At 38.4% G+C, this 208,442-nt stretch overlaps 15 protein-coding genes and 3 long non-coding RNA genes across 21 annotated transcripts; 11 read left to right on the forward strand and 7 right to left on the reverse strand.

The window, feature by feature from the left end:
• Nucleotides 1–1,914: 1,914 nt before the first annotated feature.
• Nucleotides 1,915–2,207, reverse strand: LOC108149291. Its single transcript, XR_001774615.1, has 2 exons — nt 2,122–2,207; nt 1,915–2,069 (listed from the first exon to the last, which is right to left on the reverse strand). It is a non-coding gene; the product is annotated as an uncharacterized LOC108149291 (long non-coding RNA).
• A 7,293-nt stretch (nt 2,208–9,500) lies between these two features.
• On the forward strand, nt 9,501–10,484 carry LOC108149275 (transmembrane emp24 domain-containing protein 5). Its single transcript, XM_017276718.2, has one exon. It carries the CDS (start codon nt 9,576–9,578, stop codon nt 10,266–10,268), a length of 693 nt encoding a protein of 230 aa, XP_017132207.1. The 5' UTR covers nt 9,501–9,575; the 3' UTR covers nt 10,269–10,484.
• Nucleotides 10,485–20,295: 9,811 nt separating this feature from the next.
• Nucleotides 20,296–144,453, forward strand: LOC108149347. 2 transcript variants are annotated; one of them, XM_017276837.2, is made up of 15 exons: nt 20,296–20,651; nt 24,681–25,601; nt 52,459–52,533; nt 84,769–84,851; nt 89,859–90,586; nt 90,997–91,388; nt 96,783–98,028; nt 100,989–101,087; nt 101,621–101,747; nt 101,847–101,943; nt 109,871–110,003; nt 116,309–116,529; nt 139,823–140,084; nt 141,114–141,189; nt 143,459–144,453. In XM_017276837.2, exons 5-15 carry the CDS (start codon nt 90,304–90,306, stop codon nt 143,685–143,687), a joined length of 3,165 nt encoding a protein of 1,054 aa, XP_017132326.1. In that variant the 5' UTR covers nt 20,296–20,651; nt 24,681–25,601; nt 52,459–52,533; nt 84,769–84,851; nt 89,859–90,303; the 3' UTR covers nt 143,688–144,453. The 2 variants fall into 2 exon arrangements, with proteins under 2 accessions (XP_017132326.1, XP_017132327.1); XM_017276838.2 differs by lacking the exon at nt 84,769–84,851.
• Nucleotides 36,944–37,480, reverse strand: LOC108149352. Its single transcript, XR_001774618.2, has 2 exons — nt 37,317–37,480; nt 36,944–37,266 (listed from the first exon to the last, which is right to left on the reverse strand). It is a non-coding gene; the product is annotated as an uncharacterized LOC108149352 (long non-coding RNA).
• LOC108149351 lies at nt 40,187–40,677 on the forward strand. Its single transcript, XM_017276842.2, has 2 exons — nt 40,187–40,313; nt 40,375–40,677. The coding sequence occupies exons 1-2, from the start codon at nt 40,309–40,311 to the stop codon at nt 40,547–40,549; spliced, it is 180 nt and encodes a 59-aa protein (XP_017132331.1). The 5' UTR covers nt 40,187–40,308; the 3' UTR covers nt 40,550–40,677.
• LOC108149350 (caltractin) lies at nt 92,032–92,891 on the forward strand. The gene has a single exon (XM_017276841.2). The coding sequence runs from the start codon at nt 92,162–92,164 to the stop codon at nt 92,720–92,722; it is 561 nt and encodes a 186-aa protein (XP_017132330.1). The 5' UTR covers nt 92,032–92,161; the 3' UTR covers nt 92,723–92,891.
• Nucleotides 119,672–123,332, forward strand: LOC108149348 (receptor-type tyrosine-protein phosphatase kappa). Of its 2 annotated transcripts, none has more exons than XM_017276840.2 (2): nt 119,672–119,913; nt 120,150–123,332. In XM_017276840.2, the coding sequence occupies exon 2, from the start codon at nt 120,219–120,221 to the stop codon at nt 122,265–122,267; it is 2,049 nt and encodes a 682-aa protein (XP_017132329.1). In that variant the 5' UTR covers nt 119,672–119,913; nt 120,150–120,218; the 3' UTR covers nt 122,268–123,332. The 2 variants fall into 2 exon arrangements, with proteins under 2 accessions (XP_017132329.1, XP_017132328.1); XM_017276839.2 differs by having other exon boundaries at nt 120,153–123,332.
• A 1,331-nt stretch (nt 144,454–145,784) lies between the features above and the next one.
• On the forward strand, nt 145,785–147,383 carry LOC108149515 (2-oxoglutarate and iron-dependent oxygenase JMJD4 homolog). Its single transcript, XM_017277142.2, has 2 exons — nt 145,785–146,519; nt 146,626–147,383. Exons 1-2 carry the CDS (start codon nt 145,903–145,905, stop codon nt 147,278–147,280), a joined length of 1,272 nt encoding a protein of 423 aa, XP_017132631.1. The 5' UTR covers nt 145,785–145,902; the 3' UTR covers nt 147,281–147,383.
• LOC108149516 lies at nt 147,308–148,490 on the reverse strand. The gene is made up of 4 exons (XM_017277144.2): nt 148,228–148,490; nt 147,925–148,151; nt 147,689–147,865; nt 147,308–147,633 (listed from the first exon to the last, which is right to left on the reverse strand). Exons 1-4 carry the CDS (start codon nt 148,432–148,434, stop codon nt 147,381–147,383), a joined length of 864 nt encoding a protein of 287 aa, XP_017132633.1. The 5' UTR covers nt 148,435–148,490; the 3' UTR covers nt 147,308–147,380.
• Nucleotides 148,491–148,573: 83 nt separating this feature from the next.
• On the reverse strand, nt 148,574–149,725 carry LOC108149517. Its single transcript, XM_017277145.2, has 4 exons — nt 149,513–149,725; nt 149,213–149,445; nt 148,970–149,146; nt 148,574–148,912 (listed from the first exon to the last, which is right to left on the reverse strand). Exons 1-4 carry the CDS (start codon nt 149,705–149,707, stop codon nt 148,678–148,680), a joined length of 840 nt encoding a protein of 279 aa, XP_017132634.1. The 5' UTR covers nt 149,708–149,725; the 3' UTR covers nt 148,574–148,677.
• Nucleotides 149,726–149,752: 27 nt separating this feature from the next.
• LOC108149287 lies at nt 149,753–150,862 on the reverse strand. The gene is made up of 3 exons (XM_017276730.2): nt 150,642–150,862; nt 150,178–150,581; nt 149,753–150,116 (listed from the first exon to the last, which is right to left on the reverse strand). Exons 1-3 carry the CDS (start codon nt 150,852–150,854, stop codon nt 149,852–149,854), a joined length of 882 nt encoding a protein of 293 aa, XP_017132219.1. The 5' UTR covers nt 150,855–150,862; the 3' UTR covers nt 149,753–149,851.
• Nucleotides 150,863–151,560: 698 nt separating this feature from the next.
• On the forward strand, nt 151,561–165,389 carry LOC108149422 (putative mediator of RNA polymerase II transcription subunit 26). Its single transcript, XM_017276989.2, is given in 5 exon segments — nt 151,561–151,942; nt 161,905–162,732; nt 163,580–164,103; nt 164,105–164,397; nt 164,969–165,389. Coding segments are annotated over 4 exon segments (1,896 nt in total). The 5' UTR covers nt 151,561–151,942; nt 161,905–161,963; the 3' UTR covers nt 165,279–165,389.
• Nucleotides 165,390–167,387: 1,998 nt separating this feature from the next.
• Nucleotides 167,388–176,096, forward strand: LOC108149391 (ring canal kelch protein). The gene is made up of 5 exons (XM_017276921.2): nt 167,388–167,985; nt 169,643–170,044; nt 170,885–172,123; nt 172,186–172,823; nt 173,492–176,096. Exons 1-5 carry the CDS (start codon nt 167,504–167,506, stop codon nt 175,264–175,266), a joined length of 4,536 nt encoding a protein of 1,511 aa, XP_017132410.1. The 5' UTR covers nt 167,388–167,503; the 3' UTR covers nt 175,267–176,096.
• Nucleotides 167,992–169,426, forward strand: LOC121467894. The gene is made up of 2 exons (XR_005977912.1): nt 167,992–169,044; nt 169,143–169,426. It is a non-coding gene; the product is annotated as an uncharacterized LOC121467894 (long non-coding RNA).
• A 6-nt stretch (nt 176,097–176,102) lies between the features above and the next one.
• LOC108149392 lies at nt 176,103–187,165 on the reverse strand. 2 transcript variants are annotated; one of them, XM_017276922.2, is made up of 8 exons: nt 187,091–187,165; nt 183,095–183,653; nt 179,786–180,146; nt 178,760–179,163; nt 178,564–178,685; nt 177,941–178,056; nt 177,757–177,874; nt 176,103–177,530 (listed from the first exon to the last, which is right to left on the reverse strand). In XM_017276922.2, exons 2-8 carry the CDS (start codon nt 183,402–183,404, stop codon nt 177,060–177,062), a joined length of 1,902 nt encoding a protein of 633 aa, XP_017132411.1. In that variant the 5' UTR covers nt 183,405–183,653; nt 187,091–187,165; the 3' UTR covers nt 176,103–177,059. The 2 variants fall into 2 exon arrangements, with proteins under 2 accessions (XP_017132411.1, XP_017132412.1); XM_017276923.2 differs by lacking the exon at nt 187,091–187,165 and adding an exon at nt 184,409–184,477.
• On the forward strand, nt 181,257–182,729 carry LOC108149393. The gene is made up of 3 exons (XM_017276924.2): nt 181,257–181,588; nt 181,707–182,313; nt 182,449–182,729. The coding sequence occupies exons 1-3, from the start codon at nt 181,257–181,259 to the stop codon at nt 182,644–182,646; spliced, it is 1,137 nt and encodes a 378-aa protein (XP_017132413.1). The 3' UTR covers nt 182,647–182,729.
• A 5,155-nt stretch (nt 187,166–192,320) lies between the features above and the next one.
• LOC108149254 lies at nt 192,321–192,893 on the reverse strand. Its single transcript, XM_017276696.2, has one exon. It carries the CDS (start codon nt 192,854–192,856, stop codon nt 192,518–192,520), a length of 339 nt encoding a protein of 112 aa, XP_017132185.1. The 5' UTR covers nt 192,857–192,893; the 3' UTR covers nt 192,321–192,517.
• A 1,019-nt stretch (nt 192,894–193,912) lies between these two features.
• LOC108149283 lies at nt 193,913–194,332 on the forward strand. Its single transcript, XM_017276727.1, has 2 exons — nt 193,913–193,963; nt 194,026–194,332. Exons 1-2 carry the CDS (start codon nt 193,959–193,961, stop codon nt 194,270–194,272), a joined length of 252 nt encoding a protein of 83 aa, XP_017132216.1. The 5' UTR covers nt 193,913–193,958; the 3' UTR covers nt 194,273–194,332.
• Nucleotides 194,333–208,442: the final 14,110 nt, after the last annotated feature.

A 208,442-nucleotide genomic window follows, 5' to 3' on the forward strand; every position in this document is an offset into this window, starting at 1 on the left:
AGGGCGGTGTCAACATCAGCTGCTTGTCCACTTGTTTGGCACTTGATGCTCGAAGTTTTCCCGCGGCAACAGCTGACATCGTGGGCGTAACCAAACTACCTCTAAGTCCTCTTATCCCAAGCCCCCTTACTTTACACCTGTTATTCTCCCTATTTTCAAAACAAGAGTAGAGCGTTTATTATTTTATAAGTTCGCTACCGAAAGTAAAGTTTGCCCAATAAATATTTATAAATATCGTAAGTAAGTTTAAAAGTATTGATATTATAATTAATCGCTTTTAATTTATATTCTTTTTTAATTTTTTAATAAAAATAAATATGTAGAGGAAACCATATATTATTTTTAATTGATCAGCTAATTAAAATTAATATTATAAACTTCTTAAATATAACCAAACATATAATCCGAAGATAGCCTTTAACAGTTCAAAAAAGTTAAAAGTAAACCTTATTAATAAAAACTTTTGAAAGCAAGGTAAAATTTGAAATATAATATTTCTCACTGTGTATTACCTGCCAATTAAATTTATAGAAATCAATTGTGGCGCTGGCAGCTGAGATTGCCTCTTTAGAAAGTCATTTGGCAGTCGCAAAAGTAAATGGGAATTGAATGTGTTCACTCATTACGAAAGTTTCTGGGATAGGAAAAGGTACTGCTCCCGAAGTAATTGCCCAACAAGGCAAACTGGTTAGCTGGCATTTGAGAGCAGGAATTACAATTACCCAATGCTTTCCTTGGCGCTGTTTTCCTTTGGATTTTCCTCGCTCCTCGGCCCACGCTTTTCCGGTCCCAGAACCTCTTGTTTATTCACTGCCGGCAGTCAAGTGCAACTGGCCTTTTCGAAGTTTGTGCACAACTATTGTCAATTGCGCTCGGGCCCAAAGAGAGTTGGCCCCGGGAATTCTCGAATGGCCAAAACACAATGCAGAACAACACTTGGCTGCTTCCCCTTCCGCCCACTAAAGAAATAAACGGGGAAGGTGGTGTGAATCCCATCGCCAGCCGACAACAACTTCTTCATCAAGCGAAACTCCCTTCGACCGAATTTCCTTGGCGCCTTCCGCCGTGGCAAGCGCCAAACGGAAACTTTTCCAGCCAAGTCCGTTGGGATTAGCCTTGATGGCCAGGAGGAGCCGAGTGCGAAGGACTTTGGCAGGATCCAGGTTAGACACTCACACTGGCTCGGTGGCAAACTGCAAATTAAGCTCGACAAAACGATTTGCTTAGATTGCCGTGTACAAATAGGTTTCGGGATTTCGGTTGTTGCAAATGCGGAGGTAATGAGATGGTTTAATGTGAAATCGTTTGGCAACCGTAACAAAGTTTGTACCTTTTTTTGTTTTTTATATTTAAGACAAGCACTTGTTAAAATTTAAAGGTTACCATTTTTGAAAATTAAATATTGTTTTAGCTATGGTAGTTTTATTATTATTAATATAATGCTGTTATTCTGTAACTAAATGTTGCTCATATCTAATAGGTTGGACACCTGCGAAGCACTAAGAACCACAAAATTGTACAATTCTCGTTAATACTTAAAGCATTCTTTTACGACATGAGGTAACTTGTCCCTGCTGCTGCCTTGGGTGATGGTCAGTCATATTTCACCCGACCAACTTTCCAATTTCGACTGCCACCCATCCAAGAAATTGCCCAAATGTAACCCCTTCAATGAAGACCCTTCACTCAAAAAAATATTTATAATAATACATACATTAAAGCTCACTAAATGTTTACATATTACTTTTATTGTTAAAATTAAAGATTGAAATTAAAATGCTAACAAAAACAAACTAACTAAACAATCAGTTTTCAAAGCAAGAAATCCAAGACATTAAAAAAAACTGAACTCATATTTTATTCCTATTTAAATTAGGATGATTTTAAATATTAAGTTAAAAATAAAATTAACACTTCGTGGATCAATAATTTGTTTTATTATTCAGAGTTTTAATATTGTCACCATTAAAGTTAAGGTCCCACTTTTGGACAGGCCATTGGATTACACATCACATTTTTGCTTGTGGCCTGCGCACCCACCGCTGCAAGCATTGAGATTACTAAGTAGACTAAAATCAATTTTTTTATTTGAAAGTAACAAATAAATTCACAAAAAATCACCTAGTATGTTAAAGAAGCTTTCAACCCTCATACTGTTCGAACTGTGAAAGTGGCTTTGAGATTAAATTGATGCTGATGCTAAGAGGCTTGCAAAATTAGTGTCGGTTAATTGGTTCTGTGAAACAAATCATTTAGTTTAGCTGATCAATTTTGCAAAATGTCAGTTAGATTTCACGTGCTTTCTTATTGAACTCTTAACAACAATAAAGACATATTGTGCTTTTGCAAGACTTATAAATTCTATAATTTGTTTAATTTATGAAATAAAAGCAATGAATTCTTATTGATGGAAATTTATATAACATATTAATATATATATCACAATATTTATATGTCAATTAATTTTAGAAACTATAAAATTTTAAAAATGGTTGTCAATGATAATATTAAAGAACTTTTTTTTTAGTGCATCCTCACGCCTTTCTCCTCGCTGTCGGAGCCTTTGTCTTGCAGTTTCGGACAAACAATTTCGGTTACCTCACTCGCAACACGTTGCGGTTAGCAGAGGCGTGCCGTTGGGGGGATTTTGGAATGGGGGTGGGTTGGGAGGATGGGGCTTGGTTTAGGCACTCGGAATCTTGTATGGGCCAAACTCCCGTCGCGTTGCTTGTTGATTGTTTTGCCATTTTGCGGTTGCAATTGATGGCACAGGTGGTGGAGAATGTAGGAGAGCTTCGCAAATGACCGCAGTGCTGCTGCAAAACGGGGAATGGGGTGCGGAATTTTGGAGGGGCTAAATTCAGGACAGCCAGTCTTAAAGCCTGCAAAAGTCTTCTTTTGGTAACGAATGGCAGCTGGCTGTTCTCCCGACCGAAAAGGTAAACCCATGGAAAATGGCTACCGGCCAAGGCACTTCTTTGGCTTCCGTTTGGAACACGTGTCCCTGTCTTTTTGATCCTACTCCCCTTTGTTAGATTTTGTCATTGCTAATGCTTCAGTCGAGGTAATACCCTGACTTTCGTTGCGATATTCGGAATTCCAAAAAAATTAAAATACTTGACTAAAAACACTTGCTGATTCTGGCTTCAAATTCATTTAAAACAAGGCTTTACATTTTTTTTAAAGCTAAAATAACGTTAAAATTTAGTTAAACTATATGTGAGCTTTATGATTCTTAAAATACGTACGTTTTTCTAAAGTAAAACAATTGTCAATTCCATATATCAATATCTTTATAAAATAAAATTGTCTCTATTTCGCTCTTTTGAACAGAATAAAAATGTGTAATTAATAATATGTAAGTTGTTAATATAATTTATTCTATGAATTGCATCATTTTAATCAACATTTTGTATATAAAATGTTCGCAATGGTAAATTGTTCACTACAGGGAATCCTACTGTTGTCTCCCCTGAAATCAACCCAAAACTACCTTATCTTTCCCGTATCTTTTGTTTAGCTGCTGTAACCGAGTCTCAGCCTGAGGTAAGCCGAAGTGCAATTTAATTTCCCCGCCGATGATTGATGCTACCATGTGGAGGCTTCGCTCTTCAGTGTCCATTTGTGTCCGTTTTCCTACTCCGTCCTACAAGGATAATGCCGCACAAATAGCTAACAAATTTTGACTGCCAACAGACCGAGGACAACGGAGAGAAAACCACAAAACAGCAGCAAAAGGGAAACTTTTTATCGCCGACCAGGTTAACTTTTAAGCAGGCCAACAAGGACTCCCGATTTGAGAGGAGCGCAGGACATTTGCCGGAGATAAACAGATTTATTGTGCTTAAGGACGCACATTAAACGGGGCAGAGGGACTCAGACTGAGAGCCGAAAGACCAAGTACAAGGACAGCGATAAGCACTGCGGAACTGCCAGGACTGTTTATAGATTTTCGGTGTCCCCAATTAGCGCAAGGGAAAATCGGGAAAAACGGGGCAAAGCGACGGAAATTAGGCGAATAAAGAGGAGAACAGGGACAGGACTGCCGAGCGCTCTTGAATCTCCTCCCTTTACTAGTTTCTGGATAAAAGGAATGTAGCTGCAACACAGAGAAAAATTTTTTGTCTTCCTGATATTAAACTTTTTCAAATGGTTAGAAAAATTATTTATGAGAATACCAAGTCTGTTTAAATTTAGATTAAATTTAATAATTTATATGAACTTTAAAAAACATTTCTGTAAAATTAAGATAACATAAAATACCACTGAATAATAAATTTATATTTTCAGCTTATTTTATTTCCAGTGCACCCTTAAGCGACTCCATGAAGCTCGAACTGCAACTTTTTGCTCTTCTCCTGTCGCCAAGTTGTGACAGTTGGCAAAGGATAAGCGCAGGCAGCGGGACAGAATTAACCACAAATGAGGACAGTGCCGAGAAATGTGGAACTTTCGCCCATCGAAGTCGCAAGCAGGTGAAAAGGATGTCGCGGCTTTGTTGCGCTTGGTTGGCCAAGGATTTTAGTGGCTTCCTGGACAGGCACTTGCGGAGAACTGCGGCCACAAATGAGCTTAGTCGATGTTTTCCCCTCGTGCTCATTGTCCTTCTCCTGGATCCCAACCAGCCTCGTTTATGCGATGAGTCTGGTAGTGTTTTGGAGCTTTTCTAAATGGCCTTATTGCTAATGTTTTGGTTCTTATTGAATTAGCTTAAGGTATTAGAAGTGATGTTAGAGCTGAGCAGGTTTTTTGGAGGGGAAATTCTTAGTTAAGGTTGCCGGGAAAAGTATTTAAAAAGGGAATGCCTTGACAAGGAGTATTTAAATCCTTTAAGGGTTAATTGAAATTAAAAGGCTTACATATATTTTATAAATATTTGTATTCGGCTGATCCGACCACTCTTTTTTTCTCCAGCTCGGTATAAACCAAGCTTCAACTGCATTGTCCTAGGCGTCCTTACTTGCACTTCCTACAACCTTCAGGCCACCTTTGGAGCCAACTAATAGCCGCAACGATGGCGACTTTGTCACACTTCAATGAGCCATAACAGCAATAAAAACAAATAACAGCTGAAAAGTTGTCAAGGAAAAGCAGTGATTCGGTGGGAAAAGCGGGGGGAAATCCAAGAGTGAACTGCAATTTCCACACCAAATCGAAGTTGCTGTTGTGGCCGTTGGCACTGCTTTTAAGCTTAGTTAAGAAGCACTTTGGAGAGCTTTTTGCAAAGCTGCAGCAGTGTCCTTGCCTTCGGCTTTCCCTCCTCCGGTGGAGAAATTGTTGCTTCATTGCATTTTATGCTTGTTCAAGTTGTCGTCGGAAATTGCTTATTTATTTGCACTGCTCGCCTGGCCAACAAAACCAAACTAAACAAGGGAAAAAGGAAATCAAACATCTAATGGCATAATTCCCGGCCAGTCTCACTCTAGCCTGATGAGTTTCCCTGTCCGACACTAGGGCAATAAATTTTCCCTGGAAATGGCTCTGTTTTTACCACTGCAGCGACTGACTGACAACTTGTCGTTTGTTACTAACAAATTCAATGAATATTTTCTTGGCTACCGACCAAAAGGGAACACAGATAGATGGGGAAACCATTTTATTGACTGCATTTTCCACATGAGATTTCGAGTTTTCCCCCCGGGCAAGAAGTGAAAGTGGCTGCATATTTTTAGCATAGATTGCTGCAGGTACTATAAATTTTTCAAAGTTGTCAACTGATTTTCTTCTTCGAAAATTCATTCAATTTTCTGCTCCCTTAAATTCTTAATTGTTGGCCGGCAGAGGGTCGGCGGAAATTGTTTACACAAATATCAATAACAATAAATTGTAGATTTATTGGAGGTTGAAGCGTGGCAAAAGGAGGGAAGGGAAGGCAGCCCGAAATACAAATTAATATATTTTCAAGAACGAAAAACAATTTGCCTCCAAAGAAAATTTTCCGAAGCCCAGAGCCCCACAACAATTTGTCTTGCTTAATCTCAGTTCATTAATTTAAAGTGCTACTTGCAGAAGAGCCTAGAAATACTCAATGGAGTTGGTCAAGGAGCTTTTCCCCTCGCCTGGAAATTGTCAAAACATCTTTCTGGCTGAATTTGTGGCTTGGTTTCTTTTGGCCGAAATTTTGTGGGCCGCACGAAGTTTCTCACAGAAAATTTAGTTCCATTTGACTAAGCATTTTGCAATCATTGGCAGCAGCCGTTTTGAGGATTAGGGTCAACTGGCTGTTGTTCTGTCTTTAATAATTCATGAGCCATCTCTGTGGCTGACCTTCTCAATTTTTGGGGTCAATTTATTCTGGACCAGGACCGGGAGAAGACCCATCACTCCCCAAGTCGTCCATCAGCCAAAGTCGCTCAAGAGCTGATTACCAGACCGAACGTAAGTCGAGCCCATAATTCTGTGTAGGTGTGGCATTTGTCAAGGGTTTACTCTGATTTGATGTCACGGACAAAGGACAAGAATTATTGCAATCGGATAGAGAGTTGGTGGTGAGGAGAAAATATTCTAGATATTTTATAATTGTAAATCAGAAAGAGATGGATATAAAACTTTTTGAAATACGTTTTATTGTAGTCTGAGATTATGGATTACTTGTACTGTGAAAACCAACGAATAATTGATTAAAATATTATTCGATAACAAAATTGTAGACTAAAGCCTCAAAATGATTTGTGTATATTCGAAGGGATATATATATTATATTGGTTTGCACAAACAAGAAATTTGTTGGCTAAGATTCAAAAATGATTTAAGATTTTAGAATTAAATTAATGTTGAAACGCCTTGGCTTTCTCCCTTGCCACTATCATATTTTTATCGCCATCTTAATTTCATCAAATTAAATTGGCTTCGCCGACAGCTTGGTTTTTGATCTCCGGGCTCCTGCCACGTCAGCTGGCACGCCCACACACCTGGCGCGCCCCCAGCAAACAATCAACTAGAGCAACACGCACACACACATCGAAACACAGCCCGCCACACACACACACGAACGCACACAAGTGCGCTCCAATGATTCAAACTCCGGTGTCGGCTACTTTGCAGCTGCCAACGCCTTCTACATTTCACGCTGTAGGACACCCTATGAAATCTACACTGGGCTACATATTATTAAGTATTTAATATAAATTATTGAGTTAATTAATCCTTAAAGCCTTTTGAAATGGTGCTATAAAATTGTTACTTTTACATATTGATATCAATGTGCTTGCTAAAAATAGTTTACCCAAAGAACTTAAGCCATTTGTAATATGAAAATCAAGAAAAAGCAACTATTATTTATTAGTGAAAAGGTTTTCACAAAATATAAGTTTTTAGTGAGTTTAATTTTGTTGCCATATGAAAAATGAATTTGTTCCCAATTATTTGTTGTTATTGTCATCTAAACTTTCTTTTTTTGTGTAATTTGCTTTCTAATATTCCCACTCCGCTTTTTCTAACTGCCATCACCTGCAGACGACCCCGGGTAACATTTTTTATGCGTCCTATTTGCAGCTTTCATGCTTCGACTGTGTATTCCAGCCCTCGGCATTTCAACAACGTCGCGAATGCAATTTTTCTCTACAAAAAAAAATTGTTTGGTTGTGGGGTTTGCATAGACAGGGTTTGGGCTCACTGGTTACTGGGTGTACATCACACTTTTTTCAAGTAAATAGCTAAAAGTGAAGTGCCGTAATGGCAGTTTAAAGTTTAATTTGGAACCCAAAAAAAGTTAACAGCATAAAAATATTATTTTAATCAAAAAATCATGTTGCCTTAAAACATTATTTAGCAACATCTAAAAAATGTTTTGGCTTTATGTAAACCATTAATTAATATATAATGGGTATTTATTTAGCTTGTGTACACAAATCATTTCATTGTTTTCAAAACGTTGATTTATCAGTTGAATCTGTTTAAATTAAACAAAGGATGCTTTCTTTAAAATTGCATTGTTTCTTTAACATGTATATGCATATTTGTATTTTGTGTGTAAAAAAATTAGGAAGAAAAAGAGCAAGAAAAGCAATGAAAAAATGCTTTTGAGGAAATGGTAGAGCTTAGAATGAGCGGAAAATAGGAGGAAGCAAAGCAAAGACTCAAAACGAAAAAAAAAAACGATGCACTCGTGCGCAAACAAATGCAACTAAACATGCATACCTTTTTCATAAGTGTGGGTGAGTGTATACCCATATAGAGGTGTGTGTGTATTTGTAAAGTTTCCTCCTTTTCCAAACGCATGTGGGTTTTACTCCTTTTTTTTAACAATTTTTTGCCTTTACTAAACTCCAGAAGGTGCTTCATTCATACTCTTTATAAAATTGATTTAGTTAAATGCGCTAGAAATTAAAAATGTACAGTTAAATAAAAATTAATTAATTAACTACAGTAAAAGCTATTGATGCTAAGAAAAAAACCTCCTAAAAATAAAATTTCAATATTTAACTTAACTTTTTATTTTCCAAAACACATCTCGAGGAAACGACCCAAAGTCTTATAGTAATAAATTATACATGAACAAATTACTTATGCTTGAAATCCCAAATTAAAGTAATGTTCCTTTTTTGTAAATATTTTGAGAGCAGATTTATATTAAAATTTATAATTTTATATTTTTCCAAAAATGTAAGTTGTATTTTTATTTATAGAACTATTAATTGTGTATTCCTCTGAAGAGTATTTGCGGTTCCTCGTAACTCTCCGTCCCTTTCTTGTTTTTTTTTATCTCACGCAGCGCTTGACTCGCCAGTTCGCCCATTCAAGTGCCACGCCCACTGCCACTCCTACCAGCTGTCGCCCACCATTGGCAGCAGCAGCGGCATCGGTAGCATAAATTTCCATTACCGTTGACAAATATTTACACATCGACCTCAATTCATATTCCTTTTGATGCTGTTGCTTTTAGTTTTGCCAGGCGAATGCGATGATGGGATGAGGGCGGTATGGGATTGCAAGGGAGTCGGGACTTTTTTTGCGATGCCGGAGCAAATTTGCTGCCGGCTATTAAAAGCTGCATTTAGCACTATGCGCTCACACTATGTATCTCTAAACGCCATATGGGTATGCACTGCAATATATATCCAAAATCTGAAACAATACCGATTAAAAACCATACCTACACCGCTTTACAAAAACACATTTGGTGTGCAACAAATTATTTGAAAACCTAAAAATTTAACTTGTTTTTTAGGCGTTGAGCAATGTTCTCAATATTTCCGTACGATATTTCCGTTATAAATCAATAAACAGTTTCAACTGTACGTATGAGTGAATAACTTTACAGCCCGTGCGCAGACGGTAAATGTTTTTTTTTACGTAAATGCAACAACTCGCTATATTCAACATTAATATTTGCATCCGAATTCGGACCGCTTACTCAAACATGTATCAATTCCAAGAATATCAAATTACAAAATGTAATATTTTTTTAAATTCTGTTCACATTAAACTTTTTGTGAGTACTTTCTTCTTGTGTAACTTAACTCCTTATTTTGCCTTCTCTCAAAAAGCAAGCTTTTTGTTTCCCTTTCATAAATCCACACAGACTGTAAAACAGTAGAACGATCCGAATCGAAAACTGGAACAGCATCGAGAAAATGTTCGGAATCGTTTGTTACATTTTTCTGATGGTCCTGCTGAAGGACTTGAACTTTTCCAATGCCGAGCCATATAACAAACAACTGACCATTTTTGTGGGAGCTGGACATCAGGAATGTTTTCACCAGCCGATTACCACAACAGAGAATATTCGAATCGATTATCAGGTGATACACGGAGGACTAGGAGAAACTCATATTAATTTTAACTTAATGGATCCGAGTCGCCGTTTGCTGATCAATGAAATAAAACAGGAAAAGGGAAATCTCAACTTGGTGGCTAGTGAAACGGGATCCTATAAGATTTGTTTCGACAATACCATTAGCTCTTTTAACCAAAAGATCGTATCCTTCACCTTGGAAGTAACTGCTGCGGATCGAGAGGAGCAGGAATTGCGAGATCTGCGCCAGGAAATGTTAACCGACTACCAATTCGATTTGGCCTATACTGGAATCGACAATTACATGGGAAAGATTCAGGTGAACCTCATGAGATCCCGTCAAAATCAGGACTTTCTTCGAGCGCTCGAGGCCAGAGATCGCAATGTGGCCGAATCCACTTATGCCATGGTTAACAATTGGTCATGGGCTCAGTTTTTGTCAATGATCTTTGTTGGCCTGCTACAGGTCTTGATGGTGAGAAGTATTTTCCACACGAATGGGACGTTCTACAAGTTTTGGAAATGCTTTTAGGCTGTTTCCTTGTCTGTTCATTTGAGCTGACATATAGAAAATTTATGGAAACATTATTGATTTGATAAAAAATAGTATTTTTAGGCTGTAAAGAGTTTTGTTCAAATAGAGACTCGACTAAAATTTAAATTATGTGTACAGGAAATGCTTAAGATATTATAAATGCCTTTTAAGATTTCAGGAATGTTACGCTAATAAAAGAACGTGTCAAATCCATGTACTAATTACTCAATTTAAATTTTAGCATAAATTATTTCCCTTTTGTTATATTATTTTGAATATTAAATTAGTAAACTTTATTTTATTTTATTTAAATTTTTTAATTATGGCCCACTTAAAATTGATTAAAATATTTGAATATTAAAGAATTCAATTTAAAATGCCTTAAAAGATCGCTTAACTTTAAAGAAACATGATTAAAGTAAATAATAATATTTAAATATTTTTCATTCCTATTTTTTTTATAATTTAAAGTTGGGGAATCTTTAAGTCTCTGCCTGATATCTAAGCTCACTAACAGGTATCTTCCTCATTTTGCTGCTCCTTGTGTCTGCTTCCTTCTAACGGCAATTTGCACTTCCTGTGCTTAATTTTTATTCCCGCTCCTTGGGCTTGGCCTTACCTTTTGCCACGCCCCTTCTTTGCCTGCCCCTTGCTGCAGCGAATTGTTGGCGTAATTAACAACTGCGGCTCCCGTTTGCCATTGTTTACTGAGCGCCAGCCAGCGTCGCAGTGTTAATTACTCCCCGGCGTCGCAGCGTCTCCTGATCCACCACCCCGTCCCTTAACCCTCGTGTGTCCGCCGTCCTCCCGGGAGCTCCACTGACACAGTGGCTCACTTAGCCTTCGAGCTGCCTCCCTGTATGACTTTTTGGGCGCGGCCGGCAGCGATGACAGTGCTCCCCGGTGCCGCTGAAAGGTGCAAATTAAAGCGTGCCACCTGTGGCCAGTCAAGTGCCCCAACAATGCAGGTGTACAGTGCACCAAGTATATAAGTGAGTATAAGAAGGAGAGGAGATACAGAAAAATCGACGTTTTGACAAGTCTTAAAGGTAAAATCTTGTACAGAAAATCCGCTTCAAAATCTTATTTCAATTGGTCAAGTTATTCTACCAAAATGGCGCGCTTGTTTCACCTTTCTGACGGTTTTTGTAAAATAATCCTTAATGCCTAGTTAAAGAAAATTATGTTCCAAACTTTGGTGTTTCATGAGCTTGTTTTTGTAATAGACCTACAGTTATTAAATAAAAGATTTTGATTTTTGGTTTTATATGTTGATGCTTTTAGAAATAGTTTATAACGTTAATGTTACAGTTTTTGGATTTTATAACAAATTAATAGAAGGTATAAATAACTTAATACAAATGCAGGGATTTTGTTATTCTAGTTAGCTAAATAATATACTTATGGTTTCTGTTATTTAAATAAAAATTTCCAAAAATGCAATTAATTTCATTTGTTCGTCATGAACCACTTTAATTTAATTCCCCTCTTCCAGGTAATTAAAAATGTCACTCCAGCCATATTCACTTTGGTTGGCCGACCCACCCAAACACAGGCACACACACACGAGTCGCTAAGGACTTTAGCGCAGTCCTTGTTCCTGTCATGCAAGGAATCCATCCAGGGAACTTTTCGACGAAAAAATAAATGCTTCACATATATGCTCATTTCTTGGCAATTTAACGCGCTTTGCGGGCAGCTCTACTTTACACTTAAGTGGCGGTTTGAGGACCGCAAGGGAATCGCCGGAGGAGGGAGGACTAACGATCGTTTATCAGTGCCAGAGGAAATGCAAAAGAAAAGCCGCTGTTAATTTCATTACACCGAATGCAAAGGCTGCACAATCGTAAAAAAAGACATTTAATTGCAGCTGCCAAACGATGCAAAGGAGTCGTCGGCCATTTTAACGATCAAATTATGGCCGAAAAGAAGTTGCCACCGCCCAAAAGAGAGAAGGCACAATTGTGGCAGATATTCCCGGCAGATAATGTCCTGTCCATTTGTGCCATGGCGCCAGCTGTCATCGTCCTTCAGCACTAAAATCTCCTTTTCCAGCTTAATGAGAGTGGAAAAGCCGGGTGACAAATGTATTTAAAGTTTTCCCCACAACCTTTATCGCTGCATCTTCTGCCAGTAACTGCCAGTATGGACATTCATCCTGCAGCATAAGTAAGAGATTAGAGCTAAGTAATCGCCTTTAACACAAATAAAACGTATTTTGCACAAATTGAATATTTAAATAAATAAAATCCAGCAGAGCGTGTGTTTTGCAATAACAAACGATGGCCAAACGAAAATATTAATGGAAAAGTCACACAAATGAATTTCGATAACTAAGCCATAAGCACTGAGAAAAGAGAAAAATATTTCAAGCATAGTTGTTTAAGATTTTTTATATTTTTTTTAAAGGTAATTCTTTTGGGTATTGAGATTTATAAGTATAAATATAAATATTAGAATATAAAATTTAAAACTGTTAACTTGAAAAGTGTGTTTAATGTTGAGCTATTTTAATATGAACAAATCCATGTTCTTGGCAATTTTTTTTCATGTATAAATAAACTATAACGATAACAAACTACAGCGTCCACAAAGCGCATCAGGTAAAACAGGTTGGGTGGAGAAAGGAACAAACACATGAATATGTAAGGATAAAACTCTGTTTTGTCCAAACTTTGAATAGAACTGATGACAACAACAGAAAGCAAAACAACATATGTAGTTAGATTGGGTTTTGAGGCTCTGTGGGCGATGACATTCAAAAGATGCAAAAACTAAAAGCTTTCACATGCATTTAGCTGAGAGAAACTCTTAAATCAGTAGAGAAAACTATGTAAATTAAACTATATGTGTCTTTTTTTGTTGCTGAGTAATCAAAATCTTCCCTTATGTTTCCTCCTTAAGTGGACCATCATTAGCATTCGAGTACTAAAACAAAATGTTAGTTAAGTAATTACTTTATTTCTGAGTCGAATGTGTCATTCGAATCGGTTTATGTTGGTTGCATCGTTGACAGACTAAGGGACACAGTAGAAAGTCAGTGAAAGAGGGTAGTTATGATACTATTTAAGTTTCTGAAAAGCTTGGGCTTATGGAATTTAGCTTAATAAAGGAACTTATCAGATTCAGCAACAAAGACTGTTTATTTTTAAATTTTAATAGGCCATTGTAATTTGCAAAAACCCACACTTCTAATCATACAGTTGAGTAAATATATGATTAAAATGTATCTTATTGAATGAAGTGTTTTTAAATAACTAAAAGATGCTTCTTAAGTTCATCGTCGTCATAACACTGCTCAAAATATATTTAAGCAGCTAATTTATGATTCCATTTTATCACAAAAGTTTCGTTGTGTCTTTTTGCGTACGTTTCCCCCACTTGACTTCTTAACCTTTCATCTCGAAAGTAATCCCATTAAGAATGCAAGTTGTGAGCACATAAGAAAAGGAAAGGAGCACAGGACTTGTTCATTATGCATGACAACTGACATATCAGGACATATGGTAGAGCCCCAACACCCATCCATCGTCGCACTCACACACACATACATTCGTTCATTTTAGGAGGCGTTTTAATTGCAAACTGGCACACAAGGCCACGTTCGCGTTGCCTTGGCAGTCGCCTCTAATATTGCCCTCCGACTATGGCCATTAGGGGCGGTCAAGTGGCCACCACGCCCCCTTTTTCCACCCCCACACGCCGACAATCAAGCGAACAAATTGGGTTACTGCTCAACTGTCTGGTTAATGGCTACAATGACACAATTAATTGCATGTTGGCGGCCATTTCCAGCACTCGAGAGTCTCAGCTGCCGCCGCCAACGTGAATTAAGTTTTGTGCAAAAATGTAATATGCGGCAAATGCTAAAAATAAATTACTAATTGGTTGGGAGATGCTTTCAAGACAACGCTGCCATTGGCATCCGAAAATGTGTACAGGCGCCGTTGATGAGCTGGAAAGTAATGGCTTACTGCTAGAAGTAGTTTTGTTTTTAGGAATGAATTTGTAGTTACATTTATTCTTAGAAAAATTTCGCACTTTACGAAAAAACTCAAGCTTACTTGATAAAGTTTTTTTTTATAAAAAAAGTATTGGTACAAACTAAGTTTAACAAAATTATGAGAAAACCTTAAACCATAATTTAAAAAGCTTTATTTTGAGACAGAAAACAAAAAAAAACTGTCTTTAAATTATTAATATTTCGATGATTGCACCCTGTAAAGTTATATCGAATATGTATTTAAAGGCGTCCTAGCAATTCTAAAATGTAATATAAAAACAGTAGTTGATAAAAAAAAATTTAATAATGGTATGGCTTAAATGTTTTAAATTTAAGAACTTTGAGTGAATATAATTATTCTAATAGCTTATTAATTATAGCATTTTTTTTTGAATACATCATATACTTTAATTGAAATTAATATTTAACTAAATTTAAAATTCACCAAACTTTTGGGGCTAAACTTTCAGAGAAACCTCTTAATAACTTTTTCCTGAGGCTCCCATGGGGCTACATCTCATACATATTCCCTTAACCCTTTTTCCGATCTGCCGGCGCCGGAATGTCCTGTCCCGGGTCAAAGCATACTTCCTGCGATTGTATTGTGTTTAGCTGGGATATGCGTAGCTGATGCAGAACAGAATGCTTTAAACTGCAAAAAGCTTTCGCCTTCAGTCCTCGGTTTTCTATTTTCCTCCGAAGGGAAACTTTGCCACCAGAAGGCAGCCCATAACAATGAAACTTTGCACGCTTTGGCAATTATGTGAGTGTGCCAATACACACACATATGACCCCATATCCTTTGGCAAATTAACCCACTTCTGCCGTCCAATGTTTTCTTAGCTGCGTCTGCAGTTCTACAGTTTTAATTCCGTTTTATGGAGAGTGTTTTTACTTATTTTTTCCCTTAACTTTCTTGGTTTTATTTCGCAAGGTTCCAAGCCAATGGCCACTTTTTGTTTAGTTTTCATCGAGCTTGAGCAGGATTTAGTCCAGTCTGTAGTCCTTTGATGCGTTTTTCTTCACACCCCTAGGAAAGTGCATTTCTATGTTAAGTGAATTTATGTTTCACATATTTCTGCTTTACCGCTGGCTCGGTCATCTCGTAATATGCAAAGGAATTCCTGCACGCAAATGCATTATGGCTGTATATTTGTGCACCATGAATATGCAGTTTTTAGCTGGTCACTCAAGAAAAAATTTGCATTTTTCCAACCGAAATTGCTGTTTGCCATGAACATGAACGGTAAAGGAAAACAAGAAACACTCTGGCCTCAACTGGTGGCTCATTAAAATGCTTTTGAGTCGCCAAAGTCAAGTTGCTAATGGTGCGCCCTCAAACGCGTGAAAAGCTGGTAAAAGTTGGTAATGCGTTGCCCCGTCAAAAGCTTGCCACAAATTTTCCTCTTCGCAAGTCCAAGTAAAGGAGTGACCAAAGTCAGCGACTCGCACGACTGAACGCCAACCAAATTACATAGCTCGTAAAAAGTACAACGGAAAATTTAGTGTGTGTATCTTCGTTAACTCCTGCATTTAGCGGCTATTAAAAATGTTGAATGTTGCCAGCCACAGATAATTAGCACACACAAAAAACTTGACAGCGTTAAGTGAAATTGCTGTAAAAGATTTGAACAGTAAATTAAGCAATTTCAAAACAAATAATTAAACAAATTTTCACTGAATATATGAAGCAATTTAAATTTAACTTGTTTACGTCTTAGGCCGGCCAATTAAAATAAAAATTTTGTTGATGAACGTTTTTTAACAAAAATTGAAGGAATCTGAGCATTTTACGTCAAATTGGTTGAGAGTTGCTATTTTACTACATACATATATATGTGTTCAAAATTTTTAGAAAACTGGCTTTAAACAAAAAACATCTTTCAAAATTAGAAATCATTTTAAGAATTTAAATAAATTGATTTTATTTTACTTAGACGAACTCTTAAATTAAGAACGACTTTTCTTAAATTACTAAAATAAATTCATGTTGAATACTTTCCAAATTCAACCCCCGTTTTTAATAAAATTACATTGCCTTTTACACTCGACCAGCTTGCAGCTTTTATCATGGGAGAGAATGGCAACAAGATAGTTTGTAATACCTCCCAGCGGAACAATTCGTCTTGTCCTTGCCCGCGTTCGTGTCCTTCGCCTAATGCGTAAATGCCTAATGAAACGCGTCCCTGCCGAAAAGCGAAAAGAAGTTTTGCCGTTTAGCATAGGACCTCCCACATTTTGCGATAGTTTCGCAGAAAGAAGCCCCACAAGCCAGTCGACAAGCTGAACTAAGGCGAGGACAATAACGACAGCGACAAGGACATCGGAGCAGCAAGGATGCCAGGGCGCCAGGACGCCAGGATGCATCCCAGGCCGCCCAGTGACAATAATTTAATTTAATGTGTTTGCATGCAGCGACAACAGGAACAAGAACAACCTTAACCGCCGAGGAGGATGCCGTTCTGGGACCCCAAGATAACTCACAATTTGTGGCCACTGCAACGCGCAACTCGCAACTCGCAACTCGCTACTTGCTACTTGCAACGCACATCTTGCAGCGCGACAAGGCGGCAGCCAAAGGCGAAATTTATGGCTCCTTCCGTTTGCGATTCCCCCGCGTTTCCCGAGGGAGGGGGATTCATGCTGAAATTATTAGTGTAAACATTTTGCATTTAATTAATAATGCGAGCAGCGAAGCCGCGCTGACAGCCGTGGCCACAAAAGTATGCAACGAAGTTGGCCCAACTTTGTTGCCAGTAATGCGATAATAATGAGCCATCGACCGAAGTGCGGATGCGAAAGTAGATATCAATTAATTTATTAGACTCCTGGCTAATTGTGTAAGGTCAAGAGATAAAAACATAAATATCGCAAATGTAAAAAAATTGTTATCGGATTATTGTTCAACAATAATGGGCAAACATTGATGATAAGTTGTCACTTACATTTTTTCATAATGCACTTTTATTGAGCTTTTATTCCATAACTAAAAATGTCACAAAGAATTATTAGCTCTTTTATAACATGTATTCGAATTATTAAACTTTTAAATTGTATTATATTTATTTGGACTAGGAAAATTAATCAAAATTAAATAGAGGTTGTTATTAAATGAAACATAAATAGTAAAAACTAACAAATAAGATAAGAATGTTTTTTTTTAGATTTTATCAGCAGCAACTTCTTTAAAGACATTTTGAGTGGCTTTTAAAGATTCAGAGCGTTTAAGATCTCAATTGCTTGCGGCCTAAATGCCGAATTTCCTTAGCCCTCTCTTCGACTTTTAATTCTGCTTTTATCTCGCCTTTTACCGCTTATGGGAAGGCATAAATTGTCTGGACATTTTCTAGACATCACAATAAGAAGCCTAATAAATATGCGACAACAACAAACAAACCAGTGGAAATCAAAATAAGCTTTTGGCAAAAAAGAGAGCGAGCAGCGACTTAAGACCAGGGATTGTTGTAAACTGAAACGAGGAGCGGGAGGTAAAATAGGGAGCTTAAATGCGAAGTAATGAGCATAAAAATGCTAACAGAACCACAAAGGAGGAAAGGGTAGGGGGTTGTGAGTAGGTGCCAAGACGACCGTAAATCTTTTTGTGGCGCTTTCAAGGTAAAATAACAATTTAAGTTTATTACTCGGATAAAGGACAACAGTAAGAAAAACTCCACCAAGAAGAAAAACCCTGCAAAAAGGAGACACAACACTGACCACTGGGGGGCTGCTGGCAAAACCCCCGCACAAATCTATGATATATGACAGACAGAAATGTGCGTCAGTTGCGAGGACAGCTGTGAGGATTTGCTCATCCTTACTTTCAGCTTTTATTTCATTTGGCGCACACACAAAAAGTTTCTTTAACCGAAGAGAGGAGGGCGAAAAATAAAGCAATGACGACAATATCAGGGCGGAAAAAGGTTGAGAAAGTCTCCGAGCCGCTCTTTTATGTAGATTGACACAGTTGTTGCTCGCTCATATTTTGTGGTAACTTTTTTTTCAAAATCTCCAAGACTTTCTTTTGCGACAGCATCATACAAAATTAACGGGCCAACTACCAGACAAACAAAAAAGTGGAAGAATGAACAAGTTTCCTTTTAGTGACTTCCAAAAATGCACCCACAAGTAAGTGTGTTTCTTGAGGTCGAACAAGGTTTCCATATGACTGCCTGGGTAATTATTTTGACAAGCTTGTCGCCCTTATTTTATTGCCCTTCGCTTTTAATTCGTCACAGCTTTCACTAGATTTGCTTTAAAAATTATGAGGGAATTTAAGAAATTAATTCAGGCAGTGTTTTGTGTTTCGTACATAAAAATTCCCATTGTTTATAATCTTTGCTAAAAACTGAAAGAAAATTGAGTACAATACTTTACTACTATGTGCTAAGTGTTGCCGTAAATTTTTTTAAAACAATTATTATGACATAAATTAAAACCAATATTTTAATACAAAATTTACATTATTATTTTGTAAGTTCAAAACATTTCCGATTAAAGAAGGCTTGAATTGAATGTCTGTATTTTGGAATACAGTCATAATCTTAAATCAGTTTTCAAATAGTTTTGAATGCTCACACGAAATGTATATTCCCCGCATTTGTGACAGTAAGCGGTACGAAAACTATAGAAGTTCATACGCCATATTTCTTGCCGTGTAGACTAAGGACACCTGTGCGTTGGATGCCACCTTTTTGGTCAGCTCCGAATTGAGCGGAGCGAAGTGAAGTGAACCGAAGGGCAGTGGAGTGGTGTGAGCCAAACATGTGCGCCACTTAATGGCCAGAAGCAGACGAAGGAAGTGGAGTAGCAGACGGCTCGTCTTCTGGATGGTCCTGCCACTTTGACAGAGTGCTCCATGGACACGGAGTGCCCCAGTTTCTGCCCCCTTTCCGCCCCGCTGACAAATCACAATTCGATTGTCTCTACGTGTCACTTACAGGACACGGGGGCTGCATTTAGGCAGCGTCCTTCCATTATACAATCAAGGTGCCAGCTACCAATTTTTCCTGCCATTTCCCCCGCTGCCATTTCCCACCGCTTTCCTCGGGCAAACAAAGCAGTTAATGGCTTGCAAGTTGAAACAACGCTGGTGTGTGTGGGTTTTGGGCCATCTCCTCTGATTTCCAGGGCCTTATATCAGTTTTAATGTCCTGGTTTTTGGCCGCCATGGCTGCCATCCGTGTGGTTTAATTAGCGCTGTCTGTCAGTCAACCATGTGGACAAATTTGTACATTGGCCACCGTTGATCGTTTAGGCCAGCTTTACATTCGCCCAGCAAACTGGCCTTCGGGGTGGCAGGTTTGAGTTTATTGATTGCCACTCAAAGCAACTGTGATTAGGTATTTGGTGCTCTTCAATATTAGTGAACTAACTTCTTCTTTATTTGTCCCTACTGTTTTAGTTTTCCCCGCTTTTAAAAAAGATGGTAAATTATAAATTTGAATCAATTAAAACATACGAAATGTAAAGTATGCAAACTATTCAAAATAACTGAGGAGCTTGTTTATCATCATTGTTATTGACTTTATAAAATGTTTTTCAATATCTAAAATATATATAATGATAGCACTACAGAACTGTGTATATAATCAAGTTTTGGATCGGTGATTTAAAATGTAGGCATGTAGACACCCAACAAAAACACTTTAAAACCTTTAAAGACTCTAAATATTTATAAAGCGACCATATATAACCGTCTGTATTTAAATCAAAACATTTCAATTGGTAAACAAAGTCTAGACGAAAGCTTGGAAAAGCTCGCTCTGGAAAAGTGTCCTTTTCAGCTCGCTGAATGTGGACGTTAAGCTTTGGGCTTTTCTCTTCCCTACATAAATTTCTCTTAAGTGACAAGCTTTCTCCAGAAAGCTCTCGCAGGGATGCTGTAATAGGCATAAGTTCGCTGCCAACATCCTCGGATCTGTGCTGCCACTCCGGGCAGCTTCGTTCGCTCCTCGATTCTTTCGTCCTGGCCTCGTCGGCTTTGGCCTGATGTTGTAGTAGGTCCGGCCACCGTCGAAAGGCTGGCTAGTTAGGCACGGCGTTTCAGTCAAGCTCCAGCATCCGTTCACTGAGGCGGCCCGATGCTGCTACGCTCTCCGACAAAAATCCCAGAGACGAGCAACGCGTTCGGTCGGTTGTTTGTGTGTGTCAGTGGGTGAACAGTGCGTATGAGCGATTTTTGGTGGCACTGATGGAGGCCGAAAGCGAACCGGTGGACCTTAAAGTTCTTGGGTAAACAACGAGAAGTCGGTTACGCGTTGCGAAAAACGGGTTGCGGATTGAATAAATAAGGCGAAGAGTAAATGGAAAGTGCAAAAATTGGAGAAAAATCCTTAAAAACTTCCGCATTTATCCAAGTAAAAACCAAAGCCAAAAAAGTAAGCTTGCTATATTGTGTCATTTAAAATTTCTTAACCATGCTCAATATATAAAAATTGTAAAAAAGCTTCTTAAAATTATAAAAAAGAGTCTTTACGATAACTAAAAACGAAGTAACAAACTTATGACAAAGCGCCTACCTATAACAAAAAAAATCATAAAACCAAGACCCAAATAAAAATATTTCAAAGAAAATTTATCTTCTCATTTTTGAAATTCCAATTCAGATTGGAATGAGTGCAACTTCCCGTTTTTTTTTTTGTTATTGGAACAACAAAATCCTACCAAAAATGTAAATCAGTAAGCAAAATTCAAATAAACAGGAAAAAGTGATATTTTGTAAAATAGGCCAACAACAACATTCAAAGTTACGAGTTTTTGCCAATAAACTTTTCGGTCTCCGGTGCAGCATTTTATTGATAAATTGTGAAGAATCTTTCTCCGGTATCGAATTGTGTTCGATTTTCAAGTATCCGAATAGTTGGCATAGTTTTTGCTCTAAATGGCGAGCGAAGGCCATAAAAACATATTGGCAACATTTCAAACTCTCCAAAGTTCTTTTACCTTTGGCCCAGTGCAAGACCCAAAACAACAGCACACAAACAGGCAGACAAACAAACTGACTGGCAAACAAAAACCATTCCGCCCAATAAATCATTGAGGAAAAGCAGCAACAGCAGGGAAACTTGTGAAGAAAATGTTACTTTTTGTTTTATATAATTTTGTAAATGGGAATATGAGCAGCAAAAGTTGAGGAAGTCGTAGGCATTAGTTTTGGAATATGGCAGGACAGCTTGACGTTTAAGCAATGTTGTTTCAAATCCGAAATGAATTTTTCTTAGAAACTATTTTCTGGAAAATTTGCATTAATTTCTGTGTGCTGTAAGTGATGTGCATCCAAGATTGCTTAGTTTTCGGGGGAGAACACTTAATTTCTTTGGCCAGTCTCCAGGGATAAATCAAGTTGCAGGTTCGTTTACCTAATCGCAACACATTCGCAAAGCCATCTGGCCCTGAATTCACAAAGTGGCCAGCAGACAGCAGACGCCCTGCAGGATATTTGAACTGGGCTCTGAAAATTCTCGGGCATCGTCTCTCATCAACTTAAATTGTGGGAAATTAATCAAGTTGAAAAGGTTTCTTCTGGTCGGCCGGCGAAGACGCCACAAAAGATTGCGCCTCAAGTTTCGGGGCGGTTCAGTTTGGTTGCCTTTGCCCTTTGTTTTCTGTTATTGTTATGGCCCCCAAAGTCTGGCTCTGACTCACAAGACAAGTCAACATGCGAAGGGCGAACCTTTTTTGTTGCTGCCAAAGAACCTTTGCTTTGCATTCAAGCGGAAATTAAAGCAGCTGCACAGGAAGAAAGTCTGGAAAACCTTCTTGGAGATTTTTAAAAACAAAATGTATTATTAGTAAAATGTTTTTTTATACGTAGAATTAAAAACATAATTTCATCAAAATATGACATTTAAATTCAGAAACAGAGAGTCCTGATAAAGTGTAAGAAAGAATATTTTATTAAACTGAAATAAAAGAAAACTTTATTTAATATACCAGTTGTCGAGTTTCATTTAGTTTTACATAAAATAGAATTTTTTATGTTATCTAGTAAAGGAATGTTTAAACTATGATATTGAGTTCTCAAAGTGGTTATGAAATTGATATATGTTTTTTTTTCGTGTTCTTTACGAGGCAGTGAAAGCAGAAGGCCGTTGGGCGATTTTTCCCATACTGCACAAATTGAAATTGTGTTCCTCAAAAGCCTCCAGCCATCTGCCACATACAAACCCGACCACACACACAGTGAAAGGACACGTGTAACACTTTCTGCAAAGAAAAAACAAGGACCTTAAAGCGAGCCTTAAACGCCGACCAGAGATTCAGTTTTTCGCCTTTCTGGGTCAACGCCTGGTTGACATTTTAGCCCGGGCGCAGAGTTCATGGAAACCCTTTTTTAATTAATACAGTCTGTGCAGCAGAAGCCCCCTCTCCAGTTGAAACCTCATTAAAATGCGTTCGAAAATGAGTCCACAGACTGCGAACATTTTGTGTTTGTGTAGCTCTTGCGCGACGACCGCTTTTTTAAAGCGCGAAATCATAAAACGACAGTTGATAAATTTTTATTGTCAGTACTTTTTATGCGCACCCACTCGAGCCCCAGGTATTTAATGTAATTTGATTAATTAGAGCGCTCGAATATATGTCACCGGCTCTGAAAGACCAATGAAACATGAAGCCTCATTAGTTGAACAGTGCAGTGGAACAGCTCAATAGCCAATTCGAGTATTGCCTCATTATGTTTAAGCAGCTTGTGTGTGCGAAATTATACGGTTAAAATAAAGCCCTTCAAGAGACCAATTCTCATAAATAATGCAAGCATAAGCTCTTTTAAACATATATTGTATGTATGTTGCCTGTGCGCAAACTGTTTGACTGGGAAACTATTGTTTGATTGAGACTTAACTGCAACTAATTGCCAGAGGGATGATTTTGATTCAGAAATATTATTCATCAATAAATTCATTGGAATGAATCCCACAAATTGATTTATTTGTGCACAGTATAAATTTGTTTGGCTCGAAATTTCCAAGCAAATATTGAATTTAAGCACAACGTTTTCTGTTTAATCCCCATTACATTTTACGTTATTCCAGGCCATAAAGGAACACAAGTGCATATAATATTTTCGCATCGCGCAATTTCCAAATAAACCATTTATGTTTTGCGTTGGAAAAAAAACATCCAAAATAAATGAAGCATAAATGCCAAGAGCACACCAAAAAAAAAAATGAAGAAAATTCGTTGAGACTAAGGAATGTGAAGGGGGCGAAGTGATTTAATTTTTCTGTAATTTTCTTTATGGCTCCTTTTTTTATTTCGTAAATCTCCCAGCGACAAAACACCGGGGAAGTATGGAGGAATTTTGGGGGGAGAGTAAATAGGTTTTGCGAGGAATTAGAAACACGAAACGCCATTTGGCGGCAAAAATAACCGGAAGGAATTATAGCGGGCCTCGCCTGCCATCTCTCTCACTCCACCGGCGCCCCGTCTCTTTCTAACGGTCGGCTTTCGTGAAGAGGAAATTAAATGTTTTACTGTCTGCGGTGAAAGATGAGAACACAATTATAATATCATGCAGGCGACAGCAGGAAGAAAATACTTTGAATAAAATCAGGAAAAATGGAAAACATTTTTTCATTTTTTCCGGGGCGTGTGGATGATGCATTTTGGTTTTGTGAGAATGTTTCCATATACACCAGACAATGTCCTGTTAAGAGGATCAGCGGAAAAGGCGGAAGGGCATGAGGGAAATGGCGGGCAGAGTGTGAGAAACGAAAGGCGGAAGCGTTGAAACTAAGTAATACGCGAGGCAAAAAGCGCTTGAAATTAAATTAAAAAGGAAATTAAATCGTCTTCAAATGGGAAAGGATATGGCCCTTATTCACAAAGGGAATAAAAAGTGTGATTTCTGAGACTTATAATTTCGAGTTGAATAATGCTACTTACAATCATACGTTAAAACTTTTTTACGTAACATTTTGCTAAGCAAAATATTTTTTCGCAGCTTAAAAATTACGAAAAACAAAAAAAATCAGTTCTAACGAAACGTGGCTTTAATTTTAAGATTAATTACATAATAATAATTACATAAAAACCTTTGTGTTAAACAAAAATAACTTTAACATTAAATGAAAAAAAAGTTGCTGGTCTAGAAATTGTTTTTCTTAATTCTAGATCCCTGAAAAAATCCAAAAACCTGCTTGTATTAAGGGGTTATATACACTTTGAAGTGAAGTTTTGAAAATATATATTATATTTTATATATTTGAACTGTATTTTAGGACTAAGTATTGGAAAAAATATAATGAAATGAATTGGTTTGTCGGATTCCTTTAGTCAACAAAGCAACTAAACAAAATAAAAAAAAATTGTTTCTACACTCCCAAACCAAATAGATTTAACTAATTCTATTTTTCTTTCTCTTTTCTCTATCCATTTCCACGTTCCTTTTTGCCACACCACAACAGAAGCATCAACATCAACCGGAAATCAACTAAATTGTCGTCACTCCAATCAAGCGGAAATTTGATTAAAAACAAGGAGAGAAAAGGAGGTCAAAGAAAAAGAATTGACGGGAGAACAGAGGAAAATTTGATAAATTCGAGAGAAGGCAATAGACGAGTGCGGAAGAAAATAGAGTGCGGGTCTATCAAAAAGGTAGCAGCAAAGGAAATCAACACGCACGCACATGAACGAGTTCGTTGCACGGATACAGCAAAACATTAAAAATCAGCGGAGCGTAAAACTTACACAAAGCTCGGAAAAAATCCAGAATCCCACGTGAACAAAGGGGACGAAAAAATACATAGCTACAATACAGAAATAAAAACACAAATACAACAGAGTAACGAAGTGAAAGAACAATTTTTAGTGGAAAAAATTAAAAGATTTCACTGGGGGAAAAAAATAAGCCAGAAAAAAGGAGAGTGAACAACAAGGACGAAGCAGCTGACTGCCAGGACATATAAACGTCTTTCCTCTTCTTTGGGCTAGAGCACGAAATTAAGTGCAGATTATCAGAAGATTATATTTTAATAGCATTTCAAGCTGTTTCCCTTGGCCAACAAAGGCGAGACAGGACTGCCAGGACTCCCGAAGAAGGCTGACCCCAGAACGAGTGTGTGTGTGTGTGCCACAAGTGCGGCTTATTGCATGATTACCGCCAAGGATTTTTTTCGGGCCTTCGCTTCTGGATTCTGTGCCCGGGAATAGCTAAAGCAAACATATACGCGTGCCAGAAATTGAAATTAGAGAAGGAATTAAGTGTCGCGAGTGTGTGTGTGCCGGCTTAACAAATATTGTGTGCTAGTGCCTGTCAGTGTTTGTACGCTGAAGCCAAATATCGAGTATACGCCACGTGCTGAGAGAACTACGGAAGAAAGCAACAGGTATGTTCAAGATTTCATCTTATCTATTCACTCACTGGCTCCTTTTCTTAGTGGTTGATGGGTTTTGGATTCTGTTCCGTTTTTGCTAGCTGAGGAAAATTTTGTATATTTGTAAGACGTAGATGGAGTAGCTTGTTTAAAATTCAGTTGTAATTTTACTCCTGTTAATATTTTCTTGTATTTAGTTTTCGGGTATGTAAATATTTAATTTCTGACAACACACTTCGTTGATAAAACTCTTCAGGATATTGTTTCTACTCGCTTTTAAATGGCCCATAAAATATGCAGACATTTTCCGGACTCGTATTTTCCGCAAGCCTTTTGCACAATCTGCCGCAATCCCCTTTCGCTATCCGCCAAATCCTTAGCCACAACAACATCGTGGCCTGCACTCGACTGTTAATTAATGCCAACCGACTTCCCGCTGCAGAATATTTAAAAACGCATTAGCTCTTTGGGCTGCTTAGGCAGCCGCGGCTGTCATAATTTTTGGCCGAGCATTAGGCAGCACAAAGAACGCAAATATCCTTCGCACACACACGCCAACATGTGAGGGGAATATTCTTGTAATTACTTTAAATGCAAACGAACGCGCTGCGCTGTTCTCGTCCGAGAGCTGCTGAATGGAGTCTTTTCGTCTTTCGGTCGCTGTCCCGGGCCGGCATGTGTTGCTAATTTCATTTTGCGGACAGAGGAACAAAGTCACGATGGGTAGACTTTCCTGGTGGGCGTACGACCACTGCCATTAAGTCGGAGGAGTCACAGAACGAAACTTTCATTCACGTCCAGGGATAAGGGGGATCCTGCTATTGCCCACATCCACATGACATAGCAGACACTTGCAAAAAGTGCGTTGGCCATTTGCATTGTAAAAGTTCTGTTTACACCTAAGGTATTATTCAATGTTTAAACATTTAAAATCTTCCTTTTTTGACTGAAAGTTATTCTGTAAATAATAAAAAAAAAACTATTATTCATTCTTAATTTATCTAATAGAATAAGTTTGCGTTCTTGTGATATTCCTTATTACTGGGATAGAAAAAGTTAGTGTTCTTTGTGATAATCTGTTTTCTAATAGTGTATGTCCGTTACCTTTTATACAATATTTAGTTTTATAAGGGTAATGAAATGTAATGAACTTTTAACCCATTTTCTCATTTACGCTTTGCATGTATCTTGTGTTATGGCTTAGATGGCATACTTTTCGCGAAGTGTAATGATGATGAGACCAACTGCCTCCTGCTGCCGGAATGGCCCATTGTTGTTTGTTGCTTTAATGTTATTTGCCTGGCTGCCATCGTCGTCTTTGGAATCTGTCACCGTTTTACGTGACAATACAGCTGCAACTTTGTGTCCTCCGTCCTCCGTCCTCCGTCTACCGGGCGATGGTGTGCGACTGCGGTGGACCGCTGCGGTGGTGCGGTGGCTCATGAAGCGGGTGGTTTCCAGGTGCTTTCGAAGGCTCCTTGGCCGCTCCGCTGACCCTAAGCCAGCTTGCTGTTGTCGCATTGCGTGGCTGCTTACCTGTGGCCTCACCTGACAAAACTTTAACACAAAAATTTCATTTAAAAGTTTCGCTCTCGCTGCCTTTTGCCTTCATTTGGACCTACGCCAGATGCTTAAAACTTTCTGTGCCCGGGGTTTGGTGCAGGGGCGCTTCTTTTATGGCAACTTTAGCAAATGGACATTGAGGTCGTTGTATGACTTTGGGTATTTTCTCCGTCATAAATATCGCTTGCAATTTCTACCCAGTCCTTGGACACTCTATTAGCATCGCCTCCTGCTGAGCACATTTTTAATGTGCCTTCTTTTGAAGTTTGGAAAATTGTTGTGAATCCTGACGCTGAAAGGAAAATGTCGGAACTTGCTTTTGAGATCAAAGTTTGCGATTTACCCGAACTATTTTGTGTGCGTAGGTACTCTCTTCATTGTTTTAATTAAAGTTATTTTAATTCTGTAATTGCGGGCTTCGCGTTTTAAATCCTGGAATTTGTACTATTTTTCCATTCGGCTTTGGTTTCATTGGTTTTTGCGTTCAAGCGAAATAAACAGAACACTGCACACTACGTTTTTTACTCACATCGCAACTGCACTTGATTCAAATATTTATTTAACATCTGTTGTTTTAATATTTGTTGTTGCGTGACTAATTAAACTGTTTAATGGCATAAATTAAAGCCACGATTGGCATTTCTGCATATTGGGTGTTTATTTGACATGAAAAGTTGAGCAAATATATCAAGCATTTGTTTAGCATTTAATGTAGGGAAAGTGCATGTTGAAATAAAATAATTGAATTTAATAATAATTTTAATTTCCTGAAACCAAAAAGTGCAAGTCATTGCAAGAAAGGAAACTGTTAATTTTTATGGAAAATGTCAAGCATGGCTTTGCTACGTTGTTTTCTTTTTCATGAAAAATACAACTAAAAACGAAAAATAATTAATGCACGTTGATTGGTCTTGTTTCCATTAGGAAAGCCATTAAAGCTTATATATATTTTTAAACAGACGGTCATTAAATTTAAAATAAAAACCTATGAATTAACAACCAATGAAATGTAATAACTTATACATTTTTCAATATTTATTGACTGGGAATTGACAAGGCCTTTGTAAAACGACACGCTGTGAACTAAAATCTCTCCTTCAAACCAAAAGGGATCCTTTAAAGCACTGCCGGCGCTTCATGACGTAGTAAACACTTATTAGACTTTACAGGACGAGGACGAGGACGAGGCCCAGGACACACAACTCCGGACTGAGACCCAAGGCAATGGAGCGTGCTGCTTAGGAGTATTCAACTAATAAAAATGTCAAAACGCATGAAGCTGATGACAAGTAACGCAATATGACAGCACAGTCGGCTGGCAGAATGGCAGGACTAACATCCTTCCACAGAGAAAAACAATTCACATTTGAGATTTCTGTTATTTTAATAATGTTCATCAAAAGATTCAAGTTGTAGGAACCTTAAAGTATATCTGTAGAATGTGAATATAATTGGGGTTTTTTTATAATTAACTTTTTTGTCATGATTAGTTCGACACGTTGATTTTTCACTCTGTAAATCCCTGGTTTTAGGAAGAGAACAACTTGAATTCATGGCTTGTCGCATGCGGGCTTCGATGTCCCAGTGCGGGCAGCAATTTGCCACACCTGCTGGGAGTGTGTGTCTATGCGGCAGCTTCCCCCACCCGCAAATCTAGGTTTTCCCCAGCTAAACTTTCACAATTAAAACTTGGCACTTTCCCTCGCTTGCTGCGCACGCACGATTCGCATTCTCGCATCGCAACGCACCGACTTCAATTTTGGTCCGCTCCCCCGCTGTTTGCTTATTGGATTAAGTAGATTTATCATATCAGATGGCAAACGCTGTCTAAATTTATCCACAGCACAACTGCCTCCACCATTACAGAAACACACATCAAGCGCCAACGACTTCTCGTTTTTAATTACGCTGTTTTTTCCACTGAGATCACGTACAAAATAAAATAAAAAAAATACAGAACAGAACAGAACAGAGCAGAACAGAACGAAATGCGTTTACTGGCAAAAGTTTTCTTTGCTACGTGTCCTGCCAACAGGCATTTTCAATAAATTTTCCTATGCTCGTGGAATTAATAAAAACACAGAAAACTTTTGCACTTGGCCTAGCTGCAGAAGGTCAACGCTTAGGCTGAACAATAAAAAAGTCAAACAACTTTAAGGCTTAAGTAAAAAAATAATTAAAAGTTCTTGGGTTTTGTAAAACTAAAAATTTTCATGAATTCAACAACATTGATTGCTTTAAATTTCTAAAGTGTTACATTCTGTTAATCATTTTGTATTGATTGATTGACTTGTGAAAAAAATTCTAAGGCATCTTAATGTTCAACATTGCTCCTATATATTTATTTATGAGAAGCCTCATTTATCGCTTCTTTCCAAGATGTATTAATTTATGATCCGAAAATAAGTCATATTTCCAATTGATTTCCTTTTGTCCACGCATTTATTCTTGCTTCCTGGTAGGAGAGCTTTAAATTTCGCTGAACAACTATATTTCATTCGTTCGCTTTTATGTGACGCAGTCGTACGACATCAAACACGCCGAACACGCGGCGTATGCGTCATATTAAGTATACGCCTACGCGACACACGCTCCGTGTCCTTTCCCCAATTTCTGTGTCGAGCTCCAGGCTCGTCTGTTATTTAAACACAACAATTAAAACGATTTTGTGAGCGCGCACACACACACACGCTCGGCCTTTGTTGCCGCTGTTTATTTAGACGCAGGCATGTAGGCATAACATTCAGTCCAGGAACAGGAACAAGGAGCACAGAGCTCTGGCTGGAGTAGAAACAAATTGAATGAACACGCGCCCCGAAAAACGTTTAATAAACACAAAAGCAACAGCAGCAGAAACCGAAACAGAAACTGAAACTTAGGCCCGAAAGCGAATCTTGACTCTGGCTGTGGCCCCTTTATTCTGGCCCAGGCTTAATGAAATGTAATGATGAGTGGGCGGCCTCCGGGCCCAAGGGGGCGTGGCAGGGACATCTCTAGAAACACACACACACAGAAAATGGAAGGAGAAAGTGAGAAAATGGCAGGCCTAGACAGCAGTTTTGATGTAAACTGGAAGTGTAACAAATAACAATGGTAAACTGCGTGGAAACAACAATGTAAATGGGGCAGGGGATTATGTTTACTGAAGGGAGTGTATACTATTTACGTGCACAAGTGTATATACTGTTTGTTTTTAAATGTAACTTAAATATGTGAGTATGTAGATTGTTGTCTTTTGTTCGACAGCGGAAGAAGTTTGACAAATCAGAACAAGTTAGGGGTCTTAACCTTTAATTACACAACACATTTACAAAGGAAATGAATAGATAAATACTGGTAAATTAATTAACAAAAGGAATAATTTAAAAATTGTGATGACAATTGACTAAAAGCAGAAAATCAAAAACTTTTTAGTTCAGTTATTATTGAAATACTATTTTATGAAATAATCATTTGGATACATTAAACATAAATATTTATCCAAATGATTATTTCATAAAATAGTATTTCAGGGATGTTATGAAAACACTGTTTTTATCCTCTTTGCAATATAAGTATAACACAACAAGGTGAAAATCGTTTGTCTAGAAAAGTTACATGCCCTATTGGCAACTTTGGCTTAGATAAAATTAGTATAATCACAGGGAGCAGGAGAAATCGAGTTTACCTTGAGGGTTAGTCCACTTCAAGGACCCTTTGGTTAAGCAATTTAATGCGCGCACAATTAAGTCAACAACAGCAGCCAGGACTCCACTTTCGGCGTGCTTTTTGTTTCCGTTCTTTCGCTCTCTAGCACTAATTTGCATATGAAACATCCAACCCGCAACCGGAGCCGGGCTACCAGCAAATTGGAGCGACATTTTTTATAACCAGAGGAACCCCCGAGCTGCGCAGAACAGTTAATGTCAACTGCACACGGTTTTCCCAATGTGTGTCTGTGTATTTCCCTCTTGTCTGCAGTCAATTGCCAACAAAAATTTTGTTCCCCAACAACGGACGTGCATTTCATTAATCTCTCGCTGGTTATATTTTTTTCACCCCATTTTTTTGCTTTCATACTCCTACATACCGTTAATACAAGGAGCAAATCATTTTAAATGCCATATCAGCGTAAAAATCGTAATTAACGTTAAGTGCTGATTTGTTGGCAACATCAGAGAGTTGCCTTAACTTTTTTTTTTATTCCGAGACCCTCTTAACCACTGCGGTCGATTGGTTTAATCAGGGCTCATCGATTGAAGGTTGTATATACGCCGATATGTATATTTAACAATTTACATGGGTATTTTTGTTGAGTTACTGCAGCCACGTAAAATCATTAAAACCAATACTGGTTGTGCAGCAGATTACGCCAAAGGAAAAACGTTTACTTAATAATAACCACACAGTAATAAAAGGTAGAATTTTTAAGAATTTCTATCAAGAAATGAAAAAAAAAAACCCAAAAACTATATTGCTTAGTTACTTTTAACACAATTAACTGACATATTTGTTGCCATATTTTAAGAATTTATTATATGAGTGAATTAATATTTTACAATTTATGGATTCAAAACGATATTAATTGCGGTCCCTATTTGGATTGCAATAATTATGTGGAAACTTTTCTCTGTGCTGGTCGGTTAATTGGATCTGAAAGCCAATAAGTTTCAGGGCCACGATTTGTTGAACAAGTCAAAATTTGTTACGACTTATCTGGAAGAGTTCTCCCCGAACGCAGTCGGCACCTTGTGCAAACTGTTAACGATCTTTAAACGTCAACTGACACACATTTTGCAATGTGATGTGTGTGTGTGGGGGAAAGAGTGCGAGAGGCCGCCAGAAAGAGACAGAGCGTGGTGGAGTGTGGCATGCGTAATGCCAAAATGCTCTACATACATTTAAGTTAAATGCCAGCCATATACAATTCTCAGAGCAGCTCCTCTTGGAAATTACGTGACACATTTCTAAGAAAGCAAAACTAATGTCACTGAGCTCCAGAGATATATGTATATATGGCGGAAAAGTAGGGGTAGTTTAGGGTTCTGGCTTGACAAGTTGGCATCATGGAAAAAAGCTAGCCCAAACACTTTAGATGTCATTGTACCGCATTTAGATTGAGTTGCTCTCCGAAAGCAGAAGCAGCATCAGCAGCCAAAACATAACACCAACTTGAGGAGCGGAGTACGGAGTGCTTTTGGAGTTATTTTTGAGTGGGTTTCCCGGCCTCCGCATTTTCCCAACTCCCCACATTTTCCTCCCTCCGAGTGGTTAGTGTCACTTAAGCCCGAGACTTTGGCACTCGCACATGCAGATGGATGCCAAGGGAGATGGATAGCGAAAATGTTTCTATGCGCTCCATTGGGGTACCCTTAATGTGGTTGGAAATTGGTGTTTTATGGGCATGTGAGGGGTCAAATTGTGTTAGATTTATCAGGCTACTTTTCTCGCTTTTGTTAGAGACTTGATATTTAAAATAATAACATTTTACGGTTAAAGTTTTCAAAATATTTAGCTTTTAACATTTTACATTTATTTCCGTTATAATAAATGTAATTTTAATTAATTGTTTTATAACAACCTATATTCAAAAATGTTTTAAAAATATAGTAAACTATTTCACTTGATAATATAAAATCTACAAAACTCTACAAAAAATATTTGTAAAATAAAAAATTTAATTGTAGGTTAAGCAATAACGAAAGATTTAAAAAATTATTCTTCCCAAAAAGATTAATTATTTACACCACCTTTTATCAGAGTACTCCCCCAAAAATAATTGTTTTTTAATGTTTTTCCTGTGTGTGAAAAGTTTCGACCGAAACCACCTGTCCTTTTCGCCTCCATTTCGGTTTTCGGTCTTTGGCTTGCTAACTGCGCACTTGTAAATAATTGTCTATGTAAAGTTATACAACATCATTGCTGCTGCTTCTCCTTTTTCCTTGGCCGACACGCCCCCTCAGCCGCCTACTTGTGCTTCCTCTTCTTGCCAAAGGCTCTAGAGCCGAGCTCTCTGCACGCGTTGTGCATAATTTGAGTGGATTTCGAGGGGTATTCAGACATTCATACATGTGGAAGCGCATTAAACATAAATTTGCAACTGCATTGCGATAAAATATTTATAAGTCAAACTCAAATGTTTAACGTGCAAACACACATCGGCCGACGTTGCTATATCGTCGGATGTTTGCCCCGCAAATAAGCAAATATTTGTGACCGGCTTTTGGCGCCGGCTAAGCCTTAACCACTCCACGCCAGTCAACAATATTATCAATTAAATTGGGCTCATCAACGGCCCAAATCTCCTCTGCCAGTCGAAATGAGACTATCTAACATGTGTGGCATCTCTGCGTGTTTGCATACCAATCGAAAATATTGTAATTTAAATCGCTTTAAGTCTTTAAACATGCGTGACAAGTAAAACGGGTAGACAGATGGTAAAATAACCAATTATAAATGTTTGTTTTGCCATTTCAAGTTAATATTTATTTTAATTATTTAATAAATTTTCAAGTGTGATGTCAAATTGTTATTTTGATTTTATTCTTATAAAATTGATCAAAACATAATTGCAAAAAATGTCTATGATCTTAATGTAATTATTTGGAACATTTTGAAAATATTATAAGCTTCTGTTCAATGATTTTAATTGAATTGAATTGCTTTGTTTCAAATAGGATTCATTTCGAACATTAAACTATTTAAAAAAAACCCTCTACTTTAATATGTTTGTAATTTTTGGTAAAGAACTAAAAACGATTTGGAAATCTTTTCATTTGTTCAATATACTCTCCCAGTTTCCTAGTCATCTGCGTATCCACATATGTGTGCATTTGAACCATACCTATCAGTGGCCTGTTGATCTAGCAAATAATTCACAAATTGTGCACATCCGGAGTGGATGCGCAACGTGTTTCCCTCATCACTTCCCTTTGTTCCATTTGCCACGTCGATGCGGCAGGGCATATATGTCCCATAACTGATTAACGTTCAAATTGATATCAATTTGTAATTATGAAGGCCCTGCTGGGTTGTTGGCTCTATGTAGCGATAGAATTTTCACTTCTCTACCTGTCCCTCTTTAAATAGATAACTCTTTCTCTTTCCACCGGTTTTAAATCCCTCCTGCTGTTTTTTGGACGAGAGTGTTGGCTTGGCATAATATAGCGTTTGCGGTTGGGAGCGGCTGTTGCGGTTATTTTCCAACGCCCCGCTTTTTGTTGAAAATGCAGCAACAGCTACAGGAAATAATACCGTAGAAAAAAGTTGTCAGGAAGTGCTTAAATAATAAAAACAGTTTTAAAAAACATTTTTCCATTAACAAATTAACCGAGTCAATTATTTATGTTCATAATTTTATTATTCAATTATTGCAAGGCTATAAATTCTTTTATCAAACATGATATCAAATTATATTAAATAATTATCTCAGGCAATAAAATTAAGACGTGGTGTAAGAAAAATTTTGATATTTATTAAAGTAAATATCAAACTCATTTGTGCTTAAGGTATTCTCTAGTCGAATCTTTGATGCACACACACTTAAATCCCCGAAAACGCAAAAATTTAATAGCAACAAAGAGAACGAGTACCTGCAACATACAAAACTTTTACTCATTGGCTTGATAAGAAAGTTCTCCCCACATTGTGATCAATTTTAAAAGTTTCTAAAGAGGCATTGCAACTTTAAAAGGAAAAAAAATCCAAGTGATAAATGTGAAGAGCAGGATAGAAAAGGGGAAATAAACAAGAGTCGGACAAATAAGCAAATCAAAATGATGCCAACGAGTGGCACGAAATCAAATTGAAATTGAAACTAGACAAAGTGAATTGGCAGGGAGCCACAGTTGCCATTGTGCCATGTGAGGATTCGAGGGGTGGGGAGGATTGGGGACTGATGTGTTATACAATATTATCATGCTTATATAATTTGCCCGCACACACACACACACACGCACATTGAGATGTAGAAACACAGGCGAAACTGCGATAAAGCTCGAGTAACAAAGTTGAATGGCTGTCTCCATCGCAGGACGATTTTCGGGAAAGGGAATTCCGGCGTATCAAAAGTTATTGCGCTTGTGCCTCAGTCTGTTCGACTGGAGCCAAGGATTATCATAGTATTAGAGGAGCAGCGCTCCAGACTCAAATACAGACGTAGTTTTAGCTTGTGTGCCAGCTTCATATTGAGCTTTGACTGCTCCTAAGTTTTCGCACTTTATGGGACATCGTTGTCGTTGTCGTTGTCGCTGTCGCTGTCGTTGTCCTGCTTGCCAAATGCCTCGGGGGCTCATGTGGCAGGCTCGACTCGTCATAAAATCCCACACCAAAACACTGCGAGATAGTAGTGCAAGCATTGTAACATAAACACTAGCCTTAAAGGTATAATTCAGAAAAGGAAACGTGGCGGAAAAATATCATAACATATAACATATTTGTGTTAAAAAACAGGTGCTATTTAAAGTTTTTAAATAAAACTCATCTAAGCTACAGAAATTTGTAAATAGCTTACTATCGAAAAGAAAAATAGGAACGTCGTCTTTTGTATTAAAGTTATTTGAGTTCCGGACAATAACATGTTATATTGCATACTTGTAGAATTTATTACAAAACCCAAGTAATATAATTTTGACTTTAAAGGCAAAACACTTAATCATGACTTAAAGGATTATTTTTCTTCCAGTGCAGTCACCACAGAAAGTGGAAATCGCAGAAAACGGAAGCTGGGCCAACGCACATGCATAAGTGAAAGACAAAAGACGCCAAAAGACAAAGGCAGTGGCCAACAAGAAAAAAACATGAGATAGGGAAAAGCAATAGAAACTAACAGGGCGGGGGGTCCAAGTTAAAGGACCAGGAATTGCAACTTGCTGCGACATGTAAGAATTATTATCTGCTCTTGCACTCTGAAGTGGCCCCCAAAGAAAACGGGCGGCAGACAATGAATAATGTCCTTGGCGCGCAATGCGGAATTGCAGGCTGCTAGGAGCGAAAAGGCTACAGCAGTAGGTAAATAAAATAGAGCCATAAAGGAAATATGCTTTCAATCGACATAAAATTTTATAACCGTCGTTTTATTTTCACTCAGGAAACAAACAAGCATTCACACACAGAATGCATAAAATAAACTAACAACTTTTTGGTATTCTCGTTTTTTTCACATTTTTGGCAACAGCAAATTCCATAAATGTCTATAGCACATTGAATTTCTGCGGTGCGCGGTTAAAGGAAGTTGTTTTTTTTGCAACTCTCTACTAATTTGAAAATTGTTTGCTTTTACGAAATATGTTCAACGCCCTTCGCCGTTTCTGGCACTTATTTGGCCAAAGGCCAAATTATTTGGAGCTGGCTAACAGGGCGGATGCGTAATGTGCTGCCTTGCTAACTTTGCTTTGAAGTGGCTCACGTGAGCATGGCAAACAATGTGCTATCGGCCATTTTTCGATATTTGGGAAGCGACTGCTCACTTTGTGATGTTTTGTTTTTCCGTTTCTGTGCATCCATTATTTAATGATGGCCAATTAAAATTTAATCATTTGGCTAATTGAATTGCGTATTATGTGGGTCAGTTTAGTATTTAGTGGTTGGAGAAAATTAGAAATCGAGTTGGACTTTTGTGTCTCTAGCTGAGAGCGGAATAGTTAAATGCAATTTGTATAATCTGTATTATTCGGGTAATAGCTTTTAGATAGCAACGAAGCGATTATTTAATAATGTTAAAAATTAATTAAGTTTTCAAAGCAAATGCTTAGTATGCTAAGATAATAAGGAAATTCAATTCCGTAGACTAAATAAACTTATCTAGTCATACGAAGTGTTCAACTTAATTTATTATGCAACTCATTAGTGACAGACATTTATTTTGTGATTGACTGAATGCTTAGATACTCTAAAGCTTCCTTGTGTTATAGTTTAAAGACTTTATTCTTAGGTAACCAATGTGAAAGTCTTTAAAAGCCTTCATTAGAGTCTTCTTTGCATAGTTTCTCGCATTCCGTGAGGGCTTTAAAAAAGTTTTTAATTCCTCTACACTTTCCGCTTGTCTGTAGGCATTTATTTGTACCAAGATCATAGGTGTACCCCTTATCTATTCTCTTGCAAGCACCCATATATTCGGCAAAAAGTTCACATTTTCCTGGAAGAAAGACAGTTTTAGTTGTAAGGTTTTTGGTTGACACTACTAACTTTTTGTGCCCAGTACAAAACCAAATAAATATAATGCGCAAACTAAGAAAATGGACTTCATTCTGAGTTCAGTTTTAAATGTTTCCTGTTCGGAAGAGACAGATTAAAATGCTTAATGAAAATGTTAACACTACATTATCTGTGACCAATAGAGTTAATGAAATGAAATGAAAAAAGTAACGAGTCTTTCAACCTTAAAAATAAAATTAAAATATCTAAAATGTTTGCTTTGTGATTTTACAATTTCGCATTCTTTCTACATTTTTTAGCAACATCATCTCTTTCTTTGATCAGAATTCCCATCTTTTACTTTGGGACTAAAATCAAAGCCACATAATTACCCCACAGCCAAACCAACAACATTCGCTAGTCATTTGTATTTATTTCTTTGTAACCGCAATGCAAATGAAGTTGCTCCTCTCGTTGTTACAGTTCTATCTTTCTTTTTATTATTTTTGCAATTAAATTTCATTTGTGGAAACACACCCACATACACACAAATGGAAGTGCCAGAGGGAAAAACAGCAAGAAGCAATTGCTGTGAAAGAAGTTGCCGAAAAAAAGGGGAGAAAATGTCTGTCAGGAAAAACGGAGGGGAAAAACAACAAATAATAACGGCGTTGATTTCATTTCTCATCTGGACCTCCGCCCTCCTGGCCCTTTTTATTTTGACATCCCCTTCCATTGGCCGTCACTTTTTTCGAGCTATTTCCCTTTTTTTGCCCGCTCTGTTTGTCTACTTGTTAGCAGCCGCCTTGGCATTAACACGTTAAAAATTCGCCGTCCGCTTTTCCGGCTTTCCCTCTTCTTTTCACTATTTCCGCTTCCTTTTAAGTGAGCCATAAAAACAAAAATCAACGAGCTTTCTGTCGCCCAACGCCTCGTTATTTGTTTGGCCATGTTTACGGAAATCATTAACATTTTCCTCAAGCTTCCAGCTCTAATGAATTGGAAGTGGAACCCCCAAGAAAATGACTCAGTAAAAAACAGTACAAAAATGCTCCATAAAAGTAATTGAAGATTGAAGCTGGGCGAGACACAAACGAATATTTTATAAGCTGAAGTTAAGCTTTATTTATTTTACCAATTTATTTTTGATTTCTGAGAGGCCTTTTTATTTTTTTTCCACTTTAAGCCCATTTTATTTGAATTTTTTGAAAATTAAAAGTGATTTGCTTTTAAATTTAATACATATTTGTTTTTGACTTACTCGTTAGATTATTTTACGAATTAAAGTAACTCACATTTTAAGATTCAGTAAAACCATAAGTGAGAATGAAATTGGTTCTGGTGATTTATTAGGCTTACTTTGAAAGCGGGTAATTGCCGTACTTTTCATACACTTTCGTCCATTTTCCAGCTCTTCTCGCACTATGATGGCCTGCTTTTCATGCCCCATAACGCGACCCCAATGGGCTTTTCCCCCCCTCCACTCGGCACAACTCAACTTAACTTTTCACTTTCAATTTGCCAGGCTCTGCGGCCCATAAAGCCGGGCGTTTATGGCCAACACGCGTGGCCAACACACTGAATCCCGCACAACCCTCCCAAAAAAAGAAACTTTCATAATTCATAAGCTGCAGGAATAAACTGCCGGCTGAGAAAATCTACTAAGCACACGGGGCAGCACTTGGATTTACACTTTATGGGGGGCCAAATGTGGTATGAGATTCGTGAGAAGGCCACAAATCATGTTTTAACAACTTAATAAGTTGGGAATCGCTGGTCCAGCCAACCGAATTTGAATATTGGCCCAGAGACGGGACATGTGTCTAACATTTCGTTTTCCCCAGTTCCCAAATTTGGCCCGTATTCCCAACCCATGACGTGCACATTTTTTCCTGCTTCATCATCAGAAGCTGGAAAAAAATTAAGAGGAAGGAAGATGAGACCACTCCTCGATGCTTTTTATTTGCGCTGGCTTTTTATGACATTTCAAGGGAAAATTTATATAATAATCATAAAAGCGGGAGAGCATGACCGTTGCGGAAATGCTGCGATTTATTTGTATTTGCAGAGTCTTTTCCGCTCACTATGTTTGTGTTTTATTTGCAGCCAATTGATTTGACTGGCGGCGGGCAACTGGTAAGAGCGATGATGGCTATGATTTTCCTGGGAGTGGGTGTGCGTTTCCTCATTTTTTTTTCGGTGCCCCAGGGTTTGTTTTTTGGCGATGGCGAACATAAAAGTGTAACATCATATGGCCGGAGCACTCGTCTTTCGGTGCACGAAGCCATCATTGTTGCCACTGCGGCTCACTTTATGTGGCATGAATGATTTTATGACCGCCCACATATCGCAGGAGAAAAAGTGGGGAAAACGCTGGAAAAGCGGGAAAAGCTTGTACGGCAGTTCGGCCGTTTCACTGGGCATCAAATCAGGAAATTGTTGCAATTAAAGCGTAAGTAATGATGCAGCTAACAATGAGTTACGAGTGCCTAGGGAAAGGAAAAAGAGTGGAAGAAGTCGTTTTTTGCAGGTGCTTTCTGCCATCAAAGTTTTTCAACATTAGTATGCTGTTCCCATTGGCTTTCAGGCACAATCAAAAAGCTTTGATTTCAAAAATATACCACGGGCAATGCATTCGTTAAAGCAGGATACTTTTTTTGCACTTTTAAATGCGTGTGATTTATGCAAAAAGCTACAAGCAGTTTATATTTAAATTTTTTGAACACTAAAAATCTGTGCGAAGAAATAAACATCAGTTTAAAGTAAAAAAGCGTTGAAAAACGGTTTTTATGTTTTTTTAGGTCATGTTTTTGTTTGTTTTGTTAAAATTATTAGAAAAAATTTATAAGAGATATATAAAAAAAACACTGCAAAATATAAAGTATGTACAGAAAAGCATATTCTTCAAAACAAAGTAGGCTCTTCCGAAAAACTCCACAGCAATGTTAAGTCTTCCCTGAAAAACAGTTAGTTTAACCCCAAAACTTCACAAGGAAACATCTAACTTTCGATTTTTGTTTTACTTTTACAAAATACTATCACAATGTTGTAAGTAGAAAAAAACAAAATTAACTTTAAAAAATATTTGATAAAAAAATTCCATTGTCAGTGAGTCATTCGATTGGAATTCGGGACTATATTTGAAGAATTATCGCGATGTCAAGCAACGGGTTGTTAAGAAAATTGGGGATCTGGAGCGCAAAGGAGTAATGTGGGGTCGTCTTGTTGGCATCGAAGATGGCAAGGACGATGTATTTTTCCGTTTCATGAGGGAGAACGTATAAGTCGGTTCACAAAATTGAATAAATGTGTATGTGGAAAACATGTGTTCAAGTTAACTTTAAAGCAAAGACAAGAAAATACTCGTTCAATATATGAAATGTAATGTTTGGATACACTCGTATCTCAATTATTCGCTTAGCCTTTTATTATGAAGCCGGACAACGATTCGACCGCAAAATGGGAAAACAAAAAGGGACAGCACAGTCTGATAAAAAAGGAAAACTTTGGAAATTTTCCACAGGTTCAGCCGAGCTGAAACATATGGCAGAACAGGGAATACAGGAGCGTGAGATGGGTGGCGTAAAAAAGTTACTGAAAAATGGCTGAAAAATGACATTAATTTTAATGCATCACAACAACCCGACTGCAAAAAGGAAAATACAAAAAATTGTCCCAATTTTTCCTCTCGTTTTTTTAATTAAAAATTGTTTGTGGCGCGCATTTTGCATTTTTGAAAAGTGGACAGGGGATGTGTTGCTGTGAATTTTTATTGTGGATTTCCTTTTATTGGGACAGAAAGAATCCTTTACCTTTCCCCGCCGCCCCGCTTGTCACTTGAACTGTCAATTACATTTGTGAACCGCTCATCCTCTAGCTCCCCCCACATCAAACTCATTTTCCTGTGCATGCATGCGAAATTTTCCTTCGATCCTCGGATTTTCGAATCCATCTTTCTCGGATTTTTCCGCCCATGTTGTACTTATGTATATTCCTCAGTAGCGCCATTTGATTAACATTTAAATTTGCTTTCGGCGTATGTGCAACTGACAGTTGAATTTGGCTTGGGCTTCGGTACGTTTTGGCTTTCTTCCCAATCCCACTCGAATTTCCCTTGTCCCGTGGCTCGAGTGCGAATTGTGTGCTTATGACACACAATAATCAATTGTTTTAGCCTCACTTATCGAGTGCCAATAGAATCCTAGTTGCGTCCTGTTCTGGACATTCGATTCGGTGCGAGTCAAGCCAGGTTATTGATGATAGCTCTGGAAATCGGACCATCCCTGGCACTATATTAATATTATTCGCTGCGGCAAATAGTTTATTGTTTATTGAAATGAAATATTGTTCTCGGGTGCCTCGTTGATTTGCATACGTTGATTGCTTAAATGAAGTGCGCTCTCAAAGGCAAATCATAATGCTGCCGTCCGTTCGACTATCAAAATTATTTCAATTGTTCGATGGCATGGCGAATAGTGCACAAAATATTAGGAAAAATATTGCCAAATTCTGTGTGCTAATTCGATGATCATACAATTCGTTTTTACTTGTTCTATCCTGTCTGATTTTCATGCACACATATATATATATATTAACATTTTAATTTGTCGTCCTATTCTCAATATTTAAGGCTTCTAATTTCTAAGAGTTAAATGAAGGTGATTCGAATGGTGATTATTTGTCAGCAATTATTTGGAAACTAAAGCCACACGGAAATGGACAAAATGGGGAGAGTATAAAGCTGATGAAAAATAATAAATGCAATTTTTGTATGGAATTTATTAAAATAACATGAGTATCAAAAAAATTAGAGATTATAAACGATTGAACAATACTAAAATTAATATTTATCTTAACCAAGAGACTTACTTGAATTAAATAAATGTCTTGAGTATGGTAAAATAGGCATAGCTTACAAATATTTAATATATCGAAAATATAGTTTATACTGTACTACATTTTCCCTTCAAAAACTGCAAAATCGGCGCTATGTGAGTCAGCCATAGTAAATCTTGGCCAGAATGGTGGCAAAACTTAAGTACGTGTTGATTATGGTGCGTGTTTGTTATTATTATTGTTGCAGCAACTTCTTCTTCTTCTTTGCCGTTGTGGTTAATGGTAGTGGGGAAGTGCAGGAGGGGGGAAAACTTCTACGCCATTTACCATATTCCACGACTTGCAGCAACCGTAGTTTTTTATGCAAATATTTAAGAGCATCATCGAAGGCACGGCGAGTGCAAGATTCTTTCCACTCAGCGCGGTGCAAGTGTGTGTGTGGTAGTGTGATTGTGCATGTGTGTGTGCAATAATGCCCTACGTGTGTAAGTGTAAGTGTGTGTGGGTGATCGGGGAGGGAGAATCCCCACAGTCCGTAAGCCATATGTAGATATATGTTTATGTCTGTGCACTACACTCGACGATAAAATCGTCATGTAGTCGTAATGTCTGCATCAAATTGCATTTGCTCAACGCCTCTGGCACGTCGCTAACTCTCAGCCCCACCCACTTTTCGCAACCGCCACCGCCCCCATTTCCCATTCTGTTTTTCCCTTTTTTCCCATGAGAGGGATATGGGGGTTCCATATGTGTCGACATCGTCAACGCAATGTGTATTTATGCATAGTTTAATGCGGTTCAATGTCTGGTAACGACATCAAAACACACCCAGGATGGAAAGGGGAATCAAGGGGGGAAGGTTTCCACCGACTCCCCACACTAAAGTCATAATCATAATCAGGAATCATAGTCAGTTGCAGGAAAAAGAAGAAGCTGCCTCCGAGTTGAATAGATATTTTTATTATTTTCAGATTGAATTCGCATATCGTTAGTAACGGCAAAGATCAAGGGAAATCGGGGAGCGGATTGAAAGTGCGCTTGAATGCACGTTAACCAAATCGGATTTGTTTAATATATGATCCGGAATTCGAATTTGATTGCTAAGTGCATTTTATGTGCATATTGATGGTTTGACAATGTTATGACAAGTCCTAAGTGGGGGGATTAAATGACAAAATAAGAAAGGAATCGATTAGGGGGATTATAGAAAGATTTTAAAGGGAGCTTTGGCGGGGGAAAGTGACAAAGGTTGAGGCAAAGGAAATGGATTCTGTTTAAAATTTCTGTTGAACTAAATGGAAAACTAATGAACAATATACTTTAACAAATTTTTTAATACAGAAATTAAGATGTTAATAATGAATAAATACTCAAATTTTTCTTAAGAATAAGACAAAGGAAATAAAACAGGCCTGAATAAAAGCTACTGTTTATAGTTCATCCTCGTCACGACCTTGACTTTTCCCATTTCGAACAACACACCCCATTCATGTCATTTTTTTGTCTAGAGGCATTTTATCATTCAGCTGATTCCAAGTACCAGCAAAGATGTATTTCACTCAGTGTCCTGTATCTTGTTTCCTGCGTATCCTCGTCTCCTTTGCCACTCGACGATTTGAAGATGCAAAAATGTCCATTTAAACGAGATTTATGGCAGCCAGCAGGGTTATTTATGGCAAGTTGTTTTATTTACACGATATCTGCCAGTGGCCAGATGGAAAGCCACCTCCATTCCCTACCACTAAGCACTCGCAAATAAATTTGCACAAATTATTATGGGTCATGGGGATTAAACGCAAACAAGCCCTGGCAAAAAATAACGCGGAGATGTGCCTATGGCCGTGGTTTAATGGATAAAATTCGATGGAAAAAGTGCTTGGTAGAAGGAAGGAAGGGAGTACAGAGGAATAAACTTGCCCACGGGTCAGTTTATCGCATTTATTGGCGCTCTATATTTTATACATAAATTCTGAGCTACGTTGCGTTGTTGCAGGTGCAGCAGCTGCACACAAAAACAAACTGGCAAACACGCAAACAAACGGAAAACTGAAACCAAATGCAAATAGCTTAATACACATTTTTTGGCCTGGCCAAAACAAACTTTTTCCTCTCTTATGTCACCCTCACCTATATACACATATATCTATCTGTCTACATACATATAAATGGAAAATAGGGAACGCCGGCAGCATAATGAATGCCACATAAATCCGCTGCCTCCGTGCTCTAGATTTCATGGCTATGATTTTGTAATAAAAATGCATTTTTATTACGAAAATAAATTGCATTCCTTTCGCTGCCTTTTTCTTATTTATCATTTTTTGTGCTTCTTTGTCAAATTGTTTGGATAGTTGAAGTGGGTGAGATAAATCCCTTAAATCTTTAATTAAATTCCCACCCAATGCATTGCAATGCTGAAAAGAATAAATGGAGGATGGAAAATGGTGGCGAAAGAGGCAAATATTAATTAGTTAATTAAGGTTCAATGGCCCAGAAATGTGGCAAACTGGAAACGATTGCTTATTTAGCTGATTATCCTTGGGTTAATGTCGCGTGTACGTAATGGGAATTAATTTCGGGTACTAGGCAAAAACAATATAGAAATAAAAGGTTATAATACCTCTATTTTACTGAGTCTCACTAATTGGAATTCCCAAAAAAAAATGTAAAGATTGCTTTTTGGCTTGGACTCTCCGAAATTATTTAAGAAAATCAAAAAGAAATGTATTTATTAATTCATTAAAAGTCTTTAGTGATTTCTTTAGTTTTTTTTTAAGTTCCACAATTTGATAAGTCTACAATTCTTTAAATAATGGCAATCTTCACTCGTTCCAAACCATTTAAATTGATTTAGTGTAAGCCCTGAAATATATTGCGTATACGCGATGTGAGCCGCTTAGCAGGCAAAACTGTTGCATGTGAAACTGGTTTTCGTGTCGTAAAAACCGCAAAAGCCAAGCAGCAACAAAAACAGCAAGCAAATGGCAATGCAAATCCAAAATGGCGTCAACTAAAAGAACAGCAGAGAGCAACAACAATGTCAATCCCTTTTTAAAAACTTTTATTGTGCAGTCGAGCATAAACAAAAATGGCCCTAAAATAAATACAAATACAAATACAAGGGCGAGACGGAGACGGAGACACATTCAAAAAACACCCATACAGACACACAATATGCCAGCGTGAAAACTAATATGCTTTAATGGCTTAGGACTTTCAGGACTTTGAATGGCTGCCCTCACAATGTTATCCTTTTCTTCAGCCTCTGTGTCTCTTGGCTTTTTGAGTAAACAAGTCAGATGGATAAAAAGGCATGACAAACAGAAGAACACTGCAAAAAAAACATGGCTTGAGTACGTTTTTATTTTAATTTAAAAAAGCCACAAAAAATGCTAGTAAAATTAAGTAAATATTTAGAAATTCGCATTATTTATAGCGTCCTTTTTAGACTTTAATTATGTGAACAAAAAATGTTATTACATCAAATTAAAATGCAAACAATTTTTTTTTTCTTGAAATATCGGTTTTACCCCCTTTCCTTTAATACTTATAGCCTTCCTCCGATTCCATCAGTGACTGCTGCATATGTTTGGTTTGACTTGCGTCTGCTTAATGCGCAAAATATTGCGATGATCAATAACAATCGCCTGTCCCTCGCAGCTCTAAGCCAAAGCCCCTCTGTGTTCCGCCTCTGGAAATCCCCTTTAGCCCCCATTCCCATTTGTTGTTATCATGTTTGGCGTCATTATTGTTGTAATTTATTTACGCTCTGCACATTTTTCGCTTACGCCTTGGCTCAGTTTTTGCCTTTTGTCCATTTGTTCTGTGTGTGTGGTACTTTTATCAGTTGCGACAAATGTGGCAAGCTGGAAAAGCCCCCACACTTCCATTTAAACCCACACACACGCAGTTTTTCGCCAGCCTCGGTGTGTGTGCATTTGGCATGTGTGTTGTGCGTTTGATCTTTCAATTATGGTTTATGGTTGATTGATAATTGAATGTCTAATGTGGGCAGCGAAAACCGAAATCAAAGTCAGCGACTTATTAGGAAATTGGTTGATGTCGGGGTTTGGTTTGTGGGTTCAAGTTAAATGGGAGATTTTCTCCAGATTTCAGTGTTTCAAAGAATGTTTCAAAATTTTGTTACGGGAAAGGTCAATCAACTGAGAGTTCTGATAAGATATTGCACACATTTGCTTTATTATTAAGTAAACACATTAATTTGTATCAATATAAGACGGATTGGAAAATGCTCAGTCTAATGCACTAAATAAAAAATGTGTCAATATGTCCTTACAAAATATGTTATTTCGTTTAAATGGTTGCCCCTTTTGTTTAGAAGTTTTCTACTTTCTTAAACTTCCTGTCAGGCCGCAAAAGCGTTAAATCTCCGGTTTTTTTTCTCCGACATAATAAATTAAATAAGAGCGAGGTTAACACATACAGTTGACCTTCCCTAAGAGCTGCCCAAGCGAATACCTAAATAAGCAGCATCTGTTTTTTGTATGCCCCCTAGTCCACGACCCTCTCTGTCATGCATTAATTTGCGCAAATGACAAAAGCATGTTTGCTAATGGAAAACCTGTCTGTCAAATTTGCTTAAGTGAGTAAAATTTATTCTCACCTTGGTTATTTTTTCTTGATGTCGACAATGACTTTCCCTGTTGACTCGACGTCAGGGTTAATAATGGACGGACACAATTAGTGGCAAACGTGCAGTTTGTGTAGGAATTGCAGTGGCGAGTAAACGGGCTGTGAGTCTTTCTCATTTATCATCCGATTGCGAAAATCGTCTGTGTTTGACACTTTCCTCGGGGCAAACAATAAATTTAAAGCCAGTCCGAAGTGAGAGCAACAAATTATCCCCCAGTACACATGCCGACAATTAGTTAGGAACTCTGAGAACAGAAAAAAACTGAAACACCACAAAAATAAAACCTGAAATGAAAACTATGCTTCGGTGATTTATGTTCTCCGAAAGTTGTCCAAAGAAACGAGCCGGAGCCGGAAAATCCGAAACTATGCTATGCAAAACTTCAAAAACAACTGTCGAGGGGGGCGGGCGAGGGGCAATTGAGGGGAAAAGGCCAAGCCGCAGCAATAAAAATTGACGCCAGGGCCAAGGATAAAGGAGCCTGCCTATAAGGGATACGAACTACGGGCAAAACACACAGAAACAGCGGAACAGCAACTAAGCCACATGTGTCGCGCCCCGATCGAAAGTGCCGTAAATTAGGTCAGCGGGAAAAAAGGGGATATGTCGAGGGCGCTGCGGAAAAGCGGGAAAACCTTCAACCAAAGTGTAACTCACCCACAGCGTAACAAATCGCTGAAGCACCCCAAATCATGAGGGCAAAACGTGCTCACACTTTATACATACAAAGCTGATGGGATTAACTTACAGTGGAAAATTAAAATATTATGACAATTTATTGAAAGTTTGTAAATGCTTTGAATAATATTTATCTCTAATAAACCTATAATTTTTTGTTTTACAAACTTGGTTATAAGGCTATAATATACATATAATATACATTATAAATTGATTGCTTAAAGTATGATGTTATGGCATTTTATTTTTGTATTTGAATAATTTTTATAATTTTGTATTTGTATAATTTTTTGCAATATATTTTTGACATGATATTTTTCCCTCTGTGGATAATCAGGCCATCTGATGAATGTACAGATATATAAAACTACTCCATTTTGCCGCAGTAAATGTATTTATCAATTTGCAATTGCAAGTAGCGCAACCAGACAAAAGAGAAATCTCAGGGAATTACATTTTATTGCCATGCGGTTATATATATTTTCCTAGCTGTAGTCAGGTGCCTAGACCTGCACTAAATAACTTAGCTCCATCTTCTCCACAGTTACTGCCTTTCTGGGTGGAAAACTTTACTTCCAGCATGGGCGAAAGTTTCAAGAGTGTGTGTAAGCCACGAATTTCTTTATTTTTAGCCATTGCTGCAGTTTAAACTTAAGCCAAGTCGTTGAAAAGTTGGCTTTGCGGCCAACGGCAGCCGGAAGGCTTCAAAATAAATGCGCTGTGAAAGTCAATCAAGTCTTGCAACATCGACTTTCTATCCGCTGCCCCTTTACCACCACCAGCATCCACTTTCGCCGGGAGTTTTCCAGTAACAGCATTTACATCTTGATTGCAATTGATAGGTGGTCGGCTGAGTAAGTCGAGTGCAGCAGGAGATAGTTAAAAGTGCCTGGCATTTCCTATTAAATATTAATCACGCTGAAAGTGGACGACGGAGAATCTGCTGAAATCGATTGATAATGGAATGCAGTTCAGTAATTAATTGGAAAGATTAATGGCCCGGTACTATATGTACGGAACGCGTTTATATATAAAGTAGTTTAATGTGTAATTTATTGTTCAGACTGCAATAATTTCTTATTTCTGGCTCAACAAACTCTTTATTCATTGTTTAACATGTGTTCATTATTAAATATGAAACTCAGTTATCCAGCAGACTTAAAATGTTTAAAATGCTCATTAATCCACGCGGGTTGCCTTATATATTTAGCTGTTTTTCATTTTCATAAAATTGATTTAGTTACCTGCTCTTATTTTACATCTTCAGCCTCCCTTTTCTCATTTTCTTTTTTGGCCTACAAAATAATTGCCTACTTTTTGGTGCCACCAAACTTCACTTAAATTCTCCGAGGTTTTGGAACCCATGGGAATAAGTTTCGGTTTCCTTGCCCGTCGCTTGAGTTTCCCCAACTTCCCCTGAACTTCCCTTCTCATCAACCAAATGCGACTGTAAAATTATACAAATTAATTTGGGAGCGACAATTGCGTCGAATCTCGTTGGAGGGGGGAAAATAGAGAGGAAAAAAGGGAGATGAAAATCCCTAGGCGGGAGGATCTATTCCGGTTGCCATTTCCTGTTTTGGCGGCGGGGCTGTGGGCGTGGCATCACATTAATTATGCTCAAGTGTCCGCTGGGAAAGCGGCCAACACTTGTTTCATAATGACTTTTGTACCATCAGACGACACGCCCTCAGAAAATAAGGGGAAATCAGGCTTTGCATTTGATTTAGAATCGACGTCGCTTTAAGAAGCAGAAAGCAAGGGAAAATGAAAGGGTTTTAATGCATACAACTAAGCGTCAAGAGTCGAGCTGAAATTTATCGCTTCAACAGCAGCAAAGCAATATATCACAGATTTATGTCAGCATCATCGCCCACCTAAAACAGTAAGAGACGAAATGGGAAAAATAGAAAGCGGGCAGCAATGAACCAACTATAAACCCGAAAAAGAAAGTAAATAAAATCCAAAAACGCAATACAAGAAAAACAACACTGAAAAGCGAAGGAAAGCTGAAATTGGTGAGCGTGAAAATGAAATTGAGCAGCAGGCTCCAGTCTATCTATATGTAGGTATATGTGTGAGTTGGGAAAAGTAGAAAAGCAAATGGCAAGCAAATTGTAAGCCTTATCAGAGCCTGTAGCTCCAGGATAGGAGAAGAAAATGGGAAAATGGATAAACTGGTGAAAAGCAAACATGCAAATAAATCTGTGGCTCTCAGAAGTTGCTCTACTTAATTTGATTGAAGAAAAACTTACAAATACTGTGAGCGAAAGGGAGTCAAGTGACCCAACTTGGAGACATCTTCTTCTAAGATTTCCTCTTAGCGGAAAAATAAAACTTTAATTTGCCCTGGAAAAGTTTTCTGGCTGCTGTAGAAGTCTAAGTCGATTTTCTAATGATTTGTATTTTTTTAAAGATAGGAAAATATTCAAAAATGTGTACTATTAGGAAAGGAATTGCTTATTGAACTTGGATTGCGAAACTAATATTTTAAACATATTGTATATACAAATTAATGAAATATAACATAAAATAAATAATAATATTGTATAACTAAAGAAAAATTTTGCCGTTATTTATAAAACGTTATTGTTGAAAACAATGCCTTTTGTTAATTAAGAAATTTATAGTTTTAAAGTATACGAAATTTCTAATGTGATGGCATTTTTTTTTCCAAGTGTGTGATTGAAATAAGAGTTTTGTTGTGCAATGTCATTGATTTATTTCTTATCTTTTTTAAAAGAATTTCTTTCTTTAATGCGTTCATTTCATTACTCATGCTCTCATATTTCGTTCGAATTCTCCTTATTATTCGGCTGTGCCTGTTTGCTTTTATCTTTATTTTTCCCAATTTTTTCTCGGCTTTTCCTCTTTCCACAGGCCACTTGTATTTATTTGTTCTCAATTACTCTCGCATCTTGAGACCGCCAACATTTTTAAAGCTTAACAGCATTTTTCCACCCACTTGACTGCTGAAAAATAATATAAATTTATACATATATATGAAATAAGGAAGAAAAAGCGAAATTGTTCGTCTCTTATTTCCATTTCTGTGGCTTATTTCGCTTTAGCCCATTTTTGTGCTATTTGTTATTGTTGGTTTACGTTTTCGCACTGCCACAATTTTAGATATTTTGCTTTTCTTTCAAAGGGAACGATGAAGGAGCAGAAACAGAAATTGTGGCCAGCAAAAAGTTGAAGTTTATTTATTCTACTGTGGGTGTGGACAGAGAGGAGCGGTGGTAGCGAAAGCCACCTGCACTTTTTCTTTCACGAGCCAGCGACCACCAGCCACATTTCCAGGAAAACGGGATGGAAAATGCTTGGACTTTCATTACATGGCCAGAAAACGCAGAAAACTTTTCACTTGTTCCCCCTGTTTTTTTTTTGCTGTTGTTTTATTTTGGGGTTTCTGTTTTTTGTTCTGGCCTGCGGCTCTGGCTGCAGGTATTTATATTTAAATGCGGCTTGCGGCTCGCCATTGCGCCTATTGTTATGCAATGAAAGTTTGTTCGCCAACAGAAACTCCCTTAACCTCAATTTCAGAAGGGGTTTTTCCTTGGCTCTCGGGAGCGCCAGTTCAGACTATTTTCATAAATTTTCCCGGACCTTTACGCCTTGCGGTTCCATGTGTCTATCGCAGCCATTCTTCAGCGACCTTCAATGTCAACGTTTTTATTATGTTATTGACTTCTAACCACATTTCGCACCAAATAAATGTGTCCTTGACAGAAAAGACCCAGAAGGAGCCAGATAAATATTGGGAGACGCCAAAGAATAAAAGAAAAAACGTTTAGAAAACTCAGTGAACCATAATTTGTTGTGGCCTTCTCTCTCTCTCTCTCTCTCTCTCTTTATAGTTTTTGGGGCCTATCTGAATTTCCAATACGAGCACAAAGCAGACTATGCATAAACATAAATAAATATATATACTTTTCATAGTATATGCACAGGCACAAATATATATTTTATATGTAGTTTTTTTTCTGTCGACGCAAAAAAGTGTTTGCCTCGCCCACTTCTTGGCTCCTTTTGGGGTTTTTATTTTTTGCTGTGTGCTTGCAAAGTGAAATTTATTAGAAACGCAAAATCTGTTTGCAGATTGTGTATAAGATTTGATTATTTATGGTCAGTTGTTTGTTGTGGCCAGCAAGCCAGCAGCCAGCATTGAAAATTGGCTAACACAACAAGCCAGCAAACGCGGAGGAAGAGCCAAAGAAAAAGCGTAAACAGATAGCAGGCGCTGGCCAAGAGAGTTGATTTATGTAAATTTCTAGGTTTCGCCCACAAAAGTTTGGGCGGAAATGTTGTGGAAACATGGAAAATTATATTCAATAAAAATATCTCGCTCTGATGCCAAAAACTCACATTCACTACAAATTTCTGATAAAAGTTTGGATAATAAATAAAGTTTTTTTCAATACAAATATGCCTCAACCAGATAAAACCATATGCATAAGTCAAACTGCAAAAATTTTGAAGTTATTAAAATTGTTCAAGATTTGCTAAGAAAGAAAAAACGTTTTATTTATATAAATGTAAATATAAGAAATTGCCTTACCGAATGCCACTACTCCACAACTACAACATAAAATTATTATTTAATTATGTTACCAAATATTTCAAGGTAAGCCTCAAAGAAATTCCGAAACAAATCACTTCTCAAAAACGTGCTTAAAATTTGTGAAATCCTGTTTCAAATTATTCCTAACTTCATAAAATTCTCGTTGGACCCTAATTCCTTGGTAGAATTCCCCTTAAAATTTTTTAACGTCCGCTTACGTTTCCCCAGCTAGACACAAGTTTTGCATTCACTAAATTAAACTACGAAAAATTCCCCAGCTCACACAAAAACTCTTCAACACAAATTCAACTAATTAACTTAAGGCTTCTCGAAAAGCAAAACCAAAGCAAAACCAGACCATTCCAGAATTCCACCTCTATCAACAACAAGAAAGGCAAATAATTTTCAACAAATTTAACTAACGCCGAAAAAAATAAACTTTACCCTGTTGTTGCTTTCAGAATAAACCTGGCAGAGAAAGGAGAATTTGAGAAGAGAACCGGAGAACTGGAGCGTGAGGCCAAACTAAACAGGAGGTAAGTTGGGTAAACAACTCGAATTGCAATTAACGGCCAAGGGGAGGAGTCCTGGAAATTCCCCCGAAATAATTCCGTACCATTTGGACATTTTTTCTTTGCCATTTACGATATTTTATTGCCAGTCACTATTTGCATAAAGTCTCAAAAGCACTCGCCACATGCAAAGAAAAACTATTGGGCAATAGGTGTTAACTTAATGAAATACGCGTAACGGAATTTGCGTTTTTCATGAATAATGCATGATCCAGGTGGACATAATTGTGGTGCAACTGTTGCTCCGGGCATACATTTTTTTAAATTTTTTTGCGACTGACAAACTGCCAATAAGTTTATTTTAACGACCAGATATCCAATGGGAAAACTTTAACCCAACTGCCATTAAAGGGTTAAATAGGAACTGTTCTTACTTTAATTTTTTTGTTTTGTTTTTCGCTGTTCTGTTGTACTTTGGCCAAAAGTTTTTTTAGCTGAGCTTGCGTTTTTATTTCGTGCGTCCGCAAATATTGACCGAATTAACAAAAGCTGCTGCGAAAGTTTCACCGCAAACAAAGGCGAGCAAATGGCGGTGGTGGGGAGTCGTTCCCTCTTTTTCACACTCCGAATCCCTCTCTCTTTCTACCGTCCTGAAAGTGGGTTACTTGAACCTGTCCTGCGAAGTGTCAACATGTCTTGGCAACGGAAAAAGGGATCACCGCCCAGATGGAAAACTTATTACTCAGACAAAGCAAATTGTTTTGCGCGAAGGTGGAAAACGGTGTGGGAAAATTAATGCGTACACTTTAGTGGTTAAATTAAACAAAGCTGAGAGGTTAAGTTAACTACCACACAGAAAATGAATGAGAATCTAAGTTTGAACTTATCTAACGTATATAAATTAACAAAAAAGGCCTTTTTAAGTTGAAAAATACATGAAATGCCTGAAGTTTATATTGATTTTATATATTAAACACAAAAAGCTGAAAAAAAATATTTAAAAATAAATTTTAACATAAATTGGTTTTTAAGTTTTGCATACCATAAAATGTTTTCATTATCGACTTACATTTTTTGTTTTTTAAAAAAATTTTACCTAAACAAACATCCAGCTCAAACAAAATAGTTTCTATTTCAGCTGGAATCTACTGCCAAAACCAATTGTAACCAATCCAAAAATATTTCGAACTACAGAAAGAAATAAACTAAAACGAAACTCATGGATGGATGGTGGGAGCCTGGGGAGCTTGGCTAAAAAATGCGGCCATGTTTAGTATTTGTATTTGGAAATTCCGTGCACGTTCGGCCACGGGGGTACGTGTTTGGTCCTGGGAATCGAGGAGCTGCACAACAGATATCCACCCCCCGGGCAGTTAGAGTCCAGTTAGTTAGAGAATCGGGCAGAGAGGGTCGTGTAGAGCTCGGAGGTTTGTCTGGCGAAATGCTAAAAGCAAAAAGTCATGCAACTAAATCCTGTCGAAAACGTTTTAAACTCCCAAAGCAAAGAAATAAAAAGGATTTGAGCTAAAAAGCAGTGGAAAATGTGAAAGTCAGCGGGGGTTGGATTAGAGCAAAGGCTAATGCAAGTGGCTGACTTAAAAAAACCAAAATATGTGGTTCGGCCATAACGAATTTAAATGACCTCAGTAGGGATAATCTAGGCTAGTGCCCTGCAAGCCGTTTGGTCCTCGAAATAGAACTGTGAAAATTCAATTGGGGCAAGCATTTTACAAGTTTTGGGAACTTTTCAAAATTTTTGGCATAATTTGACATTTTGTCAAGGCGAGAAAATTATTATTTTTTCAAACTAATTTAAGGACAAGCGAACTATTGTTAATTACATTTAAAGTTAACCATTGGCTTGAATTATTGATAAAAAAAAAATGTTTGTTACTGAGAAGTTTTTTGTTTTATGCTAATATTTTCCAGATTTCCTGGTTACATGTCTTAATCCTATAATTGAGTTTGGAATTTACTGAGCAGTTCGCTGTAAGCAAAGTAGAGCACACAATATCGGGGATTCCCTAATACAAATCCTCTAAGTGAAGTCTGTTGGCAAATAAGAACTTATATTTCGTTGAGTCAGCACTTAGTGCGACCGGCATGCAACATTGCATCCGTGCAATGCAGCTGTACCCCTGTCCTTTATTCCTGCCCTACCCACTGCCTTCCTCCCGCTTTTCCTAGCCCATTTCCACAACATTTTCCTTGCCAGTTCGCCCCTTATCGGGGAACTGCAGAGTTGTCAATGACTGTCAGCGGCAGACAAGCAGAAAAGCGAAGCACGACATTGCAGTTGGGTATCAAGGGCGGCGGTGGAAAACTCCACACTCGACACTGAACTGGTGACATTTCAATTTTCACACACGCTCTGCGGTTTTCGGCAAACGAGAAGCCCAGCTGGGAGAGAAAGGCGGGAAGGAAAACCCAAAAGAAATCAAGGCAAGGCGAAGCCCTAAGTGGAAGTCCAAGGCAAAAGGCGTGGCTGGGAAAAGTAGGGGTGTGGCCACTATTGACCGCAAGCCGCAAAGTGCAAATTAAAATTCAATAAAGCACAAAGTATCTAGCCCAGTGGAACTTTACAGTTGTGAAACTTTAGTTACAGTAGACCATTGCTGTTGTGAATTAATTAAAATAATATCAAAGCTGATATCTTGATATATATTTAAAAGTCTTTTTAGATTTCTACAGAAAGAATCTTAAGAAAAAAAAAAAAAAATATATATTTAATTATGTTAAAAAAAGTGTTGTTCATACTATCAGTTGGAATGGTTTACCCACTCGATTGACCCCTGTTACTTGAATTTCGTGTGGACTGTAAATTACATTGGTAGTTAATTCCCAGCCCCAACCCCAAAGTGTTCCCTCACCAAATTGCGTACTAATTAGCCACAGAAATTACTCGGTTACTGGGAAACAGCAAATGGGCGTGGGAATTTTGGGATTTGGAATGTCTGGGTCTTTTGTTAGGACAGTTCAAGGTCCTTTGACAAGGTCAGTCGTTAACCGATAGCTTCACCCCACCCGTCAGCTATGGTTAAGCTTATTTGCACCACATTTTACCTTACTCTTTCACTCTATATGCTTTGTACTGAAAATTGCATGCAAATTTCATGGCCTGGGGCTTTCATACAAGGCCTTTCCGAGAGCAACAAAGACTGGGCCTGCCAGGGTTTTCACACTTGCCTCCTGCTCTTTTCCTCTTTTCGTCGTTGACATTGTAAATAAATGGGTATGACTGAAAACTGTGTCAAGCTGCAAGTGCAACAAAAAACAATGCCAAACAGGAAACGTGCAAAAATTTGTTTAAAATTTCAACAGTTAAGCACCAGAACAGTGTATTCTCTCGCATATGTTGCACACTTGTGTGACCACGTTCATGTGTAAATTTAAATACACTTGATTGTTTGTGGTGCGAATTGGGTCAAGCAATTGCAGAACAATCATCTGTGAAGGTCCACGAGCTGTAAAAGTTATAACAAAGCTATAAAGTTACGGAGGTGCATAAAACCAGGAATGTATTTGAAGACATATAAAATTCTCACAAGAGCATTCCCAAAGCAAATGTCAAGTTCTTAACGGATTAGTTACGTTATAAAACTGTTTAATATAAATGTTTTGAGTGCAAGGAATGGATATACCATATAATCCATATTTCGCTTAAGCACTAATAGTTTTAATCCCCATCTTATGTTTATGTCTCACTCACTGACTCCTGAGAAGCTCTCCATATCTGCATCTGTTTATCCTTGGCCTCCCCTTGAATTTATATCCCTGTGCGAAAATAAATCTAATAAACGCATGGCAAACACATTCATATATCAAGGTGCCACATAATTTTTATGCGGGCAACTGAAAATGTGTATAAAATAAAATAGAAAGTGAGGAAATAGAGGAAATCCCAAGGACACAGGGGGAAGGGCAGCATAAAAATCCCACAAGTGCATAAATTTCAAGCGGATTCTTTGGGGTTATGATGCTCTCAAGCAACAACAACTACAGGAGCCGTAGGAATATGGTAAATTTAATATGCCCGTTGCAGCAGGCAATGAAACAGCTTGTGGAACTGCAATGGTGCAACACGTGCATACGTGCCACACCTGCCGAGATTTTTGGACGCGGATGCATTTCTCCTGTTTTCCCTTACGTTTCCCGCCAGGTTATGACCACAATTTCTGGGCTCCCATTCCCGCTTTCTTTTACTCTTTTTATGTTTCTTGGGTTCTTTACACTCTTTTTTTGCATTCACAAGTCGAGATTTCCGTGGGCCAACGTTGCACACTGGGAAAAAAATTACAGTAACTTAATAAATTGTTATTACCTTACATAGTTTCTTTAGATATACAAGTTCTTTTGTTAGTTCTTTAAAATGCATTACCTTATATATTGTTAATATAATTAGTTTGTAAGTTTAAACAAATTTAGTTTTAAAATAAAATTAAAATATGGCACAGAAAGAAACCCCATTATTTTACTGTGTACAAAAACCAGTGTGAAAACGAGAAGCTCTTCGCCGCATAAAAAACCGAAAAGTGTCACCAGGACGACAAGGAAGCTTCAGCTTCAACTTCTCTTGCTCCTTGGGCAAAACTTAGCTTCAGCTTGAGCAAATAAAATTTCTCGAAGCGCTGCAGGTGTGCCGGCAGCGGTTTTCCGAGGTGAGCATGCTGTGTACAGGGGGCAGGGGCGGCGGGGGCGTAGCCCCTGCTATTAGCCTGGTTCGCATGCCAACTGAAGTGGCAATAAGTGCCATGCATATTGTCGCCAGCAGCTGACTCTGCGCAGCGATGGGGCCAGAAGAGGGTTAAGAGATTGCGAATGCAAGTTAGCTGGCGGAGCAAACTTGGCTTATTAGAATTACAATCGTCGGATAAGAAGCGGAAGAGGTCGAGACGCTTGGGAAGCGAAGAAAAAAATCATAAACCTCTCAGTGAAGTTTGCAAACCTCTCGAGAAAATACAGCAGAAAAGAACTAGCTTAGAAATTTATTTATACTAATATTACAAATAATTTTACATATTTACTTATAATTGAAAACTTTCAAAACAAATTTGTATAGTTTTAAAATCAATTAAAAACAAATTTTTTAGCTTTTACTTTGTAAGCCCGTGTCACATAGCTATTTGCAGAAGAATACATCTATGTATCTACTTTCTACTAGATTTAAAATGTGCCAATCTCTTATTAAACACAATTCAAACTTCATACCCAATTCTTGTTCGCCAAGCCGCAAAAGTTTTCACCCCCAGCAGACTCAGCGGTTAGAACAACATTTATTTCAACTTTATATCAACCATGACTTTTTCAACTCCGAACTTGCCGTATTTTTTGTTTCGCAATTTTTCTAATGGATTTTCCCAGGTTTTTTGTTCTGGCGGGGTAATAAAAAAGGGGGAGGAATGATTGGCCGGGGCCTTCGACTTTGGCTTGTGTGCACTTGACTTGAAGTGGTTTATCCATGTCAACACGGTTGCCTTGTCAATGTTGGTGGGTCAGTGGTCTCGGTGGTTCCAGGGTTCTATGCAAATTCGAGCCGCGTTCAAAGGTCAACAATGGCGGGCAACAAAGGAAAAAAGGTCAAGCAATTAGTGTCACAGCCGCCTGTCCAACTGGCAGACATTTGTTGAAGCTTGTTCAACAAAAATGGAGGATGGGAAACCTCCCATGGGATGATAAGATAACATATAAGCGTATTATTACACAGGCACTGCGTTTGACTTTGATTTGTGTGCCTAAATGTACATGTGTGAGTCTGCTAGCTTGTACTTTGACCTGCTATTTGGGATTTTCCAATCACTTAACTTTTCACAGTTCCCGCCTTAAAGATCATATTAAATGAAATGTTAATGTGCCTGAAACACTCGTTTTTATGCCTTATTTACACCTCGCAGACAACCTGGTTTCTTTCGTGACACACTCTTAGTTCCTTTTTTACGCATGAAATTTAATTACGCATACGCTCAGTGAGCCCGGGCATTTCTGGGCAAACTCTTCATATTACTTGCACTTTCCTAATGAGCAGTGCCAATATACTCACACAGATACACAAGAACAGCCGTTTAAAGGAGTCATAGGGTATCTCTGGGGAATATAAGGTGGGCATAGTGTTCCGGGGCTACAAAGTAGTGTTAATATGCCTGACGAAAGCTTTTATTTAGCTTGGGAATTTATTTCACGTTGGCTTATATTCCTGGTATGTTTTCATTCAGTAAAAATTTCTGAAAAGAGCATGTTTGCCACTTGTTGACCTTTCTTAACGATCAAAACAAATTTATAGAACTGAAAATTAATCTTCAAATAAAGATATATTTTTAAAATTATTTATGTAGGGTATAAAAGCAATTTAGTTATTTTCTTGTGATATTATCAAATTTTGACTATGTAAGCTACCGAAATAAAACATTTTTGAAGAGCACTCTAATATATCTGGATAATGTCTTCAAAACTCAAACTATTTGGATAGTACTGATAATATCCTATCATTTTCCGTTTTTATTCCTTTCAAGTCTCTTTTGAAAAAGATTTCCGTCCTGAGGCAGTGCTCACTCCGCATTCGAATATGCCCAACCTCTTTCTACTTCATATTTTACATATTCATTGCGTTGTACGAGTACGGCCCTATTTTAGGCTACACTTTATTTTCATTTTACTTTTGGCACACGGAGTGACTATTTGCTGGAGTGGCTGCCTCAGCCGCTGCTTCAGCCTCAGCCTGCAGTTAATGTAACATAACCATCATCAGGGTTTCCTCGGCTTTAATGGGATGGCGCCCTGAGATATGCTACACTTTTGCAGCATCGTGACTGGCACGAAAATGAAATGATTTGTATTCGCGCGAAAATAAATTATGTGCAAGTATTTTAAATACGTTTGCTGAGCATTTTTTCGCCAGCTGTCTTTCTTTTTGTTCCGCTCAAAATGAGCGCGCAATTTTTCACCAGCTCGGCCCGAAGGAAAATGGAAAAGGAGGTGACTCTGTCTACGGGTTCAACATAATGAAAATGTCGAAGTGAAAGTAGTAAAATTTACATAATCTATGCGCACGAAAATAAATGAGAAAAATCACAAGCGTCTTCCCCTCTCACTCTGCAAAGATAAACATTTGATTAAGCGTATTAGATGAAGGCAAAATGTGAGGAAAATGGCAGTGACTGAGGGAAAATATCCCCTGCAGGTAATACTCCACTTGATAGTGGAAGGCAGCAACTTTTGATGGCACAGCGCCAGCGATAGAGAGACGAGAAAACTTTATTAGATGTGAGAAATATTAACATGGCTCACTGTGTGTATATATACATGGGCTGCGGGGAAAGTTCTCCTGGGAACAACAACTATGCAAATCGGCACAAAGCACCAAAGGCAGTGAAATGGCAAAGTTGTTGATGCTAAATTAAAATGCATTCTAAATGCAGCCACGACAATGGAACTTCTTCCGAAGTCAAGACTTTTCAAATGGAGAAAGGAGCCAGACAATTGGAATAATACATAGAAAGAAGTTGAGTATAATGGAAAACAAAGGAGCGTTGCAAAATAAGACCACTCTGCTAAAGTGGAAGAAAGTCAAGAGGCTATATTTTTTTCTCAATGGGGGTTTCTTATGTATGTATTTTATTGTTACTTATTAAGACATTTTAAAAACAATAATTAAGGGACTTAAAAAAGCTAGATCTTACAGCAACCTATTTTTTCCGTGCCTCTAATATGGTTACAAAATCATAAGGTTTGGTTAAGTTCACTTATATTAACATTTTCATTTCAAGTCAAAATATTTAAGTCAGAACATGTTTATAATTTAAACTAATAAAATAGCATATATATATAATTCCTAATATAATTAACCAACGCCTTTCTAAGCTAACATTATATACTTACTGTTTTAGGACAAAGCAAAGAAGTCAAGTAACTTATGGCTTCTAAATTAAATCTTGATTGGGAAGTGGGAAGCTTTTCTATTTCCTATATATATATTTCCCCACGGTTTTATCAAAGCTTTCAGCAATTGTCATTCAGTCGTTTTGGTGGCAGGAGCTCTTCAACAATGTGAAAGCCAAGATAAGCTCAATAAAACTGTCGCCTTGCCACTTGGCAAACGCATTTACATATGCTCTCTTTTCCCCCGTTTTTCTTCTCCCTTCTACTTTGTACAATGGAAAAGTGCAACGTCAGCGGAAAAATAAAGTGATAGCCAGACTCTCCAGCGCTTCTCTTTATTTAAATGTGCAAAATATTCATTTATATATTTGAGTTCTAGCCAGGCTTTTCCGCACCCAAAACAAAACAAAAACGAAAATCTTAAAAAGAAAATGCAAACGTCATCGACAACAACAAAAGGTCTTCAGTGGAGTGAACTCTTGTTTCTGGTACAGGTTCCACAGCTTAAATTGGTTTAACCTTTCAACTGTCCCAGCAAAACACCGAGCCCCAAGATTCTGCAGGAATAAAATATTAGGCAATGAGGGATCTACCAAAAACAACATTTAATATTCCCTTTCTGTAGCTTTTATTTAAAATTTATGCTGATGTCTCCGACTGTCTGTGGGCCCACAAATGACACTCCCCGATAGAGAGGGACACAGGCTCGTAGAAAGAGACAGGCACTCTTATGTGTGCTTATGTAAATGTATTTACTTGTCTGCCGTCATTTTGAGGCAGTCGCCAGTCACAATCTGCTACATTTCCATAAATATTTTACAAAATTTACATAAAATGTAAAAGGCGCAAAATTCCAGGAACAAGATGAGCCACAGACAAGCGGAGAACACAAAATAAAAATTAATTCATGACGACAAAAGTCAATTTTGTAAATCCACAAAACATATGGTGCAAAGAAGCCACAACACAGATATGTGAAATGGAAATGCAAACGATGTGCGGATGCCCCCGCATTTCCACCTCTGTTTCCTCATTTCTTCTTCCTCATTTTTCGATTTCCCTGGCACGTGGCTAATATTTAGACGCATTGGGGCGCATAAAATTGCATTAAAAGCTAATGAGCTTGAAATAAAAGACAATTTGCTTTTGAATTGAAATTTTCTCTCCTTTTGTCTCTTTGGCATTTGGTCTTTTGTTTCCGTTGCGGCTAACCAAAGAAAGCCATTAAATTAAATTTTCTTAAAATTACAAAACCAAAAAATCAACAGGGGGTGGCTGCAATTATGGAAATTGCGGTTGGAATGAAAAGTGTTGAGTTAACAAAGCCACAAGAAAATGTACAGTTCTCTTCAGAAACACTTACCTTTATTTATTTGTTGTTTTTAACATTTCATTCTGGTATGTTGCACCAAAACGCTTATTTAGATCAAATCATAATAAATATACAATGAAACTTTACAATGTGTCTAAATTCTTTTTGCACAACAAAAATGTAGAATATTTATTTAGTTCCCATTTATTTGTTTTTAACCTAAATACTCTAGAAAACAGGAATTTGTTTTTAGTTGCAATGCATTTGCGTTTAGCTTAAATAACACTGGAAACAAGAATTTTTATTTAATTGTCATGGACTTGCTGTTAGCTTAAATAACCAATGAAACAGGATTAGATCTTTCTGTTGTACTTACGTTAAACATCATGGAAATCTAAAATACTGTTTACTTATCAGTAATCAGCTCATAAACTACTGTTAATTACCCTCATCTGGCATTCTCGAACCGGTTATCTGGTAACCTTTTTCACATCCCTACAACTCTCTCCAAATAACCATATCAGTATCTCTTCCGTTCAAGTAGTTTGCATAGCTCGTAGAACAAATTGCGAGTAAAAAATTTGCTGCCATTGCAGTTAAATGAACCAACAAAGTGGGCAAAAATCTCCCTATACAGGGTGGGCGTGGCATTGTGTTGAAGTGTTGTTCAGTCTTCTAACCTCATCAATCGTTTACTTTATGGTGGAAAGGCTTGGCATTTATTGAAGCTGCTTGCCAAGGCTTTTGTATGTCCCATGTAGCAGCAGCAGCAATATTCACTAAACGCTGGAAAAAAACTTTCCAAATCTGGAGTAAATTTAAGGGTCAAACTGTAAAAAAGAAAAATATTAGCTAAAATGTTACATTTTTATATTTTTAGCAATTGAAATTGAAATGTATCTATTATATTTTATTATTTTATATTAAAACAATATTCGGCATAGGAAATTAATTAATTATTATGCGTTTTTAAATTTTATTTTTGCATCTTTATTGCTAAGATTCTATAACCCCTTTTTGCACTGTACACCTTCGCCTGGGGCTCTAGGTCTTTTTCCTGCCTGCATGCGTATTTACAAGTGTACGGGGGGCGAAATCTCTTCTGGCTCGGCTTCGTCTGTCGTTTGCAGGAGGCTCGTCATTTCTCTACCGCCCAACCCACGAAAGGACCCGCAGAAGCCCAGACCTCCCTTAAATCTGGCCCATAGAAAGTAATCTTAATGGCTTTTTTGTTGCTGGCAAGGCAGGAGCTAGATGCGGTTGCAACAAAAAGGGTAGAAAAAGTCCTGGGCAGGCCATGAAAATTGCAAAATGCATTCAACGTTCCGGGGGCCAAACGCATAAATTGTAACCCCAACGAAACTCCTGGCCTTTCTTAGACAGCCTCTGCTCCTGCTCGTGTGGCGTCTGCGGATTTGAATAGCCAATTTGTTTGGCATTGTTTGCCCAGATACTCCTGCTCCAGGAGGTGGGATGGAGAAGTTTCGGAAAATTTCGCAGAAAGGGGCATTTGCATTTCTAAGATAAAATGCAAATATTTCAATTTGTAACTTAAGCAAATTGCCTCAATGAGTGCAGCTGTCAGTCAACCTCAATGGCATTCTCCTTTTCAGACACGAGCCTTTGCTCCATAAAGAACCTACAGAGTTGATTGCTTTCAGCAATTGACCGTAACATATTTGCCATATTTCGTACTGAAAAGTACACAATTGTGTGGGAATACAAACGACACGCACTTTGGATTTTTATACATTTTATTGACGCAGTAATTAGCAAAGGACGGCTTTTAAGGGGCAAGTCGACTGGTGTTGGGAATAGAACCAAAAAATAATAAGGAGTTGTTTGTCTAACCATTTTCTATGCAGTCAGTAAAGATGGTTAAATTATGTTGTTGTGGATTTAATATGCTTTTACAAAGAAAACTTATTTTCAGGCAGGTGCACTTAAGTGTAAACCAAGTGTACCATGTTATATACAAATGTATTGTAATATTAAACAGTTTTTATTGAAAAAAATATATTAGTTTGGATCTATCTTTGGTTTTTCATTTTTTTGGACGAATTCACAAAACATAATCATATTTCACATGACCAATTCTGCACATAACTTTGCAAAAGTATTGTTTTAGCTTAACGAAAGGTGAGAAGTGCGATGATAATTATTTTCGAACAACACAGCTTTAACCCGACAACAACACAACTGCTGTCGGCAACCCTAGAAGTATAGTACTAGCCCAAAAGCTACCTTGAGGCAACAACAGCTGTAGTATATTAGCAACAACTGAACATATCTAATAGCAACAACAACAGCACTATATAAACTAATCAGCGACATAAGCAACAACATTGTAGCTTTTCCAGCAGCAAATCAGCTGCATTAGTGGCAACAACAGAATTAACAACCCTGCAGCAACAGCAACTCTCCACAAATTTAGCAGCAACAACATTAGTTTGAGAGTTGCAATACATCGGCAACCTTACAGCAGCAACTTTTTCAGCAACAACAGCAGCAGCAATATCCCAGCAGCAACAGAAGCAACAGCCTAAGCAAACAAGCAACACGGACAGCAAGTTTGCGAACAACGCTGGGCTTTGCCTTGTTCCACATGCTGCAGTTGGTGTTGCTGTTGCTATTGTTAGCAATAAACTTTTATGTCCTTTCTCAGTGCAAGTCGCACTCTTTTCTCCATTTCCCCAGCCTTTCTCCACAGCCGCTGTCCAACTGTCTTATGGGCTTGTGTAGTTGTTACTCTTGCTGTCTGTCAGTCAAAACGTCATTATTGTTGCTATTGCTGCTGCTGGTGTTGCTGATGTTGCCGCTGTTGGCTTTCTTGTACAAGCTGCGTGTTGTTTGAACAAAAACTATGCACACACCCCGCTCACCCGCTTCACGATGAACATGTCGAGCAGCTCGAGAAATTCTGTGGCTGCACTTTCAAGTGGGTGGTGAAGGCGGTGGGCGGTGGGCGCTCTGAAGGATTTCGGGGGCGTGGCCAACTAGGTCCTGACACTCTTGTTTGCTAACAATGCAATGTATGTCAAGGCAAAATATGTTCATTCAACTCAACAAACAAAACAGCAGAAAAAAGCGTACACACGCACACAAGGGGCGGCAAAAACAACGAGCGGAGGGAGCATCAATAATGCAAGGAAACGAGGAGTTTTGCCTTGATATGTGTATGCTACACTAAGAGAAACATATCTTAATAACTATATTAAACATTTAAAACACGTTTCTAAAAACACTTGCCATTTCTTCAAGATTAATACAATTTAATTATTCAAATTTTGTATGCACCGGGATAGAATTTTTAAAACTTTTTAAAATCTTCCAAAACCATTGTTATAGAATTTTATATTTAATTGTATACCTTTCTGTGTTACTTAAGAAGCTTTCACATTTAATAATTCTTGATACAAAACTGACTACTATTTGCTCGAAGTGCATGAGTGTGTTTGAAAGGTGCCACTTGTTCGTTGACTGCAATTGAAATGTACCAATGCTCGGCATTGGAAATTGAAAATTGCAAATGCCTAAAGGCCTTTGTCCCACCCACCAATTTCCTTTAGTTTTGGGGTGGTATATATGCGACCTTCGATGCGAGTGGGGCGAGCACTTTCACTAGTGAAGTGCAAGAATGTATTGGAAATCTGGTGAAAATCAAAATTGAAATGGCTTGAGTGCTTGGAAGTGAAGTATGGCTCTGGTTAACGGAAATCGCTGAAAGTGTTCTTGCATTGTTTTTGAAAAATTGATTCTTATAGTTTTTACAAGAAAAATTCAGGTAGAGCACCTCTTCAGTTTTAAATATTCTATAAAAGCCTTATATATGATTTTGTTTTTACTAATAATTTATTAAACTTGCTAGTCTTAACTTGGAGTCCATTCGCAAACCTCTTCTTTGTGACCTCTTTTAAGGACCTAGTCTCTAATAGACCCATTCCAAATGCTCGTTTCAAATGAAGCCTATCTAAAATAGCTCAAAAGAATTTTCATGGCCCCACTTTATTTGCGTACCGTCATTTGAATCCCTTTATGCGATAGACATTCATGGTCCAACTTTAATGACAGCACCAGCCCCGTCATCATCATCAGTAAACATCTTTTTAATTAGTTGTTTGCATTTGCCCAAGGAAAACTAAGAAAAATATTGCAAAGGGGAACATTGGGGGAGGGAAGTGCATTGCTGCCTTTTGGAGTCCTCTCTACCGGCAAAAATTGCATAACAACTGCCATTAAAAGGCAGACAAGCAAATTAAAATGCACAAAAACAACAACGGGGCGAAGGGGAAAAATCGGAAAACAAAACGGCTGCAACAACAATGCGGATCAACAATAAGAACAACCGTGACGAGGCAACAAAAAGTTATTAAATTTGTTTAAAAAACAATTACAAGCGCCGTAGAAAGAAGGCATAAAGAAAATATTAAAAAATATAAGCTTTACAGTCAATAAAAAGCGCCAAAAGGCGGGACGCTAAAAGAAAACTCTTTATGACAAAAGGCGAAGTAATAATAAACCGAAGCGGGATTCAGGAAGGAGTTCGGGATCAAACAAGGATGCAGATACGAACGCTGAGCAGGATGGGGATACGGATACAAATACGGATACAGATACAAATACAGATTCAGATACAGGTCCAGGCGTAGGCACTAAACGGCCACTTAAACGTTAACTTGATTTAGCACCTCGTAACCAAGAGAATCCCCAACAAAAGAGGGCAAAAAGAGGGCCAAAAGTCACAAGTGGCCACTGTGGGCGTGGCATCAAGCTATAAAAACAGATCTGCAAGCTGAAAAAAAAGAAAAACCGACCCCGAAAAGAATTGTTCTAGGGAGGGGCAATAAAAAATGGACAAGAGACCAGAACGAATGAGAAAACGAATAAACGAATGAATATGATGGCCTGAAAGATTAACAATGAGGGTCCTGCTATAAAACAGAGCGCATCCGAATTGATATCGAAGGGATTTGATAATTGTCTTGGGATATTCGTTAGCCGCCTTAGGTCAAACGAGATGAAAGAAATCTGTTATAAGAAAAAAGGTACTTAAAGTGCTAACAAAGTTAAGACTAAATAATTATTATGCGTTTCTTTAATTTAAATATTCAAAAAAAAAGTTTAAGTTATCATAACAAATGATTAAATTTTGCATACTTTTGCAGCTAGAATGTTATGGATTTATTGGAAACAAGGATTTTGTACCTAACAAATACTTTCAATTAGGTTTTCTTTTTTATTGTTTGCAGTCATTGCTCATTTTTTGCTTATAATTAATTGTCTGGTAATGTATATTTTGTTTTGCAAAAAAAGTTCGTAATCTGAAAACTAATTTCCATCTGTTGTTGAAAATCCCCCATTTAAGCACTGTCACACTTTACAGATATTATTATTCAGTAGTTCGTTTTCATTTTCTACATCATTTCCATCCACCCACTTAAACGAGCCTTATTATCACTGAATTGTGTAATTTATTTCTGCCTGAACTCGCAGATCAAGTTGGCAGCACTTCATTCATATTCACCTGTAATCGCTTTCATTTGTCTGCGAGTACAGTTGCCCCAACTAATTGCGTCATTAGTTCGGCGACATGAATAATTGCATTTTCTCGTGGAGGGGCGTAAAGATAGTGAGGGAAACATGTCATAAGTTTTATCACAACTTTATCTTCAACTTCTGACAATTGCAACAAAAAGCATTTAAAGCTATGGGAAAAGGGAGTGAAAGCAAGAAAAAATTGACTCAGAGGCAGAGAGCAAAATGCACACAAAGAAATAGGAAATGCCAAACACACAGGGAGAAGATGGAGATGGAGACATATTCATGGCATAGGAATGACAGGCATATAAGGGTGCCTAAAAAGGGGGTGGCGAAAAAAATTGACTGTGGGTGTGCAGTCCAAGAAATAATGTCCTGCGGCCGCTTTGGGGAATGAAAACTTCTTTGTAATGTGAATGACTCTCGGCCTTTGCGGATACCCACTTGCTGTTGCTCTTCTCGTTTGCTTTCTTTGTATACCCTTCAAGGAAGCAGATAGCTTTTAACAGACATCTTATTTCATAAATCATTCATAAATATTAGAAGCGTTTCCCAAATCAAATTAATCTTTATACTTTAAGAACAAATTTTAGACATGTAAATTATTCAAATTCTTTAAATACTTTAGATATTAGGGATTTAAATGTCATTGCATTAGCTTGGCTGGTTTTTTAATCATAGAAAATCTTAGAAGAAGAAAATAATTACTGAAAGTGAATTTAATCATTGGCTTTTCAAACTAAGGTAAGTTTTCCTGAGTTTTCCCACATTTTTTTGGCTGGAAAAGTTACGCGCATGGCTTGCAGTTGATGAGTAGTCGAGTTTCGAGGCTGGGGAGTAGCAAAACTATGTGGGAGACTGGTCGACATGAAAGTAAACGCAAAAAGCGTTGGTATCGCTGAATTTATCGCCCGAAAACCGCACAAACCGCAAACGGCAGCAGGCAAAGGAATTCATCATCGGGCCGCCCTTACCATCATCATCATCGTGATGACCATCGTCATCTGAAATATCACGTATACGGAGGTGTTGCGGATGAAGACCTTCGGAGGCCCAGTGGTCTCCTGTTTGATGTGGTCGCTACCATGTCCCTTATTATATTTCTTTAACTTTTTCGCCTGTCTCCTGTCTCTCGGCAAAGTTAATCCTTGGGCATCAATTTCCCGAAATAATTTGAGCAACATCAAAAGTTTTAATATGCCCAATGATAATGGCGCCTCAGTCACCCGGCCGAAACTTTTTTATTGCTCGCGCTCCGTAATTTCTTTGTCATGAGTTATGGCACCCAGCTGGCAGTATCCCCCATCGACGACCTTTGACCCGGCTCCATTATATGGCCTGCGGTCAGCGATAGTCATTATGCTGTTTATTGGGCACCGGCACTCACCTGTGGGGCAGAAAACGAGCAGCGACGGGATAAATGGAGGAAAATTCGCGACGGGTGACTGAAGCACTTCGGGTTGCAAGTCTCCCTGGATCTACGGAATTGTCCTTGTTTCAGTTCGGTTTAAGGATAATAAGGGCACTCAACAGGGGACTGCGTTGAAAAGGATCCTATACAAAGTCATTGCGGTTGACGATTGGCAGCTGATGAATCGGAATGTCTTTACGGCCAAGGAATTATGTTTTACTTTTCCAAGTGAAGGAATTAATTTTGTAAAGTTTTTGAGTTCAAAGAAACAATTGCCTTAGGTAGTTCTGAATTTTAAATATAGTAAATGTTTTAAAGGGAAGAAAATGTCTACTTTTCTTTCAAACTAATGGTTTTGGTTTAAATTAATACACATTATAAGAAGCCTTTAGCAGGAAAAACAAATTATGCAATTCGTATTAAATAATATTTGTGTTACTTTTATTCCCTTAAAAAATGAATGTAAACTAAATATTTATCTTAGTTAACTGAAGAAGATGATGAGATGAGTAAATTCTCATCAAAAATGACCGTAATAAGCGATGCTTGCCAAAATTCGCTTTCCAGATCCGATTTCCAATTTAGCATTTTCTAATCAACGACCGTCAAGGAAAAATCGCAATCAAAATGCAACGCTCGAATGAGATGGCAAGATTGGAACAGAAAGAGATCGATAGATAGAGCGAAGGCAATAAGCAATCTCCGATTGAATGCTCATAAACAACAAAGCAATGCAATTAGGCGATATATCCAGGACACGGCCCCGAAATTATGCAACAATACAGACTCGGTCTCTTTATCGCTACACGCCCACTGCCGCGCCCTTTTCTTTGCCAATTAAACGCATTTGATAAAAAACAAATTTCGAACAGGCAGAGAGGACAGAGGATGCTGCATTCAGGATCCTGGTCCCAGTTTGCACACTGCCATCGATGGGACACACCGGCAGACAGAATTAAGCGAAAAGCACGAAAGCAGGTGCAACAACAGCTCCCACATTTGTTGCAGGTTCACTGAAAAAATGACCAATAAATTCCCTTAATTATTATTTTTTCAACTAAATATATATAAAAACAACTTTTTTTATATTTTATTGATAGGGCAATAATTTTCATGAAAGCAAGGCTTTGAAGGTCAAGTTATACAACATTTTTGGTCCACAGAAATTTTAGAAAATAAAAGAAAGTAACATATCTTGGTCGTAATAAAATTTCCTCCCATTAAATTTTATTTTTTTTAATTGAAATTCAAACTTTAAAAATTACAAAACCTACATTTAAAATCAGTGTAGCTTAACAATAAACTTTAAGTACTGTGAACACAGTGACACTTTTTTATGAGTCGGTAAAGATAGTGTTTTGTTATAAAAATAAGTCATTTATGGTTCCATCGGTGTACAAAAACCTTAATGATAACCTTTTTTTCATTGTGCACTTTTGCTTTTTCCTGTCCTTATGACTGTTCAACGTTGAAACAAGTTTATCAATGTGTGAAAATTGCGATGCGCAATATGCACAGACAACAACAATAATAACAGGAGAAGAAAGAGGAGACAATGTGGGAGAGGGGATGCCCAAATTGAGCGGGGGAGAAAAGAGTGAGTGGGTGGGTGGGAAAAGTGGGAGAAGGATGGAAAACACGTCGCCATCCTGGCCGCATATTCAAATGCAAATCACGCCATCAATATGCAGCACACACTGGCATAGTCACACATACGCGACGCCCACTATGCCACATCCGCCCCCATTTCAAACGCCCCGCAAGAGGCGGCTCTTTAACCCCCTTTGTGCTCTCCAGTATCGAACGTTGCATTTTGACAAAATTATCCCTGGACGGGGTTTAATTTTGTGGTCATGCGATGCCGACACTGAAGCGCCAAGGTTCCACTGATGATGATGAACTCGATGCCGATGACAAGGCAATCTTTTCCATCGAAGTCCCGGAGTCACCGCTTACTCGTGTCAGTTGCCAGGCGGCATTTGGGCATCATTGTAGTACTTATGCTACGCCACTAAAAACTTATAGGTTTTTAATTATTATGGCAAATGGGAAAGAATGTAGAATGCCTCGTTGGAGGTAAGGTTAAAGAGTTTCGAGGTTATGTTATTCAAAAATAACTCACCATACAAAAAATATTAAAGAAAATAATTCATTCTTAATTAAAATAACAAATTCCATATGGGTTTAATTGCTTTTGTCTGAAATCCACAATAGCCATCAATAAATATGCGAAATATACTTAAAACCCGACAAATTAAAAATGTTTTTCTGTGGTTACAATATTTTTGTTAAAATAAAAGAAGGTAAATTTATAAATATTCTACTTTTATAAGTGCTAAGATATTTTTTCGCATTCAAATTAATCATATATTTATTTTTCTTGAACATCGTTAATTTTGTGTTTTTATATTGAGCATTTATTTTTAATCATAAACATGCTATAACATTCACTATAATAATGAATAATCATAACACTGAAAACATTATTGAATACGAATCGTATAAAATGGTAAAGGTTAAATGCTATTTCTAACTAAATTCTCTTTTTAAAAATTTAAAATATGTGTATTTGTGTTTCATTAAAAATTAACTTACTTTTACGTACTATTACTGTTTTTAGGGCTTTATTCTGTTTTAACCAAGCGGCCCTCGCTTAACCGCCTGCATTGGCCAGCTCAATTAAGTTAAAGCCCTTTGTTTGTGATGGCAGGGGCGACTATGCGATGACGATGCCACTTTTGCCGGCCATCGATTTAAAAGTTTCGCATCTCAGGCTCACCCCAAATCCGGGGGGCGTTCAAGGGGTGCAAAAAATAAGTCACTCACTTAAAAGTTGGGGGCCTGCAACGTTGCAAAGTTTGCTCAGTGTCCATGTCCATGTCCGTGTCTGGAACCCATGTCCTAGCCCGTCGCTGGTCAGTTAGTTTCAATTTTAGTTTTTCAGTTCGCAGTTTGCGTTTGACCGCTTCTCTTGGGGAGTACGAACTGCACAAACTGGACACTGATTACATGTGACAAGTTAATGAGTTTGCGGCCAAACATGGCTTGTTGAGCAAATAAATTAATTAGCGCTCTAATTGAGTTTATTCCGCCACTTCGCTTCGCTTTAAATAATGCCCATAACTCAGATTTCAATTACGCCTTCTGGCCTGACGAAATCCTGCAGCCCGACTTGAGCAACTTAATTTATACGCGAAACAATTTCAATTTCCACTCTGCAATAAATAAATATATAAATGCAGGCAAGTTCCCAGCTGAGTTCGTTGAACTGAGATTTAACAGTCGAGCAGTGCCAAAAAACGGAAAATTTATACTGAGCTCCGATTCTCGGTTTCTGTTGCCATTGCACATCATTAAGCGATAATTTTGTGGAGCGCAGCGCAAATTTGAGGGGAGAAATTATTGTATTTTTAACAAGAGGCCTGCCAGCAAATGATGAAGAGATGATGATTGCTGAGTCGAAACTTAAATGGATGAAATATGGACGGAAAGTAGTCGGAACAATTTTGGCTGAAATAAAATTTGATTTAAATAGCCTTCCTCTTGGTCTGAATAGCGAATCTTTTAGTTAATAAGAAGAAGTCGTTAATTTCTTAGCCACTTTTATTAGACCCCATAATTAAAACTTTACTTTTAAGTATTCAGGTTACTTATATTTTTGACTTTTCAATATGGATTTTAAGTAATAAATATTAGTTATAGGTTGTTTTGTGTTTTTTTTTTTAATTTTCCTTAAATTTAATTTTTTCATTTCTAAGCACATACTTTTTGTCAGAAACACTTTTGGACTTCTCCATACCATATTTCTCTTTTGGTTCCCCCGGCTATTATGCAGAATTAATTTCCGAAACCTGAAACCCGAATCCCTGGAAAAGTGTTTCGACAAAGGAAAAACCCTCTGACTAGGCCTAAGCTCTGCTCAGTGCAACAACAATTGATTTTTCCTTGAAAAGTCCAGAAGAACTGAGAGGCTATTTATTTGTCAATTTGTAAAAGGCAAGCCAGAAAGGCAACTAAAAAGCAAATACATTTCTTATAAAAAATAAAATGAAAAGCTGGACCCAAAAGAGTAAGAACCGAAACTGAAATCGGAAAAGAAGAGGCAACAAAATCCCATAAACACGACATGGTCACAAAGGCAGAGAAGCTGCAGAATAGGATGGTTCTTCTTAATTTTAAGAAAAATCAAACCAAAAAAAAATCGGAAGAATAAAGCTGAATATTGGACAGCGGCTGAGACTCTAACATATTGAACAAATTTCCTAAACCGGATTTCCCCAATGACTTCGTTGTTGTTCCATTTTATTTTGTTTCTTTCCATTTGCATTTCAAATTCCGTTTGAATGACTTTCCCTTTGGCAGTTGGCAGTTAATGTTTGGATTGACAAAAGCCCTAACCAGCTTGACTAATCAGGATCTGCGACTTGTCCCTAATTAACTAACTAATGCATATGCATGATCCGCACAATTGCTGGGGGCAATGGGGATTCGGTTAATTGAAGGAAAGCCACATTTGAACATTTGGGCATAATAATTTAATTTATTTTTCTTTTTGGGTCAAGCAAAACAGAAGCCAAACAGGAAATAAAAGAAAACTGAAAAACAAACCAGAGGCGTAGTTCCAAAGAAAGCCAAAAGGAACTTTGACTGATTGCATAACACTAACTAAAGGAAGTTATATAAAATAATTAACTAAAACCGGGTAAAATTCAAATTTTAGATAATGTTTACGTTGTATGCATTTGTAATTTCAAGTTTTGTGCAAATATTACTTTTGGTAAAAAGATTTAATTTAAAAAGCCAAAATATCTGTAAAAAACAAAAAATGGTGGTATTTTTTGTTTCAGTGACACGCAAAAATAAGCAAAACAACATTTTGTGGCTGGAAGTAAACACACATTGCTCTTATTTTCGTCGCATTCATTTACATAATTATAAGATAAATAAAAATTTTCCGGCAATAACAAAGGCTGAAGTTTTCCATCCTCGCCAGTTTTTGTCTCATTTTTGATTTTTCGCTGCCAAGGACGAAAATGCGGAAAAACAGGGAATTTATAAGGGCGTGGCAGGCACATGGAAATCATAATCAAAAGTTGTCCGGTTTTGAGCTAATGTGTGAGACAAGCGGATGGCACAAAAGTGCCAAACCGGAAACAAACATGGTCAGTGAAAATTTCTGTGAAATTTATTACAAAATAGAGAATGAGTATACGAATGCTCAGAGTTGCATTTCATTCCACTTGGCAGCTTAAGTGGCCATCGTGTCGAAATCCATCGCAGGCAGAATCTGCATTAACTTTTGACACTTTGTTTGGTTGGGCAACAACTTCGGTTGTCCGTTCTTTTAATTGAAATCAGCAAAGTGCAAAAAAAATTGATTTTCAACTCGGTTTTGCTCTTGGTCTGTGAATAATTGAGTTTACTAAAATTTGAATGGCCAACGTTAAGTGTCTTTCCCTTGTTTCATTTACCCTATGAAATTTTAATTCTCTCAACTTATGAATATTTCATGCTCTCGAAATGCTCTACACAATTTTCATTTTTCGGTCAAGTCAACTTTTGGGGGCAAGGAAACTTTGTTTTCAAAAATTAAGGCCAGCTGTCATTGTACGAGTGACTGAGGTTTTCCACACTTAATTGAGCTAATTGGGAAGTTTGGGAATTCGAAACGTTAGTTATTATGACAGGAAGGAGGACACTTAAAAAAATGGTAGGGACTTTGTTTCATTGAAAAGTCAAACATCTACTGCGAGGCATTATTTTTTTAAACATTGTTCAGGCTAATTAAATATGTACTTACCAAACCCATTTTTTCGTTAAAAGGGCTTACCACTTTCAGTCCAGACCGCAACTGCGAGCTTCTTTGTAAAGCGCAGCCCAAAAGATAAATTTCCCAGCGCAACAAAGTATTTAAAATTCATTAATAAACACCTGAGAGTCCCGTGCCAAAAGAGCTCCCCAAGAAATCACCAATATAAGACTGCCTTTCCCTTAATTAAACAGTTTATACTATTTCCATTCCCGATTGCCTCCGCCCTCAATTTTCGCTCTCAAGGATGCTCAATTGGGCGGACAACGAAGCAAACAACTTAAGCTGATATGAAAATTATTTCGCCCTTGTATCGACAATTAAATGCCACGCCCAGTGCATGTTGTGCCGCCCCGAAAAGAAACATAATTAAAAACAGAAATGGGGCGGGGCATGGTGAAAAATCTGTGCATTTAATTGAAAGCCGCTGGAGAAGGACAGGCCGCAATCAGCTCGGTCTTTAGTCCTTCGCCGCGGCATCTTCTCATAAATAAAATATGCCAAAGTGAGCCGCCAAAGAGTTTGTCTTAATGCCCCGCCATGGTCGAGGTGGCCGTGACCCATCCTCCTCGTCTGTCAATCAGGCTTTTCATCAGATGCTGTCGCAGCTTGGTTTTCCGTGAAAAGTCCGTGTTGCTGCTGTTGTTTTTTATTATAGGAAGCCGTGGCCATTTAGCAGACAGAATGGGGTTTTTCGTCTCTGGGCCACAGAAAGTCTGACATATTAATGAAGTTCAGGGCGAACAAGTTGCCGCAGCAACAAGCTTTTTAAATCAATTCGCGAAAACAATTAAAAACTCGACTTTTCTTGCCACGCCTTCGTTGTTTCACGCCGCCCCCTTGTGGCAGAAATGCTGACATTGCGCATACGACATGTGGCCCAAGAGAATGAGCGGAAGGAACTTGTTAAAAGTTTTCCGGGTTTCACGGCAGCATTGTCATGGACACAAATAAAAACGTGCCGGGACTTTAATTAATTGATGAGTATTGTTTTTTAAAGAAATATTCGATTAATACTTTAATGGGTTAATAATGTCGTTAAATTAGTTTTTAAATTTTTAGTTAATCTGTTTAAATAGGTGAATAAGTACATTCTTCCCAAGAAACAAATAAAATTATAAAAGAAAGGGAAATAAATTTAGTGTTCTTAATAAAAATAAAAATTGTACAAATTGTAATAAACTAAATTAGTTTTGCTCAGTGCAGTTACACACAAAAAACAATACGATGTAAACGAACTTTGAAATGGGGTTGAGAAATGTAGAGAACTCTTCTAACAGCAAATACAATTCAACAAAAAAGTTTCGCTGCGCTTTGCATAATTAATGTTTTAATGTCAATCATACGCACTGTGTGCCACGAAATATATGTAAACCGATTCTCGCGTTTTCCCATTTTCCCCAGCTTTTGTCTGTCGGCTAAAGTTTTGCTGGTAATTAAATTTGTAAAATTTCCATTTACAAGACTAAATGTCTGGGAAACTCCTGTGAATATATTTCGAGTACCAAAAAACTTTATACCCGAAATCAGCAAGAGGGACCATAAGACTAAAATGCGAAAGCACTCAACGGCAGAATCCTTTAGTCACCTGCTGCCAGGGAAAGGAAAATTGATTACACATGACACGCCCACACTAATGTGCAAAAAGCAAACTACAGTCAGATGAAAAATCACAACAAATATTCGGCAACAAACAAAACACTGACAATGGCAAATAGTAATGGCATTGCCTTAGGCAACAACTATGAACCGAGAACAACATCAAACACCATGGGAAAACGATCTCAGATCCTGCGGCGAACAATGTGACAAACGATGTGCGAAGGAGTCGCTGCTGATGCTGCTGCTCAGAAATCCTGAAGCGTTAAGACGGGGGCACAAAAAATCTAACCACACAATTGTCACGGGGTCTGATGGGTTGAGCGCTGAGTTCCAGGGCAGGCATTACGTATACGAAGCGTTGAACTCGGTCATTTTTCATGACTGGCTAGGACATGGAGTGAGCCGAAGACGATGACTACAAATCGTGACAAATTCTTGATGCGGGTTAACTTTCACATCTTTTTTCCTCTACTTTCGCTGAATTTTCTGCTGCTGCGCCAACTTTTTGGCTTTGGCATACATTCTAAAACATTTCTGACATCTGGTGGACATGTAGGGATTGCCTAGACTTAACTCCCTTATCCTCTTTTCAATTCAGGGCGCCATAAAAATCGAAGCGGAGACCAAGGCGACAATAAAATAAAAGGCGGCTCCCAGGCAAAATGAATTTTAAATATTTTACGGATGAGTTTGCAGCGTTTCCGCTGTCAGCGCTGATGGGTTTTTGCCCTATATACACGATTTTGCATTTAAATTTTCGGCCATAAATTACACTGGCCAAAGAGAGCGGTTAGAGAGGTTTTCTTTTTTTTTCTTTGTGCTGCTTCACTGTAGTCCAGCACCTGACCATTACGCAAAAGCATATTCAATGACAGCATTTTTAATGCAATTTATGGTCGTTAAGGCGACAAAATATAATAAAAATGAATAATATGCCAACTGCTGTGCTGGTGATGCAACACGTGACAGCGTCCTGCCACAGGACACAGAATTCTGAGTGCGGCGTACAGGACCCACACATTACCACCGCCACCACACCCGCAAAATTTATGAGTGCCGTAAATAAATCGACGCGCCAAATGTGCGAAACAATACATAACTCAAAACGAACGCGAAATGAACCGGGGGCAGCTCGAAAATACAGGGCAGAAATATTGTAATATTTATGCAATATAGGGTCTACCACGAAAATTAATAAATAATATATAAATATAAAAATAAACAGTCCGCTTACAAAGTAGAAAAATTGCCATACAATGAAATATAGTTAACATGAAGGCGAAACACTTCCAAAGTGTAAGAGAAATAATTTTGAAAAAAGGTTTGTTAACTTAAGATTCCACCTTTATTTATGCAAAATACATATCATAAGAAAAAGAAAAAAGGTAACATGAAACCAGACAATATGAATATTTGATGATATCTTTTCATAAAAACATGCATCTATTTCAGGTAGAAGGAATATTAAGAGCATGACATGAAAGCAGTGGCTTTCAGAGAAACAATTCAATTTATCATAACATAACAAGAATGTCAGGTAATAAACTTCAAAAGAATTTGAGTACTTTAGCATTTGCTTTTTTTGGTAAGCTAAGTTGCAGTTATAAATATAGGATGTTTACCCATAAAAAAATTTTGAATATATTTTTAAATGCTTTTTGTATTTTATTAATCAAACTTCAATAAATTTCCCAATGATATATAATTTAAAAAAGTCTTGAAATTTAAATCACTTAAAAAATAGGTTTCATTATTGATTAATTTAAGCACCCAGCATACCTTTATCTAAACCCTTTTCACATAAAACTCCCTTCCGTATATAGAGAGAACACTTGACCCCCCTCACGATCATTACTCTTCATACACCTGAGCATGTAAAAACATTTATATCAATATACACGAAAAAGCATTATGACCAAAGGGAAGGGCTCATAAAAAATTCAAAACGGCTTAAGTAGCTTCAAAGTAGCGCCAGAAACAACAAAACAACACGCCTCGAAAGTGAAAAGTACTCAAAACAGTGGCGGGGGTGAGTCCTGGAAGGGGGTTCCTCACGGCTGTGAAGCTGCAGCTTGTTCTGCACTGACCCGGAACTGAAGCCAGACCCCGAAAAAAAATCGACCCAACTCGACACGCATGTTTATGTGCTTTTTACAGCTGCTCTTGGCTTATCTTCGGACCAAAGTTTCTCCATGTGAGCGTGTGCTTGCTGGGAAATGATTTTAAAAATAACTTTTGCGGTCATTTCACTAAATGTTCAGGGGGTCGGGGTCCTTCTGGGTGAGGCAGCGGGGATAAGGGTTAAAAATACTAGGGATATGAAGGTGATGTCTGCGTGTTGAGGCTTGTTATTAGGTGGTAGGGGCATAAGTTTTTTGCTTTTCAGATCGAACTGTTTTTTGATCTCACGCGTTTGAGTATTTATTAATAGGCTGTTAAATACTTTAATTAAAAGAGATGTGCAAAGTAAACAAGGTGATGTTTAACAGAATAAAATCCTATTAAAATACCAACAAATGTTTCTAAGACCTAAATAAATAAAGAAATCTTTCGGATTTCTTCAAAAACGTATGCAAATTTTTGAAAAACGTTTTAAAGTTACATACGTTTCTTAAATTTTAAATATTTTTCCAAAATTCAAAAGTTTGTAACAACTTTTTTTTTGTGTATAAAATAAAATTTGTGTGAGACGCTAAGAAATTGGCAAAAAGTTTTTGCGTGTTGGCTGCTTTCCATTTCGAACTGCCAAACAGATAAAAACGCACTTTCCAGGTAACAAGCAAAAAGTGGATGGTGGTCGTGGAAAATGTGCGTAGCGAAAACTGAAGAAAAAACATGCAACGTTTTTTCTTTCCTTGCTTTTGCGTGTGTGTTTTTTATTATTGTTGAACTTTAACACGGCTACAATATAAATTAAAATGGCAGGCACTCTTGGGGACTCAAGAAAACATGGGGCTTGGGGCATGGCCAATGAAGTTTATGTACCACGCACTTTACGCGAAACCACCCAGCATTCTCATCCCGCCCACCTAGCCCTCTTGCACTTTGCCAAAAGGCGGCTGCCATATGAAATACATATACATATGAACAACTTTGGTTCATATAAAAGTAAGAATTTCTGGTTAAAAAGAACTATAAGGAATTTGCCCTCTAACTAAGGTAATTTGCTTTTTTAACGTAAATTTTTTTGAAACCATTTTTAAAATTATTAAATATTAAATTTAAAAATATAAATATATTATAATAAATATTCTGCTGTCAAAGTTTATTTAACTTATTAATAATTCGTAATGCTTTTTTGGCAACGGTTTTTAAAATAGTATATTGTATAGCTCTTAATTGTAAATATACTGCAACTTCTACTCTTTTGGCCCCGGTTGTATGTAATCAATATATTTACACGTAAAAATGTAGAGCAGAGCCTACAGAATGTGAGACAGAGACACGGAGAGCGCGGCGGAGGGAGATAGCGGAGTGGCAGGATGCTGAAACAGATTCGACTCTTAATAATTTCCGCACTCGAGTTGATCGAAATCATAAAATTTTATGAGCCTGCCAAGAGCCGAGTAAGTGGAGCCTGTATCTCTTGCTCTTTCTGCCCGCCACTCTCCGTCTCTTTCCACTTTTCCAGTCAGTGTGTTGGCAAAATGGCTGCCACACTCAGTCAGTCAGGAAAAGTCGGAAAAAGTGCCAACAATGCGACAGATAGACAGTCAGACAGTCAGACAGTCATGTCGGAGAGGTGGGTAACCAAAGGAGGCTGTCAGAGAACCTTTTTTAAAGCCTCCGGCTAAGTGAGCGTTAAAGTTATACTCTTTTTTCACCACATACTTGCAAAGAACAAATATGATAGATGGTAAAAGGAGTCTGGAGGGAAAAGAACAAAAAATGGGGAAAACAAAAAAATGGTTCTGTCTGAGGAAGACCTATTGATTATTTTTCAAATCTCATTTTACCTTAGAAAAAACCCAAAACTCTAACTGTTTTGACGCATAAAATAATCAATAACTTTATTTATAATCTCATATATTAAAAAAAATTATTATAATTTAAAATTAATAGAAAAAATAACATCTTATAAAAGAATAAAGCTTATAACTCGTAAACTTATACAACTTTTTGCTTATTAAAGAAAATTGGAAAAAAATATATACGTTATACACATTTTCCAGCTGCATTTCCACCTAAAGCCCACCCAGATTTCCTTAGATTTGATTTTTATATCCATAAAAGTCGAATGCTGAACATTTGGTCTTCTCTGGAGTCCTCGAAAATTCTGACATTCCCGGCTGGCTTTCATTTTTCATCATACTCGCATTATATGGCGCTTGTAGCTCCTTTTTTTCCGCTGGCTACAATTTGCCATTACGTCGATTTATGCGCTGCTGGGATTGGGAAACATTCTCCCACCGCCCCCGCTAAATAATGCACTTGGGAAATTAATTTTCCAACTCTGGCTGAGCAATGGGAACGCAGAACGTCTTTGGCTGCATTAAGTCATAATTTTCATTGGGGGAAATTGCGGGGCGAATTGATTGAAGTTTTTCCAGTCAGTATAAATTAATTCGATTGTGAAGTACAAGCTGTTCAATTAGCAGAGGTGCCTTTGAAGACCTGGGGATTCCTGGAATACTTTCATGCAGCTCTCCACTAATTATGTTGTTTGCGCAACGCATTCGATAGCTTCTTGAGCGAGGCCAAGAGGCTACAACTTTTTGCCATTTCCCTACATGTTTTCCATGTCTCCCAAGTCTGACTGTTCGGCGGGCGGGAGTAAAGGGGAAAGAAGACCATGTTAACCATTCAAAGGCAGCCAAGGAGAGCCACCAACAATAAACAACAACAGAACCAACGACGATAGAGTAAACATAAAGCTGACGCTAGGGCTAAAAAATATAAAAATGGGCTCAGGGCTATTAACTACCCCATAAAATCATTTCTTCAAAAATATTCTAATTCCTATCTTAAATTAAGCAAATGTTAATGGAAAAAATTACAGATACTGTGGACTAAAAGTAAAGGCAATACTTATTTATACAGCAATTTTAAATAGTAATATCATTATATATTTATATATCATTTTTTTATAAAAAATAATATGATTTACAAAAAATGTTCAAAATAATAATAAAACTTTTTAAGAAGACTAATCTCAAATCATAATTATATATGTTATATAACCAACTTAAACTGCAATATACCCTTTACCATTTCCTGGGTATTGGCGGCATCAAAAACAAAAGCCAAGGCTAAGGCTGTTATGTTTATTATGCCAGGCATGTGAGTTAATTCTTTGAACTGTTGAGGTTGCTGGTGTTATTGTTCTCATTCTCCCGTTGATAGTGGGAAAGCCACGAATATGCCACTCCTTTCTCTCCAAATCGCCCCCTTCTTTTCCATACTTGCCATGATCATTATTTTTATTTTAGTCGCGTGCATGTAACACAAAAATGTATGATAAAGATGTTATTTGATACCGCAAGCACACATCCTTGAAAAGATAAGGTGCCTGCACGAAAACACAGGCAAAAGGAAAGGAAAAGCGGAGGAAAGTCAGGGCCAGAAGTGTTGCATACTTAGAAGAACAATAATCGAGGGTGGGAAGAAGAGCTTTGAGATAAAGTGAGAAATAAGTGGTAGAAGTAAACTGGCAACTAAAACTAGTTAGTTAACTATGGGGAACTACATAAATAGTGTTTTAGTTTATAGACAAAGAAGGAAGTTTAAGTAAACTGGGGAAATTTAAATAGAAAAGAGAACTCGAGAATATGTAAACACCAGTAAAGACAGGGAGCTTACGTTATTAGGTGCAAAATCAAGTCTTTTGAATTATTATAATGACTTTAAGATAATCCTAATCATAATAAAAAGATTAAAGATTCATATATAAAGATTTTCTTTAAGAAAACCACTACATAATAAATCCACCCCTGAACCACCGATGGCATGCAGCTTTCCACTTAGTTATGCCCAAAAACCTAATTACAGCTACGGTCATAAGACATTACTTCTCATTCAGGTAGATTTCCGTTCGAGCAGCTCGAACCCTTGAGGTAGAGACTCCACGCTAACGACTGCATCATTAACCCAAGTAGGATTTCTTCAGGCAAACCAACCAATCGACCCTCCCCGACAATCTCATTATCCCGAAAACCAAGTCGAATTATCGACGCTGAACTCCTTTTTGGATACAAAACCGAAAATTCAACTTAACTGATACATTTAATTTTATTTATAACGCACGCATGGCCAGAGAACAAAAAGTCGTGAGTGTTGTATAGGCATAAATATTAATGCACCCTCTAAGGTTGGGGTATAGGGATAAGGATAAGGATGTCTTCAGCAGTGCTCGAGATACCTGAAGGCAAACTTATTGGCTTATTAAAGTCTAATGCTGCACGGGACTGTGTGCGTTTGTGATAATGGAGCCAAACAACACCACCGACAGGATATGAACCATTCTAGCCACATACACAGAACGAAAAATGACCAATATTGGGATTTAATTTGGGAAAAAAGTTATTACATTGGTTATAAAATTAAGGCATAATATTAATATTAACTAAACAAATTCATTTTTCGATAATAGATTAAAAATAAAATGAAAATTTACTTCTTTCTTTAATAAATAATAATAATAAATTTAAGTAGCTGTGACAGTAATAATCAACTCAAATACATTTCTTTGCCTGTGCACCTACCCACCTAGTAACTGTTTCACCTAGCCATTTAAGTCGAGTTCAACGCTGAATATTAATGCCTGGATTTTTTCAGCGCCAGCCGCTATTTAATATCAATGAGAATACACCGGCAACCTTATAAATATCCCAAAAAAAATGTGAGAAGAGAAAAAACTTTTGTCCGACAAAGTTGAGCTCATGAAATGGTCAAAACTGTTTAAGCCATGGCCAATATTAGGCATTAAGTGGGCTTTGATGAGCCATACCCATGAATAAGAAAGAAGCTGCCCAAGTTGCTGTCCTCCTCAGTTTTATGACGTTCAAAAAATCAAGCCCATAAAGTTTCGGGGATGGAACATATGGCCCTGCTCATCGAGGAAAACTTTTCAACTCAATTTTGCTCAGCAACATTTTTTGTTCTCCTGGTTTTTGGCATTTTTTAAATATTTATGTTATTACGTTGTGCTTAAATTTATGAATTTGCCAAAGTATTTAGTCAATAGCTCAGTCGAACAAAAGCCAAAAGGGAAAACAAAAAAACTTTCCAATGCTGCATATTTTATGCTGGCTACCATCGATGTAAGTGGGCCATATTTATGGGAGCTAGGTCTGGAATTTATGTCCAAAGTTTCAGCTGCTTAATGTGCGGGCAGTTTAACAAAAGGCTGAACCCACATTATGAAATCTTAATAGATGGCCGGACATGGGAAAACTATTTTAGATTTCAACAGGATAACATTAAATATATTTCTTTAAGCATCATAAAATTTATTTTATAAATTCAATAGCTAAATGAAATCAAAATAGGTCCAACAGATGTTATTCAATCAATGTTACCCTTTTAATTTGTGTAAATAAAATACATATTTTTCATATTCAAATATAAACAAGTTAATGTCAATAAACGGTATTACATTAAATATCCAAATCAATTAGATTGAAGGGAAAGCCATTAACCTTAGCCATTCACGTTCAATAATAATCAGAGCACACAGAAAAGCGAATAATTAAATTTATATGCCAAATGTCAAGAGCTGCCAATATTGCATGTTAAACAAACAAATAAATCCAATTGAAACCGAGCAAGGAAAAGCAGGTTAAAGTGAAATTACATTAATTTAATGAACATTTTAATGCTGACACTAACAAACAAATGCGATTGGGAATGAAGGTGATTGTTGTTTTCGCCTCCGGCGAATTTTCTCCGGGCGCATTTGGAATTGAAATAATCCAAAGAGGTATGTCCCGAGTGCAGTTCTGCATCTGACCATTGTTTTGAAAGCCCCAAACGACCCGGCCCCGAAACTCGAGCAGCGGCAATTTCCGCTCCAAATGCTCGACTCGGCAGGGGAAATTATTAAAAGCGAAACCGGGCGCGCTATTATTTTTTGACACTGATAAATTTACGGAGCGGAGCGGGAGCAGTGGAGCAGTAAGGACCTTGTAGCACTAACCTCCTCTAGAACAAGCGAGGACTTCATGGCTAACGGGGAAGTAATATAAATTGGTCCCCGGGGATAAATAACTCTGTATTAGTTATGACAGTGTGTGCTTGGCAACTGCATTCGGTTTGTTTTTGCCGGGTGTGCCTCAGTGTGTGCTTGTGGCTTTTATAATTGTTGGCCAGCATTTCTTTATGACCAACATAATTATGCAAATTAATATCATGCAAATATGAAACGATACAGGCCAAAGGCAACACAGACAAAAATTATTTAAATTAAATGGCACACAGACCTGCTGGGCTATCTTAGCCAAATTGTTGATTTTTTTATGGCTGCAAGCAGTGGTTAAAAAATAAAATGAGTTAGAAAATGAATGCAAATATTTCATAAGAAGAAAATTCAAATTTTATATTTGATTGGGCAGAAAATGTTTAAGTTAAATTCAATAAGAATATTTATTTTGGTAATGTAAAATTAATAATTAAAACATTTAGTTGTTAAAGTAGATATATATACATGACTTATTTCAATCTTAAAAGGAACTCAATAAAACTGAGATAACAACAAAAAAATTGATTCTTTCATTTCAGAACTTATTCAGAATTCCAGAATTCAATACAACTTATTTTGCGGTCATTTTAAGTCAAGACAAATGGCAAAAGCCGATTCCAAAGTAAGTAAATACGTCAGAGGGCACTCAAAAAATGCATTTGGTCATAAATAAAAATATAAACAAGAAGTCTAAGCCCCTGCCACAAAAGATTCCAAAAGACAAAGGGAGTGGTGCTTAACTTTTGGAGCTGACTGTCACAAATAAAGGGCAAGAGAAGGACAGAATGCTTTTGGGGTTTTTGAACCACTAAAAAATTCAAAACTCTGGCCAAGACTGCGTTGGCACGCCCACATATATCCAACGGGGAAATGGGGCGTACACCCATGTTAAATTCTTCGAGAAAATGTCGCGCATTGTTTGACTTGAACTATGCTATAAGTTATTTCTTTATTTTAAGTCACGCCCGCCATTGTAAAATTTTTTTTTTATTTTGCATCCACCGAAGTCACACATATACGCACAATTTCCAAGCGCGACTTTTTGCAAATTTTTAGGAAGAGCAGGAAACCCTTTCTTTGGGACATGCTTAAGCTCAAGCTTTATGAGGCCACTAAAAAGGGGAAGTGAAAGCACAGGAAAGGGTGCAGCTATATTTTAGCGAAGCGTGAAGTGTGTGTACTGAAAAGCACTGACAAAAAAAATCTTTAAAATTTGTAGGAAAAAGAGGTTTTTGGAATTTTAAATTTTATTTAATGGCAGTTTTTCAATTTTTTAAAGTAAAACGATTTTAGTTTGTCATTCCCTTTAAATAGTTTTAAAGCGTTTCAAGAATATTTAATATAAAAAAAATTGCACTAAGCTAACAGTGTAATTTTTCTTGGTGTCTCTGAGAATGTTTGTATATGCGCTTTTGGTGGTGTTAAGTCAGCTAAAAGCCTTTGGTCCAACCACTTGAATTTTCGGTAGCAGCGTAACTTTTTAGAAACGGATGCAAGCTGAATTACACGAGATAGAAACGCGGGGGGTTCGGAGTTTGGAAGGTTAGCACAAAGCCAGATAACTGTTTGTGGGGTGGCGAGCATTCCGGGTGTTGTGGGGGGTCAGTGAGCCCGAAAAAGTTTTATGCGAGCGCCAAAAGTGCAGTCAACGCACTTAGGGGCAAAGTCTAAAAATATGAGTTGCGAATGGGATTGCTAAATGTGCAGAAAGTGGACCAGAGGGGAGCTGGAGCGGGCATCCAAAGCCGGTTCTGCGAAAGTTTTCGTTTAAATAAATGTGGCAGCTTAGCAAAAGGCAGCTTGCTGTTGAAATAAATTCCTTAATGAGGCGAAGCGCAGTGGGAATTGGTTGAAATTGATTGGAGGCTACTCGGAAATCGTCCTTCAACATTTTAAGGGATCGCTTTTAAATTTTATTTTTATAAACTTTTATGGATAAGTGAGAAAAATATCACCATGTACAATAAAATTTCAGCACTTTAAATGTACTTTTTTTCGTTGTAAATATGGCTTCATATTAAAAGACTTCACACTTTATTTCTGATTATATCATATTTGAGTTTAATTGTTTTATCGCAAAATATCTGTCTCATTTTTTTAAAAACAATAATTTTAACTGATTTCCCAAACTGATTTTGTAACACCTAAATACACAATAGGTTCTCTAATCAGATTACAGTTAACATAAATTTTAATTGCGAAAATTTACTGAAAATAAATTAAGTAGGATATTTCAGTAAAGATTAAACAATAGATAGCATATGTACACTAAAATCCATTTTAAGACCTAGCTGCAAACATTTGATTTTATTGTTTCAATGTTAGTGCTTTTTTTGCCAGCCCATTGTTGCAATATTTGGTTAACTTTACAGCGTTTTGAACCGTGCTTTTATTTGTTTAACACATTTTCTAGTGTTCCCTCTCGCTCCAACGCTGTCCTATCTGTCTCTTTCTAAGTACATTGTTGCTGTTTTCTCTGGTGAAATGATTTATTGCGTAAATTTCATTAATTTGCTGCGCTGTCATAAAAACGACAACAACGCAGAAAGCAAAGAAAAAAGAAATGAATAAAATAAATTTGATTTGCTCCTGTATGCATAAGCTTATGAGTGTTTGTATGTGTGTGTGTGTTCGAGTTGTACGTGTGCGTGTTAAACAAATTTTTATGGCCCACCTATGGGCGCTGCATACACTCCAAATGGTATTTATGGCCCGCCGCCAGAGAACTCATTATACGATCCCTCTTGCCCGAAATCGGAATTTTAAAATACTTGTACACTTTACGGTCGTGAGTCGCCTTTTTGTATTTTTTTTCCCCTAATGTCAAGAACACATGTTCGGGACTTTTGGTTAAGACTACGCGTCAAAAATTGAAAATGACACCCACTCGTTCCTAGCCCACTTTATCAAGCTATGTGCTGCTTAATTCTGGCCTGTTGTCTCTGACTCCTCATGCATATAAATCCGTCCGTAATAGATCGTGTCTAATTTATGAGTTACGCGGGCATTACAACAACTTATTACATCACACTCGTACATATTTGTGTTGTATACTCTTTTGGAGGTTTTTGATGACTATAGCTTATAAAAGAATTTTCAAATTAACGCAAGAACCATAAAGTTATAAGCTACTTTATAATCTTACAAGTTCTGCTTTAAATCTTTTTTGTTTCCTAAAACTGTACTGTGTTGTAATGAACAAACTTGAAATAATAGTTCAAGTGTACATAAACTTTGGTTTTCCAAAATTATCTTTCTATGCTTTTTTGGCATTCTTCTAATTTACGCCTTGCGTGCTTTCGGCGAAAAACTCTTGTCCGGGCTCGAGCATTTTCCATTAAGTCTGCAGCTGTTTTACTCATAATTCATGCCACCCTACACACATACACATACGCACACACTCACACCTCGCACCCACACACAAGCACAGAGACAGTCACAGATTGGGGCATGTTAATTTGTAGGCCAGTGCAGGCGGAAGTCCTTTTTGAGGTCCTTAAACGCAAATGAAAGGCAGGCCGAGGCTTTTACTGCCTGCCATGAACCCATGTATCACTTGGTTTGCTTTCCCGCTCTCCCCCGTTTTTCGCTCTCCTTCGCACTCCCTGTGCGTGTTGCTCTAAATTAGATTTTCATTTGAGTTTGGCGTTGTCCTTTCGGGTTTTCCCATTCCAATTCCCATGCTGGTTATCAGGCAAAAGGCACTAGCACTTTACGACCTAAGCGTAAAACCCTTTTTAAGATATGTGCCACAAAAGTGAGGGAATCGAATCAATGCCGAAATTAATTAATCCAGCCAAGTAGATGGTGCCATAAACCAAGTAGTAAATTTAGGTATCACATGTGGATGCACAAAATAAACAGTTTGAACATATTTGGTTAAACGAATACCACCTAAATGGATTCATATTGTTAAGGTTACAAGCAATTACCAAATATTTTACACTTAAAAAGCAAATAAAAAATGTTTGGTAATTATAAATAAATTGTATACTATAAACCCACATTTAAATGTGTTGACTGCATTTTATAAAACGCTTTTTCATTAGAAAAACTTTCAAGAAATGTATAAATATTTTAAAACTAAACGCTCAACTATATGAAATACTTAACCGTTCTGGAGCAGTAAAACAATGTGAAACAATTAACTCATTACAGGCGCTCATTAAGTGCCACAAGTTGATTAAAGCCTTCAAAACTTTGGCCGAAAAGAATGTTCGAAATGAGTCCCCTTCCGCCAAACAAAAAGTCCTAACAATTTGCTCCCTAGCGAGACTTGTGACAAGTGAAGTGCCTCTCGAAATATGCCAAAGATAAAAATGTTTGCTGGTGTTGGGTGTTGGGTTGTTTGGTTGTTGGTTGTTCGGTTGTTGCTGCTGCTGTCGCCTGCCGACAAAACTTGGCGATGGCAAACTTCTTAAAAATACTTAAGAAGCGATAAATATCGCAAATACATACAGATAAGTATACATACGCACACGGAGGGTGGGCGCTTGTGACTCTTGAAAGTTAGCTCAAGTTGCCTATTTGTTTCTCTTTATATTAACGCCCCCCTTTTGGTCCCTTCCTATATATATATATATATATATATATATATATATATATATATATATATATATATATATATATATATATATATATATATATATATATATATATATAGCATTACCGAAATCGGTGAAATTTCAACACCAAAGCCACTTGTTGTTGCTATTTAGCCTGTTCTCATTATCTTTTAACGTTATTATTACGTTGCATACTTTCTGGGGAGCTTAGCTGTCATGCCGTTCCATTATTTTGCTCTCAAACAAATTCCTACTGCCTTTGCCGCCTGTTTGCTTGATTATTATATTTGTTTTGGCTTTTGTTTTCGTTTCGCCGGCTTTTGCTTATTAAAAAGTTGCCATCGATTATGCGAAAAGTTTGACATCAAAATATTAAAAAACAGACGGAGGAAAATGTGGTTGCCTAGCATAAGGCGTTTCAATTTGGCCTAAAATTACAAGAAGGGAGCGGAACAAATTTCATAGACTAAGAGATCAAATTTAAAATAACTTTCCTACACGCGCTTAAGAAATCAAAAGACCAAATCCCAGCTATTTGGTAAAAGTTGATTGCGCTAATCTAATTACAGGTAAATTCATAATAAATTCGGGACTTTAAATAAATAATAATGTTCATTCAACTGACTTTTAAGGCCAAAAATAATTAAATCGGAGTTTGTTAGAGCATAGACTCAATGCTACAAATTATATAACATATAATTAAATTCTTGAAATAGTTTACATATTTTTTAACGATTAAATCTGACCAAATTTTAAACATATGAAAATGACATTTTTATAAATTGTTACACTCGAGCTGCAATCAAATTTGGGTCACCTCTTAATAAAATCAAAACTTGATTGATGCCCAAAATTATTGCCGACAATTTTCCACACCGTTTGCTTGGGAAAATGCCTTAGTAAATAAGTAAGTTGTTCCCTCCATAAATTATTTGTACATATTTACAAGCCCACGCTCATTGTGATACTCTGGCAAACAATGAAATCAATTTAGAATAGACTTTTCAGCACACATATCGCCTAAGCCTAATCTCATTTCTCACTCTTTGGCTGTGTCTTTGCAGTTATTATACACAAACAACCGGCGGCGACTGAGCCAAGTCTATTAACAGGGCAAACAAAGGCGGGCCGCCAAAGGAAGCTGAGTCTCAAAGGCGAAGCTCTCGAACACAGAAATCCGGAGAAGAGCAAAAGAATGTAAGCGGTGTGAAAATAGGAGATTCGGAAGAGCTGGCGATGAGAGGGCCAAGACGACAAGGGGCGCGGGCCAGAATTGAAACAGTTAGCTGGCAAATCGGATTGCGAATCTGCTGTATTGACACAAGGAAATCGTTAGCCGGCTTAGCCAGCAAAAGGCCAAGTTTAAAATTAAAAATATAGCAAGTCAGTTTGGAAATCAAAGTGATATGCTAATGCCGACGCGGCGGAGCAGTGTGGCATGAATATTTCATGAGCAGTGTGATGACAATAAGCCGGCTCCAAGAATAAAAGCCTTTCGAAATCAGGACGATGACGGAGCTCCGACGGGCTAATGGCCTGCATAAGCAGCACTCGCTGAGAGATCGACAGGTGCACCCCATGCTGCACTCGCTGGCGGATCACGGTTGCAACTTGAGCAGTGGTGGCAACAGTGCGGCCAGCACCACCAGCAGCAGCACGGCCACGGCAACCACAGCACTGGGTGGTGCCAGTAGTGGTGGTGGTGCTGCCATCACCACTCAGCGGAGCGTGGAGTTCGACGAGCACGACATCTTCTACGTCTCGCCCTCGAAGCGAAAAGGAGCCACAACAGGTGGGACCCCATCAATGTCAATCCAATCCTAAGCTTTTTAAAATAAATAATAAATATAACAAGAAGTTATTATAGTTTTAGCATTAGAAGTGCTGTTCTTTTGTGGAAAGTCATGTTTCATTAATGTTTAATGTTGGCTCATTAAAAAAGTATTATTAATTTACTAACCAAAAATTACGTCCTTTTGAGATGTTGATCACAAAATGTAAAATATTTTATAATTAAAAAATAATTACAATATTTTGCTTACCTCGCTCAATAACTAAAGAATAAAAAAATACCCTTACAACAGTTATTTGCTTAGAATCTTTTTTGCACAGCATTTAATTTGTAGTATAGATATAAAATATAACCTTTGTTAAGTCTGAAAGAATTAGGTGTAACGTTTTTTATTTGTTTTCTTTTTGTAGGTTCCTCTGGCAATGTGGTCACCTTCTCGAACTTCGTAAGCGAGCAGCGACTGACGCCCTCATCGTCGAACCGCGGATCCCTAAAGCGGAGCAAGGGCCGCTCCAATCAGTCCCTCTGCAGCTGCGATGCCGGGGATGAGGCGCAGCTCGACCTGCAACCGAATGCGGCCAGGCCGCTGTACGAGTACAGTCTGGAACGGAAGCGTAAGACGCACACCTACTCCTGCGAGCAGAACGCACAGATACTCATGAGACTGGAGCGCGAGCGTAATCGTAAATTATCGCTGACTGGCATGGAAACGGGCATTGGAATGGGAATCGGATTGGGATTGGGAATGGGATCGGGCGAAGGCAAAGGAACAGGAACAGGAGTGGCAGCTGCGGACCCCCAGGTGAGTGAAATCCCCGCTCCACTTCGTGTAATTGTAATTGTAATCATGAGCAGCGAGAGGCACGTGCCTCCACCTGGTTTCCACCTGAGTTTCGGGAAACTCCTGCAACAGGCAAATGCGATAAGCAAACAGAGCGTGGCACGTAGAGGGTAGAGATGTTTGTAGTCTAAGGACCAACTGACTGACACCTGCCACACCCACTGGATCACTGGCACTGGGGTTGCCTCCAAGCTGTTTCCCAATTCCAAGGGGAGATTGCCGGGGTCTCCGCTCCAAGTCGAGAGCTGAAGTTCACTGGGCATTAGGGCACATATGAATTTTGATTGTTGTGGCAAATGCTGCATGAAAAGCACTCGAAAACGGTAAAATATTTAGCGGGATGTAAATTGGATTTGGGAGATTACTAGAAGTCTTTAAATTCTCAGATATTCCCAGTTCCCAGTTAAGGTTTACATATTTCAAAAGTTGCTCTTCGGTTAATGTCAGTATTGTAAATTTTCTATATAATTTTTTTTGCTTTTTCGTATCTTAAAATTTTAGCTTTTTCCTAAAAAAAATTCTAGAGCTGAAAAAAACAATAGGAAAACTATCGTAATCGAGTAGGTCTCGACCCCTAACTGTCTTCCAGTTTGAACAGCCCGCCCGATAAATAGACAGTATACGTTCACACTCACAGAGCGTTGAACTTGTTACAACGATATTCGTTCCGATTTCCACATAAAAAAGAGTTTTTGCCATACATATTACAAAAGGGAAGGCAGCTAATCATCATCATGTCGGGCAAACGATTGGGCAGCGTGCTGTCCACTGCCAGTGCGATGCAATCGACGGCATCGATCGCCAGCAAGACCAAGCGAACCAAAAGGGTAAAGCTGCCGACCTTTGACCTTTCGCTGACGCAGAAGGAGGACATTAAGAAGGCCTTCGATTTGTTCGATACCCAGTGCACGGGCTTCATCGAAACGAAGGAACTGCGCGTGGCCATTCGCGCCTTGGGATTCGAGCCGAAGAAGGAGGAGATCAGGCGCATGATGGATGAAATCGATAAGGACAAGACGGGAAGGATTGCCTTCAACGACTTCCTATATCTGATGCACCAGAAAATGGCAGAGAAGGACTCCAAGCAGGACATGATGAAAGCCTTCTCCTTTTTCGATGACGATCGCACTGGTCAGATCTCGTTCGCGAATTTGAAACGCGTGGCCAGGGAACTGGGCGAAAATCTAACCGACGAGGAACTGCAGGAGATGATCGATGAGGCCGACTTGAACGGCGATGGCGAGGTTTGCAGGGAGGAGTTCCTTAACCTCATCAAGAAAACCAATTTGATCTAATTACTTATTTACCACTTTGCCTTGCGGGGAAACGACGTTGTTCCTACTTTGTAGATTTACTCATTTCAGGCAGATTCCCACTACTTCACATAAACTCGCACTCTTAGTATAGTATTTTGAAGAAGTTTGGATATGCTTCGGTTCAATAAAGCAAGGCACTACAAATGCATTCGGAGTATTTTTCTTATATAACCCACCTAAGTAGTCCCACCATTTTTTATCATTTTAACCCACTGTAATAAAGATATTGTGATTATGTCATGGAGGTAAGACAATTCAAATGTTAAGAAGGGTCGATCAATTCTATTTTTATTTCAATTAAATAGAAGAAATAAAGTTAACATATCAATTCCACATTAAAATGATTACATTAAAATTGGAATTATTTGTTTTCCGAGTGTTAACTTTTCATGTTGTTAAAATTGTTTAAGTTTCCAATTGCGAGGTATCCCAAAGTTATCTTTATTTAAATTCCTATAGCTGCTCCTGCCGTTTTTTGCCAGTTTGCTGGCAGCGGCCTCCTGTCATGCATAACAAATCTCTTTGACACATTTGATGTATGCCTTTCCATGGGCCTGCTCCACTTTCGGCTTGCAGTTTTCAGTTTTCAGTTGAGTTTGTTGCAGCAAATTGTGGCTGCAATTTGGTGGCATGCGTGGGCGCTTTTCCAACTGCCGGAAGAGCTTACCCATTTCCCGACTCTGTGCATCTCCCTGTGTCCCTTAGTCACTCTTAAACTCTGTGTCTCCGCTCCACTGTTCAAACGGCAAACATAATTTAGTAGCATCGTTTTTGGGTTTTTATTTACGCTATGCGTTACGTTTAGCTCCATTTAGTTGTTAGACGCCATAGGGCCTTTAATGTATCAACTTCAAGTTGAATGAAAGGATGGAGAGATTGATTGATATATGGATGACTGACTGGTTGACAGAAATGACATAAAATTTATTCTTCGCTGCAAGTTTTAATTCCAGCCAATATATTAATTTCAATAGATAAATCATTTATTGGATGTTCGTTCGATGTTTAAAAAATCGCGTGCAACAAAAGAAAATATCGATTTGTAATATCGCTAAAAAAAATGATGTAGCAAATATGGACACATTTTGTTTTTGCAAAATAAAAAAAATTAGAAACTATTTCCGCTTTAACTTCCATGAATATTTAATAACTTGCACTTGTCGAGTCCACATGACGTATACTCAATACGTTAAAATAAATAATAATCACCGCATTTTAATAAAAACTTAAGCCAGTAACAAATTAATATACGGTGAATAAAGTCTGGACAGAAGCCATATACGCCGTTTTTATGGACAAGCTCGCCACGTTTACAGCCCTAATAATTGGACAGTTTTCCATTTTGGCCAGCTGGCTTTTAAAGTCAAAACAAAAGCCGAAATGGCCCTTGATAAAGTCGTAAAGTTAAAAGCTCTGATGGATAATTACAAATTGGCTGGCAGAGTTCTCGGACTTCAGGAAAAACTAAAACAAACTTGAGTATTTATAAAAGTTTTTTGCTTATTGCTTTTGCCAAATCGATTAAAGGCGATTGTATTTTGCGGGGGAAGGGAGAGTCCAGCACTGTGAAAGGACAGCCAAAGTTACAGTAAAATATAACCAACACTCAATTTTACGAACATTTAACTAAACACCCGAACAGAGGGAAAAAGTGAGACAGAGAGACGTTCGTAAAAAAGTTTTTCGCAAACTACAAAACTGCAATAACTCAACATTACGCCCGACACACAATCCCCTTGCCTTCGCCACTTTTCCATGGCAAAATTGTTGTAACTGTAGCAAGAAAGTTGAGAGAAGGGTGTGCATACACACACACACACTCACACTCACACAGCTACATAAATTACAGTAAAAAATTGCACAAAATTGCAGCAAAGTAGACGAAAAATTATTATAAAATGTGCATTATGAAATTTAAAACGAGACAAAGACGCAAAGCATAATTCAAGAGAGCACCAAGATGAGAAGCGAGCGAAAGGGGATCCTGAAAAAGTGTCCATGCAAAGAGTGGCTGAGTAGAAAAGCCTGGGGAAAAGTCGCGAGGAAAAACTAAGGCGATATATCAAGCAATTTAATGCTTAAAAACGCAACGCGATGCGGTTCACCACAAGTCTTCAAGCCCTTCCTGTTTCCCCTAATATTTTCCAAACCCTCATTTAACCCCATAAACTCAGCGTCAAATTTGCGGCTAAAATGCCAAATAACCATATACTGTAGCTTACATTTTTGCGAATTTATTCGCCTTATAAATATGTATGTGGCTAAAGGGTTAAGGGACTAAAAATAGGGAAAGCTGAGAGAGCGCTCGTTTAATTAGAGAGTGATTTGCCGTCACAGCAGCTGCAAGTAACGAGTGAAAAGCTGGGGGGGAAAGTGAGAAGGGCTTTTTATAAATAAAATAATGAAGAAAAATAGTTGGAAAAGACAGATAAGCTAAACTAAAAAATAATTTGTATTACAAATTTGTTTACTATTCTCTCCTGTTCTTAAAAGAATTTATTTATTATGAGTTTAAAATAAATACTATAATTCATACATAAAATTATTTTTATGCTTAAAGGACCGGGGTTATTTCCATTTCCAATTTTGATCTGATACAACAGACAAAAACAAATAACCTTGCTACAAAAAGTATCAAACTAAAAAGTACACGATGGGAAAAAATACAAATTGGCCTGTCTTAAATATGCAGCACACGCCACCGCTAAATATTTGCATAAATTATTTGAGCTGTCGTCAGGCGGAGGGCCAAAAGAATAAATAAATTATCAAATGAAAATATGAAAATTTCAATTTCCACTTAAGCAGCGGACAGGATGCGACAGGACACGACACCGCCATTGAAAAGGACAAGACAAAGTAAATAAAAAACAATCAACACAAAGACACAGACAACAATGTTCGGGACTGGGCATAAAGCAATCAAAATTCAAAGGAAATTTTTATTAATGGCAATGCGTTTCGTTTCGCCCAGACGCATAAAAATAATTCCACCAAAAATAAAAAAAATGGGAAAATGGGGGAAGGAAAGCAAATCAATGCAAATGTATTTCCCGTAACTGAAATTCAATTTGAAGTCCCTGAGCATCGCCTGTCGATGATTATGACGATGATGATGATGAAGACGATGATGACTATGATTATGCTGATGCTGACCGTAGCAAATTCAATTAGGGCACTTGGCATGGCCTCGACTATGGAAAACTTTTGTGAGAATTCGGGGGATAAACCTTTTTCTTGGCCTTTTTCGCACGTCTTTTATGGCCCTCTGTGTGTGAAAGACTCCCCGGTCTGCCCCGGTGTCTATGGAATAATTAAATTTTATGTAGCCAGGGGGTCAAAGGAGCGTCTTCACTCGTCCACACTTTGCACCATCACTGTAAATCTCTGGCTCCTTCTGGAAATTTTTCGCCAAGTAACGTCAAAAAGAGTGCGTTGCACATTTTTTTTGATGCTCGTTACGAGTGGAGTGAAAGTTTTTACGGTATTGAGAGGCAGTTTTTATTACACTCTCCAAGGGGGTCCCTTTAATGTTTGTCAGTAGTTTTAAGAATTCAAGATACAAGCGTTGTGATCTCTATAAAAATGGAAATTTATTCAAGATGAAATTTAAAATATTTTTTAATTATAGGGTAAAAAACGTGTCAAGGTATGCTTTTGAATTTCAGTAGGGACATTTTTTTTAAGAAACTGTTCTTTTAAACTTTTCAAAAACAAAAAAAAAATGTTAATTTAAATATTCTTTAATAGTTAATTTTATTATACCTATATTTATAGGTATTTCATTGTATCCACTTTTTTTCTTTTATTAAAAGACACTTTTACCTAAATGAATATCGCAATCTTTATTTAATTTTTCCAAATAGAAGGGCATTACACAGTTTCTATAGGCTCACAGTAAACTTATTGCGAGTTGAATCCTTTTCGAGGTCACGTTGTGGGGTTACATCCGCCGGAAGCTGCTCATGTCCATATTGATTTAATGCGATTTCCCTTTTGTCAACAGCTTTGATACTCACTTCCTCTTTTCTCTTTGCAGAGCGATACGCCCAGCCTGTCGGATGTTGATGTCATACCGCCTGTGCCGCCGCCGCCGTCGATGAAACGCAACGGCAGCATGCGCAGCCTGCGATTGTTGCAACATCTGCAGCAGCAACAACAGCAGCAGCAGCACTGCAGCAACAATAACAACGTGTCGCAGCTGTGCAGCAGTGATCTGCTGCAGGATTGCACCAAATCGGCATTGGATGAATGCACTGCCACATTGCTCAAGTGCACCACAACCAGCAATCACAGCAGCAGCAACAGCAATGCCAGCCATAATTGCACCAACGCGAGCAACATTTACCAAAATAACAACAATCAGGTGAAGCCAGACCTATGCCAACCGCCTGGCCATGCCCACAATCACAGGCACAAGTTGCCGAACAATGCCACGCCCACCAACCCGCCCCCGCCCTCCTTTGCCGCCCACGAGGAGGACGAGATATTCTCGCCACACTCGAAGAAATCGGATCCCAGCCTGTGCTTCCTGCCGGGCGGCAATGTATCCTCGAAATACAATACCATTGGGCCGAGCAGCGACTATGCAAGGCACTTGGCCCACTACAGTCGCTACCTGCAGAAGCAACACCACCAGCAACAAATGGCGCACTTTCAGCAGCAGCGATGTCGCTGCTTTTCGCAATCGCTGCTGAGTTTCCCACAGCAGCAGCAGCAGCAGCAACAACAGTCGCCACACACGCAACACCAGATGCAACAGCAACAGCAACACCAGACCCCACAGCAACATCAGAAGACCCCACAGCAACCGGCAATCTTTCACACCAGCAGCATGGATTGGACGTTGCCAATTAATAGTCGCAGCTTTGGCAATTTGGTGAACATCGATGGCTCCTCCGGTGGTAATGGTGGCTGCCGTGTGCCGTATCAGAAAATGTCCGCAAATGCTGTTTCAGGTGGTGCCATGGCAAACGGTGGCCTGGGCCTCGCCGCTTCATCCACATTCACCCTGACCTCCTTCGACAGCGATATCGGACATGGCCTCAAAGAACGCGAGTCCCAGACATCGCTCCACCATCCGCATCCGCATACGCATACGCACTCGCATCCGCATCATTATCACGCCCACGTGGGTGGTGCTGCGGTGGGCGTGGCGGGTGGATCGGGTTCGGTTACGCCGCAGAAGCATCACCAGCTCCACTCGAGCGTCACGAGCATCATGCCGTGGAAGCACCGCCAGTGTCCCAGCCGGGGATCCTCCAGCTCCGGCACGAACTCGTTCCGTAAGTACTGCGGATTTCGGATTGTGTTTTCGGGCGTACCGTTTTTAAACAGGATTACTGTTCTGGCGCTGGGTGGTCTGTTGTAATTTTCGCTCATTTTTACAATGGACATAAAGTACGAGTGTGGTTATCACAAATGTTGCTGTTGTTTGAACACCCACCTGCTGCCATCAACTCTTTTGAACAATTTTATATACAATGAAAAACACATCCAATAATAAGAATAGTAAACTAAACAAATTGTTTTTTTTTCGAATTTTATTAGCAGTCAAAAGCAACAAGCTACACAAAAGTTTCTATTGTTGAAATACCCAACAAAATCATCAACATTTTTTTTTTACCAAATTTTAATGTCAAAATTAAAGTAATGATTTTATTCATTATCCAAGTATCCCTAAAAAAAAGTATGTCTAGATTATTCCTCAAAAAAAAAACTTACAAAGATTATGGGTTGTGCTCAATAAAAATCGCCAATCTGATATTAAACAGTACAGCTATTAAACAGAACAGCTTTACATTTTCTCCAAAATTGAGTTCAAAATCAAAATTCCATTGGAGCTTAGAACCCTAACAACGAAATGGTCAATTTCAAATACCCATTTGAGACGGAATTTTATGACGTTTCGCTGTCTCTATGCGAGCTGCATGCATCGGTATTTGCCTGGCAGTCCTGCCAGACTTTGTACATGACATTGCACTTAATATTCCGCTACCCGTTCGCTGCTGCTGTGCCACGCCCCTTGGGGGCATTGCCATTTAGTCGTTAGCCGTTTGATTGCGCCTCATGTAACATGGCTGCTAAATGTTAAACGTTGCCAATGCCCGTGTGACTTTGGTCTCATCATCATCAGCAGAAACATCAGCAGGCGGCAACGTAGTCATCGTCATCGTCATCTCCATCCGACCAGCAGCAGCATCAGCATCACCGTCATCATCATCAGTCTCCAGCTTATTCCCATCCTCGTCATGTCTCATGGCAACTGCAATTCGTTAGCAGTCAAAAACTGCGTAACTGCGGACGATGTCCTGCCCACGTAAATTTATGCAAATCGCTGTTGCGGCCGCTGCCAACTGGACTGTGTACACTGCAAGAAAAATAAGGAAATCATAAAGGCCCATTTCTCAATGTCAAGTAAAGTTTTGACACAAAGTTAAATTGCTGTATAGGAAACAATTGTTATTCCAAAATCATGTAAAAGTTATCCGTGCTTGCCATTTGCTAGTTAAAGTTTCGTGATCAGTAATGCGAAGTTTGCCTAGAGGTTTGACAAACTAGAACTTCAACTAGATTGATCTAACAGTTTAATTCATTAAATATGAATTAAACATGTAACGATAATAATGATAATGTCCCTAATTAAATATATTTATCTAATTCGGACTTCATTTTTACCTCAGTGCACACATTTCTAGTTCATGTAGCAGCTCACCCTCGATTCTCGCTAGGTTGCACATTGCCTTTCATTTGCCACTTGCTTATCGGTAATTCACTTTGGAGTTGCCCAAGTGCCGGTCACTGTAATCAAATGGATACATTGCAGCCATAGCTGTTTCTGCTGGCTGTGTCCGAACCCGAATTTAAACCCAAATCTACAGAGCAGCAGCTAGTTTTTCGCCTCACTTGGCTTATTTACTCAGCGTCAGCGATAGTTACACATCTACATTCGCCCTTATCAATCGGATTTAGTTGCATAATCAAATTTGGCTAGCAATTACAAATTACCAGACGTCATTGATAGTCGGCATGAGTGAAATCGTATAATGAGATTTGCATTTCCATCGAAAGGCTTTGCTTTAGACTCACGTGGCTTAGATTTTCATTGAATGAGGAGGAGAATGGGTGCAAGTCGTTCAATGTACGAAGTAATTAGTAATAATATGGATTCTATGAGGTATTAGTTACAGTCAAAGTTTCTTGTGATTACGCCCGGTGCCTTTGTTTGAAAGGCAGAACATTTGAAGTTTCTAATCCAAATCAATTTTGTGACCTATTGTTTGAATCGACACAGAAGCTTCAAACTTTAAATTTATAACTATTATAAATGGGACACCAATTTGCTTCTATTAAAAGGTTTGCAAGAAACTCTGACAAATAACAAGCTAACAATTGTTAGTTAAGCTACTCAAATAAAATAAGTGGAAAGTAAACCATTTCCTAATCATGCTTAAATAAATCAAATACATAAGCAACAAAACAAATATTAAAATTGTAACACAACATATATTAATCATTTATATTTATCAGCTGGACCAGTTCATTAAAAATATTTAGTTAGCAAAAATGTTATTTTACATTGTAAAAAATTGTATAATTTAGTACATTAACCAATCACACGACCGCAACCAACAAAAGATTTCCCAGACAAGAGAAACGTTTTTTGAATCACAAAATCCAAATCCTTTATGTGAGCTAATTTCAGCACATATCCAACAAGTTGTTCTGCTTGACGAACTCGATTTACTTCATTGGGATCTAGGGGGCACAAAAAAAACCACTTGAAGATGGATTTTCTTGCCCCTTACTAGGTTTTTGTAACCAAAAACCAACAAAGCAACTCAATTTTAAACGTTTAACTAACCATATTTCCTTATTATCGTTCCTTTTTTGCTTCCTTCCCGACTGCCGCAACTTGATGTTGATGTGGATGATGATGCCACTGTGCTTTCCTGCATCGATGCTTTTTTCCTGATTTTCCTGATGCTTTTCCCGCATTGTTGTTGCTGCTGTAATCAATGCCACTGTCACGGCAATTTGCACACACACAAAATGCAACACAACAACGGACAATGAACAATGAACCACCAACTCGATGATGATGATGATGATGACAACGATGCTGCAAACGACTTGGCATTGAACTGCCAATAACAACGACAACAATCGCTGTGGACCCCTCGGTCATCATGAATGCTGATGATGCCACCTCCTGCCATATCTTGTCGTCCTGTACTACTTTCAGGATTCGATGCTGCAAAGCACTGGCTGGCTGTGAGCTCCATCCTCCTGATAATTGGCGCTGCCAGTGTGGCCGTGCCACTGGCGCTACGTGTGGCAGCAAGTGAGTATCGCATCGAATCGACTCGGCGCTGGGATCCCCTGATTCCCTTCCCTTCATAACAGTCCATCCAAGGCTGAGTCACCGACACGGACAATCCATAGACAATAAATCAATTATCATAACGCATTCGACACGTTGGTCTGTCCCAGCAGTGAATCTCGGGAGCCAGTCCAGGGTGTCCTAAGTGGCAGCCCTCTAAGTTAGTTAGCAAGTGATGCTGTTGTAGGCAGAGAACGCTTAGAAAAGTACTGTATACTTACAGAATTTGTTCCTAAGGATTGCAATTTATATCAGAAGAACCAATTAGTTGTACTTTAATTGAGATGCATCTATCTAGTAATAAATATTTAATTAGGAATAGATATTTAATTGTTAATATTAAAGTGCTTAAAGTGTTAATAAGGGTGGGATTAAAGTGCTTACCTATATAAGTAGTTGTGCAAGAGGAAAATACCAAAAAAAAATAACCCAATAAAGTTTGGGGATAAAGTATTCCAATTATCGCCATTACAGTTCGCCAAACCCATTTTCAGGTGCACCTTTTGAGGAGCGTTTGCGCGTGGCCGTTCAGCTGCTGGATCAAGTGCCTTTAATCGACGGGCATAACGATTTACCATGGAATATTCGCAAGTTCCTGCACAACAAACTCAATGACTTCAAGTATGAGTATCCATCACATAGAAATGCAATTAAAATTTAATACCAATTTGTGTTATTATCCCCACCCATCGCCCACCGCCCATCGCCCGCCGTCCGCAGTTTTGATGAGGATTTGCGCAATGTAATGCCCTGGGGTCGCAGCCATTGGAGTCACACGGACCTCACGCGACTGAAGAAGGGACGCATATCAGCACAGGTAAGTTGGACGGCCAAGGCGCCGCTCGTCCTTTCAGGACACCTGGAATTATTATTGCACGAAGCTTAAACTGAACTTGGCAGTTTGATACTCTCCACTAGTTGGGATTTTAAGTTGGGTACTTGGGTTTATTGAAGGATTTACATCGGCTTGCAAGGTTTGAGGTTTGAACAGGCAAAAGAAATGTTAAATCAATAAATCAGTAAATTATTTTATTAATTGCTTAACATCATGAATTGTAGAAACAACAAGACTTAACAAGCCAACAGAAAAAGAGTTCACACAGCAAACCCTTATTTTCTAAAAAAAATACTTATTCTCCTTCGAACACTTTATAAAAATATCTCCATGCTCATTGTTTCCATAAGAGCATCCCATCTTTTTCACTGTCACAGCGAAAAATATCTTTTAATATTTTATCTGCCGGCAAGTCGTTGTCCAGGCAACAGGCGACTTTTCCTCTCAGTCTGCGGAATAAGGCATGAAAAATATTAATTATGAGCCACTCACGGAGCTCAGGACCAGGATGCTCCTGGAGCTGCTTCTTCTGCTGCTCCTTCTGCTGCCGATGATGAGGTTCTTAATTATTTTTTGCCAAGCTACCGGCCAAGAGTGGTCGGATATCCACTTGACGTCGTTATTGATGCGCTTACGGTTCGATTGCAAGCCAGTGAAATTTGTGAGCCTTATTTAAAGTGCTTTCGAGGGGAATGGGTAAACAGATCAAATGATATGGCTCACGTTTCAACTGCTGAAATTGCTCAACTAATTGGGAGTGGAGAGGGAATTCCTAATGATTGACGTGGCCAGAGCGACCAAGATTAATGAGGCAAGCGACTGGCCAGAAAATACCGAAAGTAGGAAACGATTAACCTGGGTAAACTTCATAAATCAATGGGAAACCGAAAACCACTTGAATAATTCAAATTGTCCAGAGAATTTTCCACTGCCCTTTTCACCTTTGCATTTTTCTGCGAACCCAACCGCAAAGACGATTTTTCACGTTTGCCGCGAGAGAAAGAGGAATGCGCCAGCGAAAGGTAATGGAGGAAAAGCGAAAGCGGGAATTTCCACCTGCTTAGGCCATAATGAAAATTAACTTTTCCATTGCATTTTACATTGGCTCCCTTCAGAGCCATAAATTCGGATGCATTCTGTGTTTGTGTTGAGGGCTAACAGGTAATTGCAGTTGGCCAACTACAAGCAAAGTTGGCAGCCGCAAAGTAAAATTATGCAGCACTCAATTTAATTACCCAGCCAAATGGCTCGAGACCTGGCACATGTTATCGCAGAAATAGGTGGTGTGTTGTGAATTGGTACACGGATTTATGAACTTTATGATTAATATTTGGCAAAAAAAAGAAATTAAACATGTTATATAAAACTATAAAATTATAAAACTATTTTTTGTTTTTTAATATTTAACAAAAAACTAAAAACTTAAAAGATGAATGCATAAAGTAACATAATTTTATATATTTGACTTCTTATTTTGAATGCCGAATTTATTTCTCTGTAAGTTCCGAGAGTTCCTGGAAAGCTGGCTTTTATGGTGCACTAAGCGCGATGCTTATTAAAACTTAACACTTTCCACAGCCACGATACGACTCAAATTAATGGCAGCCCACACACTTCCCATTTTCCTTATCACTTTCCACCTGGGGAAACCCTAAAAGAGAAATCACACATGTGTGAGCACAGGAAAACTTTTTGATTTCTTGTTCGATGGGCGTGGCATGCTATTGCGGCAATTTCTGGTTTCTTGGAGTAACTAATTGAACTTGTTGACGCGGCTTCCTTCGAACAACTCGTACAGACGGCGGAAACGTATGAAAAATGTTGTGCAATTTCTAAGCATGCAGTTTACTGCCGGGCAGATGAAGGTAATGGCCTTCTTGAGTGCATATTGAAGTGCTAAATAATAAACTGGATTTTTCCGATATACAATCCAATGGTCTACTCAATTCGAAAATAATAAATAATGTTTAATTCAATTAAAAAGCTCGTTAAAATTAAATGGCTTTTATATTTCAATTTATAAAAATGAAGCTTTTGCTAGTATATGTAAAACCATTTTCCGGTTTATTTTGCATTGCTTTTTTCTTAACTCATAAACGTGCCCCTGTTATCTGAATAGTTTTTTATGGCTCTGGCTTAATGTGTTGCGCAACTGCGATTTGAAAACTTTAGCAACACTCAATTCCCGGCAAAACAAGTTAACTCAATAAACTTGCTCTCCACTGACTAACAACAAAAACTGAAACTGGTATGAGGAAAACAGCCATAACAGCAAGTCAACAACGTGGCGACTAACTAGTTGACAACATGTTTCAACAATTGCTGCCCAAAATGCCAGACGTGCAACGACTGCGCCTCTGAAAGCCATAGGGAAAATCCCCCCAAAAAAAACAAGAGATATGGCAAAAAAAAATCGCTTAATAGACTGGCTGGAAAATCACGTTTAAACCATCAAGTACTCAGAATCTTGTAGGTTGGCTATGAGTTTTCAGCGGCTCATCCTTTTTGCCTCCAAAATCCAACATCTGTGCCCAAGGATACGCCTTGATGAGAAATAGAGATCAGAATAAAAAGTCAATGAAAAAAGGGTGGGGAACTGTTTGTTGTGCATACTAAAAAAAATCAAAATCAAATAGCTTAAGCAAATCTAAAGGGAAAACAAAATATAAGTTTTAAAGACAAAAGTTTTCTTTAAATACTGAATAGCAATTATATTTGTATAAGAAATAAAGAATCTTTAAACTCAAAAAATTATAATAATTTATTACCCTTGAAAATAAACGTATGAATAATTGATTTGAATGCACAAAATCTGTATAGTTTTGAATTCTATATTGTGTAAATGAAGAGACGTTCAAAAACAGGTAGCAACAATGTTGAGACATCATGAAGCCCCAAAAAGTTGGCTACTGTTTTTGGGACCGGGACACGGAATCGTCGTGTTACGCTTGTCCGGCTGCACTCGTCCTTTCTTCCTTTCCTCCTTGTATCCTTGTTGGCCCTCCTCGTTCGCACACCCACACAGTGAGAAAGAGAGAGAAAGAGGAAGAGTCAGCCTAATGGAAAGTGCACACACATCGAAACAGTAGCTGGAACAGGAACGAAGGACTCGCTTGGAGCGGAAGTGGCCGCAACGAAGAGTCGACGACGACGAGGCTGTAATCTGGGCCAGGACATCCAGGACATTCAGGGCATGCAGGACATGGAGGACATGCCATCGTTATGCGACCCCTTTATCCCTCTGTTTTTGATATAGTTCAAGAAGGGTTTCATAAGTTTAGAGAAGCATAACTTATTATTATTATTTTATACCTTTAATTTAAATACACATATATTTTATTGCCTTAATTTTCTCTATTCAAAAATAAATACTATATTTATAAATTTTGTTTATATTATTAAAATTCGTATACAATATTATGTATTACTTTAAGAAGTAATTAACAAACTCATTTGGGTAATCTAAAAAGTGGGCAAATGATAAATGAAGTCAATTTAAGTAAAATAGCTTTATTTAATTAAGTATTTAAGGGTGTTTAAAAATTCGTTGCGTGCCTTGCGTTTCTTTTAAGTTTTTTTTTTTCTCTTAGCAGGCAATGCTTATCTTGCTGCAACATTGGCCTGAAATTTATATTTCCTTTCAGAAAGTATTTAGTGTTGTGCAGACTTCACAACCAGAGGTAGAAACGGAAGTAGCCTCATACCTGACCTCATACCAAAATGAAAAACCTGACTAGAACAGAACCCACAGAGAGCGAGTACTCCACACCACTCTTTTTCTTGCCGGAATGATTCTGGTTTTCGGGGGATTTGTTTTGCGGGCTTGTTACATTCTTGTGGGATTGGAAAGGTGTTGGACCTGCGGTTATTCATGCTCACCACAAGCTGGAGCGCTTAGCATTTCCTTTCGGCCCATTTCCCTCACTACTACGCCACTTCTCTGTAATTATGGTATGCATTGCAAAGCCGCAAGGCAATCAAATGCAGAGCTGCCCAAGGGCGGAAATAATTTTAAATGCATAACGAACGCATTGTGCTGGGCACAAAAGTGACACCAAAAAGCCTCGAGTTCCGGCCCTGAAATGTTGATTAAATGCTTTTACAAATATGAATATATTTACTATACTGTCGTGGTAAATTCTAATTAAAAGGCCTGCTAAAACCCATAAATACCAAGCATTTAAATTAATTATTTAATGCTGGCTTGCAATTGAAATTCGTTCAAAACTTAAAGCAGGACCTTGAATTTGAATATATATGTAGCCATAAATGTATGCACACATAAATCTAAACGCCCAGGGCAACCTCGGGTCCCAGCTGCAACTGCATTTGTTATTGTGTATTCTGCTGACTTTAATATATGAATGCTCTAACAATAATAGCAACAAGGTTGCACAAGCAACCGCTGGGGGACACACAATTTTGCACGGAGAAAAATTTGAAGAATAGTTCTATCAGTATAATGGTTTAAATTAGATAATTAAACTTAATTTTTTTTTTGTTGTGAAAGAAAAAGTGTAAGTTACTTTCATATATATTTTATTTATCTTAAATGCCTATTAAAAATAATCGGTGTTTCATCGTATTTTAATTAGATTTTAGTTTAACAATTAAATTGCCTTTAAAAATCCGGTCTTAAAGGCTTATCCCTAAATTTATATATGGTATTTTTAGAATCACTTTTTTCGCCTGCATAAGCCGACACACATACACACAAAGAGCCACATTTGCAAACACATTCAAACGTGCCGCCCATCGACAACAAATCACGCATACGGCCACCGCCACCACAACAACAACATTGTCAGATTCACAATTAACTTGAAGCCAAAATGTTGTCCTTAAGGGAGTTGGCTGCTGTTGTTCTTGTTGCTGCCGCCAAACAAGTTTAAATATTAATATGCTTTGTGCCAAGGATGTGGGGGTGAAAATGGGAATGGGTACTGATGATGAGCCTGATGACGATGGCCTCGAGGTCGGCAAAACACCAAAGGCGACGCCATCGAGACGCTGACGACACTTTGGCCACGATGATGGGGATAACGATGGCCCTGTTGGGGCGACAAGCAGGTGTATTTTGGCGCGGGCGTGGCACTGGGCTAATGGCAAAGTGCCGTGCTTAAACACACTTGAAGGCGCCCCAGAAAGCCGAGTACACACACAAAAGGCCACCCCAAGTTCCATTTTCAACCGAAAGCATCCAACGCAAGCCGACAAACAAAGGTACTTGGCCATTGTAAAGTCATATATGCAAGGAAAGGGGAAAGGATGTGGGCTAAAATGGTATAATACAACCATCAACAGGTGCCGCAGGAGACCGCAACATAAATGAAATATTTTGCTCCCTAAGAGAAGGCAAAGAATGCCAACTTGCATTGAATATGCCAGCAGGCAAGCGCTGAATAATGCTGGGACTTAAAAGAAAAATACGTTGAAAAATAGCGAGAAAAACAAGAATAATAACTCTGGGAATAACAAGCATAATAACTGCGGGAAAAATAAATCAAGCATTGACAAACAATTATTTTAGAATAGAGATATTACCGTCAAAACAAGAATTTATTTGTTTATCACCAATTTATATGGAATTTTGTATATACAAGTACTTATCTTTTATATTTTCTTATAAAAAAGTATCTTTACTCAGAAAAGAAGCGTAAGGAATTTTCTCCATTTTCTCCTGAAAAACGTTGATTCAACGTTAAACTTTTCCATACGCCGCGTTGTACCTGTTGCCTTCAATCAAAAAACCCAGACAGACATTTCACACCATCCCAGTCCTAAAAACTCGTTTGAATGCCCACCAAAATGTTTTAAGAGGCTTTGCACTGAAAAAATTAAGCAATAAGGTCTTAACAAAAAAAGGGGACAGATGCCGAGCAGTGAAATTCAAAGTACGCGTGGAAAATAACGCAAAAAAGCCACGGGAAAACGGATGAAAAAATGAGTTTTCACCCCACACTTCCGACTTCTCTGTCTGCGGTTATGTCGGGGCATTTTTCTTATCTACCTGGAAATGTTAAACGCGAAGCCGCAGAAAAAGCCGTTTAATGTAAATTTCTTTATTTGAGTTTTAATGTGGAAAAAGCGGCCAAAAAGAGTTCTTACTAAATCTATAAATGGGAAAGGGTGGAAGGCATTGCATTAACATAAATTAGAGGTAAATTAAATTTCTAAAAATATATTTATTTTGGTTATGTATATATTTTATGCTTTTAACAAATTTTCTGCTCTACCAAAATCCTTGTTTAGCTATAGTTATACTTCCCGTAACTAACGTAATATAACGCACTGCAATCGCATTTTCCACAGACTTTGAAAGCCGGAACCCAGACAAAACCATTAGCACGTATATCATTTATCCTAGCGTTTCAGTATTGCACCCGGAAAACATAAGCTGAGAAACACCCCGAATTCCGAGTCCTAAATCCAGTAGAGTAAATGAACGCAAATGGTAATGAACAGAGTTAGTGCGGCATGGTCCATACAATTAACCCGAATTGAACTAATGCCCTGTTCCCCGGATACCAGATAGGCCCCATAGTCCATTGTTGGGGTTTTTCGGGACTGCGGGAATAATACTGGTACTGGTATGCATAAGTGAGTTGCCCGGGAAGCTCAACAAAAAATCAACACTGGGAAATGGATTTTGCCCAGGTCCAGGTGGATAAACTTTATGCCTCCCAAACGGAGTTTTCAGCTGTCCCTGTTATTGTTCGGTGTTTATTCGGCCAAATGGTGGAGAGGGAGGAAAGCGCAGAGCAGGTGCTTGGAAATCCACAAATTTCCTCGTCTGTTGTGCAATTAAAATTGCACAAATGCAGAGCCAACAACCGAGTTGACCCAAGTCCCCCGAGTCGGAGAGCAAAAATCCAATTGCACAACTAACACCAGCCAACACACAAGCACACACAGAGCAGTCCATCTCTGGTCCTAATTGTTTTTCTGTGACTCGTTTATTGAAAAGTTTTACATATTTCATATGCATTTCGGCCAACCTGGGAGCAAACCGAATTTAACTCCATGAATTACGCCAAACTTTATCACCATCATCATCATTATCATCATCGTCATTATCGTTGGCAGCTGCAGAAACTAAACAGAACAGGAACGGTACAAATGAACATTTAGAGTGTTGCTTGTTATGGTTTTAATTTACTGACTCGGCCCAGAGAAATGGTTTTAAACTACGTGCTTAGCACGGGCCAAAAAAGTAGTAGGGGAGCAATAGGGTATGTTTCCCTCGTTCGTTCTTCCGGGTTTCTGGTTCAGGCCTCTCACGAATTTATATTAAAAATTATTTATTACGAGACTTGCTCAGTTTTCGCTTTTGTGCGAGTGTGCGGAGCAAAAAGCCAAAACTTTTTAATTGCTCTTTTACCGAATCGCTTTTTGCCACTTTCCAGAGCTCTTCGTTGCTCATTCTGGTTTCTGTTCCACGGAGACACGTACGAGCTTTTATTTTCCTTTAATGATATAACGTGATGAAACTGTTTAGCTCACTTTTTCTTGTCCACTCCTTAACGGGCACTCTCTTGAGGAGTTGCTGTTTATGGAAGGTTGTATATCACCCTTCGCAATAATGTGCAATTAACAAAAAACTTTCAGATGCCAGAAAAATGACAATAAATCGTGAAGACTTAAGAAGAAAACTTTGTAAATGAATGGCACATAGCGTAATAGATGGAACATTTTTAAGTTTTGCGAGAAGTTTGACGTTTGGAATAGGAACACTTTTAAAAAATATGGATATGCCCAAGCAGTTATACAAACTTATTTATAGTTATTTAAAAAAAAGTTTCTAAAAAAAATAATATTAACATTTAATTTGCTAGTGATTTTCGTAAAAATTTGCTTTTAATCACCATGAAATTTAATATTAATTTTTTGTAATATCTTATTATTTCAGTTCTGGGCGGCCTACGTTCCCTGTGAGGCGCAGCATCGGGATGCGGTGCAGCTGACTCTGGAGCAGATAGATGTGATTAAGCGGCTGACGGACCGCTATTCTCCGCAGCTAACCACTTGCACCTCCGCTCAGGGTAAGTAAACCAAAATATCGCACATACGCCGCATGGGCTAGGAGCATTCCTCCAACCGGCGAACAACGGAAAGTATTCCGGGAACTGCGAAAATGCCCGGCATTCGACTGTTTCTGGCCCTTTTATCCACTAGTTTTTTTTTTTTTTAGCGCTATTTTTCATTTTTTTTTTTTGTGCCGGAAACTTTGACTCGCGAGTCTTGGGCAAAAGTTGTTGAAAAGTATCTTGGCCAGCTACCAAAAAGCAGTTTGTCGGAGTAGATGGCGGCCCTTGAGGCGGCATTTGGGGCTGCTGCTTACCGCGTGCCATATTTTTGCACCATTTCCTTTGATACGATGCTCACTCACCTAGTTGCCAACCGGAGAGGCCTCGTTTAAGCGCAAGGAAAACAGTTCATATTTCTTTGTGTAGGCGGGGGTTTGGGGGTCAAACGGAAAAAGAAAAATGGAAGAGGAGTAGTAGTCGCAAGACTTCCACTAGCCAAAAAGCGAGAAAGCCATACACTTACGAAAATGCCTTCATAAGTTAGAAATTAAATTGATTACCTTACCATTACCCATTGTTCTATGACAAAAACATGTGCAAACCAGTTTGTAAAATAAATTAAAATTACTATTGTAGAACTGAGAATTTCTTTTTTCCAAACTATTTTTAAAGTTGTTTTTAGAGACTAAAATATCTTGTCACTTAAATTATTGAAAGTTAATCGAAGTATGCAGCTTTTTTTTTTTGAACCAAAGTTTAAGGGATATACTTATGCTTAGTTTTAATTCTTTCAACATGAAATGGCTTCAAGATTGCTATCTTATCTTTAAAGTATAATTTTTAGTGTTTCCTAAAGTTATATGCTTTCTTTTCACAAAAGTTAGGTTTTTGATATTAGTGTACCTACTAAAGCAGTTAGAAAGCAACCCAGCAGCACTGCAAGTAGCAACTTTTGACTTATGCTTCGACCCCCGGCCAGAGTTTGAGTTTCCTTGTTGGTTTTCCGTTTTGCATTTTGATTTGCGCTCACTCGGTTCTGGGGTCTTGGCAGTATTTTAGAGCTGCAGCTGAGACTGCAGCTGCACACACAAACAGAAACACACACTCGGAAAACGGCGAAGAAAAAATGCTGGAAAAACCAACAAATCGCTTCCGGCATTTGCGTTGAAACATTTATGTAGCCGTAAATGGAAATGTCAATAAATCATGGCTCAGAGAAATCATCTACGAAATAACAAGAAATATGAAACAGGAAAACTTTTAGCAAAGAAATATTACAACACAATTGCATGCGCTCGATGGGTGAGGAATGGATTAAGTTTTTTTTTTTAGAAGTCCATGCATATTTTTGGCAGGTGGACAGCCAAAGAAATCTTTGAATGTGAGCACAGATGGACAGCTGTGTGGCACTCAAACGGAAACGACGGACCTAGCAATTTGCCAATCTCCTTCATGGCCTCTGTATTTTTCACATCTCTCTGTCCGAATCAGCAGAAAATTTTTTCCTAATTGATGCGGTTTTTTTTTTGTCTAAGGAAATTGGATTGAGTGAAGCGAGTGAAGTGGCAAATTGAGCAATAAATTTGATTAAATTGGATCAGAGAATGGGCTAAAAAATGGTTAAAACAAAGACTCAGGAAGTGGAAAAACAAAAGCACCAAAAAATAATGGATATATTTGAGCCTTACATTTTTATTTTTTTAATGATAAGGTTATTTATTTTATTTAAATGACAGTCGAAATGACAATTGAAATGTTCAAATTCTAAGAAATATACAAAGGTCATTAAATAAAATTTTAATTAATAGCATATTCACTAAAAAAAATTTAACATTTTCGAAGCTAATCTTTCCGGTATTCAATGGAAATAAAAAACAATACAATATTTTGTTTGGTAAACACTCCCACACCGTGAGTTACAATTTAAACAAATATTCGGCGAACAAAATTCCGCAAAACGTAATTCTTAACTCACTACGATTCGCAGACTAATAATACGCAACCTGATTTCTATCGCAAAAAAAACCTCAATTACTTGCCAAACAAATCCTTGCCACATTTCCATATAATCAAACGAAATCCCCTTTGAGCCGGCTGTAAACAAGCTGCGAATCAAAGGCCCAAGCGCAGAAATCAAACCGAAAGCCCGAAAGCAACAAAAACTGACCTACCTTGCTTTGCACTCTGCAAAGTACCAAAATAAAAAGGGAATCAAAATAAACAACCTCGCCTCCGCTCCGGCCCTTAGCTTTTTTTGTGAAATCCCTGCTGCCGCTGCATAAAATAAAACCGAGTATTTTATTTTAACTACTGCAAATAAATTCAGTCGAAATTGTTGTCCGCTCTCGCTCACATGTCGTGTAAATAAAATGCGAATCCAAGTGACTATTGAGCAAGTGCAGCAGGGCATGCTGTTCCCACTCCGATCCCCAGATCCCCAGGACTTGCCCCTCCGCGCGCTACTTTTCTGCTCCGTTCTGGAGGAACTACTGCCAAAGTGATTGTAAAAAATGCAAACCTAACGAACCGAAACACAACGCGTCGAGTGACGGGCCACGTCACTCTGTCCGCTTCGGAATTTGAAACCAAATCCAAGTCCAAGTCCGTGTCCGTGTACAAGTGGAATTTGAAGTCCGGGTCCAAGTTTGAACCCTTCACTTAGAAAAAGTTCGTTTACCGAAGGAAAACTACTTAAAGTATTCCTAAAATCACAACAAATATTGATCTAGTATTAGAAGTATGTAGTTTTTTAGAAACAAAATTAATTCAGACATTGGTACTATGTTTGTTCAATTAAAAATACATGTTCAAGCCCAAAAGAAAAACGTTGTCGATTATAGAACTGAAATATTAAATTTAATTAAAATTCAACGAAAAATAATAAATTATTCAAATTGAGAGTAAAACTATAAATAATAATAATAAATTAGATTAGACCAAAAAAAGAAAAGAACTGAAACAACAAATAATAATAAAATATTATCGATTATACTTGTTATATTAAAAAATGTAAAATTGTGCAGGCTATGAAGGTATTAGATTACTATTGTGATTTTGTTTATTATCTAACAAATCAACCTAAAATGTATTGTTTTTTTCTTAAAATAGTTTAGGTCTCTGTACTAGTACCTGTCTTCTATCCAACTAAACAAATGAGCGCTGCATAAACACAACAGCCACACACAAAGGGCGCTTAGGATATATATATCCCGGTATATCCTTGTGGCAGAGTCCTTCTCGGCTGTCACCTGCCAGTAGCCAGCTACTTTACATTTGGCTCTTCCCATGTGCGAATCGTTTTTATTTGCAGTTTTCAATTTTCACCTTCAAAAGTGTAAACTTCAATTTACACTGCTCCAGCGCTACAGTCCGAACAGAGAGCACGAAAAAAGGATATTGAGAAAATTGCATTCTGCTGCAAAAGAAAGAAAAATAAAAAAAGAATAGTGCATTTGGCATCAACCTGGGCACTCTAATGCTTTCGTTAGAAAGTGGGGCATATTCCCTAGAAAGGCATTAGAAATTAATAAAACGAAGAACTTCATAAAAGCAGTAAAAAGAAATGAATATAGACAAATCCATACCTTAAGAAAAATAAAAAAAAAAGTCAATCTAAAAAAATTCTTTCAATGAACAAAGAAATTGAATAGAAAATGGTTGAGTTATTTAAGAAAACAATAATATTATGCAAGAAAGAAATACATTAAATAGAATAAAAAGCAAATCAAGCAACAGTGCGTTCAAATAAATAGTTATAAAAGTATAAAACGAGAATTATTATATTGATAAAAATTTAAAGAACCTTACTTTCTGCCAAAATCCAACGGCAGCTCAACTTTTTTGAAGTTGACCCCTTAGAGTATCTATGGTTCCACTAGCTCCATTTCACAGCCTTCATTGTACCCCTTTTGTGAAGCTGCTGGTGCCATTGCTTTTGGTTTATAGCGTCAAGTGGCATTTGGCTGGGATTTTCATTTTGAAATGTATTGGAGCATTTCCCGTGTGCGACAGAGTGCTCCACGAGCAGTGCCTCAATTCGCATCCGATACGAGGGCCATCTATTATACATTACGGTCCTGGTCACCAGAAATCGAAAACAGTAGCAGTAGCAGTCACCGTCACAGACAATTACATGCAGACCCCAAGTCGAAGTCCTGGCTGCAAAATTGAACTTCAGCTCACGTGGCGCATTTTAGTGCCTGCTCGCCCGGAGAAGGATTCAACGGTATTGGTTTTGGTATTGGCCCTGGTACATTTGTTTATTTCCTCCATATTTTAGGGTTTTACGACGTTTCCGACATCGACCAGGTTCTTGTGGCAGGTATTTTGGCTTTTGCCAACAATACAAAGAGAGGATTGAAGGCAATACTCGAAGAAAACCACACACAGACAAATATATTTAACATCAGACCAATCATCCCAAGTAAAATGTTTAATTTTAAAAATATTTGGCTCTTAATAATATTTTTTTATTAACTAAACTAACTTTGAAAAGTCTAAAATATTTTATGTATTATGATTAGAAATTAAATGAATTAACTTTGCAAGGTGCACATTAGGTTTGTTTTAATTTATTTCCAAATTATATTATACTATCAAATTTGTATCTGTACCAGATTTTAAAGACAGCTTTATAAAAAATTCAAGGACTTCTATTAGAGCGCAATTATTATAACCATTTTGAATTGACAAATTAAGTAACAAAAACCAAAGCTCATATTACCCACGATGGAAAAGTTTTAAACCTTTTTTTTGTGTAAATATTTTAACTTTTTCAATTTGTCTGAAAAATGTTTTAAATGTATTTTCCCCCAGTGCACGCAATAGAAAACAGCATCGAGAACAATTCCCATTTCCTTCCACCTGCCGTTGCTTTTGATTTTGCACAGCTTATTTGCTTATAGCCATGAAAAGTTCACCAGTCCTGTGTCTTGAGTCCTTTTCCTGTTTCCAGTTTCTCCTCCTCGGCAGGCAAATAATGCCTTTTGGCCTTCGTTATGTGGTAAAATTTATTAACCCGCTTTCCGTTTACCTTTTTGTGTACTTGTGAACGTGCGTGATACATTCGAAATGTTATCAAAATTGGGCACACAAAATGCTTGATTTGAATAGCTACGAACCACAAATGTCTGGGTCCAAATGGAAAAGGTTTCGAGAACATGTTTCCCCAATTAGTTGCAGATAAATCGGAAGGGCAATTTATTGATTGACAAATCCATTAAAATGGAAATGTTTTTCATATCAATCAGTGACACATTTTAGCCTTTTTCAAGAAATCAACTGTTTGTAATTGTCGTTGGAATAGTAAGGGACTCGGCGATGTGCATTACATTCAAGTTGTACTGACTTAGGATTTGCTTAATTTGTTTTAATTTAAAAAATTAAAAAAAAAACAAATCATTAGAAATTGGATCAAACTTTTCCTGAAGAAACTTTAAGTCAATAACCAATACTTTCAAACCCTTGAACTCCTTCACAATTTGAGAAGCCAAGATGATTATTTAAAATTATTCAAACTTTACCACCGACCATTGAGTCAAGATGTTTGAAAAGCTGTACTTCAGTCAACTCTAGAAAATATACACTTACCCGAACTTAATGTAAACTTGGCCAAGAACTTTAGGCAAACATGACTCCAGCCTGGCTGGCTTAAAACAATGGTAATGAATGAATGAACAAGGCACAAGTATTTTGACAAGTGCTCGTTGGCAGCAAAATAAAATGTCAAGAAACAGATCAAAGTTGCCCGGGCCAAGACAAGCGTGAATATTGCATGGCCCAGCGAAATGTTTTGTTTGTCAGGGATAAGCCGGCACTTGGTGGGCAGAAGGAGGGGGAACTAGCTCCCAGGACCCAACCACAATGCACTGAGTGCTCAATGGGGGCAGCCGAGCAAATGACAGGCCACAGAACAACAAATGTTACTCATGGCCAAAAAAACAAAGCCAAGCCAAGTTTGAAGTTTAAGTTGCGTTCGGCCACAAAAACCCAAAAAACATTTCAGCCACACATCTGTTTAGGTGCAGTGAAGAGAATGTTACAAAGAACTTTATATTAATAGGAATTTTTTATTTTCATTAAATGTGTCAGTAGGTTTTAGGGTGTGTCAAAAAGAAGCTTAGTTGGCGCCTTGATTTGCGAAACAGACATACAAAAAATTATAATTATTATATCGTGCTATTTATAAATACAGAACCACAATGTTAAAAACAATGAGTTTTAACTCGCATGAATTAATATTAAAATGTTTTAAATATTGATGAAATTTTTTACTTTTTAGATACCCACATATTTATTTTTATTTTTTAATCGCTCTGCAGATATTATCGATGCGCACAAGAACCAGCAATTGTGCTCCTTGACCGGCGTAGAGGGTGGTCATTCCCTGGGCGGCTCCTTGGCGGTACTGCGTACATTGTACGCCATTGGGGTGCGTTACATGACGCTGACCTCAACCTGCCACACCCCCTGGGCGGACTCAAGTTATGCGGACGCGCCGACCTTCAACATGAAACACGGCGGCCTCACCCTATTCGGCAAGGTAAGTCCTGCTCCCTCTTTTCGCTGTTACAGCTGATTTAATGCTAATTAGTTGAACGGTCCTCGGTCCTCGGTCCCCGGTCGTGGGTTGCTGTCCTTTGTGGAGCTTACATGGGGATTTGGTCGCTGATGAGGCGTCCTTTCTGTCCGACCCCCTTTCTCCCTGTCTCTTGCCCGCCTCCAACTTCATTGTTCGAGTTACTGGGGTCAGCCGCAGTCAACGCTTTGTTGGCTTAGCCATAAACATGTGCAGTGGGGCCATGGGCGGGGAAAAGGTCCACTGAGGAAAACAAATTAAAAATCCAACATTTAGAATATGACTTTTTTTTGTAGTCATTAAGCTAATTTCATACATACATACCTTGCCTCGGAATCGAAGCATTGTTATGGGATCAACTAAGGCGATTTGCCAAAGAGAAACTATGTTGTAAGCCGATTATTAAGTCGCAAGACAAAATTCAAGTAAATCCTGATATTTAGGCATAATTGGTTTAAGCCTTTCAAGATGAATAATACAAGATTAACCTGTATGACACAATAAGCCACATAAATTTAACACTGCAATCAGCAATGTTCACGGCTTTTCTAGTCACTGTTTTTAAGACATAAAATCGTAACCATCAAAGTATTTGTTGCGGACGAACTCTTGTTAAAAAATGTTGCTTAACAAATTGCTGTCTCTCAGTGTGTGAGGCGAAATCGTGCGGGGTTTGAGTGAGGGTAGTTGTGTACTTTAGGACCCTTTCCGAGGGGCTTTTTGGGCGACTGCGGCGGTCCGAAGCGAAGGAAGGACCTGCTCGCACCTTGTGCCCTCTAATGGCTCAACAGTTCGCAAATTAGGTGCCTACTACAGTTTACAATTGCCAAGCGGCTTTGCTGCGGGATTTTCGTGTGACCCAACCAACCGGATCATATATATTAAATAAGGGGCCACGCAATCCTCCTCAGAAGTGATCCGAATCCTGTGGCCGGATTCGGGACTTAATGGGGCATAAGTGGCGGCTGCCCGAACACTTGAATCTATTATGGATTGGCGCTAGACAGAATATGTGAGTCGAGGGCATCGATTTCATGGTAAGCTGCTAATTGTGTATATGCAAATAAGCTTACCAAATAATCCGTGGAAGATGGGAACAGCTGGCAGAGTGCGCACGGAATCACTGAACTTTAACAAGGTTACAAATTCATGACCAAACTAATGCGACCAAAAAAAAATATTTTATTTCCGCGATAAATTTTAATACTGTACCGAACGAAGCGATTTAATTCCAGAATTTAATAAAAACTATGTTTGGTTTCCATCTTCACAATTATTTAATACTTATTTTGGTAATGTTCGCTTTGCAATACAAAAATATAAATATTTCAAAAATTAAAGTTTCAGTTGATTCGTTATTTCTTAAAAATAATATTTCTAACAGATAATGCTTTACCCAATTATTATTGCTATATTTTCTGCAATGCAATTTTCGCAATCGAAATTTCCGATGAAAAGTCATCTGAACTTGAAATTCCATCAATATTTCTGGGCTCTTCATCGGCGTGAGGTCATCAAACCTAATGATGTCAAGCACCAAGGCCAGATGACAATCACATTTTTAATCAAAATTCGCCTTCTGCAGTCAGCCAGTGCACACTTAAACTCATTTAAATATAAATCCCTTGCATTTTAACTTGTGCTTATTTTAGCTGTTTTGCACTCGTGTCGGATTCGCGTGTAATTATTTTGAAATTCGAATTTTTTCTCGAGCACCTCGAACCCCAATGATGAGGTTCAAACACGATTATAGCGAAATGGCAATTTGTTGGGGCTGTTTGTTCTTGATGGCTACTCTTGACGGGCCTCCGCTTCCTCTTTTTTTCCGTGGGCTGGTGCCAAATGCTATTTGCAGTGGTTCGCCGGGACAGACAAACTGCATGCGGAAATAAAATGTGCAAAAATGTGCACCCAAACAAGCAGAGCCAAAAAGAACAAAATGACGAACAATAATAACAATGGCAGCGAAAATATCAACAAACCATCACAGCTGGCTGCATGCGAACAGGAAATGTAAATTACTGAGGACGGAATATATTCTCGAATTATTTATGCTTAAAAATGATATATTTCTACGTGTTTGCTTTCGATTTTCCACCGACCAGCGCCCTGCCAATTAAATATGGAAAACAAATACCAACGAATACCAGCGTCACTTCCTCATTTAACCTGCGGAATTTTCAATTACACATCTCAAAACAATAGATAACGAACAAAATACGAAAATGAAAAGTGAAAAAATCACATAGGGCGCAGGCGCCAAGAGAATTTCCATCGTCAGCTGAGAAACACGAAAAATGGCCAGAAAGAGCGGAACTCATATTGTGGTATTGGTAAATGGAAAATTTTGAACGAAGCTGAAATGAGCAGGCAATGGGAAAATCGAAATTTTCATTCATACTATAAAGTGAATTGCACAGTGATGGAAATTTCAAATGTGACAAAATCAGTAAACAATAAACAAAAACTTTGAAGAAATTAATTACTCGCTAAATCCTTCAAAATTAACTAAATAATTTATAAAGAAAATTGAATCATAGACTTCAATTATTTCTATATTTTTTTTACTACCTTAAAAATATGTTTACTTTGTAAAAGCATTGTTTTAAGAAGTTTCTATGTATTATAGTTTAAACTACTTACTTGCAAATTTTGTAACATTTTTTGGGGGCGCTCATTTTTATTTATTTTGAGCTTTAATAACTTAGTAAAAACTTTTAACAACTTTTTTTAGTTAGCTATAACGCTTTTTTAAATGTTTTCAAGTAAAAATATTTAAAAACCCAAATTTTCGGAATTAAAAGAGTGTTTATAATTCGCAAAAAAATGTATGAAATAACAGGTTGTACAATTTTCGCTGTCGATTAACCCACGGTGGCCACTTAGCGCTGTCCGCCCGCGCTGTCCGCCCGCGCTGTCTAAAAATACCCGCCCCACCGCTGTTGCGCCCATGAAGTGGCGCCAGTCACATGGGCCATGGTGAAAACGGGCTCTCCGCTCGGCACTTTCCCGCTCGGCGGCTCTCTCGCTGGCTTTTCCTCGCTCTCGCCACGAGTTTCCCTCGGTGTTCGGTGTGTGGTAGGAAAACGGCTGGTTTTCAACGCAAATCGGATCTTTGGGGCGCCGCGGTTTCAGTCGCCGAACGATTTTCGCCCCAACAACGAGGAGGCAGCAGCTGCTGAAAATCGACTCGTCGCGTTTTGTGAAGTGAATGGAATCGAGGGAACGAGACGGAGAAGGAAGACGGAAAAGCAAGAAAATACGAATATACACAAAATATACACGAAATTCTTTTTATAACGAACCAAACGCAAACGCGCAACGCAACGCACATAAAGCCACAAAAAGGTGAACAAATTAGCAAACTAATTCAAGTACTAACACCCCATGTTTTTGGAATGCAATGTATTTACTAACCCAATGAGTAACGAACAAAAAGCGCTCAAAATGCAGAGGCAAGTGGACTAATCGACTACTTCCTCCTCTATACGAAACGAAAAACACACAACTACAACTACAACAACGACCACGACGACGACGACGACGGCATTATCTGGCATCGTGATTTGATGATGACAACGCAGCAGCTTGTGGAAAAACCAGAAGCGTCGGAAAGCGAGGAAAAGTCAGGAAAAGGAGGAACAGGAGCAAATATGACGGCGGCCACTGGGGGTGGTAGTAGTGGGGGAGCGGGTGGAAAGGCTGGAAAGCACAGGTCGAGGTCATCCGCCCGCTACGACGATGTGGAAAAGCAGCAGCGCAAAAGCCGAGCCATCGTCTCCATACCGAACACCATCAAGCTGAGTATGCTCAACAGTGGTCTGTTGTCCTTCGAAAGGATAAAGCTGGAGGCTCGCGACGAGAACAACTCGCTGTCAAAGACGATACCCAATGGACCCATCGACATCCGGCACTTTCTGAAGCTCTGCGACCTGCGCCGCAAATTCCCGGTGCTCTACAAGCTGGAATTTCAAACGGCCGCCAAGGTGGAGAGCAACACCTGTCGGCATGCGCTGAAGAAGAACAACCTGGAGAAGAACCAGAACCCCAAGTGCATTCCCTACGACTACAACCGCGTGGTGCTGGAGAAAGTGGGTGGCCTGCAGGACTCGGACTACGTGAACGCCTCCTACGTGGACAGCCTGCTCAAGCCGAACGCGTACATAGTGACCCAGGGTCCGGTGGAGGAGACGGTGCAGGCCTACTGGCGCATGGTGTGGCAGGAGAACATCAGCGCCATTGTGATGCTGACGAAGACGTTTGACTTCGCCAAGGTCATGTGCCACCAGTACTGGCCGCCCAACATGGAGGTGCACGAGCAGTACGGCGACATCTACATAAACATTGTGCGCGAGGAGCAGCTGGCCAACTTCCACATACGCACCTTCAGGCTCTACAAGATGAACGAGAAGCAGGAGGTGACGGACGAGCGGTTGATCTTGCAGTTCCACTACACCGAGTGGTATTCCCACTCGTGTCCCTTCTCGAACGCCCTGCTCGAGTTCCGGCGGCGAGTGCGTCTGGTGGTGGGCAACATCATCAAGGACGAGGACGACATGCGCGGCCCCATCCTGGTGCACTGCAGCGATGGTGGCGGCAGATCGGGCGTATACATGTCCATCGATGCCAACCTGGAGCTGGCCGAGGAGGAGGAGTGCTTCAATGTCTTCGGCTACCTCAAGAAGCTGCGACAGTCGCGCAAAGGCCTGGTCGAGAACGTGGAGCAGTACAAGTTCATCTACGACACCCTGGAGGAGCACATCATCTGCGGCAAGACCTGGTTTCCCGTCTCCGAGCTCTCCGATCGCCTGAAGGCCAAGGCACGGCGCAATTCGGGCACCAAGATGAACGAGTACCAGGCGGAGTACGATCAGATATGCAAGCAGACCCCGCGATTCACCATTGGCGACTGTGCCGGCGGCCACCGGGCGGATAACCGGGAGAAGAACAGGGACGTGCTGTGCGTGCCGCCCGACAACTTCCGGCCCTACCTGACCTCCTTCCAGGGCAACGCCTTCACGGACTACATCAACTCCGTGTTCGTGGACGGCTACACGAAGCCGCGGGAGTACATAGTCACCGAGTGGCCCATGAAGCACACGCTGGGCGAGTTCTGGTCGCTGGTCTACGACCAGGAATGCTCGGCAGTGGTGGTCCTGTGCCAGCCGCCCTCGCAGTCGCAGCAGTATCCCTCCTTCTGGCCGAACAAGTCGAAGATGGAGAAGTACGGGCCGGTGTTCTCCGTGCACTACGTGATGTCGAAGAGCTACACAAACATTAAGCAGTGGGAGTTCAAGATCAACAAGAAGATCGTCTCGCTCACCGAGATGATGGCCGGCGTGAAGGCGCCCACACGAACCGTCCAACTGTTCCAGCTGACCTGCTGGCCCATGGGCCACAAGGTGCCCAGCTCGACCAACTCGCTGGTCTACCTGATGAACATGGTCGAGATCTGGCGCAACAAGGTCGACTACGGACCCGTGTGCGTTGTCTCGCCCGATGGTCGCAGTCGTGCCGGTGTTTACTGTGCCGCGAATGCGTGCATCGAGCAGGTCATCCAGCACGGCGAGGTCGATGTCTTCCAGGCGGTGAAGACCGTGCGCCGGCATCGTCCTCAGCTTGTGGAGAATATGACCGAGTACAAGTACTGCTACGATCTGGTGCTCCACTACGTCCTCCACTTTCTCAACAAAAAGGAGTGAGAGCTGCGAGCTGGGAACTTTGGAATATTTTTTTGGAAATTATCTTTCGGTACTTTTTCTGGAGCCGTGCTACAATGGTTAACAATGATCCGAAATACTTGTGGTCCACACACATTTGATGATGCCTGGGTTTTGTTTTATATGATTCCAGGCACCGCCTTAAAGCAATAATACTGAGTATTTTTGTTGTCCACAAATGCCAGGGAGGAGAAGGCAAACAATTTTGTTACGAGCGTCGAAATGTAATTTCACACGCCACTAAAGAGATACTTTTTACTTGTTTTTCGAGCATAAAACAATGATACTATACTATACTGTATACACTGTGTAAGCTTTTTGATCTGAAATGTATGTGCCATTTGTAACCCTAGTTGTTGTTGTTGTTATAAACAGAAGGATATGAAAAGTGTGATGGGGATTATGGGTATAGAAAATGAAGTAATGAAATGTTAGGAAAAGATAACTATTACCATTAAAACTTATATTTATATCTGTAGTTATTATTACGTTTACTCCTAAAACTTGCTACCTGGGCAGTTGTTGATATATATCTAACTACATATACCTATTATGAATCTATTTATACATAAATATATATATATATATATAAATGTTATGTACTGTTGTAAATGGGAAATCGCAACGTTTTTTCCATAACTGTTGACAAAACTTTATTTTTTATTCATGTTAACGAAACAAATATTTATTGAGCCACACAAAAGGGGAAACTTAGGGGTGTTGAAGTAATCAAACTTTATATATATTTTGTATTTATAGAGATCACACAAACCACACGGAACACTCAAAAAAATACATAGTTATATGATTGCATCATGATTTTCCTGTATTTTCGCATTTATGCATTCGACACACAAACCTACCTACATATACTGTTGTAACTCTAATTAACTTATTTTTTAAATTGTGTATAAATGTGCGTATGTCCATTTTATCCTCTCTATAAACCAATCTACATGTGTAAACGTTTAGCACAAAAAACGTATTGGATTAGGCTAACGAAATGAAAATGAAGCAAAGAAAATATGAAACGAAATGAACTTCAAATGTCTGTGTTTATATTCAAATTGGGTGGAAATTGTCCTTTTTTAGATGATCATCAATTCTCATAGGGAGTTTAAATTTTGTGACGAATTGAAACACAATTAAAGAGCCTATTTATTTCCGACACTGTTTTTAAACACATCTTTTTTATAAGTTTTGTTTTAGGATTTATTTTTTTGTGATTATATATTTTGCAGTTTTTCATGAGCAGAATTTCACATTTTATGGTCTTTTGAATAACAAATATTTTCCATGGAATATTCCAGTTAAATCGATCAAAATATCTTTCTATGTTCGGATGCCCTACATTTTCGAAACAAATCCATGTGCCTCTCTACAATTTTGCATTCCTCAACTGAGTCATAAAATCGAAATATCAATCAAAATATTTGCCTTTCGCCTTTGAGGCTGAGATCATTTCTGGGCAGAGTGGTGCCAGATGAAATGGCAAATGGATATAAACAAAACATTGACCGATCCCGCAGGGAGAAGGAAAAGTAACAACAATCCATATAAACCTTGACCAGATTACAGTTTAATGCGTGCAAATCAAACAGAGGCGTTGTCCATATAGATATGGCCATTCAATAGGGCACGGAACACTCTGGGTAAGCGATGAGGTAAGGGGTGATGGGGAAGGGGAAGGGGAACCGTGTGCGGTCGCTATAAAATCGATAAATGACAACACACTTTGCTTTAGTCGGCAATAAAACCAACGGCAATAATAGTAAAACTTCGTGGCGCGCAATGACATCAGCGGAAAATCGGAAACGGGGAAAGTCCGCAATATGAAATTGAAAAATTGTGTAAAAATCCAACCGGAGCGATTTAAGCACAAAACGAAAATCAACCTGACTGGCAGAAAGTTTTCCATGTTACTATATTTATACGGTTGTTCTTAATCTCAATGGATTTTTGGCATTGTTTTCGCCGCATTAATTGTGGCACTCATGCAGCGCGGAAAATTGTTGCCATCGCTTGGGCCAAATTTTATGCCAGACAAATAAACCAATTAGCTTTTTGGAAATTTATGTTTACGAGCTATTAATACAAAGGCCAGCACGTGGCCAACAAATTGCAGGCGGGTTTTGAGGGGTTGAAATTTAGTTTTAGTTAATTAAAAAGTCAGTGGCAATTAATTTGGGGGATCTGCCCGGAAATTTATGGCGTGCACATAAAGTTATGAAAGTGAATCAAAGTGGATTGGCCAAATTGGAATTTTTATAGAGTGAAGTTGGTGGAAACTTTTGTGGGCTAGCTGACCTCGACAGTAGAAATTCAATTTGATTTTATAAATTTAACGCAAAAAAGGAGAGTTAACATTAGAATTCAGTCTCTAATATTTATAAGTGAAATTCCTAAAATTTCTTTCTGCATTAAAAATCAAATTAAATAAAAAGAGAAACATTAAAAAAAATGTACAAAGGAAATTTAGAATATTTTTTGTAAATAAGCAACTATTTTGCGACGAGTGTGGAAAAGCTAACCGTTTCATAAGTTGATTGATTAGTTTTTGAGTTGAGAAAATATCTTGGTTTGCCCCGATACGTTGATGAGGTTGTCTGGTTGGTCGCACTTTAACTTGGCCTTGGTAAATCACTGTTTTTAATGGCTGCCAGCGGGTGTGCGAGTGTGTGTTTGTTATCCTAAACATTCTGAGTTGTTAGCACACATGTTTACAATAAGCCCGGCCAGTCAACTTGAGTGCCAACAAACCAAATGGCAGCTGCAAGGACCAAACTTGACAAGCTCACCCACACATACACGGCTCTTTGGGCGCCTTTGTGAGCGAGTGTGTGTGTGCAGGACAATAGACATTAAGCAAATGCAACACACGAGCACACATGCAGACCTTCCCGGTATATACACGCATATAGCTTTATATTCTGAGGCAAAGTCAGTCACTTAGGCGGCCAGGAGCAACCATTTCAATTTGTCAGTCATCAGCAGGACCAAGTGCACTCTCACTGTGTGCGTATATTTGTATCGATGTGTGTGTGTGTGTGCTCCGACTATTTGTATTGTGTACTTGTCAAAGTCGTCGTGTTAACATTAATTAAATCTATAGCCTGACAGGCACAATACTGCACTTCCCACCGCCATTGTCTTTGGCCCGCCCATTGAATTATTGGATTTGATTCGACATTTTTCATTAACCAGGGAATTCCTCGGCCACATATTTGTCGCAGCTATTTAAATATTGAACAGCACATTAAGTAAATACGCATTTATGTGCTTTTGTTTTAATTGCAAATTGTCACCGAGCCATTGGCACGCTGAAAAGTATGCTAAGCCCCCGGAGGCGGAAAATAATCACACACAAGTGTTATATTATTCGCATAATTGTTTTCATTGCGTTCGCCCACTAGTGTTGCTTAATATGTATTCATTTTAATGAAGTGAGCTGATTTTCCTCGAGGCGTGTAAATTTATACATTTATTAAAAAGCTAAAAAAGTTGAGTGGAATTAGGAAAGCCATTTTCACAACTCATAGTTTAATTTCTTATTGTTGTATTTAAATACACAGTTTTCTAATTAAGTTCCTTAATTTACAGTTCACGCAGGACTATTTTGTTGAATTCTGCATTTTAAAATTACTACTCGAATCTTTTAAGCAACATTTTTTTATATTAAAAGGCAAAATTGGACAATTAAAAAATGTTGTAGTAAAAATTAATATATATTAATATATACCCCTGGCCAATCAATGTTTTTGTTCAAAAATCGAAACCCGCCCAGAGCTAGGCTTATTTTAAATTCACTGAAAACGAGTAATTTGCGATGTAAAAACGGAAGCCCGGGGCAATAAGTAGAAGCACAAAAGGCATTGTTTAATTATTGAAATTTAATTTCATGTCACATCAAATTAGTGCCACTCATTTTCACTCCCAACAAGTGGAGCCTGCAAAGGCCCACCCTTTTTTTTCGCATTTCCTGCATATGTGAAAGGCCAGAAGCCAACACCTTTTAACTCATTTCCATTACGTGCCCGACCCGTGGGCCAGTTTTTCTCCAGCTTCGCTTTCCCTTTGCGGGGCGTAAATAAATGGCAAAATGTTTTTGCATTATGCACCAACATATTATTATTATTCTTATTATAAACTCGTTTCGCCACCGTGTTCGCATGCGTGACTGAGAGCCGAGAAGTGTGTGCATACAGGTGTGTAATGGGCATGGCTGCAATTGCACTCCAGGTGAGGGAAGCAAAGCAAACACACGTCGACGGTGCATAATTGAATTAGCCGAACAACGAGCCCAGAACCATGGCAGCAAAACGGGCCAGAAACGCCTCAAACAATGGCTAATAATGCAATCTACAATTGCCAAGCGAAGGGAAACTCAAAGTGGCAGCTGCGGAAATTGCCAGCAACCTTGGGGAATAGAAGACGGAACAAATAGAGTGAAATTTCCCAACGATATGCCAGACACTTAACAAAGAATAGCGCTCCATTGGGGATGGGAAAACAAATAAATATTGTTCAAGGCACCAAGGGAAATATGTCCAGAATGCTAGTAGGGAAATCAAGGCAAAGTGTTAAGCATTTCAGTATTTTAAAGTATAGCTGGAAATTAAAAGGCGGTAATAATTTCCTAATAAATTTAAAGAAATAAAATATTTCCCAAAAATAGGCAGTTTAATTATAATCTTCTATCATATGTATATTTAATGCGCAATATTTTGTTTTCTTTTTAAATGACCACTAGCAATTCTCCAAAACTTAAATTCCAATAAAAAAACGCTTAACCATTTAAAACCACAATAGAATTCCTCCATTAATAAATCAATTAGTTAGGTTTTGTCAATTGAACTCGCAAAAAGTTAGTTTCGGCAATTTTAATCCAAATTTGCCTACTATTTTTGTTATATATTTATAATTTATATTTCGAATTTCTGGTTGAAAAAATTGATTGGCGATTTGTAATTTATTCATAACATTTAACCAAATAATTGCAAATCAACAAATATAATCAAATATTTATTGATTTGCGTAATGGCATCTGCCATGTCCACCGTCAGAATTAGCAATTTTACCAGCATATTGTACAGTGCAAGTTACTAATTATGTAATGTGCAAGCCGCATAAAATATTTTAAATGATTGCAAAAGGGGGGGGAGATTTCCAAATTACATTTATAACTAAAAGTGCGCAATGTAATTATAAACGCTTTTTATTTTTTTCATTCTTGTTTTATTGTAACTAAGTTGATTGTCCCCATAATGAAATGCTCTTTACTATCACAATTTAATTTTCAAAAATTGTTTTAAAGCTTGGCTTGAATATAACTAACTCGATTTGAAAATTTTACACATAACTATCATTATTTATTGAACTTTTTCTTGCAACAACTGGCGAAGCACACTAACACACTAAGCTTCAAAACTAAATTAAATTTTAAACTATAATTTGATTATTTTACACGTCAAGTTTTCAAGTTGTTGGGGCGTTGCAAAAATTGTTAATGACATTTAGGTAGACAAGGGGTCCTGAGGGGCAGGACAACTTTTCCATGCTCCGGCCAAACTTTTTTGCGGCTTAGTGAGTGCATGTGCGTTGCAGAATGCACAAAAGCGTAATTAAATACATAATGAACAAGAGCCGAACAAAATATAAACAGCGGGCTGAGTTTTGAGTCGGCCAGAGTTCGTTGCATATCAAATGTGTCTCATATGGGTGGGCTATGCTATGCACATATAATATATGTAAAGAGCTCACAAAAAAGGATCTACGAAATTTGTTCAACAACCGAGCTGCGGAAGCTCATTATAAGTGAACAACAAAAGCAGTGGCTTGTTCCTTTTTCAGTTGTGCAGTTGTGAAAATGCACCCGAAATTTGTACTTTGCTGCTCGAAATTAACTGCGAAACAAAAGATTCTTTGTTTGGTGTCAGACGAAGAAGTGTTGACTGCAGAACGCCTCTCAGGCGTTTAATTAAATGTAACTCGAGCTGTTTGGAGTACTAAGAAAATAGTAGGGATATTAAATAGATATTTTGGCATCAAAAGGATTTATTAAACTTTAAACAGGGACTACTAAAAATAGAAATCGCTGTAGCAGTTTCGACCTTTCGCAATTAATTGGTTGTATCTTAACTATAAATTATTTGTGAGCTGTGAGACAGCTGAGAAATCTCCACTTATCACACTGCCCACAAATCCTGGTCCTGTGTCAGTTTCGGCTATCCATCATCATCCGCCTGCTGGCCAGCTGTATGAATATTTAAGCCACGATGCCAGGATCCCAAGGAGCTGGGAGAATCGGTGGGCCTCTTAATTAAAATTACAAAGCCTAGGCCACGAGGCAACTGCTGTCAGAAGGCAGTTTGTGCTCTAAATTTCCAACATGCCAACTACACTTATTGTTATTATTGCTGCTTTCTGGTAACCTATATGGGAAAACACTTTTCGAATTTAATTGGATATTATTGTATTTGTGTTTAGGACGGAATACACTGGCCCAGCATCGATTACCAAGCAGATGGCCCGACAATGGCTGCAGTCATGTTAATCAAATCAAAGGGTTTGAAGTTCGGCTTGCAAGTAACAAGATGCATTTGCATTAAACAATGTTTACCCATTGGCATTGAAAACGCATCATTGTTGCCCCATTATTGTTTGTTATAATTAGGTGCAGAGGTTGGCTATCAGCAGCTTTGACTTGAAATTCGAGAATCAAGAACTTATTAGACCAAATGAACAGTAGGAAATTAAGCCAACAGTTCAGAATTGCAATAGGACGTAGAGCGGAAGGTAAGAAAGATATACAAGATATAATTTTACCTAGAATACATTTTCAATTTTGAATCGTAAGGCATAAGGAGAATTTGAGTAAAACATATATTTATAATGATTGGTTTCAAATTTCAGCCAAACATATTCTTTTTGTAATTTATTAGGAAATCAAGAAACAACAATCGATAATCGAGAGATAAATTTAAGACAAAATATTTGTATTTTGTCATTTTAAAATCAATCATTTTGTATTTAATAAGTTTAGGCTTCAATAAAATTAATTTTTTTTGATAACGGGTTAAAATACAGAGTTAGCTAAACTTTAAAACTGTATCTTAAACTGCAAAGCTAATTAAAGATTTGATGGCGAATGAAAACGGAAAAAGGGGTTCTCTAACACAACCTGGTTTTCCTCTAATGGGAATAACGAACCGCGACTAAAACCGTCAAAGGCGAAGCAACAGAGAAATTGCAGGAAAAATGTAAATGAAACATATCATGGATCAGAAAACCAACTGCGAAAAACCAGATGGAAGAGCTCCGCACACGCACACTTGGGTACACAAACATGTATATGTGAACGCATACATAAGCAAACACACGTATGCATAAATTTCACGCACAACTGAATTACGATGCCAATGATGACGGGGCTGCCTTGTATGTAATCTAATATGGACCGCGATGGATGCGGAAATCTGCACAAAGGAGTGTTCAAAAACAACAGAGAGCGTAAAAGAGAGGTGGCAACACTGGAAAAAATATTAAACTCACTTTGAATCCTTTAAATATCTATGTTTCAACTAGAGATTTTCTTTAAATAATAAAAAAGTTCTTCAAGAACACAATTATTTTAATAACCAAAACATATTGTTAAAAATATGAACGATTTTATTAAGGCGAAATTGATTCAAATTATAGTTTAAAGATATAAGTACATCCAAAGAAGGAATCAATGTAACTGGGCAAGTTAATTAGTTTAAACCCTTTTTATATGGAGTGAGTATAATTGGCATATGCTTTTGTCGGTGTATTTAGCGATTCGGTTGGGTTAGACAGTTAAATAGACAGGGCTGACAGGTTGGTTGGGGCGTGCAAAAATTTAACCACGCCATCATTAATCTTTATTTGCGTCCCCTACCATCGCTTCCCTTCGCCATCAAAAACCGGGCGCGTGAATAATTTAGCTACCTAATAATAAATCATTGCAGCCTGTGCATTAGTTGACTGTCTCTTCGGTTTATCTGTCTCCCTCTATCACACCCACGCACACACACATTGACACACTCAGAACCGGAAGTGCAGAGTTTCATGCTTAAATGCTTATCAAATTTTATGCGTCGTCTCTTTGTGTCTGTGTGTCTGAGTGTTAGTGCGACTCTCGTCCTGTCAGGGACTCTGCTCCTCCACTAATGAGCATTAATTAATTGCCGAGTTGGCAAGGGGGCGTAGCCGGATGTGCCACGCCCACCTTAAAGGTCTGGCTAAGCGGGAAACATTTTTGTGGGCTTTTAGGCGCTTTTATTTTTGTGAATGGTTAAAAATAACAAATATATGTAATTTTATCTGGTGAGTTTTTTTTGAGCGGAAATAATGAACTTACGTAAAAAAAAGGTGGAAAACACCAATAATCAAAAAAGAACACCAAAAATATTTTGCTTAATCTCTCTACTAATAACTTTGGTTTTTATTAACCCACAAATTGTGTACAAATTCTGGGTGATGCATATTACGTATACGACATGTGCACAGGGCTTTACACCAAAATGAACTAAACTTTCAACATTATTTACATTTTTCTTTGAAAGATTTTAGCGTTTTTGCAATTTTTTTTTTGGCGCCGTCAGAATTTATCTTTTTAAAAGGAATTTCAGGCAATAAAAACAATTTGCAGAATTTTGTATGTAGCATAATTTGATTACTTTGGAAAATAAAACACGATGAAGCAAGCTGACAATAATGTTCGGCTGTGTGGGCTAGGTGAATAGGAATTTTAATTAAAGCAGGCACAAACATCTGCACAGATAAACGGCAACAAAATTATTGCTTCAAACTTCCGACACTGTCCACTATACAAATGCAAGTTTGTCTTGATAAGTGAGAATGCTAGAAAATATGGTAAAATATTTGGTCATCTATTTGCAACTTAGTTTGCGGTTTTACGTAGAATGCAATAAAATATTTAAATGCACAATCAATAAACTGGGTGTCTGCTCCCCAAAGAAATTCAGTTCTGCATTTATTTTGTCGGAATGCCATTTCTTTTCTCCTTTTTTGTGTTGCTTAAATTGATATTTCGGACAGGGCTCTGCGGTCGGTGGCAGTGTCAAATGGAGAAATATTTTCAATTAAAAATGTTTCCCTTGTGTCGATTTAATTGTTATCCAACACACAGGTAGGCTTGAACTTTCCAGACCGATGCAAATTGCTGCATAATCGAGTGCATTTCCAATTTGGAATTTTCTACAATATCCTGCACGAAGTGTGAGAAATATATTTGGGGAATATTCGCTGGTATGACATTTCGTTGCTGTTCATCAAATTGCAATTTTTGGGAATCCATTTGTAAATTATTCTAGAGTCTGTTGGCACTGTAATCTGTCAAATAATCTTCAATTTCGAATTGCTGGCCCCACCCATTTCATTCGTATTTATATGACAAACACTTCTTGTGCCCTGGCTTGGAAATACCCAGCAAGCCAAAGACGACCAAGCACCAGAAAGGGATTGGAGTGTACCTGGGATTTAAATGCTATTTACACAGCTTTCGTCCGGCCAATAACATGCGCTCAAATCGGAGTAGGATCCTGTCGGAGCGGAGTAGCGGGGGAACGGAAACCCCACAGGAGGGGCGGAGTCCCGAAATAGTGTTGACCCTTTTGCCATTGTCTGGGCACGTATGAAAGGGCAAAAAATGTGACACTCCGGGAATGGGGAATGGGGCGCCTGGGCTAACGTCTCTCCCCCTAGTTTTACACATCCCAACCAGCCCAATCCGGCAATTCCAAAGCTCGCCGAGATTCAACTGGAAATTGTGCGCACCTGTCGACAGACAAAGATGGCAATACGACAGTTGTCAGCACAAAAATAGGATTGGGGAAATAAGTTCTCAAAAAAATATTATGTAAAATGTAGAATAATAAAAGAGAATATATTAAATGTAAATCTAGATTAGTCTTTAATAAACTTATAAAAATTTATTTAAAACAACGTTTAAAATATTAAAATATTACATTAGTTTCCTTTAAAAATAATTAAGAAAACAATGTTTAAGATATAAACGCCGGCATCAATTTAATTTTAAGCAACTCTTTTCTAAGAATAATATTTAAACAATAAACTAGGTGTAGAGGATGGGCAGAGTTGAAGTGTGTTTTAAGGAGAGTTTTCTATAATTTTGACCTCACCTGTAGGTGATTCTGGGAATAGTCGGACGGGCTGAGAAGCATATCTTCCGCCACCCCTCGACAATTCCCGGTTGAGACTCAGGCAACGTTATTACCTTGACACATGTGTAACGGCTTTGTCTTCTTTTTTTCCGTTCTTTTACCATCCTTCCTCGCTCTTTTTTTGTTCTTTTCTGGATGCTGAATTCAACTGTAACAACAACTGCAAAAGCGGCTTTTGTTTGTCCCGTCGGCAGGCTGAGCAACCTTTAACCCCTCACCTGCGACCCCACACCCTTTGAACCCCCTTGTTGTTAACACTGCGATGGGCCTAGCGTGTTGCTAATGCATGTTGAGTCGAGCTTAAGACACAATTTCAGTCTGCTGGAAAAGATTTGTGCGCCCCCTTTGATGTGGGCCCAAAAAGGGCGGCGTAGAGCAGCCGAAATCCATTTAGCAATTTCCTCATTTTCAATCAGCTGGGCAAGGAATTCCCGGATGAGGCGGCGGCAATCTCTTTCGGGTCGAAATGATTAAGTATGGTACCTGGTACACCCTGGAGATGTCAAAAGGTGTGACAATTTCTCTTGAAAAAATTTGACAACGAGTTCGGAACAACGAAAGGTTGAGATTGGCTCTAGTTTTCATAGTTTTGTTTTATCAAATCGTAAACAAATAGGCAAAGGTTAAAAAATAACTAAAGTTAAATAAGACTTATGTTATTTTGTATCGTCTTATGTATTAACTTTAACACAAATCCATCCTAGCCAAACAGCATTGAATTAATTTTATTATTTCTACATGGTTAAATTTTCATTTCGATTCGTTTAATATTATTTTTGTCACTTTCCAGTTCGATAATCGCTCACATAAATCGCATTTGGCTGTCATTTAAGTTCCAGTTGCCTAATCCATTCAAACCTCAGAGCTTTTAAAAAAGAAAAACGAAGCGACTTTGTAGTCGCCCAATAGCAAGAGCGAATAGCTGGAGAAAATTGATGAAATTGATTTCCACATTGGCAATTTTCTGAGCGAATTCACGTTTTCACCTGACAACTGCAATCGGCTGACCTCTCAACTCCCGACCTCTCCAGGAAAATGCTTTAGCCAAACATTTTGTCATCCATCTTGGGCCAAGATCCCAAACAGCCACGTCGCTGTCTATTAGTTGCCGCTGCTGCTGCAACTCCTACTCTGCTCTACTCTGGTTTTCCGAATTTTCCCGGCGGGTTCAGACGTCGCCATCAACAGGAGCATCCATTTCCCAGTCTCAATCTTGGCCAACTGCAGCGCCTGGATTTGTTGTATTTTATTTTTCGTTGCAGCACGTTCAGCCAGTTGTTTTTTGCTCTATTTTTGCTTGGTTGCAACAAATTGTGTGCTCTGCTTGGGGGAAAAAAAAAGAAAAGTGGAGAAAGGTGGGTATACACTAACGACACTTTATAAAATATTCAATTCGCCTGCCAGAGTCGGCTGCTAGTTGAATGTGTTGCCGCTGTCTTGGCAGCTAAAAGTTTTTAATGAATTTTTTAGCAAGCTAATCGAAGTCAATGTTAGTTGAAAAATGCATTAAATAACGTGGAGCGAGTGTTCAACTCGTCGTATGCGCAATGTCGCCAGGCAAATGTTGACATATCCGTAACAGTATAACGTCAGTGATTCTGGTGTATTTTTTTTGTCCGTGGGAAGTCTGAGCTGCCACTTTTGACTTTTTAATGTCAGCTCTAGCAGAAGGTCAGACAGTCGGAAAAGTGAGAGGTGGAAAAGCTAACCAGGCGTATGAAGAATTTTCTTTTTTTATCTGTGCAGAAGAGAGGATATGCTATGCTTATCAAATTTGCAATGCAAATTTGGAATTTTCCGCTTGCTGGATATGTGGAAAAAGGGCTAAAATGAAATGTTCTGTTAAAGGGCAGAGTTCGCCGAATAATAAGATAAATATTTTATTGTAAGTGCAACTCAACTGCAGGGCAATACTCTTTTTATTCTCTGAACCGAATTGATTTTTATCAGAAAACACAAGAGCAAGCAAAATATATGAAAAAATGCTCCACTTTGTTATTTGCTTAAATCAGCTTTGTTAAGAGTTATTTTACTTGTTTGACAATTTGGAAAATTGTCTTACTAAAGATTGCTTAAACAGCAAAGTTCTTATTAAATTTGTTATATTTGTTTGCTTTTAAGATCCAAATAAAGTTGTGCTTTCAATTTCAGCCTGGAGTACACAACAGCTTAAAGTGAAAACTTATTTAAAAATTGTTGCTGAACTTGTAATTAACTTTCTCTGGGTTGGGGCTTGTGGCATTACCAAAATATTTATCCAATTAATTTCTACCTTGGTTGCCAAGGAACTTATTGCAACATTTTCATTACGCTCTTCGCATATTTTCACTGCCTTGATGTTTGCTTTGGCTCATCGCCTCTTCTATATCTCATTTTCCCTGCTTATCCTAGCCGGATTCTTGGTGCTCTTCCAGAGCATCTGGTATCTGCACCTTGTGCCCCCGGGCTGTATTTTCAGTTGCAGTTTTCCCCAGCTCTTTCCACGCTCTCTGATTGCTCGCTACCATTTTCCGCACTCCTCGGCTCCTAAGTAAGCGCCTCAATTATAGACTCAGACAGAAAGATAGACAGCCAGCCCGAGAAATGCGAACAAAACGCAACTGACGAAAAGCGCTAACATTTTTCAACTATTACAACCGTGGAAAGTGGGGAAAATGTGGAGTAAAGATTTTTTGCAGAGCATCTTATAGGTTGAGACCTTAATATCCCGAAGCAAACTTAACTGCATGACCTGCAATTGAGCTTTGGGTAAATAGTGTGCTGCGCTGCAATTTCGCATCTGATTGGTAATCATTAAAAATATTCCTGCGGGGATTTAGGATTGCTATAGCGAAGAAAAAAGAGTTGGCAGATAAGATTTAACCTTCGATCTTAAAGTAAGTTCACCTTGTTTTACAATTTATGCACAAGGCTTGCAATAATCTACAAAACTTGTAGTACAAATTTTTAAAGTGCTTTTTATAATTAGCATTAAAATAGATATTTATTTTGCTTAAAATACTTTTAGTAAATAAAGTATTAAAAAAATAATTCAAAAATGTTTATCTTGATTTATTCAATACAAATATTTTTATTTTAATTTTCAATTAATATATCGTAGTTAGGGGCCATTTCTATATGTCAGTAGCCCCTTTTAATGGTTTTTTATTTCCTTTTCGACTTAAAAACAAAAAGTTTGGTGTCAGCACAAAGTTGTTTGGCATTTTGCAAAAATTATTAGCCAAAATACTGAGACTCCACGCCCCGTCACCAACGGCATGTCCACACTTCATTTCCCAGGATTTGGCTTTCCCACTCCTTCCGCTTTCAAGCCCGTTTCCTCGCTCGCCCTGAATTTCCTTACCCCTGACAGCCACGACCAGCAATGACCTAATAAATCCGTTTTATGTCTTGGTCCTGGCGCCGCCTTCATTCGACGACTCCAATCGCTTGGACGGAAATGCCAGCGGCGTCTGTTTGTGGTAAGCCCCTTCAGACAGGGCCTCCCTCTTCCCGTCCTCATTTCAAAACACTCAGCTGAAACACTGGAAAAAATTAGTATTTTAATGAAAATATGCGTAAAATAATAATAAACATATGTATTTAAATAGCAAATAAGGGGTTTTAAATACCTAAATATAAAGAATAAAAAAATGCTTATAAACATGCAAAGGTTCATTAAATTTATAAATATTTTTTTTGAATTTTTTATCAAAACAAGGGAAAACACTTTAAAAAACAAAACATTGGGTTTTAGTGATTTAAATAGCACTGGTATATATAAATTAGTATATATTCCTCACTGTACTCTTTGCCGTTTCAATTCATATTCAAATTCAAATTGTAGGCGTGGTCGCGCCATTTATTGTCTGCGCCATTAGCTGCACTAATGATCCATTCAGCAGAAGCCAAATCAGTGTGGAGGCAAGGAGAACACGCAGAAGGGAAAATAAAAATCTGAAAGGAAAAAGGAGGAAAACCCCAAGGCGGCCATATTTAAATAAGAGCCCGGAATGCAGACTCCCACACACAAACAAACCCACTCCAAAACCAATGCCAACACAGACAGACACATCGGCACTGTCAATATGCTTAATGGATTTTCAAATATTTAAACAACCCCGAGAACCCAAGACGATGGCGGCTTTCCGCAGAACCTACCCACTTCCCTATACCAACTTTAGTCCCGAATGCATTTGCACATTTACATTTACGCACTCACACACACAAATCAAATGTTATCGGTGCCGAGCTAATGGAATTACAAATTGCTATTTTCTTCTATTTGCCCTGCATAAGCGATAATTGATAATTGATAACTGGGTCAGGAAAATCCGCATAATGCAGATGAAAGGGAAAATACTCCAAACTGACGTTTTCCAAGCCAGCTGTAAAAGTGTTAAAGTTGTAATAAGAAAATACATTTTGAGCCGCATAAAACTTTTCTGATTTAAATTGCGAAACTGGCAAAGTTTTCTTGGGAAATTTCATAGGATAATTGTTATTTTTAATTTAAATCAAGAAAACTACATAGCTTAAAATATTTGTATTTACTTATGGGGACTCTTACGTTTGTTTCTCACAATTTTTCACCTTTGCGAAATGCGGAAGGACAAACCCAAACACATGCATTTCTCCGCCTATTCATATGCGCTATGTGGTTTGCATATATTTTATTTCAATTTAAAGTTTTAATGAGTTTCTGCATTGTACCCTAATGCTCCTGTGAAAAGGGCCAACAATTTGCTGGGATTTATTCCGTTTTGAGTTTATTTATTTACTTCTCTCAGCGATTATTTCAAGCAGACTTTTTTCTACTTTTTCTAGTGTGCAGATTTTTCTCTGTTGTTGGTCAGATTTCAGCGAAAACTTTAAATTATTTTGAAAATAAATTCAATTTAAGCGCGGCTTGCTTGTCTAGCTTAAACTAATTGCCAACGCAGTTGGTAAATCTCTGTCCAATGTGCAATGCAATTTTTATGCTTGGCCTTGTTTTAAAAATTCACAAATTGCATATTAAATGTTTTTAGAGTCCGCATTCCAGATCGATGCGAACAATTTCAATTTAATTGATGGCGGTTCAAAGTACAGCTGTCATAAAATAGGAATTCCACAAGGCTGGGGGGCTAATCTATACACAATCATTTAAGCCATAAAAGCAATTGATACAAAATTAATAACAATCGAAACGGTTTTTCTGCTTATGTCAAACTGTCAAACACACGACATTGTTGTGAAAACATATCAAAACGATAACACATAAAGCGTCCACGCCTGAATTCCGGCTGACATTAATGAGTAAATGTGAAAACTTTCCATAGAAATTGACCAACAGAATAATGGCTGATTCTCGTTTTGGAATATCTTGTCCACCCACGGCATTGTTGGTCACCAGGCTTTGTTCGAATGTCCTTTTTACAGGGCAGCCAGCCCCGGGCTGAAATGTGTCAAAGTGAAGGTAGAAGTCAAGTTATTGCACAGAGTTATTTGCACATCGAAATATGAAAATTTCTGCTTGCCGTAGGAGAATTAAATTTTGTAAGGAAATGTTAGGAAATTTCTTTGATTTTATTTGCGACAAACAAAACGAAAGACCCCAATTAAAAATTCAATTAAATGTGACTGGCCAGCATCAAGTAAGGAATAGCCCACAAACCCGAGAGAAAAACATATTTCACACCGAATTGATTATAATTATGTGTATTTTATAACTGCCAAATGATTTGTCCTGCTGGGTTTCATGCAAATATGCGGTATAAATATCAATAAATATGTGCCTATATACATCGGTAAACATGGCCTGACAAATTATTTGTTTCCGGTTGCCTGGCTAAGTAATTAATCACCAAATAATTTGGTAATTTTAATTTACTGCCGCCCTCCTCTGTCCCCTCGTGCACAGGCATAGTCAAGTGCATAAAACCAATTTGGGCCTATGCTCCGTTAATTAAGATTTAATGCCCCAATAGCACTCAAAATCGAATTCTGCCACGCCTCCTTTATCCCTTTTCTATTTGGCATTTTGTGTGCGTAATTAAGCGACAATAAGCATTTAATACACATTTTCACCCACGCACACAGTTGCAATTAGTTTTTGGCGCTTGTGTGTGTTTGCCTTCGCCCTTACTGCCACGCCCATTAAGTACACACTCCGCCCAATTGCACACACACGAACACACACCCATATAAGCTGGCAGCAAACAACAACAAATTGTCGGCTAATTTGAGAGGCACCGAATTGCCGCCGCCTCCAATTGACATGGCTATACGGTTGTTATATAAATATATGCGTATATATATGGGGATACATATATTTAAGAGCATGCTGATATGTCGTGTATATGTGCATGTAATTAAAAATTATCTGCCAAGCGGCATCGGGCATAAAATACACTGCAAATTGGTCAGAAAAACAAGGACAAAAAGGGAAAGGTTGTTGTAAGGTTGGTGTAGACTCATTAACAGTAACATAGACTAATTTAGTTTCTTAGTTTTCAGTCAAAATCATCTCTAATTAAGATTTAAGTTTAGTGATATTTAAGTTTTAAGCTAATATAATTCCTTAAATTACCTTTTTAAATTAAACGTAGTTCGAAAAAGTAGGAATGAGTAATGTTTCAAAAATAGTTTTATTTTTTTTAATAATTAAATAATAAACAATAAATAAATAAACTGAATTTTATATTCACTTGTCGCTCTGTAATGGCAAACAAAAACATAAATATAAAACTCTATGTTGAGATACGCATAGAACAAATGCTTACATTCGGGATAATATTTCCTCCATTGAAATGTTTAATCACAGTTCCCTTATTTAACGTCCAACAGTGTAATAAATTTAGCCCACATAATTTGTGCGTCTCCTTGGGGCTAATAGCTTAGTGGGCTGGGTGGGGGGGTCAACTTGCATCAGATTAGTAATTATGTAAGGCCCAAACACACACACACACACACACACATTCGACCACGGATTCGCCCAATGAATCCCCATAAATCCGCGCATAAATACGAATTACACAGGCCGCCAGCTATATCAATTTACTTGAGCGGTGGCGGTGGCGGTGGCGGGTTAAGGGGTCAAATGGCAGTCAAAGGTTAAATAAAATCCCATGCATAATGAAAAGCGTTTGAAGATGTCCTTTGCCTGCGTGGTCATTACTTATGTTTTATGACATGCGGCTTAGGTTTTTATGACCTCAGCATCTCTCCCGGGGAAAGGCCAACATAAGTATATTAAAATAGAGGGAGATAGTGGCAGCGCCTTAGCACTAATCACTAACTAAGTACGTAATGCACACCTCTGATTAATCCGACTACTTCTGTACGTTGCAGACAATCATCCGCGAAATGAATCGACTGGGCATGATGGTCGACCTGTCGCACGTCTCCAAGGGCACGATGCGGGACGCCCTGGAGGTGAGCGAGGCACCTGTCATCTTCTCACACTCCTCGGCCTACGAGCTCTGCAACACGAGCCGCAACGTCCAGGACGACATCCTGCAGGCGCTGGCCAAAAACGGCGGCCTGGTCATGGTCAACTTCTACTCGAAGTTCCTCTCCTGCAGCGACAACTCCACCGTACACGATGCAGTCGGTAAGTGGTTAATGTTTTTTTGTATTTATTAATTTTAAAATTGAAAATTAAATAATTAAACCTAAAGAAATAAATTACCGAAAGATAATTAACAATCCTATACACTAAGCTTTATTCACACTAGAATAAAGGCATAAGTGGCTTTGATAAATAGAAAATTTAGTCTTATATAACATTTTTTTACACCCTTTTAAATGACTTCATATTTCCATAAATGTTTTCCTATGACAGTTCGGCAGGAAAAAACTAAATGAAATTTCTTTCAAACCTTGTTGAATGCCTTTGGGAGAGCTCCGCCCCATCCGAAATCAATCAAAGTCAGTGACTTGGTCGCGGTTGCCCATTGTTGCATGGGATCCTGATTGTCAGGCTATTGTTTCAGTTAGTTCATTATAGCCTCCCCTCTCCTTTTATTTCCCCATTTACTCCCCTTTGACACTGCCCCTCCTGGTCCACTTTCTATTCCGATTTTCTGATTTTTGTGGCATTGCTTTTGACGCGCCATCAAAATGGCTCTCGTAATCACTTCCTGAATTCGTTGTCTTTCTTTGAGCCACCTCTGATGCCTCCGTTTTTTTAGGGGTACACTAACAGAAAATAAGAAGATATCTCTGCTAACAGGCTTTATTTTTTTAACAACTTATGGATTTTATAAAATTTGTAATGCATCAGAGTAAACATGTTTTAATGAACTGTGGAAAACTCAATAAAATAATAAAAAAAACAATAATAATTATAACATAATATTTTCAAGTGTTCGTCTTGTAATAAAGCCCCCTAATGTCTGCTCCTTCACTTTCTTTTCATGCCTTTGTTTTACCGGCTGCCGTGGATACATTTCATATTCTCAAAAATTTTAATAACGCTGACTTATGACGGCGAATACAACAACAATGGCGGCGGTTCTTAAACAATCGCCATTAATGAACTTGACAACAAATGGCAATGGCAACCCTGCCACCGGATATCCTTCCGCCGACCAACACACTCACAAAACATAAACACACACACACACACTTGGCCACACAGCGCATATTAATCACATTAAGCGAGTCGCTGGCATCGATCACGTTGGTCTGGGCGCCGGCTACGACGGCATTAATTAGTAAGTAAAAGTCATTTATTTCACTTAAATTCACATTGCTCCTCTCGCCCACCGTAGTCGATATGCATGCACGCTGTCCTCCAGGTGGCTTCCATTCTCTTATTTGCTCCTCCTTTGAGTTTTTTAAGTTATTAATTGATTATATTTAAGGCCGAGGACTTAAAATGGCATATTGCCAGCGGTACGATGGATGTGGATAGACCGTTATTATTATACCGCTCATTACGGACACTTTCTACCATTTCCTTTTCTCTCCCGTGGGGCAATCGCGAACAACTTGTGCAATCTGTTTACGAGATTCTTAAGATAATTTAATGAGCTCTCATCGGGCTAACGGGTGGCGAGCTATAAAAGATTATCAGCACACGGATTGCGATTGCGAACTTATGGTAGTCGTAAAAGGATTGAATGAATGCAATTACTTTGTGGGAATAAAATTTCGAAAGTTGTGATCAAAAAAAGTAATAAACCTTTATCGGATCACCATGAAAATAAACGGACGGAACAGTTGCCACCATTTTTTTGTATCACACCTTTATTTAAATAAAAGGAAATGTTTAATTTGTGTAATTTGTAATGTGAAAAGTATATTCAAGTAGAAAATTGCAACGATATCGGATAAATTAGTTTGTAAACTTTTAAGCTTCCCTTTAAATGGATTCCATTTTAAAAGAGCCATTAAATCTCCCACGAATCAGTACATTTTCTGGCTGCAATTTGATGCAAAGCATTTTTAAAGCATGTCCTCATTAGCAGGACAAAAATGTTCATTACCGCAATGTGTGGACCAGTGGCCGAATGTCCTTTTTCGCCGCTCTCATCGTCATCATCAACATCATTCGTCTTCATTATCGTTGTAATTATTCCCGTGATGCCGGGGAGAATGCATTTGCATAGATTTCCATTTCATTGCATCGTGGACACAATGCCAAAACAAACAAAATGTTGTAGCTGAAATTTTGATAAACCTACCTGTCTCCCCAATCACCATCTCCCTTGGCTGTTTTCGAATTTAATATTTTGAGTACATGGCCAAAAATGAGTATATGAGCATATGAGCGCCATCCAAAAATAACAACAACAAGGACCATAGCAAAAAATAACCATGTAAATCAATTTCCACCGAAATGAACTTCATTTTGCTTTGGTTTTTGGGCAACGCGACCACAGAAATGTTTTCGAGGTATTGGCTTGGGGACCAATAAAAACAAGAAAACAGAAATTTGTATATATGAATATTTATGGGGCAATTGCCTGTGTCCAAAATACGAAACACACACTTACGCGAAACAATAAATAATCTAAAACTCTATGAAATTACTAAATGTCAAATGGTTTTGTTTCCGGTTCGTGTCAAACCACATAGTGGATATTCCACTTTAAAGGCTCGTTGGGCCTCCATGACACCTGCCCATATTTTTTGGGGTTTGTTTATTTAATTAAATTCTCATTACTTCTGCCCAAATATTTGAAATTGATTTTAAGTTTTTGCCATCAAAAGCCGCAAATGAGTGCTTTTAATTTGGCAACACATACAGACGCACGAAAACAAATTCAGCCCATTATTCAAATGGAGTAATTGGAAATGGCAAAAGCTAATCCAAGAGAAAAGGACATAAATTGCTTTGTTCGCCGCAGTTGTTATGGTTTATTTTTCAAAAAGGCTTGAAATATTATATATTGGTCAAACAGGGTGTTGAATAATTTTGAAAGTATATGAGCTTAGGCTTTAATAAAGGTAGCAGGAATATAATTACAGATTAGCTGCCATATGGGATAAATCAATTAAAAAAGAGATTATTTCAAAGATGTATCACCCTATATAATTTATCTTTGTTCACACACTGACCCGCTTTTTTGCTGGTTGTGTCATTTAAATCGTGTTTGGCCTAAACGCCTGCATATAAAACTAAATTATTATTTATTTGTACAAATGCCTGTTCATAAAATATGATTACCGGGCACTTGAGCGTTCGGCCAGCAAAATGTTTATTTATTATTTATTTTCCTTTGTGTGCTATTTATTATTTATTTGTTTTGCTATGTTGCTCGACTCGATGCGACTTAATTACGCTCAGAATTTTGTCCTGCATTCGAGTAATTTTGCCTTGGGCTCTGCCTTTGGTTTGTTCATTCAATTTATTTTGTAAGTTGTGCACGAAAATTAAATTTAATTGTGCGGAGAGGGGTTTTTTGAAATATGTGTTGTAAAATTTACTGTCAAAGAATATATGGCTAATGTCTTACGAACCTGGAATCTGCTTTTTAGTACCCCCAAAGGACTGGAGGATGTATCTTCGTATCCGACTCTGTTTGCTGAACTTCTTGGAGGCGGTTGGACCATCGATGAGCTGACCAAATTAGCAGGCGGGAATTTCTTGAGAGTTATGCAGCAGGTGGAAAAAATGAGGGATGACAAAAAGGCAGCCGGCGTAAAACCCTTCGAAGATCATCCAAATTTCCGCACTGACGATCCCTACAATTGTACATCCAGCTAATTGAGCACTGGATCCAAACACACTGAGGTTGTACCAGAGATGCCGGGGAAGTCCCCAAAATCACACACGAAAATCGATTGAACTCCTGCTTCATATGTATTGTGGATAGCCTATGTAGCAAATCTATAAATATTAATTTGACTAAATGGCAGCATAAACATGTACGATTTAAGCTTTAAATATTTAACTTTAAGATAAATAGATATTTAAATGCCTGATTATTTGGCATTACTTCCTCTTTTCCCCTGGTAATAAAATCGAATTTCGTTTAAATTTTGGTGACAATCTACAGACTGCATCACAAGGTAAAACTTAATTATAACCAGCACAAAGAAATCCACGCAAATTGAAAATTTTAAATATTTTCCATCCCTATTCAATATAAGAACCAGAATTTGTTATCTCATCTCCAACTGGACCAACAAAATCTAATTTCTGTCCCTCTGATGTTTTTTATTATTCCACTTTTGTACACGAAAACTACATATCAAGTATGTAATAAACTTAGATACAAAAAATTATATTAAATTATATAAAAGTATTTTATTTCTTGCATTAAAATTCAATGCAAATACTTGTGAGTGGGGAAGCATACACTTAATAATAAATGAGTAAAATATTTAAATAAATCTTAGGAGAAAAAAAATTAAAAATGAACTACTTTAGTTCCAGCTAAGGGACAACAATTAAATGTTTAGTTATATTTTTAAGCAGTTTAAAGGCGTGCAAACTGAAAGAATGAATAGCGTAATAAATACTAAATTAGCACGTAAGCAAAGTGTGGGCGTGGCACTGCCTGCCACACAATAAATTGTACATAGATTCGAAATGGATTAAGCATAGGAATAATTTATAACTATATAAATGAAGTCATATAAAAGTCACGATTTTCAACATATGCCCCTACACACAAATAGATCAAGTCGCTCTGTCAGTCAGTCTCTCTGTACCTTCTAAACAAAAAGAAAACACAAGAAGAAAAACCTAGAAAAATGCGTCTAGTCTAAGTAAACAAATTATACATACTAAACCAATTATTGCAAGCCGAACTCCAAAACCCAAGACAAATTCAATAATTGTACATTTTTCTAAGCCAAAATCCAATAACAAATAATAAAACTCTCTACAAATATTGTATAATATATATATATGGGTATATATATATGAAAATCTATTGTTACGTTTTATACAATTTTGTATGTGTATATAGCATTTTTACCTATGCTCTCATTCATATGGTCATTATATAGTTTTCTAGCAAACAATTTAAGCGTATTATTGTACTGGGTCTGATGAGCAGAGTTGTTGGTAATCACTTAGTTTTTAGTTCTTAGTCAGGCCTGGAAGGTCGAAAATAAATATCTGTAAAGTTTATACATATACGAATATGCCTAGATATAGAGATTAAACCGAACTAACATGGAAAGACACGCATATATACACAGAAACTCAATTTTCCAAATGTCTTATTATTTACTTGATCTCTTCTTTAGTTTGGAATTAAACAGAAACAAAAACACAATCTCAGACACGCATATGTAAAACCAAATTGTAGTTAAAAACTTGAAAATGGTAAAATGTTTAGCGAATAAAACTCAAAAGGCAAACCAATTGCAGTAAATATAAAAACAATTAAAGAAAATGCTTGTTTTGTTTTAAAAAATGGTGGAGGAATAAAGTGGACCAATATTTTGAATTTAAGCGGTTATTTGAAAAAGCATTAATGTATACTCTAATACCTTTTGTATTTTTGAAGTTTTTTTAAGAGCCGTTATTAATTTAATACGCTTTGAAATTTTGTTGTGTTTTTTGTTAAATTTTTTGTACATGTCTTGTTAATGATATTTTCTTTATTGTAATAGCGCTTTATAAGCAAAAGAAATAACAAATAAACAAATATATTTGCTGTTATTTTACTTTCGCTTTTAGAAAGAAAAAAATAAGTTCTAAAGATAAAATTTTAAATATTTTATACAACATAATTTAAAATACCTCTATGATATACTAAATATATCGCCTACAAATATATCGACGATTAAAGATATCGATATAATACCTGGACCATATGACCTTTGGTGGCGATGGTCACACTATTTCATAAACTTCACAAATAACAAAATTTTGCCTTGGAACTTTTGCATAGACAACTCAAAAATACCACAGCCAGTTGCATGATTGAAGACTTAAGGACTGAGGAGCCCCACTGCCAAATTGAATGGCGTCAGAGGCGCTGGATGGGGATAACCTTCTCCAGTTGCAGCCCGAGGAAAATGGGAAAAATGACGGACAGCTGCTGCCCGACGAAATCCAGCGGTGCACTGGACTAAGTTATAACGATTTTTACTGGCGCTACATGCACAAGAATTTCCCGGTCATTATCACGGACGTCTCCAACGATTGGGAGTGCCAGCAGTGGACAGTGGTCCAGGAAGCCAGGGATCTCAACTCCAATCGCCCCAGTGCATCCTCTTCCATCAACTTTGACTACCTCAAAAACAAGATTACCAATTGCCCGGTTCCAGTCGCCGATTGTAATTCGTCGTACTTCAATAGTCACACCAAACTGGAGCTCAATTTTCACGATTACCTCGAGAGATGGCGAAGTAGCATCGGGAATCAATCATCATCATCATCACCGGAAGTCAATAGTAATGTGGATCCCGCGACCAGGGACAATCTCTACCTCAAGGACTGGCATCTGGCTGCCCAAATGCCGGAGTATAAGTTCTACAAGGTGCCTAAATACTTTGCCTCCGATTGGCTCAACGAACAACTGATGGATCAGAAGAAGGACGACTACAGATTCGTCTACATGGGACCCAAGAACTCATGGTAATGATTCCTTTTTGTGAAACACTGAACAGATTATAAGCTCAGAGCCTGAGCTTTCTCATTTTAAATTAATGTATTACATTAAGTAAACCCTCCGGCATTTCAGGACCTCCTATCATTCGGATGTGTTTGGCTCCTTCAGCTGGTCCACCAACATAGTGGGCCTGAAGAAATGGATTATAATGCCGCCGGGAGAAGAGCTCAAGCTGAACGATCGCTTGGGTAACCCGCCCTTCAGCATAGACGAGCAAATGCTGGATGAGCACAATGTGCGATATTACACCATCGATCAGCGGGCCAATGAGGCAGTTTTCGTGCCCAGTGGTTGGTTCCATCAGGTGTGGAACCTGACGGACACCATATCCGTCAATCACAACTGGTTCAATGCCTGCAACATATCTATGGTGTGGCAGAACCTCAGGCACAACCTGAAGGCCGTATGCCGAGAGATCTCCGACTGCCAGCAGATGGATGATTTCGAGGCCCACTGCCAGACAATGCTGAGGGCCAGCTTTGGCATCAACTACCTCGATTTTATAGAGCTCCTCGAGTTCATTGCCGCTCGCCGATTGGCCGAGGAAACCGCAGCCACCAAGTTTTTACTGTTCGATAGCTATAGAATGAATGATTATCATGTGCAATACGATCTCGAATGCTTGAGGAGGATCACGAGGACACTGTCGGAGGATCCGACAATCCAGCGTAGTCCCCTTCAGTTGGAGGGTCGCTGCCGGCAGTTGCTCGCCCGATTAGAGTTTTAGTCATAGCACATGGAAAAGGCCTTGGCATATTTTTATACCAAACTTGTATTCATATACAACCGATAGTCGTAATATTTTAATACAGATATTTAAACACCCATTACTCGCCGTCGGGCCAGGTGAATTCTCCATGGATGGGTTCCGTTCTCAGCCACTCGCACTGGTCGATGACTCGGAAACCGAGTTTACTGAACATTTCCTGGGATGGCGTATTCGTGGGACCCACGAGGGCCATTACATCGTGCCCTTGGGCTGCCAGGCGGTATGAAATTTCCCTGGTCACCACACTTCCAAATCCGCGACGTTTGTGGGACGTTTTCACCTGCAGGGCTCCCAAGTAGCCGCCTTGTAATCTGGGAAATTTGTATTTTAAAATTATTTATTTAGATTTATATATGAGTGACCAACCTGATGCACCAGGCCACAAGTTCCTGAGTATCTTCCCGATACAATCCCACACTGATGCACATGCGAATCTGTCTTTCTATAAAGAACAGAGATCCCAAATGATGATTGGGCCACTCCTCATTTACCAGAGGAGCATCTGCCACACTCAAAGATCTCAAGACAAATCCAGCAGGGGATCTAGATAAGATAGGCAGTATCTTAATGATTCTTTAAATTATGGAAGAAATGCTACTTACTCAACCCTCAGCTGAAGAGCATCCTCGGCCTTCATATAAAACAAATCGGTGGGGCTCCTGAACACCAATTTTAGCGCTTTGGACTCGATAACACTATTTAAGGCCTCAATATGTCTGTAGGGTATGGAACTGCATTTCAAACCCGTTGACCAGTCCACCAAGTCCAGAGCTTTTTGTACAAGACCATTTGTGTTGTTCAAACCGCCCACAAACAGTTGATAGCGATCCTAAGAGATAGATATGTATATAGCCTCTCTTAATGGTTTGCTAACTCATAGATTGTGCAATGCAAACAGAACTCACCACTATCACGAAAAGGCCCTCATCTCTGGCTTGTTTTGTATCCAAAGTATAGGCTTTCAAATGCTTCACGTGGGGTTGCTTTTTCAGAAACTCTATAAAGTTATCCAGGCAGTAGTATTCCTGACAATATTCGGGCCAGTTTTGTTTGAAGAGGACTTGGAACTCCTGGAGATCTGGCAATCCAATCTCTTTCAATTGAGTGCACATTTTAGTCGTCAGAAATAGAACAACTTTTCCAAGCAAGAAACCGAAACAAAATGGATTAGATTGTTAGGTTTGGGTGATTAAATCATGCAGCTCGTCAAACGGCTTCTACATTTCTCTTTAAAGAACTCTCTTGTTAGACTCTCTTTTATTGTTATGTTTATTTGTTTATTTCTCTTAGGTCTAACTCGCATTTATTTATTTATTTCCCTTAGGTCTAACCCGTGCATAAACAATCTCTATATCTTATCGTTCTCTTATTGGCGCTTCGGTTAAAAGCCAATTACACTGATTGATAATCTTGAAGCCCAATTTCTGGAACAGACTCAACGACGCCTTGTTTTCTGGAACGACTTCGGTGATAATGTCATGTCCCTGAAGAGCCTCCAGTCTGGAGAACTCTTTCACAATTAGAGCGCCGAAACCTCTGCGTTGGTAGAAGTTTTTGACCTGCAGCACTGCCAACAAACCATCCTGAGCTCTATGGAAAAGGGATAGTTGAGAATCTAGTTTGCACAGGACCCTTCGATATATTCACCTTATACACCAGGCCACTAGCTCATTGTCTTCGTCCTTGTACAAGCCCACACTGGTGTTGCACAAAATCTGACGTTGGATGAAGGAAAGAGTGCCCGGCTCACTCCACTCCCAGTGATCATCAACCACCTTGGCGTCCTCCACATCTAGAGATTTTAAGGAAAATCCAACTGGCGGTCTAGCAAAAAAAAAAAAATATTTAATAAGTTGGGAAACACATCACTGCGACGTTAAGTAAACTCACTCCACTTGAAACTGCAGGGCATCTTCGTTGCTCAAGACCAAGGAATAGGTGGCACAATCTATGTCTAATTTAAGATTTTTGGCATAAATAACATCCATGGCAGCTTTAAAATATCTCTTTGGCATGGAGGCGAACTGTTCTCCTCCCAAGAAGTCCAACTGAAGTAAGGCTTCCCTCAGAAGACTTTCCGATCTTTCAGCCTCCAAAAAGCCCACTGAAATTTGATTCCGATCCTTCACGATGCACATAACAAATAAGTAAATCAAAATATGGCACTCAAATTAAGGAATACCGCCCTACCACAATCACAAATAGTCCGAGTTCAAGTTTGGGAAGAGCGTAAACTTTTACATTCTCCAGATGGGGATCCCTTCTGAGAAGGTCCACAAAATTATCCAGGCAGGTGTATTCCTTGCAGTATTTTGGCCAGTCTCGGGTGTAAACACTTTTGAGGTCCTCCATCTGCTGGACACCGACTTGCTGTAGACGATCCATCTTAGAAAATGCTCCCTAGTAAGCGGACAGTAGACCAATTTATACACAAAAAAGTTTATCTTCCTTAGATAGAATTGCATTTTATAGGTGTTTTTACAGTTCAGCGTTTGTACATATTTCTTAATCTCTGTTTGCTGTCTGGGCCTATTCATTGTTGGGCCAAGATATCTGATCTCCGTGCCTCGGCTTGATCATGCTCCAGTAATATTGCTTCTCCCGGATCAATTTGAAATCCAGTTTCTCGAACACGCGACAAGCAGCAGTATTGTTCACATTGACCAGGGCCGTTATGTCATGCTGGAGATCGGTGGCAATAGCTTTGGAAATGGCGGAAGCAACTACTAACCCCAAACCGCGACGTTGATGCGTTACGATCACTTCCAATGCTCCCAGAAATCCGCTTTGGAGTCTTCAAACAAATATATAAGCAATTTTGTAAATCATTTTTAAAAGACTAATAAATTGCGTACCTTAAACACCAGGCGCACAACAAACCCGATTCCCTCTCATATAGACCCACATTGGTATTATTAGTGATTAGCATTTGAATGAGTTTAAGGGAACCAGGATGACGGGCTGACCATAGATCGTTTATAAGCTCTGCATGTTCCAAACGCACTTTATCCACGTAGTAGCCCTCCGGGCAACTAATCTCCAGTTTCCTAGCCTCCCGGCAGTTCAAACTATACATTGTGGTAGGCATTTCGCGGTACATGGTAAGATTAAGTTCCGCAACGAGCTCCTTGTAGATTTTATGGTGATTCTCTTGAATGGCACTGACTTTGAAGCCTCCCGACCAATCCAATAATTTCAAAGCATCTTTCAAATCGGATTTTTGTTTACTTAAGTTACTGAAGAACAATTGATAGCGATGCTGAAAATGGGAAACAATAATAAAATAAACCAATTACATTTCCAGATCAATTCTGTTTACCACCAATATAAATAATCCATCACTTTGCCAATCGTTATTCAAAGTATAGAAGGTAAGGTGACTTAAGCTCGGATTTTTCTGCAACCATCTCAAATAATTATCCAGCCAGAAGTAGGCGACACAGTTACTGGGCCAATCCTTGAGATACAGCTCCTGCAGATCCTTCAGATCGTCAATATCTGTGATTTCCGTCAGCTGTTTCACTGTTGCCATGCCGGGGAGAAATACTGAACTGTGTTATTGTTATTGTTATTGTTGACGTCAATTACGTTTAAGAGAGAGGGCTTTTAAGCTTTTTTGATAAGCCTTAAGAAATATTGTATACCCTTGTGAAGGCATTTTAGTTTTATAGCACAGTTTGTAACGCGATAAAGTTCAATACATACACTTTTTATGGCTATGTTTTTAGAAAATACATTTGATTAATTAAAAGTCTCTTAGTATGAGACTTTCACTTTTGTCTTTTTAAAGTTTCCTATTTTGAATTAGTATTTTACAATTTTATACATTAAATTTTTATAATCGCACATATTGTATTATATTATATTATATACATATGTTATTATATTCTTTAACTTTTGCCAACATTCCCGAAAATTAAACGGTCACTAATTAAATAGGTTAAATGAAGTAAGACAAAGTTTTGCGTCTGCGGCTTAAAAAATTAATTTTTAACTTTTACTGCTTTTTGCTTAAATTACTTCCTGTATGGCTACAGACACCAAAACGTGCGTGCAGTGCACTTCTATTATATTCATATTGGGTTGAGTCCGTGCTACATTTGGTAACTTTAATTTATCCAATTTCACCACCCGGTTCGAGACACAGCTTGTTTAGTAAAGTTCTCCACCCGCTGGGATTCTTACTTCTGTTTATATTTAGTGAATTTTGCAGGGGTCGCAGTATGTTTCTTCAGTCCGTCGGCAGTCACACTGAAGAAACGGAACGAAGCGGACACGGATACTTTTCGGGGAAGAGATACTTCTTCGTATTCGTGCGTGGTTTCGTCGAGAGAAATTGCACAAATTGCAATTGCAAACGGAATTGCAAACGATAGAGCGGAAAATCCGTTGAGTGCCATCGCAGATCGAAAAGTGCAATTAGTGTGCGAGTTGTGTGTGTGTGTGTGTGTGGTAGTGTCACCTCAATCAAAAAAAATAAAGAAAAGAGATAACGAAAAAGTGAAAAATACTGTGGAATCCAAACTAAATTATGCTTAAACTACGGTTTAACCAAATTGCCAACTAGCCAAAAGTAACCAGCACACCGAAAACAGCCAAAAGCAGCAAATCAAACGAGAGGTAAATAATTGCCAGGGGTAAAAACAAATACTGAATTATTTGGGGCCCAGTTTTATCACTTTCTGGTAATTGGAATTCCCTGGAATCGCTTTGTGTGTTAGCATAAATTACAAAGAAAAACAGTTGACGTTGGCGATACATATTCGCAAATGCCATTGATACATAGTAGATCCATTGGGGAAAGGAGAGGCATATTATTCCGAGAACTGGTAATAAGGGGAATATACATATATATATATTTTTTCATTATATGTATTTATTTGTCCGTTGGTTGGCTTGCTCCTCTGTGAGCTGTGTGAGCCCAAAAGAGCGATACGAAATTCCCAGAAACGCATTTTCTAATTTAGACCGATTTCTGAGAAGTGACAGACAGCCCAAGCGAACCAGCAGATACAGAGATACTCGTACTCACAGATACACAAACTCACACACACACTCACACGGGCGAGTGGTTCGTGAGCGTATGTGTGTGTGTGTTTGATGATGTTGGCAGCTGCCGTTGTTGTTGTTGTTGTTGTTGTTGCCTTTGTTGGCGGTTCGGGCTATTGAATGAAAAATGCTGCTGCAAACATTTAACACCGCAAGCCAAGCTGAAGCTGGCCCTCACACAGGCTCAAGCACACAGCCACAGATACATTTACAGATGCGAGCGCACGAGCAGATGCGGATACAGTGGAGCCTCGCCTTAGTCAGTCAGTCGCTCATAGCAAAAACAACTACCATCGGGGTCACATTCCACTCTGTGTTTTCCCACGACAAACATAACCATATCAAATATCACTGATAACATGAGCTGCCCATACTGGTATTTATTAACCCTTGTCGGGCCTTTATGGCCGAATTCTTAAAAGCAACGAAAAATTAAAAACAATATAAAAATTAATGATATAAATTGTATTTAATTATTTTTTAAATATTATTTAAAGAAATCATTTTCTATTTTTCGGGGATAAATATAATAGGTTTCAACTAAATTATCGAGATAGACGATTTAATATTTATTTTAGACATTGGTGACAATCGTAACTTAAAATAATGCTTAGAAGATAAATTATGGCTATGCTCTGAAAGCGTTAACCTATAATATAGTTCTTCCTTCCTCGCCGAGTCCTCACTGTACTTGCACTGCTCTCTTAGCCGCACCAATACCAATGTCGAGACCCGGTTGCTGCTGTTATAGCCGTATAGTTGTTGTTGTTGGGCCCCTGTTGTTGGCCATGGCTTCTTGCTAAAGGTGTATAAATGTAAAGGTGTAGCCGCTGAATTCGGCCGAAGCCGTACAACAACAAAGGCGATGGGAAGGGGTATAGGCAGGGGTAGAGGAACTTGGGAACATCGGCGTTGTACCCTTCATAAGAAAAAGGTGTTATTAACTTCGTTTGTAATGCGTCAAATTGTTGTTGCCGCTTCTCTGTGTTCCTCGTTCCTCTTTCTCTGTGTGTGCACTTTTTTGATTATTCCTGGTAAAAGAAAAAAACCGCTTTTACCATCTTCTTCCGCTCATTTCCTTGAATTTTCGTATTAAACTTGAGAGCGTTTTCAATTTTTTTTAATAGCTTTTCATGTGAAATGGTTTCGAACACAGGATAAGTGCAGTGTGGAAGCGAGACAGCTGCTGCCCAGCTGCCCGCTAAGAGAGAACGAGAGCGAGCGAGAAAGCGATCTTGCAAAATGCCAAATTGTCTGCCCAGCAACAATGCCGACTCTACCTCTCACTCACACACCTAATCATAGGTAGACTATTGCCCTCCTGCTTCCTCACCTCCACCCCCCCACTGCGCTCATTCATCCCATTGTTATTTGTTTTTCTTTATTTTTCGATGGGATTTTTCGTTGGAAATTTGATTTTGTTCGTTTATTGTTAATTGTTCGCGTGAATTTGTTCAATTGAAACGCAATGCCAAAAGTGAAATGTGGGCAAAACACTCAATTCGGAGTGTGTGTGAGTGGATCTCGAGTGGGTTCACAAAGGGATTCGAGTGTGGGGGTTGTTTCAAATATAGAGATGTTTTATAGAGAACTGCTATTAACGGAAAAACACAAACACACATTTCTCTATATACAGTTAAAAAGCCACAAAAGTGCTGCCATAAGTTACAACTCATGCACAACGGATTCCCCAGAAATTCCCTCCATACTCAATCAGGGTTAAAATAAATACAATCACAACGCGCTAATTTCTGTAGTATATTTTCCACAATTAACTATATATTCGTTTTAAACCAATTATATGGAAACTACTGAAATCTTATTGTGATTCAGAAAAACCTGAAGGTATTTCCGCTACAAGTTATGAAGATATTTTTGTGTAATTATTATAGGTTTTATAAAATATTAATATTATGTCATTAAGACATTTATTTTCTAAAGTCCTAGAACTCTTTAAAATCATAATAATGTCATAGTTATTTTTAAAATCAAGGTACAATAATTATGTCCACTAAAAAAGGTTTTTAAATTTTAAAAGCATGAAGGCATCTACTGTGAACTTTAACTCATGGCATTTCCAAAGTAAGACCATTTCAAAGTACTATTAATAAAGATGAAACACAAATACTGTTTATATGAAAAGCAACTTACATATGTCGAAAACCAGTTCAAGTATGGCTTATGTAAATTTTCTATTTGTGCCAGCGTTTCGAAATCCGAAAATCCCTGGGCGTTCACATACATAAGCAGTTTGTTTGTTATGACCAATAATAATATCTCTCAACTTGACTTGACCTTACCCCTCACTTGTTCCACCATGGAACTTTATCGTTATCTCAGCCTTGCCACCCCCTTTCCACCTGCGCGATTTACCCCACCGCCCCATGGTTACCTACATATCTACTTTTCGCTGGAAAAGCCAACGAAATGCTTTTGATTGTTCTTAGAATTTCGTTTCGTTTCAACTTTCTGTTGATAAGCGAGTGTGTTTGTGAGTGGGCCAACACAGCGGGGGGAGGCGGGCGGTGGGTGGTGGTTGTCTAATGTTGATTTTGCGCTTCGTAGTAATTTATCAATGAATTTTTATAGGGGCTTGTGTAATCTCTTCGAGATTGTTTGCCTGCATACGTATTCGCAAAGGTCGCTTTAGTTCTTTTCCTATCTGATTCCGTAATCGCTATATTTAAAACTATTTAATCAATCACGTTTACGATCCATTGTTAGCGGCCGTGTCGGTGAATAAAATGCCAGGTTTCTTGCCCATTGGCGTTCAGTTAAGAGGCTAAAAACAGGTAAAAAACTGAATACTTTAATAAAAACTGATTGTTGGAGAATAGTGAAAGAAATGCAGTCACGCTTCTGTCGATAAACCTACCTCAATAATGATTTCTGAAAGTGAAGAAAAAGTGAATGGGCGTACGATAAAAACAAACAAATACAGAGTGTCTTATGTATTAAAATCAGCATTACCCGGAATTTTAGGTACAGATTTGGTAGGAAACTTAACTTACGTCCTATAGAAAAATATTTAGGAAGCTTAAGAATATAACTATAATTTATGGATCAATAAACACCACTTCCGAATAAACTTTGTGTTGGGTTCAAAACCCTTAACTCAAGTTATTCATGATTTCAGCGTATCCACGAGTAACCTTATCTTTCTGTGAATTATCATTCAAGATAATACGGTTATAAGATATCAAAAAACTACCAAAACAAATCTCGCACACTCCCCAAATTCATAGTTCGTGTTCTGTTATCGTTCCGTAACAAAAGTTCTGTGGAGCTCATGGTCATAATTTCAGCTCTGCCCCAAACAAAAGGCAACAAAAGTATCTAGGGAGACCATCTCTTTTTTGGCCAAAGTAGAACAGAACAGAAAAGAACAGAAGAGAAGAGAAGAGACTACAAAAACAATTCGGGCCTAACCCGGACCTGGAGCAAATTAAGTTGAAATTCTGTTAGTGCTTTCGTTTAATCAGAAAACAGCACACAGACACACCACAACTGAACTCCATGACTTCACCAGCATGTGAGTACCGTGTGCATATTTTCCACGAATTTTTCCTCCAGTGTGTGCGTGTGTGCGAGTGTGTGGTGCTATGGATTTATCATGAGGCTCTCCATTCGCTGTGTGCGAATTTCCTAGAAATTGCCTCTTTTCACATTAAATGTTAATATTATTATTTTCGTTATTATCGTTTTCGGGCCTAGATAATCAACACCTCTCCTTGTCCCCCGTGCCCACTTCCTTTTGATAACCAAAAAGAGAGGCGAGATAACAATTTCGAGCGTAGAACGTAATATAAACAAAATGATTCCTACGTCAATGGAGGAGATACTATAAGTATGTACACCTCTCTTGTCCATTTAAGACCGAAACCCCGAAAACCCCGACGAACATAATCAGTCACGAAGTTAGCCCGTATACACTACGTTTAGCTCGTGCTAATTAGAGTTCCATACAAGTTTGAATGCCGAATCGCCATGATGCGAAGCGTTTGTTTGTTTATCATTTTTCTCCCGTAGCGCAATGAATGCGCCAAATTACGAACCCGAGAGCCCCAAGCAAAATAAATAAATCTCATTTCAATTTTCCTGCGAAAAAATATATCAAAATGAAATACACTTTCTCAGGATCCCCCATGCCCAGTTTCTTTGGCACTTTACTGCCCCGCTTTGCATGTGATTTTATTTTCAAGCGAACTTCATTTGCGAATTCCCAGTAAATGCAAAACAAAATGGAAAAAAAAACCAAAAAAAAAAAAAATAAGAAGCGATGTCGGCAGCAACAAAAAGTAATTGAATTCGCTTTAAAATCCTACGTCTCGACCCCGCCACTCCCCCTTTGGATTTTTCGCTTCTGAGTCGCTGGCTTTTCATTGTTGTTGTCGACTTTTGTTGAGGTTTCTTCTCATCGGGAGTTTCTTTGACTTGGCAACGGAGTTTATCGAAATTCTCACAAATTTTGCAATACAATAAAATATTTTTTTGGGAAGTTTATGACAACTTCGTGACCATATTGTTAACATGAACGGCGTTCATTCATTAAAAATAAAAATGTCGTCGTCATTAAAAATTTTTAATCTCTTCTGTTTTTGTTATAGAAACTATATAATAAGCATGTTTTAATAAACAAAAATTAAAGTAAAAAATAATCATACAAAATTATTTCTTAAACATACGTTCATTACAACATTACTGTTTTAAGAAGTATCTACAGTCAGTTTTCGTTGACTTTAATATCGCAGCGAAATTACAGACATTGGATAGTGTATTTAAATGTCCGCTTTACTTTTTACTTGTGCTCCTTTGCTTGGTTGGTTTTTATTTTTTGCACTAGCCCACATTGCGTCCCCCATTCGCCCCGTTGACCGCAATTCGGGCTGCTCTTTGCTGCCGCTGCTTGTGCTGCTTTGTTGTGACAATTTCTGCGTAAAACATACTACGTACAGTGGGGCAGCCAGCTAAGCCATGACTAAGTTGTTGGCCAAGTTGCTGGGAAGGTTACAAAAAGGCATTTCGAGTGCCGGTCTCCAATGGTTTTTTAATAACGGGCCTTGACGGGGCGCGGTCCATGTAAAAAAATTATTCACTTACAGGTAATAAGATTGGATTGGGATTGTTTGGGTTTAGAGAAAAAAAATCCAGCTTCGAGCTTTAAATTGGCAATGCTTGTATGAGCTCATTATTGTAACACAACCCCTCTTCTTGGAATTAATTAAAAAAAAATTTTTAAGGCTGTGAACCTTCTGGGATTTTTTTGAAAATGTGATTCCCTTGTTTCTGTTTTAAATAGATTTCCACTACAACATGAAATATTAATTCAAATGTGTCTTTATCATGGCTTAACGAAACTTATATGGATTAAATTAAGTAAATTAAGTTTGTCTATTTTAAGACACACGATTTGCATACAAACTTATAATAAATGCAAATAAAATTCACTTTTCTTGCTCCACATTTGTGTATCTTTGTAAATTCTGCATATTTGGTTTTAGAGGTGAATCCCCCATTCATAAGCCAGCCGGAGTCCCTTGTCCCTTATTAGCCATTCAAACCACTCCGTGTTGTTGGCTTTCTTTCTCCCAACCGTCTCCACTCGGCCACATTTATCAACATTTTTACCCCGAACAAGTTATGTATTAGATCATTATCCGCATTTGGATTTCTGATGAAATTTCGCATTGTCTGCAGCGCCGCAGAAAAACTTCAGCTGCTCGTCGTTGGTTCCGCGTGGCAACCAAACCAAACAAAACCAAAGCGAACCGAACCGAACCGAGTAAAATAACAATAAAAGTAAAGAGCGCAGAGCGAAAGAAAAGTTCAGCTTGACGAGCCCTCGAAATGCTCTGGCGATAAAATGCACGAGTTTGTGTGTAGTTTACCCGGAGTTTCGGTCCCTCAGACAGCCTGCTGCTACTCATTGTCTGAGTGACTCATGGAACGCCTTGTCCTACCTACGGATACTCCTGGTGCACTGAGCGAAAGCAGGGATTCTTAAATCTTTGCATTTATTTTAATACATTTTTAACTAGTTTAAAAGGGAAGCGATTTAAATCATATTTATTTTTAAGAATTTGATTCTCTTTTTTAATGTCCATAGTCTTATAATTACCAATTTAATATTTTTATAATTTGCAATAATAATATTTATATTATTATTCAATTTTAGTATTTATTTAATCTTAACATACATTATTATTTTTATACATTTTTTTTCCAGAAATAACCCTTATTGCTTATGATTTTAATATTAAACTCTCGTTTTTGTCAGTGTACCAGTCCTGGCGGATCCAGTCCCGAGTTCGGTTTATCTGCCGTTTCAGTTTTGTATTTCCATTGAAAAATGTTGTTAGCTGGCAGCCGTCGTCTCATGCGGGTCTCTTGGAATCTGAAGTTGAATCTTGAGTTCAAGTCACTCTTTTTGTATTTCATCATAGTCGTAAATATACAGCAAAGGTTGCGGAGCCTCTGAGTCTCTCGGTTAGGGGAAAAGCAATAATTATCTGCGGTTAAATGCGAACGATCATGTCATACGTTAGCCAGAATGTATTGATTACTCACCCGATTGAATCGTACGATTTGAGTGCGATAAATTGCCTGCAGCACGTGCGGCACGGAGTCGTGCATGAAAATGAAAATAAAAAAAATGAAAAAATGGCTAAAGTATCTGTATCTATAAGTGTGTGCAAATTACCGTTAGACCAGGCCAACGGTGAATACAAATTGAATGTCTGCGGGGCCTTATTATCCATCGGACACACTATAATTTGAGCGACAGTGCCCCCACACATATCGTTTTCCAGCTAAAACACTTAATTCATAATGTTTTCGATTCTCGTTAAAAAGCTGCAATTTTTGACTGTTTACCGTGTTTGTGGGTCGCATTTCCGGGAAGTAACTTTAATATTTTCCCTACCATTTTTGGTTAACAAGTTGAGAGTTTGAGTTTCAGTTGTGAAAACATATGCACTGTTAATTGCTTGAATTGTTCGACGAGGTTTTCTATTTGATTAGGCCCAAACATACCCATATACGACTGCGACTCGTTAGGTTATTAACACAAGGAAATTCCGGGGAAATCGTTCAGGGCTGATAGCGGAGGTCGAACACTCGCCGATAATAGCTGAAGACCGCCCCTCTTCCCTTCGAGAAAATGATAAACGTCCGACCGCAATCATTGTTCCAGCGAATTTTCCATGCCCACCCCAATTCGAATCTATATGGGCTGTAGAGTTCTGCAAAATTTACTATGGCATTTGCCGCAGGATTCCCAGAACTGATAAAACATTATTTCCGTTTAAGCCTGGGCTTCGATGTACTCGTTGATTACATTTCGCGGCCTTGTTCTTGGTAATTTTAATTAATCGCCCCGATAAACAATCTCGATTAAGTTCATATTAACTGAGCGATCTTAATCGTTAGTGCGAACACTGAATTTATGGTGAAAATAAGGCATTGTTTTATAGGGAAGCGCTGTACTTTATTATATTTTAAACGGAAGCCGACAAGATTTTAGGCAATTGATTGTTTCTAATAAATGCTAAATAATAATTCCTCGAATTTGCTTATGAACGTTACATTATCAATGTACTAGTCTTTGTGCGTTGACTTTAATAAAGTTAAAGCTGAGTTCCGAAAACCGAAATTCCGAGAATCGTTTTTGTTAAACTGAAAGTAAAAAATGTCAAGTTTAATTATGAATTTATTTAAATTATGTACATGGTTCAAAGAAACACTAATATAATTTGTTGTTAATTTTCCAGAATTGACTCTAACGTTTTCATTTCAAGCTTATATTTAATTAATTGAACTAACTGACCTCGAGTTAAAAAATATTCTGTACAAAATGCCTTTGAAATGTCAAAACTGTCGAGTTTTTGTTAATTTATTGTGTTGAAGGAACTCGTAGAATCCCCAAAGAAATTGTATTTTTAAGAATTCTCTTGGGGGAAATAAATATTTTGAATAATAATCTTAAGTCATGTTCAAAGTTATCCCGAAAGGGCAGGAAGTGAAAACTCAGTTAATTACTGGAATCATTGTTTCCCAACAAAATGACGGATCACTATCGATCAATCAGAGGCTTTATTAGCCAATCGGTGATCTAATTATTTCGCCATTGTATGAAAAAGCCACATGCAGTGCAAAATTCAATTAAAAGACCGCAGTGATAGTCATAGCTTTTGTACCACTTTTGTCGCCAACTTCGGGTGACTACCAAGAATTTCAACCACTGACAATTGGGTGAGTCAGTCTATAGAGCTTTCCACCTGTCTGAATTGTACCTTGGCTCCTTCTTATATGGCCCTGTTTCGGAAGTAAATGACGCATCTCGATGATGTGGGCGCGATAAGGATTTGTCAGTGTGGAGTTAAGTTACTCAGCATAAAAACCAGAAGAGATGACGTGCCTACGAATTACATCGAATTTATCAGTGAATAATGGTAGATTTTCCGCGAATGAGGACTTACTTTACTGTGCTGGCGTCGCTAAAACAGTGTGGTTTCCGTTTTTCGAACAACCCATATAGATAGATAACCCATAGCAGCAGCACTACGTGCATGGCATGGTGTGTACGTGTGTACTTGCCTCTCCACTTTGATTTCATCAGCTCTCCATGGGCGAGTCGCTAAAAATAGGATGAGGATGAGTCCATTACAATTTGGTGTGTATTCGCTCGTACTTACGTACTTGCGCTCTTCTGGGGGCAAAATGATGCGTGGGATTGGAATGCCATTGTTTATCGTCCCCATCTCCATGATGTGATAGATATAGATCCCTCGATCCCTTGATCCCTCGGCGGATGAGTCAGTTCGTGGGGGAGTTATCCATATATCCATCTCCCAGAAGATCAGCGGGGGGGAACTCCATTAATCAGAAGCACTAGACATTGTGGCGTTTAATTGCCCATTTGACCGGCGAACGAGTCCCTTTGCCACTGGAACTTCTCCGTCTAAGTGGCTAATTAATGCACTGGTGAATGGTTAATTGTTGATGGTTAATGGTGAAGCCCCCACCAAGTGGCTCTTTGCTGTAGGTCAAGACATTTCACACGCCGCCAAACTCGTTTTATTCCATTCCAGGCTATTTCTGGATGTTGCGAAATGCCCGGAACTCAAATATTGAAAACGAAACATGCTAACTAAGATAGTCAATAATTAACTTTAAATTAACGAGTTAAACAAGGGTTGACTTTTAAAAAATAATTCTATGCTTAAGTAATCAGGAATTATTGCAGACAATTTTTAGAGGTTGACATCAAATATTTAGCCAATATGTTAACTAAGTATTGGTTCACTGTGAATTCCCAGTACATTTGTAACAAATTGTTTGCATGCTACTTTACCAATGACATTAATCAATATACAATAGATAGATTCAAGAACTGTGTGTTTTTATTGGTAAATTATATTATTTAAATTCTTTAGGCTGTTTTTTTCAAAAAAATACATTTTAAAGAGAATAGTTTAAATTTTCTAAAAATATGTAATTCCTAACGTCATATCTCTATTTCTTTGCCATTGCAGTAAATAAAACGCAGTAAAAACCCAGCCCACCAAGGACTCTTGCCCACTTAGAGCTTCCAATGGGTCATCACCTCAGCAAGCCCACTGTACGCGCCAATAGCCAGGACAAGAGCGATCTGCCCACCAGTGCCAGCCCGAGGGAGACATCCGCAGCCACAGTAGAGGCAATTGGTCTGGACGAGGAGGAGCTGCAGGTGGAAGAGATCCTCACGGAGGCCACATCGCCGGCGGAAGTGCGTCAGATCATAATTAAAATTCAGCTGGCCAAAATGGAGAACGGCAATGGTCAGGTGGAGGATCAACTGCTGGAGGAGGAGCAGGTGGAGGGGGCCGCCGTCGCCGTCGCCTCGTTGTCTGCGGACACGTTAAATGCAAATGGCCAGATTGTAAATGTGACGCTGGAGGGCGGACATGGGGAAGTGGGCGTGGTGACGAATCGAACTGCGGGCAGTTCAACGGAAGCGCCAAAAATCGCAGAAAGACAGCCAGTGAATAACAACAATTTAGCGGGAAGCGTCGGCGATGCCATAAGTACGTTACAATTGCACGACGGCAACAGCAATAGCAATAGCAACAACAGCAGCAACATCAGGCCCAGCAGCAACACCAACTACCCCTTGGACGAAGACGACGGCGACGACGACGACGAGTTGGATGAGTCGCTGCTACGTCGGCGTCGGAGCAACAGCAACAGCAACACTAATAGCAATCACAACCACAACCAAAACCACAGCCACGAGGCCGAAGTCGTCGAGTATTGCGAGGTGCTCGAGTCGCTGCCAGTTAGCAATATGTTGTCGGCGGGAACGCAACACAGCAGCAAGCAAGGTGGGCGAAAAATCAAATGAATTGAGGAGAAGTTTCTCTCTAAATTGAAAGCGGCACAGTGAAAAAATTCGGCAATTCTCGCACACAACAAAAACTAATGAGAAAATATTACAATATAAAATCCAATAGCAAAGTGTTCCCCATTACTTCATTTTTAAAGTTATTAAACAATAGTATTGAGTTATAATCAGCAATCGCATGGTGAAATAACTGACTTAGAATACTATTTAATTTCCAACGTATAATCTTTATATATCAAATTCTATCATTAGTACAATTAACCAATATCAAATAAAAGTGAACCTAAAAAATTAATTTCAGTTTGATTAGTTAATAAATAATTAGTTAAAAATTTTACAAATCCACAATCAAATTGTGTAGTGATTTAAATAATTTTACAAAACCATTAGTAATAAAGTATTCTATCAACAAGATCCATATTTTTCCAGTGTAAAAAATAATTAAATCAAAATCTGATTCAAAACACTTAAATTCCCTGTGTTATCAGGGAACTTCCTTGAAAACAAATATTATTAAAACACCAAATAGACAGAATGAATCAAAAATTGTTTTGATTTTGAAAAACATGTTATTTAGCTGAAACAAAATAAAAAACTAAACACAATCAGGGGAAATTTTCATAAGCATTAGATGAAAAAAAGTGAATCATTTAAAGTGAAAGAATAATGTTTTTAATATCGTCCATTTAATTTGTGAATTTCTGTTAGGCTGAAAGCCATTATTTTTCACTGTGCACAACCGACAAATATTAAAGAGAATCAAACCTAATCTCATCAAATTTAAAGTGAACCAAATTACTCATAAATGATTTTTCCCAAAAACACAGTTTCCAGAAGCAATAATAGCAACAGTTGCTGCCGGAGTCGCAGCAGTAAGACATATTCGATGGGAGCAACAACATCCTCCAGCGCTGGATCCACATCCGCATCCACATCCACATCCTCGAAGCGGCGATGCTGCAAGTGCAAGTGCCGCGATGCCTTCCGAGGATTGAGGGACATGCTGCCCACATCCAGCACGTCGAGCAATAAGAAGGACTCCGCCGGTGTGGTGGTGCCTTCATCGTCGGTTCCGAGGAAATCCCGGACGGCAGATCGCCGCTCCACACCGCCCACATTGGGCGCCTCCAATGGCAGCAGTGTCCATCGGCAGCAGGGCCAGAGGAAGCGGAATTCAGTGGCCGTTCCGGATGCGAGTCATCACCATCACCAGGTGATCATCCGGATAACCTCGCCGCGCTTTGTGGTCGAGTCGCCCAGTGGCCGGGTCACTGTGGTCACCGAACCAGTCGCCCCGCCCCAAACGCCCAGGACTCCGCCCCAGTCACGCCCCCAGTCGACAGCCGCCCCCCGGAACAGCAGGCGTTTCATCAGCAGGCGGAATCGCTGGGCGCAACAACATGACGGTGCACTCGCAAATCGACTTCATGCACTGCCTCGTCCCCGATCTGGAGCGGATCACGAACAGCAGCTTCTACTGGGGCAAGATGGACCGCTACGAGGCGGAGCACCTGCTCGAGGGCAAGCCGGAGGGCACGTTCCTGCTGCGCGACTCCGCCCAGGAGGAGTTCCTCTTCTCGGTCACATTCCGCAAGTACGGCCGATCACTCCATGCCCGCATCGAACAGAGCGGTCACAAGTTCAGGTGAGCCACTGCCACTGCCAATGCCACTGTCACTGCCATCGTCCTTATCTTGGGGTCACTTTCTTTCTTCTTAAATTTCTGGGAATTTAATTCCACCAATCAGCAGATTAATTTATGCGAATGCAAGTCAATGAAACTGTGTGGAATTAATTCTTGGAATTATGATTAGGCAGTTTTTAGATGCCAATGGCGTCATTGAATTGCTGATAATGAAGCAATCTATTTAAAAGCTTAGCAAGAAGTACTTGGATTGTAGTAAAAAGAAATTTTATTTGGAATTTATTTGGTTTAGCTACTATGATGATTTCTTTATGAGCATATAAATTTTGAATGCCTTTTTTTAAAGCTCAGTCATTTATATTTTAAATATTTCTACATTTAGGTTTTTTCATGCGAATATTTTATTGAAATTTAAATAATATTTATATATATAATATTTATATATTATATTATATTTTTTAGGGAGGGTTATGTAATGAGTAAACTAGCTTTTTAAATGGGTTTTTTAAATGTTGGGATCCCTTGTGCATATGGTAAAACTCTAAACTAACGATTTGCTATATTTTTACAGCTTCGACTGCCACGATCCGTGTGTGTTTACGGCGCCCACGGTGACTGGACTGCTGGAGCACTACAAGGACCCCGCCTGCGTGATGTTCTTCGAACCCTGCCTCACGATTCCCCTCCACCGGCGGCAGACATTCTCGCTGCAGCAACTGGCCCGGGCCACGATCGTGTCCAACACCAGCTACGACGGGATCAACCAGCTGGAGCTGCCCGGTCGCCTGAAGAGCTACCTCAAGGAGTACCACTACAAGCAGAAGCTGCGCGTCAAGCCCATCGACCTGAACACCCCGGTGCCGTACTACGGCGACGTATAGCGGGAGGAGCAACAGGTGGGCTTCACCTACTACGAGGACGTGGAGAGCGGCAGCGAGGAGGACGAGGACGACGACGCCGAGGGGGTCAACATCCGGGTGTCCTATGTGCAGCACGCCGAGGTGGTGGCCCAGTTGCAACAGCAGCAGCAGCAGCAGCACCAGGTCACCACCACCTCCGCCAATCGATCCTCCAATCTGCAGGAGCAGCTCAGCAGGCTGCCCAATCGCATGGCAGCGGCTTTTGGCCGGATGTCGGCCAATCTGAACTGCTACCAGACGGTCGCCACGCCAGATCGACGGGATCGATGCTGAGGGAGCCACCAGAAACAACCACCACCCAGAAACCAAAACACTCAACCTGAGACAATCCCAGTGCAGCGTGTGCCGCCACCATAAAGTTAAAGATCAAACGGAAACGGAAACAGAAACAGAAACCGTAGCTACAACAGAATCGCTTACTTGCTACCACAAGACTGTCATAGATCGAAAAAGGAATTCAACTCCAGCTGAGGATTGAAAAGATCATTTATATCTCATTTTACAAGAAATTTTTAAATTTGTGACGCTCTTGTTAGTAAGTCAGCGATATGTCAAAAATCAAAATCGCTTCTAGCTAATTGTACTATAAACTAAGTATTATTACTTAAAGCAAACAACACACCCTCTCCTACAATGTTAAGTATTGCAAAATGGGAAAGCCAACCAAACTTTCTGTTTTAATATTTCGTTGTATTTATTTTAATGTACGGAATCTAAATTATGTGTAAATATGATCTAGTTAGTGTAAAACTCTCTCATTAGCCAAATTTCCAAATGTAATTTTCACCTATTTATAAATATACTTTATTTATTTATTCGAAGTGATTTCGTTCCCAAGCGAGTGCTTTGTTTTTACAAAAACTATCAGTTATACACGTGTAGAGCATTTGTACATATTACCGATTTTCGTATAAGCTATTAGCTATATTTAATATAAAGAATTATAAATCATGTATTCCTACCTAGGTGGTTGCTGTTATGCGTAAACATTCAATAAGCAGTTGTTTCCAAGACCTATTTAATGTATTTTACATATCCAAAATGTTGATGAGCATGAGTATCAATATTCAAAACAAAAACAAAAAAAAAAAAACAAAAGCCAAACAAATAAAGTTGATCAAGATATTAGCAAGAATCAAAATGTGTTTTAAATTTTAGATGGGCATATTCAAAATGATACATTTAACCACATCAAATGTAGTGGGTCTTATTAAATTTAAAAATCGCATTGCTACAATTTTTGTTTTCTGAATATTGTTCTTAAACTATTGCTTGAAAACAATATCAAAATTAATTAAAATTTAAAACATTAACTGCTTTTAGCGTTTTCCATAAAAACTTTCATTAGAATGAGTAACTTGTCCTTGTTCGATCGTTCTATATTTGTAATGGTTTTATCATATGTAGGGAGAAAATAAGCTAGAAAATTACAGTACGAGTATAGTACTTACTAACAACAATTGTAGCTGTTAGTTATATTTTAGCTAAGTTAATTGTTTAATTTATTTGACCATCAATTTAAAAAAGGAAATGTGGAAGAGATTGTTTATCACAAGCTAGGTCCAGTAGTAATTTGCATCTACTTGTCGACTGGTCACACTGCGTTTCAGACATTCATAGCAAATATCTTTTGTACCATTTAGCTTTAGTAAGACATGCCTTTTATTATATAATTAAAATTGCAAAGCCACAGAGTTTAAGGCTGTGCTTAATTTTGTGATAAGTGGGGCGTTCACCTACGACTAGATTGCTAAAAATGTAAAAATTTCAAAAAAATAAACGAAATTTTAACCTGCTGATTTGCAAAGCCCGTATTCAGTGCAACAACTGTCAAATTTATCTGACAAACAAAAAGACTAAAATTTACTTTTAATATTTTACTGTGTACATAAAACGAATTAAATAAAGGCTGCTGTGTTTCAAGCGGTTGAATTTAAATTGTACAGCTGGCTACCAGCTGACCACAATTTGTGGAATACCCTAGATGTGCATGGTATATTCTTTTCAAGTGAAAATGGTATTAAAAGTATATTTTTGAGTGCCGGACGGTAAGTCTCCTGCACCACTGCGCGGTCACACTGCCCAAAAGTGTACAATTTTTTCTCCAGCTCGGTTTGTTTTTTTTTCGCTCGTCTGGTCAAGTAACCTCCGATTTCCGATCCGATTTCGATTCGATCCGTTTTCGGATGATAGCTCTGAGCGCGCTGCTAACCAAATACACGATCGGTATTATGAGCAACCTAAGCAATGGCAGCAACAACAACAATCAGCAACAGCAGCAGCAACAACAGCAACAACAACAGCAGCAGGGCAATGATGGTGCTGCTGCTGCTGGTGGAGGAGGAGGAGGAGGGGGAGCGGAATTTGTGGCGCCACCGCCCGGATTAGGTGCCGCTGTGGGCGTGGCAGCCATGCAACAGCGACAACGCCTGCTGCAGCAACAACACCAACAGCAGCAGCAGCAACAACACCACCAGAATCCTGCCGCCGAAGGAAGTGGACTGGAACGCGGCAGCTGTCTGCTGCGATACGCCAGCCAAAATTCCCTGGACGAGAGCTCCCAGAAACACGTTCAGCGTCCAAATGGCAAGGAACGCGGCACAGTGGGACAGTACAGCAATGATCAGCACACGGCGCGATCCTTCGACGCCATGAACGAGATGCGCAAGTAAGGATAACTCTGGGTTCTATGGTAGAAGACACTTTTAAATGGGATATATTTAAATATGCCAGTAAGGATGTAATTTGGTGTCACTTTAATTGGCCCACATTTCCTGATTTTGCTTAACTAAGGACATAAATATTCTACCTGTGACAAGGCTACAAAATACCTAAATATGTAAATACCGAAACATAGGCAGTATTTTTTAAACCAACGAGTTCTATCTATCTATTCTTGATAAGGCGATGGGGGAATATCTATTTCAAACCTATCTAAAAGACCCCAATAACCGGACTAGGCTTAGAAAGGATATTCCCCGAGTACCAGATCAACTACATCATACATGTAAAATGTCTTAAAAATAAACAACAAAAAACTTTAAAGAATTCCCTTTTAGAGCTCTGTTTAACCTGTTCTATAATTCACAAACCAATTAATTTGAATTTATTATGTGCATCAAAAGTAAATCCCGCCTACAACATTAAAAAAAAAAAACCTGTATGAAACACTCATTCAAAAACCTGAATTTGAAAAAAGATTCTGTGTTTATTCATATATTTGTTTATAAATGTATGATTAATCTTATTTAAGAGAATGCTTGTTTGAAGGCATCATTAGTCGATTGATAACAGGTTTGAGTATAACCTTTTACTATATTATAATGAAACTTTTAATAGAGCATTGACTTTTTGACCTACCTCAAAGCAATGTAAATAGAATGTAGTCGCATATATTCTATATTTAAATCACCTCCCTTTGTTCCCAAACAAAGGAGGCATTATTAAATCCCTATATTGGACGGGGACAGGTGGACTGTCTGCCCCTCGAGATTTCTGATTTGGGCCAAGATGCGAAAATATAATCGCTGAAAATGTCGGACGATCGTCACTCACATATTTGCGCAGTTCGCTTTGTTTATCTGCCCGTTGCTAATATTTGTGTTTGCTCACAATATTTGCCGACGCTTTTGTCGCGGGGCCATTCGCATTAATTATTGTCTAGTTTTTATTATGATGAGTTTTTGTACGCCTTCGGGTTTTGCATTAGGCCACGACCTTGAACTTGGTGAGGCCAAAAATAGTTCGCATTTCGAATCGTATTTTGATTTTGATTCCGCTTCCGCGTCTCTGTCTTTTGTTGGTTATCTGGAAAACTACTGGCAGAGTGGAAATTTTATTGGCAGCTTACATAAAACAAGTTTTTTCAACCCAATCGGAATCGGCGTCGAAAGTGAATGTGGTGTAACCCAAAAAGTAAGCCATGCGTTGTAAACTGGCCTCATGTTTATTGTTTTGGATTGGGAAACGCATATATAAGCAGGATTCTATATATTCATTCTAACGAGAATTGTTATGTTTGTCATCAAATTCTTTATTCTATTTAAAATTGGAAGACAAAATGTTTTTAATTTAAGATTGATTTTACGGCCTGAATCTTTGCAAACAAAGTAAATAATAACCAGATTTTATATTTACAAACCTTCCCAGCCTTGAAAACTTTTGGCACGATCTTAAACTGTTTATTCGGCGATAAAAGCTATTCATTATTATTGGATTTTTGTTTGTGTACATGTGGAGTAATCGATTTAAAGTCATTTTCAAGGAAATTACTTTGTTGGTATAAATATTAATATTTAAACTCATTTATCCATTTCCGTTTGCAGACAAAAACAGCTCTGCGATGTGATATTAGTGGCCGATGATGTGGAGATCCACGCCCACCGCATGGTGCTGGCCTCCTGCAGTCCGTACTTCTATGCGATGTTCACCAGCTTCGAGGAGTCGCGCCAGGCGAGGATCACGCTCCAGAGTGTGGATGCCAGAGCCCTGGAGCTGCTCATCGACTACGTCTACACGGCCACCGTAGAGGTGAACGAGGACAATGTGCAGGTCCTCCTGACGGCCGCCAATCTGCTGCAGCTCACGGATGTTCGCGACGCCTGCTGCGACTTCCTGCAAACCCAGTTGGACGCCAGCAATTGCCTGGGCATCCGGGAGTTCGCCGATCTTCATGCCTGCGTGGAGCTACTCAACTACGCAGAGACTTACATCGAGCAGCATTTCAAGTGAGTGGCCTGAGACTGCGAGTGACGCAATGATCTGTTTACCAGCCGATGGGAATCCATTACTGTATCTGTTTAGTTTCAAAGTATATCGTTTGTTCATAAGCAACTCGTTTTCCAGAAAATTAATTTTTAATTGACTAATGAAACTGACAGATAATGTCTGGCGTAAAAAACATATTATAGATTATAAAAGGTTATAAGGATCAGTTACCTATTATATAAGTATGCTTTTTGGCGTATGGTTTTCAGAGATAACGACTGAAATTATATGGTATTAAATTCAAGTGTTTTTATTCAATAGTATTCTTAATACATCTATAATTGAAATACAATTATTTCAACGTTTTGTAGTCAGCCATACAAATTTACTACCAAATCGTTATTTATAAGACAATCACGTACTGTTGTCTACGAGTAGCTATTTTTTGACTTAATTCTGAGGCCTGTTATAAGATCACGTTTTAAAATGTTATTTGTAGAAAAACTAAAAAGCTAAATCAATAATTAAGTTTATAGTAGCAGAGATGATTTTAATATATTTTGTTTATAGAAAAAACTAAAGGCTAAATCAATCAATAATCAGTTAAAATAGCAGAGACGACTTTTATATATATATTGAATCAGTGCTTTAATGAGTGATCTTATTGATTAGCAGCAGTCTCTTTTGTTTTGCACTTAAGAAATATATATATTTAACTGTAAGCAGGCTAAATTCAAAAGGAAATGTGTATTTAAAGCACTGAACCGGTTTGTCGTCGGTTAATTGAATTTTGGCCCGCTGCACTCCGCGCCCATTAATCGTGCCTTAGTACTGACTGCTCGTCTTTGGTCTCTTTGCAGCGAGGTGATCCAGTTCGATGAGTTTCTGAACCTCTCGCACGAGCAGGTCATCAGCCTGATTGGCAACGACCGGATCTCGGTGCCCAACGAGGAGCGCGTCTACGAGTGCGTGATTGCCTGGCTGCGCTACGACGTCCCGATGCGGGAGCAGTTCACCTCACTGCTCATGGAGCACGTGCGCCTGCCCTTCCTCTCCAAGGAGTACATCACCCAGCGCGTGGACAAGGAGCTCCTCCTCGAGGGCAACATCGTGTGCAAGAACCTGATCATTGAGGCGCTGACCTACCACCTGCTGCCCACGGAGACAAAGTCCGCCAGGACAGTGCCCCGGAAGCCGGTGGGCATGCCCAAGATTCTGCTCGTGATCGGGGGCCAAGCACCCAAGGCCATTCGCTCCGTGGAGTGGTATGATCTGCGCGAGGAGAAGTGGTACCAGGCGGCCGAGATGCCCAACCGCCGATGCCGCTCCGGCTTGAGTGTGCTGGGCGACAAGGTGTACGCCGTCGGCGGCTTCAATGGTTCGCTGCGCGTCCGCACTGTGGATGTCTACGACCCGGCCACCGATCAGTGGGCCAACTGCAGCAACATGGAGGCCAGGCGATCCACTCTGGGAGTGGCTGTCCTAAATGGCTGCATCTTCGCTGTGGGCGGATTCGATGGCACCACGGGGCTGTCGAGTGCGGAGATGTATGATCCCAAGACTGACATCTGGCGGTTCATCGCCTCCATGTCCACGCGACGCAGTTCCGTTGGCGTGGGCGTCGTCCATGGGCTGCTCTACGCCGTGGGCGGCTACGATGGCTTCACCCGCCAGTGCTTGTCCTCGGTGGAGCGCTACAATCCGGACACGGACACCTGGGTGGCAGTGTCGGAGATGAACTCGCGGCGAAGTGGCGCCGGCGTGGGAGTGCTGAACAACATCCTGTATGCCGTGGGCGGACACGACGGGCCGCTGGTGCGGAGATCCGTGGAGGCCTACGACTGCGAGACGAACTCGTGGCGTTCGGTGGCCGAAATGTCGTACTGCCGGCGAAATGCGGGCGTGGTGGCTCACGATGGCCTGCTCTATGTGGTGGGTGGCGACGATGGCACCTCGAATCTCGCCTCCGTGGAGGTCTACTGCCCGGACTCGGACAGCTGGAGGATACTGCCCGCACTGATGACCATCGGACGCAGCTATGCGGGCGTGTGTATGATCGATAAGCCCATGTGAATGGAAGAGCAGGGTGCATTGGCCCGGTAGGTTTACTATTACTATCTATAGCTATCAAATTCTAATTGTATTTTATTTACCCTTTTAGCCAAGCTGCTTCGCTGGCCATCGCACTGCTGGATGATGAGAACAGCCAGGCGGAGGGCACGATGGAGGGCGCCATTGGTGGTGCCATCTACGGCAATCTGGCGCCGGTCGGAGCGGCTGCTGCGGTCGCTGCTCCAGCGGTTGCGCCAGCTCAAGCTCTCCAACCGAATCATCCGCACTACGAGAACATCTATGCGCCCATTGGCCAGCCCAGCAACAACAACGGCAACAATAGCAGTAGTAGCAACAACAACAATCAAGTTGCCGCCGTGGCCAATGCCAATGCCCCTGCAAATGCCGATGAGAATCAGCAGCAACAATTACCACCACCAGCGCCAACTGAAGCCAATGCCAATAACAATCCACAGCCACTAATAGCACCAGCACCATCACCACAACAACAACAACAGCAACAACAGCAACAACAGCAGCAACAACAACAAGCACAGCCACAACAACAACAACAACAACAACCTCAACGCATACTGCCCATGAATAACTATAGAAATGATTTGTATGATCGATCTGCAGCGGGAGGAATCCTAGGATCGAGTAGCTCTGCAGCCGCTTATGATGTTCCAAGAGCCGTGAGATCGGGCCTCGGATATAGGCGAAACTTTCGCATAGACATGCAAAATGGTGAGAACTTAATCTTACTTTAGATTCAATGCAATGGGATGGGTTAATTTAGAAGAATTGCAAACAGCTATAATTTGGGAAGTGAGAGAACTTAATTTCGCAAACTCTTGATTAGTTTCATTGACAAGATTTCACAATTAATAGAATCAATTTAATTATTTTGTAGAGTTTGAACTGTTTAAGATAGCCTTCTTTTCTGTGAATTTTATAAACAAACTTTAGGTCAAAGTAGTGAAAAGGTAGCTCGAAAGAAACAAAAATAAACAAACAACAATGAAATACTTGTTAGAATCTTCGAAGATCAAATTAATTATAACTTTGTTTATTTTGATTTATATAAATTTTTTTAGATAAACGTAATTATATGTTTACCAAAGATTAATAACTTATTTGCAATATTTTTTAGAATTGTAAGAACGAATTTTTAGTTTAAGCGAACAACTAAACTTTTATTATTTTAAATTAAAGGTGGCTATTCGAGTTATTTAGATAATCATATATATAGTTTTAAAAGCTTCTAAGCACTTTTTGTTTTAGTTAATTATAACTTTACTTTTTTAAATTAAATAGCTTGCCTTAAGTTATTTAGATAATTGCTTATTGATTGATTATGGCTTTTATACCTTCAAATGACTATATATTTAAATCTCCTATTTTTTCTCCCCCAGGAAATCGCTGTGGCAACGGAATTCGCTGCACTCCCCTGTACACGAACAGTCGCTCCAACTGTCAACGGCAGCGCAGCTTTGACGACACGGAGTCCACCGATGGCTACAATCTGCCCTACGCCGGAGCGGGAACAATGCGGTACGAGAACATCTACGAGCAGATCCGGGACGAGCCGCTCTATCGCACCTCCGCTGCCAGTCGCGTGCCGCTGTACACACGCCTCGATGTTTTGGGCCATGGAATCGGACGGATTGAGAGACACCTGAGCTCCTCCTGCGGCAACATCGATCACTACAATCTCGGCGGACACTACGCTGTGCTGGGGCACTCGCACTTCGGCACAGTGGGTCACATTCGACTGAACGCCAGTGGAGCGGGCGGAGCAGCAGCTGGCGCAGCGGGCAGTGGCACCTGCAATGTGCCCAATTGTCAGGCGTACATGGGAGGCGCCAGTTCGTCCGTGCCCGTGGAGTACGCCAATGTGAAGGTGCCTGTGAAGAACAGTGCCTCCAGCTTCTTCAGCTGCCTGCATGGCGAAAACTCGCAGAGCATGACCAACATTTACAAGACTTCTGGAGCAGCAGCGGCCGCCATGGCTGCCCACAACTCCCCCTTGACGCCAAACGTGTCCATGGAGCGAGCCACTCGATCCGCTTCCGCCGGTGCCGCTGGAGCATCTGGAGCAGCTCTTGAAGACCATTCCCCGGCGGATAATGTTCCCAGCTCATCGATTGGCATTGCCAATCGCACCACTGGCGCCATTCCAAAGGTGAAAGCAGCCAGCAAGGCAGTCAAGGAGTCGACAGGATCCTCCACAGCTGCATCGCCGGTTTTGGATAAAAGCACATCCACTGGTGCGGGAAAAAGCGTAACTTTGGCCAAGAAAACTTCCACGGCAGCAGCACGTTCGAGTTCTTCCGGAGATGCCAATGGCAATGGCAATGGCACGCTGAATCGCATCTCCAAGTCCAGTTTGCAATGGCTACTGGTCAACAAGTGGCTTCCTCTGTGGATTGGCCAAGGACCCGATTGCAAGGTGATCGACTTCAACTTCATGTTTTCCCGCGACTGCGTGAGCTGCGACACCGCTTCGGTGGCCAGCCAGATGTCCAATCCCTACGGAACTCCTCGCTTGAGTGGTCTTCCCCAGGACATGGTGCGATTCCAGAGCTCGTGCGCCGGAGCTTGTGCGGCAGCCGGAGCATCCTCCACCATTCGCAGGGACACCAATGCCTCGGCTCGCCCGCTGCACAGCACTCTGAGTCGCCTGCGGAACGGAGCGGAGAGAAGGAATCCCAGCAGGGTGGCTGGCAACTACCAGTACGAGGATCCCTCATACGAGAATGTGCACGTGCAGTGGCAGAATGGCTTCGAGTTCGGCAGGTCGCGGGACTACGATCCGAATCCCACCTACCATCAGCAGCGACCCATGTTGCAAAGGGCCCGGTCGGAGAGTCCCACGTTCAGCAACCAGCAGAGGCGTCTGCAGCGCCAAGCAGCCCAGGCCCAACAGCAGGCGCAGCAGGCGAAGCCGCCCGGATCTCCAGATCCGTTCAAGAACTACAAACTGAATGCGGACAACAACAGTTTCAGGCCGAAGCCATCGGCTGGCGAGGAACTCGAGGGCGCTGTGGGTGGAGCAGCAGCTGAGCTGGCTCCTCCAGAACTGGACAGCGAGCCCGCCGATCCTGTGAGCTTGAGTGATAATGAGACTGAGACGGCCAGCAGTCAAAACAACCCTCCAGGCGGCAATGTGAATGAGCACAACGATTAGAAACGGATAAAATATGTTGGTTCTGGCAGAGCAGCGTTCTGTGTTTAAATTTCAGTCATTCTCTGATTTAAAAGTTGTTCGATTTTATATGTAACACAAGAACTGGGTTTTTTATAGTTTTTAGAACCAAAAGTGATACCAGTTTATATAATAGTAAACAAGTATGAGTATTTAATAACAAATTCGCAGAGGGCACGTAATTTTTTATAAAGCTTAAAACCTAAGAGAACTTTAACGCTTTTGATCAACCAACGCTGCTCTTCAAAATTGGATCTCACAAATTAATAACAGACCAAAAGAAATTCGAGCAAATTAAAATTACATTTTAAAAGCAAAAAAACTAAGAAAAATTGTAGAATTTGATATAACTGTAGAAATCAGCCAAAGCTCAAGATCGAATATTATGTTGCATACCGTAGTTGTAGTTCAAAACAGAATTTTTGTGTGTCATGTCAAGTAAAAGTTATTCCTAAGAGCCATATCATATCCGTTGTAAGGCATACCCATAAGCAATATGCATTTGATATGATAGTTTCCCATTTATTTTCCACTGCCCACTCCAAATTCCTTTATATATTGGCATTTTTCTTATGCACTTGCTTAGTTTGAGTACGTTAAGTTAGGGCTTTGCATCGATACAATAATATTTAGATTAATATTGTAAAAGCTCTCCATTATCGTTTAAGTCAATTAGAGTTACAGGTATTATTTACATGCATATATAAACAAGAAAAGGCATATACAATACTCCATAACCGGTACATAAATATATAATCATACTTACATGTGTATTGAGTTTAACTAATTCATAATAAAATAGTTCAACGAAACGTGTGTGTTGTTGTTGGTTTTTCTGGTAGAATTTTCTTTTTATTTTAACAAACTTATAAAATTGGATGCTTCGTTCTCATTGCTTTTTGTTGTTGTTGTTGTTCATATACACAGATACATTAAATATCAATACCGTTAAATTAAAAAATACAATATTTGTTCGTAATATACTCGTATTTATAGATATATCTTGCCTCGCTCCCGTCCGCTGCCAATGCCCTCCAGGGAATTATTTCCGAGTGAATTTCGAATCCTCGAATCCTTCGATTTCGCCGATATGTTTGCGCTATGCTCCCTCACATGGATAGACTCAAAAAAGCATAAACACTGATGAGCGCTAATTGAATTTGCATAGTATACGTATATGTGTTTATAGTTTTTTTTTTGTTTCTTGAAATTTCGCTTCTAATTCGAATATTACTCTCGTTACTCTTTGAATATTTGTAGTAATTGGTTTGACTGCAATTTCTCGCTATCTCTACAAGCTTTTGTCTAAATCGCTGATAAGTTCTTTAGGATTAGGTTTTATATATTAATTGCTGTCGCTGTCGCTGCTGCTGCTGCTCCTGCTCTTGATGTTGTTGATTTTGTAGTATACTTCGTTTCACCGCCTCGTTCAATGCTAAACTTAAAATATACACGAAGAACTAAGAACTAAACTAGAGAAATGCTTTAAAAAATTAGCCCAGAACTATACAAAAACGCTTTAAGCGTCTCACCACCCTTTCTCATTCTCATTCTTGCCACAAGCTCAGATCGATTTAAAAAAAAATTACACACGTATCGTTAGTTAACTGCTAAAATAAGATAAGCGACATAAAATTAACATTTCAAGCGGTTTGGTTAAAAGAAATTGAATCGAACTCCATGAAAATTCCCAAAACAATGGCCAAAAAGTGCCGCCTATGTTACTTTCGCATCTATATCCTCGATATAATTTCCGACATCAGATCGCCCGCTCTCTACTTGGGCAGCTCGTAGATCTGGACGGGCAGCGCCTTGGGCGTGATAATCTCATCCTCGAAGTCCTCGTCATCGCCGTGGATGGCATAGTCGCCGCCGTTGTGCTCCCCCTCGAACTCGTTGGGCACGATCTCCACGTCGCTGGGCCGCGAGGTGCTCCGGGATCCTCCGCCGGAGTCGCTGCCGTGCCGATTGGATCTCGTCTTGGTCGACTTGGTCACGAAGTCGCGCAGCATGTGCGCGTACAGGATGTCGTCCAGGTAGTACATGGTGCCCAGGTTGTACACGAACACCTCGCTCTCCGTAATCTGGGCGTTGTTCACGCTGGTGTAGTTGCTGCCCGGGTTGCGGGTGATCTTTATATGCCCACCGCCGATCGTCTCGAACACTTCATTGTCGCGCAAATCGCGGTTGTAGAGTCGCCCTTTGACGAAGTGGTTCAGCAACATTTTCACACCCCGCTGTGAAGCCTTAAATAAAGGGGATTTTAAATAGTAGTAGTTATTGAAATAGGGACCATAATCACTATAGGTGATATAATACAAAATAAAAATTAAATTAAAATTAATTGATTATTTATTGAAATTTAAAATAAAATGATTAATTTTTGAGGCATTTTTATTAAAGCCATTAAATAATACAAAATATATATTTATTAAACTGTGATTATTTTTGTTCCTCTATTAAAATACTTACCATAACTTCATCAGATAGTTTGTCGAATCCTAATTTCTCAAAGGCCCGATCTTCTGGCACAAAGAACGTGTAATTGGCTCCGGAAATGTGGGGAGCAATCTCAGCACTGTTTAGGTATCTTTTGGGGCATAACAACCATATTATTAATAACTGATTTTCTAGTGTTACATTCCAAGATTCTTACCTGGTAATCTGGGTAAATCGGGGATCTCTCTCCAAAGCCAAAAACGAGTGGGACAGGAACTGTGCTCCAAACCAAGGGAAGGCTAGCAATGGAGGTGTCTCCTTATCCTTGTGCATCTATGGGGTATTTTAATTTTAAAATATAAACTTAATTGTGATATAAGAAATATATACTCTGAAATTTTAATAAACTAATTAAGAAATGGTAGACTACATATCCGTAAAACACCTTTTCATTGTCATTGTCACTTTAAAATTTTAAAATTCCGTTTAAATAGCAATAATTCATACCACATTTAATAAAAAGTACAATACTCTTAGAGAATTTGGACTATTTAAACGTATACGAATATTAGCCTCATAAAAAAAAAATGAAATTAAGATATTTTAGTCTAACATATCCTTAGATTTAATTTAAAACAGTATTTAATAAGGTGTAATTTTCAGCCCATTTAATTAAAAGGTTACAAAATTTTACAGAATGTTGACTTAATTTTCCCAGTGTTGTGTATTTAATTAGGTCTAATTTATACCACACTTTAAAAAAAAATATTTAAAAATCTTACAATCTTATTTAATGGTTACTCAATTTTCCCCAGTGCAGATTAGGCATAATCGGCTTACCTGATGCAGTTTGGAGACCACAGCCTCGGTGACGAAGAGCACCTCGGAGATGATGAAGACCTGATTGCCATTGGAGAGGTTGTAGTCGGACATAATGCTCACATTATTCACCGTGGGTGTGGCTATTGAACGGGAGGGAACAAGGCGCCGTTGTCATAAACTGAATTCGGGAGTGTAATTTATGGGAGCCACTTACGTTGGCCGTGGAAGACGACATCCTCGCCACCCATGGTGGGCACGACGACCTCGTCCATATTCCGGACATCGGCCAGCCGCAGGGGTCGCTGCATGGGCAGAAAGTGGTTCCTCAGCACCGACTCGGTGAATTCTGGCACGGAGAACGGGTAGAATCCCCAGTCGATGGGATGCCAGCGCTGGAAGGCGTTGTCCGAGGGAATCAGCACCGTGTACGCGTTGTCGTCCATAATGCGGGTCAGGTTGCTCTTGGAGAGGAAGTGCTGGAAGACCTTGGTGCCCGTCTTCATGTTGGCCAAAAACGACATCAGCGGACTGGCCTTCGACTCCTTTATGACGGGCTCCACCTTAGCATGTGCATTCGTAATGTTCGGCTGTTCCAGCGGTTGGGGGTCGTTGTAGCGGCTATATAGTATACGGGGAAAACGAATTTAATTTTCATCTAATCTTAAAGCATAAATATAATAAAAGCATATTTCTAAAAGACAAGAAGTGGAGCAAATTCCTTGAAAGGTATTTATAGCATATTATATCATAAAAAAATATATTATCGATTTATTTGTTTTTTGTGGGGAATGAATATGCAGTATATGATCATAGGGATGTGGTGGGACTGAGCCTACAGATTGAGATGGAGATGGCTCGGTCAAAAGTGCGGAAGAGGAAAGTAAGAATGTGTGTGTGTCTGCGAAAAGTTGGACCAGCAAAAACTTTGTTTGCCCACTGATAAATTTCGCATGAGTGCACTTTTGACCGCAAACAAACTAGGACTAGGAACTAAGCAGAAGTGTTCAACAGTGGGCTCATGAAATGGAAAAAGGAAATTATTTAATAGGTCATTGGTCTTATTGTGTCGAGCACTATTAATATTATATATATTTATATTTATAATTGTATAAATCACTTTTCTTTATCCTACTCTATAATATATATTTTTGGTGTTTTTCTATCTATTTGCTTAAATTGTAACATTTATGACCGAACTTTGACCCACTGTGTAAGAATGGGTGGGAGTGCCCCTACTCACTTGTTCGTTTCCTGGATATTGCGCTTGGAGTAGGGCGACTTCCTATCGCCCAAATAACCATCAATTGCAATGGCCATCAGGTTCTCATTGATACGCAGCTTGTGGAGTATTTGCTGGCCATTGAGTAGCCAAACATTGTTGTGGGATTTTTCCAATTTACGGAAAACGATTTTGTGTCCGTTCCCATTGCCGAAGGACTCCTCCTCCTCCTTGCTGTTACTGTTCCCATTGCCGTTGGCCACGGCGCTGTAGCTGTCGAAGATTTTCCCGGGCACCACATGCTCCAACATGAACTCCTTTAGCCGCGGCTTCTCAATGCTCCGCACATCGATTTTGGGCACAATCAATGTGTACGGCAGGTCTGTGGTGGCGATAGCGATCGCGATTTCGATGGCGAAGGCCGGAATGTCCGGATTGTCCACCGGAATGGGGCGAACATGCAAAGGAGACGGAGAGACAGTTACCAAGGGAATGGCTCACTTAAAAATGTAAACTGTTTTCGTTTCATTTACGGCTAAGTGCTGCGCTCAGCGCACCTGAATCCCCAAACCTGTCTGCATGCTAATCAAGTAATTAACTTTGGGCCCTCACGCGGGCTACATAATTTGTTGTATTTGTTTTTTATTTGGGTGTGTAGTCTGTATTTTGTAGCTTTAATTAGCTTAAATTATTATGCCACGCGCGTTCCGGATTGTTATGTTGGGAGGTGTGTCTGGAGCTATTTTCAATGATTCTTAATTACTTTATAGCTTTTCCTTTTGTTTAGAAGTATGTAAGTATTTTTAGCATTCACTAGAATTCAATATTTAAATTATACATTTTTTTTTATCAAGTTAAAATGACAACTATTATATAAATTTTAATTTTCCTTAATATCTTGTGAAAGCCAGCTTTTTACTTTAATTTGTTAATGCATATTCTGATTGAATGTCTTTTTGGAAGTCAGTTTTAAAATAATGACAGTTTTTGCTGAGAATTACATATATATATCATACATTTTGCCAACAAGAATGCTTTCAGTTAGCTTCTTTTGATGATTGCTGAAAAAAAGTTTAGCGTAAAACCAGGTATATTCATTTTTACTTGCAAAGGTAAAATGTTTATTTAATTCACCATGAATATATTTTTTTTTTATATTTATTTAGGTCAAAAGTAAAGTTTACTTTTTTTTAGATAAATAATAAATCGCTTAATCCTATTTAATATAAATATATTTCTTTTCGTAGGCTAAAAAATAATTTTCAATGGCTAAGAACCAATAATAATTGTTTAATAAATATTCTAGAAACAAGTATTACAAGCTTCGGCTTCTTATTTGTTCCTTCCATGGTAATGGGTAAATTGAGTATTTTTTGTTTATGATCAACATTTGGACAGCTGAACGAAGTCATTTGTCAACGTCACACATTTTCATTTCCCATTTTCGGAGTTTTCTAGCTGTCTCGAGCTGTTTCGGGGAGTCAGTTGCGCCATGTCCTGTCTAACGAGCATTCTGCAGCTGCTGCAATTTCTGACAACGCTTTCGGGTTGCAATATTTACAGATATGTCGAAGGCAAGCAGATATTCAGACTGAGCCCGAAGATTAATTCCCTGGTGGGGGCCATGCACAGATTCTGGCTGAGACCCTGGCTGGTGGTGACATTTCTGATGCACTTAATCTTCTGGATGGTGGAGTTCCTCAACGGAATGGCAGACCCCACGCCCGGAAGCGAACGGCCCCTACATCTTATCTACACAGTGGGACTGACCATCGCCTCCACCCAGAATTTTTGCATCAGCATTGGAATCGCCTATCATTACAGGTAACGTTCTCAAAAATATACAATTCTTTAAGGGTAATTCCCATTCAAACCACTAATAAATTGCTCATCCGAAGGCTTATTTATTTTAATTTGTATTAATATATTTGTTAATCATCAGGTATCATCGTAATCTGATGCGACAGGTGCTTAACGGGTTCGCGAGTATCTATTTTAGCTACGAGAAAATTTGTGGACGGGCTCCGAAAATAAACTGGTGGTTTTTCGGTATTCAAACTTACAGAGTGCTTATCGCTTCCTTTGTGCATCAAAAAACATCGATTCTAGCTTTCGGAACAGGATCCCAGATGAACATAGTTCTGCGTGTATTTGGATTGCTATTCGTTTGCATTCAACCCTTTCTATTGTCCATGGTCGTCCATTTGGGCATCTTGGTTCTATATGCCTGCTACGACATCCAGATAAACCCAATGCAAAGTCGAAAGTCATTAAAGCTCAATGTTTTCCACCGAAAACTGATCAGACTTAGGCACAAATTCGATTGTCTGGCGCGGCCCTTTGTGTGGACGGTTTTGCTGGAGAATTTCCTACTATTTATAGGGAACTTTCATTTGGTCCTGTACGATCAGCAGTCAGTTAAACATCTTGGCCAAAGCCTTTTCGGCACCTTCATTTTTCCGATTGTCCTTTTACATGTGAATGTGGCCATTAAGACCGCCGAGAAAACGTTCGGCCAATTTAAGGCCAACTTTAGGCCACAGAGACAAGTAAGCAATCCCCTTTTGTATGTCTTTTAATCTAAAGAAACACATCTCTTAAGTCTACTTATAAAATCAGCTGATATTTAATTTATTAAAGCAAAGTTAAACTTCAACACAATTTAATTTGATATATTTTTTCAGACACAATTGCTTTGGCTTTACAGGCAAATAATGGAAACTACAGCTGATAGAAATAATGTCTTTCGCCTGGATCGGGGACTTATTTTGGAAATGCTTCGACTAGGATGGGTATTTGCCATGTTTGCGAATAGCTTGTTGCTCAACAGCACAGCCAAGCTGAGGCATTTTGAGGCTGTTAAGTATAAGAAATTTATTTAGTCCGAGATCCTGTGTTTATAGCCGAAGAAATCCTTTAAACTCTTAATGACATTTTTTTGATATTAAATATTTTGAAACACCTAGTCGAAATACAATAACTAGTTTAATTCAGTTATATTTAGAAAAAGTTGTTTGTTTTAAATGTTTGATGCATATTTCTTAAGAAGTACACATTAAAATAAGTTTATTCGAGAGCATGTTAAATATTTTTTAAATATATATTAAAATAGTGTTAATTGTAGAAAAGTTATAAACTTAAAAAACTTGTATGAAACTATACTTTTTTGTTAAATAACTATAATTTATTTCCCGTAAGCAAAGACACCTTGTTTTATGTTTTTCATGTAATATTGGTCATTGAAAATTCTCTCAATAATTTACTCCCGCCAAACTTTTCCCTTTGTTAAGTGCATGGGCTCGAACCATTCAGTTTTCGCCTTTTACTCACCCGACTTTGGCTTGTAGCCGTACAACTCGAGGACGGGAAAGCCATCGTCGATGAACCGGTAGACCTGCTGCCACTTTTCGTCTTCCTGGTTGACGCGTTGCAGGATGGCCAAGTCGGGCAGCACTTTGCCCTCAATCAGCTTGGCATTCTTCAGGCTGGCATCGATTCCGGTTGTCGTTGTCGTTGTGGATATTGTTGCGGCAGTTGCTGCAGCTGCTGCTGCATCTGCGACAGCAGCAACATCGGCAATCTGCAACAGCGACAGCAACACGAGCGTTGCCACCGGCACTTGCAACATTTTGCGCGACATTCAAGATGCGTTTTCGGTTTTATTATGTTGTGTATTTCTCTGCTGTTGTTCGTTAGCAAACTGTGAAATTATTTTTAATTGCTAGCACTTTTGGAGAGTTTTTGTTTGTTATTTTCTTTGAGTTTTTTCCACTTGTTCGTCAGTTTTTTTTTTTTTTTTTTATAGTTTTACGGTACCACGAGTTTATTCATTTTTTGTTGTTTGCAAACTTGTTTTCGGGCGAGAGGAGCTTTACATAATTGTCAAGTGCTGGAAGAAGAATGGGTGATTTTGTATTAGTTTGCAAACTTTTAACTTATTGAAATTCCAGGCGTTGCCTACGCGACTTAATGCGGGTATTCAAGTGTTTTGTATGCAAATCGTATCGCGTTTTCGCCTCTCTATAAATACGAATTTCTGTGCGGTTATATACTAAAATAAGAATAGTTTGCCTGAGTTCATCACGCTGCGATTTGCATTCGGTGATTGCGATTGCAGTCTGGGGAAAACCCGAAAAGGGCGGCACTATTACGCTGAGACGCCTGCCTGCCAGCCATTCCTGGGTATCGGGAAATGTTAAATTTTGCACACTTCTTTCTAGTCGTGATGGGCCCTCTCGCGTTTTATTCTCATTTTGCATATGAATCGTGGCTGTATAATAAACCATAATGTGCGACAATTTGTTTATTTGCTGACCTCTGCGCTCAAATCTGATCGCATACAAGGCTGTTCGCTCAGCGGCATGTGCACACATCTAAAGATACAAATACAGATACAGCTATCTGGCAGATAGTATATGAAGAAAGTAAATTAATTTCAATTAAAGTTGACAAAACTAGACGGCAAACTACGGCGTAAATAAACCGAGAGAAAAAGAACTGCGACAAACACCAATCAAAGCGAGTAAAAGAAAAGCTCTTAAATAAACTAAGTATTCCACAGAATCCGGAAGTTTTGAATGATCTAAAACACCCTTTAATTGTGAGTTGTTTTCCGAAAAACAATTTTCCCCTTAAGCTTAGCACCTTTGGCGCGCATTTGCGAACTGAACAGCGCCGATTCCCGATTCGAACTATTCTGCGAGCCCCTGTGGTGGTCAAATCGCCCGACTTGAAGACCAGAGCAAAAACCTGAGGCAACAGACAAGTCAGTCGGGCGACAAGCGGAGGAAAACGGGCTCAATGAGTGCCCGGTGGGAAATGGGATACCTCTGCCGCATTTTTAGGCCCCAGTGCAAACTTGTTTGTTTGACAGCTTCAAATCGGAAAAAAAATTAGGGGTCCAAAAACAATTGGTTTTTGAGAATTGTTTAATGTGGCTTCTTTTTATACAAGAGTGATAAGGGTTTTTTGTTTCCTAATTTGTTTTCACTTTGTGAAGACTGTATTAATTGATTTATTTATTTCTTCGAGTCTCCTAAAAATAAATTTCTCAAATTACGAATTTTTTGGGTCCTCAAATAAAATGCAAATTTTGTAATATCGGTAAAGTTTTCCCATGTCCACAGTATGAAGACAATTTACTTTTTATTTAAATTCCTTGTGCATTTGCCACCGGGCATTTATCACTTATCACAAACGCTCATTATTCATGATTATGCTTTGGCTTTTGTGCAAAATTGTGCAACTACCGCCGCAGTCCCGGCTCACATGGACTACTGGCTGTCTGGTCTGTCAGAGGTTCCCCATTATTGCAGAGCTCCCCTCTATATTGCCCAGTCCCAGTCGCAGTCTCGGTCTCAGAACCCAATCCCGTTCCCGTTTCCATTTCCATTTCCACAGAGCACAAAAAACTATACTTGTAACACACAGAAAAAAGAATGCCTATATTTTTTCGAATTTAATCCATTAACATATATGGGTATATCACATTTTAATATAACAATAAATATATGATCATCTGCTTTTAAAAAAATTTTGTCAAAATGCCTAATATTTTAAGGAGCAACTAAAACTTCTGCACAATTACCTTTATTTACCTTATCTAATTTCAATATTCTTAAACGGTCTTATCGTTTTGGTCATTTAATCACATGATAGATCAGTGCCCTTTTTGTAAACGTATTTTTTTCAGTGTAGTCCCCAGTCTGGAGACTGGCAGCAATTGCTGTGATTGTGCTGACGAGGTTCTGTGGCCGAGCTTTAGCATCAACCGACTGACTGCTGCACTATATAAATGTTGTCTTGCCTTGTTACAACTTTGTATTTTTGGCTTCTTTTCGAACCGCTTTTGTGTGTGCGAGTGCTTGTGTGGTTTTTAATGAGAGTCTCGTGCAGGTCTTTTCCATTGTTGGAAACCGACGTTGCCGGTCGACAATATTGTAATTGATATTATTGTGAAACGGAGGGTTTATTTATACTTTAAGTCCGCTTTTAATAAGCAACATTTAAGCTGCGGCTGCTGCATTTCGTATGCAAACAGAGCACTCCGTTTTTATCTTGATTAAAAGTCTTCATTTTATTGGAAGATACGTGTAAATCGGAAATACTTTTTTAATGAAAACTGAAACACTGAACATTGCTTGGTATTTACATCTTAAATAAGTAATAAAGTTTAATTACAGCTTTTAGAACTTTTGTATGATACAAAAAAGTATAAGCATTTCAAAACATTTTTGAGTAAATGACAAATGGTATTTCGAATGACAAATCTAAAAAAAATGTACACTTCTAGGTGATTACTGAAAATTTCTTAAATTGCTTTTCTGAGATTACTCATGCTTTAATTTTTTAATCTACTTGCATCACTCGCAATCTGTTTGAGGAACTGCATCGACAATTAAATTAAATGTCGAACATTTCCCAGTGCTCAACTGCCAGACTGAACTTTCAATCAAGTTGGGGGAACTGTTTAAAAAATTACCCACTTAAAGGTGAACTTAAACGACTTGTAATTGGCATCTTTGGGATAGTTTCCGGATACTCTTTTTACCATAAACACGAGCTTTCCTTGACTTCCTTTTTAATTACTTTTCCACGTAAAGCTTACCAACTCTGCTCGTCCCTTTTTGCACCTAACATTCTCGTTTGATTAAAAAATTCTTGGGAAACAATTTTCATAGTTTTAACCGGAGAAAAGCCGGCAAATCGGGCAAGGCACGCACACACTTGTTATTGGGGAAACGGAAATGGAAATGGCAAGGAAAAGGGAGTGGGGCTGGGCAAAACTCCAGCGGCATCGCATTGCCAAATTTGTGTATACGAAAACAGGAAGGTTGTGGATTTTAGTTTGTGGTAGTGATAGTGACAGTGATAGTAGTAGTACTACGACGACTACTACACAATACTACAGTGACCAAGAGTAACAAAAACAGCAGCAGCAGCAACAGCAGCAGGAACAGCAGCAACAATAAACAGTGCCGCAGAGTCCAGAGTGCAAACCAATTGAAATTAATTTGCATAATATAAATCTGGACATTCAGCAATAGAATGGAACCGAATCCACTTTTCCCCCACTTTCCCCTTGATGCACAAGCCGCTAATTCTGGGATTATTCACAGTTTATTGCACTTAGTTTTCTTGCACAAATGTTCTTTCTCCCCGTCAGTTTTTCCTCGTTCGGCCTTATATTTCCACACTCAATGGTTTATTTTCTCTGTTTTTCGTTTCACATTTTCATTTAGCATTTGCTAGTAATTGGATTGGATCGGGTTTTAGTGGCTTGTTTAATTTTTCATTGCAATTTTTAGTGGTTTCACTGGAATTTACTTTCCGCTCTACGCAACTCGCGCGTTGCTCTTTTGGCAAATGTTGCGTCTGTTGTGCCGGAAAATTGACGACAAATTGAGAGCTTTCGTTTTAGTTGCGTCGCTTTTTGGGCTCCTTGGTAATCAGCCAGGGTTGTCATGTATTTAACAACATTTTTAAATTGAGTTTTATTCAAAAATAGGGAAAATTAATAATAAGGCACAAAGATTAATAAAACTAATTTAAAATCAAATAACTTTTTATAACTATTTGTATACAACTGTTTATTTAGACAAATAGCTTTTATTTAACAACGCTAGCCAAGACCAATTGTTATGAATAACGAACATAAGCTTGAAGAATTAAAGTTTGAAAGTAAAGCTTATTCTTGCAGCTAAGACACGAACCCAGCAAGAAGTTTTCAAATATCACGTATACGAACTGTTAACACGTTTTCTTGACTGTTACGAATATGTTAATAATAAACAGTTTTTAAACGACCAAAATGGTAGAAGCTAATAACAATGAATTTTGATATAAGGTACTGTATGAAATTAAAATATTAATATTTTAAGTAAAAGCATTTAATTTTATTATTTTAATTTTAATTCTTTTTTTTTTTTTTTTTAATTCATAATTCAGAACTTAGCTAAACATTTTAAAAAAATTTAATTATTCTGCAATCTGCATCGTATATAATTAGAAAACTGTCAGCTTGGTTGCAATCTATGGAGAGTTGTATATCCTTGTAGATTTTTGTGACATCCCTTATTAAATATTTTTAGAACACGATAGCTGCATTTGTAAATAAATTTACATTTTGTGTCATTATTTTGACAAAAACTTCAATTCATTTTTTCCACTACTTATCCTTAATAACATATTAATCGAGCACACGCCATGTACACTGAACACACACAGGCAGTTCAACAAGACATTAACACATTGAACAGCACTTGGCTGGCAATTATTAACACATTAACAGGTCGCTACTTGGCTGATTTATTTGCACAATTCATAATTATTATATGCAGGCATCACCGGTAGGCGACACGTGATAAAAACAATATATAAAATTTGCGCCAACAATTCGTTTGTATTCCGTAAACATTAAAACAATGAATACGTAATGCGAAAAAAAATCGTTATCGCCGCCTATACAACAACAGTATTGAATGTCAAATTAATTTTCATGCCATTAAATGCAGCAAGTGCTACCGAAAGCAAATATAAACAAAACAAATATAGAACAATCAAAAGCAAAGACGTCCAATCAATGCGACCGATTCAAGGTTCCCCAAACAAACGAGAACGAACTCGAAAAATAGAGAAAAACAAGTGCAGAAATGAAAGCAAAATACGGACCGAAAAAACGTGCATAAATATGCCGCAGAGCTTAGGGAGCCACTGGCTTAAAGTCTTAGGACTCGTCTGAAGAGTGCACACATGGGCAACGAATAAATATGGCTGTACCATTTATCCAGACGAGAGTTTCCACTTCGGCTTCGTCCCTTTATTTGGCAACATGTATTTACATAGATTTACATTGAAAACACTTTAAATGCCTGGCAATCAACGCCCGACTGCGTAGAGATCCTGGGGCCCAGGATCTGGGCCCCAATTGTCGGCCGAAACATGGTTAAATGACATGAAAGACCGATGCCCCTTGGCCAAAAACAAAAGTGCAACGAGGTTGACCGTTCGCCACATACACACACACACTCATACACACAGTGAAGTAAACTTTGTGGTTTAAACTAAAGTGGCCTTTTTAGCATTCAACAAATACAAAAAAAATAAATAAAAGTGGCCAAGAAGGGGGCTTCGAAAAGTGTCCAAAAAGTTGAATGGAGAAAGAATTTTGTGCCCGCTCATCTGCATTCGGCCACAGCTCTATTTTTGGCCTCTTTGTTAATATTTCAACACAATTTCTGCATTGCATGGCAATGGCAATGGCTTTGGCCACCAGGAGCAGAATCCGGAGGACTTAGGTCTTCGTGTCGCTCTGCGGTAATTTATGCATGCTGTTTGCCTCCCCCTGACTGTTGGCATTTGTTGGTTATAAAATAAATAAAAGATGTCACAAAAATGCTTTGACATGCTCGTTACTCTCTCTCGTTATATACCCACATACAATATATACAAATTTACTTGATTTAAGAGCCGCTGCAGGGAGGTGTACACTACAACACACTCAGATAAATATTTACCTACTTTTCAAATTTTAAACAATTTTCCATATCCGCTTATGATACTATATAAAAGTTGGAATTTTTATAATGACTTCACAAGCTTAACAATAATCTTCGGATACGATTTATTGAGTCCCTTAAAACATATTAATTCATATATCTTATTATTATCTTTTACATATAATTGCTGAATTAAAGATAAGCTTTAAATATAAATGAATAACGTTTTAATTTTGCAATTGTTAAACCCAATTTAAGGTAAAACTATGCCTTTTTTGTAGCAGTACATTTGTGTTCCTTAGTGAAAACTACTCTACGCTTTGAGTGTCATCCTTTTTGGTATTAACTGAAATTATCACCAGTAGGCCCCATGTTCCAAGGCCGTTCGACAAGGGCTCACAGTTGGCTTTACTTTTGGGGTGGGCACTCACTCAGTGAGGGTCTTATCACTGAATTGGCAGTTAGACTTAATTGAATATTCAAATGGATGCTGAAAGAGCACATTGGACCCCATCAACCGCTATCCCAGATTCGCTTTAATTTAAAGCCAAACATTTTGCATTGGTTTCATTTAAATTTAACTTTTAAGCCCGTTAAAAACTACAAGAAAAAATTATTTTTTCAATGGATACTGGTGAAATTTTAATTAATGCGGTCACACTTTGTAGACTTGTCGTAATTAAATTATACATTGTGCATACGAAAAAAACCCGCTTAAGTATGGCAAATTTACATAAATAATTAACATAAAATGACCATGTATTGTGGGCTTTGTGCAATGAAAGTGTTCGGCTGAAAAAGTGCATTTTAATAGCGAAATCTATGATTAATTTTAAACGAACATTCCAAATTATGTGTTAAATTATGCAATACATTTGCCAATAGTTGAATTCAGCATTTTAAATTTAAGTTGTGTTCAGCTCTTTTGTTTTCACTTTTGTTTGATTTATGAATAAAATGTTTAGATGGCACAGTCATGCATGGACATTTTATTTATTTGCTTTGTCTTGATTTCCCTTTTTCCATGTCGCCAGTTCGTCCTTGCTGAGTGGCCTAATGAAAAGTGAGATTTACTTAAACAAATTCTAAGACACATTTCCCCAGGCGCTGGCCAAAATGGCAGAGGAGTCAGATGTCTTGGCTGCTCCCCAGTGGAGCTTGGGATTCTGTTGCAACCAAACATTTTACTTGCATTTCCACAGTTGTCCTTCACTTGCCTTGCAATTCAGTTTCTCATTTGTGTCCTTTTTTGTCCGGCTTTTGGCTTGTCCAAACTCTGAATAATGGAGGTGATGCTCGCTTGTGGAAAATGCTGTGATTTAAATATTTAAAAAGTGAGAGAAATAAAATGGTAGACAGCTTTTGTTTAAATGCTTTTTATGTGCAATATTGAGCCGGCAGCCAATCGAGTAATAAATCAATGCAAAATAATGCATGTGCATATCGAATATTTTGGCTTTGCTTTTGCGTAAGGTTTGGACTCGAAGTCCTGAACTGGGAGCAATATAAAAACAGCAATTCGTTATATTCCTCTAGAAATTGGTTTAAATGCAGCTTTGACGCGCATTTAATTTAAGCAGTTTTTCCCTCATGTTGCTATTACTTTGTCAGCGTTATGAGATATTAATTTAAATTTTAGATTAGAATTGACTAAGTGACACCCCTGAAGACGCTACTTTTACTTTATTTTATTATAACAAATTATTAAAATAAAAGTCTTATATTAATATTTTATTGCCAGTGAATTTAAATTTAATTCTTTGCTCAAGTATTTTTGTTCATGAGTGTGTGAATAATATATTTTAAAAGATTATAGATTATTCCTAATTTATAAAGGTATTTTATTATTACAAGACATTAGTTTTCACTAAAATCAAATGTTTTTTAAATACTTTTTCTTGTTCACTGCTTTCATTTGTAATTTTGGATACCAAAATATTTATTTATTTGAAGCAAATCCGCGAATAAAAAAATTGTTGCCGAGGGTATCTTTTGTCCAGACCGTGTTTTCGCATTGAGGCGGAACAAAGTGTTGGTTGCCAGGCTTCGCCTTAGTCTCCGGTGGTCGGCGACCGGAAATGGCATTAATGCCTAGCTCCAGCGCCCTTTGCGCCATTATAATTAAATGCACTGGCGACGTTCTTGACTCCGCCTGCGTCTGGCTTACAAAATAGTGCACCCTGCAAATAATTAGCATGGCTCGGAATCCTGTGAGTAATTAAGGTAAGTCAGCTGTTGCCCCCGTCTCGAGTGGTAAAAAAAACGAACGAACAAAAAGTGTCGTCCATTGTCAACGGAAATTAAAGTTTAATGGGACGTTTCGTTTCCTTTTTTTTTTAGCATTTTCAAGAGCTAAATGAGCTTGTCCGGCAGTTTTTGCTCGGACCAAATGTTCGTAGCATTTTTAAGCTATTAAACTAGAATTTTTCAAACTTGATGACACACAAGCTGGAGTAAAAAAACCATTGTAAAAACATTGCAAATTTAAAAATTTTCGGGAAAAAATGGAACCTGAGTTTTAGCACCAGTGGCATGTGGAAAGCAATTACAGAAGTGATTTAGAAATCTGTACATGTAAAAATGTTTAGAGAAGTTGCTGGCTGAAAGTGAAAGTTAAAACAACTCTGTGTGGCAAAACAATGCAGATGATACCAAAATGTAAACAGTTTGCTTTATTTGTTACTTTGGCAAATTTATATTATTTCACAGCTATTAATTAAATTGCAATTATCATATTGGTTTAAATAATCAATTGATAAGGCCTTTATTGTTTTACCTTTGCCTAGTTAATATTAAATTAATTTGTTTGTCGCTTTAATAGAATGTCCTTTTCACATTCCCGCACAATATAAGTATTTATTTTGCAAACAATTCATTGTTGTTCCATTAACTTTTGTTTGCTTATCTCTCTGGCCACTTCAATGGCACAAAGAACTTTATCTGGCTAACTGCTTTTGCTCTCTAGATTACGTTCGCTTATGGGTTGTAAATAATTAGTTGAGTGTTATTATCACGGAATGTTAAAACCGCTGTCTAGTCAGCAATGAAAAACACACGCATTTAAAGTTTTATTTCTTTATTTTGAACTTATTTTAAAGCATGGGTTTTTGGTTCTTAGCACGTAATCAGTAAAGTCGTTTCCTTTTTAGTTAAGCTTTCAATTTGTTTGCACAACACAGTTCGATTGCCACCGTTAAAAAAATACCACGGCATTTTTAAGTGATAACGCCGAAAGTTAGTCACGGAATTTCGTATTTCACCGCACTTTTATGGACTGCACCTCCAGCCAAATCATCACAGCGGCTATGGCCACATAAATGGCTACGATCATGAAAATCTGCAGAGGACTGGCGGTAAAAACTTGGACCACCAGCATTACGGTGCCCAGGATGAAGACTCCGGATAGGAACATTATCATCAGAATGGTGGACCAGTTGCGAAACCAGGCGTTTTTTCTATCCGGCGGGGGTACGTAGATCGGTTTCAGTGGGCTGTACTCCTTTCGGTACTGCGTTTCGTAGCCACTGGTGAAGTCGACCTCATCCTGGAACGTTCCTGGGCCCGAGGTGCCCGCCATTGGCTTATCCGTGTCCATCTCGATACGCGTTCTCCACTCGACTAAAGAGCGACTCACTGGTCTCCGGGTATTTTCACCGATTTCTTCTTTCCCTTTTCCTCTTGATTACCAATCAGTTGGGGGCTGCGTTATTATCGCCACGGCAAAAAGGTGTTAATTGAGGCAACAACAAGGCAAACAGAGAACCGTCAAGAGCCCACAATCTTTTCGTGTCGTTTGTGACTCAGATAAGATATCTATATAAGTCTGAGGAAACCCGTCCAAAAAGAGAGAAGAAGAGACCCGGAGTGACAAGAAAATCACTTTGAAGTAAGACATTGCGAAGAGAGATCCACTCCAAAGATATTAATTGCTTATCAGTTTATCAGTTTTTGAAAGACATATTTCCTTAAATATTTTACTTCTGATAAGGAATCATTAGAGGAAGGGTAATGTTTAAAGACTGGGACTAAAGTGTCACTCTATATAAGTCTTTTTAAAAAGTTTCTTTAGTTTTTGTGTCTTTTTATGCTCTCTTTGGGCTCTCTTAAATTTTTGCTCTCTTTAACGTTAGTTTAACGCTCTGACAATTTTGGTTTATTATTTCCGAATACCCTTGTGCAGGGTTATTTGCTTTCAATGAAATATTTCTTATGAGCTCAATAATGTAAGCAAATAATTATTGAAAATATTATTAACACTCATATTGGTGCCTATAAAATATTTTAGTTTACTGAATCAACCTTTTGTATTTTTATTTTGAGGCTACATTCTTATTATGTATATTGACTTCACACGAATGAACCCTTTAAATAGTTTTAAAAAGTTTTGTAGTATTAAAATTTATGTAATTTATCTTTACTCAGGTTAGTCTGCATTAAAATATTTAAATATACTTACTGGTTTAGGTCTTTAAAATAATAAAATTAAAAATGTTTTCTACAAACAATATAAAAACCCAGTAATTTTTTTAATAATGTGCAATTTGCTTAGAAGTGGTTGCTCAATGCAGCTTTGTCTTCGGTTTCTTGGAATTATTTTGCTTGTATTAGAGTCTCGGGAGAAACGTGCTCTTTCTTAATTCTCAGTTTACCCAGAGCCTTGAAGCTAAGAAGATCAAAGTGTATTCAGAAAAAAAAGAATGAGGTAGTTAAAATCTTAAAAAAATTGTAAAGAAATTAATTGTGTTAATTTTTGTATTTTTCAAGTGATGACAAAAATGTTTTGTTGGAGGAAGCCTGTTACAGGATCACTGTTACCGACCAAGAAAATGATTATGAACAACCTCAAGCCTTTAATAACGACACCAATCTAGAAATAATTTCTGAAGATGAATCACATCCATATAAATTTCTGCAAAATTGCAGTTCTGCTGCATTGTGGATTTGCGTTCTTTATAACTTCTCCATGATTTCGTTAATAGTATTAGTATGCATTTACAAACGCTTGAATTAGAAATGGGAACAAGAAAAATATTTTTAAAAAGTGTAACAATAAAAAAAATACTTAAGATAATATTATTGCAGATTATATGTAACTGGCCTAACTCTGCTGACATCAAAAGAAATAAGGAGCCGCTTACTGTCCTAAATGTACTTAAACTTTGCTCCATTTTGTTGCCGCCAAACAATTCAAGTTGTTGACAAAGTCATCAGCATGCAGCAGGCGGCGGCTTTGAAAGAAATTGCAGCACCAGCAAAAAAAATTTCAACGAAGTTGCATCTGTTGCATTTTTAGTTTCTTGCTTGCTCGCGGACAAAAGTTTTATTTGTTGCGCCATCAACTTTAGACTTTTTGTGTTGACAATTAGGCAATGATTCGGCGTCAATCTGCATGGCTTACTGTTTAATTTGATATCGTTAAGATGAAAAAAAAATGCTTGATCAGACAATGAAAGCAAATTACGTAATTTTAAAGTCATGTATAGATACAAATAAAGAAGTTTTAAACATTTTAAACATCATTAAAAATGAAAGAGGAGACTTTTTAATACGTTGAAATAATAAAATACCTTTACCTATAGATAAGAACATTGTAACATTTTTCTTCGAATAAATTAACCAACTGCTAAGTCTATTTAATGAAAAGACTTAAATAAAAACAATAGGTGTTTCTTCTGTGAACTTTTAAATCTGATTGAAGAAAGCTGTCGTATAAATTTAAGTCTCGCACGATTGTGGCCCAGTTCTGTGCACCTTGGCCAAGACTCATTATTCAAACCTAAGACGGAGATTAAAGTGAACGCGATAGAAGGAAGCGCTGGCGGAGTGCGAAATGCAAAGAAAGAATCAAAATTCATGAGGCGATGTGCGCGAATTATAGCGACTTACTTGATGGTTTAAAGGCGCTCTTACCACGGCTACTCAGTCCTCCGGTTTTTGCTTCGCCAACATGCGTTTGTTGTTGCAAACTTTTTCCATCAAAAGTTTCGGTTTTCGATACGCCTGCTGGCGGCAGCTCCCTATTCCGATCCCGCCCAGCTTCAGCTGGGGAAAAGTGCCACTTCCGCTTTGCGTCAGTGCACACGGCTGCCGAGCACAAAAGTGTGACTGAAGTGGCTGCCACCCGCTTTTCCCATTTATACCTTTAGCTTTACCACCCACTTTGGCGGCCGCTGCCGAGGCTCAGGTGTTAATTATCTGGGGGTCGGTACTAAATTTTAAAACTGCAACTTGCCCAAAATTAATGAGACTGACGTTCGTACGAATTCCGCGGGCGGCGGAATTTTTATTTTGGCTTGTCGAACAAACTGCAGGAAGGCGAACTTTGAAGTGGTCAAAAAGGCTGGCCTGCAGATCATGAATAATCATCTCTGGCTGGTAGCCGAGTCAAGTAATAAACCATCAAATATTAAATTATATATCAAATTATATCAAAGCTTGAAGTATTGCATTATCTTTCTACTAGTGCTTAAAATGGGTTTTAAAATGTTTATCAAATTCTTATTGCCAGCAAAATGATAATTAAAAGTAATTGGGTGTAACAAGTTGTGTTCATGCTTATTTAATCATTTAATTGAAAAACTTGAAAATATTTAGGCCGTTATCAATTAAGTTAAAGATATCATATTGACAAATGTTCTATTATAACTGCCTGATTGGCTCTCATGTTTGACTGGGTGTAAGATAAACTCAACCCCTAGCTAATTAAGTTAGTGTTTCAAATTCATTTGCCTTTGCCGTCTGTATGCCATCGATCTTTGCACTCGGAGTGTGTCGACAGGGAATGTTGGCCAACAACTCCGAGGACGAGGGCGAGTATGAATACGAGTATTTGATGGCAAACGGCAGAGGGCGAGTGAACTGTTGAGCTCAGTGCATGACACTTAATCAATTGGGCCAAGTGTCTGTTGTGACATATTCAACTAATGATGACGGATCAAGATGCGGGCTACTAAGTCACTCACACATGGCCGGCTTCTAACTGGGAGGGCGAACGACGAAGGACGAAGGACCGGAGTCCTGGTCTTGTCCTTGTGCAACACCGTAACTAATTTCCCTGCCGGTCACTTGTTGTCTTCTCGCCAAGGACATTAAGTTCAGCTGCCAGGACAACTTGTCACGGACACCAGGACATCTCTGCTCAGTTAACATGCCATGCCGGTGTCCCCATTATTTATTAATTGCATTTAATGCTGTTGCAAATCGAGCACAATTCTGCAAAGCGTTTGCCCGGGGTCACTGGTTTGACTGTTACTTAATTTACTCTATTGCTTCTGTTTTTTTAAATCACAAATTGGGCTAAATTGAATTTGTCCGGATCGTTTTATCTCATAAATTAGGGAAAATAATTTCCACATAATTTTTAATAAGCCACATAAATAATTCGGTGGTCAAAGTGTCGTTTGCATTGTTTTTTCCAATGACAAAATTGCAAAATGTAAAACATGCGTAGATATATGCAAATAAATCAACCACTATACAAAATTATAAGTATAAATTAGTAAAACGATATTTTTTAGTCGAATTTGTGCATTTAGCTTGTTGATTGTTTTTACCAGCAGCCGCAGGGTAACAATATAATTTAGTCTAATGCGATTTTACATTTATTAAATCACTCTCATTTAAATAGTCTGTGTACTTAGACAAGAGCTTAATAAATAAATGTCACATTAGGTAAAATGTCAATAATTTTTTTTTAATTGATTATCATATAAAAACTGTAACATAAAATTGAAATATGAATACATTTATCAACAAACACTCATTAAATTAATTGTTTATATTGACAGGAGTTTGATAAACAAATGTGGTTTCAAGGAAAAGTAAAATTAACTTTTATTTCTGTAGGCACATAAATAATATACACATTTCAGGGACTCTGAAATTGATTCTTTTTGTGGTAAATAATTTCAAATAGTCTACTGATTGCATAGATATTATTACTGGTCTAATTGCAGTCGTACATACGTCCTTATTTAATTGCAAATTTCATTTGCCCTTCGCAGCATCCACAATCCATTTACTCTCTAATGCTCATTATATGCAATTAACTTTCCACACATTATTGGTTGGTTTTTTCGTAAAAAATAGCACAATGGAAAAACTTAAAATTTCGCACGTTTTTTTTTTGTAATTTAAGTGGTGACAAATTGAGCATGAAGCTGGAAATGAATTTAAAGCTATTTTGACAGTTAATGTTTTCTCTTTGGATTGTTAGTTTATTAAATTAAGCAGGCATTAAGCGTGCCTGTGTCGGGTATTTGGGTCATCGGTGCAAAAAGCAGTGAAAGGGTTGGAATTTAATTAAATGCGCGCATAAATTATACAACATAATGGCAAATGCACTCGCACACTTGCATATGCAATCGCTGCCTTGGGCGACATACGCGTACGCACTCTGGCACTCGCATAATTATTTCCAAATATTAAATTCAGCCCCGAAAGTATGCAGCCAGAAGGGCCCGTCGCCGCTGTTGTTTCCATTCGTCCCTTCCTACGACATTATTAATGCAATTTTGCCTGGGAGATGGACCGCTCCTCAACCCCATCACAATTATAATCCAACGTAACGTTATTGCGCCAGAGAAAAGCGGTTTTATTCCTGTTAACGACTTTGGTCTGGTGAGAAAAATAAACTGGGAAAGGGAGAATATGTGTTTTCGAAACCCAGACAATCTTAAAAAAATATTGAATATATAAAGCAAGTTATACGTATTTAATGAGCATATCTATTTTAAAACTTAAATAAATAATTAACATGATGTTTCACACAAGAATGTGAGCATCTTAAGATCCTTAATATAAAGTTAATTTAAAATTTATTTTGTGGAAAAAACTAAGTAAATTATAGCTTTTATGTTACGTTAAAGTGCCAAAAATAAAATAGCTAAATAAAATTTTTCTAGCAATTTGGCAACTTAAATTGGATTTTAGATCCTTAAATGATTTATCCGATTACATTTTTGTCAAAAAAACAAAAAGACAAGCAAAAATAATTAATTAATTTCTTCAAATTATCAGGACTAAAATAATGCATATCTGACTGTCAACAGCAGAGGCAACCGCGTCGTTTGTTTGGCTGTCTGTGTGGCAATTGGGCGACTGGATGAGTTGGTATTGGTAATGGGCGTGTCACGGTTTCAGTTTACATGCGTGTACTTCACACACATATCCATAATTCGCACAAGAGCAACAATATTGCCATTCTGGTTGACTGGCTGTTATTAGTGTTGTTGCCGCTGCCACTTTCCGTTTCTCGTTTGTTACAAAACAGTTTGTACATTGTTGTCATTAAGGACAATCGCTGTTGTTGCCGCTCATCTGGGGGTAATAATGGCACTGTTTATGTTGTTCCTCGCCTGGCATTAATATCACAGGAATTTCAATATTTAGTCAACCACTTCATAATGTGCGGCCTGCTAATGATTATTAATTATTGTTGAATGTTTGCCATCAATTCGGCGCAGCTTATCCCCGGTGCGGTTTTGTTATAAGTTGGTAAGCCACACACTAGGTGGTAATTACGGGTATACAAAGCTGTGATGCAGGTCAAGTTAGGTAACTCACAAAAATGTGCTTTAAGCTGAGATTTGTTGTTATTCAACACCTGCCGGAATTACCAAAGCTAACCTTTATAACGGGTTAATTCAGTATCGCACGTTTTCAGCACATTATGCACTCCATTACCAGATTATCGATAAGATGTGGTGCGTTCATTTGTTACGTGGCCCAATCCCATTGCTCACTAATTACGAGCATGGTCAACAATTAAAAGTCATTTATTATCTTGGTCGCGTCCTTGGCAATAACAATGAGTTATGGCCACTAATTAAATCAGCAAATTACAAGCACGCACATTACATGAATTGTAAATTGCAAATAATTCTCACGAGGGGGTAAATATCTGATTCACCAGGTGAATCTCTAAAATGTGAATAAATAATCAAATAAATTTGTGAGAATTGTCGAAACTCATTTTAGTTGGTTTATATAAACTGTTTTATTTTCATTGTCAATTTTGCCTGTCTGTTTGTCAAGAAATGCTATATCCCTTTCATATGTGATCCGTGTGTCCAATATTTAAATGAAATTCTATCCTTGGACCAAAACAAGGGGCATTTTTGACCCATATTCAAATTGGAGCTTTAATACCTTCGTTTGACATTTTAAGGCTATTTAAGTTTACCATATTTGTTTTTATGCTGCTTGGTAAGTGGCTTTCCCTTACACCACAACTTTATGTGACCCTGCATGAGGATAATATATATATGCATATAAGCATATTCCCCACACATCCAACTGGCTGCCAAACCACAAACGACACCCCAAGGCGAACTCCAAGGCAAAGTCAGCTGATCCGAGCCCAGATGCTGATTTTGCTGCAGCTCCTGGCGCTGTCAACGCCCGACTCTCAGGACTGTCTATCACAAGGATATACGGCAGCGGTTATTCGAAGACGAGCGACCTGTCTGCCCTGCCAAGTGGATGCCCTAAGTCAGCTCCACAGGTACGTGCATTTAAACACTGGGATAAATAAGCTTTCAATAGGGATATGAACTCAACATTTTAAAGATTTAAAAAAAAATCATGTATATAAATATTTGTGGTGACTTTATTCTCCCCATTTTAAGTACTACTACAAATTATTAATAATATTTTCTAAGATAGGGCATTTTAAATATTATATTTATATTCTCAGATCACTGTTTTTTTAAGCCTAAAAGTTCTCTGTAGATAGTTATCGTTATTAAAACCTTAAAAGGTTTTTATTTTTAAACACAAAACTTTTCTTTTTACTTCGAAATTATATTTTTAAATATATATTTAAATATATCGTTCAATGCCGGAATTATTTATGTTTAATTTTTTAGGTGTACAGCCGCAGCACATGGTGTACTTATAAAAAAATGTTTTTCTTAATGAGAACACTAGTTTTTTACACTATTTTTCTCTGCCTACTCTAGTAGAATACAAAGTGGAGACAGGTGAAGTTGGCCCCAGCATTTCACTCACCTTCCGTTGGACTTTAAAAACAATTTCTGCAACATTCTCTGTGGCGATGTGTGGCAGTGGCATATGGCGGGTATGGTACTATGCTAGATACATAGTTGGCAAGCGACCCTGGCATGTTGCGAAAAAGCCAACCACGCTCATAGAAAACTGCTCCGATGGTCTGGTTTCTAAAATGGCAAGGAGCGGTGACAGCAGCCAGTGCAAAATACGCGTTAAATGCGCAAAGCGTGTGGCACGCGCTGAGATTGCCAGGAAAACGGAAAAGATATGGCGGAATGGGCGGGTCCTGTTGTGTGAATGTGTTGTCAAATTCTTTGGTGAGAACCTCGGCTTTTAGTTGTTGCCTTGTGTCTTCTGAGCTGCCTTTTTATTTTCTTTTTTTGGCTGCGGAAGGCAGTCAGCCAAGAGCCGTCAAGCATATTTCAAAAACTCAACTCCTGAGTGTGCTAAGTGCCTGCTTACAAATACATTTGCGAAACGTCTGCTGCTCGCACTCGAGCCTTCTTGTATATCACTTTTATTTGAGTTTGCGTTTTGCATTAGGCATATTACGCATACGCCAGCGTGCCGCACGTACCATGCATTATCCTAGAAGCCCAACCCCAACCCAACCCCCTTGCTGGCGAAGTGAAATTAGGAGATTATGATTTTTGCCTTGGTGCTAAGCGCGGCTAATGGCTTAAGCTTATGTTTTTCAGCACTCTTTGCTCGTGAGCTGCCTTAAAGATTTTTAAAAAATTCCCCAACTAATTTCCTGATAAATTATAGGATTAAACGCACTACCGGTATTTGGGGTTATCTTAGTCAAGGGATTTTCTTTGTATTTTATTTATTTATTTTATGAACAATTATTGAATTTACCAGAAGTGCTTTAATGTTCGTTTAAAGGATTAAAATTAAGCTTTCAAATATTTTTACTGACATTTTATTTTGGATTTAGTCTGTCATAGTTTCCTAATAAATAACCCATTGTTTTTTAAGGTGGAAGTTGTTTCATTATCTTTTATAAGTAAGTATGCAAGATTAAAATGAGCTGTGGTAAAAAGAGGAAATTGTTGAAAAAAAAGACCTAGGTAAAGAGAAAAATCAAAAGCTTACAATTTCGAAAAAAAAATTAACAACAAATTAACAAGGCGCAGCCTTTGTGCTGTTCACGATGGAATACAAGTTCATGTTTTCCTTTTGCAACATATTTATGCAGACATAGCAACAAGGAAATAATGGAACAACTCACTTAAGTATGGATTTTGTTGCATTAAATCTATTATTTCACTCCGCCGTTTTGCTGCGCATCTTGAAATGCTAGCAGACTGCTTTGTATTTTCTACAGATATTTTTATTTCGAGTATTAGCGTTCAAAAATAGTACTTATTTTTTGTTGGGGAAAACTTTTTTTACGGAATTTATTGTTGTTTTTGGGCTATGCATCATTCATGTTTGGCATACAAACACTACCAAAAAATTGCATTTTCCTGTTGCTGCTTCAACACTTGATTTTCTCGCTCATACATGCATGGTGTCGGAAAACTCATGCACATGCTCTCGCACACTTAAGCACCAATGTCAATGTTTATTGATGCAAAACAAGATTTTCCCGCTGACTGCAGAGAAAAATTGCAAAGGCATGTTATTCCCTTGAGCCGTGACTTATTTTAATCGGTTTATTTTTTAAATTGACAAATGGGTTAAAAGAACACGGTAAATTGATTAATTTGTCACGGTTTACAATGCAATGTTAGGCTTTTTTTTAGTCTTTTACAGATCAGCGCAATTTAAATTTAAATAAGTGTATCTAAGATTTTTTTATTTAACGGTTAGTAAATCAATATCAAATAAATATTTAGCTATCAAAAATAAATGACCTGCTTACTCGATTCCTGAAATGCATTTAATGGATTTAAAAATGTTGCCGACTTGCCTGCAATTCAACAGGTAAGCTTATCTCATTCCATTACAATTTTCTTACCCACTTACCAAATCGCATTTGATGCCTGCAGCTGCAACACGAAATCAACACAATTTACAAACTTTACAAATAAACAGCAACAGAGAGTGAGACTTTCATTTGCACTTCAGGAAGACAAAGTAATCATGCTGAAAACACCGCAGTATTTGATGCAAACTCACCCCTACAGAGAGGACAAACTATTTTATTTCTACCTTAAAATTTTCTTGTAATTAAAATGACTTGCGACTTTTACTTAAATTGAAATGTCTTTAAATTTGAAAAGAGATAAAAGGCAAAAGCTAAAACTTTTATAAAAAGTAAATTTAAATTCAATTTTTAAATGCGCAAAAATTATTGGTTTTCAGAGTCCCAGTGACAAAAACTATTCCGTAAAATGTATTTTAATTATAATTGACTGTTAACAGAAAAATTTTTTTTTTTGCGTAGAAGCTTAGAGATATTTTACTCTTGAAAATCGTCGCTTATGGTGACTAGTATTCTATTATAGTCAACTTGTTTTCCGTGTACACACTTGCAGGGTGTTTCTATGTAAAGAGGCAGGAAGACAGCTTTTAATTGCTAACGCTTTGGCACTGCAGTCAGCAGGTTGAATGTTGCAGGTTGCAGGTTGCTGGTTGCTAGTTGCTAGTTGCTGGTTGGTGGGTACCCACCGAAATCCGGTGACTGATTCAAAGTTTTATTCGGCAAGTGTTGCGCTTAACCAACCCGAAAAGCAAACCCCAGTAGCGGTGCCGAGCATTAAAGCCAAGTGCAAACATGACAATGACAGGCAACAGGCGACGAGCAGACTGCGAGGGGAGATCGAGGGGTTCTGGGGATGCGAATGGGAATGGTTATGGCTATGGGTATGGGGATTCTGGAATGGCGACAAGCGGCAACAGCCAAAGATTATTCCTGGTGCTTAAATTTAAGCATGAGGCTGGCTGGAGACGTGAGTGAGATTGCGTGTCATGCTCTAATGCTCATTGCGCAATCAGTTGGTCTTAACTTGGCTTGGAGGGATGGGAGCGTGACACACAAATACGGCTTGATTCGCAGCTATTGATTTGAGCAAAAACTGTTGATTGCAGGCGGGAAATGTATTAAAATTAAAAACAACTCCCAAATTGATTTATTTTTTCTGGAAGTTAGCCTCTTATTTAGTTCAATTTGAAAAGCATACACAAAATGTTTTGTTCAGGGTACCTATAATAATATTTCACATATTTTCTGTTCTGCAATTTCAATTGATTTCAATAATATTTGCCAATAAAATTAAACTTATTAGCTAACAATGTACAAATTATTTTTTTTATCGTCTCTTTATGTTTGCACAAATTTAACCCAATTTTTGTTTATTTTATATACATATATTTTGGAATATTGAACAACTTTTAACTATATAATAATATTAATTTAATAATAATAATAAATTATAATAAAATATATATTTTATAACCTAAAAGGCTTATGTAAGGGTGTGTTGCATTTAAACACTTTAAGTATACTTTTTATGCTCGGACGTTTCTACTTAAAGCTTAAATTAACTTTTTAAAAATGTCTGGAATACCTTTTCATAGCTATTTTTGCGTCATTGGTTTTGTGCCCATTTCTGTTGTTGCACTTCAGCAATGACAAATGAACTGAGAAATACCCTCTCACCCAAGAAGTGATGTCAGTCAAGTAATTATAGAAAGTGCTGGCCAAATTGTAAACTGGGGCAAGTAGGACAACATTTTGCCACGAAGTAGACGGATTAGAGCAGACGCCTTGCTCCGCTTTAAGACATGTGGGTAGACCACAGCTTTAAGCCAGCCTTGCAATCAATCATGGCACACAACATCAATGCCACGTGCAACATTTTTGCAAGCCTTGAGTGAGGGTGTGTGTTTTTGAAATTATTTGTGGTAATTGTGGGATGTGCGCCGGAGGTGGAAAGAGTTCTGCCAGTTTCAGGTAGCAGTAATGCGCATTTAACATTCGTTTTGGCCTGGCACAAATGTTGATTTTTTGGAACCGGGGGCGGTGAAGTCGTTGATGCTCGTCTAACGTGCCTGGAAATTTAAATGAGCAGAGCAAATAAATATTTCGAGAGGCATTGAAAATCAGTTGCGTGTTCTAGAATATTAGGGCGTAGACTGAAATATAAATGAAATTACATACTTTGTGGGTAAAAGCAGAATTTTTGGTTATGCGAAAGAATTTGGCCAACAAATTATTAGAAGTTAGTAATGTAAAAAACAGGTATTTATTTAAAGCTAAAAGTGCATATAATACATTAAAATTTGATAAATGTATTATATTATAATAACGATATATGCAATACAAATCAGTTAAATGTATAATGTATAATGTATAATGTATAATGTATAATGACCTAATCGATTTTGAATTGAACTGATCTTAATACAGGTTCACTGTTTTACGCTGAATCACATACGATGCTAACGAATCTGACAATACAGCTTATTATTACTATGAAAATGTATCCAAATGGCACTTGATTATTATTCATTGTCTGCTCATTTCGGCTAACTTTATTCCCTTTATATTTTTGGATTTTTTTCCCCCAGCTAAGCGAGCACGGGGCGTCAATTATGCTAACAACCTCAAACACTCATAATCACTCCACAGGCAATCGTTTAGATAAGAGCGCGCCCGTCGCGTTAAGTAAACGCTGCGGGATATGCGATGGCATTAGGGGAAACTCCGCTCCGGAAAAGTCTAGGCGCAGCATTGGGAAACAAAAGCACGATAAATGCTATAAACAAGACCGAAACTTTCGCTTAAGCAGAAACAGAGGCGAAAAGTCCAATAAAAGTCACGCAGCCACGATACAGAAGAGTCAGCAGAAAAGTCGGACAAGTCGGATTCGCCGGTCAGGAGTGTATAAAATAAAAGGCAGCCAAACTGTGCGATACAATAATTGCGTTAAGTAAACCCTTGCGTACAATTTGCAACTAGGTGGCAACACCAAGTCGCTTTTACCGCTTTTCCCCGCTTTTCTTTGCTTTCTTGAACCGGTGGTAACAACTCTCGGAGGACGAGATTTATGCGATTGCCGATAAGGACACTCGGCCAAGGAGTCGTCGAGTCAAGTCCTTTGTCGTGTAATGGCATTCGTAAGCGTTCCCATCGGCAGCAGCTCCTTGAGGCAATCACATTGTCCTTGTTTCTCCCATCGCTAGTTGCAAAATTTCCATTTCCATTTCCATGGCGAGTTTTTATTCGAATATATTGTTCCTTAAATACTGATTTCAATTAACATTGAAATGCAAACAAAAACTTGTGTTTACATTAATTATTCATTTACAATCCCGACTGACCAGCCTTACACAATGTTTTTTTGTTTACGCTTTCACAAAGTCGCATTTTAATTGGCCTATTTCAATTGTTTTTTCCAGCAACATATTTATGATAATGGCTTAAGTTGCCTATAGAATCAGGGGGCATAAATTGTGGGGCGTGGGAAGTTGTCTTCGCACAGCGAAAATACATATTTATGAAAGTTTAAGTTTACGAGTGGCCAAAATATTAGCTTTTATCGATAAAGTTATTTCTGACAATGTCTAGACTTGAACAATTTTGCATCGATTTGCATTACATTTATTTAAGGATAACATTTTACACGAAGCTCTTTAAGACTGTTTTTTTATGCCGAACCACTTTTCATTTTATAAATGAAACCGATTTCTTTAGCGAAATTGTGTTCCATAATCTAGGTCGATGAGAGTGTATTTTTCATGATTTATCATAGAACGAAAAATCAAGCAAAAGAAGTGAGTGGTTGAAAAGTTTCTCGCATAATTTACTACTATGCTCTACTTAGCATTCCCATTAAGATCTCGCAGCCAACCTGTGTTGACCTTAGGTCCCAAGCTGTGAAACTGGGAAACTGAGAAACTTCACGGTGGCTACAAATTCGCGCTATCATCGCGGAGCGCTATCGGCGTCATTCATCATGCGCTGCCAAACAATTGACAACAAGGACGAGGAGGACGACGAGGCGCCAGGACACTAAAATCCTCCGAGTAAATCCAGCATTTACCTGCAAATGAAACTTTTGAATTTTGATTGCGTTGGCGTTCGTTTCGCGATGGTGCTGGAGTTCATTGTTATGTTAAAGTGCTTTCTTTTATCTCCTCTTTTGCTGGGCCAACTCAAACTGGGTCGTCAGCGGTGATGGGGAACCTAGAATACGCCGAAGGGGTGTGCCAAAAAATATTCATTTCATTTTATTGGAAGAATTTAGTTTAAAAATTTAAAAAAACCGTACCTCCATCCAGAAATCTATATACTTATATTTATTTCGTATTTATGTATTGGGTATCATAAAGGTAAAGCCTTAACTTTAAAGTCAGTAAAGAAAATGCATTTTGCAGAAGTAGTAAAATGTGTTATTGAGCTTATAATAAAATTTGAAAATTTAGAACAAAAAAAATGTAATTTCCAGGACTATTTCATATATATTTATTTATTCGTTATTTCTTGGAATCATAATTGTATGGTCTTATATACAACGACATAAAATATTTTATTTTTTATTGACTTGTTCATGTTTTCTAATTATAATGTCATTGCATTTTCAGAAAACCCTTGAATACTCTTATTTTAAAATGCAAATATTATATTGAGAATTACACTTTTTTATATTGATTATCTTTATTATTAATAAAAAATAAATAAGAGGTCATCTCAAATAGTTAAGAGTACTGTGAATGAGTTATCAAATCGGGCACTTCATATGCAAGTGTGATCTACTTAATGTGATTTATATCGCTACTCCTTGGCTTGGTCTGACGTGAAGGAGGGCGCTAAAAAATATGTAGATATTGGGCAAAGAGTGCTGAGTACACCGAGTGGGAGTGGGTCTGCAACAGCTGTGCGAGTACGTCTCCATATACGCCAGGCTCGTTTGTTCCGCCTGTCATGCCCATCATCTCCGGGATTCCCTTCCATTCTACCATCCTGCCATCCTGTCACCCGTCATCGCTGTCGCCTACGTCCTTCGTCCTTCGTTCTTCGTCCTTCATACTACGTCGCCCGCCTTCGATGATGCTGCGCTTTCTGTTGGGGCGATTATGCCGAGTATGCCACTGTTGCCTCAGCCTTAGGAAATCCATTTGAAATCCCCAGTTTAGTGTGAATTTATACGGAGACATCTCGCTCTGACTCTGTTTTGCTATCTGATTCAGCTGCCCCTTATCCCTGTGTTTACCTCATAAACCCGCCATATTTCGTTGTTTTAATTTAACGCCAAAACGAAAAGAGCTGCATAAAAAATGAAATTACCTTCTTCGAATATTTCCCAATTTCGGTGAGTCCGCACCACTGATGTAACATAATTGTGCGCAAACGCTTCCTTTTAACGTAGATTTCGCTTTTCGGACCTCCCTTCGATGGCTGAAACGCTCGATGGGGGCAAAAAGCAAACTCGGGCACCCGCGTCGTATGCGTAATATTGTTAGCCATTGTTCCTCGCCTCGTTTCCCCCTTTTCCCTGGACAATTTTCACTGCCGTGTGTACTTTGTTCTGCGGATGAGAAAACGTATGAAGGATGACTGCGTTATGCAAGCATATATTTAAACACGACTGCCAGCAAATGCAAGCAGATGTCTTCGTGTTTTCCAGTTCGAGCAAGGGATTAAATGGTTGCAAACTATTTTGGAAAAGAGTTTATCTCATGAATCGTACTTAAACCGAATTTAAACAGTTGAAATTTATTGGAATTTAAATATTTTTAAAATAGCTAGTTAAAAACAATGTCGGATTAAAATGAAATCACATAAGAAATTAAATTATGAGAAAACTCAGTTATAACCAAGTTTAATTAAAAAACTGCCTTAAAGGTATTTAAATATTCAATCTCTCAAAACTAAGATTAAATTGAACAAAAATGCAAATAAACGTTGTATTTGAAACATATTTTAGTACGAAACACAATTAAAAATGGCTGCAGTCGGTAAAAAATCTTGACACTTCAACGAGCAATCTGTGATTCAAGAAAATTAAGTACGAAACTGTGTAGTGACGAAAGAAAATTGTCTCTTGAAAGTTGTCCGCCTGCAAGTTGGCGACTCATTAGCAGCTACTTAAAAACTACTCGAGCAACAGCTGTCAGGGGTACTCGTACTCACACTCGCCGCCTCAACTCAACCCTAGCCACACTCTCTACTGGGGCAAATTGGCTGGCGGAACGTATTCAAAATGTCGCATGACGGT

The sequence above is a fragment of the Drosophila elegans genome, unplaced genomic scaffold (genome assembly GCF_018152505.1).
Source record: "Drosophila elegans isolate 14027-0461.03 unplaced genomic scaffold, ASM1815250v1 contig_814, whole genome shotgun sequence".
NCBI lineage: Eukaryota > Metazoa > Arthropoda > Insecta > Diptera > Drosophilidae > Drosophila > Drosophila elegans.

Excerpts from the sequence above, each read along its gene's own strand:
- LOC108149515 (XM_017277142.2), top strand. The coding sequence starts at position 145,903 with ATGGCGTCAGAGGCGCTGGATGGGGATAACCTTCTCCAGTTGCAGCCC. Across the intron at positions 146,520-146,625 it reads ATGGGACCCAAGAACTCATG|GACCTCCTATCATTCGGATG; the intron begins GTAATGATTCCT and ends CCGGCATTTCAG.
- LOC108149516 (XM_017277144.2), bottom strand. The coding sequence starts at position 148,434 with ATGTGCACTCAATTGAAAGAGATTGGATTGCCAGATCTCCAGGAGTTC. Across the intron at positions 148,152-148,227 it reads AGGGCCTTTTCGTGATAGTG|GATCGCTATCAACTGTTTGT; the intron begins GTGAGTTCTGTT and ends TCTATCTCTTAG. Across the intron at positions 147,634-147,688 it reads CTTGTGGCCTGGTGCATCAG|ATTACAAGGCGGCTACTTGG; the intron begins GTTGGTCACTCA and ends CAAATTTCCCAG.
- LOC108149287 (XM_017276730.2), bottom strand. The coding sequence starts at position 150,854 with ATGGCAACAGTGAAACAGCTGACGGAAATCACAGATATTGACGATCTG. Across the intron at positions 150,582-150,641 it reads ATGGATTATTTATATTGGTG|CATCGCTATCAATTGTTCTT; the intron begins GTAAACAGAATT and ends TCCCATTTTCAG. Across the intron at positions 150,117-150,177 it reads TTGTGCGCCTGGTGTTTAAG|ACTCCAAAGCGGATTTCTGG; the intron begins GTACGCAATTTA and ends ATTTGTTTGAAG.
- LOC108149392 (XM_017276922.2), bottom strand. The coding sequence starts at position 183,404 with ATGTCGCGCAAAATGTTGCAAGTGCCGGTGGCAACGCTCGTGTTGCTG. Across the intron at positions 179,164-179,785 it reads AATATCCAGGAAACGAACAA|CCGCTACAACGACCCCCAAC; the intron begins GTGAGTAGGGGC and ends TATACTATATAG. Across the intron at positions 178,686-178,759 it reads TGTCGTCTTCCACGGCCAAC|CCACACCCACGGTGAATAAT; the intron begins GTAAGTGGCTCC and ends CCCGTTCAATAG.
- LOC108149348 (XM_017276840.2), top strand. The coding sequence starts at position 120,219 with ATGACGGCGGCCACTGGGGGTGGTAGTAGTGGGGGAGCGGGTGGAAAG.
- LOC108149347 (XM_017276837.2), top strand. The coding sequence starts at position 90,304 with ATGACGGAGCTCCGACGGGCTAATGGCCTGCATAAGCAGCACTCGCTG. Across the intron at positions 101,944-109,870 it reads AGGGACGCATATCAGCACAG|TTCTGGGCGGCCTACGTTCC; the intron begins GTAAGTTGGACG and ends TTATTATTTCAG. Across the intron at positions 110,004-116,308 it reads CACTTGCACCTCCGCTCAGG|ATATTATCGATGCGCACAAG; the intron begins GTAAGTAAACCA and ends ATCGCTCTGCAG.
- LOC108149254 (XM_017276696.2), bottom strand. The coding sequence starts at position 192,856 with ATGGACACGGATAAGCCAATGGCGGGCACCTCGGGCCCAGGAACGTTC.
- LOC108149517 (XM_017277145.2), bottom strand. The coding sequence starts at position 149,707 with ATGGATCGTCTACAGCAAGTCGGTGTCCAGCAGATGGAGGACCTCAAA. Across the intron at positions 149,147-149,212 it reads GCCCTGCAGTTTCAAGTGGA|ACCGCCAGTTGGATTTTCCT; the intron begins GTGAGTTTACTT and ends TTTTTTTGCTAG. Across the intron at positions 148,913-148,969 it reads CTAGTGGCCTGGTGTATAAG|AGCTCAGGATGGTTTGTTGG; the intron begins GTGAATATATCG and ends CCTTTTCCATAG.
- LOC108149393 (XM_017276924.2), top strand. The coding sequence starts at position 181,257 with ATGTCCTGTCTAACGAGCATTCTGCAGCTGCTGCAATTTCTGACAACG. Across the intron at positions 181,589-181,706 it reads GGAATCGCCTATCATTACAG|GTATCATCGTAATCTGATGC; the intron begins GTAACGTTCTCA and ends GTTAATCATCAG. Across the intron at positions 182,314-182,448 it reads ACTTTAGGCCACAGAGACAA|ACACAATTGCTTTGGCTTTA; the intron begins GTAAGCAATCCC and ends ATATTTTTTCAG.
- LOC108149275 (XM_017276718.2), top strand. The coding sequence starts at position 9,576 with ATGTTCGGAATCGTTTGTTACATTTTTCTGATGGTCCTGCTGAAGGAC.
- LOC108149350 (XM_017276841.2), top strand. The coding sequence starts at position 92,162 with ATGTCGGGCAAACGATTGGGCAGCGTGCTGTCCACTGCCAGTGCGATG.